Genomic DNA, 288,358 nt, shown 5'->3' on the forward strand with positions numbered 1-288,358 from the left:
GATTGTATATGACAGAGTCACCCCATGATAGGCAAATTGCTCTTTAAAATGTCTACTTCAGAATAAAGTTTCGTTTGATGTGATAAAGGGATAGAAAGCAATTAGAAAAAATAACAATACCTCCACCACTCGTTTCTTTGAGAAAAATGTGCAGTGCACTAAATAAAAGATTAGGTTGAAAAATAACTGGATTTTGAGAGCACTTGGGTGGCTCAGTCAGTTAAGTGTCTGACTTGATTTTGGCTCAGGTGATCTCAGGGTGGTGAGATTGAGCCCTGGGTTGGGTTCTGTGCTAGACTAGGTGTGGAGCCTGCTTAGGATTCTCTCTCTGTGTCTGTCCCTCCCCCCTTAAAATAATAATAATAATAATAATAATAATAATAATAATAATAATAATAAGATTTGATTTTGGTACTAAATTTTAGAAATACATGTAAAATAAGGCATCATTTTTCTTTAGCCAAACTTGGAGTGAATTGCTATATGATGCTTTTCTGCCCTCCAGTGGTTATTAAAAGGCATTGAGAAATGTATCCTCTGCTTTTAAATGTTCTAGAAGGGTATACGTTTTTTATAACAGAATTTTTGATTTTAGGAATTCAAAGTGATTTATAAATGCATCAGCATTCACAAGATGCACATATTCTTAAAAACAGGCAGCACTCATCAAGCAACCCAAGCCTCATATAGTAAACTGACTTTCGGCAACCAGTAGGTGGAGGAATTTCCAAAGCTAAGAACTCCACCACACTGTCGAAACCCAACTCCAGAACCTAAGGATCTTAAAAATAATCCCTTCAGTCTTCATTTGATACTAACAGAAACCAAGGACTGTTGACTAGCTCCAAGTTATGTGTACAGATACATGTAGTGCCCACAAAAAGCCTGAAAGGAAGGACGATTTTAGGGTTAGAATTAGATGTTGCTTTTGAAATCTAAGAATTGGGAGTGAAAATGAAAGCTTTTAAGGTATGGACAGCAATGAGATAAGCTAAAAGTAAGTCAATGTGTGAAGAAAGTGACATCAGGAGGAAAGAAACCAACAAAGAAGTGTTCCAGTCACATGTCAGAGAATAGTATGGTGCCCAGAAAGTTCAAGGTGGAAGGCTGAGTGTGGCTCCCACCCCGTCAACATTGGAAAACTATTATGAAAGACAGAGGACAAATATTTATAAAGTGTTGATACAAATAAATGTTGAAAACATCCATTTGCTTCTGCTTACTGCGCCTTTATTAGCAGTGGAAGCAACCAATCCAGGGGAAAACCACAGAAGCTCTTGAGCAGCCAGCTTAGCTTAGCCCTTTTACACTCAATTCAGATTTTTCCCTTGCGGTTTCTTGGTCATGGTACCACTCCTTCCAGATTTCTCTCTGAGCTCTCTCCAGCACATAGCCAACTAGCTTAACGCCCCTCTCTCCCTCCTCATTATTATTTACTCTGTTTACATGATACCCCCACATTGTGCTGTTGTCATAAAGTAGGGCTCCACTGCCAGACCGTGAAACTTCAACCCAACTTCATCCAGTTCCCACTCTCTTCTTGACCCATTCACTCTTGCAGTCAAAAGAATAAAAAAATTCACATTTCTGGTTGCTTCTCCATTTTCTCTTTTGTCATAGAGTTTTGTTGACCTGTATACTCTGTTTTAAATTTAATACCCTGGCTCACTTTATTCTTACTAACCACGATAATTTATCATCTTTTTATACAGTAAGCTTTCCCTACTCCCTACCTCCAGTCAATTTTGTGTACTTGCGTAAGCCATGTCATGTTTTTGCCTATCAGAATTGAAAAATTGTGAAGATTGATGGTACCCAGTGCTTATGAATTATAGATGAATGGGTTCCCTTGTGCACAGTTGGAAGGAGTGTAAATTTGCACAACTTTTTGGAAGGATAATTTAGTTGCATCCACCAACATTCAGAATGTCTGAGCTTTGACTCATTAACTCCAGTTTTAGGAAACTGCCTTTCAGCAATATGAGCACTAGGGTATAAAGATACAAGTCGTATATTTTTCTGTAGGATTATATATGAAAGGAAAACAATGAAAATAAATGAGATAGCCATAAAAATTCAAAGCTAGGAATCAGAACAGTAGTGTAGTTTGTCAATAAGTTCAATAACTAGTGTTTTTTTTTTTTGAAGAAAAAACAATACAATAAAATTCTGGCAACGTTAATTAAGAAAAAAAGAAACTACAACTATAGAACACTAAGAAAGAATATAGAGTTGAAAACACCAAAACAGTTAAAAAAAAAAAAAAACGAGACATTCAGTTTCATTCCAAATAATCCAAATGGATTTTAAAAATATTTTTCTTATGTATTTGAGAGGGGAGGAAACGAAAGAGAGCATGGGGGGGAGGCAGAGAGAGAGGGCAAAGCAGACTCCCCATTGAACAGGGAGCTGATCCCAGGACCTTGGGACCATGACCTGAGCCGAATGCAGACACTTAACCAATTGAGCCACACAGGCATCCCTCAAATGGATTATTGTTTAGAAAAAAAAATTGCTTAAATTGACTCAACACAAAAACCTAAAGGCATTTTTAACTGAAGAAATTTAAAAATCAAAGAACTGACTGTCTAAAGGCTAATCTTTTAGTTACTTTTAAATTCTAGTTTTCTAACCTCATTGTTTTGATCAAACAATGCCTGTGTATTTTTTTCATTGTGGAATTTGACATTAATTTTGAATTATTGAATCAATTTTTAAATGTTTCATAAGATATTGGAAAAATAGTCAATATAATTGGCACTTTCTAGCTAACCTGCAAAACCCAGAATATTCATTTTTTTAAAGCTTTTATTTATTTATTCATGAGAGACAGAGAGAGAGAGAGAGAGGCAGAGACACAGGCAGAGGGAGAAGCAGGCTCTCTGCAGGGAGTTGGATGTGGGACTCGATCCAGGGGCCCCAGGATCACACCCTGGGCTGAAGGCAGTGCTAATATTTGCCTACCTCTCAATCATTTTTAGTTGCAAAACTAAAATATGCTTGTTATAACTAATTGAAACCACAAAGAAATATTTTGCATCCCAAAGGATTGTCACATTGTCTATATAGATCTTTCTACATTGTCTTCTACTTTTTCAAAGGTAAAAAATATTTTAATTGTTAAAGTTCTTTAATATTTGCTTCATTAAGGGCACCTGGTTGGCTGTCAGTTAAGTATCTGTCTTTGGTTCAGGTCATGATCCCAAAGTCCTGGGATCAAGCCCCACATCGGGGTCCCTGCTCAGCGAGGAGCCTGATCCCACTCCCACTGGCTGTCACTCCCCCTGCTTGTGCCATTGCTAGCTCTCTGTCTGTCAAATAAATAAAATCTTTTTAAAAATTTACTTTATTAATTTATTTCTCCATTATTCCTTTAATATGCTTTGTTTCCTAACTTTTGCCAGAATGCTAATCACTCTAATCTTTCATATGCAGTGCTTTTGTTGCCACTAATTTGTTACTGCAGTATTGCTTTCTTCTTTGATTCAGATTAATCTTTTTCAGTGTTTGGACTATTTTGCTAAATCTTTTCTTCTGTGTTTTACCTTTACTACCTTGCCCTCAAATACTGTGGCCATATGTTTACTTTTTATGCTCTTAAATTTTCATTTTACCCTAACAAAGCATTAAGTCCATAAAACACTGGAAAAGCAAGTGTTTTCTCCATTTTTAGAGTTCCCAAGATCTTTCAAACCAATCTCATTAGTAATATAATTTAGATTTTTTTATATTAGAGCCATAGTTATTTTGTCTGCTAAATCTGTCCAAGACAGAAATACATATTAGAGCCCACTACTTTTATATTTAAAAATTCATCCTTTTGCATTTTAAGTTATCACTGGACACCGTTTTATGAAAAACAGTTCCACACTGTGGCAGGGAGATTCCAAAATCCCTGCTCCCTGGCATACGTGCTGGGTATAATTTCTCCTCTTGAGTATGAGAGAGATCTGTGAATATGATAAGCCAATCCTCCCATGATTTGATAAAGAGAGAGAACACACACACTCTCTCAGAGGCAGGGGGGCAGCAGAGGGAGCTGCAGAGGGAGAGGGAGAAGAGGCTTCCCACTGAGCAGGGAGCCCCATGTGGGACTTGATCCTGGGACCCTGGGATTATGATCTGAGCCAAAAGCAGACGCTTAACCAACTGAGCCACCAGGCACCCCTAAAAGAGAGTTTAAAGGTCAGAGATGGAAGTGGTCGAGAGAGATGTGGAGAGGGATTCTCATGTTGGCCTTGAAGAGGGAAACAGCCCTGTTGTGAAAGGCCTATGGAAGAGGCCCGAGTGCAAGGACCCGAGTGCAGCTTCTGGAAGCTAAGAGAGAATCCCCAGCCAGGATCCAGCCAGGGAACAGAGTCTTGAGTCCTACAACCTCAAGGAATGGAATTCTGCTAATAATCTGAATGAGTTTGCAAGAGGACCCCCAAACCTTGGATAAGCTCTAGAAGAGAATACAGTTCTACGGCATCTTGATGTGATTTCAGTTTTGTTAGACCCTGACCAGAGCCCTTACCACGTCAGGCTCAGACTTCCAACTTTAGAGACTGAGATAAGCAGGTGTTGTTTTAAATGGTTAAGTCTGAGGTCATGTGTTATGTAGCAATAGAAAACTAGTACAACCACATAAAGACTTCTCTGAGAGTTGTATTTTCTTTTCTTTTTAAAAAAGATTTATCTGTTTATTTGGTGGGAGAGGGGCAGAGGGGGAGGCAGAGAAAGAATCCACCAACAGACTCCGCACTGAGTGGGGAGTCCCTCTTCGGGGCTTGATCTTGGGACTCTGAGATCGTGACCTGAGCTGAAATCAAGAGTCAGGAGTCGGGTGCTTAACCGACTGAGCCACCCGGGTGCCCCTGAGAGTTGTATTTTCTGTGTGAATTCTATCCATCATCATTATAAAGTAACCTTTAATTTTCTGCTTAATATTTTTACTTTGAATTGTATTATATAGTGATAGTATTGTGACTCCTGCTTTCTTGTTTGCATTCGTTTAATTTCCGTTTACCCATCCTTTTAGTTCTCACATCTTGAGATGCTTTGTTTTAGATGTGGCTTTTAAAAAGCAATGTGTATATTTGTTGAATCGTGTTTCTGTATTCTCGTGCTATAATATATCATGTTTATACCTATTTCTGTAATATCTTTTGTCTTAGGTTTCATCTTGCTCTATTCCCATTCTTCCTTTTTTATTTTTTATCTTTTTAAAGATTTTATTTACTTATTCATGAGAGACATGGAGAAAGAGGCAGAGACATAGGCAGAGGGAGAAGCAGGCTCCTTGCAGGGAGCCCAATGGGGGACTCGATCCCAGGACTCCGGGATCACACCCTGAGAGGAAAGCAGACGCTCAACCACTGAGCCACCCAGGTGTCCTGCATTCTTCCTTTTATTTTCTGTACTTTGGCAAATGACTTTGTTTTTTTTCCTCATATTTTAGAAAGCATGAATTTATTTTTAAAGAAATTTTTATATATATTTTTTAGAAATTAGAAAGAAAATTTAAGTTTTTCTAAAGAATCTTCAACCTGTATTTTTCCTCAAGGTAGGGACTGTGACACTTGTCCCCTTGTATTCTCAGTACCAATCACATAGAAGTGTTTTAAAAAATGTTTAAGTTGCTGAATTGAAATCACTGGGTTCTAAGCAGTTGTGCTGATTAAATAGCTTTTACCTCTTTTTTCAAATAAGCACTTAAAGCTATTTGATTTTTCCCTTTGGATTATATTTTTTCATGTTGATTACAAAACATTTTCTTCATGTGTGTTTTTTTTTGAAACAGGAACCTGTAATCAGTAGCAGGCAACAAGAAATTGATAAAGCAAAGGTAATTATTTTCTTTTGAATGTGTTTTAAAAATTATTGCATATTGCTGGGTGTCCAGCTGACTCTGTCAGTCAAGCATGTGACTCTTCGTCTCAGGTTCATGAGTTTGAGCCTCACATTGGCATAGAGATTACTTAAAAATAAAAGCTTAAAAATTATTGGGTCTTTAATAACAGAGTTATGGGAATTTTAATAGTCAAATGCAAATAATGCTTACTGTGACAAATTCAAACAATAAAGAATAGAAAGAGAAAACGTCTTTCTTTCCAATCCCATACTCCAAAGATAGCCATTATTGCCATTTTGTTATCTTTCCCTATTTTTCTTGATGCTATAATGATGATAATAATATTAATTAATAATACTTATATGAGCTTTACTGTGTGCTATATCAATATTAATTAGTTTAATCCTCAAAACAATCTGGTGAGTAAATACTATTATTGTCATCTCTATATTAAGGATGAACAAACTGAAGTATAGAGAAGTTAAGTGATTTTTTTCCTCAAATCATATAGCCTGTGATAAAATTATGATTCATGCTCTCAACCACCATACTAAATGATTTCTTGTTAAATATATATTTATATACCTCTCTATAGAAACAAAACATTGTTATTTTAATTAACATACATTTTAATTTATTTTTTTGAATTTAAAAACTCATTTTACATTGTTTTAACTGGGCTGTCAAAAGATTTTTTGGGTAGCCTTTGTTTTGTTATTTAATTATATAATTGAAGTATAATTAACATATAGTATTATATTACTTTCAGGTGTATAACATAATGATTCTGCAATTCTATACATTGCTTAATGCTCACTGTAAACATTTGTCACCAAACAACCTTATTACAATAGTATCAACTATATTCCCTGTGTGTGCTTTTCATCTCTGTGACTTATTTATAATATTTTAATAAAAATTTTCTTACAATCTGCTTTTATCTTATATGCTCACTTAATGTACACATCTTTCCAAATTATTTGAAGGTATTTCTGGTTACTGAGCCAGTAAATCAAAGGGTTCATTAGGTGGCATCTTAGTTTTGGTAGGCAAACTTCTGTGATAAATAAATTCAAATATGTAATAGTTTAGGCACAATATAAACATTTCTTTTTTAAATGATTGGCAAGAATGCTTTTGTTCCTTAATTCACCATATATATATTTATATATATTAAAAATTTTAATTACAGTGTAGTTAACATATAGTGTTATATTAGTTTCAGGTGTACATTAGAGTGATTCAACAATTCTATACATGACTCAGTGCCCATCATGATAAGTGTACTCTCTATCCCCATCACCTATTTCACCCATCCCTCCACCTACAAATATCAGTTTGTTCTCTCTAGTTAAGAGTCTGTTTTTTGGTTTGTCTCTCTTTCTTAGTTATGTTTCTTAAACTCCACAAATGAGTAAAATCTTGTGATACTTGTCTTTCTCTGACTGACTTATTTCACTTTTTATACCCTTTAGATCCATCCATGTTATTGCAAATGGCAAGAGTTCATTCTTTCTTATGACTAATACTCCATTGTGAATATATATACCACATCTTCTTTATCCATTTGTCTTTCGATGGGCACTTGGGATAAAATTTATTTCTCATGTAACTACCTGAAACAGGTTCAGATCAGTAAGTGGCTGATTTCCATATTATGACTCAGGGACACACTTCCTAACTTGTTATTTTTGCGTGTTCAGCATATATTGTCATCTGCATTATTGAGGCTGTTTGCTGTGTCCAGGATCTGACTGGAGTGGAAGGGAAAGGGAATGTGGAAAAAACATGCTATCCTAAAAGACTGTCTAAAGTGAGATTTATACTTCTCATATTCCTTCAAGGAGAACTTGGTTACATGACCGGTGGACTGCAAAGGAGGCTGGAAAATGTAGTCCACTAATGAAAACAGATGACTGTCACAGGCAGTTTTGTTGTTTATTTGTTTAGTCATGTCAGAGAAAACATTAACACATTGATCTCATTTTAAAAGAATGACCTGTAATTAAAGATATCACCAGCGTTTGTCAAATGGACACACCTCTGGTTAGTAACAGATCCCAAATGGAAACCAGAGCTGGCTCCCATGCCAAAGTTCCTTCTAATTAGTATGAGACCTACTTTACTATCTTGAAGAGTTAATGAAATAGGAGCTTTCTCTTCCTCAGATGATAAGCCCTATTGGAAATGTGCCTATCTGGTGAGATGTTGAAGAAAGACTTATTTCCGAAAACTAGAGAGTATGGAATTAATTTAATTTGATAAAATAGTTGTATAGCCATTTGGTGGAAGCAGCATGCAGAATGTAGACCATATTGCTGGTGTAGTTATTTTAGATGCTAACAAACGAGAGAACATTTTGATGACTCTCCAGAGAACTAGATTTTAGTTGTTAATGATGGGACATCACTCCCTGAATTCTACATTCACTGAATGGGCTTACTTTAAAATATTCCTTCTTTATTCTTCAGATATTGGCATATCAGCAGTGATTGAGTATATATATATATAGGGAGGTTTTGATCACTTATTTAGTGAATGTGGACAGATAGTTTGGATAACTTAGGTTTTCAAATACTATTCTTTTTCAATAGCCTTATACAATTTGTTTTTAATTTTTATTTATTTATGATAGTCACACACAGAGAGAGAGAGAGGCAGAGACACAGGCAGAGGGAGAAGCAGGCTCCATGCACCGGGAGCCCGACGTGGGATTCGATCCCGGGTCTCCAGGATCGCACCCTGGGCCAAAGGCAAGCGCCAAACCACTGCGCCACCCAGGGATCCCAAGCCTTATACAATTAATTGCATTTTGCTTCAGTTAGGTAAATCTCAAAATTTTTGTTTCAATTTACCATTGTAGTCAGAGCTAAGGAAGTAAGATCTGTAATAGTGGAGGAAAATTTTCCATTCAACTTTTCTCTATCCTAGGATAGATATGGAGAATACATATAACTTACAATTCCTATAAATACCATATTGCCATAAATTTATATCCTTTTCCTGAAAATACATATCATACATGGCTCTTGTAAAATATTTCTCTAGCTCAGTGTATGACTTTCAGTAATGCTACAGGACTGTGTTTCTAAATATCCATAAAGGATCATAGATTTTTATCGTGCTTGATTGCAGAAGGCAGTACTCCCTTGGAACTAGCAGTTTGCACCTACATAACTGGGATATTTTCTCCCTGGCTTTTAAACTGAAGAAGAATGCCTGAAGCAGGGGGTGTCATAATATCAGCTGCATGCAGGGCAGGCTGCTGGGGAACATGTGTCATTAGAGCCCTCCTGCTAGGAGATGTGTACCATTCATTATATGTAAACATGACTATGCCCCACAGGGACAATAAGCAGGAACAAAAAAAGTCTTCCCAAACATATCTCACTTTCCCAAACAAATCTGCAAAATGGTTACATTTATGGGAAGACTTTCCATGATAAATTTTTTGACCTATGAGGTGAGGAAATGAGCCCATACGGTTATTAAAAATAACAGAAAATACTTCTTAAATTAAGGACACCTTCTGATTACTTTCTAAGATGAATTAGTGATATCATGGGAAATTACTAATTGAATTTGAAAAAAGCCTTTGTGATATTGGTAATGGAATTTAAAAATGTATATCATGGTTTAGTAAGTAATGATGCATTTCTTTCATCTGGATCATCATGTCAGGACACCATTTTTTGACTATGATGATCCTAAAAAGTAAGGTATTGAAATAAAGTGGACTTAGAACTCAAATATTGTACCTTTGGGCAGAAATCTTTTTTAAAAAAATATTTTATGTATTTGAGAGAGAAAGAGAGAGAGAGAGAGAGAGGAAGAAGGACAGAGAATCTGAAGCAGACTCTGCATTGAGCCCAGAGCCTGACGTGGGGCTCGATCCCATGACTGTGAGATCATGGCCTATGCCCAAACCAAGAGTCAGATGCTCAACCACTCAACCAAGCCACCCAAGCACCCCTGGGCAAAAATCATCTTTAAATATCAAGTGATAGATTGGGGATCCCTGGGTGGCTCAGCGGTTTAGCGCCTGCCTTTGGCCCAGGGCGCGATCCTGGAGTCCCTGGATCGAGTCCCGCGTCGGGCTCCTGGCATGGAGCCTGCCTCTCCCTCCTCCTGTGTCTCTGCCTCTCTCTCTCTCTCTCTCTCTCTCATAAATAAATAAATCTTTAAAAAAAAATAAAGTGATAGATTGTACTAGAGAGAAACATGAAAAAAATTTTCTACTGATAGGCAAATGTTACCCTTTGTTAGTTGCATATTCCGTGCCAAGTCACTAAACAAACAGTAGAAGAACAAAAACCATTTGGAGAAATCTGGATGGATATATCACTAGCTAATTTGAGCTGGCTTACTTTTCACTTGTAGCACAGATATAAGCTGCATCATATACAGAGACATTGAAATGGTTAAACTTGCCAAAGATGTCTGTGAATGCTATTAAATCAACTTGTCTCAGTTGAAGCAATTAAAGCCTTCAAGTTGTATCTGTATCTGAAGTGGTGCAGAAAGTGCCAATGGTTTAAAATAATTGTTTTGAAATGAGCATGTTTAATGAAAGTCATTTTTGGAATATGAGACTTAGAAATGCATCCTAAAGATTTCATGTCAGAGGCAATGGAAAAGACCCATATCCAACTGTGTACTCTTCATTTCCAATTAAATGTCACAAAGATATCCTGAAATAAACACGCTTAAGACTAAACCATGGTTCCTTCCAGATCTGGTTCTCTTTCAGCGTTTTCTATCAAGGGAAATGTCTGGTTGTAGATCTATAATGACAACTGAATGCATTTAGAAAGGCAGATGAGGAAAATACGGATATGTATGGCAAATGTTTATTAATTCTCACCATGTGGAATGCAGCTGGGACAGGCAGGTAGAAATACAGGCAATTGGGAGTTAAGATTCTGGGGAGATGAATTCAGGCTGTGGATATGGATTTGGCAGTCATCTACATGAGTGATAGATGAAGTTAAGGAAGACAAATGAGCATTTGACAGGGGGAGAAAAAGAAGGAAGAGAGGAGCCAGAGAAGTTTACTGTGCATCACAAAATCAAATGGAGCTTAACAGTGAAGTGACAGTGTCCAAAATCACAGTGGATGAGGAATGAGAGAAAGCCACTGGATTTATGTCCTTTGAGAGTTTCAGAAACATGGTGAGACTCGAAGCCAAATTACGGTAGTTATAAAAAGATGTATGTGTGTATGTGTGTGTGTTCTAGTCCTTGCTTTACCTCTAACTGGTTGCTTTATGCAAGCTGCTAATGTCACTAGACCTCAGCTCTGTCTTCTTTAAAATGAAGGCATTCTTAAAAAAAAAAAAATGAAGGCATTCTTGAAACTCATCTAGACTCTAAGAAGTCGAAGTAGACATTTTCAAAGAACAAAAGAATAAATGAGTAGACTGTATATATTTCCTACCAGTTCTAGAAGAAATTTCTATAGATAAGAAATGGTTAGTACCCATCCTTCACTTTAAGACCCCTTGTTGGGCAGCTCGGGTGGCTCAGCGGTTTGGCACCTTTAGTTCAGGGCCTAATCCTGGAGACCCAGGATGGAGTCCCGCGTCAGGCTCCCTGCATAGAGCCTGCTTCTCCCTCTGCCTGTGTCTCTCCCTCTCTCTCTCCCTGTGTCTCTCATGAATAAATAAATAAAATCTTTAAAAAAATGTCTTGTTGTGAAAGGAAAACTATCAGTAATAGATTATTTGGTGGAAACTCTATTATCAAGGAAAGGATTTTCAAAACAATAGATTCTGGATTATTTTATCATTTGAACCTACAAAATACTTTATAATGTTGCAAAGCAAAGAGATACAGGAGACCCTTGACAATTAATTTTCTGACATGTATTTTGTTTTGATTTTTTGTGAATGCAATTCTGCTAATATGGATTTCTTACCCCTTTGGCAGTATTTTTTAGGTCATAGCATTGGTAACATTGGAATTCCATAATGTGCAAGAAAGAAAGCCAATTGCAAGTGCTGCATTGTCTGAGTAATTATATTCCTATACACTGCCAAACTTGTTTTCCTCCCCCCGTCTCAACAAATTCAACTTACTCATAAAGCCAATAGGTGACTTAAGGCCCCAGGGCTGATAAAATAATTGAACCACAAGTCTAGATTTTCAGTATCTGCAGTGAATCATTTTGAAAGCCTGATGTAAGCCCAAGGCCAGTCAACAGAGCCTAATAATTAAAAAAAAAAAAAAGATTTTATGTATTTATTCATGACACACACACACACACACACACACACACACACACAGAGGTAGAGACATAGGCAGAGGGAGAAGCAGGCTCCCTCTGGGGAGTCCCATGTGGGACTCAATCCCAGGACCCCAGGATCACGACCTGAGCCAAAGGCAGATGCTCAACTGCTGAGTCACTCAGGCATCCCAGACTCTAAGAATTTTGAGTGAATTTTTTTTTATTGGAGTTAAGTTTGCCAACATATAGCATAACACCCAGTGCTCATCCCATCAAGTGCCCCCCTCAGTGCGTCACCCAGTCACCCCCATCCCCCACCCACCTCCCTTTCCACCACCCCTTGTTCGTTTCCAGAGTTAGGAGTCTCTCATGTTCTGTCTCCCTCTCTGATATTTCCCACTCATTTTTTCTCCTTTCCCCTTTATTCCCTTTCACTATTTTTTATATTCCCCATATGAATGAGACCATATAATGATTGTCCTTCTCCGATTGACTTATTTCACTCAGCATAATACCCTCCAGGTCCATCCATGTCGAAGCAAATGGTAGGTATTTGTCGTTTCTTTTTTTTTTTAATAAATTAATTATTTATTGGTGTTAAATTTACCAACATACACAATAACACCCAGTGCTCATCCCGTCAAGTGCCCCCCTCAGTGCCCGTCACCCATTCACCCCCACCCCCCGCCCTCCTCCCCTTCCACCACCCCTAGTTCATTTCCCAGAGTTAGGAGTCTTTATGTTCTGTCTCCCTTCCTGATATTTCCCACACATTTCTTCTCCCTTCCTTTATATTCCCTTTCACTGTTATTCATATTCCCCAAATGAATGAGAACATACACTGTTTGTCCTTCTCCGATTGATTTACTTCACTCAGCATAATACCCTCCAGTTCCATCCACGTTGAAGCAAATGGTGGGTATTTGTCGTTTCTAATGGCTGAGGAATATTCCATTGTATACATAAACCACATCTTCTTTATCCATTCATCTTTCGATGGACACCGAGGCTCCTTCCACAGTTTGGCTATTGTGGACATTGCTGCTAGAAACATCGGGGTGCAGGTGTCCCGGCGTTTCACTGCATCTGTATCTTTGGGGTAAATCCCCAGTAGTGCAACTGCTGGGTTGTAGGGTGAGTGAATTTTTTCAATATAAAATAATTACTATTTTAAGTGTATGTAATATGTCCTCTTTAGAGTCTTTTCTTCCCACTTACAATTTTTCCTCCAGAAGTTTATTTACAAATTTATTGTAAAAGTTCTGTTTTTATTATAAATTAAAATACACAATATATATATATATAATTGTATCCTTATTAAAAACTATATTTTATTGGATATTTACTTTAATGAAGATCTACGAAGGGGATTTTCTCAGTGAAGAGGACTTGGTTTATGAAACCGGATTCTAGAATTTTTGACTGTCATTCCAACTGCAAATGGCTTTATCTGGTATCTATCTTAAAGAAGTCATTCTTTGGAGAATGGCATGCTGGATGGCATGCTGGATACATTCTCCAGGCCAACCAGAAGGGCTCAGCTGTCTTTCCTGAATCTAACATATCTGACATATGAGCAAGGGGCGAATCAAAGCGGAAAAAAAATATTTTAACAGCCAGAATTCATCACAGTATTTAAACAATTAGAATTTTACTTTATTTCAGAATAAGTTTACAATTGAAAAAAAAGATATTTACTAAAGCCACATTATTCATATGAACAAAACTTGTATAGCAAAACCTTGGTACATGAGCATCAGTAATTTGAATACTATATGGATATAGAAGATATTTAAAAAACGGAAATAACGTATTCCAAAGGCTATAGTAGGCACAATATATATGCTTGTATTGGGTCTGCAAGCATTATACTAGAATTCATTACATGTGATCCAAGAAGTTGCAGATTTTTCAGCACTGTGTACTGAAAAGATAGAAAGGAATATCATAGTTTTTCTTATGTTGAAAAGCATATACTCTCAATACTACAAAATAGGAGCAGCACGTCAAACCAACAAACAATTCTTCAGGTTTTGGAAGAAGTATTACAGCTATGGCTTTTTAACGTTCATTTTTCCGAGACTGGTTAGAAGTCTGGCAAGTGAAAAAGAAAAGAGTTTATAAGAAAACATTAATGACATCATTTACAAGGCATCTGATATTCAACAGGTTCAAAACTGGGAAACAAAAAAATTGAGCTTGATCTTCGAGCAAAATTGAGAGGTACTACATCTGCTTCCTCCCACCAATCTTTTGGCATACAAATCTTTTTGCAGAAAAGTAAAATGGCAGAAGAATATTTTAAGATGAATCATTAGGATCTATTTTTAGTAAAGAATACAAGTCTTCTACAGACCAAGAAACTGGATATGGTCCTTAGGATAGAATTTTCTTATGTTTTGTAAAAAACTGGGTTGAACTATGTATTCATGCCAACAATGTATCCGTGCTGATAAAGCGAACATTTGGCAAAAATGAGAAAAAAAATGTTAGATTTCTCAGAGCATACTACTACTACTTCCTATTAAAATTGCCTAAAAGGTAAAAATGTACATCTTAGATTCTCAAAGGTTTTATTTTCCAACTAGCAATTAAATGTAAGCGTCAAATTGAATCATGCAGTATTTTTTTTTTTTTTTTTACCTATCAGCTACCGTGTGATTAATATTAGGGGGAGAGAATTCTTTCCCCCCTTTAGATGTGTAATGCTCACAAGTCATCATGTGGAACTCAAATCACACACAAAGCCAAATCATGAAGAAACTTTAAATACTTCAAAATGCCCACGAAGGCATGCCAGAAATAATACAGAATGTTGGAAGCCAAAACTAAAGCAGTAGATGTTACTGCAACTTCTAGGTCTTTAATGCTGCTTTTTTTTTTTTTTTTTTGGATAGATTCAGGTCGGGGGGTGGAGGGAGGGCGTCATCTCTCTGGCGGTTAGCCCATAATTTCTGCAGGTTCAGTGACCAACTTGGATCCATCCCAGACTGTCTTGAACTGTTCTGGAACAGGAAATTCTCTCTGGAAAAATGCAGAAGAACAAAGTTACTTAAATCAGGGCTTCCCTTTGCAAACTGATTCGTGTCACATGGGGGACAATGGCATTTTATGGAAACCAAAATTGTGTTGTGGAGAGGTCTTCTGTGTCCCGTGGATACTTGTTTGCATAGTTGTGTGTAAGCTCTGTGACTGTCTGCTGGTGTCATCATTAAAGCTAGAACCTCCTCAGAACCAGGCACTCTTCTAAGTACTAGGTATATGTGGACTTAACCTACAGCCCTATGAGCTAGGTGTTACTGAGAGGCCATCTACTGGACACACTGTCTGGGAGGTCAAGCAGATGGCTGAAGATGGTATCGCCAAAAGCAGGGCAGCCAGACATCAAGCCAGACGGCCCCTCTGCCCACTCTCTGCCACAGGCAAACCTGCACAGGATCAACTGGGGAGCCTGTTAAAATGCAGATTCTGATTAGATCTGGCAAAGAGAAGGACAATCTGTATTTCTAACACATTCCTCGAGGACAGTGAAGCAGCTGATCCCTAGTCATGCGGAGTAGAAGGCTTTGCCCTGGTGTTCTCTGGATTCTTCTTGATCAACTATGAAGGTGAGCTTTGGGTTATATGTAACAAATATATATATTTGTCTTGTGTCCTGCCACCCTACTCCTCCCATTGGGAAATATAAGCATGTGTACCACATAAGGAGAGAGAGAGAGGGGGCGGGGTTGGTGGGAGGGGGTGGTGGTGGGAATGCAATAGAGCCAAAATAAAAGATTGAAATATCTCCTTTCCCCAGAAAGTGATTCTGCAGTCACTCAAGAAAAGGATGGACAAAGAAGGTGAGAAGCAGTACACTGGGTCCCGGCTTCTATGCCCTCCCAGGACTTGATGTACACACAGCACTGCTGAAACTCCGAGGGTCTGATGAGCTGATGCCTATGTTCACCCATCAATGAGATGTCATGTTTCAGTGGAACACACACACACATATACACACACGAGTACACATCTTCTTAGATGTAGGATCCAACTGCCTCTTTTGGAAGTAAACAAGGCTTGGTAGTTGCTCTCAAGTACCAGGCCAGGTAGGCAATGCCCCAGAGCGAAGGCATTTCTTTGATAGTTAACCCTACTACAGCCATTCCACATCTTTTTTGGGGGTGAACTGACAGTCATACGACAGTGTTCTTCTCTGGGCAACTGATTTCCTTCAGAATGAATCATCCCCACCATCCATTCCCAGATTACAATGCCCACGGCAGGACCCCTGGATTACTCCCTACTACCTATAACTAGAAAATCTAAGAGGAGGACCATGAAATGAGGACACAACATAATCTACCTGAGGATGATTCTACAAACCAAAGAGACTACTTTTTCAGCATAAAAGCTCAAGTTTTGATCCATACTCGTGCCTTAGGTCAGTGAATCTCAAGCTTGGTTTTACATCGGAATCACCTGAGAAGCCTTAACAACTACAGATGTCTGGTACCATGTCCAGGGATGCTAGCTTGATTAATCTGGAAAGCTGATCCAGACCATTGCTTTTCTTAGCAGATCTAGCTCCCATGCCTTCTGCTGAGCCTTCTGCCGAACAGCTGCAAAGGCCAGGGACCACCCTCGTTTTTGGCTCTCTCGTCCAACACGTCTCTGTATCAGCTTTAGCTCCTCAGTAGTTTTTAGGGAGAGAAAGTGAGAGGGTTCTCCTCAAGCTCAGAGTTAGGCTGGCCAAACACCTAGCAGTGAAGCACGGCCCAGGGCTGGTGGACTTTTGTTTTTCAGCCTTCCGTGATGGATTCTAGGCTGCATTATGTAGCACGCGGCTGGGCAGTGCTGAAGAATCTACTGACGGGTGAGAGAAGGGGGACCTGGGAGCACGGGTGCTGTCTGCCTGGGGAGATGGCTGGTGACTGACCCACAGGCTGATGGGGTGCCTTCGAGGTTACTGTTTCTTCCATCCTTCCCTGGGTCACTGCCTCCCTGCACAGTTAGAATCAGAGGGAATCATCTCTGGATTCATCTGTACTTCCAAGAAGCAACAACAGGAAGGGAGCAATAACTTACTTCCAAAGAGCAGCAACTGGGCAGCTCGGGTGGCTCAGCGGTTTAGGACCGCCTTCAGCCCAGGGCATGATCCTGGAGACCCAGGATCGAGTCCCACGTCAGGCTCCCTGCAATGGAGCCTGCTTCTCCCTCTGCCTGTGTCTCTGCCTCTCTCTCTCTCTCTCTCTCTCTCTGTCTGTCTGTCTCTCTCTCTCTCTCTCTGTGTCTCTCATTAAAGAAATAAAATCTTAAAAAAAAAAAACCAAAAAACAAAGAGCAGCAACTAGCAAGCCCACCATACTAGGTGATGCAGAAAATGTATTCATTTAGACTTCCTCTTCAGTGTGTGAGGATATCTGCCTGCTTCTAGAAGCTGCCTTGTTGGGGAGAGGAGGCATAAAAAACAAACAGTGGCAAAAACATCTAGGCAGTATTTCTCAGAAGGGCTGGATGGACTGATGGCATCAGAATCACCCGAGATGCCTATTAAAATACAGATTCCTCAGAGCCCTCCGGAAGCCTCCTGAATACAACCTCCAGGTGCAGACTTTGGGAGCTGGTATTTTCATGGAGCTTCTTGGCTGATCCTTAACGCTGAATTTGAGAACCCCTGACATAAGGCTACCTACAGAAATAGGCCTACTTATCATCACCCCCCTTCCTCCCGTGCTTCCCCCAAAGCATTTCTCCCTACTTTGTTGCCCTCCCCCATAGCAAAGGAAAACAATCCTAAATACCATGAACTCAGATGTGCCAGGTACTATTTGATGAAAGCTCAGCCATTAAGGTAATTATTACTGAAGGGCCTAGAGAATCACAAATCCAGAAATGAGCACAGTCAAGAAATGGTAGAAGAAATGCGAAAGGCAACTCTCCAAATTCCTCTCCTGCCTGTGAATTATTCTACAAATGAAGCTCATACGTTGGGAGTCAATCTCTAAGAATGTTAATAAGGAAGGCTCAAGAAAAATTCTTTACCATCTTGTAAAAGGTACTTACGTAATCCCCATCCTGAGGAATAAGGACATTCATTTCGGACGATTTGGCACTCACGATCTCACAGTCCAGCGCATCTTCACTGAGGTATATGTGGCAGCCTTCTGTTTTATTAATGGAGATTGTTGGCACTTTCCCCATTACCTGAAACAGACAAAAGAACAACCTGGCACCCAATATAAAGAAATAACAATTACAATGTCCTCAAATAGGCACAATCCACGGGCTTCCCCAAGCTTTAGGAAGAGCTGGGTCAGGGCTGGAGGGGCGGGTGAGCGCACCATCTCCAGGCCCACCTGGTGGGTGTCATTCGGGGACAGAATGAAAGGACCACACAAAGAGATTCTCAAGCCTCAGGGTCTCCGTCCTGAGACAAAATAAAGGGATTAATGTGAAAAGAGCAGCTAAGTGTTCAGAAAAAGTCTCACAACCCTCTAGTGGATTTGAAACTTATATTTGATTTCACGATAAAAGTAACAAGACACATTTGCTTTTATTTGCTTAAAATTTTAGTTCTGACAAATCCATGAATCTTGGGTTAAAACAAATACTAATACGGTCACTTAAGAGTAAAGACATCATTCTGTAACTGAGTAGATTTTTCTTGAAGCTAAATAAGAAACATACAATTCTTTTCCCATAAATCTTTGGCCAGATAAAAATCTCACTGGCTGAATGTGAAGCTTGAATGAGACAATGAGTGTCTAGGTATTTTGAAATGTATTAATTCCAGGAGCCAAAAGTGGGGACTTGGTTCAGGCCACTCATTGCCATCGATAAACCATACACAAGAGGAGGTGATTCTTTATATTGTTTACAAATATCTGAGTGCTATAAAAATCCGGCCCAGTTTCAAATTTCTCTTTGAACAGTTTTCAGACATCCCTCCAGCAAATCTCTATAGACTGCTCCCCCAATGACTATATTACCACTCTATAATTTTCCTCCTTGTAATGGTAATTGAAGTGATAAAGACATCTCCTCTTTCACCCTGAAGAAAAAGGCTGGATTGCAAACCCAAGGAGCAACTTCTGTTGATGGTGCAGATGATGTAAAGAATTCCTTAGGGGGAGTCTAGCCAGGTCACCACACTTCTCTGTTTTCTCCTCTCTCCAAAGAAACTGGACACTGGGTTAGAAATAAGCCCCAGTGCCATAAAAAAAAAAAAAAAAAAAAAAAAAAAAAAAAAGCAGAGGTAGTTCAAGGTCAGGTAAGCACAGGGCTTTGCCATAAATAAACTAAAATAGTAATAATGCATATATATTTCAAGAATGTGTCAGCAGTAATGTTTTGGTCATTTCTAGACTTGTTTATCTTACAGTGATGAAGAACATTTACACGCTGCCCAGAATGGTATGGGAAGCCAGGCAAGTGGAAAAGAAAGGATAAACTGTCATGGGTCTTTGGTGATTTGTCCATGAGGCAGAATGGGGTCATGTGATGTAGGCACATGACACTAATATGCTTTACTTATATTTATATATTGCTATATTATATTAAAAATGCTTAGGTACCCCACATATCTGAAAGTCTGAAAAAGCAACAGCAGACCTTAAAACACCTCCCTGATATGGTAAGAACTGTCTTTCCCACAGTGTTTTGGTCAACAGTGCATTAGAGCAGATTGTACACATGCTCTTTTTCCCTGGTGGTCTGGGAACTGTTTGAAAACAGAGATTGTGTCTTATCAAGAGAACAGGGCCAAAGAGTATCTCCTCTGGTGAGTGTCAGGTGACGTGTGACCTTGCCTAGGCCAATTGCTCTAGCACTTTTTTTTTTTTTTTGGTTTTTGTTTTGTTTTGTTTTTGCTCTAGCACTTTAATACGTTTCTGTATTAGTATGGTTTTTCATAAATTTATTTTTCTACAAAACATTTTTTAAAGACTTTATTTTTAAGTAATCTCTACACCCAACATGGAGCTGGAGCCCACAATCCTGAGATCAAGAGTCACATGCTTCACTGACTGAGCCAGCCAGGCACCCCTATATCTCTATAAAATTTTTTTAAATGTCATGTTAGGGGGATCCCTGGATGGCTCAGTGGTTTAGTGCTGGCCTTCGCCCCAGGGCATGGTCCTGGAGTTCCGGGATCGAGTCCTACGTCAGGCTTCCTGCATGGAGCCTGCTTCTCTCTCTGCCTGTGTGTCTGGCTCTCTCTCTCTCTCTTTCTCTCTGTGTCTCTCATGAATAAATAAATAAAATCTCAAAAAAAAAAATTAAAAAAATAAAATGTCATGTTATACTTAGTCTCTTCTCTCTCTCATAATTTGTGTTTTTTATTTTGAGGGTATAGTTTGCCAAAAACAGAATTACTGGACCAAATCATACAAACTTTGGTTGCAAGCCCCTTTTTTTCCTTTCAATCTTTTTTTTTTAATGAAGATTTTATTTATTCATGAGAGACACACAGAGAGGTAGAGACACACAGGCAGAAGGAGAAGCAGGTTCCCGTGGAGAGCCTGATGCAGGGCTCCATCCCCAGACCCCGGACCTGAAGGCAGATGTCAACTGCTGAGCCACCCAGGCGTCCCTTCAATCATTTTTTAAAGTAATGAGGTAAAATCTGCAAACATAAAATTCACCGGTTTCAAGTACACAATTTAATGATATTTAGTAGGTTTATAGAACTCTGCAACTTATCACTTCAGTTCTAGAATATTTCCATCACTCCCTAAATACCCCTAATGCCTGTTTATAATCAATACCTGGCCTCACCCCGGGGCAACCACTGAACTCTAGTGTGCCCAGGCCCTTTTGAAACAATGTGTTAGATGTTTTAAATATATAATGACATTCACTTGGTTTGAACATCCAAAGGCTTGAAAAGTATTCAATAAAGTGTCTCTCTCCTGTCAAGTTTTTAATCCCTCTTGGACAGATAACCACAGTTCATCCTTCCAGATTATTTTTAGAACACATGCCCGTATCTCCAAAAAATTAGGATATATTTCAACCAAAAAACCATAGAAAATATAACAAATGCACATATATGTGTGTATATATATATGTCAAACATTTATCAGAGTTTAACATTTTGGCTTATATTTTTTAGGGCTATAATCTTACCATATGGTTGAAGTCCCCTCTGTACCGTGCACCACCTCCTTCATGCCACACCCCCCCCACCAGCTGCCTCAGATGAAAACGATCATCTGAATTTTGTTCTAAGTGCACCACTCACACCAGATCTCTCCTGGAGCAAGGTGACCTGGAGAAACTATAAGCATAGTTTCTTTTTTTTTTTTTTTAAGTTTTTATTTAAACCCCAGTTAGTTACCATACAGCGTAGTATTAGTTTTAGGTCCTCACAAGTATATTTAACATGTGTGCTTTGTTTGCATGTTTTCAATCTTTATATAAAGGGACACATGGTACAGTGCCTGTCATTCTGTCATCAGTCTGTATTGCTCAATTATTTTATTATTTATTAATAAATTATTTTAGACAAATAATTTATTTTACTTCTTTTTTAGAGAGAGTGGAGAGGCAAGAGGGGCAGAAGGAGAGGGAGAGAATCTTAAGCAGTTTCCATCTCATGACCTAAGCCGAAACCAAGGGTTGGATGCTTAACCAACTGAGCCACCCAGGTACCCATCTTTCTAGATCACTTTTAAAAATGGTTATATGGTAACTATTTTTGTTTAGAATTCAGAAGTTTAAAATTTTTAAGTAGACATTTTTTTGATAATTTCTACTACTTCCCAATTTAGAATCATTTCCCCCTCCAAAAATGTGATGAATACTTAAAACTGTTTTCTTCTATTTTTCTATAGCTTCATGTTTTATATTTAATTCAATGGGTTTTTAATTTTGAACGTCATGTATTTTCAATAAAAAATGCTCTCCTGGCATGTCCCACATACCCCCAATATTTGGGGAGGAACAGCATTATTAAATAAATGGAAATATGTGGTTGTCAGAAATGGTAATTTGGGAGGTGGTATTATAGAATACAAGCTTCATGAGGGCAAAGATTTTTGTCTCGTTTGCTTACTGATATCTGTAGAGCTGAGAACAGTATGTTCAGTAAACATTTGGCAAATGAATGATCGAGTGATTCATTGCTAAGTGGCCCTGGGCATAGAACTCACAGTTTAGAACCCTCAAGTGTGACCCGAGGATGGTCAAGTTTTCCTGTTTACAGGGCAAAGGCAACAATACAGTAAACGCCTGGGAAGAGTTTCTTGGTGGCTTTCTCCTGAGTGGTTCTCTATCCAGGAATGGAATTTATGATGAAGTGGAAGCAGCATGGGTAGGGAGGGGCAGGGGATTTACACAGATGCACTGCAGACTATATGGAACTGGAATGTGGAAGAGATACATGTACCCACAGAGCCTATGTGGCAACAGTATTTGGAATTGGGGTGTAGAGGACTTAGAATCTCTCAGCTACCCTTGTGTTTCAGGGCAGAGGTGAAGCCAACTTGCCCAAGTGCATGTAATAGGTGAGGGCTGAGCTGGGGCTCATGTTCAGGGCTTGGGGTGCCCAGAGCTGGGCTCTTTCCATTAAATGGACACACATAAAACCAACATCTTAAATAGCGGTGAGTTAAATGTAAAATGTCCATTTGAATGTACTCTTATTGAAAGTGACAGCAGTAAAAAGCCCAGTAAAACAAGAGCGAAGGATCTATAAAACCAAAATCCAACTTTAACAAATGTTATCAGGAAACATCAGATCATAAGGGGCTAATTAACAATATGAAGAGAGGAGTGCCTGGCTGACTCAGTGGGTACAGCACGTGACTCTCGATCTCGGGGTTGTGAGTTTGAGCCCCAATTTCGGTGTAGAGATTACTTAAAAAAATATCTTAAAAAAAACATTATGAGGAGAGTGTAAGCAAAGGTGGGAGTTGTAGCTGGCTAAAGGCAAGAGGTCCTTTAACTTGTGGCGTATCGTAAAATCCCATTGGGTTAAATCAAAATTTACAAAAGGAGGGCATGTTTTCTTTTAGTCTGCAAATTCAATTTCAAGCTTACTTTCCAGGTTGTTCATCTGATTATCTCACGGACTCTTCAGAAAAACTCTTCCTCCTACTCAGAACCAGTGCTTCCTGAGCAAAGAAAATTCTCTTTGGGATGGTGCTATTAGGCTGGAAGAATCTTTTAGTATTTGTGTTCATTCATTAGTTGTTTCCTCCCAATCACTACCTCACCAAACATTATTAGACACCGACTCCGTGCAGGTGCTGTGCCAGTTTCTGCTGCTGTAAAGATCAATTATGTGCCCCTGAATCAGGCAGGGTAAACAGCTGACTGCAGGGCAAGATGGGATAGGCTGTGTTGTAAGAGATTGAAAAAGAGGAATTAACACTGTCCAAGAGAGGAGGTGATGACAGAGCTGTGTCTGAAGGAAAGGGAATAGAATAGGAGTGCTCTGGGTGGACATGGCCAGCCCCAAGCAGGCAGCTGTATATGGTCTGAGCGCAGCTGCAGAGGGGGCCAAGGGCCTGGCTCAAAAGGCCACTTGTGTGTGGGGTGCCTGGGTGGCTCAACTGGTTGAGTGTCAGATTCTTGGTTCTGGCTCAGGTCATGATCTCAGGGTCCTGAGATTGAGCCCCTGTTTCAGGCTCCTGTTCAGTGTGGTGTCTGCTTCAGATTCTCTCTCTCTCTGCCCTTCCCCTCACTTGCTCACTTTCTCTCTAAATAAACAAAATCTTGAAAAAGAAAGAAAAGGCCAACTTACCTGCATTTGAATATCCTTGGAATTGATCACTTCCACAATGCCTACCACGTTGTCAAACACAAGGCCAAACTTCTTACAGTTGTCTAGGAAAACCAAACCAAAGCAAAGCTTTATTAAACACACAGCATGTGGATGCCAAGCAACTGACCACGTAACTACAGGGCCACGGCGCTGCCCTACCAATTGTAATGGAATTTATTTTTCCTTTCATCTGTAGAGTAGACTTGTTGCATTTGAAAATGTAAGCCACTTGTTTCAGTTCCGTCTCTGCAATCACAAGGTCATTCCTGCCCTCTTGGTACTCCTAAAATGAAAAGAAATACAAATATTGAATCTAAGGGCATACAAATGAATGGGGAGTCCCATTGCATGCTGAAATCACTATGGGGTTCAACATTAATTACGGCTTTTCAATATGTTCTTTCAAAACCACTTTTTTTTTTTCACAGACCAACCAAATCACAGGTCTTGCTCTATTATTGTAATAATGGGAATGGATGAAACGACTGCCTGGAAGGGGGTCAGTCAGTGTCCATTTGTGAACCACCAGATATCAAGTACCCAGAGTTGGTGAGTTGGGGCTGGAGCAGGGATGTGGGAGCTTCCTGTTGAGTCGGTACCCTGAATCTAGCCTTAATACTGCAGCAAAATCTGCTGCATCAGATAGGAGTGGGGGAAACAGGCTGGTGATAATGGCCGTGTGAGCCCCAGTGTATTTTCAGCCCGAGACAACCTTCCTGGGGTCTGTGGTCCTTCACCTTTGGGGGAGCTCCCCAGATTGGCAAGAGGTACCCTACTTTCATGCACATACCCTTGTCCACAACGGTTGCCAGCACTGGGTGGAGCGCTGGTGACATTAGTGCCTCTGTCAGTGGGATAGAATATCCTACAGACAACCAGAATGGGGCACAGATCAAAAGTCTACGTAAAGAATCACCAAATAGAGACAGAAAGGAGAAAGGTGGTTGCTGGAGCTGAGGTGAGGGGGGAGCCAGGCACAGGGTTGTAGTTTTACAAGCAGGATGGAGTTCTGCAGATGGATGGGCTGATGGCTGCTTAGCAACATGGATGCACTCAATGTCTGAGTCGCTACATCCACGTCAATGGTAAGACGGTAAATTTTATATCATGTGATTTTACCATAATTAAAACAAATTTTAAAAACATTAAAAAATGATGCAGGAGAAATAGTGAAAAACAAACAAACAAACGTTAAGTGTTCAGAAATGCCCTGGTTTCTACTCTAGCCAGTGGCTTTGTGCCTTTGTCCCTTCACTCAGAAACCGTCCAGACCTTGGTACATGGTTTAGTGGTTGGTCATTTCAAGGGAGTGGGGTGGGGATCAAGGTTAAAGGGCTTCACTTACTACTCTCCACTTCTTTCCTTCCAACTCCAACACAGGAGCATGTTTCTGAGGAGGATGAGACTGGGGAGTTCTGGAGCCTGGAGTGTGGCTTTTGGTAGGAGATGGTGTTTGTCCTCCTGGAGCCCGTAGGCTGGGATTCTTGTGTGTCTTCTGGTCATCTGTGACATGCCGGAGCCCTGGGAAGGTAGCACACAGCTACGTGTCTTTGTACTTTGTGCGAAGGGAAATGTTCCTAACTTCTTAGCTCAACATGATGTAAATAGCACAAAAAATTTTGATAATGTTACTTTCATAACAGTTTGGTGTTCTCTCAAGGTTAATAACGGGCAGGGTCTGAGATGTTATAAATGTAAAGTTCATTAGAAGCACAGTAAACATTTCTTAAATTGGAGGAACCTCTTCTTTAAGGAGATAAGATGATAGATAGCTGTGTGATAATGGCCGTGTGAGGACCCCATGGCCAAAAAGGACCCCATGATTTACTTCTTTTCTCATGGCTAAATCATTCATCAGGCATAGCCTAAAAGGACAAAGGACTGGGCTTTCCAGCAAGTGTATGTCAGAGTACAGAATCGACTTTAGGGTCATGAGTCTATTCCTTTCTTATGCAGATGGAGGGGACAGCCCAGCAGTTGGAGCCAGAGAAACATTTTGAATTTGGGGCTCTTAGCTCCTAGCCCACTGCACAGGGACAAGTAGACCATAACTCGTTTTACCTGTGTAAAGCACAGATGTATTTGCACAAACCTTATTGTTTAGAATCCATGTACATCCTGATATATTTTAACTGTTTTTTTAAAAAAAAAAACCTGTTTATGGTGAGGACAAAATACTTCAATGATATAATTATTTTGCAGGCCTGTACACTGCTTGAAGACAGAGGTATGATATTTCACTCAATCTTAATGCCTTGGTTGTAGATGGTGCTGATGCATCAGAGGCTTGGAATGATGTCCATCCATCACTGTGGGCTCTGGGGGATCTGTGTGCCAGTAGTCAGAGGGAGACGGCATCAAGGTCTGGTTTTCTCACCTTTCGTAATTGCTTCTCCTTGGTTAAGCTGGGCAAATAGCGCTGAGCGTGAAGGGGAGGACTCCTCTCTTCTGCCTTCATTCTCAAAGAATGGAGGTGGTCCTGGAGGAGGTGGAGGAGGAGGGGGTGGAGGAAGGCCGGGCCCAGGGGAGAGGACAGACAATGCTGATGCAGTTGATGCTACTGGACCCTGTGGGAGAGAAAAGATGGAAAGCATTGCCTTCAGGCTGATGCCCTCACTGAGGCTGAGGATTTTGCCAATGTCTCTCTGAACCTGTTGCCAATGAGGAAGTGGGGTTTAAGACTCACAGCAGGCACTGAGAGGGCATACGTGTGCATCACAGGTCTGGGAGCCCTGGGACTGAGGCAGGGACCCACCTTGGGAATGGAGCATGACCCAGCTCTACAGCCCTGCTGATGGAAACTGCACACCCAGGGTTCATGCTGCTAACTCAGAGGCAAACAAAGCCGTATTCACAGGGTCATGTCCAAAGCTCAGAGCTTGAATTGAACCAGCCTTGGCCAGTTGAGAATCATAAGAAAAATGTAGTCCAACTGATAAGAGGATTCGACTTTTTTTTTTGGCCACTGGGAATTGAACCACCAATGAGATAGAGAGAGAGAGAAACATGGAAAATACTTAGTGGTTATTAGGTGTTTTTTGAACCTTTTTGAACAGCTCGAGAAAGAGATACTGAAACTCTTTCTCTGGAACTCACTTTTTAAGTATGCAGTCTAATTAAGATTAGGTCTTTAATCTGACCTCCAAGCAAGGGCCTTGTATGACCTGGATGCCCATCACATCTGCAGGCGATGGGGGTCCAGGACCCATCGGATGGTTTCATTCATCTAATGCTGATAGTGAACTGACAAAAAACTGAATCCTTTCTAAGCAAGATATGTTTACTTTTATTTTTGCTGCTATGTGAAATTCAAGTGTTTTTAAAATATTTTTTTTTTTAATTTATTTGAGAGAGAGAGAAGGTGAGCACCAGCAGGGTGAGAGCCAGAGGGAGAGAATCTCCAGCAGAATCTGCACTGAGTAGGACTTGATCCTACCACCCTGAGATCACGACCTGAGCCAAAACCAAGAACCAGACGTTCAACCAACTGAGCCACCCAGGTGCTCCGTGAAATTCAAATACTGCTTTCACTATGAAGTTCTAGAAAATCCACATGACAGTAAAAGATGCTAGCAGTAGAGGAATTTGTTTCAAATGTTTTGAGAGGACCACCACCCACCCCCCTCAACAGATGGTGTTCTCACAGAACTTAAAACTAGCAGGATAGAAATACACATATGCCACAAACTTGGGTGATACGCTATTTTACTTTTAAACTTGAAGTAGAAATGTATACCTATGATAAGGAGTTATAAGTTAGATCAATGAAAAAAAACAGACAAGAAAATTAGGAGTGTTTGAGTGTTTCAGTGGGTCAAATGTCTTCTTTTTTTTTAATTTTTAAAAGATTTATTTATTTATTTGAGAGAACGAGAGAGAGAGAGAGAGAGAGAGAGAGATTGTGTAAGAGTGAGGGGAGGGGCAGAGGGAGAGGGAAAATCTCAAGCAGACTCCCCACTGAGTGTGGAGCCTGACACAGGGCTCGATCCCATGACCTCAGGATCACTCAATTCTTGAGACTGGTCAATTTTTTTTTTTTTTTTTTTTTTAGTATCTTAAATGTTTACTGTTCTGTTGCTGGGGTGAAATTTGAGAATTTGCTCCGAATCATAAGTAGCATATCATATAAGCCTTGGGCATGCAACAATATTCCAGTGCTCAGTTCCAGATGCTGAGAGCCCTCAAGTATTAGTTTTACTCATAAGCACATAATAACTCATACAGGGAGTGAAGGGCCAGACCCTTCCTCACCTCCCAGATACTGCAGCTTTCTAGTTTTGTGGAAAGGAGAGAGGATCCTGGCTTCCATATCTTAGAATGATTTAGGTGGTGCCCAGCTCTCAGAATTCACTCTCTCTCCAAGAGCCATTAGAGAACACTGAAACCAACTTTTTGGAATTTTGATACCTTCAGACGGCTGACCCAGGGACACCACACAAAGGATTTACAACAATGGTTGAATATAGAAGCCAAAAACGAAGAGAACTCAGGACCAGCTGAAACCCTCCACTTATTCTTCGTAGCTTCTGGCTCATTGCTGTATCAGCCCCACTGAAAGCACAAAACTAGGCTCTGGTTTCCAAGGGGACTTGACAGTGAGCACTCGGGCACTTTCCTGCAGACAACATACTCAAAAGCAAACGTGTTAGACATTCCCTTGGCAGGACTCTGGGGGCTGTCCCTTGTAGCACAACCTGTCTTTGTCTCTTCCTCCTCTTCTCCTCTGGGATATCACAGCGCATGGTACCAGAGCATTCTGCATTCTCACATCCCACTGGATTCACAGCCCAGCACTAATCTTCAGGCATCCCAGTAGAAAGAGGGGGAGCCAAGAATTCTGGAAAATCTAGCGTGTGCCAGATACTGATTGTCTCTATTCATTTAACAGACATTTAATGTTCAGCATAGGACAGGCTTGATGCCGGGCGTTCCCAAACATGTGTGAACATTAGCATTATTTGGGGATCTGTTAGAAATTTGAAAGCCCAGCCCTCATCACAGAAACGTGGTCTAGGGAGGGGAGACACGGGCATCTGTATTTTTTAAAGCTCCCTAGGTGATTCCAATATGCAGACAAGTTTGGGAAGAATCATTCCATGCTATTCTGTGCTGAGATTAATCTTAGTACTCACAATATTATTACTAGGACCATCTTGAAATCCCTCCTTAACAGAAAACAAAGCAGGAAATGAGAAAGACTGACCTAATAGTAAAGGACAGAGACATAATTAGAGCACATATCTGCTTGATTCCAAAGTCTTCTTCAGTGAAATCCTGTATATTATATCCAGGCTTAAAAAAAATAGTCACGAGTATAATTGTAGAACCAGAGATACAGGCTACCTCAACACATATGTACATAGTGTTGTTCTTGGGCCTTTGGCTCGAATATACATGGTGGAAGTATGGGGAGGTGGTGTCATAACTGGCTTAATTTTTATCTCCACTCTGCCTTGGTCTACTCCTCTAATGCCCCATTCAACTCTGGAAACACGACCCCTATATCCTACAGAGACATAGGAAGTCTTGGGTGTTGAAACCCGCACCTCAGCATCAAGTCACCCTTGGTGCTGGTTTATTGTGACTCTAGGCCCTTCGTTTGAGACACTGGCCTCTTATTCCTGAGTCTCTACTGGTTCCAGTAATGGGAATTTGCACCTAATTTTGGTTCTTTGCCTAGTGTTTAAGTTTTTCTGGGATGGGGACCTGACTCCCCTCTGGGGATCAGAGATTCAAGGACCTTGCCCCTTGGTGTGATTTCCTGTTAGAGATAACACATCGGATTGTCTAGACTGAGTGAGAAGCAGTGGATCAGATCAGGGCCTATAGCCTCCACTGCCTGTTGAGTGATGTCCAACATCCTATACTGTCCTTGGGATGGAGGCCATGTGGGAAGCAGAGCACAGAGGAGAAAAGAGTACAGGAAGAGGACATGGGTCATACTATGAGCCGGGTCACTGCAGGGATAGAGAAGGATGACTCCCAACTGGGGAAGCTTGCCTGGAGATGCCAAACAAGGCTGGGAAGAGCCTCTGGACCAAACATGCCTGCTCCAGGACCCTGCAAGGGTCACAGGGGATGGCATTTAATGCCTGCAGATAGCATTCACTTTTCAGGACAGGGAGTATGGGGTCAGATGTGCCCATGCAGATTGAAATAAAGACATCTGGGGTGTCTGGGTGGCTCAGTGGTTAAGTGTCTGCCTTCAGCTCAGTTCATGATCTCACGGTTGTGAGAGCATGGAACCTACATAACATGAGTAAGTAAGTAAGTAAGTAAATAAATAAAATACAGACATTTAATAAAAGATGTCATTTACTTGCAAATTATCTGAATATTCCTAGTCCTTCTAAAAGAAACTTTTCCTTAATTAAAAAAAAATCTTTTCAGTGCGTTTTACTCTAATAAGCATTTTAATTTTGTCTCTCTAGTGAAGAATCACACACCTAAATGCTCAGGACCTACAGGATTCTGAGATCACGTGACTTGCACAAGATCACACAGACTGGAAGGTAAAGGTGAGGACAGAAACAGACCTGCAGGGACAAAGGTTGAACCTCAGTAAGCAGCAGTGACCCCACCACACACAAATGTGTTTCAAAAATACTACTTTGATGGAGTGCCTGGGCGACTCAGTTGGTTGAGCATCCGACTCTTGATTTCAGCTCAGGTTGTGACCTCAAGGTGGTGAGCTGGAGCCCTGAGTCAGGCTCAGTGCTCAGCGGGAAGTCTGCTTGAAATTCTCTCTCTCCTTCTGTCCCTCTCTCCACTCGTGACATGTGCTTGCTTTCTCTCACTGTCTCTCTCTCAAATAAATAAAATCTTTTAAAAAGAAAAAGTAGTACTTTTATATGTTGATGAAACAAGTCTCAAATATACTTAGAGCCTCAGACTGGAAACAACTGAAAAACACGTTTTACTAAAGTCATTGTTAACAATGGCTTGCAACTTTAAAAAAAAGTAAAGCAGCATATTTATGATTTAAATGGCCACATTCAAGGTGCAAAAATTCACCTATGTTGCAGCAAGACCACAGCACAAAATCTAGAAATGCTGCATTTGGGAGCTATTAAGATTAATTTTGAGAGCAGATGTTTGATTATATGCTTTTGTGGGGGATGGACTTTTAAAAACATCTGCATATCTCTTCCTCCTCATTAATTTCAACTGTCCTGGGAACAGCTGTCTCCTCTGATTTTAAATATATGAACTATAAAATAATGAAACCATTTTATGTGGCATGTGAAATGCTTATAATGTTGCAGTTACATATGCTATATATATAATTATATAACTATATTACATGTAATATAGCTATGTCCTAATAGGCACAGAATTTTTTCATTAAATGTTAGAATTTAGATTTTATTCTGAAGAAGGAACTACTTCCAGTTCATAAACGAAACCTCATTGTTTTGCTGGTGCAATTGTGGATGTCATTAACAACATGCTTCTTCCCCAAAGACAACCACCATTGCCGTGGTTATCCAGTTAGGGTATATATAGTCTAGCTTTGGATCTAAAGAATTTACAAGAAAGACTCCGATTATCCAGTTTGTTGAACTTGTAGAAAGTGAGTCTAATGGGGGTACTTTTAGATAAAGATTTTGTATTTTTGTGACAAATTAAGCAAAGTGAAACACAGCTCCTTAAATAAAAAAATCTATCATCGCTCTCTCTGTCTCTATTTCCATCTAAGATTTTTCTGCCCAGTAATTGATTTGCTCAGGGGTGCCTGGGTGGCTCAGTCAGTTAAGTGTCTGCCTTCAGCTCAGGCCATGATCCCAGAGTCTTGGGATTGAGCCCTACACTGGGCTCCCTGCTCAGCGGGGAGCCTGCTTCTCCCTCTCTCCATACCCCTCCACCCTGCTCATGATCGCTCTCTCAAATAAATAAATAAAATCTTAAAAAATAAACAAATAAATGAAAATAATAAATTTGTTTGTAAATGTTCAACTTTTACATGTTAAATTCTAAAATTTTTCAAAGCCAACATTAAGGGTAGCAGATGATTTGGTCTCAACAGAACCTAACTCTTAAACAGATAAATTGAAAAGGAATTAGGATTGAGTAGGCTCATTTGTCAGTCCATTCAGCAAACATTTACTGAGTACCTCCTTGCAAGGAACTGGGTATTCGGTAAAGAAGTCAGCATGCATCCTGTTTGTTAAAAAGCTCGTAATCTAGGAGGAGTGTCATGTGCACAGATATGTAATCCCATATGCAGTTTGATCATGTGCCATGTGTAACATGTGGGTGGGCACAAAGGAGGGCATGACCAGCTTTCCTCAGGAGGAGTGGGGTTAGTGGAACCAGAGAAGGGCTGTTGGGGTCTATGCCTGGGCTGTAAAACTGAATGCTTGGTAGAGGACAGAGGTCCCATAAAGGGAGCCACTGAGGGAGAAATGTACACACAGATAACATTAAGGTGGATAACACCCACCTTTTTTTTAATATAAATTTTTATTTATTTATGATAGTCACACAGAGAGAGAGAGAGAAGCAGAGACACAGGCAGAGGGAGAAGCAGGCTCCATGCACCGGGAGCCCGACGTGGGATTCGATCCCGGGTCTCCAGGATCGCGCCCTGGGCCAAAGGCAGGCGCCAAACCGCTGCGCCACCCAGGGATCCCAACACCCACCTTTAAGAATAGGTCAGCCAACCTACATCTTAGCCTGTGTTTTTACCAATTTTTTAAAAAGCAGAGACCTGGAAAATAAAAATAGCATGCACACAGCTTCTTGGAACTGGTGGATTGTGTCCCATACAGCACAGCTTTTGTTACAATATTTCCCCTATGAAACTAGCTTAGAGATAGTTATCACTTGAGCCACCTGTTTGGCCACGTATTTGTGAAGATCACAGATGAAGCTACAAAATGAAACATCTGACATACAGTGGTACTACTTAATGGGTCCCCCATCAGCCATCCTCCCTTGTGGCCACCAGCCTAGCTCCCCTTCACACACACACACACACACACACACACACACACACACACACACATGGCTGCCTTCTGATTCTTAGTCTCATTCTTCCTCTAGTTTGCCCACCTCAGAGCCAAGCTGACTCATCCATCCCCGGCTTACAGTTAATGACCTCCTGGTCCAATGGCAACTTGCATGTGCCTAATTACACACTTCAGAAGAAGCTTAAAAATCGCAAAGCCATTTTAATCACAAATACACTTAAATTAACATGCTATAGCTGCAGGAATTCACAATGTTCTACAACTGAAATTTTGGTCAAATGCTGTTTCTTCATTTGCCCAAATGGCACATAAAATTTGAAGGTGATGGGGACCTGGGTGGCTCAGTTGGTTAAGTGTCTCCCTTCTGCTCAGGTCATGATCTTGAGGTCTTGGGATTGAGACCTGCATCTGGCTCCCTGCTCAGTGGGGAGTCTGCTTCTTCCTCTGCCCCACTCTCGCACATAGATGATGATTTCTGTTTTACACATGCCAGGTAGAAATCCTTGGTGAAAGCAGACTATGCCTTCAGAGCAGCAGAGTCCAGAAGAATCTATTGAGCACAATCTAATTTGCCCAAGTAATCCAGCTCTTTTGCATAAATTGTCTTGATAAATAGCCTCGTGCACATGTGTGCTCTCTCATATAAATATATGAGAGCTCATATAAATAAAATCTTTAAAAATAAAATAAAAATAAAATACGAGGATGATAAGCCACTCATATACCACAATAGGAGGAAGGGATTAAATGAAAAAACTATCAGTTTCAGAACTAAAGACTTTCTATGCACATGTCAGACCATTCTCGTTGCAAAAAAATACTTCACAAATTCATGATTGAGGGTTTGTTTATATTTTAGAATCAAAACTAATTTCTTAAAAAAAAAAAAAACTAATTTCTTTCTATTTTTTGCAAGATGTACTTTGATCAAGAACTTAGTGAAATTGATACATTTCCAAATTTGTCAATTTCTATAAGTACTTGTGAATTTTACTTTCATATTTATATCACGCTTTTATTGGCAGACAACTATAATCAAGAAAAAGGATTGCACATAAACTAACAGATGATCATCCTGTACAACATAAGTAGAAGCCAAAGGGAATTATGACTTTCGCCTCTATTTTCTTATTTTTATCACTTCCTATAATTTTGAGACTACTTCTGCCAATGAAAACAAAGTTTCTGGGGGGCATTCCAAGAAAACAGTTAAAAATACTACAATGAAGTGCCGTATAATATTTTAAGCATATGTTTATTAATAATTTTTAAAAAGTCAATTTAGGGACTATTTCCTATTTCATCTATGGTAATAGAACATTACTTGAATTTTAGGTCTGAAATACTAAGATGGTCCTATAATCATGAAGGAAATGTACAGCTCATTTTGACTTTTCTTCAGAAGCAAGATTCCAAACACCCTCATCTTGAGAAATACAAGAGCAAGAGTCATGAAAATACATCCCATGGTTTTGTCAATGACTTCTGATGGTTTCAATCCTGTCCATCCTTCCAATATCACATGATCTCTCTTCATTCATTTGATGACCTGGAGAGATGTGAGCTGTGGTAGTAGATAACGAAGAGACAGAGCAACAAAGTCCTTTCAGAGAAGGAGTAACAGCTTTAAGTTGGAACACAGCCTGGAAATAACATGCACAGTCTATTACTAGTTTGTGGAAACCAGTAACTTATGGTTTTTATGCTTGTTGTTCTCCTAACTTACATATCCGGATGTGTCCCTTCAAAAAAACATAGGTAGTGATTTCTGTTTTAAACGTGCCAGGTAGAAATGCTTGGTGAAAGCAGACTAAGCCTTGAGAGCAGCAGAATCTAGAAGAATCCATTGAGCACAATCTAATTTGCCCAAGTAATCCAGCTCTTTTGCATACATTGTCTTGATAAGTAGCCTTAATTATTAGTTTGCCCTTGCTTTGCTACAGCTATCTGGAACAAATCTGGGATTTCCAGATTGTCTTTTCTCCTTGTTTGCCAGCACTGGCAGCTTGAAAATGTAATTTCTCATAAAAAAAAAAAAGAAAAGATAAAATTTTCCATGGGAAGATTTTCCAGAGTTAAAGATAGCAGAGCATACCCATCAAAGAGACAAACTATAGACAGCCAATAGTTATAGGAAGACCACGAGTGACATGTGGCTTGAATTATCTGGACAACTACTTCATCTGGCCAGCAAATCCTAAGTCTGAACTATCACTGAATTAAAGATTTTGCTTTTTTTTTCAGATGTTAGGGTCTTAAAGAAACGATTGTATTTCTTAAATTATCCATACTTGGGGGTTGGGAGAGGGAAATAAGAGCTGCTACAAAAATGATTTACATTTGGCTCTATGTTATATATATATTATTTACTTAAGAAAGAGTAAAAAAAAAAAATTAGAAGCATCAGCATCTCCTGAGCTTTATAGTGGAAACGCACGAAGAGAAACTTGTGTCAATGGTAGGCTCTAAAATTCACAGGAAAGTTTGATTGGTGTTCAGGTCTGGGAAAGGGTCTGTAGGGAGCTCAGCTCACATCAAGGGAGCAACCCAGACCAACAGACTGGTCCGGGCAGGGCTCTAGGCTGCATCCCATGCAGGGCTTATTTTACCTGCAGAATCCAACCTGTGCCTTCCTCCTATCCCTTCTTAAGAAACCCTTCTGGCTTCATCTAATATTAGCGTGCATTTACTGAGTTTATACCAGCTGGGAATTAGTGGCGAGCAGGTGGCAAGGGACAGGTGCAGGGGAGGCGTTTGTGACCCGATATTCCCCCGCCTCTAATAAAATGCATTGTCCATTTCTGTCACCACCCTCTCCGATAGAAGAAGTAAAGAGATATTATTTATGTGGCTCTTAAACAATGAACACAATTTGTAGCTAATAGAATAACAGGCTGGGAATTTCATCCTGAAGAACTGTGACTATAAATTAATGTGTTCAGCTTAGCAAATGCAGTTGGGGATTGGGCATGTGTTTAAGGACCTGTACCAGTCCCTGATGCAGATTCGAGGCAGAATGGGGAAAGGTCCCTGCTTTCATGAGCTTCCAGCCCCAGAAGAGAGAGAAGATACTCCCGTGATCCCAGACAACAGGCACTCAGCTGTAGGCCTTCATGTCTTTGTTCAGGCTGTGCCTTCGTCTGGAAGGCTCTTCCCCAATTTACAATCTGAAAAACCCCTTGTCTATCCTTCAAGGCTCAACTCACATGTCTTCCCATTTTGTAGGTTTTCTCTCCCAAGAGCAGATTTCCTGTTTCTCTATTACAAGGATCTGTTAGGAACCTCCTCATTGGAATAGTTCATGTTATACTGCAGTTGTCTTTCTGTGCGTTCAGATTTGGTCATGAGCCCGAGCACAGAAGCACTCCTCATTTTTCACGTTATTGTTCCTAGTCATGCAGCCCAGTGCCTGAAACAGGGTAGGTGCTTCATAAATATTTACTGAAGTGAATAAGTAATTGCTTTATAAAGTAGAAAGTGCTAAGCATCATAAATGCAGAACAAATTTTAAGGAGCACTATGGAGGGGACGCCTGGGTGGCTCAGTGGTTGAGCCTTCAGCTCAGATAGTGATCCCGAGGTCCTGGGATCGAGTCTGGCATCAGGCTCCCTGGAGGGAGCCTGCTTCTCCCTCTGCCTATGTCTCTGCCTCTCTCTCTGTGTTTCTCATAAATATATAAATTTTAAAAAAATCTTTTTTTTTTAAAGGAGCGCTATGGAGGTTCTGTGGAGGGAATGGGGAACTTCCAGTTTCGGGTAGGGCATGGAAACAAAGCATAGGAGATGGGAGAGGTTCTTGGGGAGAAGGCCCTTGAAAAAGGCTTTTGAAGATTGGATGGACTGGATTTGGCAGCCGGAAGCAAGAGGGAGGGGGTTCCAGGAGAAGGGGATGTGAGCGTTGTATTACAACAAATAATTGTAGCTGAAGTGTTAGCATCACGCAACAACTTACAGACCCATGTGACCAATGTCTTTCTGAGCATTACCTTCTTCTTCTTCTTCCTTTTTTTTTTTTTTTTGGATTTTATTTATTTATTTTAGAGACAGGAAGCAAGTGAGTGGGGGTGGAGGGGGTAGGGGGTGGAGCAGTGGGGGAGGGAATGAGAATCTGAAGCAGATTCCTGTTCAGCATGGACCCAGATGCAGGGCTCGATCCCAGGACCTGGTGATCGTGACCTGAGCCAAAACCAAGAGTCGGATACTTCATTGACTGAGCTGCCCAGGCGCCCCTCTAGGCATTACCTTCTGATACTCATACTCCACATTTGTTTAATCAAACTACCACTGCTCAAAACTGCTCTAAGATTGCCTTCAGATATCATCACAAAAACATCCCTACCAAGGACTCACTCACTCATGCCTCTATACTCTGTTCCTTAGGACTGAAAGAAGTATTGAATTAATCCTTTCCAAAGAGGGTCTCAATGGCTTCTGGCCATTCAAAAAGATAAAACTCACTTTTATTTATTATTTAAAAAATATTTTATTTATTTATTTATTCATGAGAGAGACAGAGAGCGAGGTAGAGACACAGAAAGAGGGAGAAGCAGGTTTCCTGACATGAGCCTGATGCCTTGATCCCAGGACCCCGGGATCGCGACCTGAGCCGAAGGATGGTCAATAGGAAGGCTTTGTCTGCCCTTGCCCTTTCTCACCGGGGGGCGGGGAAGGACAGGGAGATGGACCAAGCCATTCAACCATGGCAATGATTACTGGGGGGCCCGGTCTCAGGAAGTGGGCAAGTGCCTGGGACACAATGAGGACTGAGCTTTGACCCAGAGGTGTGGCTTCTCAGTGATGAATGAGAAGGCAGGGATACCCAGTGTGGCTCAGCTCTGAGCTGTGGCAAGCTCACTCAACGTCGCCTGCTATTTAGGCACCCCGCCTCTGCTCTGGGGACCAGCTCTCCCTGCACCCCTAAACAATCACATCCTAATTTTCCTAAGACTGGCTGGTGGAGAGGGTAGGGAACAGGACATCGCCAGTTACACCACTGCCTTCAACAGTACACATGAAAGAATTTTAAATGCACATATCTTAACTGAAATATACCCAAGATGATGGTTTAAATAAATCAGGAAGGTGTGTTAACTTGCTGGCCCTTCAGGTTGAGAGAGCTCTAGTTCTTGGTTAGAAAAAGGTGCTAGTAAATAAAATAATCTTTTTAAAAAAGATCTTTTATTATTATGCAAAGAATCCAGACGTCCATCAATGGTTGGACAAAGATGTGACAGAGATATACAATGGACTACTACTTAGCCATCAGAAAGGATGAAATCTTAGCACTTGCAATGATGTGAATGGAACTGGAGGGTATTATGCTCAGTGAAATAAGTCAATCAGAGAAAGACAGTTGTCATATGATCTCACTCATATATGAAGTTTAAGCAACAAAATAAAGGATCATAGGGAAAGAGAGGGAATAATAAAATAGATAAAATCAGAGACAAAGCATAAGAGATTCTTAATCATAAGAAACAAACTGAGGGTCATTGTAGGGGAGGGGGTGGATGATGGGCATTAAGGAGGGCACATGATGTGATGAGCACTGGGTGTTATATAAGACCGATGAATCACTGAAGTCTACCTCTGAAAGCAATCATATATTATATGTTAATTAAATGATTTTAAATTAAAAAATAAAACAAAAAAATTTAAAATAGAGATTTTTTACTTATTCATTCGAGAGAGACAGTGACCATGAGCAAGGGAGGGGCAGAGGGAGAGGTAATTAGGAAGTCTGGGATCATGACCTGAATTGAAGGCAGATACTTATCCAACTGAGCCACCCTGGCCCTCCTAAAATAATGTTGATTGTTAAGGCTGGCACTTTTTTAAAAGCTACTAATCTTTTGATTCAGGAAGAGAAAAATTTAAAAACTCTAAAAAAGTTATATATTTTTATCAGCCACCAATAAAACTCAAAGATGCTTAGGAAATGATAAACATAGTTTTAAATATAAAAGGCTTACTTAGAGCATCATAGTGCAGCTAACTCTAAACTATTGTGTATGAAATTGTAGGTATTTATTTATTTAATTTTTTAATTTAAGCAAAGTCCACACCCAGCGTGGAGACCAATACAGGGCTTGAACTCACCACCCTGAGATCAAGACCTGAGCTAAGATCAAGAGTCAGACACTCCCCTGACTGAACCACCCAGGTGCCCCTGTAGATATTATTTTTGACCTATACTTACTCTACTGAAGATATAACTCAAGTACAAATAAAACCATCAAATAATCCACAAGCTTCAAAAGGCAGAAATTGAAGCTAAAAGCAACAACTTATTAAATCAGACAACTGATCTATAAATGATCAAGGGATCATTACACAAAGTCAATCATACTCCTTCGTTCTACAAAATCACATCTACTTCCAATCTTTCAGAAGCTACTTTCTAGAGGTCTCACATTCACTGCAGCATTCTTTATAATAGCCAAGATATGGAAACAACCTAAATGTCCGCTGGCAGATGAGTGGATAAAGAAGGTGTGATGTACACACACACACACACACACACACACACAAAAACGGAAGAATACTACTGAGCCATACCAAAAATGAGAGCTAGCCATGGGTGGCCCTAGATTATATTATACTACATGAAATAAGTCAAACAGAGAAAGACAAATACCACATGATTTCACTCACATGTGGAATCCAAAAAAAAAAAAAAAAAACACAACCAAATGAACAAACTAAACAGCAGGAACAGACTCATAAATACAGAGAACAAAAAAATAATAAAATAAAATAATAAATACAGAGAACAAATTGATGGGTACAGGGGCAAGATGACCAGAACAAGTGAAGGAGACTTGGAGGCACAGGCTTCCAGTTACAAAACAAGTCATGGGAATGAAAAGCTCAGCATAGGGAATATGGTTAAGAATGTAGTCACTGTGTGTGGTGGCCGACGGTCACTAGACATGGCAGTGATCACTTTGTAAAGTACATAAATGCTGAATCATCACTGTGTTGTACACCCTAAACCAACATAGTACTGTATGTCAATGACACTTCAACAAAATAATAAAATCAAGGCCACCAGTAAGGTGATGGTGGCAGCCTTTTCCCAGTCCTTACTCTTCCACATTGTCACAGCAATGGCGGCATCCTTCTTTGTTTGGAGACCCTGGACTCTCCGGTTTTCTCCTCCTCCTTTCTTCCTGGTCTCCTTGACCTATTGACTCCATTTTCCAGACAACGCTGCCCCCTAGGGTTTCCACTTCCATCATGCCCCCCCCCCCTTTTTTTGGTCTCTGGATTCATTTAATTGTGATCCTTAGGCCTCCCAGTTGGTGACTTCACCTGCCTGCAACAGCTCTCCATGCAGAACGTCTCACCTGCATCCCAAACACAGCATGGTGAAGGCCTCCTGCCAAGGTTGTCTTGTTCCTCTACTGCCTCCTCTTGTGGATTTCCCTGTTTGTACTGATGTTGCTGTGATTCTCTCAGATTTCCAGATTGGAAATTAGGTGTTTAGGTTTGATATATTTCTCTCTCTCTCTCTCTCTCTCCCCCCAACCCTTTGCCCTCAACTTGGTGCCCACTCCATCTCTTTTTTTGCATTTCCACCCTCACCCTCCAGATCACATAGTAATTGCCCCAGCCCCAGACATCCACTAAAGCTTCCCAACATGGATCAGGGCTTCTAATCTCCTCTCTTTCCTGTCTACCTTGCACACCTCCTAAATTACCATCCACAGTATGCTTGCTTTTTGCTCAAAAACCTATGGTGAAGGAAAGAAACCCTGCACATCACATATGGATCGTCTTGTTAGGGTAAGACATACAGACAGATTGCACCACCTGGCCCCATCTCTTGCCATGTTCAGCTCTGCAAAAGTAACAGATTTTCTCTCAAAGTACTTTGTTCATGACCTGTGTAGATGCACCGAATTCCCTGCGAAGAATTGCCCCTTCCTTTACTGTCTATGTAGGGCTCTATGAACTACTCATCCTTCAAGACCCAAATCAAATGTCAGCTTCTTTATGGCCCTTTCTGCCCACCCAGGAAGTCTAATTAGCAAGGCTTATTTTCCAACATAGCCTTATATTATTGTTATTTATTTTTGCATCATAATTAAAACCTGCTGCTGTAGCATAAATGGAATGTCTGCTGTGTGCCTTGTACATGGTAGGTAGCCAATAAATGGCTATTAAGTAAATGAATTGTTAAATAAATGAATGAGTAAAAATTAGAGATCTCCCCCGAGTCTCCCTCAAGTTGGACTCCTTTGGTCCAACTTGAATATACTAGAGCAGTGTTTTCCAAAACTTAATATGCATATAAATCACCTGGGGAAGGGCACCTGGGTGGCTCAGTGGTTGAGCCTCCTGTGCCTTTGGCTCAGGTCATGATCCCAGGACCTTGGATTATGTCCCATATCAGGCTCCCCATAGGGAGCCTGATTCTCCTTCTGCCTATCTCTCTGCCTTTCTCTGAATAAATACACAAAATCTTTAAAAAAAAGACCCACCTGAGGAAAGCTTGTTAAAAATGCAGGTTCTGATTCAGCAGGTCTGGAGTGGAGCCTGGATTCTGCATTTCGAACAAGTTCCAGACTGTTGCTGGCCCGAGCACCACACTGCCCTGCAGAATTGTGTGTCCCTCCCATGTTCTGTAAGCATCCTGCTTTGTGTTTACTTCTAGCAGCATACTGGTGTGTCACGCTGTATTTGTTTCTACCTTCCTCAGCCAGAATGGGAGTCTCAGGACACAGGAACAGTGTCGACTGTGTCTTGCATCCATTTCTGCATTCTCGGCACCTTGCCCAGAACCTGGTGCATGGTGGGTGCTTCAGCTATGTTTGTTTAATCACTAGTTTCTTTCAGGCTTTTCAAAGCCAATTCCAAGCTTACTTCACGATCTGTGCATTTGGAACAACTCTGTTGGTCAGTGGTACTCCTAATTCCCTCTGCGCAGCCTGGATCTTTTCCATAGGAGCACAAGAGTAATGGGCTGCCCAAAGCCCCAAAAGGGAGCTAAAAACCCAGGGGCAATTAAGTGGACAGAACACAGCTGCAGTCAGGTATATTAGAGAGAGCCACTCTCCATCGCCTGTGGCCCCATGGCAGAGATCAAGGAGCTTTGTGATCCAGACCAGCGACACACCATCTAAGGCTCTGCTGACTCACTATGGTCACTAAACCGTTAAGGCACAGGTTTGCTACAAGTTCTAAATGAAAATTTGGAGATAAAATATGGAGAACAGTTTTCTACTGTAAGAATCAAGAGGGAGCCAGAGAGGCCAGAAGACAGGAAAACCTACAAGACATACATATTTCATGACGCGCTACAGGACCTACATTATTTATATGTCAGAATACCCTCTGGCTGACTTTTAATTTGCTCACAGCAAACTGTTACACTTGTGCTTTGTTAAGGGGCATTTGGCCTTTACGCCGAGAAACAGGCTGAAGAGAAAGATCTACCCCCAGGAAAGGGAGTGATGGTGAAATGTTTTGCTTTGAGAAAGATACCCCCCCCCCCACCTCATCTATAACTGTCACACTTCCCATCTACTTGTGTTTTTTCTGGAGGTTTGGATGACTGACAACTGGTGGGGAGCATGGCGGTGCTGAATGCACATCCCTAACAAGAGTCACGTCCCATCACACAAGACCTCACGCACAATTGTTTAGGTGTACTTTTATTCCTCTCTACAGCTCATTATACCCCAGCGGTTCCCAAAGCCAAACTAATTCAGGAAGACATATGAACAGGTTTAATACCAGAAAGTTAAGAAAGCAACCACATTTTCTCCTATTTTCATGGAATCCCATCCATGACCTTCTCTTTGGCCAGATCCACACAGAACAGAATAATAGTCCTGAATGTCCATCTGGCCAATTCATAAGGAAAAAAATTCAGTTATTTCGGTAATTTCCGGTGTAAAGCCGAGGCCTTGGCCATTCAGCTCTTGTTATCCGATCTGCAGGAACTGCCAACGAATATTACAAATCTGACCAACTGCAAGGGATGACAAATAACAGTGTCTCTACTGGGCTCCTGCCAAACGGCCGATTGCTCGACAAAGTGCATCTGAAATGCAGCTCGGAGAAAACTGTGTAAATTAATATAGGTATGTAAAGGGGTCACCAATAATGACACTGCAAACTGCAAGTTGCTTCTGGTGCAGAGTTCTTCTAGACCATGGCCATGGTGAAGAAAAGCTTGCATGAACGAGAAGATTCCATTTCCCACAGTAAATGTAACAAGTTCTCCATAGATGGACCTGCAGCTGCTACTTCTCACCAATGCCTGCACACCTGTGCCCACACACCTGTGCACAGACCCTTGCTCTAGGCTGGGGCCCCAAGAATCACTGGCCTCCAAGCCTTCTATTTTGTTCTGACAACTGAAGGGAGCAACAGCTGCCCGGCACAGCTGTGGTCTGAGAGTGAATGTCAGGAGGTGGGAGCTGGCAAATCCAGTTCCAACTGACTCATGAGGGAGCAATCACTTCTTAGAGGGGTGCACACATGGGAGCCCAGAGCCTTGAGCAGTAGGCTGCTGGTCCCCCAGACCCCCAACAGGGCTCAAATGTCAAAATCTGATTTGAAAATGGAGAAAAAAGAAGGGTTACTTAAAATACTGGAGATGTTAAGTCACCGTGAGCCTTTCAACTGTGTCCATGAAAATGGAATGTGTTTCCTAACCCTTCTGAATGTTGTAGTATCAGGGAACACCAACACCACATCTTTCTACAGTCTCTTTGCTTCTTATCATCTTATAAATACATACTGTTTGCATGGTTGTGATCAGTGGGCAAATACGTGGGGTTATTTCTATTTATTTTTTCCTCCCAAAGGTCATTTGAGCAGATCATCCTAACGGCCCTGGCAAGAATGCTGTGATTCTGGCTATAGACGTTTATCGTTCATTTTGCTTCTATGTTAACAGATCATAGTAAGTGAAGGGAAATCAGCTTGAGTTATGCTATGGAGTATATTTTGGAATCTTTTGAAGAGTTTTTAGTCATTTAGATTTAAAATGAAAAACTATGATTTTTATAACATACCTTGTAAAATATATATATATATATATATATATATATATATATATATATATATATATATATATACAGATACATATAAATAGTTTACACCAAATCTTAGAAGAAGAAGATCAAAATATTAGGAAATACATTTCTATACATATGTCTTAAAGCTTGTTAAAAGGTTTTGCACATAGGATGCTATCTGAACCAACACTTTCTGACCATAATCCTTTCTCACTTTTTTTTTTATGATAGTCACACACACACAGAGAGAGAGAGAGAGAGAGAGAGAGAGAGAGAGAGAGAGAGAGAGGCAGAGGGAGAAGCAGGCTCCATGCACCGGGAGCCCGACGTGGGATTCAATCCTGGGTCTCCAGGATTGCGCCCTGGGCCAAAGGCAGGCGCTAAACCGCTGCGCCACCCAGGGATCCCTCCTTCCTCCCTTCTAATATCTGGCCAAAACTTTACCCTTAAAGAAACAAAGCAGGTATTTTGCTCTACAATAATTACCATTTTTTTTAAGAGAAAGAAAGAGAGAGCACACATGCACACACACAGGAGCAGATAGTGGGGAGGGGCAGAGGGAGAGGGAGAGGGAGCATCTTAAGCAGGCTTCCCACCCAGCTCAGAGCCTGACATGGGGCTGGATCTCATGATCCTGAGATCATGACTTGAGCCGAAATCAAGATTAGATGCTTAACTGACTAAGGAATCCAGGCACCTCTACAATTACCATTTTAAATCAAATTCTCCCATAGCATAATATGTGCTCAGTACATAATAGCTGCCATTATCATTATGGCAATCCAAGCTGCCCGATGCCTGCTACAAGGATTATATTTTATATAAAATATATACACATTTGTATAAACATGACATTTATGTTTTATAACATGTTTTTATTTTTTTTTTTTTTTTTTTTTTTTTTTTTTTTTTTTTTTTTTTTTTTTTTTTTAACTTTTATTGGTGTTTAATTTACCAACATACAGAAAAACACCCAGTGCTCATCCCGTCAAGTGTCCACCTCAGTGCCCGTCACCCATTCCCCTCCAACACCCGCCCTCCTCCCCTTCCACCACCCCTAGTTCGTTTCCCCGAGTTAGGAGTCTTTATGTTCTGTCTCCCTTCCTGATATTTCCCAACATTTCTTTTCCCTTCCTTTATATTCCCTTTCACTATTATTCATATTCCCCAAATGAATGAGAACATACACTGTTTGTCCTTCTCCGATTGACTTATTTCACTCAGCATAATACCCTCCAGTTCCATCCATGTTGAAGCAAATGGTGGGTATTTGTCGTTTCTAATTGCTGAGTAATATCCCATTGTATACATAAACCACATCTTCTTTATCCATTCATCTTTCGATGGACACCGAGGCTCCTTCCACAGTTTGGCTATTGTGGCCATTGCTGATAGAAACATCGGGGTGCAGGTGTCCCGACGTTTCATTGCATCTGAATCTTTGGGGTAAATCCCCAACAGTGCAATTGCTGGGTCGTAGGGCAGGTCTATTTTTAACTCTTTGAGGAACCTCCACACAGTTTTCCAGAGTGGCTGCACCAGTTCACATTCCCACCAACAGTGTAAGAGGGTTCCCTTTTCTCCGCATCCTCTCCAACATTTGTTGTTTCCTGCCTTGTTAATTTTCCCCATTCTCACTGGTGTGAGGTGGTATCTCATTGTGGTTTTGATTTGTATTTCCCTGATGGCAAGTGATGCAGAGCATTTTCTCATGTGCATGTTGGCCATGTCCATGTCTTCCTCTGTGAGGTTTCTCTTCATGTCTTTTGCCCATTTCATGATTGGATTGTTTGTTTCTTTGGTGTTGAGTTTAATAAGTTCTTTATAGATTTTGGAAACTAGCCCTTTATCTGATATGTCATTTACAAATATCTTCTCCCATTCTGTAGGTTGTCTTTTAGTTTTGTTGACTGTATCCTTTGCTGTGCAAAAGCTTCTTATCTTGATGAAGTCCCAATAGTTCATTTTTGCTTTTGTTTCTTTTGCCTTCGTGGATGTATCTTGCAAGAAGTTACTGTGGCCAAGTTCAAAAAGGGTGTTGCCTGTGTTCTCCTCTAGGATTTTGATGGAATCTTGTCTCACATTTAGATCTCTCATCCATTTTGAGTTTATCTTTGTGTATGGTGAAAGAGAGTGGTCCAGTTTCATTCTTCTGCATGTGGATGTCCAATTTTCCCAGCACCATTTATTGAAGAGACTGTCTTTCTTCCAATGGATAGTCTTTCCTCCTTTATCGAATATTAGATGGCCGTACATTTCAGGGTCCACTTCTGGGTTCTCTATTCTGTTCCATTGATCTATGTGTCTGTTTTTGTGCCAGTACCACACTGTCTTGATGACCACAGCTTTGTAATACAACCTGAAATCTGGCATTGTGATGCCCCCAGCTAAGGTTTTCTTTTTTAAAATTCCCCTGGCTATTCGGGCTCTTTTCTGATTCCACACAAATCTTAAAATAATTTGTTCTAACTCTCTGAAGAAAGTCCATGGTATTTTGATAGGGATTGCATTAAACGTATAAATTGCCCTGGGTAACATTGACATTTTTACAATATTAATTCTGCCAATCCATGAGCATGGAATATTTTTCCATCTCTTTGTGTCTTCCTCAATTTCTTTCAGAAGTGTTCTATAGTTTTTAGGGTATAGATCTTTTACCTCTTTGGTTAGGTTTATTCCTAGGTATCTTATGCTTTTGGGTGCAATTGTAAATGGGATTGACTCCTTAATTTCTCTTTCTTCAGTCTCATTGTTAGTGTATAGAAATGCCATTGATTTCTGGGCATTGATTTTGTATCCTGCCACGCTACCAAATTGCTGTATGAGTTCTAGCAATCTGGGGGTGGAGGCTTTTGGGTTTTCTATGTAGAGTATCATGTCATCGGCGAAGAGGGAGAGTTTGACTTCTTCTTTGCCAATTTGAATGCCTTTAATGTCTTTTTGTTGTCTGATTGCTGAGGCGAGGACTTCCAGAACTATGTTGAACAGCAGTGGTGAGAGTGGACATCCCTGTCTTGTTCCTGATCTTAGGGGAAAGGCTCCCAGTGCTTCCCCATTGAGAATGATATTTGCTGTGGGCTTTTCGTAGATGGCTTTTAAGATGTCGAGGAAAGTTCCCTCTATCCCAACACTCTGAAGGGTTTTGATCAGGAATGGATGCTGTATTTTGTCAAATGCTTTCTCTGCATCTAATGAGAGTATCATATGGTTCTTGGTTTTTCTCTTGCTGATATGATGAATCACATTGATGGTTTTACGAGTGTTGAACCAGCCTTGTGTCCCAGGGATAAATCCTACTTGGTCATGGTGAATAATTTTCTTAATGTGTTGTTGGATCCTATTGGCTAGTATCTTGTTGAGAATTTTTGCATCCATGTTCATCAGGGATATTGGTCTATAATTCTCCTTTTTGGTGGGGTCTTTGTCTGGTTTCGGAATTAAGGTGATGCTGGCCTCATAGAACGAATTTGGAAGTACTCCATCTCTTTCTATCTTTCCAAACAGCTTTAGTAGAATAGGTATGATTTCTTCTTTAAACGTTTGATAGAATTCCCCTGGGAAGCCATCTGGCCCTGGACTCTTGTGTCTTGGGAGGTTTTTGATGACTGCTTCAATTTCCTCCCTGGTTATTGGCCTGTTCAGGTTTTCTATTTCTTCCTGCTCCAGTTTTGGTAGTTTGTGGCTTTCCAGGAATGCGTCCATTTCTTCTAGATTTCCTAATTTATTGGCGTACAGCTGTTCATAATATGTTTTTAAAATCGTTTGTATTTCCTTGGTGTTGGTAGTGATGTCCCCTTTCTCATTCATGATTTTATTAATTTGAGTCTTCTCTCTCTTCTTTTTAATAAGGTTGGCTAATGGTTTATCTATCTTATTAATTCTTTCAAAGAACCAACTCCTGGTTCTGTTGATCTGTTCCACAGTTCTTTTGGTCTCGATATCATTGAGTTCTGCTCGAATTTTAATTAACTCTCTTCTTCTGCTGGGGGTGGGGTCTATTTGTTGCTTTTTCTCTAGTTCCTTTATGTGTAAGGTGAGCTTTTGAATTTGAGATCTTTCCAGTTTTTGAATGTATGCTTGTATTGCGATGTATTTCCCCCTCAGGACTGCTTTTGCTGCATCCCAAAGATTTTGAACGGTTGTATCTTCATTTTCATTAGTTTCCATGAATCTTTTTAATTCTTCCTTAATTTCCTGGTTGACCTTTTCATCTTTTAGCAGGATGGTCCTTAACCTCCACGTGTTTGTGGTCCTTCCATATTTCTTGTTGTGATTAAGTTCTAATTTCAAGGCATTATGGTCTGAGAATATACAGGGGACTATCCCGATCTTTTGGTATCGGTTCAGACCCGATTTGTGACCCAGTATGTGGTCTATTCTGGAGAAAGTTCCATGTGCACTTGAGAAGAATGTGTATTCAGTTGAGTTTGGATGTAAAGTTCTGTAGATATCTGTGAAATCCATCTGGTCCAGTGTATCATTTAAAGCTCTCGTGTCTTTGGAGATGTTGTGCTTAGAAGACCTATCCAGGGTAGAAAGAGCTAGATTGAAGTCACCAAGTATAAGTGTATTATTATCAAGGTATTTCTTGAGTTTGGTTATTAATTGGTTTAAATATTTGGCAGCTCCCACATTCGGGGCATATATATTGAGGAGTGTTAAGTCCTCTTGTTGGATAGATCCTTTGAGTATGAGATAGTGTCCCTCTTCATCTCTCACTATAGTCTTCGGGGTAAATTTTAATTTATCTGATATAAGGATGGCAACCCCTGCTTTCTTTTGAGGACCATTTGAATGGTAAATGGTTCTCCAACCTTTTATTTTCAGGTTGTAGGTGTCCTTCTGTCTAAAATGAGTCTCTTGTAGACAGCAAATAGATGGGTCCTGCTTTTTTATCCAGTCTGAAACCCTGCGCCTTTTGATGGGGTCATTAAGCCCGTTCACATTCAGAGTTACTATTGATAGATATGAGTTTAGTGTCATCATATCTATTCAGTCCTTGTTTCTGTGGATTGTTCCACTGAACTTCTTCTTAAAGGGGAATTTTAAGAGTCCCCCTTAAAATTTCTTGCAGAGCTGGTTTGGAGGTTACATATTCTTTCAGTTCCTGCCTGTCTTGGAAGCTCTTTATCTCTCCTTCCATTTTGAATGAAAGCCTTGCGGGGTAAAGTATTCTTGGTTGCATGTTCTTTTCATTTAGGACCCTGAATATATCCTGCCAGCCCTTTCTGGCCTGCCACGTCTCTGTGGAGAGGTCTGCTGTTACCCTAATATTCCTCCCCATAAAAGTCAGGGACTTTTTTTCTCTTGCTGCTTTAAGGATCTTCTCCTTATCTTTGGAATTTGCAAGCTTCACTATTAAATGTCGAGGTGTTGAACGGTTTTTGTTGATTTTAGGGGGGGATCTCTCTATTTCCTGGATCTGAATGCCTGTTTCCCTTCCCAGATTCGGAAAGTTTTCAGCTAGGATTTGTTCAAATACATATTCTGGCCCTCTGTCCCTTTCCGCGCCCTCGGGAACCCCAATTAAACGTAGGTTTTTCTTCCTCAGGCTATCATTTATTTCCCTTAATCTATCCTCATGGTCTTTTAATTGCCTGTCTCTTTTTTCCTCAGTTTCCCTCTTTGCCATCAACTTGTCTTCTATGTCACTCACTCGTTCTTCCACCTCGTCAAGCCTCGTCGTTAGGACTTCTAGCTTGGATTGCATCTCATTTAATTGATTTTTAATTTCTGCCTGATTAGATCTAAATTCTGCAGTCATGAAGTCTCTTGAGTCCTTTATGGTTTTTTCTAGAGCCACCAGTAGCTGTAAAATAGTGCTTCTGAATTGGCTTTCTGACATTGAATTGTAATCCATATTTTGTAACTCTGTGGGAGAGTGGGCTGTTTCTGATTCTTTTTTTTGAGGGGTTTTCCTTCTAGTCATTTTGCTCAGTGCAGAGTGGCCAAAAACAAGTTGTATTGGGAAAAGGAGAAAAAGAGAGAGAAGGAAAGAAAAGAGAAAAAGAAAAAAGAGAAAGAAGAAAAAAATAGGGGAAAAAGAGAAGAAAAAGAAAGAAAAAGAAAGAAAGGAGAAAAAAGAAAAAAGGGGGGGTGGGGGAAGCAATCAGAAATCAAGAAGAAAGAGAGAAAAAAAAGCACAAAACAAAACAAACAAAAAAAACAAAAACAAAAACAAAAACAAAAAAACAAAAAACAAAAAAAACCACGGGGGAGTATCTTCCGATTCTGTGTAGTTTAAGTCCCTTGATTTCCCTTGGAACTGGTCCGTCTCGCTGGTCTTCTGGGGGAGGGGCCTGCTGTGCTGATTCTCAGGTGTTAGCACTTGGGGGAGCTGCTCTGCCCCTGCCTGGTGCAGGGCTCGGTGGGGGTTGTTGACCCCGTGAGGCCCCGGGAGGAAGCCACAGTGGCGGGGGCAGCTCTGGGACCCTGGAGTCAGCCCCCGCAGAAGCTCCAGGGCTCTCCTTCTGCAGGGCCTGGGGGCTCCGGGGCGGGGCCGCTGATCTGCTCAGTTCCAGGCAGGAGCGTCCTTGCTGTCCTGGGCCCTCCCGGCCTCTGCCTGTCCCGGGGGAGGCCGGATCCTGGGCTGTGTCCCGGCGCCCTGTGCTCCGGGGCCTGCGCTGTTGGATTCGCGCTCCCGGCGGTGCAGCCCCCTCCACGGAGCCGCCGCCCGAGCCCCTCCGAGCTGTTCCCGGAGCCGCGCAGCCCCCTCCGCGGAGCCGCCGCCCGAGCCTCTCCGAGCTGTTCCCGGAGCCGCGCAGCCCCCTCCGCGGAGCCGCCGCCCGAGCCTCTCCGAGCTGTTCCCGGAGCCGCGCAGCCCCCTCCGCGCGGAGCTTCTTCCTCTGCGCGAGCCGCCGCCGCTGAGCTGTTCCCGGAGCCGCGCAGCCCCCTCCGCGGAGCCGCCGCCCGAGCCCCTCCGAGCTGTTCCCGGAGCCGCGCCGCCCCCTCCGCGGAGCCGCAGGCCGAGTCACCCCGAGCTGCTTCCGGAGCCCCGCAGCCCCCTCCGCGGAGCCGCCGCCCGAGCCCCTCCGAGCTGCTCCGGGTCCCGCCGAGCGCTGCAGCCCTTAGGGAGCTCGGCGCATCTCCCGGGGCGCAGTTCCTCTGTTACTGTCCCAGGGAGCCCGAGGGCGTCCCCGCCTTTCTGGGGATCCTGCTCCAATTCCCGGGGAGCCCCTTTCCGCGGGGAAGGTCGGTGCAGCTCCTGCTCCTCCGGGTCGGGGCTCTCCTGTCCTGGGGACACTCGCCCCGGCCTCAGCCCGGCTCCTCGCGGGCCCCTCCCCCTCGGAGGCCTTTTGTTCCTTTATTTCTTTTTCCCCGTCTTCCTACCTTGATAGAAGCGCGAACTCTTCTCACTGGAGCGTTCCAGCTGGTCTCTCTTTAAATCTCAGGCCGAATTCGTAGGTTTTCAGGATGATTGGATGGTTTTCTAGGTAATTTGCTGAGAACAGGTGACCTGGAGACCCTACTCCTCCGCCATCTTGCCCCTCCCCTCTATAACATGTTTTTAAAAATGTACCATGTGTTGGGTCATGAAATCAATTTAGTGGGTCTCAGCCAGAACTTTATTAAAAAGTTTATTAAAAATTTTATAAAAAATGAAATCAGAAAAAAATCTGAATGCATTTCATGTGGTAGGAGACAGAAATGTTCTGTGAAACTTGTTTTAATATTATGGAGAAGGTGTGTGTGTGTGTGGTGTGTGTGTGTATGTGTGAAATGTATTTCTTACCATTAGTTGCCTTTAAAAGTTTGAAAGCCATTGTTACAAGGCTGGCATTTCTAATGAACATAATGAAAGCTTAAGTATTCACTCTAGAATAAAGGAAAAAAAACTATGTTTATTTTTCTATAATTAATATTTGATTCTTCTTTTTGAAGATTTTATTTATTCATGAGAGACAGACACACACACACACACACACACACACACACACACACACACAGGCAGAGACATAGGCAGAGGGAGAAGCAGGCTCCACGTGGGGAGCCTGATGTGGGACTTGATCCCGAGACTGCAGGATCACACCCTGGGCCAAAGGCAGGCGCCAAACTGCTGAGCCACCCAGGGATCCCCTGATTCTTTTTCTTAGGGAGAGAGGCAGAGGGAAAGGAAGAGAGAGAATCTTAAGCAGGCTCCCTGTCCAGCACAGAGCCAAAATGGGGCTTGGTCTCGCAACCATGAGATCATGACCTGAACCAAAATCAAGAGGCAAATGCATAACTGACTGAGCCACCCAGGCGCCCCTAATGTTTTATTCTTATCTTATATATTCAGAACACCATTATTCAGCTTTGTATATTGTGGTAAAAAGTACTGAAGCCATTTAAACACCCACTTTTCCTTGGGTATCATTAGAAAATTAATGGGCTAGCTTTTGTCAACATGATTATTTCCCACAAACAGGTTCTCTTTCCTTTTCCACCTATCTACCATGAATTTATAATAAGACATCAAGGACTCTTGCTGTTTAGTTGACTACTCTCTAGTGATGACCTACCTCCGTGGCAAACATGTGACCATTCCCCTTTGTGACAAACTGATCTATAACAAGACAGTAGCTCATTAGAAGTGTACAGAAAATAATTCTAATCCATCCACCCAAACACCCACCCACATCCTTACACATCTTTCCTTATTAAAACATTTCAAGTGTTTATAAACTATATTCAAAAATCATAATATTGTAGGCAGAAGAAAAATAATTAACTTAGTTGTACTTTGCAACTGTGCATTTCTGCTTACCGAGAAAACAGGCAAAGTAGAAAATAAGAGGCAGTATCAGTCTTTAGGGGTCAATGTTAATGTTTCCAGAAGTGTTGGGGAGCAAAGTCCTACACTCTCTTGAAAAGTCACAAACTCAGCGTTGGTACTAAGCCGACCTCACCGACATCAACATTCTGGATGAGGGTTAGGCGCTTGAGTACGGGCACCAGGGGAATGATGATTCTACCCCTGAACGGAATTCACAAATATACAACTTCATTTTCTCAATATTCAATCTGGTTAAACCATCCACTTTGACCATTTAAAGGTAGCATTCATTTCTAACCGAAGGAAGTTTCCATGGGAAGTCTTCTATAACAAGTGCAGAGACTTAACCTACCTCACAATTTGGTTAAAACCATTGATTGAGTACTTGCTCCATGCCAGGTACTGTGTTAGGCGCTGGAGACAGAGACGAGTTTCTAGTTCAGTGGAAGAGCCTCCAAAACACACACGTAAAAATGCCAATCATATGAGTGGAGGGCTAAGCCTGAGCTATACTCAAGACATGAAGGAAGCATACAGGACAAACATCTATTCCAGGGAAGGGCATACAGCATAATGCATGTTTGGGACATGCAGAAAGTGCTAAGGCATCTGAGATCTACACACTTTGAAACAACAATTTGATTTAGTTTGACCTAAGCATTGCATGTGTTCAGGATCCCACAAGTAGTCTGGCAGTGCTGGGAAGCAGCGAGAGGTAGGATGAGAGGATGGACCAGGCTGGAAGAAGAGGCCAGGGTAAAGGTCATGGTCAACATCTCAAAGGCTGGGATTTTATCCTATGATTAAGATACCACTCAAAGCAGGAGGATTGCCCAACTATTCAAAAGTATTTGAAAAATCTTGAACACCAAAAGAGAAATTTAAAACATTGAAACAGGGGCAGCCCGGGTGGCTCAGTGGTTTAGTGCCGCCTGCAGCCCAGGGTGTGATCCTGGAGATCCGGGATTGAGTCCCACATCAGGCTCCCTGCATGGAGCCTGCTTCTCCCTCTGCCTGTGTCTCTGCCTCTCTTTCTCTGTGTGTCTCTCATGAATAAATAAATAAAATCTTAAAAAAATAAAATAAAACATTGAAACATTTTATTAATAATTCTGTCTTCTTGTAACTATTTTCAAACTTTCCTGTTTCCTTTAATTTTTATCACACAGTATTATATGTATTATATATCATCTTAGTGCTCAAAACCTTTTGCACTCTATACATCGGCTGGTAAATCATTCTCACGTAGGAATATATATGTTATATTTCAAATAATATTTATTTATTTAAGTAATCTCTACATCTATCATGGAGCTTGAATTCATGACTCCAAGATCAAGAGTCATATGCTCTACCGACTGAGCCAGCCAGGTATCCCTCAGATATGTTACTTTTAATAGCCAAAGAATGTTTTGTTGGCTTTTTACCATGGACAACTCAACCATTTTCTTTCTGCATGTCCTATAGGCAATCTCCAGATTGTTTCATGACAAATGACACTTGCATAAACAGTTTCTACATATCTATTTTATCTTATGCTTTCCTTGAGGTAAATTTTAAAGTCTGAAATTCCTAGGCTCCTGGGAATGAATATTTTTATTGCCTTTCTTTACCAGGGTGGCAGAGGGCTTGGTACTTACTGTTTTGCTCCAAGTAAGGCCTGTGGTGTGGTGTTCCTTGATGTATGCTTGCAGCTCACTCCAAATGTTCAAATATGACTTCACCCAATCCACATGGCGTAAATCGCTTTGTTATAAAAGAGGGTGGAAGAGAGTAGAATTAGGATCTAAAGTAAAATTTAAAAAAGATTGGTGGGAAGATGATAATCCAGTAACTAAGGCTTTGGATGACTCTGGACCAATTGTCTCTCCAGTTCAGTCACCATGAACCAGTTCTGAAAAGGACTCTGATAGGCTAGTGGCCCAGGCGTCTCCTAAGAGGAGCCAAGTGCTCTCTCTGAGCTCCAGCGTGGGGCAGAGAGGACCATGGGGAGCAGAACCAGCAAATCAGGCCATGCATCCTTATGTGATCTCTAACAAGGTGATGAATGTGGAGGGAGACCATTTCTTTCTGCACGGTTTCTGATGCAAAATGAAAAACAATGTGTTTTCAGAAAGGAGACTGGTATTGCAAAAAAAAAAAAAAGTCCTTTGGCTGGTTTCATAATAATTTGATTGAATTATTTGGCCAAGAAAGTCATGAAATTGGAGAATTTTAGAGTGGTAAGGTGGGTGCTGTTGTAAGAAGGTTTCCTACAAACAGGAAACACCCAGTCCTTAACGCAAAATGGAGTTGTAGCACTGGGCACAACTGCTGAACCAAACACCTGTTTCCCGAACACAGCATAACTGAACCCTATGAGGGCAGTGTAGCACTGTGGCTGTTTTTTTTTTTGTTGTTGTTTTAATATAATGGCTTTATTGACACATAATTCACATCTCACACAGTGGGATCCATTTGAAATGTATAATCCAGTAATTTAGGTCAACAGAGTCATGCAACCATCACCACAATCAATTCTATAACATTATATCACCCCCCAAAAAAGAAATCTCATATCCATTAGCAGTAACTCCACATTTTCCCCAAACTTCCCCAGCCCCGGACAATTGTTAATCTTTCTATCTCTATGATAATTGTTAATTAATCTTTGTTATGTAATCTCTATGATAATTGTTAATTAATCTTTCTTTCTCTATAATTGTTAATGGTAATTGTTAATACTTTCTATCTCTATGGATTTGCCTATTCTGGAATTTCACATAAATGGAATCATACAATATATGGAGGGTTTTTTGTACTTGACTTCTTTCACTTAGGATGTTTTCAAGGTTCATTCACGTTGCTCTTGTATCGATACTTCATTTTCTTAATGGCAGAATAACATACCATTTTATGGCTATACATTTTACCTATCTATTGCAGTTGATGAACATTTGGATTGTTTCCACTTTTGGGCTATTGTAAATAATGCTGCTATGAACATTTGTGTACAAGTTTTTGTGCGAACATATTTCATTTCTTTTGGAAATACACCTAGAAGTAGAATTGCCAAGTCTGTCTGGTTTTTTGCAGTAAAAATTATCAGTCCATGTTTCTTAAACTGAGTGGCAGACATATGAATGTTTTTGCATTGTAATTATATCTTCCATACATTTTATAAATACTTTCATATCTACTCAATGTTTATTAAAACTAAAAATAACCTGAGGAATATGAGAAAAATATAAGAGAAATAGTTATGCAAATTTTGAATATGTAATATTTGCCAGTGACCTGGTCCTCAAGATTCCTTCCAACAGAACAGTCTGGGCCAGCGAGTGAGATGCAAGAGTCCCTGTATTTGTTGGCTGAGGAGCACTTCCACTTCTGCCGACCCAGGGCTCAGAGGAGGACCCACTCTTGAGCCCAGTGCCCAAGGGATGGGACTTTGTTGCTTTTATTTTTGCCTCATTCCTTCGGTGAGTGACTTGTACATCAGCCACATGACAATTAGCCAGCTGTTTACAGGGTCAACTATGACACTATCGCAGGTGAAGAAATCCCACGACATCCCTCGTTCTCATTTTCAATTCCAACACCAGTTTAAGTGTCTCTAGGATCTATTATTTGTGGTGTAGAATGTGATGTCTTTTTAAGCTGGTTCTCCAGCAAAAGCTCTTGGTTTGGACTCATCCGCACTGAGTTGATTTTCATCAACTTTTTATAGATGTCTCTCTATCCACCCCAATTGTATTTCATCTTAACACACTCACTGGTTTCCCGCTTGGTGACCTGGTTAATTGTCACATATAATTTTGTTCCTCATTTACACTTCACTTCCTGATTTCTCCTTTCTTCTCTCTGCTCACCCACCAACTCTGTTTTGGGCAGTGAAAAGAGCTGTGACCCTATAGGGTGAGTCCATCACGAACCATCACAGAGCTGTGTGGCTGTTTTGGGGACACGTATGGAGCGACACAGATTCAAGTGGAGAGTTTATCATCACAAGAGAAACTGAGCCAGATTTTCTAAAGCACATACATTATCTGGATAACTTAGCTCACTTTTCACTTTGCTTTAGCTGCAAAGATGGGGTATTTCCCTCACACTTACCGTATACCAGTGGGAATCAGGAGCAACCCATTTTAAGCTTTGGGACAAATGTCTAACAAGCAAGGAATTGAAAATTTGGTTGGTAAAGAAGGTACGTACCTGTGTTTGTAGTCCTTTAAGACCCTGTTGGTGTAAAAGGTGGCAGCATCATTCATCTCCTTGACATAAGGACCAGGTTTGGGGGACTGACAGGACAGGACCGTCACCCAAGCATAGAAGGTAAAAAAAGAGGGTAAGAAAGAAAATGCCTTAAGGATGAAGAAAAGCCATGGAAATATTAAATGAAGGTTGGAGGCAAACATTTTGCTTGGTAAAGGTGGGTGAGACGTTTCCATAGCTCAGAACACGAAGCACGAACTGGGAACAGAGTAGGAAAGACCTGAGGCGATCACCCCGAGAGGAATTCCCTGTAGTGTAACAGGCAGGGGAAGGAGCTCTGAAGGGGAAGGAGCTCCAGGTTCCCCTAAACACTCCAAAAAAGTGACAAGGAGCTGGGGTGCCATTCCGTGCGGACAGGACTCACCACAGCTATCCACCCGAGGGCAGGGATGCTTTCGCTGACGGCCGACAGATGATTGAACATTTTACTGCCCCGGTTTCTCTCTCGGAAAGTCTGGATTTCCTGAATCTTTTCTGATATTGGTTTCAGGAGAGCAGCCACATCATTCTGCGAGCAAACACAGAGTGTGGTTACTGAGGGCAGAACAGAAGCCCGGGCCTCCCAGGGGGTGCTCAGGGCTCGTCATCTGTCAGGGGCTCTTGGAAAAGAAGGGACCTTTGTTGTTGAGGGGATACTGTACTTTCATTCTCCGAAGTATGAACATTGTACATATCTTTTTAAAAATGTTTTATTTGTTCAGGAGAGACACAGAGAGAGGCAAAGACATAGGCAGAGGGAGAAGCAGGCTCCCAGGGAGCCTGATGTGGGGACTTGATCCCAGGACCCGGGGATCATGACCTGAGCCAAAGGCAGATGCTCAACCACTGGGCCACCCAGGTGCCCCTGTACGTATTTTTAACATTATTAAACCTGTCCTCCAGAGACACGGAAGAAACCCAGCAGTATGAGACAGCAGAGTCCTGCGGAGACCACTGTGACACTGAGTGTGGTCAGCTATATTTCCAAATGGACCGCAGAGATTGCAGGTTGGAGCAGCACAGGTCTAAGATTGGGGTGGGTGAGAAGTTAGTAAAAAGGCATCTCTTGTTCCTATAGGAGCTGATGGGAGGGAAGGTCCTCGGTTCCACTACAGTTCCCATCATCCATGTGAAAACATGGAAACCTTCCATGGAGCCGACTCTCTTTTTTTTTTTAAGATTTTATTTATTTATTTATGAGAGACACATGGGGAGGGAGAGAGAGAGAGACAGAGAGAGAGAGGCAGAGACATAGGCAGTGGGAGAAGCAGGCTCCCTGTGGGGAGGCCAATGTGGGACTCAATCCCAGGACCCTGGGATCAGGCCCTGAGCCAAAGGCAGACTATCAACCGCTGAGCCACAGAGGCCTCCTTCCATTAAGAAACTGTGATGCCTTCTAATATCTACAGTTACCCTAGTCCGCTTTGGCTCTCTACATTGAGCCCTGTGACCTTGGCCAATGATTCCTGGTTACTCTCACTTCTGATTAATGCAACAACTGACTTATCTAGTTGTATAAAAAATGATTTTTAAAATTATGTGAGCCAAGAAACAAAGTATCATAGTCAGGTGCCTGGAACACCTTGCCATCCATCCCTTTAGCATTCTCTACTTTCTTTGGTTTTAAAGTAGATACAAGATTACCTTTTTTTTTTTTTTTTTTTTTTTAATGTGCTCTAAAGAACTAGAAACAGTTTGTACTTTAGCTTGATAAAAGTAGTTGAAGATGTTTTGGCAATATTTTACTAAATCTCTTGTTTGCAGGAAGAAAAATGGAAAAGCCCTTAAAGTATCTTAATTTATTTAACTAAGATTTTGGAGCAAGGGTTCTAAACCTTGGCCACACAGAGAAATGACCTGGGAGATTTGAAAAACAGAGGCCTGGGGTCCCACCCCAGGAGACTGATTTAACTGGTCTGGAGGTGGCCTGGGGTGGGTGGGTGGGGTGGCAAATGCTCCCCAGGTGCAGATTTTAATTACTGCTATGGTGGGGGCTTAGCACCCTAAAGGACAGCAGACCCATTAGGGAAGCAATTGCATCTGGCTACAGCAGTTTCCAGACCTCACTTCTCCTTCCTGACCCCTTCATGCCCCTTACCCTACAGGAAATGCGTGTAATGGCTTTGTAATTAGAATGGCATCGATTCAAATCTCAGCTGTGCCACATACTACCTATGTGACCTTAAGCAAATTACTTAATCTGAGCCTTGGTCTCCTCATCTGTAAGTCAGAGATAATAATACCTATAGCCCATAACTACAGGAGATGCAGCATTTTAGGCCTCTGGCACATGGGAGGTACACAATAAATGGATGTGATTATTACTACTATCATGTAGTCAGCTCAGAGTGGAGGTAAAGGGCTGTCCTCTGTTATATGTAATACTCATTTGCTTCAAATAAATGTCTGTGCATTTAAGATAAGAGAGGCTTCAAAGAAGCATCCACCTTGGCTAACAGGATTTTAGGATTATATGAGTCCAAACTGGGTCATCTAGGCCAGCTTTTTAATTTTTTTTTTAGGCCAGCTTTTGACAGATCCATTTGAGCAGGATTGTGACCTGAAAGCCCAGCGTTTTCTTCCTTTTTTTTTCTTTTTAAGATTGTATTTATTTATTCATGAGACACACACACACACACACACACACACACACACACACAGAGGCAGAGACACATGCAGAGGGAGAAGCAGGCTCCATGCAGGGAGCCTGACATGGGACTCGATCCCAGGTCTCCAGGGTCAGGCCCTGGACTGAAGGCAGCGCCAAACCGCTGAGCCACCTGGGCTGCCCCAATCAGTGTTTTCAAAAGTAACTGAGAGAAAAAAAAAAGTAACTGAGAGAGAAGAGAAAGTATCAGAGAGCACTCACATGTATTTCATGTAGGTGTGTACTTTGTGAACATGTGTTCAGTTACAAAGCCCACGCATGCATATGTACTGGTGTGTTTGTGTGTCTGTGCATCCATGTGCATGTGTGCATGTGTGTACTGGTATGTGTGTGTGTGTGCATGAGTGCATGTGTGCATGTGTGTACTGGTGTGTGTGTGTGCATGAGTACATGTGTGTACTGATACACAGTACAATGTATTTCTCATTATGAATCTCAGTCTAGAAGTCTGAGAAGTATGGCTTGAATCCAATTCTCCCATCTCACACAGCTAGGAGACAAGATCAGCTAGCAAGCATTAGCTGAGCCGGAGCTAGAATCCAGGTCTTCTAGGAAGCCCAGAGACAATTCTCTGCATTGGGTGTTCAGGAAAATATGGTTAGCTGCCCCCCCACCCCCAACCACAGGTTTCCTCTTTGCCAGCTAGACTAGGGAAAGGTACTGTGAAGAGATTAAGGGCTCAGATCTGGAATGAGACTACCTGGGTTCAAGTCCTTGTACTAAACCCCAGGCCTTCCCACACATTACCAAACACGCCTATGATTCCATGATCTCATCCGCAAAATACTGTTGATAACGGTCCCTACCTCAGAGGGCTGGTAGGAATAAATGAGAGGACAGGTCTGCACTTGGTACAGTCAGGTACAGTAGGGTGCTCGGCAAAAGGGAGGTGATCTCAATCTGCCAGCGAAGCCTCTGATTGATCAGATTCACTGACCAGCTCCTTCTTATCACTTATGCAAACACAGGGAGAGAGATTTCCTAGGTGGGATATGCCAATGAATGGAGGTATGTTTTTGTCTGGGAGAAACAAAAAGAACTATAGGTGAAGACAGCAAAGTGTTCTCAAAAAAGTTCTTAGTGCACCTTTTAATTCTATATTGGAGGAAGAGAAAAACAAAAATGGTGCTGCAGAAGCTGGTCAAGTTGGGAAGCCTGGGTGGCTCAGGGGTTGAGCACCTGCCTTTGGCTCAGGGCGTGATCCCAGGGTCCTGGGATCTGAGTCCCGCATGGGGCTCCCTGCAGGGAGCCTGCTTCTCCCTCTGCCTATGCCTCTGCCTCTCTCACTATTCTCTCATGAATAAATAAATAAAATCTTAAAAAAAAAAAAGCGCATCAGGTCTTGTGGAAAATTCAAGAATACTTTTCCACCCTCTCACTTTCCCTTCGTACCATTCCAAATGAACATCTTATAGATTTGCCAGGGAGACCATGACTCAGGGTTGTTGTGGGCTGAACTGTGTCCTTCACAAATTTAGGTGTTGAAATCCTAAACCCTGGTACCTCAGAAAGTGTTTGTATTTGGAGGTGAGGTAATTAAGTTAAAATGAGGTCCCTAGGGTGGACCCTATCCCAATAGGACACAGACAGGTATAAGGGAAGATCATGTGAAGACACAGGGAGAAGCCAGCCCTCTGTAAGCTGAGGAGAGAAGCTCAGAAGAAACTAACCCTGCCACCATCTTGATTTTAGACTTCCAGCCTCCAGAACTGGGAGAAAGTACATTTCTGTTTAAGCCATCCAATCTGTGGTACTTTGTTCTGGCAGTGCTAGCAAACCAGTATAAGGGTGTAAGGGCTTTAGAGGAGAAACAAACAAACACCTCTGAACCCACAACAACAAACCTCTAAATAAAACAAACAACTCTCCCTATGCCCCTGCCCAACACTCCCTGCTGAAACATGACTCTTCATGTTTGTTTGTTGATGGCTGCCAAAAGTCACGTTTTAATGCTCTCCTTGGAATTTTACTTTTATTTATTTATTAAAAATTTTTCAATCAAGTAGACACTACGTCAAACGTGGGGCTTGAACTCACAACCTCAAGATCAAGAGTCACATGCCCTACCAAATGAACCACCTGGAGCTCCTGGGATTTCACTTTTAGTAGGAAACCATTTCCCTCTTCAAGGGATTCTTTTTAGTCCAAATTCAACAACTGATGGAAGGTGTCGTATAGGTATTTCCAGAAGACAGCTGATTTTTATTTATGGCAAAACTACTAAGAAGCATCTGAATTTCTCCAACAATTTGCTAAGCTGTAATATTCTTGCTGCAGTGACATTTTTGAGAAAGGCCAGAATATATGAATTGTTGGTGATACCTGGCCTATTGCCCCAAGGGGAAAAATAACCAGAAACACTGTATTGTATTTATAATGTTAGCTAGATTTATTAAGGCCATCTTCATTTCTCTCTAACTTCCCAAGAACAAACTCTAAGGTCTGAGGAGACAGAGTATTCTGGAAGATATTTTATATTGGTTATCTGATGAGAGCATCATAAAGTCTGAGAAATTTTTCTTTTGCCTTAGTTTGGCAATTGCACGAAGAAATTGTCCTCATTAAAAAGAAGAAAAAGCCATGCTCGGAGATCTAAGCACAACAGCTATTTGCATAACCTTAATAAATAGTACAGCCTTTATTCTGTGCCAGTAGATTTCTCCTGTACTTCAGACGAGGCTTACATTCTCCAGCTCATCCTGAACTTTCACAGCTGGAATCAAACACAGAACCTTCGGGTTGCGGTGTGATTTCTGCCAAGGCCCGTGGGGTTGGGATATCAGCCCAAAGGCAAACGTGGGAGAGCCGGCTAGTTAGAGGTATTTCCACCTGTGTAAGCATTAGACCTGAATCAGGCATACCTGATAAATACAGGTTGAAAGGCAAGTGCCAATCAACACTTACAAAAGGGCTTTCCACTCCTAGAAGGATATGAACTGATGAGGTGTCCTGTTTTTTTTTTAATGGATGTACTGGTGATGACTCCTCAGACACATCTAGCAATCAGGGGGGTATAGGCTGACTTCGGATTGGCTGGCTTTACAAAGGTCTCATGCAGATTACTTTTTAATTATTTATTTTAAAGATTTTGTTTCTTTATTCATGAGAGACACAGAGAGAGAGGCAGAGACATAGGCTGAGGGAGAAGCAGGCTTCCTACGGGAAGCCCCAGGCGGGACTCAATCCCAGGACCCTGGGATCACTCTCCCTGAGCAGAAGGTAGCTGGCTGAGCCACCCAGGCACCCCCAGGTTACTTTTCAAAGACTCATCAGGCAAGTTTCTTTTATTCTGAGAGACCTTTCCCTGAAAGAAAACCACTTTGCAAGGCTGTAATGAAGAGTAACTGAAAAGTCTTGCTTGCCCTTCCCCTAATTTCTGTGGGCTTCCACGGGAGGAGAGAATGGCCTAAGTGGAGGAGAGGCAGGAGCAAACTGCAAGTTTCAGCATATACTTCCCAGGGCTGCCTCAGCTTGCTGGGACCCTGCTTCGAAGAGTATTTCAGGACTCCCTGTCTTTATGACCCTCATTTCTGCTTTAAAGTTGAAGAATTGAGACCCACTATCAGCTTCATCTCAATTTAGCTCCAAAAATAATTGTTTTGCAGAGAGTAAAATTAAAGAGCTTTATCAGCAAGCTCTGTAGAAACTTTACCCAAAAAGGAAAACCAAATTTCCACTCATGCTATTTTGTCAGGGATGGAACAAACACTGGGACTTTGACCTCAGAGATGTGTCACCAAGTGAAAGGCAATAAGCCTATTTCTGGAATCCAGGGTTTTTATGTGGTTCTACATCAGGTAGAGGATGGATCCACCTATAATTCTTTTTAAAATAATTTTTTTATTATAAAATTAATGTATGCTGTTTGTGAAACACTGGGGAAAAATCAGATGGGAAAACCCAAGGGAACAAGAAGCATACTTAATTCCACCGCATGAAAAAAACACACTGCTAAATGTTTATTTTTTTGATAGATATGCTTATTAGAGATCGCTTCAAAAATAACAATTATTGCTTTAAAAACAATGCCTATTTAGAACATAAAGAAGAGTCCTCAGAACTGAATTTGAGCAGTTCAATTAAAACAAGCACACAAACAAATAAAATCCCATCAATATATTCTTGGCAAGTACTGTGAGAACCCTACAATTTTAGAAAGAATGTTTTAAATGTAAATACAAGAAAAGCATTACTATTACAACTCAGACAAACCTAAAGAAAAAGAAATCTGATTTTAAATATTTGAATCCCACTTACTTTTAAAATTCAAGAAAACTCACATCAGACAGTAATTCTTAGCCAACCATACTACCAAATGTCAACCATTATGACTTTTCCTAATGTGTTTTTGTGCAAAGTTTTATCAGTTGATTCCACTTCGGTGCATGAGTGTACATGTGTATGAATTATGGCACAGAAGATATATATATATATATATATATATATATATATATATATATATATATGGAAAGATATATATCAGACAGTTAACATAAAATTTTTATGTAGTTTTATTTATTTAATTAATTAATTCATTTTAAAGATTTACTTATTTATTTATTTATTTATTTATTCATGAGAGACACAGAGAGAGAGGCAGAGACATAGGCAGAGAGAGAAGTAGGCTCCTCACAGGGAGCCTGATGAGGGACTCAATCCCCGACCCAGGATTATGCCCTGAGCCAAAGGCAGATGCTCAATTGCTGAGCCACTCAGGCGTCCTTGTAATTTTATTGGCTTATTTATATATTTTATACTTTCTAATCTCTACAGACATTTCTTTTGTGACTAAGGGAAAAGTGTTAAAACATCTTACCAGTTTTGTACCTTTGGTAGTAGAAAAAATTTTAAGAGGTACTATTGAATTTACATATATCAAAAAAAAAAAATAGAGAGCCTCTTCCTTACTATCAGGAAAGCAGCTTCAGGAAAACATGTTCACAAATTATCAGAATGGGGGCGCCTGGGTGGCTCAGTCAGTAAGTGTCTGCCTTTGGCTCAGGTCATGATCCCAGGTCCTGGGTTCGAGCCCCACATCTGGCTCCCTGCTCAGCGGGGAGTCAGCTTCCCCTTCTCCCTCTGCCTGCTGCACCTCCTTCTTGTGCTCTCTCTCTCTCTGTCAAATAAATAAATAAAAACTTTTTTTTAAAAAAAGAAATGATCCAAATGAATTCTTCAGGTGAAGAATAGTGATAGCATTTTTTTCAGGCAAAGGTTATCCAAATCAGGAACTGCTTCTAAAAATATGTTATTGGGCACATGCTAATAAATGAAGCAATTGTTTTCACCATTTTAAGTTAGGAACAACTATTTTTTTCTCAGAAACATTAATATGAGTAAACCTGCTTTGGTGTGATTGTAGACATTCGCCTAGGCTAGCTCCCCACCATGATCCGCTTACATAAAATTTTTCCACTGTCAAGGAACATTTTGGAGGTTTGAGAATATGCCTCATGGAAATACTTGAAGAAACATTTGTACATTTAAGACAACCTGGAAATTTAAAACATTTGCAAAACTGTCACTGAAGTCAATCAAAATAAACAAAACTTACTAAGCCCTGCAAATCTACATGATACCGTGGTTGTTGTCATTATATTGCATCACGACAAATTCCTCAGAAAATATTTTTATATGTTCATAAGGACTTACATTCCACACATATATCTCATTTTAGAGTTTGCTAAACTCTCTTTACAAATACACTTAAGAATCCCAAAGGCTTTTGCTTTTATTTCTGAAAAATCATTTTTATACAGTAAAACCATGGAGACTTGGTCTCCTTGGGGGAATGAATTGCTTTGGAGAGTTGCATTGCCCTGATACCTAAGAGAGAAACTTCTAAAATACAAAAACTCCTACTTAAATTTTTAATGCCAATCTTTCAACAATCCATTATACTCCTCAGCACTTTTCCCCCAGTAATTAAAAAAAAAAACATTTCAGACATACATAGATACATAGATAGCATAGAGACTAACAGATAGGCATCCATGTATATAAACATAATTTAATATCACACTGGGGCCCAGGATCATCACTATGCTATTCCTTTGCTGACATTTGCTGGGGAACAGCTGGAAATGCAGAGATCTGGAGCCTGGGACAAACTATTTACACTGAACCTCAAGGAAGACACTGAAGCTTGATGTCAAACTGTTCTATTTTTCTCATAAAGGTAGAACAGTGCACTTGCAGTTGCAAATTGGGCATTTTAAACATTGAGGGATAATTGACATATAACATTATATTAGTTTCAGGTGTATAACAATGATTTGATACTTGTGTACATTGCTAAATAATCCACCACAATAAGTCTGGTTCATATCCATCACCATATATAGTTACAAAATATTTTTCTTGTGCTGGGTTTTAAGATTCACTCTCTTAGCAACATTCAAACATGCAATGCAGTATTATTAACTATAGTGACCATGTTGTATATTACATTCCCAGGACTTATTTATTTTATAGCTGGAAGTTTGTACCTTTTAATCCCTCTTACCCATTTTGCCCCCTCTCCCACCCCCACCACTGGCAACTACCAATTGGTCCTCTCCATGAGCTTAGTGTTTTTTGGTTTTATGGGGTGTTTTTTTTTTTATTATACATATAAGTGAGATCATATGGTATTTATCTCTCCCTGCTTTATTTCACTTAGCGTATGCCCTCGAGGTCCATTCATGTTGTCACAAATGGCAAGATTTCATTCTTGTTTATGGCTGAATAATATTCCATTGTATATATATTCCAATTCGTTCATCCATCCTGATGGACACTCAGGCTGTTCCCAAGTCTTGAGTATTGTAAACAATGCTACAATGAACATGGGGGTGCAGATATCTCTTCACATTAGTGTTTTTGTTTCCTTTGGAAAAATACCCAGAAAGGGGATTGCTGGGTCATAGGGAGGTTCTATTTTTTAATTTTTTGAGGAACCTCCATACTGTTCAGTGGCTGCACCAATTTACATGTCCATAGATTGGGCATTTTTAATGTAAAGTCTTTTCTGCAAAAGCATTCAGCAAATCACAGGCTAAACAGCCTTCTTCAAAGTAATTTTTTTACCATTCAGATAATAATACAAATAATAACTTACATTGCTGCTACCAATATATTTTAAGTTATATATTTTAACATTCAAAGCCTTATTTAGGGTTTCAGAGCCACTGACACTGAGTGATAGATACTTTGTCAATCTCCACTTACAATTTTTGTCTTTGCCACTGTTCAAAGGTGTGAGCCCTAGCTCTCATCATTTTTAGTTGTGCTACAGTACCTGAAGGAGTCCTCACGTTAAAACCTACAATTTATTCATCAGAAAAAGAACACAGTTCTGCTGACATGACATATGGGCCACAATTTTCTCTAAGCTCTCAATGTTTGACACATCTCAAACGGGGAGGTATGTGATACAAAAAGTCGAATTCAGTGGAAATCTAAATGTTTACACAATGGCCCACAACAGTCTGTGTCCTTATTAAACCTTATATCCTAAATCTCGCTGCAACAATAGGAGTCAGAAGATGGAGACAACAGCAACAAAAAAGCCAAACAAAAACCCCTGTAACATTAACTGTTCCTTCAGTTTGAGATTTATTGTTTTCTTTTTAATTTTTTAAATTTAAATTCAATTTGCCAACACATAGTATAACACCCAATGTTCATTCCATCAAGTGTCCTCCTCAGTGCCTGTCACCCAGTCACCTCATCCCCCTATTGTCTTCATTATGGTTCTTCTGATATATAATCTTGCACTAGTAGTGCAAAAAGAGAACAGTCTAGCCAGAGAAAACACATCATTTGCACTCATGCATGGGTGTGCAGGCTAATAAACGAACGTGGGATACACCCGAAGCCCTAGTGTATCTCTCCTGTTTGATCAGATTTGACAAAAATGGGTTCCTCGAAAGTGCTGGGTACATGGCAGGGACATGGGATTAGCTGATTATTTGAGATTCAGAAAGAAAGCAGTGAATTAATAATGTGCAATGACAAATAAAGACATACTAAATCATGGCAGAGAGGAAACAGGAAAAAAAATTAAGTTGAAAAAGTCACTAACTTAAGCTGGTTATTCACAATAAGCATGAGAGAGTAGACTAGATGGTCGAGAAGAATCTCATCTTGCCCTTTGTTATGTTTTCAGCTTATTTATGGGCCCAGCTGAGAAGATATCAATTCCTTTCCTATCTGGGGAGGTATCATCTGGCTTCTGACAGTGATGAATTTTATAATCCCCATAATTTTACTTTATGGGATACTGAACATTGAAGCTGAGCAGCAGATCTCATTTTGTACTTTCCTTAAATGCACATGGACTTCACTAACAATCTCTAGGGGTATAAATTGGAGAAAACCGCCAAAATTGTTCACAAATTCACCAGCCTTTTAAAATCTAGAACAATAGGGATCCCTGGGTGGCGCAGCGGTTTGGCGCCTGCCTTTGGCCCAGGGCGCGATCCTGGAGACCCGGGATCGAGTCCCACGTCGGGCTCCCGGTGCATGGAGCCTGCTTCTCCCTCTGCCTGTGTCTCTGCCTCTCTCTCTCTCTCTGTGACTATCATAAATAAATAAAAATTTAAAAAAAAAAAAAAAAATAAAATCTAGAACAATATACTGTCATCAGAAATCAGTTCTTTGAAATGCAACACACACACACAAAAACATAAAAGCCACACAATACAATACTGTACTGCCATTAATTTTGTTTTTCTGCCAACATCTGTTGAGCACTGAAGATATGCCAAACACCATACAATCACTGCTTGCATCTACTTTCTCTTTTTTATTCTTATTTTTTAAAGGTTTTATTTATTTATTCATGAGAGATACAGAGAGAGAGGCAGAGACACAGGCAGAGGGAAAAGACAGAGGCAGAGACACAGGCAGAGACACAGGCAGAGGCTCCCTCTGGGGAGCCCAATGTGGGACTCGATTCCAGGACCCCGGGATCACGACCTGAACTCAAGGCAGATACTCAACCACTGAACCACCAGATGTCCCATGTGTCTATTTTCTAATGATAAATCTCAATTTTAATTAAATTAAACCAAAGCCCCATGTGAAGAATCCCAACCCAGTCAACCGCCTCTACTGGGTCATTGTCTTCCTCCTGGATAAGTGGCCCATGGTAGAAGGCTGGCCAGATCTCCCCTGAGATTCACTTTTGCAGAACATTGCTGAGATGACATAAATCTATAGTTTTCATCTCAAACTCAGGAGATGGGAAGAATTTCAACAACTACCCTGTGAGTCTTAGGACAACCCACAGGGTAAGTGAACTGTTACCCTATCAAGCAACAGATGCTTAGCTCCAGTCATCCTTAATTAGAAACCTGCTTTTTCTCTTAAGATTAGCACAAACTCCAGAAGATTCCACTATTTGCTTTTATCAAGAATAATGCTTCCCAGTGAGCATCCAACCGAACACTAGCCCCTCGTGTGCTGAACAGCTCAGCACAGTGATGTTTCCTGGTCAAGGGAGGTTGGAAGAATTCTGCATATGGTGTCCCCCTTTTGGGGAATCATGATTCACCTCAGTATCCTAAGTACTGAAATCTATTTAAGTTTGTTTAACCTGATGTTTCTAAAACCTTTTTTTTTTCTTTTTTTGGCCTATGGCACTTTTCTCTCCCCCATGCCTGATTTTCTAGGGAACTGATATTCTGTGGCAGACGTCTGTGGAGCTGCACGCTGGGTATTGGTGGTCCCCCTCCTCTGCAGTCAGTCTTGCTCATTACCATGGAAACTTGTCCAAGGGCATTTGATGGAGGTGAAGAAGCTTCTTCTCCTTCTCCCCCTCCAGCACACACATGCACACACACGAACACACTCGGGCTTCGGGAGCTATAATAATCTCTGGGAGGGCTGTGGGCGCAGCCCGCCCCCTCTGCACTGAGATGCTGTCTTCCTCTGCCGTCCCCCTGACAGTCTTTTTTTGACCAGCGCCCACTTCTAATCACTCCCACTATTTGTAGTTCCTGTCTCCTTCCCCTGCCTTCTCCTCATCGTCTTTGTTCTTTCTTCTCTCGCACACCGAACCGTGGGGTGTGGAAAGGCAGGCTGTTTAGAAACAACAGCATTCTCCTCCTTCTGCCCAACAGCAGACTGGTGGCTCCTGACATTTGTCTCTGGTCTTTGGGTCTGGAGCTGTCTTTCCTCCGTCTGCTGTGCTGCAGCTAGGGGATGCTTCTTGGCATCCAAGAGAGGGATGTCTGGCTACTTTCAGGTCCAGAGAAGTCCCCAAGCTTTTCCTGATTTAAGGTTTCCCTGTGCCTTAGATCTCATGGGTTCGGGCTTACCTGTGCTTGCAGGTTGCTGTGCCTGGTTTTTCACACTGATCCCTAAGGGAGAGTGTGGCTAACAGCGTGTGAAACTAGCTTTAAACCTGATATATGTACAGAACTGCTCTCTCTGAGGCCTCCGCTGCTCCCACAGGCCTTTTTTTTTTTTTTTTTTTGGACAGGTAAATGCATTTATTATAGGAAATTTGCTCATGTGATTATGGACACTAAGTAGTTCCACAATCTACCATCTGTAAGCTGGAGACCCAGGAAAGCCAGTGGCATAGTTCTAAAGTGTGAAGGCCCCCAAAGATGTACAAACACTGCCCAGAGGGAAGAAATTGTAGATCTGCTGGTCATCACGCTGAAATTGCCCATTAAGCAATTACTGTTGTCTATCTCCTCTCGTCCTGGTTAATTTTATATGTCAGCTTCACTAGGCCATGGGATGCCCAGATATTTGGTCAAACATTTTTCTGGCTGTTTCTGTGAGGATGTTTTTGGGTGAGATTAACATTTAAATTAGTAAACTGAACAAAACACTCGATTAGGTCCTGTCTTAAACTGAAGGGATCTGATCACTCTCTGTATGGCCATGTCTTGTGTTGTCTCCTCATCACCTTCCACATCCTGTGAATGCTGTGTCCCTGTGACACTGCGATTATTTCTTACATACCTGTAACATCTTCAGAGAAGGGCTATACCTCTAAATTCTTTTCTTCTTTATATGAAAAGTAGTTTTTTCTCACGTGCAGGAAGACTATTCTTAAATCTTTGACTCAGTTATTAGATATGAAGCCTATAGCTCTTGACCAGGTAGTAAAATGGAGATGATTGGATTCATGAAATCTTTAGAGAGAGTCCTCTTGTTACCTATTTGTCTCTTCATTTATTATTATTTTTAAGATTTTATTATTTATTCAGAGAGAGGCAGAGACACAGGCAGAGGGAGAAGCAGGCTTCCTGCGGGGAGTCCGATGCGGGAGTCGATCCCAGGACCCTGGGATCATGACCTGAGCCAAAGGCAGCTGCTCAACCACTGAGCCACACAGGCAGTCCATCTCTCCATTTATTTAACAAATATATACCGAGGTTGGTCAGAGGGGCTGGGGTGGAGCCGCAAACGATGCAGACAATTTACAGCAGCAAACAATACAGGGAATCTTCCGTTCCTGCCCTCTTTTGTTCGAGTGGGATGGGGTAGGAATTGGCCCACGCAGTTTTGGAGGCGGACAAGTCCAAGATCTGCAGGAGGGGGTGCCACGCCAGAGACCCGGGAGGACTAATGGCAGAGTTCCAGCCTGGAGGCCAGCAGGCTTGAGACACAGGAAGGGCTGATGCTAAGTTCGGGTCCAAAGGCAGAAAAAAGCTGCTGACCCAGTTTGAAGGGAGTCAGACAGAGGGAAATTCTCCTTTACTCAGGAGAGGGCCAGGCTTTTTGTTCCATTCAAGCCGTCAACTCATAGGATGGGGCCCACCCACACTAGGGTGCTTTGTTCAACCTACTGATTTAAATGTTAATCTCACCCAAAAACATCCTCACAGAAACAGCCAGAATAATGTTTGACCAAATATCTGTGCATCCTGTGGCCTAGTGAAGCTGATGTATTATATTAAGCATGACAAGAGGAGATAGATAACAGTAAACTCTGCATGGAGCAAATAAACTCTGTGAGAAGCAGATTTCTGATTACTGATGATTGGAGAAAGTATCAATAAGAACAAAGAATAATAAGTGACTAAATTATATAGTATGTTAGGTATTAAGAGCCACTGGAAAAGAAGTGGAGTCAATGAGGGCGATCAGCAATACACATGGGGAAGGGTTTCGATCTAAAATAGGATGACCAGGGGCACCTGGGTAGCTCAGTGGTTGAGCGTCTGCTTTCTGCTCGGGTCATGATCCTGGGGTCCTGGGATCGAGTCCTGCATCGGGCTCCCCTGCGGGGAGCCTGCTTCTCCCTCTGCCTGTGTGTCTATCATGAATAAATAAATAAAATCTTTAAAAAAATAAAATAGACCAGAGTTGGTCTCATGAGGAAGGTGACATTTGAATAAATACTTGGAGGAGGCGTTAGCCATGGCGCTGTGTGGGGGAAGCAGATATAACCAGAGCAAGAGGAAACAACCACCGCAGGGGTCCTGAGGCTGGAATGTGTCTCCAGTGTTCAAGGAACAGGCCAGCCAGACTAGTGGAGCAGGAATGAGTGGAAGGAAGTGGCAGGGCAAGAGGTGGAAGAGGAAATGGTGGGGAGCAGGGGAGCAGATCACACAGCCTGTTGAAAGGACTCTGGCTTCTATCCTGAATGAAATGGAAATGACCACAGAGTTTTGAGCAGAGGGATGACATGATGTGATTTTCTTTTATAAGGATTGCTCTGGGCCGCTGTGCTGGGAATAGACTGAGGGGAAGGGGAGGGCAGAAGCAAGGAGATCATATTGGAGGCTTTGCAATAATTTGGATGAGAGAGGGCAGCAGCTGGGGCCAGGGTGACCGTAGGGGAGATTGTGAGAACTAGATTCTGGAGGGGATGTGGGCTACCCCAGCGCAGAAGGAGTCAATACCAACAATTTGGTTTTTGACCTGAGCCACTGGGATGACATTGTGGTCACCGGAGAAGCAGAAATTGGAGAACAGATTTTAGGAGGAAGATCAGGAGTTCAAGTTTGACACACTGTTTAGTTGGCCCTTAACCATGCTTTCCCAGGGGCCACAGTTTACTGGTCTTGTCTGCAAAGTGGCTCTCGATGTCCTTAACTCCCCTCCCTGCTCCCAAGCTTGATCTCTTTCTGCTTTCTTCTCTTCAGCTAGCCTTTGCTCAGGAGCATGTTTTCCCATCTCAATTCAGGGCAACACAGTGCATAACTGTGCTGCTCCTCAGACACAAGGATGGTGCCTTTGGCTCACAGTCAGCAGGGGGCAAACTCTGTTGCCATTTCTCTGCTGGTGATGGCTTGTGCTGACTCATCCACTCTGGCCAGCAGCAAATGTTTGTGAGACAGTTAGCCTGGATAATGGGTACACTCTGTGGTTGGCGGTAAAATTATTTTTATTAATTTCCCAGGTCAATTACTCATTCTACCCAGAAACTAGCTGGCCTACAGAGAGATCAAACCTTTGGACTTGGCTTCATCTGTACCATATTTTAATGAATCAAAGTAACGGATGAAGATGTATTGTTTAATTTGGTTGATTTGGGGCACATCCAATCATGTTGTAGGAGTGTTCGCTGTGGATCTACCTTGCTTTTTAAAAAAATATTTTATTTTTAATCTCTACACCCAACATGGGGCTTGAACTCACAACCCTGAGATCAACAGGTGCACCCTCTCCCAGCTGAGCCATCCAGGCCCCCCTAGCTTGCATTTTAATGCTACACTGCTTGTCACATAATGAGTATATGAATGAACAAACAAATGTTGAAGTAATAAATAAAAATGAACTTTCTGAGAGGTGAGATGTGATCTGGCTAGTTAGAAATACACATATCTACCTAAGACGGCAATAGTTTATCCTGTTTTGATACATGTGTTTTTTATTCCTAAGTGAACAAAATTATCAGGTATTTTCTTTTATGACTTTTTCCTGTTTTCCTTCATAAGCTTTTTTTCTTGCATGGCATCCATTTTGACCTCACCAGCTTTTTGTGCCTGTTACTCATGGAAATATTTCGTAAGCACCTACTACATGCCAGGTATAATCCTAGGTATCTGGACTACATCAGTGAGAAAAGAAAGACTTTCTCTAGGTTTATAAGTGGTAAACTGACAATAAAAAACACACAAAACAGGGATCTCTGGGTGGTGCAGCGGTTTGGCGCCTGCCTTTGGCCCAGGGTGCGATCCTGGAGACCCGGGATCGAATCCCACATCGGGCGCCCGGTGCATGGAGCCTGCTTCTCCCTCTGCCTATGTCTCTGCCTCTCTCTCTCTCTCTCTCTGTGTTACTATCATAAATAAATAAAAATTTATAAAAAAAAACCACACACACACAAAACAAATGCATCATACTATGAAAAAAAGAGTAGAGCAGCATAAAGGGGTGGGGGTGATGCTGGGGAGATTTATTTATTTATTTATTTATTTATTTATTTATTTACTTATTGGGTTTTACTTAGTTAACAGAGAGAGAGCACATGCAGAAGCAAGAGGAGTAGCACATGGGGAGGGAGAAGCAGTCTCCCCGCTGAGCGGGGGGCCCAATGTGGGACTCGATCCCAGGACCCCGAGTCATGCCCTGAGCCAACGGCAGATGCTTAACTGACTGAGCCACCCAGGCATCCCTTGGGGGAGTTTTATCAATGTAAAAAGACTTAGGTAAGAATATCTGGCTGACTGAAATATTTGACTGAGTGATCTGGTTAATTGTTCTAGCCCGTCTGTTACATGCCAGCAGCTGATCAGAGTGGAATATGGAGTATCAATGAGGAGAAAACAGGAATTGGAAGGATATAAAAGTTGCTTTCCTCCCACCCCCCCAACGGGCTAACCTGAATCTAGCCACTCATGATCTGCACTCATACGCTACAGTGCCCTTTCAATCCCAGACACTCTTGACCTTGGCATACAGTACAGGATAATATGCTTGCTGCAGATCAGCATTACAGAATAGAATCGGTCATTGCAATTTCACCTGCTTGACCTCTTTACCAATCTTCACTATTTTCTTTTAAGCACATTTTGTCAGCTCTTGGTCCTTCTGACTTCCAGTCTGTAGCATTACTTTATTAAATTAAATGTACTTAAGGGCTTTTTTTTTTTTTTTTGGTGACTTCAAAATACAAAATTAAAATAGAAATACATGTACCCTACCACTGGGCAACATCATAAGATGCTGGTATATTTAAAGAGAGGGAAAACATATAACCATTTCCCAGGGTTGGCTTTAGGAGATTTCTCTGAATTGCTAAGGTATACCTTTCCAACATCACACATTCCTGTTGCAAACGACAAAATACAATTCCTGCAAACAAAAGGCCAAGAAGTCAACCTCTTTTCTTCCTTCCAGCACATTTAATGCTCCTTCCAGAATAAAGACAGGGACAGGCTGAAGCCAAGAGCAGCTGAGCTGGGTGGCCAATAAGATTTGTTCTTCGTCAGCAGGACATGTTAGGAACCCCACAGAAGTCTGAATAAGACCTTTGGTGGTAAGCATGATCTGGGGATCATCTTAGAAGGAGGGAGGACATGAGTTATTGATTGCCTATTATCAATTGGGCACTGTACTTTGTATTCTGTATCTCATTTTTTAAGCTTTTAAAAAAGATTATTTATTTATTTATTTATTTATTTATTTATTTATTTGAGAGAGAACATCAGAGAGGGAGCATGAGCAGGGGGGAACGGTAGAGGGAGAGGGGAGAGCAGACTTCCCAATGAGCAGGGGGCCCAATGTGGGGCTCAATCCCAGGACCCTGAGATCATGACCTGAACCAACAGGCAGATGCTTAACTGACCGAGCCACCCAGGCATCTTTTATGTCTCATTTAAACACCACAAAACCTTGGAAAAATTGGCATCATTATTCCTGTTTTATGAATGAAGGAATAAGGTCAATAAATACTTAGTGAGTTGCTCAAGGTCATCTGGCTAGCACTGGGATTTGAAGCCAGATATATATGCCTCTCAAAGTTTATGTCCTTAGGCATAATGGAAAAAGCATTGGCTTTGGAGTTAGAACACATCTGGGTTTAAACCACATCTTTCACACCAGTTGTGCTCCCTTCTGTGAGCTCCAGAATCCTTCTAGGAAAGGAATAATACTTATCTGTGAGGCTCTGATGATGACTAAATAAGATAATGTGTGTAGAACATTTGACACATCACAGAGACTTAAAAATGGGAGTCGCTGTCATTTTCACAGTTCTCCAAATATTTTACTGACTTCAGATACTGAAGAAACAGTATGTCACTGATAGACAAACAAAATGGTATTGCTCAGTTAAACCTGACTGGGGAGCATCTGGGTGGCTCAGTCAGTTAGGCATCTGCCTTTGGGCAGGTCATGATCCCAGAGTCCTGGGATTGAGCCCCGCATGGGGCTCCCTGTTCAGTGAGGAGTCTGCTTCTCCTTCTCCCTCTGCCACTCCCCCTACTTGTGCTCTTTCTCTCTTTCTCTTTGTCAAATAAATAGGATATTTAAAAAACAAAAACATCATGATTGGTAAACGAAGAACCGAGAGTTAAGTGCCCACAATATGCAGTCAAAAGGATGTGCTTATAGGACAGGCCCTCCTGGCCTGGGTTTTCTAGTCTTGAGACTCCCAAGCATATCTCACGTGCTCCCGGTACACACTCCACAAGCTGGAGCACAGACGGGACACCCTGAAAATTTCTGGATCATTGAGGAATAGTTGTTGGGAGATAACCAAGCTCAATGCCAGGTGTAACCATATCACCTCTCATGTGCTGACACCATGCCAGACTGGGAACTTACTGCTTTTGCCTGTTGCAATCATACTTATTAGTAGTTACTGCATTGCTGATTTTCTTGGAAGGCAATTTTTCTTGGGGCCATCAGTTTTGTAAATTTTGGAAGTAATATCATTTCTAGACTTCCTGGTGCAAAGGTTTTCCTGGGTTCATAGGAGCAGGCCACAGGAAAAAGATCTACAACAGCCTCTAGGGGTGGAAGGTGGTTTGCTCCAGACCTATAGGACAATGGAGATCCCACACACTATGGGCACCAGAGTCCGCCTTGACTCTGCCCCTTATTAACCTAGTTACCTCCTAGAACAGATGGGAAGCAACAGATGCTCTATATTCATTATTTCCCTTCCTCCTTACATTCTGGAAGATATAATTTGAGATCCACTGAGTTAACTCAGAGTGCAAACTCCAAAGGCTAATACAAACTACTATTTAGTTAGATACCACCAAATGATTGGTTCTATGGTTTCCACCTTGATAGATGCTCATTCTTGTAATGACTTTATCCCATTTTTCAGCAGACAAAACTGAGATATAGGCACACTTAATATTTTATCTCTGAAGTTAATGTTGGCCTATATTATGAATGATTTTTTTAAAAGGGAATGAAATTCATTGAACAATTTCCATTGTTTCAATGACCACATTTCCACCACCACCATGCTGTCAAGAGAAGAGTAAGATGGTCCCATGAGTGCACTGTTACAGTGCAGTGAGATGTGGTCCATGAAGGGAGGTGGGGGCAGGTGGGACAATCCAGAGAGACCATGCTTGCTTGTTCTTTAAGAACGAGAAGAAATGTGAGGGGTAGAGGCATTCTAGGTTGGGAGAACAGCAGGCAAAAAAACAAAAGAAAACAATAACAGGAGATCCTGGGTGGCTCAGTTAAGCATCTGCCTTCGGCTCAGGTCATGATCCCAGGGTCTTGGGATAGAGTCCCATATTGGGCTCTCTGCTCAGTGGGGAGCCTGCTTCTCCCTCTCCTTCTCCTTGCTTGTATTCTCTTGATCTCACTCACTCAAATAAATAAAATTACAAAAGAAAAACACAGAGGCATAAAAAGTCACAGTATGTAGGAAACAACAGATCTTCCTGGATGGCATAGAACATGAATCCTGTGTGTGGGGGTTCTGGGTGATGAGGCTACCCAGCCAGATGAGCAAGGATCTGCTCCTGGAGAGCCCCACATGTGGTGCTGAGGAATGTGGATTTTAGGAAGGAGCCCTGGGAGGATTTTAAGCAGAGCAGTGCCCCAGTCGGGAGCTTAGAATAACTAACCTGGCAGGGAGGACAGATTCAGAGCAAGGTGCGGGGGTGGGGGTGGCACCAAATCTCAGGCAGGGGGTGTTTGTAGGGTGTTGACGAGGGACTGAGGAAGACATTGGTTGGGGTGACTGGGAGAAGGGGATGGAGCTAAGAGGTATGTAGGACAAGGATGGATTCTATTTCCTTTCTGCTGTCTCATGAGCACCTGGCACATAGTAGGCACTCAGCAGTTGGGGGATGAGTTGATGAATGAGGTAAAAATGAAAAGTGATAGTAGAGGGAGACATGGAGGGTTATTCCAACAATCCCTTCTGGGATAGGCAATTAAAACTGCAGCTGCCTCCTGCTGATCAAATCAAGGGAAGTTGCTGGATCCTATGAGCAGAACAGAAGACGGCACTCTCCGTCCACAACAGCTCATCCCATGAGCCAGAGGCAACCCTGAAAACATGGCACACAAGGACTTCCAGACATCCTGGGCTTTCTTCAGGACAGGGAATGAGAACTCAAGCCCATCTTGCCTGAACCTTAAGAGTGATCTCAGTGGGCCTCTGGGTTATGGTCACAAAGTGGATCAGAGAAAACATTTTTCGATCCTTAGTCTTTGAGGATCCCATGTGACAATACTTGGGATCTTTTAGAAGCAGTATTCCTATAATGTTTTTAATGATACCTTGGCCATGCTTGAATATTGTGTTATTTACCAAGGTTTCTCACCTGAAGAAACTTAAATTATAAACACAAATTCCTGGAGTTTTATTTCCTATTATTTTGTAGGATTTTTTTTCTTCTTAAAACATGTTTGGCCACAAACATGGGACACTGTTGTAATATGTGGAATGCTTAGGTTCTCAGAACTGATAGACCCCATATACCCTCTTTGAGCATATAGCACGTGGATGGCAGGAAGAGACACAGTTCACCTCCGCCATCCCTTCTTCCTTTCTCCCTCCTCATCCTCAGAAACCCATGCACTATGTGGGGGCCCAGCAGAGGCTACCATAGAGATGGAGTTTGAGGGCTACTTCAGTAGAAGGTTCTAGGAGCCTCTGGTTCCTGACAACGAAGGGAAAGAACATTTGAAACGGGACAGCTGGAGAGACATAGCTGCCATTTAGATTTTCCTTTCAAGATACATATACTTTTTGGAAAAGTAGTACTTTATTAATAATTATTAATCCCTTAGGGTGCCTGGGTGGCTCAGTTGGTTAACTGACTGACTCTTGATTTTGGCTCAGGTCAGGATCTCAGGGTTGTGAGATCAAGCTCCGTGTTGGGCTTTGTGCTCAACAAGGAGTCTGCTTGAGACTCTCTCTCTCTCCCTTTCAAATAAATAAATAAAATTTCCTGCCTCTCTCCCCTACTCTCTTTCTCAAATAAATAAAAAACATTAATTTATTTAGTTTTTTAAAGATTTTATTTATTCATGAGAGACACACAGAGGGAGGCAGAGGCATAGTAAGAGGGAGAAGCAGGCTCCCTACAGAGAGCCTGATGTGGGACTCAATCCAGAACTCTGGGATCATACCCTGAGCCAAAGGCAGATGCTCAACTGCTGAGCAACCCAGGCATCCCAACAAAAAAGATCTTTTAAAAAATTATTAACCCCTTTAGTTACCAACTAACCCTTTTTCAGGGTCCATGCAAATCAACCAAGAGCAATAAAGGAGTTGACAAAAAAAAAAAAAAAGGAAAAGTGGACTAGAGCTTGCATGGCAGGAAAAAGGGTGCTGATGATGTGAGCTGAGAGGGTGAGAGCCACACTTACCATTCCCACAGTACCCTAGGGCTAAGCCCTGGGCTGGCTTCTCAGGACCAGCTCCCTTGCTATCTTGAGCCAGAGTGCCACTGGCTAGCAAGCCTGGCTAGGGAGAGCTGGTGGCACTGGTAACCAGAAGCTTGTGCCGGAGGTTGGTAAAAGCCCACTGATCACTGCAGGTCTCTGGCAAGTTCTGTAATAGAACATCTGTGAGCTCTGGTGTCCCCATCTGTGGATGGAGTGTTACATTACAATCCATGTGCTCCAGCATGACATTATGAAAACTAAGAGGTGATAAAAGAATTCTGAGATTCTTGAATTAAAAGGTTCCTCATAAATAGTCACACAGCATGCCATGAGTATTGATGCCTTTTATATAGGGATTAGGGGAAAATCCCTCAGGCCTGGGAAATCTGTTTATGTGACTATTTCTATTTGCCATTCTACTTCTGTCAAATTCTCTCCCTGCTGAACTCCCCCACTTCACAAAACAAGTACTACCCTTTCTATATCTCTACTCTCATTGTGAGCAAAGACATTGGACAATAGCATTTGGTCTTGCATTTTGTATTCACTTAGAAGAATCTTCACACTGGAAAATCAGAAAGAGTGATTTTTCAAAGGCAGTGAAAGAAAACCATCTTTGGTTAAGAACAGTTTGTGTCCTGGGGCGCCTGGGTGGCTCAGTCAGTGAAGAGTCTGACTCTTGATTCCAGCTCAGGTCCTGATCTCAGGGTTATGAGTTCATGCCCTGTGTTGGGCTCCACGCTGGGCACGGAGCCTACTTAAAACAAAACAAAACAAAAAACAAAGAAACAAGCAAAAAAAGAAGAACAGTGTGCATTCAGAGAAGCAATAGAGATGTGGATCCTGAGACAATGACATAATCCTTCTTTATCTGTAGTAGGGACAACTCCAGACGTCTACAGGCAGCTGTGGAGTGGTCTCAAAACCATTTGTCTACTGAGTTTTCTGACTCAAGACAATTTTACAGTGCTGGCACAGTCAAATTTCCTGGTCAGGCACTCATGTGTTGCATGCACTGGACCCGGTTCCCCATAAAGCTACCCCCACACTTGCCTGGTACTCACAAAACACACCTTCAGCCCCGTATGTATTGTTTGATTTTTCCATTTGTAAAACACCTGGGAACACATTAGATCCAGATGAAAAGCAAGATGTTTACAAACTAGTAAAGAAATATGATATTTATCCTGTCAGCTGAAATGAGCCTGACAGATGTATTTTTGGTTAAAATTAAAATTAGGAGCCCTATCCCATTACCCCTGGCGATGCCGCCAGATGCACAGCGTGTGTCTGACAAAGAGGCACCCCGTGGACATTTGAGCCAGGCTGTGGGTTCCAACAATGCAGGACAAGGGAGCTCATTACAAGGGCTTGCCTGAGAGGGAGGCCCCACCCAAGTGTCGAATGCACAGGACCAGACTCTGGAAAGTAGTATAAAGAGGATTCTCTTCTACCTTTCCCTGCTCACAAACATCTTCACTGTCAGGGAAAAGCTCCAGGAAGAAAACAAATGGAGTCATCATCTTTGATTTGGGTTTGCAAAAATGGTTCTCATCTCAGACTAGCAGACTAGACACGTCCCTAAGGACATAAACATAGGAATGGGTCAATTCTTTTCACTAGACTCATAGGGACTTCTCTTCCCACTGGACTCACAGAACTCCAAGTAAGGGTGACTTGTATGTGTGCAAAGGGTGCATAGGGAAGACACAGGAGAGAACCCGTAGGGCTATATTCGAGGGCAAGTCCTCTAGTTCTTCTCAGGGTTCCTTTGTCCATAGTTTATGAACCTGGTCTATTTCTCTTATGGATCAATATGCTCGTGGTTCCTGACAGGAAAACAGTATTATTGGCAGTATAGGGAAAGATCTCTAAACTGCCTTTAGGGCTGGCCTTCCTGAGGGCTTTGTGGTCTAGTGGCAGGAACTGGGCATGTGAGAAAGGCTATCTCAAGAGGTCTGTGGGCTCCATGCAGGCTTGAATTTCCCTTTCTCCATACCTCCTCTTTATGGACTAGTATTTGATTCTTTTGAGCAGGGGCCTAAGCCCAAGCATACCCATTGTAATAATGAATCCCAGTCAAACTAGATCCTTTATCACTGCTTTATCTGCACCCTGTAGAGCTAGTCTACTGGCCACCTGCACACCAGTGAGGTCTCTCCTGCATAGTTACATGTGTTCCATGTATATGCATGACATCTTAGGAATCACAAAGATTCTTATAGAACTGGCCAGGAAGATTAGAAAGGAAACAACAGAGGGGAAAAATGAAAGGAAAGGGCTGTTTGGTATGTACCCTAGACTCTCGAGAAGGAATCTGGGGGATGGTCACATCCCCCACCCCCATAAAATGATTTGAAATAGAGAAACAAACACAATATAATGAGCTTCATAAATAATAAATCAGTTTAAGTCAAACAAATAAAATTCACCAATTAGCAGCCTGATTCACCAATAGCAGCAGTGTAACAGTTTTTCAATTTAAAGGGGAATGAACAGAACCCCATGAACCTGGGGCTACCCACCTAAATGTGTCTGAACAAGCTAATGGCAACAACTTTCACAGAGAGAAAGAAGATACAGTAATCACTATGGAGATATTAGGAGTGCTATGAAGCTCAGCAAAACTTGCAAATATTATAAACAAATAAAAAACCAGAGAGGAGAACTGGTGCAGCCTGGATGGTTAATGTTACCATCTGACATGCCAGAACAACTGGCCCAAATTATGGCTGCATTACACAGATGGTAATATTGGAACAGTACTTGACAAACCTAGTGTTAACCACTGGATTATATCTCCCCGAAATTCATATGTTGAAAGCCTAACCACAAGTACCTCAGAATGTGACCATATCTGGAAACAGGGGGGTTGCAGATATAATTAGTTAAGATGAGGTCATTAGGGTGGGCTCCTAATCCATTATGACTGGGGTTCTTGTGGAATGGGGAAATTTGGATACGGAGACACATACATATATTGGGAGAATGCCATGTGAACATGAAGACATCAAGGTGATGTGTTGACAAGCCAAGGAATACCAGATCACCAGCGTATCACCAGAAACCAGGAGAGAGGTCTGGCAAAGACCCTACCCTGGCGCCTTCGGAAGGAGCACGGCCCTGCTGACATCTTGATTTTGGGCTTCTTGCCTCCAGGACTGTGAAACAATAAATTTCTGCTGTTTACACCACTCAGGCCCTGTGGTACTTGGTTATCGCCACCCTAACGAACTAATACACCTTGCAGATAGGATAGAGCATCTCAAGCTTTGAAGAACAGGCACACAGTGGAGTCAGGAGAGGATTGTAAGGAGCACAAAGTCAGGAGTTAACAGAAAATTCCCTGACCGGAAACAGAACTTAGGCATGGAAATCATGAGAATCCAGACAAATCTACTCAGTAGTGAGTGACCTGCTGTGCCCATATTCCCCTCCAAATGCTTGTCTATCACTTAAAAAATATATGAAGACAAAAACAAAGTATTAAAGCTACCACAAATAAGGGAAGTTGGCACTTAAGGCTGTAAGGATAGCAAGCCATTCGATTTCCCTCCTTAGACTTTGGAGGAGAATAGGCCTGGGTGGAGAAACTGTGACAAAGCCAAGAAAAAATACTTGACCAGGGTCACCTTGCTCTTTGAGGTTAGAGGAAAATATTTTAAGATTTAGTGGACTTGAAACAATTGGCCAGCTAAAAATAGACACAGTAGGTCACAAAGACTCATACCCATTCTGTCACTGCGGGGAATAATTAAGGCTAGACAGAGATTTAAAGATCTCTTTGAGAAACAAATGAATTAGAGTATTAGGCAAGGATTAATTAATACTCATTTCACTAATAATGAAAACAGTTGGTACATTAGCAAATACATTCTTGGAACTCTTTGGTATTAGCAGAATCTCAAAAAGATCTCAGACAATAACTACAAAGTCGGAGGGGAAACAAAAAGACTCCTTCTGATTCCTAAAAGGGAATCAAAGTTTATTTCGTTCCTGGTAGAAATAAATAGAAACCATTAAAATGGCTTCTCTGAAATGCATTAATGTTAAAATGTTAACAGACTACTTAAGGTTAGCCTTTGGCCCAGTTCAAAAAGGAACAGTTTAAAATCCATGACAGAAAACAAGGCAATGGAAAGAGAAAGCAGTAAATGACCACAATAAAAGATAAACTGACTTGGGCCTAAGGATACACAATGTCTCGACAATAAATATGAACAGCCTGAACTTGCTTATTAAAACAAAAAAGTAGTTGGCGAGATCAAAAAATAAAACCCAACCATCTGTTGTCGAAAAGAAATATATTTAGCACCAAGTCATTTTAATCAATGGGACGGGGGAGAATGGTCTGAGATTTAACCCACTTAACTCCAAGAGCAGAGATACTTTGGGTCTTTCCATTTGTTAGATGCAAATTCACACACTTGAATCCTGCCTTTCTTGCAAGACTGGGTTCAAGGGTCCCCTTCTCTGTGACTGCATCTCCAACTTCCCCAACTCCTAGGCAATGCTCAAGACTGCTACCCAGGAGCCCCATGAAAGTAGACTTTCTGGAGAACTTTGGTTGCCCAGCGTCTGATGGGGGTATTAGGTTTGTTAGGAGAAGGGGCTTGGGGATTCAGATGCTAGAACAGTTAAATGGCAAAGGGCCCTGAATGTAGTTCTGTGGAATCTATGGGATTGACAGCAGGATTCCTGATTAGTTTCTTCCCTGTTTGTTGACTTTGTCACAGTGCCTACGATGAGAGAACAGGGCACAGATGGCAGAGAGACTAGTCAGGAGAGTCCATTCCCACAGTGTTTGTCAGTGAGCAGTGGTATTTCTTTTTTCTTTTTGTCCTTTATTGTTGTTTAAAGAGCAAGCTTGGAATACCTTTATATTAAAAAAATTTAAAACCCTCCTCTCTGCACTGTTCTCTCCCCTCCATCCCCATCTTTTCTTCCTCTCTGCATTAGGGCAATGGAAATGGAGCAAAGGTTTCAGAGATTCTTGTGGTCAGGGTGTTGTCAGGACTCAGAGATTGGTTAGAGGTGGGGGTGAAGGAAAAGGAGGAGTCCAAAGGACTTAGGAATTTCTAGTTCAAGGGACAGGTGGTTTGTAGTTCCATTATATGAGAGAAAGAATTGCGGTGGGGGTACAATTTGGCTGAAGTGTGTAGGTGTGGTTCTGGACAAAGTGCACTTGAGGTTCACATAGAACATCCAGACCTGGAGTTAAGGAGTAAGGGCCTGGAGTTAGCACCATTAGCACAGGGGTGATTGGATCCACCATGAAAATGGATGATGTTGACCAGGGAGGGGCTGAGTTCCAGAAAATTCTCTTCTGATGGTAAAGAATGAAATCTTGAGGGAATATATAAATTCAGGGATAGAGAAAGAAAGAGAAGTCAGGAAAAGAAATTAAATGATTTAGACAACTTACAAAGAATAGAGTTTTTTTTTTAAATTTTGTTTATTTATTCATGAGAGACACAGAGAGAGGCAGAGACAGAGGCAGAGGGAGAAGCAGGCTCCCTGGGGGGAGCCCGGTGCAGGACTTGATCCCAGGAGCCCGGGATCACAACCTGAGCCCAAGGCAAACACTCAACCACTGAGCCACCCAGGTGCCCCAAGAAGAGTTTGATTCACAAGGGGAGAAAATACCTTGAGGAGGGTGAGGGTCAGTGATAAAACTTCCTCAAGGATGTTGAATGGAATGAAGACAATCGGAGATACCAGGGCACTGGGAAAGTCTTTTTTTGGTAAAATGATAAGAAGGGAAGACAGATGACAGGAGACTGAAGAGTGACAGGGAAGTGAGGACATGAAATAGGGGAAGACAGAGTTCTTAAGAAGTTTGGAGGCGAAGAGAAGGAAAGAGATGGTTTAGGTGGTCAAGGACGCTGGTGTCTTTTTGTTTGTTTTAGAGAAGAAAGAAGCCTGACTTGATTTGTAGAGTAGACAGAAGGAGCCAGTAGGGACAGAGAGAGAGGAATCATTGATTAGATAAGGTTCCAGAGAAGTTAGAAGGTAGTCACACAAATGGGGGTACTTACAATGTTACCAGATTAAAAAGAGAATTCTGAATAAAAATGAGGGGTGACTATAGATAGGCCTGTTGTAGACACAACCTACCTAAAATAGTAAATGTTTATGTCCCAAGCAACATAAAAAAATACAGGTAAGAGAAGTGGGGGGAAGCAAGAAGAAATACATGAGTGAGTAATTGCATAACAAATTCTATTCAAGGCAAGTCTGGACAAAGCACAGAGACGAGATCAAAACTTGCAAAAGGTAAGGACAAACAGACCTAGGAAAACAACCTAAATGCCAGAATTAAAAATATTTTCTTTTCACTAAAAACAGAGCTCTCCCCACCACTTATTCAATAAGGGAGACAAAGTCACTTTTAATAAACATGTACCTACAATATTCTTCGGCCATATCGGAAAACCAATTGTCAACTAAATTCCATTTACATAATACCCATAGGATTAGAAAATGTTTTCTTATCAATAATACTGATAAAGAAGCAAGCCACAGCCCAATCCCCGTGCCCTTACATTTTTAATTTTTTTTCTGTCCCTTACATTTCTTCTAGAATTGATTCCTTGAATTTTTTTTTTTTTTTTTTTTGGTCAAAAGTCTTTAGGAGCTCTCCCCAAGCTTGGCTGAGCATTGGATGTTTGCTCTTTATAAAGGCTGATCTGTTTGATGGTCTTCTTTAAAACATAAATTATGTTTTACATATATGGGCTCAAATGTATTGGAGAATCAAAATAGGAAGATATGGATCTTAAGACTTTATGATTAACCAAAAGTAAATCAAAATTAGAATGCCTAATCAAATAATTTCATTTATAATTACTGAATACAAAATGTCTACTACAATGACAAATAGATTAGGGTGATAAGAGAAAATGCGAATATTTACTTATGTTATATACAAAGAGCAGGAAAAGCACTTTGACACAGAACTGAGGAGAATATCAATGATAAAAGTTCTTAGAACATGGTGTTCATTACATTATTTCCTTTAGAATTTTTCAATTCACTTTTTTTTATTAACAAAATAAAAAATCAGGGACAAAATGGAACAGTGGTCAACCGCTTTGAAGACAAGAAAATTGGCAGGTCATAGAAAATGTCACCAAAAGTACTCTTTTTAATTGAGACAAATCTCTCTCCAGGCCCATCAATAGTAAAATACATGTTCCACTTAGAAAAACCAAACAAGATTAAAACCACATAAAGCATCTCAGAGCAATTAAGCAGCTCACGGGTGAAATTTGTGGTGATGTCTACTGGGGAGATCTTATAAGCCAGTCATCTTGATGTTTAGGTGGGAAAAATGAAATTTAATTAGCATTTAAAGGGGAAAAAAGGACCAAAACCAAACCAGAGAGTGATGGGGGTGATACATTCATGCTCAGAATTGGAAAATCCTGGCTTTCCATTTTTTTTGCTCTCATTGAAGGATCCCAGACAAGTAATGTTTCTGTGCTTTTTCCCTTATCTACATGGGAATAAGTGTATTGGTTCATAACCAATCCATAGGCCAGGAATAATCATGCTAAGGCCTTTCATTATGGTCTTGCTGAGTGTGAACCTCCTTTTTGCTAGAAAACATGCATTCCATAAATCTGGAAAGAAGAATCTCCTCTTCCAGACTCTCTGAAATTCTCCTACTGTAAAAAGTGATTGGGGTTAACTTTTTATGTACTTTCTCCACAAAGACTAGAGGAGACTCCCAGAGAGTAACATAATTGGTGATCTTGGGAGAAGGTTTTAATCATCCTGAATATCCAGGGTCCAGTTGGTTTTATTATTATTATTTTTAAAGATTTTATTTATTTATTCATGAAGGACATAGAAAGAGAGAGGCAGAGACAGAGGCAGAAGGAGAAGGTCCCCTGTGAGAACCCCGATGTGGGACTCAATTCCAGGACTCCAGGATCATGACCTGAGCCAAAGGCAGACACTCAACCACTGAGCCACCCAGGCATCCCTTCTGGTTGGTTTTAGATGCTTTACTCACTGTTTCTTATTGAGCATCTACTACGGGCACTGGGCACAAGTTACCAGTCATTGCTCAGAACTACTGGATAATCATATTTTACCATCCTAGTCTCTCCCTGGGATGAAGCAATTATTCACTACCTACATCAACAATCAAATGGATGTGGTGCCAGGGACAACATAAGAACATAAAGACTCAATCAATATAGAGAAAACCAGTAAGTGTGGGGTAACCTGGCTCAAGATAAAGACATTAAGAATAAATCAAGAGAAGTCAAAGTGTTTTGATGACAGGTTGGAACAGCACAGGTAGCCCCGTATCTCACAGCTCCACTCGTTCACCCCAGCCTTCTTATTGAGTAATACCTACGCTTTCCTTTCCCCATACTGGAGGGCACAGATGGGCGACAAAGACACAAAGGAGAAAATGAGAATGAAGTGGTTCAGAGGAATCATGTGCTAAGAAGTTCTAAGGTAGACAGCCACATGCTCAGCTCCCAGCTCCCTCCCTGGCTTCTACCTGATAAACCATAGAAATATGGTTGTCCTTCCCCACTCTCTTTCTTCATATCCCTCCCATTGCTCTTCTCTGACTCCTTTCCCCCCTTAAATCTTGGGAGATGGAAGAACAGAGAAAAGTTGACTCAAAACTAATCCCAAAAGAACTGTCCCAGATGTACTTCTTGGTAAGGTCTCTCTCTGAAGGCTGTTGATTCTTTGGTTGCTGTTTTTGTAAAGGATACTTCAGCCTCAAGTAGAGGCCTAGAGAATTACAGAAGGTTCCTGAATATCTCTGTCCAGGCTAGAGAAATGCTGTCAAGAGAGGAAAAGAAAAGGCAAGAACACTCACTTTCCCACAGAAAGTATTTTAAAGACATGGATTATCCAGCATGTCTCTATAAACAAACAAAAAACCCCAAAAAACAAACAAACCCCCTCCAAATCCTATAAAGTCAAGTAAAATCGTTAGTGATGAGTATCTACTATAGCCACCATCAGTTTCAGATAGATAGGTTATGATATGGACTTTTTATGAGCTCTGTATGCAGTTAGAATTCATTAGGGACTTGTAATTAAAGTGAGCACTATATTTATGACCACTTTATAGGACTTGGAGCCACATTTTTCCCATTTTAAATAATTATAATGTTTTAGTTGTATCTTAGCTTTTATGATGTACAGTTTGTCCTATCTGTGGTTTATTTGCTGTCAAGTTAGTAAAATATGAAGTTGCAAATTATATCCCTGTTCCTATGGGAAAATATAATCCAATTGATGACTTTCCAAGAGGAATCCTGTACACATGCAACTATAGGATATCCAGCCAAAGAAAATGATGGGACTCCTGTTGTTCGAATCACTTAAATCCAATTTGTGTGATGTGCTGCCCATTATTCTATACAGAGAATCCATCTGGACAGAGATGGGATAAAGCCGGAAGTTCTTCTGTACTGCGGCTTCCGTGGTTTCAAATGCATAATTACAAGCCTCAGAGGGTTGACAGTGGACACCAATGACAATTTCACAGCCTCAAGAAAGGACCGTTTTTCACAATTACATGAAAACTCTGCACAGGGAAGAAGCTACCTAATTGGAACATTTTTCAACAGCATTTAAATATCAGGCCAGCTGGATCTCCACAGCCCCTGTGAATTTAATCAGCTCATTCTTCCCAGAACCTATATTCTATAATCATTGAATGCCTGCGCTACATCTGTCACCCAAATCTGGTTGTGATCACGTCTTGTCATTAACCGTTCCACACACCCGCAATGAACCATTCTGTGGTAGGCCTCAAAGGCACTCATTGTGTGAAGGGGTATGCAAAAGAAACGATATCTTTGAAATGAAATGCCTTACCGACACCATATCACCTGTTCGTCCTCTAACACACCTTCCCCAAATTCCCATCAGGAATACTTTTTTCAAGGCTAATTCTACGTGGTTGATCTATGACTTATATTTTACCAGTTATACCCTTCGTTGATACCTCAATCCATACTGAATAGACCACCAAATATCAAGCTCTTTTTGGTGTAAAGGACAGATGTACCACTAAATAAAAGTGTCATTCTGCTCTATTCTCTCTCGTATCTCTGCAATTATTAATCAAGCTTTTTTTTTTTTTAAAGATTTTATTTATTTACTCATGAGAGACACAGACAGAGGCAGAGACACGGGCAGAGGGAGAAGCAGGTTCCCTGCAGGGAGCCCTATGTGGGACTTGATGCCAGGACCCCGGGATCACAACCTGAGCCGAAGGCAGACGCTCAACCACGGAGCCACTCAGGTGCTCCCTTAATCAAGCTTTTATTCCTCAAACCGAAAGTGACCAGGAGCCTGAGCATCCCTTCTGAGCAAACTTGATATCAAATCAAATATGGTTCAGATCACACTGCGTCCTAAAAGCAAAGACATATCAACTTGAAAGATCTCTGAAGCTTTCAGAATCTTGTTGAGAGGATAGAAAATATGTATAAAAAATAATAGGGGAATGTTTTTGAAATGACATATAAACAGGTTACCTGTGCTTTGACAGAAATGACTCTACAGGCACTCAGCAAGTTCGAAGCTATGAAGAGGCCATCAGAAGGCACAGTTAATACAGTCCTAAATAGAGGACGGTGGACAGAAAAGCTGGAATGGTGGTCGTGGTGGGGGCAAGAGTGTGGTAACAGCTAAGACCAGCGCCAAAGGACAGGACTATGTGGATCATGACAAACAGCAGCATCCACACCACAGTCTTCCAAAGCATGTTCTTCCAAAGAAATGAGTTAATGATAGATACTGAAGTGCCACATGCTATGATGGCTATATAGCAGGTATCCAGGAAATGTTGGATTAAAAAAAAAGCTCAGAGAAATAAAAATTACAGAGGGCTAGAGTATGAAAGGTGAACAGGCCCTAATGAAGACCTGAAGCAACTACTTACAGGCCAATTTCTCTAATAAGTGATTCCAGATCAGGAAAACACTAGTTCTCCCAGCAGCCAATCCACCCAAATCTGACAAGAACATTTTTTTTCTTGTTTAATATATAAAAAGAAATCATCATCAAAGAAGAAGGACATTCTTTTCTCTTTAAAAATATTTTATTTCTTTATTTGAGAGAGAGAGAAAGAGCATGAGTGGAGGGAGGGGGGTCAGAGGGAGAAGGAAGGAGAAGCAGACTCCCCACAGAGCAGGAGACCGACGCAGGGCTCGATCCCAGGACCCTGAGATCATCACCTGAGCCAAAGGCAGACGTTTAACTGAGCCACCCAGATGCCCCAGAAGAAGTACATTCTCCAGGTATTTACCACTGGAAACCCAAATATAAAACTGTAGTGGGGGGAAATAATGTGAAAAAGATAAGGAAAAAAGCCTGTGTGTGTTTTCTTCTCTCCGTGTCTGGGAAATGTATCTCCTTCAAAATAAACTGTCATCTGTAAGATACTCTCTTCCTCAAGTTAGGAGAGGGGCCAGAGGATGTAAATTGGAGAATTTCAGCCTAGTATTCCAGCAGGGTTGACTTGCTCATGTTCAAAATTTATGTTTTACAACCTCTGGAAGGCACCGAGCATTTCAATTAGGGTGTGGGGTAGCCCGTCTTCTCCTAAGGACAACCATGTCAACTTTATTCTGGATTATTTGTAGCCTTAGTACTTAGGGAAGTGTGTGTATTTTCAATTAAGAGCTAACCACACAAATGAAAAGTACTGCACAGTGAAGCTGAAGTCTAGCCCTCGCTCGTCGGTGCACATAAACACTAATATCAAATGATGGTTTTGTCATGTGATCCGTCCCCCAGCACATACAAATATAGAACATGACCATAAAAAGTAACAGACCATGCCCTCTGCTAAGTAATTTATGACAGCGCATCCAGACTGGAATGCCAGCCGAAGTTACCTTCTCCCTGTCTGCTGAGTCCACACACACAGCTACACTGATAGAAGCGGCGTCCTGCAAAAAGGGCCCCAGTTGAGGCTCCCGACACTGTGAGCAGTGGCAGATCTGAAGGCCAGAAAAAGTGTGGCTCTTAAAAAGATCTGCTGAATGCCTCAACCACTTCTTTTTAAATGAATTTGTGACTCAAGTCATACAAGGAAAACCTGTGGTCTTTTTAATTTTTTTTTTCAGCAGATGTATGGTGACCAGCAACCAAATATTTAGCATCACGGTGGAGAATGATAAATAGTCGGTAACTGTTTTATTAAAGATGAAAAGTGATCACAATGCTTGAAGGTATGGAGAATGAAACACGGCCTGTTTCCCTGGCCATATACATAGTTCTGGCCTTTATGGAGAATTTGCCTTCAAGGCAGTCTGGGGTGGAACAAACTTCATATGAAATAGTTGATAAAACAAAGGACGTTATCCTTCTTTATTAACCTTTACCCCTCAGATAATCCCCCAAATCCCTTGTGTGTGATAACCACCTCACTTCCTTTGGGCAGTCATTCATTATCTAATTCGTGTCTTACACAAAGAGAGATGAGCTAATGTGCCTTATCAGATTAAAAAAAAAAAGTCACCATGAGTGATGTCCAACAGGACAGGATCTTAGCAAATCCTTTCTGCCTCCAAAGTCCTGGGTTTCTAAATACCTTTAAAGCTACTAACCCATGGTCACCGCCCATGGGCCCATTCACAGCTTAATGTTGCTAAAACAAACAGTCTGGGCAGAAGAATGAGAGAATTACTCTCCTTTCTGATTATCCCCCTCTCTGCATCCTGATAAACTAATGATTAGCTTTCCTGTTGGCATTCAGCACTGACTGGGTAGCTTCAGGCTGTCAACTCAAGCAGAACCTGATGATATCACACAAACCTCTTCCTCTCCTTCCTTCCCTGGTGCTTTGGTTTTCGTTAACCAGCATCTATATCCAGCCTTCACATGCTAGCTGGGGCGGGGTTGGGGGGGATATAATTACCAGGGTAATTTTCTTGCCATGGAAAGGCTCATACAAAAAGCAAGACTTCTATTTGCCCCCACTTCTCCACCTACAACACCAAGTGCTACTCAGAAAGCTGCTGGTTATAAAAAGGCAATCCCATGGGTATCAGGAAGCAATCAGGTTTTACCCGCCCTTCATAGACTGTACTTGAGCACAGATTTTAGTTGGGCTTACCTCTATAGTCTTCCCTAGAGATTAAAAGCATATATTGCCTTTGAATTGGTAGTGAAGAGAGAACCAGTCCATTTAGCAACATCAGTAAGAGCAGAAACTTATGCATATTTCTGAAGTATGAATATAGAAAATTTGGAAAAGGCTGTAAAGTGAGCCGCTGGTTAGATTCGAAAGTGCTACCTCTCCCAGGTCAAAGGGAGATACCATCACTTAATGAAAACGTAACTGAGTATGATACAAAGGATAAAAACTTTTTTCTCTCTCTTCTGGTTTTTTTTTTTTCTACTTCCAAGACAAATGTAGAATTGCATATTTAAAAATCCATTTGAAATACTTGCTTGGCACATATTAAGTGGTTACTCAGCAGAATATTTTCTTGATGTCTTGATTTCTAAATGTCCTCAAGGGGAAAAAAAACTTTATAGCAATATTTTAAAGCAGGCATTCATTTTACATTAGGGCCAGAATTACTTTATTGCATTATGTTATCTGTCATATGCCCCCTAACAATAGAACTTAGCAGCACTAATCATGGCCAAATCTCTCAAGAAAATTCAGCAACTCCAGTTGAGCAATGCAGTGACATTTTCTGGGCATGGGCTTAGGGAACACTTGGGAGTTTGGCTTTGTGCACTCGTTTGCTTTTCCTTTACAATTTCCAGACCTGCCACCAGCACCACCTAATTTACCCAAGGCATGCTCTGAGATCAGAGTCATGCAACTGTTGTGTTTGGTATTCTAAAATATCAGACAATAATTTGACACCTTGTAGTTATGGTAAAACACTACAGAGGCTAAAAGGATGGAATCACTCTAATTAAAAAATAAAAAACACTTTAAGATATTTGTATGCATGAACCTATATCTGTATCCCTATATATCCAGACACGATAAAAACAAATTCAGTTGTTGGATTTGAAGGGTTTCTTGTCCTTCTCTGGTTGTTTATGAGGGGATTAACTTGGAAAAGCCCAAATGAGTGTTTAGAAAGATAGTATTTTTCCACTGAGATAGACCTCATGTTAGCCAAGCTGAGATACCCATGCTGGCAGATTGGCTAGATACCCACCCAAACCTGTGAATTCTTCCTTCCTGCATTAGGGTGATGAAATTTCCCAGCATCCCTTGCAGCTAGGCATGGCCACAGAACAGAATGAAGGCAGAGGTGACATATGCCACTTCTAGGCCTGGCGCATCAAACCTTTCCAGAAATGATCCAGCCTTCTCCTTCCAAATGCAATGGCTGAGGACCTAGAGGAAGTGGGACCACAAGAGAAAGAAGTCTGGATCCTTGAATGACCATGTAGAAGACTATCAGCCCAAACCATCAGAGCAGACCTACATGAACAAGAGAAATATGTCCACTATGGTGTCTCTGAGATGTGAGGGTTATTTCCGGAAGCAGTTGGGCTCCCCTGACTAACATTGAATTCTTCTGTTCAGTCACCTAACACCCCCATGCTTTTTCTCATTTAGTCCTCACAATACCTCTCTGAGGTAGGAACGATGATCCCCATTTTATTTCTTATTTTTTTAAGTAGGCTCCACACCCAGCGTGGGGCTAGAACTCACAACCCCAAGATCAAGGGTCCCATGCTCTACTGACTGAGCCAGCTATGCAACCCTTGCATTTTAAAGACAAGGAAAAATGGGCTGAGTTTAACTGTCTTCCCTCAAGTGGGCAACTTGACAACTTGGTTTGGTTGTAGTGGCTGAGTGTAAATGTAATGTGGGCTTTACCAGATTAGTTTGCTGGTGATCACTCAGAAAAAGAGAGTAAATTCTTCAATTTAAGGAGACACTTATGAATTGTTTTTCTTGCATTTGAATTCATATTGCTAATAAGTAAATCTGAGTTCCAAAGTTTCTCCTCCGGATGATGCTCACAAATTAATATGTTTTATAAAAGTCTCAAATATATTTATGCCCACTAAGCAATCTGGAGCTGTCATGCACCAAGTAAATATCTAACGTCCTAAGGTTTTTGTACTAAGCTTTCTTGCTTAGTTTAAGATGAACAGATTATTAATAAATTAGATTAATGTTCCACACATTTAAAAATTTGTTAAATGGGTGCTTTGAGCAGAGCACTGGGTGGAGGCATGCGTATTCACTCATAGATGGAGGAATGGTCAGAAGAGTCTCTCATTTCCCTTCCCTTCTAATTTTCAGACTGCATAAACAAGGAAAGGTCAAACAATCAGTTCTAGATTCCTGGTGTATATACAGGAAGGTACTGTTTCCTTTTAAAGTGCAAGTCCAAATAGAGATAAAAAAGAAGAGCAATTAGAAAAAAACTCTCTCTTTCACTTCTGGAGGCATAAAAAACCCAGACTTCCTGGATTTTTTCAACAGAATAAAATCCACAGTGGCAGTCAATGACCATAAATCATCTTTCCTGAACTTGGAAACTTAGGATTAACTTTTTCTCCATGTACTGATGCACATTAATTCCATTTGAACACATACAAACACACACATACACACACATACTCATGCTGGGGCTTCCCATCTGCTTTTGTAAGTTAACCAGGGCTAGAGGTGGTGGGTCTGGGAGGGAAACCTCCCGGGAACCTTGTGGTGATAGCCTTCCTTGGGGGTGACGCCCATACATGGTTTCAGAGGCACTCATCTACTGGAGATTACATTTCAGCTCAGGGCAGAGTTTTTTGGGTCACCCAGGGTGGAGATGATTAGAGATCATGTTTCACGTCTTTCCCAGGTGATGTGAGATGTTTCAATGCCAAAACCATGGCTCCCAATTGAAGTGAACACTGTCTAAGGTTTTATTTTGACATGTACCTCCTATAAATGACTGTGCAGGGTGGCTCTTCTTGCATGTAGTGTCTGTGAAAAAGACTTTGTATGATAGGAGGACAGGCCCAAGTCTAGGTCTGGTGGCCAAGTAGTGGACATGTCACTGAACTTCATTTTTCATTCTTTGAGTGAAAAATAACGTTTTTCCTAATAACCACCTGTTGTAAAAATAAATGAATAGTAGAGTGTGCCAGGTTCCTTTGAAAAATTCTGCACTTATGGAATAGGGGCTTGGCCATTTCCCATGTGAGAATCTTTCCCTTAACTGGAAAAAGGCAGGCTTGATAAACTGTCACTAAAATTCCTAGACTACAATACTGTAAGGACTAGGACATTCTTCTGCCTAAAGATTATTTTTATAAATTACAATAAGGGGAGAGAAGAAATGCCTGAGACGTTCTGCCCATGTTTTATAACTTGTTCTGTATCATGAGCGTTGGAATATATTCCATATATAATATATGGAATATATCATCATATATTTGAAGGCTTTCAAAATGCAAGATGTGATGACCCATTACATTAGTCAATCGTGAAATTGGTTTAGTGGGTCAAGAGAATGGAGTGGAAGAAAGATATCAGCATACCTGGTAAGGATAACTGTTGTTTTGTGAAACTGGATGGTGAAATAAAATATACTTTTTCCATGGGTCATGGTTGAAAATTTTGAAAGCCCTAATATTAGAGAATATAAGCTATGTGTTTCTTAGTCCAAAGTAAGACAGGAAATTTGAAAATGGATGTCATCATTGTCAATTAGGGCTGCAGACACATCTCTTATCCTGCTTTTCCCAGAAATGATGGAGGGGTGAGGGTAGAAGGATAGGAGCATGGCCAGGGAGGAGAAAGCAAATGAGGGAGGCTTCATGTTTTCATCCGTGGCTCAAGGCCTTATTAAAAAATCCAATTAATTATTTTAAAATTTGACAAGGAGAAGGGAATGAAGGCAATCTGTATTTTGTTGCTGCATAACAAATGACCATAAGTCAGTGACTTAAAACAGCACCCATTTATCACCTCACAGTGTCTGTAGGTCAGAAATTTGGGCAAGGTCAAGCCAGGCTCTCTGCTCAGGGTCTTGGGGCTGAATTGAGGTGTCAGCAGTGTCCCATCTGGAGCTTGAAGCCCCTGTTGGGCTTATGTGGTTGTTGGTGGGATTCAGTTCCTTGCAGCTGTAGGACTGAAATCCTTGTTTACTGCTGGTTGTCGGCAGGGGTCCCTGTCAGTGTCTAGAGGCTCTGAGAACTTGGTAACTCAGGTCTTCAGAGCTGGAAGAAGAATTTCTCTCCAGATACCATGACACTCTTACATGAAAGAAAAATCACAGCAGTGATACCTCATCATCAGGCTCATAACTGAATCAAAGGAATATTACTCCACATCTTCACAGGTGCCACTTACTTAAAGGGAGGGGAGGGCAGCTCCAGTTTGGTGCTGCTTTCACCTGGGGTATGGTCCTGGGCACCTGGGATTGAGTCCTGTGTTGGGCTCCCTGCGTGGAGCCTGCTTCTCCTTCTGCCTGTGTTTCTCTCTCTCTCTCTCTCTGTCTCTCTGTCTCTCTGTATCTGTCTTGAATAAATAAATAAAATCTAAAAAAAAAAAAAAAAAAAAGGAGGGGATTATACTGGGCATGTGCATTAGGCCATAGGAATTTTAGAGCCAGCTTGGAATTTTGTATACCGCAGCCTCTCAATAGTTAAAATCCACCTAAAGCAACAACCCATCCAGCATCTTGAACAGCCTAAAAGAAATGTACATGTGCATTTTCCAAACTGATGTGTTGGCCTTCTGTAGGACATGAATACATGTCCCTCTTCAAAAAGCCTCCATGGTCAATTAAGTTTGGGAAAACATAGGTTGTTTTTTTTTTTTTTTTAAGATTTTATTTATTTATTCATGAAAAACAGAGAAAGAGAGTCAGAGACATAGGTAGAGGGAGAAGCAGGCTCCCCACAGGGAGCCCAATGCACGACTCAATCCCAGGATCCTGGGATCATGCCCTGAGCCTAAGGCAGATACTCAACTGCTGACCCACCCAAGTATCCCAAAACATTGGTTTAATAACACTTAACATATTTCTTTACTAAACAGCGTATGGAATCTCCCCAAACATATTTAACCCAGAAATTTTTTTTTAGTTTGTGATAACTGAATTCACATTATTAACATTAATATTACTGTAATACTAATATTATATCAGAAGCTCTTGTATCATCATTTTATTTCCTCTGTGATGCCTTTCCCACTCACCTTTATCTATGAGATCCCTTCTCTGGATTTTGGTAACACTAATGGTTTACCTTGCTTGATTGGCAGTTGCTTATAATTGATACATATAAAGTACTTGTACTTTCTGATGGTCACCTCCTCCTACTAAATTTAGTTTCTTTGAAGGCTGGCACTCTGGCTTAAAGCCACAGTGTAGAGCACTGGAGACAGCTGTGCAGTGTGAAGCATGGTGGTCGAGATTTCTGGGGACCAAGGTTATCTCATCAGCTTAGGGACTAATAAGCAAACCAATTACCCTCTCTCTGAACCTCTCCTGGCTCACCTTTAAATCTAACGTGTTGCAATAGATTATTTCTAAGATCTCTTCCCACCAAATAATCTGTATCTACCTGTCTCCACGCTCTGTCCCATCTTATTGTCTTTAAGGTGCCTGGCCCATGGTATGCACTTAGTAAATATTTGTTGACTGAGGACTTTCAAGCTTGCATTGTTGTGGGTTCCTGTCTTTTAACAGTGCTGTTCTGTGTCTTAGGAGGTGGCTAGCTTCCAGGGGCTCACCTCTAATTTTGGGCATCAAAACTACAACCATAAGGCTACAACTGACCACTAATGTTGCTTTGATATTGCTTTATGGCTCTGCAGCATAACTGTGGCCCTCTTCATATGGGATAGAAGGCACCTCTCCTGGGAGGTCCACCCGCCCTAATATATCTTCCTTCCCAATCCCTGAAACTCTTCTTAAAGATATATTTTCTACCCTTTTCTCTCAGAGCCCTATTACAACTCTAAGGAAATAAAGGTAGGAGTCACTATTTAGTAACTCACCCAGTAGAAAGTAAGCCACCTTGTAATATGCATGTAAGTGGGGGCAAGAAATTAACCTCTGCTGTTGTGAGTCACCAGGACGTTGGAGATGTTTGTTACTGCAGCACAACATTGTCTGCTTTGATACAGAAATGTCAGGAGGAAAGAACAGGGTTTTGTGCTTGTGGAGATGTCAGATGGTGATGTCTAAATTCTTGCTGCTCACAGTTTAGCAACAGACCAGCAGCATTAGCATTACCCAGGAGCTGGCTAGAAATGCACTCCCGGGCCCTACCTCAGATCCACTGAACCAGACACTTTAACAAAATCTGCAGGTGATTCAAAGGAAGATTAAAGTTTGAGAATCAGTGACTTAGAGGCAACTAGAAATGACAACCTGAAGCATCTAAAATAAGTTGGAGCTAAAGATGTAAGCAAATACAATCCACATTCCATAGGTTCTCAAGTGCAGTCCCTGGACCACCAGCATCACCATCACATGGGAACTTTTTAAAGAAATGCAGAGTCTTGGGCCTTAACCAAGACCTTCCAAATCAGAAACTGTAAAAGGGGCCCAGAAGTCTGTGTTTTAACAACCCTGGATGTGATTCTCATACACACTGAAGTTTGGGAGCCACTGCCACAAACCAGTAAATTGAAATTATAGGAGTTCTTATTCTCCTGAAAGAAGGAAGAGAGGAAGATGTGGATGGTTATAACATTGTTCCCATAAGAAATACCACCTGTTTGATGGTGGTTTCCTTTATGCTGTATCTTCTAGAATGTACATGGGGAAAATCAAGGCCTGACTGTTTTCACCACTGTACTGATGACCTCTTAAATCTGCTTTTCTATCTAGTGGAAGAACTAGGACAGCGCTGTGGGTAAAGATGTTGGGGACACAAAGAGAGGTAGACATCAAAAAATTGCTTTCCATTGTGCCAACCTGATCCTGCCGGAGCTTACTGCGCTTGGAGCATTGTGATGAGTGCTACAGAAAACATTTCCTGGGTACAAGCCCCCTGGAACAGATCCACTCCTCCCCCTTTTATCAAGAATGTATGCAGTAGCATAAGAAGGGGGAGCTACAGTTGTCACACTCAGGAATCTGCACAGCTACATGTGTGTTCCTAACTGCAGCTCATTTGGGGATGCCATGGTTCCAATGCATTCATTTGTTTGCTTGCTTATTCTACTTTACCTAATATTTAATGAGCCATTGGAGAGATCTCTTGTGTTTAAAAAAGGGATTGAGGGGGGGCACCATCCTGGAAAGTCGTGGCTCTTGCCTCTAAGACTTCCAGTGATGCACTGAAATCACTTCTCTTCCCACTTTAATCACAGAAATGCCAGGCTGAGGCTGTTTCCAGAATGCATCCCGTTGTGATTTTTCAGTTTTCTCTTTTGCAAAGGGGGTTGGGGGATCAGGAGCAGGGATTGAGAAAGCCACAGAGAAAAATGCATCCACAGCAGAACACACAATATCTCCATCCTTACAAAGCTGCCTATCTCGGCTGGACGCGAACTCCCCATTTCACAGGAGGGAAGTGATACATCCATGGCAGCTCTGGCTGCAAGTTTGAATTACCCGATAAACCCACAAAACTCTCAAGGCCAAGACCACTCCTTGGACCAATTAAACCAGACCCTCTTGAAGTGAGATCCATGCTCTGGTATTTTTTAAAAAATATTCTGGGTGATTCCACTGCACACAGGTGGTTGTTCCAGGGAAGGATGAAGGGTGAGAGTCTTGTTCCTTTATGGAACTGAACTTCCTCCCCTGAAAGTCAAAGTCCTACTTTCTCAGGATTCTCAGCAAAACTTTTTCAATTTCAAGAGTTTTAGAATTTAAAGTGAGCTATTCAGTTTAAGCTATTGTATTATAATGAATATCCAATTATCTTTTTTCTAAATTTTTTTTCCAATGAAGACATACTAATTTATCACATATCACCAGCATAGCATGACACTTCACATTTTTCACATTCTTAGTATATGACATTGTCAGACTTTTATGCATTTGCCATCCTGGTAACCATGCTGTGGTACTTCCCTGGGGCTTATATTAGTTTTCTATTACTGTATAACAAATGACAAACATATTATTTTCCAGTTCTGAAAGAGAGAAATCCAAAATAGGTCTCAAATCATGGGGTCAACAGAAATGCATTCCTTTGAGGGATTCTACAGGTGAATTTGTTTCCTTGCTTTTTCTAGCTTTTTCAGGCTGCTTCATTCCTTGTCTTGTGGTCCATTCCTCCATCTTCAAAGCCAGCAGCATGACATCAGATTTCTGTCCAATGATCAGAGTCATCTCTCAGATGACTCTTCTTGTTCTCCTCTACTTATAAGGATCCTTACAATTACCTAAGGCCCACTCCAATAAACCAGGATAATCTCCTCACCTCAAGGTCAGTTGATGAGCAAACTTTATTGCTCCTTTGCATTGTAAGTGAATATAACTGCAATTTCTGGGGACTCCAAATATCTTTCATATTTATATAGTTGTCACCAAACATCAGATGCAGAATATTCAGTCAAAAGAACAGTTCTTATTTTTTTTTCTTATTTAACAATGTATGCTGGTCGTAGATCTACTTATTAATGAATAATTTAATTCACTACACAATCAGCATGGTCAAAATATTGTTATTAGGAATCCTTGGTAGAGAGCATGATGATGTTATTTACATGATATAGTTTGGGCCGGATAGGGGGGAAGGGGGGTGCTGGGTTTAGAAAGCGGGAAATTTATAACAGCCTGGGGAATGAAAAGGACTCTTGCCAACCCACCACTTTGCTCTTAACATCCACTATTATGTTTATATTAAAGTTTACTCTGGGCCTTATATGGCAATGTTATGGTAGGTTAAAAGTTGTTAGAAACTGCACTGACACTCTCTAAATGATCCACACATACAATACATTTAACAAGCACTTAGCCTATCTGTGCTAACTATGAAACTGGAGCTAATCAAATTCATACATATAATCTATAGATGTGAATAGGTTTTAATAACAAAATAGCACAAAATGTGAGCTAAAAGTTAGAAGTCAATATTTCCTTGGTTATAAAACGGTTGTGAGACTAGTAAAAGGAACAGGCTACATTCTCTTTTATGGCTAATATTCCATGGTGTGTGTATATCTATTTACTATCTATCTATCTATCTATCTATCCATCTATCTATCTATCTATCCAATTATCTATCTCATTACATATTCTTTATCATGATGACAGAGGGTAACTACACTTGATCATGGTGAGCACTGCATAATGTATAGAATTGTCAATTCACTATGCTATACATCTGAAACTGCTATAACATTGTATGTGTCAACTATACTTCAATAAAAGAAAAGAATAGGCTGCAGATGACATAAATAAATTGACCCTTTAAACTGGTGATATCAATTGTTACAGTATGAATTTGGCCATAACAAGATTATGAAGCAAAAGAAATGTTCCATACCATGACCTGGATTAGAGACAGACTTATGTGCTCTACATCTCATTTTGGGGATCTCTCTCAGAGTGAATGGTTCTGCTGCTTCCATGTTGTCTGTTTTACACTATTGTCCATTCTCTAGACAGCCCTGCCTCTCAAAATAACACTCTTACCTCTTGGGGTTGTTGGTGCTGAGAGGCCATCAGAAGGAAAGCCCGCTGGGCCTGGAATGCGCTATGCACCATCTCTGCCTGGGAGGAAAGAGGAAGAGGGAATTTAGATGTTTGAGCTTCAGAACAAAGAGTGACCATATGATCCAGCAAGTCTATGCCTAGGTATAAACCCCAAATTGAAAGCATATGTCCACACAAAAACTTGCTAATGGATGTTCACAGCAGCATTATTCACAACAGTCAAGATGTAGAGACAACCAGAATGTTCATCATGGGATGAATGGATAAACAAAATGTGATATATCCATACAATGGGATATTATTTGGCATTAAAAAGAGATGAAGGGCTGATACATGCTACAATGTGGGTAACCCTTGAAAACATGCTGAGTGAAGGGAGTCAGTCAAAAAAGACCACATGTGTATGATTCCATTGATATGAAATGTCCAGAATAAGCAAATCTACAGAGACAGAAAGGACTTTCGTGGTTGCCTGGGGCTGGTGGGAGACAGGAATGGATTTCTTTTGGGGGTTTCTTTTGGGGCTGATGCTGGAATAAGATAATGCTGATGGTTTCACAACTTGGGGAGTCTTCTAAAAACTACTGAATTGTTCACGTTAAAAGACTGAATGTTATTTTGTATCAATGATATCTCAATAAGTTATTAAAAAATGTTTGAGCCCCAAAGTGCAATTGTTTTCAGAGAGTATTTCTCCTCTCCTTGTTCACAGTGTGCCCAAACCACTTCCATGCCTTATAGTGGAAAGAAACTTGTCCCTTAAGTCATCCCCATAAACATGTTTACTGTGAACCAGCGGCTTCCACAACTATTTATTAAGACAGATCTAGAGATGTCAGTGCTACCTGGACTGAACCCCCCAGTCACTCGTGCAGGAGGGAATGTTTCAGATACACAGCATCATATGCTCTATCCTCATTCTCTACTTATACTTAACTATTAATTCTTTAATTTTTCAAATTTAAAAAGTTACAGAAGAGTACCAATAAGAAAATAATTCCAAATTTTTGTATCATGCACAAATGACCATTTTTGGCACACATTTTCTAGTTTTTAAGAAAATCCATGCAGCTGTTTTCATAAGACAAAGAGTAATGATTTAGAAAACTTTTTTAAATGCGGAAAGTCACAAACATTAAAATTTTTAAAAATGCCTCAAAACCCAGAAATAATCTTTATTAACAATAGATGAACATCACTGCACCACCTTTTAAGATATATATGCTCAGAGACTTTTATAAGATGGGACCGACCAGAGGTACCATTTCTTTAAAATAAAGAGTATAAATAGTAATTGTGTTGAATAGTAGAGATGAAGGAGAAGGAATTGGTTAACTTAAAAGTTTCTGCTCTGTAATAATTACTATGTCCTAAATGATCATTCCAAGGTAAAAAAATAGAAGTAAAATATGAAGAGATTGAAATAATTATGTATTTGCATTTTAAATCACCTGGTATCATTTCAGACAATATTGATTGACTCCTTGCTGATAAAGATGAGAATATAAGTATGTTTCTACATTTTTTTCTATCTCTGACCCCTTATCTTCCATATATTTAGTTTTTTTATTTTGCTTAATTCATAGCATTTATAGTCTAGCTGTAACATTAATCCACAGACTTCAGGATTAGCTCTACACTTAAACACACCTCCTGGTTCTTACCAGTCATTTTGCCATGACGTCTCCATTTCTGGATTATTTTGATTTTTTTTTTAATTGGCTGAACCTCATTATTGATTCTTTTTTCCAAAAAGATCTCAAAGCTGCTTTTAGTTCTTCAAGTCTGGACACATCTCCCTGTTGTCTTTCTATTTTAACAGCACCTCGGCTGAACATAACTTCCTTGGGTAACATTCTTCATCGGCTTTCAGATAACATGGCACTAAATGTAGCAACGGAGAAATCTGAAGCCAGCTTGGTTTTTTTCCCTCTTGCAGAAAATTAGCTTTTTCTAGTTTGACACCTGAAGAATTTTTTTTTTATCTTTAGGGTTTAACACCTTAACCATGATGTGTTTGTGTTTTGAGCATTTTATATCATATCTACTGGAGTAGGTTCGGTCCTTCATTCATTTCTAGGAAAATTTTCTTGAAAGATATTTTCAAGATACCTCTGTTTCACTTCTTAGAATCTCTATTCAGGGACTCCAATTATTATCCAGAGATTGTGTAATATTTGACTGTCTTAATATCTTCTATATTCTCTGTTTTCAATTTCTTTGTTTTTCAACTGTATTTACTGTGATCACATGGATACTATTCTCTATTGTGAGTTAACAGATTTTCAATAGGATCTCATATATATTCACATTGCTAATTTGTATCATTTTTGCATGAATGTCATTTTTGTTCTTGATTTGTTAGACTTTCTCATTTCATCTCATTTCATTTCATTTATTTATTCATGACAGACACTGAAAAAGAAGCAGAGACATAGGCAGAGGGAGAAGTAGGGAGCCTGATGCAGGACTTGATCCCAGGACCCCAGGATCACTACCTGAGCCAAAGGCAGACGCTCAACTACTGAGCTACCCAGTGCCTGATTTGTTAGCCTTTCAATTTCCTTTGCATTTCACTCTTATTGTTTTATCACCTTGTCCTTAAGCTATTAAAAATACATTTATACTCTTATTAATTCTGACAGTGTAACTTACACTCTTATTAAACCAATTGTGAGGAATCTGTTTCTGTTCCTTACATTTTATTTTCTTTGAGTGTGAGCCCATGCCTTCCCTTTGCATGCTATGTTCCTTTCTGATCCATTACTTCCAGCTGTTATAAAACTGATTCTATGAATCCTTTGCTACCGCATTGGGGTTTGACTTATTTTCCATTTAAATGAAGTATTTGTGCTCTATCAACTCTTTAAGGGCCTGATAGAATGGGACAGAAGAGGGATGTCCAGTGAGGTGACATCCTGTCTTTGAGAACTGGAGTGCTACTCATTCTTTTAGGAATATTTTTAATATCCTAAACCACAATTTGCTCCACATTGTATAAATAATGCTGTGATAAATGTGGGGTGAATATGTTTTTGAATTATTGTCCTCATTTTCTTTGGATAAATACCTAGACCCGAAATTGCTGGATCATGTGACAGTTCTATTTTTAATTTTCTGAGGAACGATCACACTGTTTCCTACAGTGGTTGCACCAACTTACATTCCCACCAACACTGCACATGGGTTCCCTTTATCTCTACATCCTTGCCAACACCTGTTATTTCTTGTTTTTTTGGATAATAGCCATTCTGACAGGTGTGAGGTAATATCTCATTGTGGTTTTGACTTGCATTTTACTGATAGTAATCATTGAGCATCTTTTCATATGCCTGTTGGCCATCTGTATTTCTTTGGAAAATGCTATGCAAGACCTCTGTCCATTTTTAAATTAGATTGTTTTTGTTTCTTTTTTATATTAGGTTGTATGAGTTCTTTATGTATTTTGGATATTAATCCCTGGTTCAATACATCATTTACGAATATCTCCAGTTCAGTAGGTGATTGCTCCTTTCACTATGCGAAACTTCTTAGTTTGATATAGTCCCACTTGTTTATTTTTGCTTTTGCTGTCCTTGCCTGAGGAGACAAATTCAAAAGAATATTGCTACCACTGATGTCAAAGAGCTTACTGCCTATGTTTTCTTTTAGGAGTTTTATGGTGTCAGGTCTTACATTTAGGTCTTTAATCCATTTTGATTTTATTTTTGTGTATAGTGTGAGAAAGTGCTATACTTTCATTCTTTTGCATGTAGCTGTCTAGTTTTCCCAGTACCATTTATTGAAGAGACATCTTTTCCCCATGGTATGTTCTTGTCTCCTTTGTCATAGACTAACTGACCCTGTACGTGTAGATTCATTTCTGGGCTTCCTATTCTTTTCCATTGTCTATGTGTTTGTTTTTGTGTAGTACCATCCTGTTTTGATTATGACAGCTTTGTGGTGTAGTTTGAAATCTGGGGCTGTGATACTTCCATTTATGTTCCTTTTTCCCCATATTACTTTGGTAATTCAGGGTCTTTTGTGGTTCCATAGAAATTTTAGGATTATTTTTTCTAGTTCTGTGAAAAATGTCATTGGTATTCTGATGGAGATTGCACTGTAGATTGCTTGAGGTAGGATGGACATTTTAATATTAATTCTTCTAATCCATGAGGACAGTATAGCTTTCCATTTGTTTGTGTCATCTTCAATTACTTTCAGCAATGTCTGACAGTTTTAAGGGTACAGGTATTTTAATCCTTGGTTAAATTTATTACTAAGTATTTTATTCTTTTTTTTTTTGGTGCAGTTGTAAATGGAATTATTTTCTTAATTTCTTTTTTTAAATTTTTATTTATTTATAATAGTCACAGAGAGAGAGAGAGAGAGGCAGAGACATAGGCAGAGGGAGAAGCAGGCTCCATGCACCGGGAGCCCGACGTGGGATTCGACCCCAGGTTCCAGGATCGCGCCCTGAGCCAAAGGCAGGTGCTAAACCGCTGCGCCACCCAGGGATCCCTATTTTCTTAATTTCTCTGTTACTTCATTATTAGTGTCTAGAAATGCAATAGATTTTACATTGATTTTGTGTCCTGCAACTTTACTGAATCATTTATTAGTTTTTAAAAAAGATTATGTTTATTTATTCATGAGAGACAGAGAGAGAGAGAGGCAGAGACACAGGCAGAGGGAGAAGCTGGCTCCCCACAGGGAGCCTAATGTGAGACTCATCCCAGGACTCCGGAATCATGACCTGAGCCAAAGGCAGGTGCTCAACCACTGAGCCACCCAGGTGCCCCTCATTTATCAGTTCTAATAGTTTCTTGGTGGAGTCTTTAGAGTCTTCTATATAGTAGTACATCATCTGCAAATAGTGACAGTTTTAGTTCTTCCTTTCCAATCTAGATGCCTTTTATTTCTTTTTCTTGTCAATTGCTATGGCTAGGATTTCCAAAACTATGTTGAATAAAAGTGACTACAGTGTGGGGGAGGTGACTGGTTTTTGTCATTCCATTTCATTAATGTGTTCTGATATCTGACAATTTTTCCAAAACTTTTACTGAAATGAGCACCTTAATCTTGTTTCTAACTTTTCTCTTTCTCATTCAAGGATTTTTTTTTTTCCACTGAGAAAAAAAGCTTCAGATCAAACCAAGATCCTTATATCATTTACATTTAAAACAACAAATCCAATCATCATCAACATAATAGAATAAGACTTGTGAATATTTAAGTGAGGGTATATTTTCCATTTTAGAGTATGCCAGCTTCTCTTCTATTTGTCCTGGTACCCTGACTGCTAGGATTATATTGCTCAAAATTTCAAATTTTGGATGTTCCTTAGGGACAAATAGAAGATTTTCAGTATTTACCCTCCTGGAGACCATTATGGCCTTATGAATGTAAAGTTCTAAGCTGCATGAATGTTCATCCATGTATCAAAATGTGTATTTTCAATGGTTCAGTAGGACTTTTGTCAGTCTCTAACGACCACATTTCCAAAAAGAAAATGAAATACAACTTTCCACAGCTCGGATAGAAATAATTGCATTTCTCCTGGCCACAATAATACAGAGGTATTGTCCTCATCTATGACAAGCCTTGAGAGGTGACTGAATTATAGTTGCTGTGGAACAGTAATTTAGGATTATCTGACTTCTGTAGTTAAAACTGCTAGTTCAGAGTGGCACTGGCAATATTTTTGTAGTTTTACCAAGATGAATACTATCATTAGCATTTTTTACTTTCCCTAGAAAGAATATTTGGCCGGTGCTAGTGGAGTAATTTTCTGGTGGTCCGATTAGCAAAATAGCCAATTTCATTCATTAGAGTCCTTCTCCCAAACAGCTTTTCACTTGATAAGAGGGGCAGAGGTTGGAGCAGAGAATGGCTTAAAACCTAGACACCTAGTTCAATGCTCCCTTTCACTTTGCTTATGTAATCTTTCTAATAATTCAGGAAGATTTCTTCTTCCAGTTCCCTGGAACTCTGGACATAATTAGCAGTCTGTAAATCACATTCATGTTTAACCTCATGAGCCCATGTTTCAAAGGATTTTCAATCCACACTCGAGATATTCTGACCCACCTGCTTCTACAGGAAAGTTCTGTGAGTCCCCTCAACCAGACAGCATCCTATTTAGGAGCAATTTTACTAAACCTGCTGAGTTCTGATAACTTGAAAGGGAGAATTTGGCTCACTCAGGCAATTCAACATTGTGAAAGAAAAAGCCAAACGTAGGGATTTTCAGTAACAACAAATAATTGAGGGTTTTTGCTGAGTTTGTCCATCACATGTGTGCAGGGCTCAGAGAGCCTCAGTGACCTTTGTGGGTGTGTATGTGCATCTATCTGCCTGTGAGCACGTGTGTGCAGAGAGGAAAGGGAGACTTTGGCATGAGCCAAGGCTATGCATTTTATTTAAACTCGATCAGTTATCACTTAGGTCACTGGGATTCTTGGATAGATGGAATGGTGAACCACCTTGTTTTGTGCTCCTAGGAGACAAAGTAAGAGAATGAATTTTGGTAATTAGTTTAAAACAAACTTTGAGACTGGCAGACACTAGCCAAATATGACTTATTTCCAACTAATCCCTTTGGGAGAGAGCTGGCTCCCTAGGGAAGCCCAAGTGATCTCTAAATACTCATCTAATCTTTGCATTGTTTCATTGGGAATGCCACAGTCTACAAAATACCATGTAGATGAAAAATGACAGGTACAACTCGGGGAATGGTGTAGGAGAGACATGGGAGGAGATGAGAAAGTACCCAGCCAGGGTACCTGTGATGAAGGGATTTCCAGATCTTCTGAAACAGCATCAACCTTCTTCTTCAGACCTAGGCACTGAAGGGAAGGGGATCCACCTTATCTAAGGTCAAGGAAATGGGCATCTGCTCTTTGGGTGCAATATGTGGGCTTTGGAAAGGTCATGGTCAATGCCATTCCCACAATCCTCCCTAATTAATCTGCCCAATGCCCTATGTTTTACAATTAGAGATACTGTATTTCTAGATTTTATTCTTCAGGGACCCCTTATTAGGGGCCTGTAACCCTAAAAGAGAAGTTCCTTGAGTTTCAGCCTATGAAGCAGTAAAGAGATGCTGAGAGACAAAAGCAAAATAAGAAAATGGACTGATGAAAAGAGGTATAGGATAATGAAGACAAATTTTACCACTTCACAATTTGCTTAAAACAAATGGAAGAGGGGATCCCTGGATGACTCAGCAGTTTGGTGCCTGCCTTCAGCCCAGGGCGTGGTCCTGGAGTCTTGGGATCAAGTCTTACATCGGGCTCCCTGCATGGAGCCTGCTTCTCTCTCTGCCTATGTCTCTGCCTGTCTCTGTGTGTGTGTGTGTGTGTGTCTTGTGAATAAATAAATAAAATATTTGAAAAAAAAGATGCCTAATTTTGTAAAAACGAATGTTAGCATCAATTCTATAAAGTCAGATTATGATAGGCATCTGGATTGACATATTAGGAACCATAAAGAAGGCTTACATCAGTACTTCCCAACCTTAAGTGTCCATTATAGTCACCTGAATGGTTTGTTAAAACAGATTGTTGAGCCCTATCCCCCTAAGTTTCAGATTCAGTAGGTTTGGGTGAGCCTGAGAATTTGCATTTGTAACAAACTCTAACAAATGCTGCTTGCTATAATTGCCTATTAATTCTAAGAGGATTTTTTTTGGTTGATTCTTTTGGATTCTCTATATAGATGATGAGTATGTCACCTGCAATAAAAGACAATTTTATGTCTTCCTTCCCACTTTGTATTCCTTTTATTTCCTTTTCTTGCCTAACTGTATTTCACAGACTTACAGTTTGAGGTCGAAAGGAGTGTGGGCAGGGGACATCCTTGCCTTGTACATGATCTTGGTAGGAAAGCTTTGAGTTTCTTCACCATTTAGAATGATGTAGGAGGGGTGCCTGGGTGGCTCAGTGGTTGAGCATCTGCCTTTGGCTCAGAGCAGGATCTCAGAATCCTGGGAACAAATCTTGTATCAGGCTCCCCACAGGGAGCCTGCTTCTCCCTCTGCTTGTGTCTCTGCTTCTCTTTCCGTGTGTCTCATGAATAAATAAATAAAATCTTTTAAAAAAAAGAATGATGTAGGATTCTTGTAGGTAGTCTTTGTCAAGTTGAGTCTTTGTCAACCAACCCTAATTTTTAGTTTATCAAGAGTTTTTATTACAAACAGGTGTTGGATTTTGTCAAAAGTTTTTTTCTGCATCTTTGATATGACCATATCATGTTTCTTTTTTAGTCTGCAGTGGGATAGATTCTACTAATTGATTTTGAAAAATATTTATTTTAGAGAAAGAGTGTGTCATGCACATGTGCAAAGGGAGAGAATCCTCGAGCAGGCTCCCCACTGAGTGGGGCGCTGGACTTGGGGCTCAATCTCATGACCCATGAGATCACCACCTGAGCTGGAACCAAGAGTTGGATGCTTAACTGACTGAGCTACCCAGGTGCCCCATATTAATTGAGTTTTGAATCCTGAACCAGCCTTGCATACCTGGGAAAAAACCCACCTAACCATGGAGTATGATTCTTTCTATACTTTTTTGGATTTAATTTGTTAATATACTTTTTAGAATTTCTGTATTTATGTTCATGAGGGATATTGGTCTGTAGTTTTCCTATAATATCTTTATCTTATTTTGGTATTAGGGTAGTACTAGCTTCATAGAATGATATAGGAAGTATTCTCTCTGCTTCAATCTTTTGAGAGAGATTGTAGAAAATTGGCATAATTTCTTCCTTACATGTTTGGTAGAATTCACCAGTGAACCCACTGGGTTCTATTTTTAAAAGGTTATTCATTAATAATTGAATTTCTTTAACAGATATAGGCCTATTCAAATTATCTGTTTCTTCTTGTGTGAGTTTTGGCAGATGTGGTGGATGGGTCTTTCAAGGAACTGGTCCCTTTCATCTAGGTTATCAAATTTGTTGGCATGGAATTGTTCATAGTATTTCTTTATTATCTTTTTAGTTTCCGTGGGATCTGTAGTAATAGTCTTTCTTTCATTTCTGACATTAGCAATGTGTGTCCTCTCTCCTCCCTCCCTTGTTAGCCTGGCTAGAGGCATATCAATTTTATTGATCATTAAAAAGAAAAAAAAAACCAACCCTAGTTTTTGGTTTTGTTGATTTTCCCTATTGACTTCCTGTTTTTAATTGCATCAGTTTTTCATTCTAATTCTTACTATTTCTTCTCTTCTTTGTTTAGTTTTGTAAGGTGGAAACTTAGATTATTGACTTCAGATTTTTCTTCTCCAATATATCCATTCAATACTATAAATTTCCCTCAAAGCACTGCTTTCATTGTGTTCTCCAAATTTTGATCTTATGTTTTCATTTACATTTAGTTCAAAATATTTTTAATTGATGTACAAACATATAACATGATATTAATTTCACCACAATAAATTTGGTTAACATCCAAGTTGAAAATAATTTTTAACATCTGACTCATGTCATTTAGAAGCATGTTGTTTAATTTCCACATATGGAATATTTTTCCAGTTATCTTTCTGCCATTAATTTCTAGTTTAATTTTACTGTTGTCTAAGAGCAGAGACACTGTATGAATTCTATCTTTTATGTTTGGTGAGATGTGTTTTATGTTTCAAAATGTGATTATCTTGGTGAATGTTACAGGCGAGCTTGAGAAAAATGTGTACTCTGCTGTTGTTGGATAGTTTATAGATGTCTATTATATACAGTTGATTGATGGAGTTGTTGAGTTCAACTAATCCTTACTGATTTTCTGCCTGCTAGATCTGTCCATTTCTGAGGGAGAAGTGTTGAAGTCTCCAACTGTGATATTGGGTTAACATTCCCATGGAGTGTGGATTTGCAGTTTTATTAGTTTGATGCTCTGTTGTTCAGTGTGTACTGTTATGCACTGTTGAGAATTTTTACGTCTTTGTGGATAATTGAACCTTTTATCATTATGCAATGCTTTTATTTATCCCTTGGTAACTTTTCTTACATGGAAGTCTTCTCTGTCTGAAATTAATACAGATACTCTTGCTATCTTATGATTAGTGTAAGCATGGTATATTTTCTACATACATTTATTTTTAACCTATATGTGTCTTTATACCTAAAATGGCTTTCTTGTAGACAACATGTAGTTGGGTTGTGTTTTTTGATCCACTCTGACAATCTTTTAATTGCTGCATTTAGACCATTGACATTCAGATTACTGCTATAGTTGGATCAATATCCACCATATTCATTACTAGTTTCCATGTGTTGCCCTTGTTATTTGTTCCTATTTTTGTCTTCTACTCTTTTTCTGCCTTCTGTGGTTTTAATTGAGCATTTTAGATGATTACACTTCCTCTCCTTTCTTAGCATATCAGTTATACTTTTTTTCCCCCTTTTTAAGTGGTTGCCCAAGAGTTTGCAATATACATTTAGAATTAATCCAGATCCACTGTCAAGTAGCATTATACCACTTCACGGGAGCAGAACTACCTTAAAATGACAAAATAATCTTAATCTCTTCATCTTGTCCTGAGTATCACTGCTGTCATTCAGTGATATTTCACACACACACACACACACACACACACACACACACACACACATATATATACAGATAGATAGATACATGTGCATATATATGACATATACATAAGCATACATAATTCAATACACTATCTCTATTATTTTGAACAAATTGTTATCTGTTAGATCAAGAATATGAAAAATAGGGGTGCTTGGGTGGCTCAGCGGTTGGAAGCCTGCCTTCGGCTCAGGTCAGGATCTCAGGATCCGGGATCAAGTCCCACATTAGGCTCCCTGCGAGGAGCCTGCTTCTCCCTCCATCTGTCTCTGCTCCTCTCTCTCTCAGTTTGTGTCTCTCATGAGTAAAAAAATAAATCTTAAAAAAAAAAAGAATATGAAAAATAAAAGTTTTTATTTTACAACTCCATTTATTCCTTGTTTAATGTTCTTTATATAGATATAAGCTTCTGAGCTAATTATATTATATTTCTTTTTTTCTAAAGAACTTGTTTTAACATTTCCTGCAAGGCAAGTCTATTGGTAACAAGGTCCCTCAATTTTTGTCTGAGAAAGTACTTCTTCACTTTTGAAGGATAATTTTTCAGGATACAAAATTCTAGGATGATAGGTTTTTTTCTCTTAATGCTTTTTCTTTTTTAAAAGATTGTATTTATTTATTCATTAGAGACAGAGAGAGAGAGAGAGAGAGAGAGAGAGAGAGGCAGAGACACAGACAGAGGGAGAAGTAGACTCCACGCAGGGAGCCTGATGTAGGACTTGATCCTGGGACTCCAGGATCATGCCCTGGGCCAAAGGCAGGCATTCAACCACTGAGCCACCCAGGCATCCCTGTCTTAACACTTTAAATATTTCCCTCTTCCCACTTTAAATTTTCCCCACTCTCTTCTTGCTTGCATGATTTCTGAGTAGAGGTCAGATGTATCTCTTATCTCTGTTCCTCTATAGAAAATGTGTTTTCTTCTGGCTTCTTAACAGGATTATTTCATTGTTTTTGATTTTCTATAATTTGAAAATGATACACTGGGGTGTGAGTTTTTTGGTATTTATCCTACATGGTATTCCTTAAGCTTCCTGGATCTGTGGTTTGGTTTCTGATATTAATTTGGGGGAAATTCTCAGTTATCATTGTTTCAAATACTTCTATTACTTTCTCTTTAGTCTCCTTCTGATATTCCCATTACACATATGTTACACCTTTTATAGTTGTCCCACAGTCCTTGGATATTCTATTCTGTTTTGCTTGGTCTTTGTTCTCTTTGTTTTTTGAAGATTCCTCAATGGTGTGCAGTATACTAATAAGGCCATCAAAGTCATTCTTTGCTTCTGTTACAATGTTTTTTTTTTAATCTTTAGAATTCTTGTTGGTTCCTTCTTAGAATTTTTGTCTCTCTGTTTATTGTCCATATGGTTTTGCATACTATTTTTTCCATTACTGCCCTTCACAAGTTAATCATAGTTCTTTTAAATTCCTAATTTGGTAATTCTAACATCACTACTATGGTTTGGTTCCAATGCTTGCTTTGTCTCTTCAAATTCTGTTTTTGCCTCTTGGTGCCCCTTGTAATTTTTTAAAAAGATTTTATTTATTTACATTTTTTTCTTTCAGATGGAGTTGGTGTAGGGTATTCTTGGTCATCAAAATACTCATAGTCTGGGGATTTAGACATGGTAAATACTCATGGTGTGTAAAAAAAAAGCATGATACATAACTGTACGATCTTACATTAAAATGCTTACTTGCTTAGATACACACACGGGATCTAGAAGTCAAACTGTACACTGCTTGTGATTATGGATGACTTTGTTCTTTGCTTCTTGTGTTTTTCAGTTTCCTTTTATGCACACGTTAACTTTTTAAAAATAAATTTTTAAAAAACTTATAAAGAAAGATTTTATTTATTTATTCATGAGAGACACAAAGAGAGAGGCAGAGACATAGGCAGAGGGAGAAGCAGGTTCCTCGAGTCCAACGTAGGACTCGATCCCAGGACTCAGGATCATGCCCTGAGCCAAAAGCAGATTTTCAACCACTGAGCCACCCAGGTGTCCTGCCTTGTAATTTTTTGATAGCCAAATATAATGTTCTCAGTGAAAGAAACTGCTGTAAATAAGACTTTAGTAATGTACTGAGGAGGCAAGACAAGGAAGTGTACTTTAATCCTACAATTAAGTCTCTGTCTTTTAGTGAGCCTGTGCCTCTGGACTGTGAACTTCACAAGTGTCTATTTTTCCTTCCTCCTTAGATGTGACGAGGTGGCTCTGGTGAGCTGGACTTGGGTATTTGACTTTCCTGTGTGGAAGACTAGAGCCAGCTGGAGTTAAGGATTCTTCTTTCCTCAGTCAGTAGAGCTCTGATAATATCCTACCAGGTTATGCTTTGGTTACCTAGTTTCCACTGAGGACAGGCCTTATTAAGAACAGAGTGCTCTGGCTAATTTCAAAGTGCTTACTCTCCCTCTCCCCTTGCCAGAAGTCTGAGGGGCCTTCTTTTCCATATTTACTGTGGGAACCTGGTTGAATTGCTATAGGTATATCTCCCAATGTTGTGGGCAACCCCAACAACTGGTCCTCCTGGAGTTCTTAACTCTCAGAGTTGTCTGCATTGAGCTTGCAACAATCCATTGATTGCAATTCAGGTTATTTTCCTACCCAAGCACTGGTTCCCATGACAGTTTCACTCCTTAGTCTTTGCTCCAATAAGTTAGAACTCTGTGTATCACCTGTTTTTCTGATCCTGGGGACAGCAGTTTGCCCTGTGTCCTCCCTTCTCTTATAAATCCAAAAAGAGCTGCTGGTCTTTTAATATGTTCAGCTTTTTTACTTGTTGTTAGGATGGTGGAGTGACTTTTAAGCTCCTTACACATGGAACCAGAAACTAGAAGTCTTTCTTCCACTTTTTTTTTAAGCAAGAAAAAATTTATTCTGTTTAAATTTTCAAACCTCTTTGAAGTTCCATCCCATCTTCATCTTCTTGGTGACAGAGCATTTCCTCATCACCTGCTTTTTGAAATATTTACATGGGGCTGTGGATAAGGTGTGTGTGGGAGTTATGAACACAGAGGTATTACAAACACCTACATGGGAAGGGTTTGGGGACAGTTACCTGGTGGGAAGTGAGGTAGAACAATGGATGATGATCACAAAGATATTACGATAAAAATTCTATTTTTACTTGGATTGTTTCTGTGTGTTAAAACACCAAAGTTTTCTAAAGATGATTTATCCTCATTATATGAGATTTTATTCTTTATGCTTATTATTGTTATTTTTATCATATTTACCTTGGGGTGCTTGGAAGTGCTTATGGAGATTATTGAGACAGGGGACTAAAGCAACACTCAAACCACTCCTTTGTGTCGTCACAACCAAGAATAAAACATACAAGGATGGGATGTTTCTTTACTATGACTTCTTTAATTCCCATGGACCTTTGGCTATTCTGCATGATAAGCTTGGGGAACAGCCTTGTCTCTTCCCAATGTGCTATTAGGAAAAGGCATCAAGAAAGCCAGTTACCATTAATAAGGAAACATATACATCCATGTATGTTAAACCCTGTTCTGAGAGCAAATCTGTTTAGCCAGTAATGTAGTCTAAAGCTAAAAGTAAAGAATTGAGAAATTAGATTGACTATTTGTTGTTGAACTTGAAATTGCCACAGTGACACAGGAGAAGGGCCAGCCTTTGCTTGGACTATGATTGGCCCCAACATTTCAGTCAACATGCTAATGTCTCACTAGGACTACCTGTGCCATGTCAGTGCGTGGCATGTGACATTTGTCCCTATACATATGGCTGGCACAGATTACAGTGTTGATTCTAACTTACCAAGGAGAAAACAGGACTTTGAACAAAGTCTTTATGAAATAAATGTGCCATGATACTGATGGCAGTTATCTTTGAGTAGTGGATTTATGAATGGTTTTTGTTCTCTGCTTCATATATTTGTTGTCAATTTTTTCTTCATCAAACATTAAAATTTTATTATCAGGAAAAATATGCAGAAGATATAACTGAGTAAGACAGAAATTTATTATTGAATTTCACAACCAAAATGTATTTTCTGAGTACCTACGAGGTACCTGGCTGCTATCAAGTTTAAATCAGGGAAACAGGTCATGAATGCAGAGAATGGTTAATGAATGTGAGTGGTGTTAAGGTGCTCATTGTACAGAACAGACAACAAACATCCCCATAGTTGAAAGAAATGAATTGTTGATATCACCACCTCATGACTCAAAAAAGGTAAGCCTGACAACATTTGGTTAGCTTGACAAAACACAAGAAGCTTTCTCATTAAAAGGGAATGTATTCCTTTTTGAAGCAAAGACTGCCTTTTCTCTAGAACCCAAGGAGCACCCTGCTTCAAACCCTCTTAACGTGGCTCTCTGGTCCTTCCAGACAACAGAGTTCCCTAACACCGACGACTCAGCCACAGCCGCCTTTTTCAAGTATCCAGTGGGCACGTAATAAAATGGAGTCTAAATTTACAGTCTGACTAGGGGAAGGAAGCAGTAATGTCACACTCCACTTACTTAAAAATATGTTGGCAATGCTCCGTTAAGTCATAAAGACAAGTTAATTTAAAGACTGGCCTGCTCACATACCAAACAAGTTCAGTCAATTTCAGTCTCTGCCTTTGTCAAAGTATATATCAAAAGGGCAATAATTTTATATTAGATAATTATTATAAATGAGTATTTTTCCTGCCCTTATAGTTGACTAATTTTTTTTCCCCCAATAATTCCACTTTCATTGGCAGAGAAAGGAGGCATGCTTATTGAATAGAGCTAAATAGTTTTGCAGTCTGGAAAGCAATGATGAGTACGTAGATTAAGAATGTCAATGTTAGACTACCAAGCACAGTTTATAAAAAAAAGTAATCATTCAGGTACTGATAATAAAAGAGGTTTATTCTTCATTAATAGGATTGTTGTCTTGGCAACTTCCAACTCACAGAAGTATTTACATCAACCACTGTGCACAGTTCTGATGCAATGTGTCCCTTCTTCATCCATGCCCAAAATCTTTTATTATATGGCTCAGCTGCATTAGCGGTCTCAGTTAAAAATGACTCAACACTCAACCAACCCCATCCAGTCCCAAAGAGAGAATTTAAATAAATTCCTTGGCACGTCAAATAAATAAAAGAACTGATAGGTGGAATTCTTTCACTAAAAAGATTATTTATATGAGGAAGAGTTGCTTTGTTTTTATCTCTCTGCACATCCAGCAGAGGGCAAAGCATTTTTCAAAAGAACCAATATCATGAATATTAACGTGCATTCAAATCACGCATTCTTGACCTAAAATTCTTATTTTCCGAGTTCGTAATTATCACCAAATTGCTTAAAGCACTTTAAGACACTGTGAGTGTGGGGATCCCTGGGTGGCTCAGAGGTTTAGTGCCTGCCTTAGGTCCAGGGCGTGATCCTGGAGTCCTGGGATCGAGTCCCACGTCAGGCTCCCTGCATGGAGCCTGCTTCTCCCTCTGCCTGTATGTCTGCCTCTCTCTCTCTCTCTCATGAATAAATAAAATCTTTTAAAAAATTAAAAAAAAAGACACTGTGAGTGTATGAATCAGTACTATGTCAGGGCTGGGGCTGGGGAAGGCAGGGTAGGAGGAACAGGAAGCATTAGGTAGGGCTTGCCATTGACCTAGCACTTCCAATTGTGGGAACTTTTTTTTTCAGAAAATAATTGTACAATAATAAAATGATGTTTGTACAAGGATATCCACAAAATTTTGTTTCTAATAGGGGAAAGGTTGAAAAAAAGTTAAATGTTACTACTTCTTTAAATGATTATAAATGACACCAGATGCCTGACCTTGCAGGGACAGGATCAGGGTGACGCTGGCAAGGGGTGCAAGCATGCTCCCTCTCTGGGTCACACTCAAGGGCCTGACCTGTGTCACCTTAATCCAGGCCCTGCTTCTTGTATGTGCATTATTTCACCTAGATACAATCTTGATTGCTTAAATCAATTATAGTGTAGCCATACAATGAAATACTACACAGTCCTTAAAAATAATAACGCAGACCCGAACTTACATCGAAAGAGGTCCAGAACATGTGGTCTAAATTAAGCAGTTTACAAAAATAGAATGTGCAGAAAACTTTGCAAAATCTCTGATATAAAAACAATCATGGTAGTTAAAAAAAAAAAAAACAACAAGAAAAACTCTTCTAAATAATCCACTGTTGCAGTTTATATTAAAAAAGGCCAAAGATTTGAAAGGAAAACATTGAGTATTTCTCAAGGCCTGGGAACAGGGGGAAAAAGAAAGCACCACTGTATGTTTAAATCAATTTGCTTTTCTGACAGGTACGAATATTGTTCCAAGTTTACATTCTGCACAAAACCTTCTGAATTAACTTGATTTTCAAATCCAATCATTGTGTAGCTAAAAAATACTTGGCAATTGGCCCTTCTCAAAACTTTATAAATTGTTTTTCTAACACTTAAGGAATCTAATGCATTTTATCAACTTGTTTAAACCAAATCTTTTGTCTTGGTAAGCCACAACTGCCTCATGGTTGATGAATCTTGGGTCTATACAAGTAAAGGACACTTGGTTGCTTTAAGATTACTCCAAAAAATTAGAGACAACAAGGTTCTCCTTATTCTAGAATGTACTGTGACACTGAGCATTGTCCTCTCACTTGTGTTATGTAAGCCAAGTTATTTAACTTCGATGCATGCATATATGCTTTGTGTCTCCAAGTTGGTGATATGCTCTTGAAGACGAGGCCAGTGGGCACCTACATAAAAGGGTCTTATTACAACAGAAGCTCAGTAATTACTGCTTAATAATGAATGACTTAAATTATTGGAAAGTGAGGAGGTGTAGTGTAGAGATGGTGAACTTTAGACCTTCAGTTAGGGCTGAGAGAGAATCCAACTCTATCCTTTACTAAATGCATGGCGATAAGCAATTTACCCAATTTTCTGAGGTTGGCTTCTTTATCTCAAATGTTGTCCATCTTAGAGGGTTCTCCTAATGTTTGTCAGGAGCTGTGCAAAGTGCCTCACACATAGCAGGCTCTCAACAAATGCTAGTTCTCTTTTCCCTTCTTTACAATTGCCTCTCTTGTTAATATGGAAAGTTGAAAATAAGGCAGGGAAATAAGATTGATTTCTAGCAACTACAAAATTTAGCGAAGAACCAGGTTTTGTTCATTCATCAACTATATCTAGCCAACATGAGTCCATCTAAACTGAGCTCTCACTATGAACACTCAACCTATGAAAGGTCTTCGATTCACACCTGTTCCTCAACTTCTCTCGGACTCCCAGGGACCCTGGTTCCTTATCACAAGGGTGCCCTGCAGCCAGGCCTGTTTTTTCTATAGGTGGCGCCACCTGGTCCTGCATTTTCTCTTCATTTCTCTTTTGCTGCTTAGGGAACTCCCTTTCAAGGCAAAACCTTGATTCCAAGACTTTTTCTTCTACTATCAAATATTCCTTTTCCCCTCTTTTGATGAGAACAGTAACACATACATGACATAAGAAGTTGAAAAGACATGAATGTTTACGAAGTAAAAGTTTTCAGTAAGTTCACATCCCCCACCTTCAATGACCATTGTCAGCAATTCAATGAATATCCTTTCAGACTTTATTTTTAATAAGGCAAATCTTTCTTTCTTTCTTTCTTTCTTTCTTTCTTTCTTTCTTTCTTTCTTTCTTTCTTTCTTTCTTTCTTTCTTTTCTTTCTTCTTTTTCTTTTAAGATTTTATTTTTTCATTTGTGTGTGTGTGTGTGTGAGAGAGAGAGAGAGAGAGAGAGGCAGAGACATAGGCAGAGGGAGAAGCAGGCTCCCCACAAGGAGCCAGATGCGGGACTCAATCCCAGTACCCCGGGATCATGACCGGAGCCAAAGGCAGATGCTCAACCGCAGAGCCACTGAGGCGTCCCAAGGCAAATCTTTCTTAAGTGCATATGCCACCTCTTTACTCTCCCCTCAATTTCTTCTCAGTTATCCTCAGAAAATTTCTTTTCCTGCCTTTGGAATTACTACCTATTTTGCACTTAATGTTACCATTTTCCCGCTTCATTTAACTAAAAGCACAGTGGAAGAATTTTTTTTCTAGCATTTTTGCATTACATAAGTATCACTCAAAAAACATTTGGTTAAAGGTTTTTCTTTTTCATTTCTGTCACAGACTGATACTTTTGTAAAATAAATAAAAGAGAAAAATGAAATGAAATGAAAAAAGCAGACATACAAAGTACAAGTCCTAGTTTTTTAAAAATTACCAGATTTAACAGACTTAGAACTACTCTGTGGGATTGCTAGCAAAGTTTTCAAATCTTGCTCACAATTTCTGCCCTTTCTCATGCCAGACCGTTAGCAAAGAGATTGTAGACCTCAGTGGTCTTTCTACAACACGTGGAATAATGCTCTTTCATGTCTTTGAGCAGGAACTGAACTTCCTTTGCTTACATTAGGTCTATGAGCAAATGTCTTCCAAGTTCCTAAGAACTAATTTACAAGTAACCTTTGGGGTAAGAGTCCCTGCTTCAAAATTTGGGATGATCAATATTTTGGTATATTGAGACAATCTATTCAATTTTTTACTTTTCATCTAGATGTTTAAAATTATAAAAATACAGCTAAAGACTCTTGTAACCCGGGAGAATTGATTATTGGAAATACACTATGAAGTCCCATACACAAACTGAATGTCCCAGCTGGCTCTTTCAAACTCCAGTTATTTCTCACCTGATTGCTACCATTTTGAATGTTAATGATCAAAGAGGAAAGTAGCATGACAAAACCCAATCCAAATAGAGAAAACAGGGTTGCCTGGGTGGCTCAGTGGTTGAGCGCCTGCCTTTGGCTCAGGTCATGATCCCAGGATCCAAGATCGAGTCCCACATCTGGCTCCCTACATGGAGCCTGCTTTTCCCTCTGCTTGTGTCTTTGCCAATCTCTCTCTGTGTCTCTCATGAATAAATAAATAAGATCTTTTTTAAAAAATCGAGAAAACAAACACAATTCTATTTCTTTTTAAAATCTGGGTTTCAGTTTAAAATACTGATAGTAAAGTTCACAAAAATATCTTATCTCAGATAGAGCTTGTGGAATTTCTATTGGCAGTGACTACGAGTCACCATATTGATGGATTTTTCTGTCCTTATAAATTCTTATTTAGACCTTACATCTGTCAAAATAAAAAAGATACAAAATAACAAGTGGTGGAGGATAGGGAGAAAAAGAACCCTTGTGTACTGCTGGTAGGAATATAAATTGGTGCAGCCACTCTGGAAAAGAATATGGAAGTTCCTCAAAAATTAAAAATAGGGTTGCTGGGGGTAGCTCAGTGGTTGACCATCTGTCTTACTCTCAGTTTGTGATCCCAGAGTCTTGGTATCAAGTCCAGCATCAGGTTCCCTGCAGGGAGCCTGCTTCTCCCTCTGCCTATGTTTCTGCCTCTCTGTCTGTGTGTGTGTCTCTCAGGAATAAATAAATAAAATTTAAAAAAATTAAAAATAGACATACTATATGATCCAACAATTCTCCAAATTCTTTGGGTATTTACCCAAAGGAAAAAAAACACTAATTCAAAAAGATATATGCACCCCTATGTTTATTGCAGCATTTGCAATAAATAGCCAAGATACAGAAGCAACCTGTGTCCATCCGTAGAAAGGATAAAGAAGGCACACACACAGAGGAATATAGCCATAAAAAAGGATGAGATCTTGCCTTTGGTGACACAGATGGACCTAGAAGATATTATGTCAAGTGAAATAAGTCAGACTGAGAAAGATGAATATTGTATGAGTTCACTCACCTGTGGAACCCCAAAGCAAAACAAATGAATAAACAAACAAACAAAAAATGCAAAGAGGACCTATAAATACAGAGGACAAACTGATGGTTGCCAGAAGGGAGGACAGTGAAAGGATGAGTGCAGAAGAGTGAGAGATAGAGGCTTCCAGTTATGGAATGAAAAAGTCACAGGAATAAAAAGCACAGCATAGGGAACATAGTCATTGATATTATAATGTATCAGGACAGACGGGAGCTACACCTGTAGTGAGCATAGCATAACGAATAGAGACGCTGAATCACTATGCTATACACCTAAAACTAACGTAATGTTGTGTGTCAACTATACTCAATAAATTTGAAAAGAATCTCATTTAGCTTTTTTTAACAAAAGATTTTATTTATTTTATTTATTTTATTTATTTTTGAGAGAGAGAGAGATAGCATGGGATGAGGGGGTGTTCAGAGGAAGAAGGAGACTACTCGCCGAACAGGGGGCCCAACACGGGGCTTGATCCTGAGTCCAGGATCATGACCTGAGCAGAAAGCAGATACCCAACAGACTGAGCCACCCATGTGCCCCTCATTTAGCTTTCCTTAATGAGAATGAAAGGAATGAGGGAGGTACTAGATAAATTGTCAGGTCTATGAGAAATTCAAGATGTGAGCATGTGTGTGTGAGATAAACAAAAATTAACAGTCTATGTTTCTCCATATTTCACTTGTTAATTCATGACTTTAAACTTGGCCTTGATATTTTTTTAACTGTTAGTTCAGGATATTGTTTGATCTCAACTTTCAGCCATGGTATGTTCATTCATCCATTGGTTCAATAATTCATTAATGATTTGATTCATTCACTCAGGCATTCATTTTCATTCATTCATTTAGCAAGTATTGATTAGCCACTCACTCTGGGCACAGTGCTAGATACTGATAGGGTCAGAGGAAAGCAATATACTTCTAGAACTTTATAATAAACCCCAGTACCAACAGGTGAGGCCCCAACTATCAGTAAACCATACTTCCTTTTCTGAATATTAATCAGTTTTAACAAAATGGACTAATTGAAAGTCAAGTATCAATGTTCCAAGTGCCTTAGGAAAGTGTTTTCCCTGGAGGCCCTGGCTGGCTCAGTCAGTGGAACATGTGACTCTTGATCTCAGGGTTGTGAGTTTGAGCCCCACATTGGGCATAGAGATTACTTAAAAATAAAATCTTTAAAAAAAAAAGAAAAAGGGGATGCCTGGGTCATCATGCCCACATCAGGCATCCCACAGGGAGCCTGCTTCTCCCTCTGCCTATGTCTCTGCCTCTCTCTCTGTGTCTCTCATGAATAAATAAAATATTAGGAAAAAAAAGAAAAAAAAGTATTTTCTGAAAGGGAAAGGATTTCTATTGCAAACACATCTGAGTGATAAATGATTATTTTTTTGAAGAATAATGGAAATATTGTATTAGTTTCAGGTGTACCACATAGTGATTTGATATCTATATACATTATGAAATGGTCACAGCAATAAATTAGTTACACCTTATAGAGTTATGGCAATGTTACTGACTGTATGCCCTATGTTGTATATTACAATCACATGTCTTATTTATTTTCTTTTTTAAAATTTTTTTTTTATTTATTTATGATAGTCACAGAGAGAGAGAGAGAGAGAGAAAGGCAGAGACATAGGCAGAGGGAGAAGCAGGCTCCATGCACCAGGAGCCCGATGTGGGACTCGATCCCAGGTCTCCAGGATCGTGCCCTGGGCCAAAGGCAGGTGCCAAACCGCTGCGCCACCCAGGGATCCCTCTTATTTATTTTCTAACTGGAAGCTCATATCTCTTAATCCCCTTCACCCATTTTGCCCATCCCCCCCCATGAGCCTCTCCTTTAGCAGCCACCAGTTTGTTGTCTGCATTTATGAGTTTGTTTCTTTTCTGTTTGGTTCCTTCATATGGGAAGATTTTATTCTTTTTTTTTTATGGCTGAGTGTGTGTGTGTGCGTCTATATATATATGCACATATATAAATAATGGATTATGTTATTATGCATGTTCTTTAATGAACAATAAATTATTACTTCATTGAGTACCCTGTTTTATTTTTTTTCTTTTAAAGATTTTATTTATTTATTCATGAGAGGCACACAGAGAGAGAAAGGCAGAGACACAGGCAGAGGGAGAAGCAGGCTCCATGCAGGGAGCTTGACGTGGGACTTGATCCCGGGACTCCAGGATCATGCCCTGAGCCAAAGGCAGATGCTTAACTGCTGAGCCACCCAGGGATCCCCGTGTACTCTTTTCTTTTATGACACTAAAACATCTTACATTTGATATATTAAGAAGAGTTGGCTTGTAACGTGTTATAAAATGTATAAACTCTCATATTTTGAAACTCACATTGGTAAACCACAACCTAAATACTAAATATACTAATAAATATATGAAATAAATAATCTAAATACTACTACTAAAAAGGAGAAAGCCTATTTTGTACTTGCCTTCCACACGCCAACAAATCTGCAAACATATTTCCTACAATCTGAGGGGGGTCTTGGGCCTGACATCCAATATATTTGCCTGGGACTGTTTTTTCTTGTATGTAGCTGATCCAGCGTGATGAGGAACTCCTAGGCACAGAGTGGATATGCACATGTGTGTATGTGTGTGTGCGTGTGTCTTGTGGGGACAGGTGCATGGAGAGAAATAACAAGATAATCTAAATGCAATCAGGTCATTACTTTTAGACAAAGTATTAATTTTCAGATGCTGAAGCAGCCTCTGGGCAGACAATTAAGTTATCCTGAAGTCTAGAGAGAAAACAAACAAATGTTTCCCATATTGGCGTAGTTTTAGGAAGAAGGAAGGATGGGGGGAAAGAGAAAGCTGAGGACAAGACATGTATTTTGTAGCACGAGGGAGCCTGATTAAATTTCGACAGAAGTTAGGGTACTGCCAAGGACAAATACGGCTGGAGAGAAGTTGCTGGTTGCCCTCGGGAACTCCTGACGTGGCCTGAGCTGCAGATTCTTGCTGTGCTGCTACACAGAGCAGTGCCATTGGTGTGAGACTCAATAATCTTTGTTCCCAGGTGTAGGCCAAGAGGTGCCAGCTGGTGGGGGACATGGCTGCCCCCAGCCACAGCAGGCCTGGGCATGCTCAGAATGCATCCTTACTCATGGTGCTGTTCACACTAGCGACCCCAGAACAGAAAGGGATAAGGGGTTGGGGGAATTGGGGAGGGGCACCTGGGTGGCTCAGTGGTTGAGCATCTGCCTCCGGCTCAGGGCGTGATCCCAGGATTGAGCTCCACATGGGGCTCCCTGCAGGGACCCTGCTTCTCCCTCGGCCTGTGTCTCTGCCTCTCTCTCTGTGTGTCTCTCATGAATAAACAACAAATCTTAAAAAAAAAAAAAAAAAAAAAGGCGGTCACAGGGATGTCCCACTAGGGCTAGCGGCCTAGCAGGAATGGGCTGTGTGTCAGAGCATGTGCTGGCTCACAAAATATGTGTCCAATGCTGAGAATAAAAATTCTTCACGTTCTTGGGAAGAAACGATGACAGAGACTGGTGATTTATGTGTGACCTTCCAGTGAGCGAGGCCAGGCACAGTGAGCGAGGACCAGGAACCAGGCTGAGACCAGGCTGGTGAGATGGGACAGAAGCCAAGACCCTCCAAGGACACGGGGCATCTGTCCTGGAGGCCACCATCCTCCCCGTCGCCTCACTCAGCGCTGCTCTGAGGAGACACCTAGAGCACATGAGCGGTGGTGATGTGCTTCCCTCTCCTCAGCCCTCATCTGAGCCAGCTGTCCTCCTGACCTTTTCCCTCACTTGGAAATCGGGTAGGGGACACGGGAGCCACTGAGGTTTACAGAGCGGGGGAGGCATCCTCACTAAGGATCCAGCTCCCCACAAGGGTGATGGGGACACAGCTGCCCAGAGAGTCAAAGGGAGGCGTCTCCCCACCCAAACGATCACAACTGGAGAGACCAGACTCCTTGCTCATGAAGTCATGGTTCGTGACTTGACCTATCACTGATGTCCTCTCGTCTGTGTGTGTGGGGGGGGGCGGGGAGGGGATGTATATTAGAATGGGTGATTTTAAGGTATCTCCTTCTCTAATAATTCTGACAATCATAATTGCCTAAGATAGTAAGAAAGAAAAGTCCCAGCTCAAAGTCTGTATGAAATCCAGGGGCAGAGTTCTTTCTACAAGTCATTTTTTGGGTCTCTGCCATTTGGAGAATGTGAAAAGCATACAGATCCTTTGGGCTTGAAACTGCCAAAGTACTCTATGTCTAGTTACAGTAAAAATAAATATGTCAAATAAAGCAATTATCAGTAAACTAAAAGTTAATGGGAGAAACAACTTGGCTGAAGGTGAGCTGGAGAATGAGAGAGATCTGTGTTGAATGGGCTGTTTGTGGAGTCAACCCCCAACCTGTGCTTCTGATGATTTTTTGTTTGTTTGCTTTTTTAGTGAGGGCAGGAGGGTTCTTATATAAACCCAGGTTTTAAAGCATCTAAGATGCAATTTTTTTTTTTTTGAGTAGGCTCTATACCCAGCACAGAGCCCATTGCGAGTCTTGAACTCAGACCCTCAGATCAAGACCTGAGCTGAGGTCAAGACACAAATTGTTTAATCAATTAAGTCACCTAGGTAACCCAAAATGGCCACTTTAAAAAAAGATTTTATTTATTTGAGAGAGAGCACAAACAGGGGAAGGGGCAGAGGGAGAGGGGAGCAGCTGACTCCTCACTCAGGAGGGAGCCTGATGCAGGGCTCGATCCCAGGACCCCAGGATCATGACCTGACCTAAACGCAGATGCTTAACTGACTGAGCCACCCAGGTGCCTCTAAAATGGTCACTTTTAAAATGAGTACAAATTACGCAAAAATGTTTTCTAAAACTGAAGGAAGATCAGGATACAATTAGTAAAATAAATATGGACACATTTTGTGTTATTTATTCCAGAGATAGAATTAATTATTACAGAGAAAAGATTCATAGAAAGGAATAAGTGAGAACCCATGAGAGCAAGAAGGATAGACTCACAGAGGCCTCAAGGTCTCTCTAAATGAAGGAGTCTGGCTGTCTTCTATATCACAGTAAAGCAAGATGGTATTTTATCTTTAGTGTCCTATGCATCCTTTTTCTGACATGTGTCCTTCTGCTTGTTTTGGATGTTGAGATGATTGAAGTACTTTGCCTGGCATGGCTCAAGATGCGTTTATCATGGGGATGATGCCCCATGGCAAGCTCTGTTTGGAAACCGAATAGCCCCTCCCTCAGGCTTTAATGCTAACGCGACAGGTGATCATTCCAACTGGCAGGGAGAAAGGGAGAGGCCTTGGGAGGGAGGTCATCCAGCCTCATTACTGAGTAGGGTAAGACCCTAGCTCAAGGTTATGCTGTAAAAGGTTGAGCCAGCTCTAAGATCCAAATACAAACTGCTAGTCCTAGTCAGCCACTCTGAACTCGTTACTCAGCCAGCATGGCATAAAATGAACAAAAAACATTTTGGAGATGATTTAAATAAATGACCCAAGACTAGAAACATCTAGAGTAGTGACTGTGACCCACGAGTGTAGCTATCATAATTGCCTAAAAATGTTCACCCTTCGTGAAGGCAGGGAAGTCAAGGTCCTAACACTGCATTGTGAGTTAATCATGCTATGCTTAAGTGTGTTACACTTCTTAATTGAATTTTATTGCCTTTTTGTTCAAATTATGGTTCTCTCATTTTTATGAAACGATGAATAAAAGAGTGTTTCTTTCTTATCCATTTTAATCAAGGACAGAAAATAAATGTTCCAGACTTCTAGAGACATTTTTAAAATGTAAATTCCATAAGTCTCCAAAAAGGGTTTGCATTAAGAGGCACTATAGGATTTGTGGCTGTTTCGTGATTGTCAAATCATTTAAAACTAGCCCGAGGTTGGTTCCACAGACCATGAATAACAACAGGACAGCTTTGTAAGAAACAATCACATTAGTCCAGTTAAGGATAAATGATGTCTGACCAAGGGCTCAGTATTACGTACATCCAGCTTCTGGAGGACCCTTGCCTTTGACATTCAAGACTCCATTTAATCTAAACCTCTATTATAAAATTATGCACTGTCGATTCTTTTTAAAAGGGGATGCAAGCTGCATCACTGTTCCTGGGTTGAAGAGTAGTTTCAATAAGCCCTTTGGTTTATGTTGCATCCAAGAAGGCTTTACAAGATCTAATCTCTTCTAAACCTGTTATGCTCTTTGGTTCAGCAGAGCTTCCTAATTGTAGCTATTAGTTCTCCTTTTTTGTGGTCTGTTCTGTCAATAGACTATTGAGTGATCAGTAAATTAAGCCCAGCCAGCAGCCAACACATCGAAGCAGACGTTAAATCATTGCTTGGCTAACCTTATTCATTAGTAGTATCTGTGAAATAGCTTTTAAACACAGGGCTAGGATTTAACATGATGCACATTTGTGTCATTCTCAAATTTCCATACTGTACAATCAGGTATGTGAGGGTTTTTTTTTTCCAGGCAACAGGTGTGTTCTTGGAACAAAGTTCAACCCCCACTTCTGGCTTATGTGAGAGGCAGCAGCTGCAAGCTTAATGTCAATGACACATGGTTCTATAAGAGAGAAAAAAATAAACCACTTGCAAGTCATGGGCAGATGGACAATAGCTGCCCTGTACTCCCTTTGTGGTATAGAATCTAAACTTTTGGATGACAAATTTTTCTTTTCTCTTCTCTTCTCTTCTCTTCTCTTCTCTTCTCTTCTCTTCTCTTCTCTTCTCTTCTTTCTCTTCTCCTCCTCCACTTATTTTTCTTCTTCTCCTCCTCCTCCTCTCTTTCCTTCTTTTTCTCCTTATCTTCGTTCTTTCATTTTTAAAAAACTTACTAGTGAAAAACATAAATTTCTTTAAGCATTATGCATCCATTATGAGAAAAGCCCTTCAACTGAGTCATACTGTTTTCAGGCTGATGAGTGGAGAGAAGAAAAAACTTGATATAAATGAAGCTACACTTTATAATTCACTTTGTTCTGAAAAGAATTGAAAGGAACTGTTTACTATGGAATCTGAAGAGACTTACTTAGTATGCAAACTCTACCTGTTTTTTTAATGCAAAATTAAATATATCTATTTATAGGCCTCCTGATTCTCTAGTAAAATGCTTCTATACATGGTTTCGTGAGCTATTACTGATGAGAGTTATAATGTACTTTGTACCTTGGAAGCACCAAGTCAATGTTAATTAATAGTTACAATAATGAGGGGCCATGCGTGTGCAGTTGGTTAAGTGGCCGACTTTTGATTTTGGCTCAGGTTATGATCTCAGGGTCATGAGATCGAGGCCCACATCGGGCTCCATGCTCAGTGCAGAGCCTGTTTGGGATTCTCCATCACTCTCTGTCCCTCCTGCTCCTGCTCTCTTTCTCTCTCTCTCTCTCTCAAATAAACAAGTTAATTAATTAAAATCTTAAACAGATAGTAACAATAATGATCCAATAATTATTATTATAGTACTCAAGACAGTAAATGTTTGTCAATCACTCAAGAATCTCTCTAGTGTTTTGGCAGTAATAATCCATTTTATGTGTTAGTGTTCAGGTACCATCATGCCTCAGAACAGAAGGAGCTTAGCCACTATCTTAATGCGTACAAGGTTTCTTGTGAACAAACTCATGAAAGCTCAAGAGCAGGTCAGAGTAATTACTGAGATCCATAACACATTTGAAGTGAACATGTCTTATAACACAGACTTTTCTAGAACTTGTGTATATCAGAGCTTCCCTTCTTTTGCCAATGGGCATTTCAATAGGTATATTTAATAAAAATGGAGGTCATGAGGAGAACCTTCGCTTTTCTTAGATGTGGTGAACAAATGCATTGCAAATGTGATGAGATGAGCACTATTAATTACACTCCTGGAAACTCTGCTATAACCTGAGTCACCAAATCACCTGGAAGACTGCTGTTGGGTGTTGCATGCAATGTCTAACTGGGGGGCAAGCAGAGAGAGTCCCTTTTTATGTTGTTTTTTTTTCTTTTACCGCAAATCACAGCTTTAATCAAGAATCAGGTTTTCTGTGAATCTACACTGAAAATGGTTTTGCCATTGCTGAGAAATCCATAAGCAGATGGATTTGGAATTTAATCCTCTGTGAAAAATAAAGGCAAATAAAAAATAAGAACATGATGATAAATTTCTTTTAGGTTTTAATTGGTTTTGTTATTACATCGGATTTTCACTAAATGTATACAAATAATGACTACTCTCAAAGATGATGCTAAACGTTTGCAAATGTATTAAAAATGTCTAATACTGGGAGGCTGGCCTAGTTATCATTAAAGGTCTTTACTAGTCCAAAGATTCTCAGATTCTTGGCTTTGCTTTTCCTCAGGCTGCACTTTTTCATTGTGGTAAAACACACATAACACAATTTAACATCGTGACCATTTTTAAATGCATAGCTCAGTAGCATTAAGCATATTCACATTATTGTGCAACAGATCTCAAGAACCTTTTCTGGAGTTTAGTTTCCATTGCAAAACTAAAACTCTATATCCATTAAACAAGTTCCCACCCCTCCTTCCCTCCAACTCCGAGGAGCCACCATTCTATTTTCTGCACCTATGAGTTTGACTACTCGAGATACCTCATATAAATGAGATCATAGATACCTCTACATAAGTGGAATCATATGGTATTTGTCCTTTGGTGACTGGCTTATTTCACTCAGCAAAATATTCTCAGGGGATACTGACATGGTAGCATGGATCAGGATTTCCTTCTTTTTAAGGGTGAATAATATTCCCTTGTACATATACATCTCATTGTTTTCACTCATTCATCTAGTCAACACATTTGCTTCTACCTCTTGGCTATTGTGAATAATACTGCTGTAAACATGGGTGTACAAATACTTCTTCAAGATCCTGCTTTCAATTCTTTGGGTATATGCTCAGAAGTGGGATTGCTGGAATTCCATACTAGCTGCACCATTTTATATTCCCACCAGAATGCACAAGGGTGCCAATCTCCCCATATCATCACCCACCCTTGTCATTTTGGGTTTTTTAGTAGTAGTCATGTCCACGGAGAATAAGAGGGGAGAGTACTCACGTGAGTCTCCACATCGCCAGCAAGGATCCTACTCTTCTTTAAAAACTCTGCCACCATGCTGTTCATCAGCTTATCAAAGGCTTCCACGGAGGGTGCCACACCTTTGGAAGAAGCGCAGTTTGTCAGTGTCCTGGAGTTTAATGAAAAGCTGGTATTTCTTTGCCATAGGAACTATGGAAGCTTAATATCATTCACGCTGTTCTCATTCTTTTTACCAGGGCATTCATTCACTCAGGCAGTATTTATGAAACACTTCTCAAAGGCTCAAGAAAACGATACTTTGCTATTTTTCATCCGAGTAAGCACTTTCACCTACATATTAATTTATTTCTCCCCCAAACTCATGAGGTAAGTAGCATCAGTTTTACTGATGAAGAAATAGAGATGCAGAGCACATGACTTGACCAAAGCCATAGGTCAAATAAGAGGCAGATTTAAGAACTGACAAGCCTTATTGATCCAAAGCTGGTGTACTTTCTACTACACTGACCTGCCCAGGTGCTATACAACCTTGTAAACAGTTACTAAGATTACCTAGGACAATTAAAAGGCAATAATAAACTCTGGGCAAGTAGGAAAAGAACACAGGTGCCACACATTCTGTTCTGCCCTATCCTCAGTTCCTGGAGGAAGGAAGGGGAGTTGGGAGGCATGAAAAGGACTGTTGAGCTAACTCACATTAAGTTTTGATCTGGCAACTTACTGTCAAAACCCAAGTGACATCAGCCCAATCTGGCATGCTCTGCCTCTCTTTTCCTGCCTTAAACTAACAGATAAACTGTCTCAGTCCCAGATTTTGTGGCCCTAATATGGAGAAACTCAACCCTAGAGATAATTAAAATCCAAACCAGGAGCACCTGGGTGGCTCAGTTGGTTTAGCATCTGCCTTCGGCTCAGCTTATGATCCCATGGTCCTGGGATCAAGCCCCACATTGGGCTCCCTGCTCAGTGGGAAGTCTTTTTGTCCCTCTCCCTTTGCCCCTCCCCTACTCATGCTTTCTCACTCTCTTTCTCTCAAATAAAAAATAAATAAAATCTTTAAAAAAAATCCAAACCAAAACCTAGGATTCCCTTTCTCATACTGTACTGAAGTATCCATGCTCATAAACCTGTAGGATAAAGCTTCTGTCTTTTTCCTAGAGGCCCATTTCCACAGGCCCAGAGGGTGATGCAAACAGTTGTTGACAGTGTTGTGCACCTACAGCCTAACTTCTAAGCAGGCTCTTGAAGCTGAGTTACTGTAACATTCAAAATACAGTCCATACCAACTTCTGGAATGTAAAAGGGGGGCAAGCCCAAAGATTCCTTATAGATCCACTTGGAAGCAAATAAACCCATCTGTTGCAGGGGGAGACACCTCAGAAGTCTCTGCTATGTGTTTAAAGTGGGAGGTTTTAGAAATGCGACAAAGCACTCTACATAGCAAAAGGAGTGGTGATAAAAGGGACTATTTTCCAATTTTCTTTCATCACTCAGCTCTGCTCACACCTTCTCTGGGCAGCCTTTAATGACCTTTTTTCCCAAACTGCAGCTTGTGAGCATCCCTTAACCAAAGCATCTGTGGCCCTGAATAGTAATGCATGGAGACCAAAGATTCTGGAGGATCCTGACTGTATCTAATAATATTCTGACTATATGTATAATTCAGCTTAGATTTCTTTGCATATAATGTAGTACTTGTTACTTGGCAGGCATACAAAAATACTTCTTCAACTGTTGAGACAAACTTACCTGATTATCAGGGGGAGAAAGAAAGAAAATACATCAAAAAAACCAACATAGCACCAGTATCATAAGTAGGCAGTTCTCTGATTTGTGCACATTACAGATTTTGTAATGGTTCCATCTAAAGTTTCCTTTAAACTTAAGAATTAAAAAAAATATATTTATAACATCACTGTAATAATGATGTTTATATTTAGAGTAAGAGGTTGCCCTCAAGGACTTGTTAAAAATAGAATTTAGGGACACCTGGGTGATTCAGCGGTTGAGTGTCTGCTTTTGGCTCAGGGCGTGATCCCGGATTCCCAGGATCGAGTCCCACATGGGGCTCCTTCAATGGAGCCTGCTTCTCCTCCCTCTGCCTGTGTCTCTGCCTCTCTTTCTGTGTCTCTCATGAATAAATAAATAAAAATCTTTAAAAAACTAAAAATAGAATTTAGAAGATCATCAAAGCTCATTAAATTAAGAAATGAAAGTAATGCTATTTAAGATTAATAAAATGTTTTAAGGATGGGTATCATTTGGATATTTTGCTAATTATCCTGCTTACCAATAATCCTACTTCATTTCAAGTTGGATAAGAAATTGCTGGCTAAGTTGTTTTACAAGACCTTATTTTAATAACTGGTTTAGAATGATTTGCTATATTAGAAAATACTTGTTTAAATACATAAGTAATTTAATTATAGCCTTCCAATTTTGTTTAGCTAATTCATTTTCCCCGAAAATTATTTTTTCACAAAGAAAATACGAAGTGTAGTCCAGTACCTCCTGAAGCCTAAAGAGGTTCAAATTATTCCCCCCACTTCATTCAACAACACAGTCTTCTGAGAATTGGGATTTTAACTTTATTTTATGTATTTACAGATTTTCTCTCTGTGGTCAGCAATTGTAATTTGATCACCTGATGTCAAAGACATAAGGAAACCAAGTTACTGAAGCGAATATGAAAATATTTCCTTACAAATGAGGTTTACTGAATCTCATATACCAACTATATAGTTAACAAAAAGAGGCTTAAAATGAAATCACAGATGTGTCTCAGTTAATGTGGAAGAAACTTACAGGCCCCTGGCAGCCTCCCTTTAAACAACACCCCCTTTCAATTCATTCAAAGCATTTTAATTTTCATTATGTTCCGGGGGGGGGGGGGGGGGGGGGGGGGAAGACCAGCCTGTGCATTTGTGCTCACACAGTAATTTCTGTCCCAAGGCACAGCTCCAAATATGCCTGAAATTCTAGAAGCACCAATGTGGATCTTGCCTGGTGAAAGCTTTTTTTTTGAAGCCCCCATTCCCCAAGGCTTTTCCCAGCCCCCAAAGCCTGATAGGATTCAAAATGGGTCAGATAAAGAGGAAATGTACTTGACACAAGAATAGAGTTGCCAGATGAAATGCAGAGCCCCCGGTTACATTTGAATTTCAAATAAACAATGAATAAATTTTTAGAATAAGTGTGTACCATGCAGTATATCCCATGCAGTATTTGGAACACACTTATGCCAAAAAAAAAAAAAAAAAGTAGTCCATCTGAAATTCAAATGTGACTGGGTGTCCTGTATTTTTATTTTGTTAAATCTACAACCTCAGACAAGAAGGAATTAGAAAAATTACTGTCGATAACTTAAAGCGTTTGCCACATATGGGATCCTTAGTGTTAACTTCTTATGTTACATAGTTAGCTTTTTATGTCTGATCATATAATATTTTAAAATGTTTTTTAAAAATATCTATTTATTTATTATTTATTTATTTATTCACAAGAGACACACAGAGAGAGGCAGAGGGAGAAGCAGACTCCCTGCCAGGAGCCTGATACAGGACTTGATCCTTGGACCCCGGGATCATGACCTGAGCCCAGGGCAGACGCTCAACCACTGAGCCACCCAGGTGCCCCTAAACATTTTTTTTTTCAAGTGTGGCATGAGCATATAATTTTAAAGGCAAATTTGATTAGAAATAGGCACAGATAACTGGTAATTTTTGTGGATTATGCGTTGAAATATTTTTCTTTTCCCCTTTTCAGGGATGGCTTGCATCTGGTTAATGTCATGGTCACATATAAATGAAAGAGTATGAAAATTGCAGAAAGTCAATAAAAATATTTCTTGAAGGGCACCTGGGTGGCTCAGTCAGTTAAGTATCTGCCTTGGGTTCATGTCATGATCTCGGGGTCCTGGGATCGAGACCTGCATCAGGCTCCCTGCTCAGCAGAGAGTCTGCTTCTCCCTCTCCCTCTGCCTGCAGTTCACTCTGCTTATTCTCTCTCTCTCTCTCTTTCTCATTCTGTCAAATAAACAAATAAAATATTTTAAAAAATGTTTCTTGAGAACTAAGTGAGAAGGATAACATTAAGAGACCCTCACAGAGACCAGTAATGACAACAGTTTGTGTCCTACCTCCATTGACACCATTAATTTCCCCGAAGTCCCCAGGAGGCCGGTGTGACTCTGCAGACAGTACCTCCAGTCGGCCGACCACCCGCTCCAGTCGCTCCATCAGTCCCTGCATCTCTGCCATTCTAGAAAAACAGAAGACACAAACGGAGTCCGTGTGAATGTCGGGGAGGATTAGCAAGCTGACACCAGTAGACTTAACAGCATTGAGAAGGAAAATACAAATTGCTTGGAATGGCTTTCATTACCTGGAGAGTATTTCTCCAGAGCAGGAAAATAGGTAAAATTTCAAAAACATAAAATTTGGAACAAAAGAAACCCACAAAGTATATTGATCTTATTTTCCATTCAATTCAATGACATGTACATGTCCCATATATAATATACAAGAAATTCACTCCCGATGCCATTAACAAGTGTCTCCTTGGATGCGTCCTCCAGCTATGATACAATCTATGTCTAGCATATACTTAAAAGCCTGTGAACATATATCTCACAATTAATATTGCCAACTTCTACTAAAGGAACATATTTTAGCTACTTCCAATGATTCTTTCTCTACAAGTATAATGCTCCAGGGGATACTAAACCCACTGATAATTGCTTATTTACTCAATTATCTTAAGCCAAACAGCCCAGCTTGGGACTGGGCTGTTTATACAAGTTTATAAAACTTGGATCATTTAGCAGGCAAATGGGGTTTTACCTCCAAGAGCTAACTGTCTTCTACTTATCACTATCTTTAGTGTTTCTGTCGCTGGAATATTTTAGATTACAATTATTCTGAATGGTGGAGATTTTCATTTAAAATATTAAAAAATGCTTATTTCCTTTGGCTGCTGGTTATTTGTGGACAAAAATTTAATTCCAGGTGGGGTAGTTTCTAGAGACAGGAAGCTTCAGTAACCGAGCAGTCTCGGCTGGGATAAATTGGGTTTGATGCTGAGTAAGGGGATTGAGGATAAAAGTGGGGTTGGGTATCCATCCTTCCTGCTTCCAAATGTTTCTTAGAGAGCTACACTGAGAGCCTTAAAATTGCTGGCCCTTTAATGTAATGTTATGAAGGTGACCCCTGAGGAAGGGAACCCAATCTAATTTGGCCAGGCTCGTGAGATCCAGCTTAGAGGTACCCTAGCTCCCACCATACCAACCCATGGCTACTTTTGGCAAAAGCAGGCTGCTGCCCCAGAGAGAGTAAAACATGCCTCATCTTAAATTAGTGTCTGTAGTTCTCACTCTTGCAAACTTCCCAAGCACCATCTTGAGCTAAAGATCACTGACACGCTCCCATATCAGAGACGGTGCTGCCCCAGAGGGTGGGTAAATAGTTTTGCTCTAAGTAATATTTTTTACTTCTCCAAAGAAAAAAGTAATGCTTTTTATTTTTTTTTTTGCATTTTGTATTTCATTAGTTTTGAGCTTAAACATGATGATTTGCCACTGCCATTCTTAAAAGCAAGGTTATACTTATCAAAACACATGGATAGCTCTGTAATTCTGCATCCAAATGTCAGATGGTCATCAGATACGGATGGAGGAGTTCACTGTCTATTTTGGAAAGTCATCTCCTCCAAAACTGCCAGCAGCTACTCTTTCAAAATATGGGGCAGTATTCTCTGCACGGCTGAAATCAGCATCTAATCCCAAGAGGATTCAAAATTAGAAGTTTCTCATCTATTCTTTTCCTCTTAACGTCAGAGCTTTTGCTTCTACTGCAATTGAGAAAAAAAAGGGAAGAAGAAATTTAATTGAACCCTTTACGTAATCTTGCAAGGGAACTGGGTATCCTGTAGGTGGGTGAAGGCCATTTGAGAGATGATAAAAGCCCCTCAAATCTTTTAATAGTTGTCCATCTGTTCACAGTTATCTGCGTTCCCTGTTACTCAACTTGCCAAATGTTACTGCCATAGACCTAAGCCCATGCTAAGAAAAAAAAAATGTGTTTGCTTTGTTAGCGAGCTCCCGATGCCCCAACAGAGAGGCACCAACCACCTCCAGAGGCTCACAGTGCTGTTTCAGAGGGCCTGTTACATTTCACACTTAGGACGACTGTCCCTGACTGTGGCTTAATCAGCCTCCCTGACAAGACTCAAACTCACACTATCTAATAGCGCTCCATATGTTGAGAGACAATAGGAGTTAGCCCACAAACTGCAGGGCTGGGCTGATTGGTATGGAATGCAGTCTAGAAGCGAATCAGATGTCACTTCATGTAAAATCACCATGGCCTGGAGTCTTGTCACAGCCTCTTAAGAGATCAAAATACAGCTCACGCAAGGGAGCTGGAAAGATGCCTCTGGGTTTAAAATTTTAGAGCAGTTTCCGAGAGAAGCAGAAGAACAAATAAAAGAAAGAATGCACCAAAATATCAAAAATATACGTGTTAGTATTCCCAGGGAGGATGAGGGGGTCCAGGATGGCTGTACCCTCTTCTCCCAAAAATGCACACACATGCTTCTCCTCACATGTGCCCTCAGCTGTTATCCTGGCTCTCAAGAATGAAGAAAGAACAGAGCAGCAGATTCTCCAAATTCTTCCCAGGCAGTCCCATTCGCCTTGGTTTTTCAAAGTGGATTGAGCCAAGTTTTCATGAAGAAGTGGGAGCCAGGAATTAAGAATTAGGCTGAGGAATGGGATAGGGCAGAGGATGTAGACAATAAGGTCAGGGTAAGGAATGAGTCAGAGCCAAGTGGAGAGACAGATGGGCTTGGACCAGGACACCAACAGAAGAGGGGGATATAAGATGGCTGGACGTAAGATGTTCTAAGAATCAGACGAGAAGTAGAGGGAAGCCAGACACACAGATGGACAGATGATCGAGAGCCTAGGTCAGGGGTACCTGGGTGGCTCAGTCAGTTGAGGGTTATGGTCTCAGGGTCAGGAAACCGAGCCCTGCATTGGGTTCCATGCTCAGTGGGGGGTCTGCTTGGGATTCTCTCTCTCCCTTTGCCCTCTCCCTGCCCCTCTCTTTCTTTCTCCCTCTCTCTAAAATAAATTTTAAAAAAAAGAAAGAAAGAAAAAAGAGCCTAGGTCAGATGATGAGGCTCAAACTTAGCCTCCACTATCCAGTCCTCCTTTTCAGGCAGAAGTCAACCCCAAGATGAGGTCTCCTATAACCTCTGGATTAGAGTAAATAAACACAATTATCTGGCTGGGTATGACATTGGATGGAAAGAAAAAGGGGGAGGAATATAGAAATTCATGACTTCCTCCTTCTAATGATCTGTCTTAGGGAATTATACTTGAGGTGAATTCCTTGTTTTATATTAATTTGGGCATATTCTTTTTTGAGCTCCTGTGTAATAGGAAGTGTAACTCATCATGTTTGTCTTTTTTTTTTTCTCATTTGAATTTTCCCCTTTTAAAGTTTAGCTTTTTATTATTTTTTTTTAAGATTTTATTTATTTATTTCAGAGACAGAGAGAGACAGAGCACAGTGGGGTGGTGGGGTGGAGGGAGAGGGAGAAGCAGACTCCCCACTGAGCAGGGATCCTGATGTGGGGCTCGATCCCAAGACCCTGAGATCATGACCTAAGCCAAAGGCAGATGCTTAACCAACTCAGCCACCCAGGTGCCCCTAAAGTTTAACTTTTAAACATGCACAGAATTTAAAGAGTCAACAGTTCTGCAAGGCTTATTCCAAACACACAACAGTCCCCTGCCTGCCCTCTTCCATTTTGTAGTGAGAATCAACCGATTTCCATTATTTGAGCTACTGCATTCGGTAATTACCTCCTCCAGGCTTCTTTCTTGATGTCTAGTTTCTCTTCCAGGCTAAGCATTCTCCACTGAGTTCCCACCCAAATGAAGAGGGTTTACATTCTTCTTGCCTAATCCCTACCAACACATGCATGCATACTTTCTTCTGCCCCAACACTGTTGTGTCACAATTTCTGTGTGACCAATCATCAATGTCAACACAATTATGACTATTCACAGCTGAGTCCTGACGTAGCCTATGATTAGTCTCCATTTTGTTGTTGCTGCTGTTTGCAAACCTGTTTTCCTGCAGCCATGTGGTTCAGCTTCTCAGTTTTCTACATACTTAAAAGTTCTTTATCTCCGAGCTCTTCTCCCAGTTGTGTAAGTCCCCTTTCAAGCGAGCCAAAACATGGAATGCCATGAAGTCTTTCTTCTCAGAGGTGATCTCTTCCGGAGTCACTCTGAGTGCAGGTGTGCTCTCTGTAGGCCTGCAGCGCCTCTGGGACCAGAGACCTCCCTATATCTTCACCCTGGGCCTCCTCTCCTCTCTCTCTTGCATAGTATTACCTGCTTTTTGAATTCTATATCCTCCTCTTTCTTGGTGTGCTTCCTTACCGGTTTTAATTTCAGAGCACTGTCTTCTGAAAAAGTACACGAAAGGACTTTTTTTTTTTTTTTTTTTTTTTTGAGAACTTGCAAGTCGGAAAATATCTTTATTTTGCCCTCACACTTGATTGATGGTTTGGCTGAGTCTGGAATTCCAGGCAGAAAGTCTTCCTCAGAATTTTCAAGGCACTGCTTCATCGTGCTCTGGCTTCCTAGGTTATTGTTGAGAGGTCCAAAGCCATTCCGATTCTCTGATTCTTCATCCTTTTGACATAACTTATGTTTTCCTTTCTGGAGGAAGTTTTTGGGGAAGTTTCACAATGATCAACCTCATGGTTGAGCACATATTTTTAGTTTAGTTTTGTTTTGTTTTAAGTAGGATCCACACCCAGTGCAGAACCCAATGCAAAACCTAACATGGAGCCTAATGCAGGGCCGGAATTCATGACCCTGAGATCAAGACTGGAGCCTAGGGGATCCCTGGGTGGCGCAGCGGTTTAGCGCCTGCCTTTGGCCCAGGGCGCGATCCTGGAGACCTGGGATCGAGTCCCACATCGGGCTCCCGGTGCATGGAGCCTGCTTCTCCCTCTGCCTGTGTCTCTGCCTCTGTCTGTCTGTCTCTCTCTCTCTCTCTGACTATAATAAATAAATAAATAAATAAATAAATAAAAATTAAAAAAAAAAAAAGACTGGAGCCTAAATTGAGTCAGATGCTTAAATGACTGAGCCACCCAGGTGCCCCTCAAATGTTTTCTTTATAAATGATTTTCAAGAAGTGTGAGAAAGATAGGAAAATGGTCATTGTATATTATATCTCTGAGTTTAGAAACTACATATTGGGTTTGTTCTTGTTTTTTTCAAATAAAGTAGTTAGGCTTCTAAATATTTAAACAATTTAAACTCCTTTTGCAGCAACCGCACACATTTGCAAATATTTCATACATTTCAGTAAGAATACAGCCAGTCAGTATTCTCTCACATACTGCCTTGAAATAATATGCATTTAAAAATTATTTTTTGCCTCACTGGTCATTTTATAAAACTCATCCTTAAGGTACAGAGATTCAGCTCCTAATGCTAATTTTATGTCCAATGTTCTGCCAATAAGCAATGGTTATTTTAAAACAGTAAGAAAGATAGCATTCCTATTCTTTCCTGTGGTAGTTTCCAGAAAAGGAGAGTTCCCCACACCTACAAACATTTTATAAGGTCTCATCATTTTGTGTGTTTTTTTAAAGTAGTTTCCATGCCTGAACCCACAACCCTGAGATCAAGACTTGAGCTGAAATCAAGAGTCGGACTCTTAACTCACTGAGCTACCCAGATGTCCTGCCACCAAGATTTCTAAGAAAAGTTTTCTCAAGATCACATGTAATGGTTACTATAAAATGAACATTTTAGCGGCACCTGCATGGCTCAGTCAGTTGTGTCTGCCTTTGGTTCAGGTCATGATCCCAGGGTCTGGGATCAAGCCCCACGGCTAGGTCCCTGCTTGAGAGGAGCCTGCTTCTCCCTCTCCGTCTGGCCCTCCCCTCCTTCCTGTGCACACACACACACACACACACACAAACACACACTCTCTCTCTCTCAAATAAATCAATAAAATCTTTAAATAAGTAAATAAATAAAATGAAAATTTTGGTATGAAATTAGTTTTTTAGTCACATATGTTCCCCCAAACATTAAAAAAAATTTCAGAAATAATCAACATATATAGTGTATTAGTCCTAGGTGAACCACATAATTATTTGGTATATATATACAATAGTCCTCCTTTATCCAACAGGGATACATTTCAAGACCCTCAGTGGAAGCCTGGAATTGCAGACAATATCAAACTTTATATATACTATGTTTTTCTCCTGTATATCCATACCTATGATAAAGTTTAATTTATATATAAGGCATAGTAAGAGATTAACATTAATAATAAAATAGAACAATTATAACAATATGCTATATTGTAATGAAAGGTATGTAAATATGACCTTCCTCTATCTCAAAATATTTTCTCATACCATACCCCACCCTCCTTGTGATGATGGGAGGTGATGAAATGCCTACGTGATGAGATGAAGTGAGGTGAATAACGCAGGCACCATGACGAGAGCGTAAGACTACTAATGACCTTGTGGCATCAGAAAGAGCATCACCTACTTTCCCACCACGACTGACCACAGGTAACTGAAACCTTGGATAAGGGGTGACTACTGTACATTGCAAAATGACCCCCACAATAAGCTCAATTAACCATCACCACACTTAGTTACAAGGTTTTTCCTCGTGGCAAGAACTTTTAGGATCTACTTTCTTGGCAACTTTCAAATACACAACACAGTACTGTTAACGATAGTCATCATGCTGAACATTACAACCCCAGGACTTATTTATCCTATAACTGGAGGTTCCTACGTATTTTTATAATGACTCGTTTGCTTTTAAATAGTGCTCTGCTAAGGAGACAAGCACAGTTTCTGTGGAATCATGTTTGGAAGACAATACTCCTTCATCCTTCCTATTTTCTCATCCAAATCATCTTGTGCTCAGTGGTAAGTGTTCTGGTAAGATCTAACTACTTAGTCTAACCAGTATAAAAAGCAGTTTTCATAGCTGCATTGAAAACCGACATCCCAGAGTAGAGAGTAGTGATAAGCCCAGAACAACAGCCTACTTGTCTATGTTACACTCTCGGTATCTATAAGACACTCTGCTCAATTAAACTACTGTCTCGTGCTATCTTTTCTGCTAGCACATGCACACCTTGCGTCCCAGAGACAAGTCTGAGCCCCTCATGGGCTGAGGTACCACCTTTTACTCTTCTCCCATCTCCCGCTGAGTCTTGCCTGCTGCCGCGTACATAGGGAATTCTATAAATATTTTTTGATTGACTAATTAATTGGCTACCCCTCACCGCCTTTCCCTTGCCTGCCCACTCACTGGCATAATCCCAGATCAGGTGGCAAGCCAAATTTTCACAGGAGCAGCTTCCATTTAGAAGAAGACCCTGGGTTAGTTTTTCCCACTTAAAACCACAGAGGCTTCCTCTCAAGATTCACAAGAGACCCTTGCTCTCTGGACTGCGAACCTGGGGTTTTCCCCAGCTCCTCTTCTCTTCGGGATTTCAAGATTTTTAAAACTCCACATTGTCCAAAGGGTTTTGTAAATTCCTCACAGCAAGTTCATAAAACAAGCCAGGGAGAACCCTACTGTGGTAACATTTCTGTGTTAACAACGGTTGGGTCTTCCAGGTTCAAGACTGCTGGTGGAAGTCCTCCTCACTAGGCCAAAGGTGCAGAGATCATTGTGGTGAGCGTTTCTCCCTTAACTCTATGATGAAGACCCAGGTTCAAGGGCTTCCAAAGATCATGAGTCAAAGCTGAAACTTGTGACAGGAGATGGAAGACTTTCTAAACTTTTCTCATGATGAGACTGGGAAGTTGGCTTCCATGTGAGCTCTCTCGAAACAGTAAAGTCACAACGGACTACTTTCTCTATGAATCCACCCAAATTAAAAAAAAAAAAAACAAATTCTCGAACTATCATCAAACCCGGCTGCCTTAGAGGTTAATTTCTCCTTATCATGACTACAACAGTTACCTTCTTTCTTTCCTCCAGGAGCTACCAATCACTGGGGGAAGGAATTGTGTGGTTTGCTATCACTGATGGGGTAACAGGATGTGTAGAAGAAATAACCATGGTCTTCAGTCCTTCATTCATTGACTGGCTCACTGAATATGCTGGTTTCATTCATGCAGTTAGTTTCCACTATCTGCCAAACACAATGCACATGATGGGTAGAAAATTAAGGGGCATTAAAATATATTTATTTCTTGCCCAGCCATCTAGGGAGGGGCTGGAAACAGACCCTGCTCAATCAAGCCAGGGAGTTGTTTTTCTAAGAGATATGCTTGCATTGCCAACATGCCTCCTTTATAGCTTCTGTTTACTCTCCTATGGATCATTTCTGGGGCCAGCTTCTCACCAAACAGGGAAAAAAAAAAGCCAACATTTTCTTTTTATTGCAAAGAAGTTTAACGAGTCTCTGAATTTATTTTTAAAGTTTATTTATTTATTTATTTATTTATTTATTTATTTATTTATTCACAAGAGACCCATAGAGAGAGGCAGAGACCTAGGCAGAGGAAGAGGCAGGCTCCCTATGGGGACTTGATCCCCGGACCCCAGGATCATGACCTTGGCCAAAGGCAGATGCTCAACCACCGAAGTGCCTCAAGTCTCTGAATTTTGAAACAGGAAAACCAGAATGGGAAAGATCAGGGAATCACACAAATAAAAGAACACCTTACATTTTTTACAAAACCGGAAAAAACATACAAGCTCCTGATCAGCCAATGGATTCCTCCAAAGCCTCTTAGTAAGGTCCCAGGGCAGAGAAAAAAGGCAAGCTGTCTTCAGCTGGACTTGCAAAAGGACCTCACCCCAGCCTTCTACACCTCAGCTGGTTCCTAAGACCCAGTCACAGAGACAAGTCATGCCTTCCCAAACATGTCCCCCTCCCCCACCGCTCCTCTCCTGTGCCACCGTTCTGCTGCTCCCACTGCCTCAATGGTCCTGCTCGGCACTGCTGCACCCATACTCTACATCTTAACTCCTCCGAAAGGCTGCACCATGTCCCCAGATCAGAGGTAGCCTCTCTTTACCACCTGCCATTTACTCCTTGTCATCACCACCAAATTCAGAGTGGGGTACAGGAGGGTAAAATAAACAACCACTCGTAGAGAGGACAACCCCCTTTCCATCTGCCCTCACCACTCTGCTCCTATCACTTCTCGGGAGCCTCCTTGATTTGTCTTGTGACACAAATATTTCTCCTCTAAGTGGGAATCTGAAGATAAGAGGCAAGGACTCATAGCCCACTATAGTGGAAAAAGTGTTTTGGCATCAGAGAACCTTAATTTGAGAGTCCAGCCCCTTAACTGACAGCCTACATTGCCCTGGGCAGATGACTTAACCCATCTGAGGCTCAATTTACTATCTTCTAATACACGAATTCATCCCTCCTTCTTCATTTGCTGACTTAAGGAAACTGTGCAAATGTGTTTCGAGCTGTGTTCTGCGCTGGCTGCCAGGGCCACACAGATGAGACACAGATTCCTCAGCGGGCCATGATCTCCTTCAGGAACAGACAGTTGGGCAGCCGGGGACAGTCCAGCACTCCAGGACACCAGGCAGCAGGGAACTGGGCCATTTAGCAGGGAAGAACCCAGTGGGAACTGAGGCCACGGGGGAAGTCTAAGTATATCTTGAAGGCTGGCTCTGTGCCCTGACTTGGGGTGCTGGTGCTGGTGCTGGGTAAGGACAGAGCCATAAAATTGTAAGAGTCTGAATGTTGAGTGGGACCAGGACAGATCCCTATTTCATTTTCCCATCATGAAGTGTGAACTCTCTTAGCTAAAGGTGAGGCAAAGACCCTTTGCCGAAAACAAGCTCCCTCCCCTAACTCACTCCATGACCCTTCCTAAGCTTCCATGCTGTTGGGGACATCTTTCTTTTTTGTGTCCCCACATTGCCCTTTTGCTCTTGTTTAGCCTATGGAGGAGGTGTGGGTCAAATGGATGTTTCTAGGAGGTCCCCAAGGGCCACTGGAAAAAGAACCATGGAGACTCCACTGGCTAGGATACCATAGCCTGGGAAGGGTTTCCATGGACCTTCTGTCCCTCCATAAAATATACATGCTGCTCTCCTTGGGTGCAGAATATATAAAGAACTCTTACAACTCAAAAATAAGAAAAATACTCCCAACTTAAAATTGGCCAAAATATTTGACTAGACATTTTCCCAGCGAAAATATGCAAAGAGCCAGCAGGATATAGGAATATGCTCAACATCAATACTAATCACGGAAATGCAAATCAAACAAACCCACAAGGAGATACCACTTCGCATCCACGAGGATGGCCATCACCAAGAAGACAGATAGTAACAAGTGCCAGTGAGGAAGTGGGGAAATCAGAAGCTTCCTACACTCCCGTGGGAAGGTAAAATGGTGCAGCTGCTATGGAAACAGTTTGGAGGTTTCTTAAAAAGTCAAGTATACATTTGCTGTGTGACCCAGCCATTCCACTGATAGCTATCTACTCAAGGGCAATGTATGTCCACAGGTGCAAATGTTCATGGCATCATCATTCATAATAGCCAAAACATGAGAAGAAACAGCCTATAAGTCCATCAGCTGATGAATGGATAAACAAAATGTATCCATACAACAGAATATTATTCAGCAAGAAAAAGAAAAACAAAAGAAGTACTGATACATTCTACAACATTGATGAACCTCAAAAACATCATGCTAAGTGAAAGAGCCCAGCACAGAAGACCAAGTACTGTACAATTCCACTTATATGAATATCCAGAAAAAGCAAATCTCTAGAGACTGAAAGTAGATTAGTGGTTGCCTAGGGCTGGAGATAGGAATGGGAAGTGAGTACGAATGGGCACGAAGTTTCTATTTGAAGTGAGGGAAATGATTTAAGACAGAATCGTGGTGGCAGGTGCACAATGCTGGAAATCATTGAATTGTGCACTTAAAATGGGCGAATTTTATGGTATGCAAAACTGTACCTCAATAAAGCTTTCAAAAACAAACAGGTACAACTGATCCTTAAACCACGCAGGGTTAAGGGGTTCCAGCACCTCCTGTGCAATCAAAAATCCACATATAACTTTTGACTCCCCCAAAATTTCACTACTAACAGCCTACTGTTGACTGGAAGCCTTACCAATAACATAAAGAGTCAATTAACTCATATTTTGTGTGCTATATGCATTATATACTGTATTCTTATAATAAAGTAAGCTAGAGAAAAGAAAATGTTATTGAGAAAATCAAGAAGAAGGACACCTGGGTGGCTCAGCAGTTGAGTGTCTGCCTTTGGCTCAGGGTATGATCCTGGAGTCCCAGGATTGAGTCCCGCATCGGGCCTCCTGCATGGAGCCTGCTTCTCCCTCTGCCTTTCTCTGTGCATCTCATGAATAAATGAATAAAATGTTAAAAAAAAAGAAAGAAGAAAGAAAGAAAGAAAGAAAGAAAGAAAGAAAGAAAGAAAGAAAGAAAGAAAAGAAAGTTAAATCTGAGTAACTTTGATGTTCTTAACTACCAGCAAAGACCTAGGTGGCAACTAACTTTAACCAAAGACTGCTCTGAGAGGCCACACCCTCACTCCCAGAACCAGCTCTGTAGGGTCCAAGACAGGGGACAGAGTAGAGCAAGGGTTCACACAGCATCAGAACCGCTGGGGAGAAGTGGGGCCTCCAAAATGCAGATTCCTGGGCTCTGCTCTCAGCAATACTGATTCAGTGGTTCTGGGTATTCCCAGCAGCCTGCATTTCTCAGAAGCACACTTCAGAATAAAAGGACCCCACACTTTGAGAAATCCTATGATAGAGGTGCACAGGAGTGCCCTGGGAGCAGGTGCACGCACAGGGGCTAGGGTGGGGCAGGGGACGTCAAGAAAGGCAGATACTCAAGTGAGCCCTGGGAAGGAAGGAGGCTTTTAAAGTTTAGTTAGATGCTAAGCCAAATCTCCAAGGATGAAGAGGTGTTATTCGGAAGACAGGTAAGTAAGGTCAATACTTCCCTGAGCCTGTGTCCAGCATGTGCCAAGCCACGGAGGCATTACAGCTAGAAAATATTTATTGAGCATTGACTGTGTGCCAGAAGCCATCTAAAAGCACACGGGAAAACCAGGGATTGATGAGTAGCTGGCAGGAGTGGTGGACAAGGCTGAGAGGAGATGTGGGGATTTACTACTAGGTGGCAGTGGCCTGGGGAAGGTGTGAGAATGAACGAGAATGCAGGCGATCTAAGACAGGGCTACAGGATCGGTAGGGCCAGGGGGGAAAGAGAGCAAGAAGGCAGGACATGTAGGATGCCTCCCCCTGGGGCTGGGCGGTGCAGGTGCAGGTGCCAAGGCTTGCAGGTGGCCGGCAAAGACAAGGAGCTCCGCTTTAGACTTTGAGCTCAAAGTGCCTACGGGGGTGACAGCTGGTGGCTGCAAGGAGCGAGGGGAAAAGGGGGGCTCCTGGGGTAGAACTGTATCACCTGCCTAATAATAACAGCCATGGGATTTGGGGAGAGCTCTGAGGAGATGATGAGGTGAGCTTTGTGAACTGGGAGATGATGTCCGAGCATCCCTGTTCTAATTTATCTCTGAGCGCCCCGCAGGCCTCCTGGGGGGGGGGGTGTGCACATAGGATGCGCGGGTCACCCCCACACGATGACCAGGGACATCTCACACACTGTGCTTCTAAGGCTATGCCTCAGCACACACAACGGCAGGGACATTCGTACCTGAGAGCATGAAGGGGGGTCGCATTTGCTACGGTCCATTACTTCTCACGACTTGACTAAACACATTGCACTTCGCTAAACCCTGTAGCGTTGGCGTTAAGAACACCGTGAAGACTGAAGGCAGGAAGGTTTGCTGGAATCCCTTCTGATCTCAAACGTGCTGGCATTCACTGGAAGAGTTACACAGCTGAAGAGCAGATTCAGCAACTCTCTTAAAAGGAGAACCCCGAAAAAAAGCAGAACCCCAATTATTAATTTTCAAGAGCTGGGCCAGTTTTGTGCATGGACATTTTTAACAAATGCAGGTGTGATCACTTGTCTTCGAAGAGCCAGGTTGATGGATTTGGCCCCAAGATCCCTCTGCTTCTTCATGCATCTCCAGCATCCCCTTCCCCGGTGGCTACGTTCATACTTAACTTTGATTTATTACTTTTAACAAAATTGGTGTTTTCAAACAGAGCTGTGGACCACCAAAAGATTGCAGCAGCTGCTTTCTCCTCCTCCTCCTCCTTCTTTTTTCTCTTTAGACCCAGAAGCCCAAAGTAAGGACGGTATAGAGAAAGAGGACAATGCAGAACCAAGACATTGGGGGGGCCTGGGGGACACAGGGATCAAAAGTATCAAAAGGAGGTATCGATCAAGAGGGAATTGCCCACTCCAGCCTCGCTCTAAACTGTTCAAAATTCAAAATGCAAACTCCCTGACTCTGAAAGATAAATAGCAGTGGGTGAATTGAGGAAAGTGATCAACACTTGAAAAGGAGACTTATTTGGGAATGTGTTTTGGGTTTTTTTTTTTCTTTTCTCCTCAGGGTTGACCTGAAGTTGGAACTATGCAGGGGGTTCAGGCAACAATGACTCTGAGAGCAACCTCCTCTTTTTGGCCAGAAGACCTGGAAGGAAGGCCCTGCAATGGAAAAATGTACGGAAAGTCCAGGGTCATGCGTGTTGGGGTGGGATTCATTTTTGTACCCCAAGAGTGGCTGTAGCCATGGAGCCGCACCACAGAACAGCAAGCAGCAGCAGAAGCAACGAAATGCTTCTCTGGTGTTACTGCCAGAAGAGCAGGGTAAAGAGGTCCCTGTGGTCCAAAGAGTGTGGGGAGGGAACACCTGGGTGGCTTAGTGGTTGAGCATCTGCTTTTGGCCCAGGGCATGATCCCGGGGTCCTGGGACCGAGTCCTGCATTGGGCTCTTATGAATAAATAAATAAAATCTTCAAAAAAGAAAAAAAAAAAAGCTCCACAAAGAATGTGGGGGAGAATCCATCTGTACTATGTACTAGCATTTTCCTCCTCCTTTCTTCTCAATGCTCAGCCCTGAGGACAGCCCTGGTCTCCGGGAACTATACCATGGCAGTGTGAGCGGCTGAAACTGCAAGAGAAACCCAGTCTTTCTGGCCAGAAGCCCAGGTAGGAGGAAAAGGCTCTGGGGATAGGACGGTGAGAGAGAAATCCCAGAGAAGACTGTGCTGGAGAAAGAGGTCCCTTGATCCTGTACATGAACCAGCACAAGCCCCAGGCTTGCCCAGAGCTGCACACGAGTGGGCCAGATCCAAAGGCTTTGAGATCCAAGTTGCAGTAGAAGCCATGGCTCAAGTCCACACTAAGCCCTAAATAGTGATTCCACGGGACACAAAGCAGCACAGCAAAGATTTTCAAAACTGCACTGATGTTGGAACCACTGCCCACAGAACGCAAGACAGAACTGGGCTGACTGCCTGGTAAATGGAAAACAACAACAACAACAACAAAATACACGCAAGGGACTGGGGGAAATGCAATCAGTTCTCAAGAGAAAAAACAATCCACAAATGGTAACCCCTAAATGACACAGATGTTGGAATTATTGGACAGACTTCTAGGAGCTGTTTTAATGATGTACCGGGAGATAAAGGTAAACATTCTTAGGATGAATGGAAAGACAGAAGTTCTCAGCAGAGGCACAGAACCCATAAAAAAGAAACAAGTGACTATTTTGGAGCCAAAAAATACAATGCAAAAAACACACTGGATGAGCTCAATAGCAGGATGGCGATTGCAAAGGGAAGCTACAGTGTACCTGATGGTATCAATATTATCCAACCTGAAGAACAGAGAGAAAAAGAATTGAACAGAGCTTAAGAGGCCTGTAGGACAATATTAAAAGGTTTAATATTAGTGCCTTGGTATCCCTGGAGAGGACAAAGAGATTGCGGTGGGAAATATACCCGAAGAAATAATGAGCAAACGTTTCTCAAACCTGATGAAAACTACACACTGACAGATCCAAACAGTGCTGTCTGGTTAATAATATACACGGACATGCACACACACATAACTTACAGTAAGTGTCTCCAAAGGGGAGACCAAGAAAGATGAGAACAGTGAGGATATAACCACTTAAAAAGAAATAAAACCTGATAAGCTATCATTCCCTTTTGAGAGGTGTCATAAGCATCAAGACCTTTAGTTGTTTTTTTTTTAAGATGTTTATTTATTCATTTGAGAGAGAGGAAGAGAGAGAGTGAGTGAGAGCACAAGCAGGGGGAGACGCAGAGGGAGAGGGAGAAGCAGGCTCCCCGCTGTGCAGGGAGCCCAGTGGGCTCCATCCCAGGATCCTGAAGTCATGACCTGAGCCGAAGGCAGATCCTTAACTGAATGCAAGCCACTCAGGTGCCCTAAGACCTTTATTCTTAAACGTCTTCCCTAAATCTAGCAGAACTAGGAGTCACTAGAACCCTGCCTATCAACAATTTGGTTCCGTTATCAACACTAAACGTGCAGACACCAGTTCCCTTATTACTGACCGTAGTTGATACTTTGGTCTGAAAACAGAGGAAGGATAAGCTACAAAAAGGATTTCCAAATTTTCAGTCATAAATATCCAGAAAGCATTCTGTAAAACCCTCCTGCCCATTTTTAGATGGACATGTAAAAAAAAATCTTAGCAAAATGTAGATGGCTACAGAGAATGTAACCTTTAGCATTCTGCTAATATTGACCCACAAAAATAAACTGATTTCTCATTCTCAGACACTGAAATTCATATTCATTTAAAAAAATACACCATACACCCACCAACAGGTTGCTTTTTGACAGTCACAAATTTCTCATAATTACATTTTCTCCTCGAACTTATGTTTCCATTCCTCTTGCCCTATAGAAATGTATACTAGGTTTATTTATTTTATGCTTTAATACCTTTTATTCATTATTCTATCATACTTTTCTGCGTCAAAACTATGTTTATAAGCCTAACTTTAAATTCAGTGGCAAAAAAAATGCTCTCCTGATTGTTACCACTGTAACTCTGAATGCAACTTATCAAAACAACACAAATACTACAAAGATTGATAATTACTAAATGTATATGAGAAGTAATTTTTATTGGAAAACCTCTCTTGAGCACTTTCATTTCTCAAATTTTTCATGCATATGTGGATGAGTATATTTATTACTAGAATGAGTCAAAGCTGACCATCAATTTCTCACCTTTTGTTTTTATCAGAGTAAATGCTGGGAAACTATGTCCACATAAATGAGAAGATGGGAATGGGTGCCATTTTGTAAGAGAAAGGTCACTTCATTATTTGAGTTCCTGAGTATACTAAACATCACATGGTGAAGAAATATCAAAAATTATTTGAATCATCAGTGTAAGGAGAAACTGGGATGATGGACTCATGAGCACCCTATCTGCTCATCCAACTGGCTTATCTCAGCCATTCACTGTCTTTGACGAGGGTCATTTACAATTCTGTAGACATAGCAGTTAACTTGTAGAAAACTGATTGGAAAGTAGGTAATTATTGTTCAAAAGCATGTAAGTTTTATCCTCTGGAAGTTCAACTGACTTTCCTCTCTCACTGTGGAAGAAGCCAATTCAAAACAAATTAAGCAAATTCATTTCAACCTTCCTCTCAGTGGTCTCCTTTGAACTGACTGTAGACCTTCCCAGCTCTCTCATTTTTTTAGTATGTTTAAAAGTATTCATTTTGGGAAGGCTGGGTGGCTTAGTTGGCTAAGTGTCTGCCTTCGGCTCAGGTTGTGATCTCAGGGTCCTGGAATCAAGCCTGGAATCAAGTGTAGGGCTCACTGCTCAGGAGGGAGTCTGCTTCTCCCTCTGCCTCTCCCCCTGTTCATGCTCTTTCTCTGTCTCAAATAAGTATTTTTTAAAATGTTCATTTTTCATTTGTACAAGAATCCTGATTTCATTCTTTTCTAAGTTTGTCCTTTAATATCAGTTTACAATTTGATTAGATTGATCTTCAGTTTTGTGTGTGTGTGTGTTGTGTGTGTGTGTGTGTGTGTGTTTTGTGTGTGTGTTTTGGGAGGACATTTAGAAAACACTTGATTTGCGATGTCCAGGCATTCACTTTCAGAATGATTTCAGAGAATCATTCACTTTCTTACCCTAAAGCTGATATTCTGAAATGTCTCCCTTTCTGCCTTCCTCATCCCCTAGTTATTTATATCCTTGGAGAGTGCAGTTTAGTAAAAAATAGGTTAGAAATAGGCCTTTTTAGTAAAATGAATTAGGAAGATGGATTAGAGATATAGTCATTTCTTAGGTAAAACGAGAGAAAGGCACTAATGGAAAAAGAAGATGAGAGAGAGAACCTGCATCTCTGTGGCACACCTGCTCTCAAGAAGACTAGTCTTTGAGAAAAGGACACAGGGAAGAGGAGGATCTGGAAATTTACTTTCTCAACACCTGTGTGCATGTACCTGGAGGGAAGTCTTTGAATACAGTTAATGTAGACAGTTTAAAGATTGTTGGCCTAAAATAAGAAGCACAAAAATGAAATCCACCCCTGATTCTATCCAATCTAGACTCATCTGCATTAGCAAACCTCTTTTTAAACATGTTCAGTAACTGGAGAACTTGTATTAGATAACTGTCCACCTTCCACTCAGAAGAGATGCTGAGGGAAGAAGAAGAGCCAGAGGGCTGTGCACAGAGGGAACTTTGAACAACAGAGAGCACCACGAGAGCAGAAGAGCAACGAAGAAGCAGAAATGGAAATGAAGGAGGAATCAAAATGGCAACTTTAAGAATTTTGGCTAAATACCTGTGAACCTGCATCGCATCACTGAAAATCTGCAGCCACAGCTTCCAGCATTCTAGAAGACGATACCAGAATAAACTGTGTGTGGTCTACCAAACGCCAATCAGTTGGACGGACTCTTCTTCCATCAACCTGCTCACTAGACCAGATATCGGGGTTCCCTGCCACTGGATGGGTATGAGCCCAAGTCCCAGACAGTGTTCAGTGGATGCAAAGACGACCCTCATATCTCATCAATCCCTTACCTACACACTCTGGGCTTCTAAATGGAGAATATGTAAAACGGACAGCCTTAACTACACATCACACTATAATCGGTCTGGAAGCCTATTGTACCAGGTTCTGGAAAATCCAACTGGCTAATTATCTTAGCGTGGTCCACTTTGCTTCTTGTTGCCTTAGAGTAAAATAATCAATTTATTTCATAAAAATCCAATGATTCTGGGGTACCTGGGTAGCTCAGTCGGTTAAGCATCTGACTCTTGGTTTCAGCTCAGATCCTGATCTCAGGGTTCTGAGATCGAGCCCCGAGCCAGGCTCCCGATTGAGCACCACGGAGTCTACTAAAGTTTTTCTCTCACTCTCGCTCTACCCCTCTTCATCCTCACTGGCACTTGCTCTTTCTCTCTAAAATAAACAAATAAATCTTTGGGGGAAAAAAATCCAGTGATTCTCCTCTGAATAAAACTAAATGCAAACAGGTTGGAACTAATGGTGACTAGGACCTTAGGAGATCCTTTGAGACATGTGTGCACAGCCAGGGACGCCTCCTGTTTATTATTATCTTCCTTATCTTATCTTCCTTCCTTGGTATTACTCTTTGCCTCCCTAGCAACCTTCACTGTGCTGGACCTAACAACAGTCATCCAAATCATCCAACATAGGGGAATGAAGACATAATCAACAGATCCCAGAGTTTCTCTGGATTTCCACATGGACTGATAGAAAGTAATAAGGGTTATTTTCTTAGCATACTGTGTACTACTACAAGGTTTGTCTCTGTTGTCTCTAGCATCTTGCTTCACCAGGGACTACCCCCGTCTTCAATACTAAGGCAGAGACACCTGGCTTCAATTTCCAGACTCCCAGGACCCTCCTGCTCTTTTTTTAAAAAAAGATTTTTTTTTATTTATTTGAGAGAGAGGGAGAGTGAGCATACGCAGGGGGGAGGAACAGAGGCAGAGAGAAAAGTAGGCTCCTACCGAGCAGGGAGCCCAATGTGGGGCTCCATCCCAGGACCCTGAGATCATGACCTGAGCCGAAGGCAGATGCTTAACCAACTGGGCCACCCAGGCGCTCCTCTCCTGCTCTTTAATACACTATCAAAACTAGAATGATTTTAGATCACACTTGTATAATGGCCTTTAAATTCTGAGAAGCTAAGGAGTATAAGACTCTCAAGGTTACCTAACTTATCCTTTCATTAGATAGATGTGAGTTTTCATGTTGGGATTATTGTACCTTTTCCACTCAGTTAAGTGGTCAACAAGAAACCAGGATTATTAGATGTCTAATTAATGAGCCAGGTCACGTGACATTATTACTATTATTATTATAAATCCATAATGATCGAAAGTTCTTTCTCTGATCTTAGAACACTTGCTACGTTGCTTCCTATATAGGGCTGTATCCTAAAAAGGAAACAGTCTTCTTACATAATCGCTCAGCAAAAAATGTTTCCCATAAGTCAGAAAAGGGTCTACTTAAGAAAAACAAGAGTATGAAACTCCCCTGGATATAAAAGCTTATGTAAAAAAGACAAACATTGTGTGATGTCACTGATATAAGTCCCTGAGAATAGGCAAATTTCTGGAGCCAGAAAGTAGAATGGTAGTTGCCCCCATTCTACTGGGGACGGAAGAATGGGGGGTTATCATTTGCTGGGGACAGAGTTTCAGTCTGAGGAGGTTAAAAAGTTCTGGAGATGGATGGTGGTGATGGTTGCACAACTCTGTGAACATACTGTCTCTGAATTGTACGCTTAAAAATTGTTATAACAGTAAATTTTATGTTATGCATATTTTTATCATAATTAAAGCAAACTAACAAAAGTTAGAAAATCCCTTATTAATGGCCTCCACTGACCTCACCGGGCTCCCTCTATTCCTAGGTACAAGTAGAAATACCCAGGATGAAATTCAAAAGCTCTCAGCCTGCGTCAGGGCAGACTTAGAAAGTGCCCAAGGCTAAAGGCCAGGTTTCCAATTGGCTTGTTGTTACCAGAATTACCAAACTAAGTCACATTAGAAATATCAGACTGGCCAGCAGGGAGACACCTACAAGGAACATGTGAGTAAAGTTTAGAAACCACAATGGGCTTGCTGAAAGGCATGTCCCTTTGACTTCATAAAACTGTCCTCTGTCCCATCCTAAACCCAAGTGATAAAAGGGAGTGAAGGTGCTCATGATGTAAGGGGTCCTGCTGTGAAATTCAGCTGTATAGTTTGAAACTTGTGTTTTTCCACACTTCTTAGGTTATCAGATAATAGATATTGCAATTAGAATCTAAATGGAATGGGAAGACAGGATCTCAGTTCTATTCACTCGGTTTGGGAGAATAAAGAAGCTGGGGATATATCATCAATGTGTAAGTCAGAAGGAGAATGCACTTTTTCTTTTCTTTTTATCATGAAAATATATGATCCAGTCACATTCACACAGAAGAGCTCTTGCACATGTGTGCCAAGACACACAGAAAAAAGTCTTCGCAGAAGCACACTTTGTAGCAGCAAAACATGGGAACCAACCCAAATGCCCACTAAGAGAATGGATAAATACACTGTGGAGGATTTGCCAACATGTACTATGATGCTACCTGCCACTACAAGGACAATTCTGAAAAACTTAATTTGAGTTTCTTTAAAGTAAGATTATATACACCCTTTTTGTAAATCAAAAACTAAGAAAACCTAAATAGCACATTCTTTAGGAATACATACATATGTCATAAAACAGTCTTGCAATAAAACCAGGGGTTAACACAAAATTCAGGTTGGAAGGGACATAGAGAATGGCACAGAGATACAACAGTACAAAGTAACAATATAGTGGGATCCCCCCCCCCCGGTTTCTGTTTATTCTCTTTAACAGCTTTATTGAGATATAACACGTAGGAGACAATTCGCCCATTTGAAGTGTATGATTCAATGATATGCGCAATTATCACCACAGTCAATTTTAGAACATTTTCATCAGCTCAACGAAAAACCCTATAGCCTGTAAACTATCACCTCCCTACCCTCAATCCCCAGCCCTAAGCAACCACTCATCTACTTCCTGTCTTTATAGATGCCCCTGTTCTGCATGTTTTCATATGAACAGAATTTAAAAAAAATATTTTATTTATTAATTCATGAGAGACACACAGAGAGAGGCAGAGGGAGAAGCAGGTTCCTTGCATGTTTGCCAAAGTGGGACTCGATCTCAGGACCCAGGGATTGTGACCTGAGGTGCAGGCAGATGCTCAACCACTGAGCCACCCAGGTGTCCCTACTTTCCCAAATTTTTTTTAATTTTTTTTTATTTTTTATTTATTTATGATAGTCACAGAGAGAGAGAGGCAGAGACACAGGCAGAGGGAGAAGCAGGCTCCATGCACCGGGAGCCCGACGTGGGATTCGATCCCGGGTCTCCAGGATCGTGCCCTGGGCCAAAGGCAGGCGCTAAACCGCTGCGCCACCCAGGGATCCCCCTACTTTCCCAATTTAACCAGCAATCTCCATCACCACCTTCAGGTCACAAACACTATTCCTTCTAGAATTGCGTTGTTTGACCCCTGCTGGGCCTCACAGCATTGGTCACTACTCCACAAGGTTCCTTCCAGGTCATACTCAGTAGGCAGGAGGGACAGTTGAGGCCCCTGACTTAGCTTTCTAGCTGCAGAACTGACCTCAACCACTGAGCCACCCAGGTGCTGCCATAGGAACAGACTTAAACAATTTGTGGTCTTTTGTGACTCGCTTCTTTCACTTAGAATAATGCTTTCAAGGCTCATACATGTTTAGCATGGATCACTACTTCGTTTCTTTTTTATGGCCAACTACTATCCCATTATATGGATATACCACATTTTATTTATCCATTCATCAATCAATGGACATTTGGATTACTTCCACCCAAGTAATAGCTAATTACTTCAGCTATTATGAATGGTGCTGGTATAAATATTCATGCATAGGTTTTTGTGTAGACATATACTTTCGTTTCTCTTGGATATATATACTGAGAGTGAAACTGCTCTATCATACGGTAACTCAGTGTTCAACTTTTGAGGAACTGCCAAACCGCTTTCCAAAGCAGCAGCACCATTTGAAATTCTAAATTCTACAACCAATGAGTAAGAGTTCCAGTTCCTCCACATCCTCACCAACACTTACCATCTGATTTGTTTTTTATTTTAGCCTTCCCAGTGGATGCGAAATGGTATCCACTAGAGTGGTCTGCTTTGTACCTCTCTGATGAATAATGATGTCGAGCACCTTTTCATTACTTATCGGCTATCTGTATATCTTCTTTGGAGAAATGTCTATTCAGATCTTTTGACAGCTTTTACATTGGGTTATTTATCTTTTTATTATTGAATTGTAAGAGCTCTTTATATATTTTGGATACAAGCCCCTAATTAGATACATAATTTAAAAATATTTTCTCCCATTCCATAGGTTATCTTTTCACAATTAGCCCTTTCTTAAGCCCAAGTTTTTAATGCAGTGATAGGATCACAGGTGGCCATTTGAACATAGTGGTTATAGCTTGCATATACTTAACATATTAGTTTTACGTATAAAATATTACATAATTAACAAAACTTCATGTATAAAGATGTCTGTTAGGGAATATTCAAGACAAAATAAAACACTATAATGTCCAAATAAGTTAATGCTACTTTTGAACGTATGTAACAACTGCTGGATATGACTCAGGCACTCAGAGAATCTGGCCCATGAATCCAGTCAAAGGCTCTTCTTCAAACTATCACATAGCAAGTGGAAGTAGCAGACTCCTACCCACAGGAAAAACCTGCCCCCTTTCCCTCCTGTCTTTTTATCTCTCCCTCCTCTCCCAAGCTAAGAATCATTTTCACACTTAAAATACTTGAAAAAAACAAGAAGAATGTTTCATTACTGATGAAAAGTTCATGAACTTCAAATTTGTTAATACAGTGTAAAGTCTGGCAAATGGTTTGAGCCAAGAGCTAGAGAGTAAATACGTAGGTTTTTGCTGGCCATGCGATCTCTTTAGGAGCTACTCAACTCTTGAAACCAGCCATAGACAATACATAAAGGAATGGTATGGCTGAAATTTATGGACACTGAAATTTGAAGTTCGTATGGTTTTCACCATTTCAACAATGAGCACCAAAAACCTCTTCCAACCAGTCATGGCCATTTCCGTCGGCCACCTTCCTGATTTCTCAATTTCTTTTTCTCTTTAATAAACATGACACCTTGATTCTAATTTAAACAGGGATTTTTAGATGTGGGGACTCACAGAAGAGTCTTTCTTTGCAAAATACTCTGTGTTCAAGAAGTCATGATCCAGCCACACTCCAGACTCAAGCTATTGAGTTAATTACTTCAAAAACTTTCACTATCTGGAGGCCTGGGTGGCTTAGGGTTGGGAGTCTGCCTAAGGCTCAGAGAGCTTGCCTCTCCCACTGCCTACGCCTCTGCCTCTCTCTGTGTGTGTCTCTCATGAATAAATAAGTAAAATCTTTAAAATAAATAAATAAACAAACAAACTTTCCCTGCTCGCTCATTACATGCTGTTAGTCAAATACTGCTCCTGCTGAAAGAAGTTCCCCAAACCCCATCCTTGCCCTCAAGAGGCTTACTGTCTAGTTGGACCCTTAAGAATAATTTCCCCAAAGATCACTCCACTATTATCATCTCACATCAAGTGAGCTGGGACGTTTTACCAAGAATTCTAAGGCACGTTCCTTAAATGAAGAGAAATCCATACACTCAGTAAAGGAAGGGTACCTGTAAGCCACGGGCCTGAGCCGCACAGCCTCCTGCCCTCCCACCACCCACAGAACCAAAGGTTCTTCATGTTTTGCTACAGGTTCCAGCTCCTCTTTGGCCCTTTGGACCCAATCCTCGGTTCACATCCTCAACAGCAGTCACTCATTCGCTCTTTTTGCAGAGCCCCCGTGGAAAGGCTGCTCAAACTCGCAGCCCGCCGGTGGGGCCGCCGCCGCCCGGCCGAGAGCACAGGGAGGGCCCCCTCCTCTGCACGGGCTAACCGGGCGCGGGGCGCGGGGCGCGGGGCGCGGGGCGCGGGGCGCGGGCCGCCCTCCACCGACAGCCGCGGGGAGCCCCGCTGCCCCCGCCCCTCGAGGCCTCAGTTGCCTTCGCATTTTTTTCAAGTGACTCATCGGCTCTGCTCAGGTCGGACAGAGACGCCAGGTCCGTTTCTTTCGCGCACTTTCCGATCGAGGTGCGGTGGTCGCATCCAGCGCGGTCACGGCGCTTCCCACGCCCCCCCCGCCCCCCCGGAGGCCCGGAGCCCCCCAAGTCAGGACGGGCCTGGGGCGGCGGCGCTGGGCGGTAGGCCCCGCCGGACCCGCGCGCACCCCGGGGCGCCCCCCGGCCGCACGGGGCGGGGGCAGGGCGCCGGGCGCTGACCCAGATGGGCCGGCAGCCTCCCCCGCCCCGCCCGCGTCCCCGCCCCCGCCCCGGCCCTCGGCCCTCGGCCCCCGGCCCCCGGCCCCCGGCCCCGCGGGCGCCCGCGCCTCCTCTCCCGCTCGCGCGCCGCCGCGCCCCGGCCCCTCTCCTCCCCCCCTCCCTCCCCTCCCCTCCCCGCCCTCCCTCCCCTCCCCTCCCCTCCCTCCCCTCCCCGCCTCCCCGCGCAACTCCGAGCGCCGGCCGCGGGGCGCCCCCGCCCCTGCGCCCCCGCCCCTGCGCCCCCGCCCCTGCGCCCCTGCACCTGCGCCCCCGCCCCCGCGCGCGCTGCTCCCGCTCACCTGCTGGGGGTCCCGGGTCCGCGCCCCGCCGCTCGCACCTCCTCCCTCTCCCTCCTCCCCCCGATCGGAGCCGCTGCCGGTCACGCTGCTCCCGGGGAGAGTCGCCGGCGGCTTCCGGGAGCTCCAAATACAGACGAGCCGGGGGAGAGAGGGGGAGGGAGGGAGGGAGGAGGGCAAGGCCCCGCGGGTGGGGGTGGGGGTGGGGGTGGGAATGCAGGGGAGCGGGAGGAGAGGGGGCTGGGCGGCGCGGAGGCCGGGGGCGGCGGGGGAGGAGGGGGGGAGGGAGGGGGGGGGGAGGGGGGAGGGAGGGGGGGAGGGGGGGGGGGGGGGGGAGCGCCAGCCCAGCGCCCGGCCAGGAACGAAATGGGTTCGGCGCGTCGGGCAGCCCCGCACGAAGTCTGGAAAGATCCGGAGACTCCGGCCCGGATAGCGCGGCTCCTCAGACTTTGCCGAGAGATGGGACGGGTCCTTAGCAAGCAGGAGACGGGCCGGTGCGTCCCCGAGCCCAGAGTATGAATAAGGGTCCTGGGCCTCGAACGCAGAGCTAGGCGGGCAGCTCAGATGCGCTCAGACCTTGTCAAAACAAAACCGAAAAACATTTTCTAGGCTGTCTTTAAGTTATATTTTGCATACAGCATCTTTAAAAGAGAATAAATGCTCAGTTATTTAAAAACAAACATATCCCAGCGAAACCTGGGTGGCTCAGTGGTTGAGCGTCTGCCTTTGGCCCAGGGCGTGATCCTGGAGACCTGGGATCGAGTCCCACATCGGGCTCCTCGCAGGGCGCCTGCTTCTCCCTCTGACTCTGTCTCTGCCTCTCTCTCTGTGTCTCCCGTGAATAAATAAATAAAATATTTAAAAAACAAAACGAAAAATAAACATATCCCAAATCAGTCTATTTGTGGCCGTTTTCCCTCTATATATGGATTATAATTATAAAATTAGACGCTTTTTACTTTTTTTTGGTTAACGTTAGTAGAAGGAAAACATTGATTTTCAATTTTCATCATTTATTTCAATCTGAGAAAGTGGACTTGAAACTCTTCACTGAATAAATGCCAGGGAAATCATTATGGCGGGGGATGGTAATTGATATTTCTTAAAATTTTCAAACAAGCAAGAGAATGGCTCTAAAAAGCTAATATTTTCAATGTTAAAATTGCATCTAGTTTGTTTCTGTGCATTACAAGGCTTATCCTGACCCCATAGTCAGAACTTAAATGAAGGTCATTGCTATTACACATTACTTTTAGCCAACAGAGGAATGCATCTCTGGTCCCCTTTGTCTGAAAAGAAGGGAAACAAAGTGGCATAAACATTGATAAAAGGATGCATACGTTACATATATCTGAGAGCCAGTGCCATCCCTATCATGCCCATGCCCCGCATTTGGTGGGTATCTAATACATTTCTACTGAATAATGAATAAATGAATAAATAGATGGATGGAGTATATATGCATTTAGAATATTTATGTTCCAAGAATGTAAAATGTAATATATCCATAAGAACCAGTTTGTGCAGGTTTACAGGAAACGTCCAAGTATCCAGCCTAATAATACCTTTTTCCCCCCTGGCACTAACATCAACAAATACTGTGAGAGTATTTCCTTTAGCTGAGTATATTTTGCTTGGAGTATAAAGTATTATGGCGTATAAAGGTGAATGAGGCACAATCTTGCCTTTAGGTTTATAATATAGTAGGAAGAAGAAAGTATAAAAATAATGACAGTGGAAAGAAGACCATTAAAAAATGTCCTAAAAGAAGTAAGATGGAAGGTCTATGGTCGCGCAGACAAGAGGGAGGTTCCTTCTAGTACTGGGATCAGAGAATACAACCTGATGGAAGTGAGAGTTAAACTTTCAAGCAGAAATGAAACAGCACAAGTGGAGGATCTCGGTAGGACACTCACAATGAAAGGAACAGCAGAGACAAAGATGAAGAGGTAATAAAGTGTGCGACATGTCTGAAGGACAGGCGGTGACCGTAGCTGGAATGGAGAATTGCAGGAACCAGACAGAGGAGGAAGGATAGATTCTAGCTGTCTTAACCTAAGATGATTGACCCCTTGGGGATCTATTCACAGATTTGGAGCAGAGCAATGTTAATGGTTAATTTGGTGGTGTCATCTAGGATTGCAAAGAGATAAGAGGCAGGGAAATCTTCTAAGGAATAATTCACTAGTTTGGAAGGAAATGTAATGAGCCTTAACCTGGTGCCTGAATTCTTCCTATAACTAATTTCACCTAACATAGCTTATGTCTGCTGCTGTATGCCCCAATGGGGCGAACCCCCAGTGAACTCTTTTTCCTAAACAACTCCCTAACATTTATTGTCCACAGTTTCCAACTAGACCAGAAAGTTCCAAGAAAGCGAGGATCATGTCTGTTCAAAGGTTTAAGGCTATGTCCCTGAGGCTGACACAGAAAGGTCATTGAGTACATATTTGCTGATACCCTTTCCTTTAACGGGATGAGTTCTGAATGTCGTGGAGTTGGAAAGAAGAGGATGGGAGCTGGGTTCCTCTAAATCTTTTCAGTCCTCCTTGAAATTCCAAGCCAATCCTGCCATTCTCCTTAGCTGATGATCTAATTATCTGCTATACAAAGAGACTGATGCCATGTTAGCTCTAGGCCTTCCACTTTTCTCCCTTCTGCCCCCAGATTTCTCCTCTCCTCTGCTCCGCTCATTGTATTTCATTTGGATTAATGTCCCCTTCCTTGCTGAAGCTAATAGTATTCTTGTCTTATTCCACCTTGGGCTCATGCTTTTGCATCTGAGCCTCCTCCTCTCCATTGGTTTTGACCCCTGGATAACACTTCTATTGCCCCAGCCATGTCTGTGTCTGAGAGCCCGTAACATGGTAGTCATATGGGGAAGAGGAGGGGCCCATTGTTGGAATGATTCTACTGTTCTTCTGTCTTTCAGTATATAGTATAAAACTCTTAAATTAATTCTTTTAGGGGAAGGGATTTGCTAGGATCTCAGTGGGGAGTTAGGTGACTCAGGATTGCAAAATCATAGTCCACGAAGCTCCTACAAATATCCAGTAGAATCCAGGCCTCCACGCCCCTCTCCCAGAACCTACTCCTGAGGTCTAAATTTACCTGTCAGTCTGACAGATGGAAAGCTAACCATCTGTGAGCTGGCTTGATGAAAAATCTCCCTTAAAGTGGTGTGGTGGATGGAAACAAATGAACCCAAGCAGACTCTCTTTTCTAACCAGTGTCCATGCCGGTGCATGAAAGAGAATGGGTCTCTGGATTTCAAGTGGTACCCTGCGTGAAGTTATGCGAGGCCCCAGGTCTCTGTGAGGCCCACCCCACTGACATGACTGCTGAGACCCCTGAGACCAGATGATTGCCACCATGCTATTTTGCCGTAACCTCCTTTACCTGACTGGCAAGTGGAAAGCACCTGTGAACATAATGTCTTTTTCGGGAGCTTTTCTTGGCCCATGAGAAGGACAAGATGATGATGGTGTGTCTCCAAAATGCAAGCAGAGAATAATCACCATAGCTAACTCTGAGCACTTACCATGGGACAAGCTCTGTGCTAAGCATTTTATATGGATTAACTCCCCAGCCTTGTGAAGTGGCTACTGTTCTTATCTGCACTTTAGAAATGAAGAACCAAACATGGAGAGCTTTAAGCCATTTGCTCAGGATCACCAAGCAACACTGGTCGTGGGATTTTGAATCCAGCCACCCGGGCTTGACTTTGTACACTTAACCACTATGCTTTACATGAATAAATAGGAACAAACAGGGATGAATGAAACCTCCTGGTGGGTGGCTGCTTGGCTCAGTAGGAAGATCCCGTGACTCTTGATCTCAGAGTTGTGTGAGTTCAAGCCCCATATTGGGCATAGAGATTACTAAATAAATAAATAAATAAATAAACTAAAAAAAACCCTTAGCAGTGGATAATAATGCAAATGCTTACTACAAGACTAGAAATCTGAACAGTTGTGATAGAAATTAATTTCTATGCATCATCAAGAATATCTAGGAATAAAACTGATATCTTGCTTCTACTGAGCTGATGTATCAGGAATGAATAAACCCGACTAAGGAAATGAGGGAACTTTATAGTATCACAGTGTGAGCTGTGCAGAGAAAGAGGCAGATGAGTAATACTCCCTTGAGTTCGTGAGATATGGACAAAGATAAATTATATAAGTTAAATGTCGCCCCATTTCTGTGATACAAATTCCCTTGGCAGAGGTAACAGTGAGTCATCGACTGCTTTGGATGAATGGATTCTTTACCCTTTCTTCTCAAAGAGGAAACCAGGGTAGCTCAACTCTGTCATCCTGACCTTCTGTCTTTCCATTGGAGCATTGGAAGCTGTGCCAGAGAAGTAAAAGACCTCAGAAACAAATTTTAAATGTTCCAATCTTTTGCCATGTGAAGATCCTTAGTAAGGATTTCTCTCTTATCTACCTCCATATAGCCTGACCCAGCATTTATGAAAGAGAGAGAACTCTTTGATGGCTATGCTACATGATCTGTTTTTTTTCTGATATGGTGGAGTTATACTGAGCTTGCCTTTGACTGAGCAGCTACAAAGAATGGCAGAGCTGGCCGTGTCGCATAGCCTCTGAGACATCACCTCCATTGCCATCTTCCCCTCCACCACCGACCACACACGGCCCCGACCTCTTTTGGCCACACCTTGCTCTTGGTCACAAGAGCACATAGAAACAAGTTAGAGGTAGCAGCACATAGTCATCTTTTTTTCCAATGTGAGGATTTTTAGTCATGATTGTGATGGTCTGTCTACCCACAGATGTGAGAGGTGAGGGAAGAGTGAACAGGGAAGTTGAGTGATGAACTATAAATAGAAGAAAGTGAAGGTGAAAAGTATCAGTTTCCCTCGCACCGCAGACACCCAAAATGACACTTGTTAGGTGTTCAGTGTACACGGATTTTTCACCTGGGATCTCTAGACAGATTTCAGGAATCTGTGAGCTCCATGTAATGTTTTAGGTTTCTGCATTTGGCTGAGAAGGTGATCCATAGCTTTTATTACCATTTTTCTGGAGCCAGCTCTGAAAAAAATCCAGATCAATGTCTAAACATTGATCAAAATATCCACGACTTATAGAAGTGCCAAATAGAGACAAGTGGCTCCTCCTGCATTTTCTTTCTGAGTCCCGCAGCAAAGCTGACATCTCCATTTCAGTTTAACACAGGCTCTGGTTCTTTCTAGAACCCAGGCACAAAGCAGCTTTGCTTAGCAGAATCATCCAGACAAATCGTATTTGGTCATTTTAACCCTTTGGGAATAACTTCTTTTTTTAAAGAGCATCTTGTGATGGGTGTCCCTTAACTCCAAAGGATGATTTACTAATCCCAGGCAATGAGGTGGGCATGGGGTGAGGTTCAGAGGCATTTGAGAAGACGAGGGGGGCTGGTGGACACCACTTAAACTACAGGGCATGCCTCTAATAACCCACTTTGTGGATAAGATGTCCCTGCATGAAAATTTTATGTGACTAGAAATAGAGAAGACCGCTGGTCTTAAACTTAAGGATTCTTTTTTTTTTTTTTTTTTTATTTATGATAGTCACAGAGAGAGAGAGAGAGTGAGAGAGGCAGAGACATAGGCAGAGGGAGAAGCAGGCTCCATGCACCGGGAGCCCGACGTGGGACTCGATCCCAGGTCCCCAGGACCGCGCCCTGGACCAAAGGCAGGCGCCAAACCGCTGCGCCACCCAGGGATCCCCAAGGATTCTTTTTATATTCCACGGACTCTCTGGAGCTATACCTACAGACTCCAAGCCACATTAATCTCTTCCTTCTTTGGATACCTTCAAAATTGATAGTTTATTCATTAAATTAGAAAGAAATTTCCCTCTTAAATGTTTTTTTCTGCTTTCTACTTTCCAAGACTTATTTGTATGTAAATGCTAAAGGCAGAATCATATGTATCTCAAATTTATTTTATATCATTACGCAATGCTAAGGAAAAGGCTGCCCATAGTCTCTTCCTCTTGGCACATGTTAACAAATAGCCTTTATTCACCTGTGAGCCAGGTACCCTCGAGCTGGGCACACCTGCACAGCTATACATAGCAGCCCTAACCAAGGACAGTGCATGACATGCAATCAGTGATCAGTACGTGATTTCATTGATTTGCTTACTGAAACAAATCCAGACCTAAAGTCAGAGCTCATAAAAATAGACAAGTTTGTCCAAAATAGTGTGTGTGTGTGTGTGTGTGAAACCAAACTATTGCAAAAAAGTATTTAATGTATTTTTAAAATCCCAATTATTGTGAAGAAGTAAGATAATGGGCTTTGAAAAAAGAATAAGAAGAATAAGAGGAAAGCCCAATTCAAAAGTTTAGAGACAGCCTAAGGAAGAAAGATTATCCAAGAGAATTTAAGAGACCTGGAGGCTCCTGTTAACCCAGAATGAGTAGGAAAAAAAGTGCAGTATGGTATTTAACTCTTGTACTCTGAGTGTAAAGAAGGCTTGAGAAGATGAAATTGCCAGAGGCCAGTGGTTAGACAAGAGTTTATTAGTAAGAAGGCAAATTTATTTATTTTTCATTTTGATGTATCTGAGAATAGAGAACAGATAAAAATAATCACATTGTCCTAACACAATATGCAAGTATTTTTTGTATTTGTTTCATTTCTTTTCATAACTGCTATGTGACATATTTTGCAGCTGTAAGTTAAAAGCAAAGCCATAATGTATAGCTGCAATAGTGAATTAGATTTCAGTGTTTAAAACAAGACTTTGTTTATTAAGTGGAATATTCCTGCTTCTCTTATGTAATTATGGCAGAAGTAAGTACTTAACACTATTGCTACATGGTAGGGCAGCTTATGATGGCAAAGGAATAAAAACTGAGGGGGTAATGGAGAAGTCTACCTGGAATTTAGCCAAAATTAGCAACCCCCTTTTAAGTAAAAGAAATGCTAAAATATCCATCCACCTGGCACATGGAAGGCTCTCACTGGATATTGGTTGGACCACATATTGTGACACCCAACACTAAGGAGAACAGTCTGAAAAATATTCATTGTCTAGAAGAAACTTTCCTTCTTCAAAGTAAGTTTTAAAAAAAACAAAATAAGTTTAAACAAGATAATAAAACATGGTCTCTCATGAATTTAATGTAATATACATGTATGTTTACTGAGTAATAAATACAGAATATGTTTAATATCTACAAAATAGTGAGTTGACCCACAATTTCATGGAATCTCTAAGACAGCAAGTGGAAAATTCTAGAACCGTAACTTTCCTTCCGAGGAGCTATCTTCCTTGTCAAAGCACCTGAAAACTTTATTTTTATTTTATTAATTTATTTGAGAAAGAGAGAGAGCATGAGCGGGCTGGGGGTGCTAGGGGTGCAGGGAGAGGCAGACACAGAAGCCAACTCCCCGCTGAGCAGGGATCCCTGGTGCTGGGCTTGACCCCAGGACCCTGAGATCATGATCTGAGCTGAAAGCAGACGCTCAACCTCCTGAGCCACCCAGGCACCCCCTGGAAACTTTCCACGATGAAAAACTGTGAATATCCAAGTTTCTGCTGTTTTAGCTCACCCCTCATCAACAAAACCGGAAGGATTAACTTCAAATAATTTTCCTAGCCAGAGATCATACTTGGCAAATACTGTTCTATTGATTTTCATGCATTCTTCAGGTTTTTTTTTTTTTTTTTTTGCAACAATGCAATCTGGACTAAGTCTTTTGTAATGAGCCCGAGAAAAATAATAAGGCTGATTTAAAACTCGATCCTTCTTTCTGACACGTCAAAGGGTCTGACATCGACAAAAATATGATCCAGTTGTTTCTCATCAGATGTAAGGGATAGAGTCATGAGTTATTTAGGTGTCTGATCTCCACGAAAGGAAGATCTATGAGCCAACTTGCCCAATTCTGCTCAGAGCAGCGAGCATTTGCCTCCTCCCTCTCTCCCCCACACTTCCCATCCTAGATTATCTCCATCATCCTGTGACTGAAGGAGAAAATAACTCCCCAGCTGTCAGCGGCTTTCTCAGCTGCCAACACAAGAACCTGATCATACAGAGGGAAATTCTTGAATTAAGGAAACAGAGTCACCATGCACACTGTGGGTTACACCATCTGGGCTTCTGGTGGCAGTTGTGGGGGCGGGGAGTACCTCTAGCTGCACCCACCAGTGCTCCTGAGAGGGTGTCTGAGGCTTCAGGAAAGGCTCGGCTTTCTTAGGTGATTCTTTTAGCTTCTGCATTACTATTTTTTTTGAATGAGATCTCATGTGGGACTAGACCATTAGCATCTGGGCTTCAGATGATAGAGAGAGAGCAGAACTTGTTTATCCTATGCCATTTCAGAAGTTCTCTAGGTCCTTTCGAATCTGGTAAATGGTTAGCAATATGGTGGTAGGAGGAAGAGGGCAGCTCTAAGTGAGGAGTGGGACCTTGCCTAGCCTTGGTTCTTTTCCCAGCTTCTACTTTTGAGGGATCAGTGGGGCTGGAGGCTGGAGAAACTAGAGGTGCAGAGAATGCCAGGGGGAGGTTGGATACCCATGGATCCATCTGGCAGTGCATGCATGGAGGAGGCCCTGAGGGAGGCAGCAGGAAAAGTGTAGGATGCTTTGCAGGGCACAGAGGATGGCCAGAGCCAGAGCCAGGGCCAGCCCGTCCTGCCAGCGTTGGTGAGAAAAGTGGCTGGCTGGGCTTCAGGTGCCACCCGGGGTGTGGAACCGACACCTGGCTAGAGTAAACACTTTCCAGTCCACCATCCATGACCACGTGACAGGTCTCTCTGAAAATAATCCTGAATCCGAATTGAAGGAGCCCAGGGAGGCTGCACTTTAGATTTCCTGTTTAAAGAATAATAAAGGCATTCTTCATTTTTGAAACTTTAATAAGTATCTCAGTACAATTGTGTGGATTTCTCCTAGCAGTGATGAAATAATAGTGGATGAAAGAAACAATCAATGTAACCTCTGCAAATGCTACAAACTGGAAGGAGGAGAATTCTGTAGCACAGAATGGGACAGAGTTTCTATTTCTAGTTTCTGACATGAGGAAAAAGAAGGAGAATACTAGGGGCTTAAATCTAAGTTGACTTTGAAAAAAAAAGTGATGAACACCTACTTCTCACAGAAGCACGCGATGAAAATTCATCCTTCATTCAACAAAACCTTATCTTCAGACAAATCTTGAATAATTTACTATAACCTCATAAAAAGTGTCAAAGAGATCTGTAAAAGAAGACCAGGCTACCCACATTAAACAAATATTAACTGCAGAAAAGTTTGAATAACTGTGGGGTCCATCTAAACATGTTTGATGGTTATAAGCCTTCTGAAATTATAACCATACACTTGAAATTTGTTTGTTTGCTTGGGTTAGGTACATTTCTTCAGATTATTCAACTATGGAATAAGGCTCTTTTAGAAGCATGAAAATCTGATATTTTAAAAATCTGATAACTGTTTTTCTGTATTCTAACTTTGGTAGCTCAGAAGACATTCTATAGTGTCTGGTTTTTCCTGGATTCAGAAATTATACAGGAAGTCCGATGTGGTCATTTATAAGGATTGTAATGAAAAGTAACTCTAATTATAATCCTCTTACAATCTAGAAACAATTGATGTCAGGAAGTCCCTGTTTACTGACATGTTTAGTCATCGTCTTCTGGATTACATCTAACCAGAACCTGAATAAAGCTTCCTAAGAACAGCAATACCACAGCCTTTCATTTAATTTGATCTAATTCCAAATATCCATTGAGAGATTTTTACCCTCCCACCTACCCAAAGACAGAGAACTGGTTGCAAATTGGAGCAAGTGCTGACATAGATTTGCATTTTCCAGGATTCTTCAAAGCGAGAGTAAGAGCTCCATGGCCTCCCACGGAGTAGCCAAAAATAGCCAATTTTCCATGGTCCACTGGAAAATTGGCATTTATCAGTGAGGGAAGCTTATTCATTATGTAAGGGTACATTCTGTAGATAGTTTTTCAACTATCCACATAAAATCCAGCTCTAGGGCCAAAGTCCCAGATCTCATCTTTCCCTAGTGTCTGTGTTCTGAACCCATTTGATGAAGGCTGATTCACTGTAGCATTTACTCTGTGCATTTGAAAGACTTGGAGCCAGTGGCATTCAGTGACTCTCCTAGAGCCTGGCTTTAGAAGCAAGCAGACAACAAATGTCATTTTGCATGAAAGTTCAAACCTGTCATGTTCAAACATCTTCAGCAACCCTCTAGAGAGCCATGCTGTCCTAAAGAACTTTCTGTAATGATGTAGGTCACCATCTAAGTTGATTTGAAAAGTACAGGTGTTCTTCCCTCTTCCTCCCCTCCTGCTTCATCTCCTGGAGCAGAAGCCTCCACTATCACTGTCAGGAATCATCTTTATCAGTTACCTTTGGTGAAGACAGAAAAATTCAGATGGTGATCAAGCAGGGAAAGAATGACAATGAAACAGATTTCTAACAAGTGCTCTAGAGCTGCTTTGTCCAATATGATAGCCCCTAGACACTTATGCTATTATAATTTAAGCTTACATTAACTAATTTATGAATCAATTAAAACAGAATGAACAATTTAGCTCTTCACTAGACACATTTCAAGTGCTCAATAGCCACATGTAGCTAGGGGCTACTGTTTTGGACTATGCAGCATTTGGCCGTTCGATAGGAGAAAAAGAGTTGAGAGGAGAAAATCCATCTCTGACTACTTAAATGGCACATCTCTGACATTCTTTCTCATCATCATCACCATCATCTGATGCTTCTAAGTCTTAAAATCTGAAGCTCTACAGTCTAAACTCATAGACATGGCTTCTTTTCTATCTAATATGTTTATATGATATGGAGGCTAAATACTTTCAGATATTGTTAGGGTTCCATTTTTTTAACAGCTTTTACCGATAAATAATTGACACAAAATAAATAGCACATATTTAAACTGGATAATTTGGTACATTTTGAAATCTGTATAGACCTATAAAACCATCACCACAGTCAAGATAATGAATGTATCCGTTATCCCCAAGAGTTTCCTCTTGCTTCTTTGTAATGAACATATGCTTTCCTTTCTCTCAGGTAAATTACCCAGGGTGGAATGACTGGTTCAAAGGGGACATATATTTTGAAACTTTTGAAGAAACTTCCAAAGTGCTTTCCAAATTGGTTGTGCCATTTTATATTCCCACCAGAAGTGTATACGAGTTCCAGGGCTTCTGTATCTTCATCAATACTTGATATGTCTAGTCTTTCCAATTTTAAACACATTAATAGATATGTAGCGGTATCTCATGGTGAGATTTTAACTTTGAACTAAAAAGTCCATATTGTTCACTTTTCAAACTTCATTTCTTCATTTGACAGGCATGTTTTAAGCACATGACACTGATAAGTTACTTCTCTTATTAAATTCATCAAAGTGACGGGTTATTGGTTTTCTTAAATAGATGAAATAAATAACATCATTTTTTTTTACCTCATGGTGAGATCCGAACTAGGAGAATTAAAAAGAAAGGATTGAGGAGAGTGATCTTTTTTCTTACAGATCCAGAAACAATCTTCTTTATATTCTGAATTACCCTGTAATTGTAATGTGCCATCTAAACATATTTGAAGGTTATAAGCCTTCTGAAATACCAATTCTTATATTTCATATATGAAGCCTTATAAGAAGGTTAATAAAGCATAGCGATGCTTGTAAAAAATAGGGGCACCTGGGTGGCTCAGTCAGTTAAGTATCTGCCTTCAACTCAGGTCATAATCTCAGGGTCCTGGGATCGAGTCTTGCATTGGGCTCCCTGCTCGTGGGGAGTCTGCTTCTCCCTCTCTTGCCCACTTGTACTGTCTCTTGCTCTCTCTCAAATAAATAAGTAAAATCTTTTTAGAAAAATTAAAATATTTTTAAAAACTAGATACACTCGATAAAATTTAAATACTATGTAAAGAAGAGTAAACATAAAAGTAAAAGTCTTATCCCACACCAGCTTCTGCAAATCCTTCCCATTGTGATATTGGGCATCATCATGATTAAGAATGTGTGTCTGAATATTTTTCAGAAATGACTATACCTATGTCTAAAATAAGCATAGCTAAAGATGTTCAATATCAGTCATTAAGGAAATGTAAATTAAAACCATAATGAAGCACCATCTTTAGAACAGTAAAATAATAATAAAAAAATACTGACAATACCAAGTTCTGGCAAAGATGTGAAGCAACTAGAACTCATCCATTGGTTATGAAAAAGCTAAATTGCATGGTCCTTTTGGAAATAAAATGTGGCAATTTATTACATGGTTAAACAGCTATTTACAATATGACCCATCAATCCTACTTCTAGATATTCACCCAAATGAGACAAAAACTTATATTTACACAAAGACCTAATCACAGATGTTTATAGTGGTTTTATTTATAATTACTAAAATCTGGAACATCCAAAGTCCTTCAACAAACTCTGGCCCATCTATATAATGAAATTTTACTGAGTTATAAAAAAGAACAAGATACTGATACACCTAGTAACAGGGATAGATCTAAATATGCTCTGTTAGCTTAACGGAGCCAGATTCAAGAGGCTGTATGCTGCAAATTCCATTTGTACAACATTCTGGTAAAGACAAAAGTTTATAAGACAAAAATTACATCACCAGTGGCCAGAGTTGAGGGTGAGAATTGAAGTAGACCACATAATGGCACAGGAGAGATTTTTGGACTAACACGACTATTCTATATCTCAACTATGAGGGAATCACACAATTGTATGCACTTGTCAAAAATACTCAGAATTACACACTAAAAAGGGTAAATCTTATTGTATGTAAATTACATTTTAAAATTTTTTTTAAAGATTTATTTATTTATTTATTTATTTATTTATTTATTTATGAGAGAGAGAGAGAGAGAGAGAGAGAGAGGCACAGAGACACAGGAGGAGGGAGAAGCAGGCTCCATGCCGGGAGCCTGACGTGGGACTCGATCCCGGGACTCCAGGATCGCGCCCTGGGCCAAAGGCAGGCACCAAACCGCTGAGCCACCCAGGGATCCCCTACATTTTATTTTTTTAATGGTAAAAAGTACATTACAAAAAGTGCCTATGGCTGTACAAGTATGTGGTTTTTTTTTTAATTGCTTTTTTTTATTATTATTACTTATTTATGATAGTCATACAGAGAGAGAGAGAGAGAGAGAGAGGCAGAGACAAGGCAGTGACACAGGCAGAGGGAGAAGCAGGCTCCATGCACCGGGAGCCCGACGTGGGATTCGATCCGGGGTCTCCAGGATCGCGCCCTGGGCCAAAGGCAGGCGCCAAACCGCTGCGCCACCCAGGGATCCCCAAGTATGTGGGTTTATGTGTGCATCCCTCTTTGGTTTTGTTTTACAAAATAAAACAGGGGTTTTATTTAATATAAATTTAATATAAATTTAATCTTTCAACTTGCTTTTTTTCCACAGAGTACCTTAGATAGCTTATACTGGTACATCCAGAATGAGTGAATGGGGGACATTTAGTTTGTTTCCAAATTTTCCCTTGACAATATTGAAATAAACATACCTCTATGTATGTCTTTTATCATTGTATGATAAATTCTTTTCAATATAATTATTGAGCCAAAGAATATGGACACTAAAATTTGTAATAGATACTGCCAATCACCTACTAAAAAAGTGAATCAAGAGATAAACTTTAAAGGAACAATCAATAAAATTAAATGACTACGCACAGAGGGCAAATAGCCAAAGAGATTAAAAAGAAAATACTTGTTTTCCTTTCAGTTCTGAAATCTGAAGGATTGAGAAACTTGTGACACCATTTACAGAAATAGAAAAAGTTACGAGGGCATGGAGGAGGATTAGTGACAGGAAGAGAAGGTTATGAGTTGACTTTTAGACCTGTTGGATTTGTGGTGAGTGGATAATAGCCAAATGGACAAATTTAATGGGCGATTAGAGGAGTGTGTCTGAGCTCAGATGACGGTTGTGGAATAGAAACAAAGATCCCTTAGCTATTGCTGAAGATGTGATCATTGACATAACACCATATAAGATCTGGGTTTCCAAGATTGATGAGCTCTTCGTATGTAAAGGGAGGAAATGTGCATTATTGAGACCTCGAGGAAGCCCCTCATTCAAGTCTGGCAGGTCAAAGAGGAAAAGGAAAAAGAAACACAAAGTTTCAGCAAAAAGAACCAGGGAAAAACAGCCTTATAGGAACCAAGAACAGAACTTCAAGGAAAAAGGAAGTGGTCCCCAGTACCTCAGATAGAGCAGCTCTCAGAATGAGAAAGTTGCACAAGCATTCTTACACTGAACCATCCAGAGAGGGATGAAAGAGTCCATTGCTTCACAATAAAATAAGTCTTACTGAAAGTCAAGGAGGATGAGGGCTACGTGGAAAAAAGTCCTGTGATTTGTTAATCAATAGGTCACTTACTCACTCCCTGGCAAAGGTGACATAAGGAAGTGGTGGCATCCAGCCCGTAGGGGGTTATGGAAACGGAATTATAAGAAAATTGCAACAGTAGGCCAAAAGGACTCTGAAAAGAGGAAGGTTGAATGGTGACTTGAGTGGTAAAAGGTGGTGGTGACATCTTAGCTCAGAATCAAGACTGTCCTCAGAACAGTTATGCCTTTCCCACTGTGAGTCAGTGCGGAGCCTCAGCTCATCTATACCTTATTCAGGGAGAAGACATGCAGCAATGGAAGTCACAGAGGTGAAGGCTAAAAACTTAGACTACTAAGCCCTAGACATATTAGATGTTAATTATAATCTCCAAAGTAACTACAGAAAACAACTAAAAACATACAGTAAAAGAAGTATTAAAATAGAAAATATCTATTTAATGCAAAAGAAGGCAATAATGGATGAACATAGGAATTAAAGATGGCATAATGCAGACACTGACAAAGGCAAACCAGCACACATGAATCCTATCTTATCAGTAATTACGTTAAATATAAATGGAGGGATGTCTGAATGGCTCAGCTGTTGAGCATCTGCCTTCAGCTTGGGTCCTGATCCTGGGATCCAAAATCGAGTCCCGTATTGGGCTCCTTGTGGGAAGCCTGCTTCTCCCTCTGCCTGTGTCTCTGCCTCTCTCTCTCTCTCTTTCTCTGCCTCTCATGAATAAATAAAATTTAAAAAAATGTATGTATATATATATATATATATAAATGGAGTAAACACTCCAATCAAAAGGCAGATATTAGAAAAATGTGGGTTTTTAAAAAAGATTGTATTTATTTATTTATTTATTTATTTATTTATTTATTTATTTATTTGAGAGAGAGATTGAGTGTGTGGATTAGAGGGAGAGGGAGAAGCAGACTCCCTGATGAGCAGAGAGCCCAACCTTGAGGGGGGCTCTTGATCCAAGACCCCCAAATCATGACCTGAACTGAAGGCAAATGTTTAACTGACTGAGTCACCCATGCACCCCTGGAAAAATGGGTTTTAAAAATGATCCAAGGACATGTTTTCCACAACAGGAACACTTAGTTTCAAATACACAAGTAGTTTGAAAATAAAAGAATGGAAAAAATAATACTGTGCAAAGAGTAACCAAATGAGAGCTGTCATGGCTATACTAATAATAGGTAAAATAGGCTTTAAGACAAAAATAGTTACTAAAGAAAAAGAAGGGAATTTTCTGATGGGGAAAGCATCAATGCAGCAAGAAGATATAACCAATGGAAACAAACACACTTAACAAAAGAGCCCCAAAACACAAGAAGCAAACATTGACATTTTTTTTTTTCAGAATGAAAGGAAGATAGATAATCCAACAATTATAGTTGGGGACTTCAAGATTCCACTTTCAATAATAGAAAGAACAACTAGAAAACAAGGAAATAGGAGACTTGAACTGTACTATAAACCAACTTGAAGGGTACCTGGGTGGCTCAGTAGGTAAAGCCTCTGCCTTCAGCTCAGTTCATGATCCCAGGGTCCTGACAGACTCAGCAGAGTCTGCTTCTCCCTCTCCCTCTAATCCTCACCCCTGCTCATGCTCTCACACACTCTCTCTCTCTCTCAAATTAATAAATAAAAGAAATTTTACAAAGTAAACCAATTTGATCTAACAAATCTTGATAGAACACTCTACCCCAAAACAGCAGAATAAAACACACATTCTCTTCAATTACACTTGGAACATGTTTCTCAAGAAAGCATTTTATCTAGGATAGAACATATGTTAGGCCAAAAAAACCAAGCCTTGATGAATTTAAATGTATTGTAATTATATAAGCTATGTTTCCTGGCCATAAAGGAATGAAATTAGAAACTAATAACAGAAGGAATTTGTCACATATACATGAAAATTAAATATTCCGCTTCTTAATAACCAATGGGTCAAAGAAGTTATCATGAGGGAAATGAGGAAATACTTTGAGATGAAAGAAAATAAAATAACACAAGACCAAAGTTAAAGGATGCAACAATCAAATCTCTCCTTAAATAAACAAAACAAAAACTCCAAAAACTAACCGTAAAATAATGACAAAAAATAATGACAAATAAATAAAATAGGGGCACCTAGAGGGTTCAGTCAGTTAAGCATCCAACTCTTGATTTCAGCTCAGGTCATGATCTCAGGGTAGTGAGATTGAGCCCCGTATCCAGCTCCCTGCTCAGCAGGGAGTCTTCTTGAGAGTCTTTCTCTCTCTTTCTCCCTCTGACCCTCCTGCCGCTCTCTTTCTTGTTCTTTCTGTCAAATAAATAAATAAAATTTTTTTTTTTTTTACAAAAGAAAGAAAGAAAATAAAGAATAGAAAAGAACAAGAAGGGAAGTCAACAAAACCAAAAGTAATTTCCTTGGAAACATTTAAAAAAAGGACAAGCCTCAAATTACTAAAATTTGGAAGGAAGGAAGGAAGGAAGGAAGGAAGGAAGGAAGGAAGGAAGGAAGGAAGGAAGGAAGGATATTATTATTAACCTTACAGAAATAAAAAGGATTATACAGGGCCAGTGTGAACAATTATATACCAACCTATTAAATAACCTAGGCAAAATGGACAAGTTTCTAGAAAGACTCAAACAACCAAAGCTGACTTAAGAAGAAAAAAATCTAAATAGATCTATAAAAAGAGATACTGAATTAGTATTTAAAAATCTTCCCACAAAGAAAAGTCTGAGTGCTGATAGCTTCAATTATGAATTTTGTCAAATCATCTTAAATACAAATACAATATAAATATGCACAATATAAATTCTTTACAAACTCTTTTAGAAAATAGTACTTCTATTAATAGAGAACATTGCTCAACTCATTTTATGAAGCCAGTATGAATTTGATACCCAGAGAAAGACATTCCCCCCAAAAAGAAAAAAACAAAAGCATATGATCCTCTTTATACATGCAGAAAAAATTTTTTTGAATAAATCCAACTCCTTTGTGATAAAAAAATTTCAACAAACCAGGAATAGAGAACACTTTCTCAACCTGAGAAAGGCTATCTACAAAAAACCATATCTAGCATCATACTTATGATGAAAGGCTAAAAGCTTTTTCTCTAAGACTAGGAAAAAGACAAAGATGTCTATTCTTACCATTTCTGTTCAACATTGTACTAGATGTTGTAACCAGGGCAATAAGACAAAAAAGCATCTAGATTGATGGGAAGGAAGGAAGGATTGATTGAGTAGAAGGAAGGAAGGAAGTAAAAGTATTTCTACTTGAAGTAGAACTATCTATAATTGAGGATGACATGAACTTGTATATAGAAAATTCTAAGAAAGGCACACACAAAAAACTATTACAACTAATAAATAAGTATATTTATTTATGATTTTATGACAGAAGGATAAAGTATCAACTTACAAAAATCTATTTTCTTTTTATCCCTGGAAACCCTGAGAATAAAATTAATGAATTAATTCCATTTACAATAACATCAAAAACAATAAAATATTTAGAAGTAAATTTAACCAAAAAAGTGCAAGATTTATACACTGAAAACTACAAAACATTATTGAAAGAGATTACAGAGGATCTAAGTAAATGGAAAGGCATCCCATATTCATGGATTAAAAAACTTAGTATTGTTAAGATAACAATATCCCCCAATCAATCTACAGATTTAACATAATGAAACCATTTTGGAAAAGAGCTTGGCAGTTCCTCAAAATTCTAAATACAGATTTTCTATATGCCCCAACCATTCCACCTTTAGGTATCAACTCAAGAGATATGAAAACCTATGGTCATATAAAAAGTTGCATGCCAATGTTCATGGCAACATTATTCATGATATCCAAAAAGTGGAAACAACCTAAATATCCACCAATGGACGAATGGATAAACGAAATGTTTTTATTTATACAACATAATATTATTCAGCCCTAAAAAGAAATGAAGCACTGATACAGGATACAACATAGATAAACCTTGAAGATATGCTCTGTGAAAGAGGCCAGACACAAAAGACCACATAGTGTACAATCGCATTCATATAACATGTTCGGAATAGGCAAATCCATTGAGTCAGAAATTAGAATTGGTGGTTTCTAGGAATTGGGGGAGAACAAAATGGGAATAATTATTAATGGGAATGGAGTTTATTTTGGGGGATTTCTAGGATTAGATTTTTTTGAGTTAATTTTTGTATATGGAACAATGCAAAGATTCAACTTTATTTTTTTCTTCTAGATATCCAATTTTCCCAGCAGCCTCTGCTGAAAAGAGTCTTCTACTTCTATTGAAGGGTCTTGGTACACTTTTTGAAGTCATTTGACCATATATCTAATTTATTTCTGGGCTTTCTGTTCTCTTTCATTAATCTATATGTCTGTCTTTAAGCCAATATTGCACTAATTTTTTTAGTTTTTTTTTTGTTTGTTTGTTTTTAGTATTCTCTACACCCAATGTGGGGCTTAAACTCACAACAACCCTAAGATCAAGGCTCACATGCTCTCCCAAGTGGGCCAGCCAGGTACCACCATCCTGTTTTGATAACTGTAGCTTTGAAATGAGTTTTGAAATCAGAAAGGGTGAGATCAACTTTGTGTTTTTCAACATTATTTTGGCTATTCTAGCTCTCTTGAGATTCCATATGAATTTTAGAATGGATTTTTCTATTTCTAGAAAAAATGTCATTAGAATTTTAATGGGAATTGCATTGAGTTTTGATAGGAGTTGCAAAGATGACTTTGGGAAGTATTGACAACATCATAAGTTTTCCGACTCATGAACATAGGACGTTTTTCTATTTATTAGTGTTTTCTCTAGTCTCTTTTATCAACATCTTGTAGTTTTTAATGTACAGTTCTTTTGGTTAAGTTTATTCCTGAGTTTTTAATTCTTTTTAATGTTTTTATACATTGAATTATTTTCTTAATTATCTTTTCGGATTGCTCACTGTTAGCTTGTAGAAATACAATTGATTTTTGAGTGTTGATTTTGTAGTCTGCAACTTTGCTGAGTTTATTTACTAGTCCTAACATTGTGTGTGTGTGTGTGTGTGTGTGTGTGTGTGTGTGATTGTTAGAGTTTTCTATATACAAGATCATGATGTCTATAAACAGGAATAGTTTTACTTCTTCCTTTCCAATTTGGATGACTTTTACTTCTTTTTCTTACCTAATTCCTGGCTAGGACTTCCAGTACCATGTTGAATACAAGTGTCAAAAGCAGGCATCCTATTCTTGGTCCTGATCTTGGAGGTAAAGCTTTCATCATTGAGTGTGATATTAGCTGTGGGTTTTCACATATGGCCTTTATTTTATTTTATTTTTAGACATATTATTCATTTATTCATGAGAGTCGGGGGCGTGGAGAGAGAGAGAGAGAGAGAGAGAGAGAGAGAGAGAGAGAGAAGGGCAGAGACACAAGCAGAGAGAGAAGCAGGCTCCATGCAGGGAACTTGATGTGGGACTTGATCAGGGGTCTCCAGGATCCTGGGCTGCAGGCAGCACTAAAACCACTGAGCCACCCAGGCTGCCCACATATGGCCTTTATTATGTTGAGGTAGTTTCCTCTCATTCCTAGGATGTTGAATATTTTTATCATGAAAGGGTGCTGAATTTTGTCAAATGCTTTTTCTGCAACAATTGAGATGAGTTTTTTTGCATTCTATTAATGTGGTGTATTATATGACACTGATTTATTTTCATATATTAAACCATCTCATGTAAGTTTTTGGTCTGCAGACTGGTAATAAAGGGTGAGCTAGTACAATATTTACCATGATAAATAATTTAGACTACTTGAGAAATTGTTCAACTCTATATGTGTTTTTCTTGCTTAAATTTTTTTCTTATAAGATTATTTTTAATGATTATGAAAGGCCATTATTCTCATTTTATATAACTTCAAGTATTTTGGAGAGATACAAAATGAATTGGTAATAAAAAACTAGAATGAACTATTTGGAGAAACTACTTATTACTTTAAAGAAAACTCTTGAGATGATTTCAAACTAATGAAACAATGTAATTATATAACACTTTAATGGTTCTATTCAATTGTGATGATAGATATGTAATTTTCTCATTTTGGAAGTTTTTAAGTGCTTGATATTTTGAAATTTAATTTTCTCTTTAAAAGTAATAAAGCTGGCATACTTGTGTTAAGTAATGTCCTCCACAGTCCTACAAATGGTAGGGGCAGGTGAGGTGTGCCTTTGGAGAATTACTCTTCAATAAAAATATAACTTAAGACACATGTAATTTAAATTTTTCCAGTAAAAAATTTAATAGTAAAAAAGAGTGAAATTAATTTTACTATTTTTATTTAACTCAGTATATTCTAAATGTTATTTCAACATGTAATCAATTTTCTGTGAAATTAATTTTAAGATTGTACTAAATCTTTATTTTTTTAAAAGGTTTTATTTATTTATTTGAGAGAGAGAGAGAGAGTATAAGCAGGGGGACAGGCAGATGGAGAGGGAGAAGCAGACTCCTTGCTGAGCAGGGAGCCCGATGCAGGGCTCCATCCCAGGACCCCGGGATCATGACCTGAGCCAAAGGCAGATGCTTAGACCGAGCCACCCAAGCACCCCTGTACTAAATCTTTAAAGCACAGTATGTACTTTATATGACAACATACATCTCAAGCTGTATTAGCCACATCTTGAGTGCTCAATAAAAACATGTAGGTTGGTCTGTGGTACAACTTTAAAGCTCTACAAATACTAAATTTATAATAGCAGAATTTTTGCACCCATGAAATCACATTGTAGAATACCTGGCTGTATATTAGCATTAAAATTGTGAAGATCCTCTAAGGAGGGAGAGACTGAGGGTCAATGAGAAATGGTTATATCACTATTTGCTTAAGTATTTGGGGTCTACAGTCCTAAGAGGGAAATACACCGTAATACAAGCATCCCTCAGAAAATTGGAAAAAACTCAAATACACAAGCTAACCTCACACATAAAGGAACTGGAGAAAGAACAGCAAATAAAACCTACACCAAGCAGAAGAAGAGAGTTAATAAAGATTCAAGCAGAACTCAATGAAATTAAGACCAGAAAACTGTAGAACAGATGAACAAAACCAGGAGTTGGTTCTTTGAAAGAATTAATAAGATAGATAAAACCATTAGCCAGCTTTATTAAAAAAGAAAAAAGACGCAAATTAATAAAATCATGAATAAAAAAGGAGAGATCACAACCAATACCAAGGAAATACAAACGATTTTAAGAACATATTATCAGGGATCCCTGGGTGGCGCAGCAGTTTAGTGCCTGCCTTTGGCCCAGGGCGCGATCCTGGAGACCCGGGATCGAATCCCACGTCGGGCTTCCGGTGCATGGAGCCTGCTTCTCCCTCTGCCTGTGTCTCTGCCTCTCTCTCTCTCTCCCTGTGTGACTATCATAAAAAAAAAAAAAAAAAAAAAAAAAGAACATATTATGAGCAGCTATACGCCAATAAATTAGGCAATCTAGAAGAGATGGGTGCATTTCTGGAAACCCACAAACTACCGAAACTGGAACAGGAAGAAATAGAAAACCTGAACAGGCTCATAACCAGGGAGGAAATTGAAGCAGTCATCAAAAACCTCCTAAGACACAAAAGTCCAGGGCCAGATGGCTTCCCAGGGGAATTCTATCAAACGTTTAAAGAAGAAACAATGCCTATTCTACTAAAGCTATTTCAAAAGATAGAAAGGGACGGAATACTTCCAAACTCGTTTTATGAGGCCAGCATCACCTTAATTCCAAAACCAGAAAAAGACCCCACCAAAAAGGAGATTTATAGACCAATATCCCTGATAAATACAAATGCAAAAATTCTCAACAAGATACTAGCCAACAGGATCCAAAAGTACATTAAGAAGATTATTCACCATGACCAAGTGGGATTTATCCCCGGGATGCAAGGCTGGTTCAATACTCATAAAAACAATCAATGTGATAGATCATATCATCAAGAGAAAAAACAAGAACCATATGATCCTCTCAAGGGATGCAGAGAAAGCATTTGACAAAATACAACATCCATTCCTGATCAAAACTCTTCAGAGTATAGGGATAGAGGGAACATTCCTCAGCATCTTAAAAGCCAGCTACGAAAAGCCCACAGCAAATGTCATTTTCAATGGGGAAACACTGCGAGCCTTTCCCCTAAGATTAGGAACACGACAGGGATGCCTGCTCTCACCATTGCTATTCAACATAGTACTAGAAGTCTTAGCCTCAGCAGTCAGACAACAAAAAGAAATAAAAGGCATTCAAATTGGCAAAGAAGAAGTCAAACTTCTTCAAAGAAGAAGTCTCTCTTCGCAGGTGACGTGATACTGTACATAGAAAATCCAAAAGACTCCACCCCAAGATTGCTAGAACTCATACAGCAATTCGGCAGTGTGGCAGGATACAAAATCAATGCCCAGAAATCAGTGGCATTTCTATACACTGACTAAAAAAAGAGAAATTAAGGAATCAATCCCACTTACAACTGCACTCAAAAGCATAAGATACCTAGGAATAAATCTAACCAAAGAGGTAAAGGATCTATACCCTAAAAACTACAGAATACTTCTGAAAGAAATTGAGGAAGACACTAAGAGATGGAAAAATATTCCATACTCATGGATTGGAAGATTTAATATTGTGAAAATGTCTATGCTACCCAGGGCAATTTACACATTCAATGCAATCCCTATCAAAATACCATGGACTTTCTTCAGAGAGTTGGAATCTTAAGATTTGTGTGAAATCAGAAAAGACCATGAATAGCCAGGGGAATATTGAAAAAGAAAACCAGAACTGGGGGCATCACAATGCCAGATTGCAAGTTGTACTACAAAGCTGTGATCATTAAGACAGTGTGGTACTGGCACAAAAACAGACACATAGATCAATGGAACAGAATAGAGAACCCAGAAATGGGCCCTCAGATCTATGGTCAACTAATATTCAACAAAGCAGGAAAAACTATACACTGGAAAAAGGACAGTCTCTTCAATAAATGGTGCTGGGAAAATTGGACAGCCACGTGCAAAAGAATGAAACTGGACCATTCTCTTAGACCAGACACAAAGATAAACTCAAAATGCTTGAAAGATCTAAATGTGAGACAAGAATCCATCAAAACCCTAGAGGAGAACACAGGCCACACCCTTTTGAACTTGGCCACAGCAACTCCTTGCAAGATACATCCATGAAGGCAAGGGGAACAAAAGCAAAATGAACTCTTGGGACTTCATCAAGATAAAAAGCTTCTGCACAGCAAAAGAAACAGTCAACAAAACTAAAAGACAACCTACATAATGGGAGAAGATATTTGCAAATGACATATCAGATAAAGGGCTAGTATCCAAGATCTCTAAAGAACTTATTAAACTCAACAGCAAAGAAACAAACCATCCAATCATGAAATGGGCAGAAGCCATGAACAGAAATTTTACCAAAGAAGACCTACACATGGCCAACAAGCACATGAGAAAATGCTCCGCATCACTTGCCATCAGGGAAATACAAATCAAAACCACAAGGAGATCCCACCTCACACCAGTGAGAAAGGGGAAAATCAACAAGACAGGAAACCACAAATGTTGGAGAGGATGTGGAGAAAGGGGAACCCTCTTGCACTGTTGGTGGGAATGTGAACTGGTGCAGCCACTCTGGAAAACTGTGTGGAGGTTCCTCAAAGAGTTAAAAATAGAACTACCCGAGGACCCAGCAATTGCACTGCTGGGGATTTACCCCAAAGGTACAGATGCAGTGAAAAACCGAGACACCTGCACCCCAATGTTTATAGCAGCAATGTCCACAGTATCCCAACTGTGGAAGGAGCCTCGGTGTCCATCAAAAGATGAATGGATCAAGAAGATGTGGTCTACGTATACAATGGAGTATTACTCAGCCATTAGAAACTACAAATACCCACCATTTGCTTCAACGTGGATAGAACTGGAGGGTATAATGCTGAGTGAAGTAAGTCAATCAGAGAAGGACAAACATTATATGGTCTTATTCATTTGGGGAATATAAGAAATAGTGAAAGGGATTAAAGGGGAAAGGAGAGAAAATGAGTGGGAAATATCAGAGAGGGTGATAGAACATGAGAGACTCCTAACTGGGAAACGAACAAGGGGTAGTGGAAGGGGAGGTGGGTGGGAGGATGGGGGGTCTGGTTGACGGGCACTGAGGGGGGCACTTGACGGGATGAGCACTGGGTGTTATAGTATATGTTAGCAAATCAAACTCCAATAAAAAATATACAAAAAAAAAAGTATTTGGGGTCTATCGCCAGCCCTCAGAGACCTTGGATAGGCTGTTTACTTACAAATCACAGGTTTTTTTCTGATTTTTCTTTCTTTTTTATCAAAAAGGTAAGCTTTTGGCAGTGCTCACTTAGTGTTCAATGTAGCTGACACTCATTTCCAATTTATAATATTTGGCCCAAGTAAACACTGTAATTTTAATAGGTATTACAAATGGTCAAATGATGAAAAGGCATACAGTGGAAAGTCTTTCTGTTACCCCTGTCCACTGCCATCCTCATCCCCAAATCTCTAGTGCATAATCATTGTTATTTGTCTCTCATTTATCCTATACAACGAAGCTTAAGCTTTAGGACAGTTATTTGGGTTCTTTCTAAGTCTCTGTCTGGGTAGGGTCCCAACAACATGTTCATAAAGAAATGCGTTTTTGTAGGGGCACCTGGGTGGCTCAGTCGGTTAAGTGTCTGCCTTCGGCTCAGGTCATGATCCTGGAATTCTAGGATTGAACCCTGAGTTCTGCTCTCTGCTCAGCAGGGAGCCTGCTTCTCCCTCTGTTCCTCCCCTGTGTCCTGCCTCCCTGTTCCTGTTCTCTCTCGCTCTGTGTCTCTCTCAAATAAATAAATAAAAATCTTAAGAAAAAAAAATCCTAAAAAAAAACCCTTAGGCTTGCAACACACTGTTGCAAACCTAAGATATTTTCAGCTGCAGCAAGATCATTGTCTCTTTCCACTCCAAGTATTTCTCCATTACATTTTCCCTCATTTGGGTGGTGATAGAATGGTTGCAGCCAATTCTGGAATCCAGCCAGAGAGAAGTTGAGTCAGGGATACATTTAATTTAGATGTAGAAGTATGTATTTATATGGTTTATAACACTTTCATGTGCAGTTATTGATAGTTGTTCTGACATAATTTTAGAAATATTTCTACTGTTTCATTCTGAATCACTCCACTTTATGACACATGGGCGCAGGGCCAGAGATTGTATCACTACATGGACACGTCATAGTTTATACAACACTGGAAAAACATGTATAGTGGAGGAAAAACAAAATTTGAAATGTAGGGGCGCCTGGGTGGCTCAGATGGTTAAGCATCTGACTCTTAGTTGCAACTCAGGTTAATCGAGATCTCATCGTCAGGGTATGGGGTTCGGCTCTCAATGTGGAGTCTGCTTCAGATCCTTTCTTCCTCTCCCTCTGCCCCACCCTGCTTGTGCTCTCTTTCTCAAATAAATAAAATCTTTACCAAAAAAATTAGAATGTAGAGTCAAAAATAGTCTGTGGAAGGGGCACCTGGGTGGCTCAATCGGCTGAGTGTCTGACTCTTGATTTTGGCTCAGGTCATGATCTCATGATTGTGAGATGGAGCCCACACTGAGCATGGAGCCTGCTTAAGACTCTCCCTCTCTGTCTGTCCCGCTCACCCCCTCACACACTGTCTCTCTCTCTCATATAAATAATTTAAAAAGAGTTTTATACCAATAAGTGTGATTGTTTCAAGAATGCAAGGTTGATTTAACAACTAAATATCACTTAATATAGAATATCATATTAATAGAATAGTAAGGAACAAAAATAACACAATTATCTCAATTGCTTCAGAGAAAGCATGTGAAAAAAATCCAACACCCATTCTTATTTTTAAAAAATCTCAACAAACTAGGAATAGAAGGAAAATTACTCAATCTTATGAAGATCATCTATGAAAAAGTAATAGTTAAAATCATACTTAATGGTGAAAGACTGAAAGCTTTCCATACAAGGCCGGGGGAAAAAAGGCAAGATGTCCACTATCAACACTTTTTCTTCAACATCATATCAGATGTTCTGGTCAGTGTAAAAGTTTAAAAAAGACAAAGAGAATCTAGTCCAGTTTGGGAAGGAAGAAATAAAATTGTGTTTATTTTCACATATCATGATTTGTAGAAAGATTTTAAAAGTCCACTGAAACATAAAAGAAGCAATAAATTCTTTAGCTAGTTCCTAGAATATAAGATCGGTGTATAAAAATTAATTGTATACCTATATAGTAGCAATGAAAAGCCTGAAAATGAAAGAAAACAACTTCATTTATAACAGCATCACAAATAATAAAAAAATACTGAGAAACATATTTGACAAATGCAAAGACTTGTATACTGCAAGCCTATGGATTGCAAGACCCAATATTATCAAAATGGTTGTTCTACCCAAATTGATTTATAAATCCAACACAACCCTTATCACAGTCCCAACATGATCTTTGTAGAAATTGACAAGTAGGTTCTGAAATTTATATGGAAATGCAAAGTGCCTAGGATAGCCAAAACAATTTTTTAAAAACAATTTTGATTAATATGAACTAAGTTGGAAGACTTCTACTATCTGATATCATGACTTATTGTAAAGCTACAGTGATCAAGAATATAGTATTGACATAAGGATAGCATAGAGAGAAGTGTCTTTTTGGCAAATTGCTTTTATGAAGTGCCAGCGTCTCAGTTGGAATGATTCAACATCACTGTCGTATAGTGCAAAGGAGCTCAAACAAGATGTAAACACGTGGGAATGGCTGTGGTTTCTTTACTTTTTTTGTATTTTTTTTTATTGGAGTTCGATTTGCTAACATATACTATAACACCCAGTGCTCATCCCGTCAAGTGCCCCCCCTCAGTGCCTGTCACCCAGGCCCCCCATCCTACCGCCCACCTCCCCTTCCACTACGCCTTGTCCATTTCCCAGAGTTAGGAGTCTCTCATGTTCTATCACCCTCTCTGATATTTCCCACTCATTTTCTCTCCTTTCCCCTTTAATCCCTTTCACTATTTCTTATATTCCCCAAATGAATAAGACCATATAATGTTTGTCCTTCTCTGATTGACTTACTTCACTCAGCATTATACCCTCCAGTTCTATCCACGTTGAAGCAAATGGTGGGTATTTGTAGTTTCTAATGGCTGAGTAATACTCCATTGTATACGTAGACCACATCTTCTTGATCCATTCATCTTTTGATGGACACCGAGGCTCCTTCCACAGTTGGGATACTGTGGACATTGCTGCTATAAACATTGGGGTGCAGGTGTCTCGGTTTTTCACTGCATCTGTACCTTTGGGGTAAATCCCCAGCAGTGCAATTGCTGGGTCCTCGGGTAGTTCTATTTTTAACTCTTTGAGGAACCTCCACACAGTTTTCCAGAGTGGCTGCACCAGTTCACATTCCCACCAACAGTGCAAGAGGGTTCCCCTTTCTCCACATCCTCTCCAACATTTGTGGTTTCCTGTCTTGTTGATTTTCCCCTTTCTCACTGGTGTGAGGTGGGATCTCCTTGTGGTTTTGATTTGTATTTCCCTGATGGCAAGTGATGCGGAGCATTTTCTCATGTGCTTGTTGGCCATGTGTAGGTCTTCTTTGGTAAAATTTCTGTTCATGGCTTCTGCCCATTTCATGATTGGATGGTTTGTTTCTTTGCTGTTGAGTTTAATAAGTTCTTTAGAGATCTTGGATACTAGCCCTTTATCTGATATGTCATTTGCAAATATCTTCTCCCATTCTGCAGGTTGTCTTTTAGTTTTGTTGACTGTTTCTTTTGCTGTGCAGAAGCTTTTTATCTTGATGAAGTCCCAAGAGTTCATTTTGCTTTTGTTCCCCTTGCCTTCATGGATGTATCTTGCAAGGAGTTGCTGTGGCCAAGTTCAAAAGGGTGTGGCCTGTGTTCTCCTCTAGGGTTTTGATGGATTCTTGTCTCACATTTAGATCTTTCAAGCATTTTGAGTTTATCTTTGTGTCTGGTCTAAGAGAATGGTCCAGTTTCATTCTTTTGCACGTGGCTGTCCAATTTTCCCAGCACCATTTATTGAAGAGACTGTCCTTTTTCCAGTGTATAGTTTTTCCTGCTTTGTTGAATATTAGTTGACCATAGATCTGAGGGCCCATTTCTGGGTTCTCTATTCTGTTCCATTGATCTATGTGTCTGTTTTTGTGGGAATGGCTGTGTTCAGTAAAACTTGATTTAAAAAGGTGTTGGGCTGGATTTGTCCCAAAGACCATACTTTGTGACCCTTGTTATAAATCAATGGACTAGAACTAAAAGTTCAAAAACAAACCCCTACATTTCTGGTAAATTAATTTTCAACAAAGATGCCAAGATAATTAAATAAAGAAAGGATCCTCTTTTCAATAAATCATGATGAGACCATTGGATACACATATGGAATAAATAAATAATATAAACCAATAAACCTAGAACCTTACCACACTATGCTGAAAACTTAACTCCAAAGGACATTTTTAGTCCTAAAAGAAATAAAAAGGTTATGTCTCTATAGAAACACACTTGCCCTTAGGTTAGTTAGCAAAGAATCAGACATGACACTAAAAGCACAAACCATAAAAGAAAAAATGAATAAATTGGGCTTCTTTAAAATTAAAAACTTGTGTTTTGGAAGACAAGTTTAAGAAAATGAAAAAAATAAGCCATAGAATGAATGAAATATTTGCAAACCTAAATGTTCTGATTAAGGACATGTATCGAGAATTTATATATAAAAGAACACTTACAACTGAGAAATAAGATGATAAACAACCCAATTATTAGTGGACAAAAGACTTGAACAGACATTTTTACCAAGGGAGACCTGAATGGCTTATTAGCACAAGAAAGTACTCAATATTATTAGTTATTAGGGAAATAAAAGTTAAATCCGCAAAAGAAATGTCACTATACACTAGCTAAGAATGCTTATTATAATCAAAAAGACACACAATACCAAGTATTTTGGCAAGGTTGTAGAGAGAGGGAACTCTTATATGCTGCAGGTGGAAATGTAATATGGTACAGCCACTTTGGAAAACAGTTTGGGAATTTCTTTAAAATGGAGACATAAACTTACCATGTGACCTCATATTTCACTCCTAGGAGAAATGGAAATACAGATCTGCAAAAAGACTTATGCACAAGTATCCTGATCAGTATTATTTATAATGTCCCCAAACTGAAAACAACCCGATTATCCATCAATAAACAAGTGGATAAACAAATTGAGGGGTATCTATAGAAATGGAACACAATTCAGCATTGACAAAGAATAAATAGTGGTACATGCTACAGCATGGAATCTTCAAAAGCATTATTGTGAATGAAAGAAGCCAGACAAAAAGATGGCAGATTGCATGATTCTATTTATAGGCAATGTCCAGAAAAGGTTAAGTGTAGGCTCAGACAGCTGATCAGTATTTGCCCAGGGCCAGTGCTAGGAATGAAGACTGCTTGGAAACGAGTTGAGGGGAAAAGTGGATTGTGATGAGACAGCACTCTGTTAGTTTACTAACACATCAAATTGTATACTTATGACAGCTGAACTCTGTGTTATGTGAATTATACTTCTGGGAAGCAGTAAAAAATAATAGGCCATTTCCTCATATTAAGACATCAAGGTGTTGATATTCTAGTCCAGGCAGTAGTTCAACCACATTGTCAGGATTCATCCAGTCTCTTTCTCCTTCCAATCTGCCATTCTTTCCATGCTAGCTTTCATCCTCTTGCTAGCTGCCCCATGACGTTGGCTGCCACTGATCTTGGCATTATGTTAACACTCAACTCAGAAAGAAGGATTTTAGACAGTTACGTACATTCCTTTCTCCCCATATGTTCTAAGTAGGTTTCACTTACCTTATTAGATAGACCACCACTGGGCACAGAGTTTTCCAGCTGAGGCACAAGGGAATCTGGGAAAGTGTTTATATACTTGTCCAGTCTCTCCCCAGGAAGGTAAGGAAGAGCGGTTGGAAATGGGTATGAGGATATTCAGCCAAGAATTTCTGAGTCTTCTTTTCCACCAAAGAACATCAACCTTAAAGAATAGGTTTCATTACACTGAATGGGATCGAACCATGTATGTACTATTCTGTGCAGGAAAGAAGATATCACTGGTAAATGAATTATTCTAAAGACATATAATTATATTTCTTCTTAGAATCACATAGCTTTAATTGTTATTGCAGTTTCTTCTTTGATATAAAAATACAGATTAAGCTTCACAATGATGGGAAAGACCTCAAGATAAATATTAGAATAGCTGCAATTCTTGTTCTTAAAATACTTTTTAATAAGAAAGCACATTTAGACAGATGATCAAAACAGTTGGTGTAAGGGCAGAAAAAAGAAACAAATACTGCTTTATTTTAATGTGCCAAGCCCAAACTGGCCTTAAATATCTCTGTAAAATCTTTTATGAAGAAAGATTCAGGGGCCCTTGGGTGGCTCAGTGGTTGAGTGTCAGCCTTTGGCTCAGGTCATGATCCCGGGGTCCTCAAATTGAGTCCCACATTGGGCTCCCCACAGGGAGCCTGCTTCTCTCTCTGCCTATGTCTCTGCCTCTCTCTTTCTGTTTCTCATAAATAAATAAATAAATGAAATAACTTTTAAAAAGGGAAGATTCACATCAGGTATCAACTGTTGTAGGCATTTGTTGTTACCCTTCATCCAACTAAATTTCCAGAAGATGCTTGCTTGACTTATCAGAGTCAATCAGCTTGTTTCTTTCTGCCATCAGGTTCACTGATATCTATTTTGGTAGCTCAAAATCAACCAAGCTGGGAGCATTTATACCATAGAAATTGGCTAATGCTACAAATTAGTGTTTTTCTTCTTGCTGAAGAGCAATTAAACAACTACTAGCATACTTCTGCACACCTGCATCAATTTTGGAGTGACAGCATCACACACACACACACACACACACACACACACACAGAGAGAAACAAATTCCTCCCCTCCTGTAACACAACATGAATGCCCAAATGGATCTTTTTGCTTTTTTTTTTTTTTTTTAGAAATTATTTTTTTTCCTAACTGGCATTACTGACGCCAACACCAGAATCAAGGTCGTTAGTAGCAATTTTCTGGCCTAAAATAAAAAAAAAATTAAACCATGAGGGGACACCCGGGTGCTCACTCAGTTGAGCGTCCTGCTCTTGATTTCAGCTCAGGTCATAATCTCAGGGTCATCAGATGGAGCCCGTGTCTGGGTCTGCCCTCAGCGATGAGTCTGCTTTAAGGTTCTCTCTCTCTCTTTCCCTCTCCCTCTGCCCTCCCTGCTCTTGTTCATTCATTCTCTCTCCCTCTCTCTCTCTCTCTCTCAAATAAATAAATAAATAAATAAATAAATAAATAAGTAAATAAATCTTTAAAAAAGTTAAGGCATGAAAACATTGGGAGGAGTTATTTTGTATGCATGTGTGTGTGTATAGAAGATACTTAACAAATAAATTCATGGCACAGTAGTTTTGTGCAAAGGCAACGTGGAAATCTTTTGGCAGGAGAACTCTGGTTAGCATCACCAAGTCAGCAGGCATAGAACACAGTAAAGTCCTCCACAGGGGGCTGGGGCCAGGGAAAAACATTTGGCTGTAGCTCTGGTCCCTATTGCCTAGGAATGAGGGATTCTGTGTCTTGAATACCATTAAAAACTATCAGAGTCCATAAGTACAGTAGAGGAAGTGCTCTACCTCTGCTCCCAGTATCTCAAATGGTAGCAGCCCTCTTTGACACTAGATGCCCTTGCATGATGTGGGCCAGGGTAAAGCTTGAAGGAATGCAAAGCAGCTCTTCTCATTCCCACTGAGGGGGGCTGAAGTTGAGCGCTGCTGGATTCTATCCATGTTAGGCGTACAATTCTGTTTCATTTTCGATGAGATTATTCTAGACGACATGCTCATAATCGCTTTCATGTTTGCGATTTAAGGAGGTACCTTCAAAAAAGATGTACTAGAGGTAGAAAACCCTTGGACCACCCATTATACCTCCTATGCCTATCAAAAGACTCCTTCTTGGTAGAAGTGATCAAATGGATAACTTTTTTTGTTTAAGATGTGATATCATTTCCTGTTTTTAAACATCAAAAATCAGAAGTCAATTATTAATTCACGTCATAAAAATATACATTTTTAGAACCCCAGAATTGGGCTTTCAGGTTGTCCACCTCATCCTTTTCTACGTTGTCCAGCAAGAAGTAGCTTGGTCTCTGCTTGAACATTTCCACAAGTCAGGAACGCACGATCTCAGGAAGCTATCTAGTTTATTGTTAGGCTTCCATATATTGGCCTGAAATTGATCTTCATGAAAATTCCCCTCTTTGGTCCTAGTTTGGATCTTAAGAAACATTTTTTTCCCCAACTATGTGATCTTTGATGTCTGTGACAGCCAAATTATATTCTCAGCTCATTTGGAGTGTCAGGCAGCTAAACTCTCTAGTTTGTCAAATAAGATTTGATTAAACCATGTTTCTCTCAGTTTGTACTCGTGTTGTTGGATTTTTAGACTTAGCAGTAGGACTTTACATTTATCTCAAATCAATTTCATTTATTTATTTATTTATTTATTTATTTATTTATGATTTTATTGACTTATTCATGAGAGACACAGAGAGAGGCAGAGACATAGGCAGTGGGAGAAGCAGGCTCCTCACAGGGAACCTGATGAGGAACTCGATATTGGGACTCCAGGATCATGCCCTGAGCTGAAGACAGATGCTCAACCACTGAGCCACCCAGGCATCCCAATTTCATTCTTTTAGATTTGACCAATGTTTCTAGCTAGTCAAGATATTTTTGATTTCCTAGTTTTATCGAAGAATTTTTTCCTCAGCCTTACATCATTTGAATATTTGATTAAATGCTCTGTTTCCCCTATGCCAGTCATAGGTTAACGTTTTTAATTTTTTTTTTAATTTTTTATTTATTTATGATAGTCACAGAGAGATAGAGAGAGAGGCAGAGACACAGGCAGAGGGAGAAGCAGGCTCCATGCACCGGGAGCCCGACGTGGGATTCGATCCCGGGTCTCCAGGATCGCGCCCTGGGCCAAAGGCAGGCGCCAAACCGCTGCGCCACCCAGGGATCCCTAGGTTAACGTTTTTAAATAGGACCAGAGCAGAGTCCTGGAGCATGCCACTAGAGCCCTTTCTTCTTGGTGAATAGGATATGGATTTTTTTTTTTCTGACAATTACAAATCCGCTTTGTTGTCCTTGAATCCAATCCATTGATAAGGACATTGTGATGTTGTGATATAATGAGAAATATGTATTTGTTTTTTGTCTCCAGATCCTGACACAGCTTCTCAAACCCTTGTCATTTCCTAAGCATAGAATGATAAGAGCATCTTTTGTTATAATATTTGGTTTTTATCCCCAGTTCCTGAAATAGCTCCAAAGCAATAAAAGAGAAAGGAGTGTCTTTTGTTATTTGTAATAAGCCACACCTGAGTTTATGTTAATGCGATGATTTTTGGAAAGCCTGTGAGGATGTGGGCTGGTTGCCAGAGGAACCAACCAGGAGATTAGAGGACTGGAACTTTCAGTCCTACCTCCTGACCTCCAGGGAGGGAAGAGGGATTGGAGAGTTGACTTAATCATTAATGACCAATGATTTAATCAATCTCACCTACATAATGAAGTCTCCATATAAAACCCTAACCAAGGGGTTCGGAGAGCTTCTGGGTTGGTGAACACACCTATGTGCTGGGAGGGTGATGTGCCTGGAGAAGGCATGGAAGCTTCATACCTCTTCTGCATTCCTTGCTCTTACCCATCTGTCTGTTCCTGACTTGTAACCTTTAAAATAAACCAGTAATAGAGAGTAAATTGTTTTCCTGAGTTCTGTGAGTTGTTCTAACAAATTATCAAACCTGAGGAGGGGGTCTCGGGAACCCTAGATTTGTATTCAGTACTGGGGGCCTGTACTTGTGATCAGCACTGAAGTAGGGCAAATTTTGTGGGACTGAGTCCTTTACTGGGGTCTGATGCCAACTCCAGGAAGTCAACGTCAGGATTCCTTGGAGTGGAAAACCCACCCATTTGGTGTCAGAAGTGGCATAAGGGGCTCAGTGAGTTGAGCATCTGACTCTTGATTTTGGCTTAGGTCCTCATCTCTGGGTGATAAGATGAAGCCTTGAGTTGGGCTCTTGAGTAGCAGGGAGTCTGCTTCTCTCTCTCCCCTTCTGTCCCCTCCCTCCCACCCCGCTCTCTCACTCTCTCTTTCTTTAAAATAAATAAATAAATCTTAAGAAAAAGAAGTGGTGTAAGTTGTTGTAGTGGTAGAGAAAACCAGGTCTCTTTCAGACTTCATTTATGAGTAGTATATTTCCAATGGATCCACAGCAAATTCCATTGCTCAACTCTTGTTTTTCTATTAAAAACAGTCACATGGTTGGTTATATCTTTGTTAAAGTGTATAGAATATAGAAGGAAAAAGTCTGAAACATGAAAGTCTCCTTTTTATATCCTTGTTCTGGTTCCGTGTCTATGATGTAGGAAAGATGTTAGGGTTTGAAGCCGATGGTCAAGAAAGAATTTTTGAGACATCTCTGGTGCAAAAAGCACCAGGACTGGACCCTGGGCAGAAAAGAGCAGAAAGAGCTAGGGGGTCAGGAGGAGTGACCCGTTATTTACTTTCAATTTGGGAGTGGCCCGTTATTTACTTTCAGTTTGGGAGGGGGTTAGGGATAGTGTAAGTCTCTAAGGAAGTTTGGAAGCAAGGTTTCTTTTTTTTTTATTTATTTATTTTTTAATTAATTTTTATTGGTGTTCAATTTACCAACATACAGAAAAACACCCAATGCTCATCCCGTCAAGTGTCCACCTCAGTGCCCGTCACCCATTCCCCTCCAACACCCGCCCTCCTCCCCTTCCACCACCCCTAGTTCGTTTCCCAGAGTTAGGAGTCTTTATGTTCTGTCTCCCTTCCTGATATTTCCCAACATTTCTTTTCCTTTCCTTTATATTCCCTTTCACTATTATTCATATTCCCCAAATGAATGAGAACATACACTGTTTGTCCTTCTCCGATTGACTTACTGCACTCAGCATAATACCCTCCAGTTCCATCCACGTTGAAGCAAATGGTGGGTATTTGTCGTTTCTAATTGCTGAGTAATATTCAGACCTTGAGGGAGCTGCTGGCTATTGTTGAGAAAGGTCATTTATTACCATCTAATAAAACCTGAGTCATGAGACCCTTCAGATGTATATAGGTGGGCCAATGCTTGGGGGATGATTGCCAACATATATCTTGGGTGGGGAGTAGAGACAAAGGAAGTTGCCAAAGGAATTTTTACATGTTAAAGTAAACTTACAGGATCGTGGGGAGTGGACAAGATTGTCTTTTGCCTTAGCAAAGTATTAACATCGAGGCAGCTGAGTTCCTAGAGGAAGGTCACTCGGCCTGTTTCAAGGACTTGTCAATGAGCTGTAGGTAATAAGGAAATTTAATTTTTCTCTTGCCTTTGTTTCCACATTACTTACTCAGAGGAAACCACTGTGAAATTGATGTGTATCCTTCTAGATGCTTTTACAGTGTTTACACATACATGCACTAATATACATACATTCTTTCTTAAATATATATTGGGTGGTGCTTTATATTACTTCATTTAATAAAATACCTGAGGATCTTCCATGATGGTACACATTCTCCTTAATGGCTTCAAAAATAGTCCTCAATTTACTACTTCTCTATTTTTGGATATTTAGGTTGTTGCCAAATCTTTGCTTTAATATACAATGCTGCTATGAATATTCTTTTATCTTTAGGCAGATGAGAAATAAATCATGTAATGGAGACTCCTAGAAATGGAATCGCTATCTTAAAAAGCAGGCAGTCTTTAAAATCCTACCAAATACTACACATTTTCTCCAATTTCTATTTCTTTCCAGAGTATCTTATAGTACTCTACAGCCTAACAATGCAAAATCTGGTCCTACAACAAGCAAAATTTGGCTGGCCTGGAAACAGTTTGGAAACATAGACTCTCAGGCCCCATCCAGTCACACTGAATCAGAATCCACCGTTTAACCAGATTCCCAGTTGATTCACGTGGTCATTGAAGTCTGAAAAGCACTGTCCTTTCTAGTCTTTTCCTCACTAAAATAAGATATCATCAATCTACTTAATTTGTACCTATCCTTCAGGTACTTTAAAAATATTCTCTACAATTTTGTCTGGGATCTTTACTCAATGCAAAATTGATAATTCACAGAATACATCCTTTATCAATATGAAAATAATATTTTCTCCCTCTCTAATCTTTTGGCATGTTGTTCATTCTCTAAGACTTCTTAAGGACAATTGACAGTTATTTAAAAAATTCATCTGCTGCTTGCCTCTGTTTTCTGGGGCAATATGGATCCAGGTGTGAAGACCTAAGTTTACTTAGAGCAGTGAGGTGCACACTGTGTTTAGGGAAGTAAGTTCACAGACCATCTAGAGGATATTTAAGAGCCATTGGAGCTCCTGGCTGGCTGGCTGACTCAGTTGGAGCATGCGACTCTTGTTCTCAGAGTCATGAGTTCAAGAGCCATTGGAAATAGTGTGCCACCCTTGAGAACTACTGCTTCAGGGGAGCCTTTAACAAATACTCATGGAACTGCTACCTTCCTTCCGTTGATTGGTTCTTTGGAGGGGAGGGGTTGCCCTCTCTGCCTTCTACCTCCCTCCAGTTCTCAAGGCAAAGAGCTCCTCTCCCTTCCAGTCTTCTGGGGGAGGGAAGACAGAGCTGGGCTGATTGGAATGGATTGTTCCTGGATTATTGCCTAAACTGACCTTGCATATACCACCTTTTGAGTCCATCTTTGACCTTCATGCTGCTAATAAGTGTTCATTGAATGCCTACTGCACCCCAAATACCATGCCTTACACACATCAATTTCCTTAGTCCTCAAAGCAGCCCTCTGAGATAGATACCAATATTAGTCATTTTCCAGAATGGGAATTTGGAGATTGACCAAACAACAGTAAATGGTAGAATTTAACTTGACTCTTTATACCACTCATACCTCCTGCAGATGACAGACAAAACTCCTGGTCAGAAAAGGAGTCAGTAGGAGTGAGCATCTTTCATGCAAAGCATCACTTCGATATTAAATAGTTTTATACAAAGTGTTACCATCTACGGTATTAGTGACTCTGACAATAAAACAAGATTGCTTGATAAACATAAGGAGCATTCTTGGGTCTATTTGTTCCTATAAATACTCTGTTTCCTGGGGAGCTTAAGGATCAGAGTTGACAACAGTTCCTATTTCTAGATTTCTTGAAAGAGTAAGTTAAAGAAAAATAATAAAACTCTCAATTGTCAACCCTTGTAGAGATTGCTGTGGCTACAAGGGGTGCCGGGTTCACCATTATGGGTAACTAACCTCCACAGTTGTCCTTGAGTCCCTCCCTTCTATGTCCGTTTAGTTGTAGGTTCCATCAAACCAGTTTTAAATTGAATATAGAATAAAGATAGATAGTGATAGAATAAAGTTCTGTCACTACAAATGGCTGGTCTTCTGTTTTTGATATTCAAATATTACAGACATGCCTAAAAAGTGCTGCTCATTTCAAGGATGTGATTTCAATTTTAAAGGAAGTCTCAGTTTGAAATCAACTTCAATGAAAAACTCATATTTCCTTCTCAGCACTTTTGGGATGAGGGCATATGAATGTGTGGTTATCATAATATATAAGACCTTTTTAAATTATTGCTGAAAGATCTGTGATACTCATTTATTGAAAGATTTCCTGAAAGCTAGAGATTCTATTCTCTCAAACACTCAATATACTCTCGGCATTAATTTAGACACCAAGAGAATCTGAAAGTAATGCATGCATTACTTAAAAGCCTCCTTGGAGGCATTTCTTGAATTTGAGCCTCATCATAAGCATACTTTCCACATAAATATTAGGTAGGTGTACACTATTGGCTTGAATGGCTTAGATATTATAAAATAAAGAGTGAAAAGGAAGGATAGCAATGATATATAAGTATACATTAAAAATTATCCCCAGGGCACCTGAGTGGCTCAGACCATTGAGGGGCAGACACTTGATTTCGGCTCAGGTGGTGATCTCAGGGTCCTGGGGTGGAGCCCTGTGTTGTTGGGCTGTGTGCTCAGTGTGGAGTCTGCTTGTTGCTCCCACTCTGCTCTTCACCCCTGCTTGTGTGCACACTCTATCTTTCTCTCAAATAAATACATAATACATACATAAATAAATAGAATCGTTTTTTTAAAAAGATTTATTTATTCATGAGAAACACACAGAGAGAGGCAGAGATGTGGGCAGAGGGAGAAGCAGGCTCCCCACAGGTTGCCCACCGGGGGACTGGATCTTGGATCCTGGGATCACGCCCTGAGCCGAAGGCAGATGCTCAAGGACTGAGCCAATCAGGCGTCCCTAAATAACTAAAATCTTAAATAAATAAATTAAATAAATAAAAATTAACCCCAAAAAGGAAAGGAAAAATAATGGAAAGCTATTTCACTAATCAAATGCCATATGTTCCCTCTTTGATGAGTTTTCCTGACTTGAAGCCCCAAGGAAATCTGTGAGGGAAACATTTATAAGAGAAACAAAAGATCTTACAAAACTATGCAAAAAAAAAAAAAGTTTACTTGAAAGGTAAGGATGATGAACAGAGCTGAGGGAAATAATATATTTCCATATTTTGTTCTTGGGAAAGAGAACACAGAGATACTCTTGCAAAGTCAAATGATGGCTTGGGTAATTTAAAAAATCAATTAAACTGGAATATGCAGAAGTTTCTTAAATTTCTCAAAATAATTTTCATAAAATGTAAAATCATGACTTTTGTATATATGTATACAAAATATACATTGTAAAATGAGTGTCAAAAAGTTTAATTTTTTAATTAATAAGGGAACAGATTAAGATGTTACAACCAGTTTTTAAGAAGAATTTTAAAAGTGGAGGCTTACATAGACCGAACTGGCTCTTTCTGCTGGTATGAGAGAGAGCAATTGTCTCTCCCTTAACAGAATTTATTTGTAAGTCTATTAACAAAAAATACTTCCATTGGGATGCCTGGATGGCTCAGCGGTTGGGCTCTGCTTTTGGCTCAGGGCATGATCCTGGAGTTCAGGGATCGAGTCCCACATCCTGCTTCCTAAGGGTAGCCTGCTTCTCCTCCCTCTGCCTATCTCTCTGCCTCTCTGTGTGTCTCTCATGAATCAATAAATAAAATCTTAAAAAAAAACTTCATTGTGTTTGTTATCTCCAACTCATTGAGTTGTAAAATAGCTCAAAGATAGTAAAAGACACAAGCCCCAGAGACCCCTACAGATAACCCAAAAGAATGTGCTTTAAGCAGAACATAGCTTTCAATTGGAAACACCCTGTAAACTCTTGGTACAGTTCAAAGTCTTTAACAATTTTCTCTCACACAGATGATGTAGAATCAAAAATAATTATCCTCATTCTTGGGGCACCTGGGTGCCTCAGTCAGTGAAGCATCTGTATTGGGCTCAGGTCATGACCCCAGGGTCCTGGGATGGAGCCTTGGGTTGGGATCCCTGCTGGGGGGTGGGCTGGGGGGGTGGTTAAGTAGTTGGGGGATGGAGTCTGCTTCTCCTTCTCCCTCTGCTGCTCCCCTGCTTGTGCTCTCTCTCAAGTGGATAAATAAAATCTTAACAAAAAAAAATTATCCCTATTCTTGTCCAAAGTCCTTAGTATTTCTGATGTAGAATGTAGCCTTGTCAGGTTCGTCGTCATTCCAAATAGAGCAATGGTATACATACAGCTATTTTTGAGTGGTGAAGACTCATCTTTTATTTGCAGAAGCAGAAGATTAAAATGGCCTTTGAGAGCTCAGATTCCCTCTGAAAGTGTGCATCTCATGTGGTATTATAATGAGATCATACTAGATGGAAGTGGAGATATGGAGATGAGGGAATGTCAGAAGCAGAGAGATGGAAATGGGGGACAGCAGACTGAATCCTTGGTGGGTCTAGCTTCTGGGGTCATCAGATGAAATACCAAGTAACCCTTCAAACATTTTCAATATTTCTGGAAATTTGTCTGTAAATTCTTCTACACCTTGGGAAATGGTATCTTTTTTTTTTCCATTTTATCAGATCATCAGATTAATTTGTGTTTCTCAGAGGAGCCATTAATTTTCTGAGTTATTCTCTTTTGACTGCTTCAAGAGTTGCATATAGGTGGCATAAACCTCCTCCCTTCATGGATTCTAATTTTTTCATCCTGAAGTTCAAATTGCCTGCCTACCAGCGATAATAACGGTAAAGCACCTTCAGATATAGCTCTCATATTCTGATCAAAGCTATTTCTCTCAAGGTGATTCATATTCTCAGGCTCTCAAAACAGTGCAAACATTTATGTAGTTGCTAATTTACCAGCAGAGCTTCAGCTGTACCCAAGGCCAGAAATAAAATTAGAGCGGTGAACTAATTAGCATTGTATGTACTAAGAGAAATTGGCAGTTTTTCTATTTACCACTTGAGAAAGGAAGGGTGGGGTCTGTCAAGTTTAAAACCCAAAGCAGGGACAAGTTTCCCCTCAAATCTTGAGATTCAAATAGTATTACCCCTGGCAGCATGCAATATCATCTTAAAGAAGTACGAAAATTGTCACCAGAGAGCCAATTGCTCTGCATCTGGGAGAAGGAATTGAGTGTATTTTGGCTTTTGAGCTTTTCAGAGCAACCAAATTGCTTCTCCTCTGACTGAGAAGCTATAATTGTAGCTCTGATAAAAAAAAAAAAAAATTTTTTCTTGAGACAATTTCTTCTTTTGAGAAGTCTTGATTAGATTGTTTACCTTTCACTTAACATTGTACACACCAGTGAAGCTTTGCACAAAAGCACGTTAGCGTCTGTACTGTTTTATTGCAGGATTTAAAAGCTAATGCTCTTTGGGCTGTCGCTTCTCCTCTTGGTTGAAGTGAATTCACTCTGCAGAGGAATTTATCACTTAGGACCGTTTGGTCTGACTGCCTTTCAGAAAGCTTTGTAGAGGCGGTTGAGAATGAGCATGGTGGAGTGGAATAGAAGTGGCTCTAGAGGCATTTTGTCATCTATTTTTTCTCTTCTTTCTCATTTTTTTTTTCACATGCTAATGCTGGTGACTAAAAGCATCTTTCATTCCTTATGCCTAGCAACTGATTTACTTCAGGAAAAGACAATTGTGTTGCAGTAAAGGAGAGGAATTTTGATTCTCATCAGAGGTTAGCATGGATTCTTAAGCTACAACAGTCTGGGTTTGAATCCAGCTTGGTCTTTAACAGCTGTGTGACCTGGGATGAGTCACTTCACCTTGTTCTGCTTCCTCATCTGGAAAACAGGGGTGATGACATTCGTGCCTAGCTCAAAGGGTTATTTTAGAGATGCAATGAGTTGAGTTTTGTAAAGTGCTTAGATCACAGCTTGGAACTTGGTACGTGTTATATATTTTGAATTAATTAATAAAGTTAAAATAAATGCTTTCAATTGTGAAGTCTGGAAAACAAGCTAAATGCCCATCAGTAGGATGCTGGTTAAATCATATACCACTTTCATATAGGAGTATAAATGAAAGCACCAAAAAACATGGCAAGTTCCCTTGTCTAATACGGGAAAATCTCCAAGGAAAAAAAAACACATACAAATAATATGTACATAAGAATATGAGTTCTGAAAGCACACACAAGTAACCATAACCAACAACTATTCCTGAGTGGCAAAGAGAGACTTGGAAATCCAGAAGGCTTCTAATTTATTATATACCCTTTGTTCTACTAAATATATTTAATCCAGTTTTGGTTATTACTTTTTCAATAAAAATGTAGTAATTTATAATTTTCTTCAAGAGAAAAAGAATAATTGTGAAAGAACTTAATGTAAACTTAAATTTGTTACCTGAAAGAATAAAGACAAAGACAAATATTCTAGACTACTATGCTGGTTTTATTTGTGTTAAACACATTTTGCATTAGACACAAGTATTTTCTTTGGGGACTGGAAGTTGACGCTGGCAATCCTCAACCCTCCTCCTCTTCTCGAAGGCATGACTTGGGGCTATGATGAAGTGAATAACTCACTATAATTGAGGTGCATTTTATTACTTATAAGTATGGCATTGAACATACTTCAATCTATCTTCCCTTGGGAGTTTTGTTCATTTTTACAAGGGGTGGATCCTTGTTAAGAGGGTAACAGCAGAACCAGAAAATGAATTGCTGCGAGGAAAACACAGAAAGTTAGTGGCTTTTTATAAACTAATAGCCTGCTCACCCCAGACGTTTTCCCCATCAGTCTACTGCAAGACCTATAATTCTTGTCAACAGTCACTCCTCAGGGTTAAGGCATAGACCCTATAGACAAGGTTTTTAATGAAGAGCAAACCTGGGACGCTTGGGTGGCTCAGTGGTTGAGCATCTGATTTCAGCTCAGGGCCTGATCCCAGGGTCCTGAGATCGAATCTCCCATCAGGCTCCTTGCAGGGAGCCTGCTTCTCCCTCTGCCTATATCTCTGCCTCTATCTCTGTGTCTCTCATGAATAAATAGATAAAATCTTTGAAAAAAAAAGAGCAAACCTTTATTCATAGAAGGCAAGAGGTGAAGAAATTGAAGTGGAGGAGGTTTGGGGAGCTACTGTGAGTATGGATTTCAGAGATACCATCAAGCATTCACGTGGTTAGAGTTAGGTTTGGATCTTGGCTGTGATACATGTTCACCTTGGGAATTTTTTTAAAGATTTTATTTATTTATTTATTTATTTATTTATTTATTTATTTATTTATTTATTTATTTATGAGAGACACAGAGAGAGAGAGGCAGAGACACAGGCAGAGGGAGAAGCAGGCTCCATGCAGGGAGCCCAATGTGGGACTCGATCCCAGGATTCCAGGATCACGCCCTGGGCTGAGGGGAGGAGCTAAATCACTGAGCCACCTAGTCCCTACTTTGGGAATTAGCTCACATCCTTAAGCCCCATTTTCTACTCAGCAAAATGAGGATGATAATACTTGGATGTATGATAATGCAAAATACCTTGCTTTGGTATATTTTCCCAGAGTCTAGAAGAGCACCTGGCATATAGGTGTTCAATAAATGTTTGTTGAATAAACAAATGAGGTAATATAAAGCTACTCAAATGTAGAAGGTGACAAGTGTAGATTAGGTTTCTTTTTTGGCACCTGCAGGGCATTTGACAAGGTTCTTCGTGATCCGTTCCCCATGAAGATAGAGGATTATGGGCTGGAGGCAAGGATTGGTAGCTTCCTCACTGGCTGTGATCAAGGGTAGATGAACGGGTTACTGCCAGTTTGGCGATGGGTTTCAAGATTTACCATGGGACTTTGCCCTTTCCACCCTATTAAACATTTTTGTCATTTACTTGAATAAGAGTATAAATGGTGTGGTTCATCATATATTTAGACAACTCCAAGCTGTAAGAAAGGATATATTGGAGAAGAGAATCAAGAAATTTTGATTGATTAACTTGAGGAACAGAATTAAATGGGATTGAAAAAAGGATATATTTAAGGTCTTGCATTTGGGTCCCAAAAACCTTTAAACACATGGACATGATGTAGGAGAGTGTTTAATAACTATGTATGTGGACAAGCCACAAAAGTCTACGTATCAGTAGACTTGATACGTATCAACTTCAAATATTGTTTGTATCAAACAAGTCCTGCCATGTTGAATTGCATTAATGGAAGCACAGTATCAACTCAAGTTAGGCATGGTTCCAATTTACTCTGGGATTCCTGTAAGGCCACATTTGACTCTCACAATCCCGGGTCAAAAACAACATAGAAAAATTAATTTGAAATTAGAGATGAGTGACCATGACCGTGAAGGGGATTTGGCAGTATGTGTACGAGGTCTGATTGAAGAAATGGAAAATTTAGCCTGAAGGGAAAAAAATGAGGATATTTTAGGCTGTCATATAAGGAAAGAAATTAGATTTGATCTATAAGGTACCAATAGGTAAACTATCCTGTTTGTTTGTTTGTTTATTTATTTAGATTTAATTATTTATGGGATGCCTGGGTGGCTCAGTGGTTGAGCGTCTGCCTTCAGCTCAGGGCATGATCCTAGGATCCTGGGATAGAGTTCCTTATCCAGCTTCCTGTAGGGAGCCTGCTTTTCACTCTGCCTATGTCTCTGCCTTTTTCTCTGTGTCTCTCATGGGTAAATAAATAAAAGAAAAATATTTATTTATTTGAGAGAGAGAGAGAGTGTGTATGTGTGTATATGCAGGAGCTGGGGGAGGGGCTGAGGAGGAGGGAGGAATCCAACCTCCCTGCCGAGCAGGAGCCCAACAGCAGGCTGGGGCTGCATCCCAGGACCCTGAGATGAAATTTGAGTTGAAATCAAGAGTAGCATGCTTAACCAACTGAGCCATTCAGGCGCCCCCCAGGTAAACTATCTTTAATGGAGAGATTTAACAGAGAGATTAGATTTTTCTCTTACCAGAATAAAGATGAATTTTGATGAGTCAAAACTGATGGTATAAATAATAGTGGCTTTTTTCACTACAAAAAGAATGCATGTGCTTTTAAAAATTCAGAAAACAAAAAATGTTGGAATATAAACATTGTTAATATTTTTAAACCTCACCATCTGTTTAAACTCAAGCAGGCTAGTACATTGTTGAAAAAAGTTTTGAGTTTAAGAGTTCACTAAACTTGGCAGATATTCATACAGCAGTTGGTCCAGGGGTCTGCAGTGAAGTTACAGACAGGCTGGCACTTGGTTAAATAACATTTCGGGTTCTTTTCAAATCTGAGAGCCTTATATCTTATTATCTTGTAAGTGCGAGAAGCATCAATTCTATTGAGATCCTAGCTCTGTCACTGACCTTGGCTCGACCGCCTGTGAATATGTGAGTGTTAGCAGGCTTTATCCACTGCTGGTTAACTAGAATGGAAAGCTGATGTAGTTGCCAAGCAACCCAGATTTGGAGAAATATGCCTCCTTTTTCTAGTATACCAGATAAGTGGATAAACAAACATTCTTTTGAAATGACTCAATCTTCTCCAATGAGTATACCTATAAAATGAATGAAAGAACCAAGGCAGATATTTAGGTAATTCAGGACAAAATTTTCTATGAATAAACAATCTAATAATTTAAAACCCCAATGGCTATACCGATGTGAATCATTTCCTCTATCTTACATCCTAATGTGTGAGTAGTATAGTATCTCGGCAGCTCTGTGTTTGGCCGTGAGCACTCAGTATGCAGCGTAGCAACAGACATATAGAAAGAAGACAATAGAATCAGTAGTTAAGTGTGCAACTGTATTTATTCTATAATTTGGAGTTGATTTGTGAGTTGGAATGTCTTTTTTTAGAATCTTGGACCACAGTCAGTAGCTGCTAGCAAGACAATGAGGTCAGTTTCTGGCAGCAATGAAATGGTTGCTTCCCCAACTAGACTGTGAGCTCTTTGAGGGCATTTATTTTTGTATTGCACAATGTCCAGAAAGCATAGAATACTAGACCTTAATTTATTATGGTTACAGATTAAATGTCCTTGCCATAATGTATACTCACATTTTCCAAGTTTATGGGGGACAAATATATATGTAATACTAAATAGATATAATAAAACATGAACCAATCAAGTTACCTGAAATGATGCAAGTGAATCCTCTGAATATATTTACTACTCTGGTGATACTTTAAAGCTTAAGCTGGGATAAGCATTTCTCATGGAACAGTGGTAAAATACTGATATTCATTCATCCAACCTTTTTTCAACAATTCACTGCCACACTTGCATTTAAAAGATGGCGGGGTTTCAAAATATTAAGTGTTTATATCCTGACATTTTTCTTTTTCTGTTAAAAATGACATACATTCTTTCGCAATGAAGACAACCATCATTATTTTTATAATTTAAGAAAATCAAGGAAGACTGCAACTATTTCCAGTAGAGAGAAGAACATCATTCTCAGTGGTGCTAACCCAGCCTCCATTAGTACCCACAGGGCAGGGGGTGAAAGGGGAGGGAGGATGGAGCGAAATCCTGAGCACTGGGGCTGACATCACCTGTTCTAGAGGTGGCCTGGAGTAAAAAGCTGGCAGCTATCCCTGGGTCATGGATGAGGAGCCTGGGGTGGTTGTAGTTACAACTTTCCCCCTCCGTCTCCATGCCACACAACCTGCTGAGCCATCCCAACTCCCGCCCCCAACCCACACCCCACTCTCAGTGATTTCTAAGGGTTTTGCATTGCTAACAGCTTTGGGAGTCACTGGATCCAAGAGACACAAGAGGAAGGGAATGGAGGAAAGTTTTCTCATCTCTGAGCAGGGCAACCTGTTTGAGGGGGAAAAACTAGTTGGGCTCTTTAAGAGCAAGATCCTGTCTCTTTTGCATCCTTAGCACCCCATATAGTGCCTGAACTCAGCTGAGGGGGAGGACTGTGGCCTATTCTCTCCATAAAAGGGTGTGAGGGATTTTCAAGCTTATCAGGATCAGGGATGTAATTTTACTTCTGCCACTAGTTTACGGTCTTGGAAAAGTGAGCTAATCTGTGCCGTGATTCTCCGTGACACACATAAGTAGGTTGAGTTGTGTGTTCTTTACAGTGCTTTGCCCTTAACCTTTTGCGTCCACAGGAAAGCTTATGTTTCCATGGAGAAGAGCAGCATTCTACTGGAATATTCTGTTCATATCATCGGTAGCACCTGTCAGCACTTTCAAAGCTCAAACCTAAGACTCATAATTTCCCATGTTAGAGGAACCTCGTGTGCTCACAATAAGAAATTAAGGAAAGCACGCAGAAAACGAGGTAGCACTGTAATAATCCTGGGAACTCTGAAATCAACTTTTAGGTGAAAGTAGCTATTTACTATAATTTGGTGGAAGCCAGCCTGGAGGCCTACTAACAAGGATATAATGGGACTCTGTAATATATAATAAGTAGCTTTCTCTTAGGAAGAGGATCCTTTATCATGTTTAAAGGCTTCTACTTACTTACGGAGGTGTGAAAACATTGACTTTAAAGAATATATAGGTTTCTTTTAGGAAGAAGTGCCAAGGAAAAATGAGAAGCACAATACCAGTATGGTTTGTTTGTGTGCACATACAGGAGAATTTTTGAAGTCCAATTAATTCTTAATTCAAGGCGTTGTCTTAGTAACCCCTATTTCAAGATGCTCAGAGCTTGCAACATAATTCATAGCTTCACCAAGGCAGGAGAAAAATAGAAAAAGACAGAACCTTAAAATACCTTTGCCAATTAAATCCTGAATTATTTTTGACTCTGAGAATAGTCAGTCATTTTATTTAAGCAGTTAAGGATGATAAAGAACACATTGATTCCTCATGCTTCCATACGTTCCCATTACTTCACAATCTTCAATGTGTTTTAGGGTTTCACCTAATCTCCTTTTACCTCCAAACCCAAGATGTTAAAAAGAGATACAAAGACCAGCTTGATATTGGATCTATACCCTGAAGGCTAATGCCAACATAATGGAGTTCATGACCCAAGTCACCAAATTCCCATAAATCCCAGGATAATCTCAAGCAATATATAAGATATGAAGAGCAAATGATATGGTACAGTCATAAACCATGCACCCAAACCACCCAATACTTCCTTGTTCGTTCTCTGTAATGAGAAGTTGATTGTTGAGGGCACAAAGATCAAGATGACTGCATAGGTTCAGAGCAAACCTCAAAGGCTTATTCAACATTCCAAAATCCACCTTTAAGTAAGCCTTTGCTTATATGGTAGGCTCTTTTTTTTTTTTTTTTAAGATTGTATTATTTATTTGAGAGAGAGAGAGGGAGAAAGAGCATGAGCTGGGTGAGGGGCAAAGGGAGAAGCAGGCTCCCCACTAAGCAGGGAGCCCAATGTGGGGCTCAATCCCAGGTTTCTAGGATGATGAGCCAAAAGGCAGATGCTTAACCAACTGAGCCACCCAGGTGCCCCTTTTTGGTAGGTTCTTCTGGAAGGTTCTGTTCTGTTTTTAAAATTGGTTATTAAAAAGTTATTCCTAACTCACTTTTCCTGGACATCTCCACTACAGAGGCTTAAAAGCTAAACATTTGCTTTTTGTGGCTTTTTGTCTAGCTAGGGATTTGTCATAGCCCAGGGCCCATGTGAAAAGCAGAATTCTGCTGGCATTTCTAGGTGAACTTGCTGTTTATTCTTTTAAAGAATAGATGTCCTAGCAAGACCTTTCTTCTTTACCCCTCATTGCTGTCTTGAATGCAGGCATGATGTCTGGACCTTGATAACTTATGTGGTCACCACAAGGCCATAATCATAAGAAAAGACCAAGAAACTTTCAACAACACATGCCACTGGATGAATGCCAGCAGCCACCTACTTCCAGAATTTTATTATTAAAAAAAAATAAGCCCTTATTCATTTAAGGTACTATAAATTGGGTTTTATATTGTTTGCAACCAAAGCATCCTTACCTGATAGTGTTTTATATGTGCCTTTTGTAATTCCTACAACAGTCTGCAAGGAAACCTTTACTATCCCTATTTTATAAATAAGAAAACTTAGGCACAAACAGTTTAAATTGCTTGTCCAAGACTACACAATGGTCTCATCACGTTGCTAGTGTTTCCAACTGTTTACATAGGTTTCATTTGCTGGCTACACATGAATGCTTCATTCACTTATAATGTTCTCTCTCCCCTCCTCTGTGTTGTATTATTCCTACCAGAAAATTTCAGTTCTAGCCTACTTCTACTACAGCCTGCCTTCAAGGACTCTCCTCCATTCTGTTTCCTCTTCTGTAAAATCATGGGCTAGCTTAGAGTTTGAAAGTCTCTTCAAGACCTAAAGTCCAGGGATGCTCTCATGTCCACATAAGACTGTGAACTACACAACACCAGGGTTTGTGTCTTTGTTCATTTTCAAGCCCAGAGTGCTCTGTCCCATGGCAGATAGGCAGTCATTGTTCTGAGTACGAACGGTTTAATTAAATTCCTCTCTACAGACCAATAAAAGAAGCATAAAAAGAATGGTCTAAAGTACCATGGGGAAATGTTATGAGGAAATATTAATTCAAGCTCATAAACAGGAGACTGGAAACAATACTTCTTAGAAGAAAGATACCATACAAGGGCAAGATTCATTCATCTTCTCGAGGGATGTTTGTTGCATATCTCTCATGTGTCTGGTCTCTTATGAGCACGGAGCTAGTTGGGATTTTATAAGAAGTCGGCATTACAGTTGGGAGGATGTACATAAAAAGTTACAGTGCAGCACAGTGAGTGTGATGATACAAGGACATATTGGGGAAGAGAAAAGACCCAGGCAGCTCCAAAATAGAAGGTGATAGCTAAGCTACGTTTTGAAGGATGATTACAGATTTCAATAGCAAGCAAGAGAGATGGGGGCAAGGATGACTGGCTGAGGAAATATGTCCAAAGCCACCCAGGCACATAACATGTTTGAGAACTGTAGAATGCTGAAATATAAGAGCAAGGGTGGGGTGTTTGCGGAACAGTTTGGAGAACAAAGATGGTGCCTAGTTATAAAGGATGGCATAGCCAGGCTAGGGGGAATGAACTTATTTTGGTAGGCAATGTGGAGCCAGAGATATGATCAGATTTGAAACTTTAGAAAGTTCATTTCGCAATATGAATTTTGGAAAATGGCCAAGGCACAGTAGCTTCCCTGTTATTTGATGTCCATAAAATGATTTATATTTATCTAGTCCATGACCAAGAGTGATAGAAGGTGACGGAAGACCTAAAAGGAGAATGTGGAAAGTTCTAGGGATAAGATGGTGAACTAAGTCATGGTGATGGATATAGAAGGGACAATCATAAGTGATGTCAAGGAGATAGAAGATAATACTTGATAACCGATTGAGTGATAAGGCAGAGAAGATGATGAACAAGAGTATAATTTTGGGAAGCTAAGCACAAGGAGGAAATTTTGTCAAACCATATGATTAGATTTGCTTTGGATGTGTTACATTTAGAATGCCATGCCATATCTGAGGGTGAGATGTTTAGTAGAACATTGGACAAATACAAGTCTGGTGCTTAGAGTACAGAGATCCATGAGTACTTAGGAAAGTCATTCTCAACCCTTTGAAAACCATCATCTCCTTTATATAATTAATAGTGATGCCCCTACAATAAATATATAGTATAATTACATATATATTTTTTAAGAATCCAAATAACAGGGACGTCTGAGTGGCTCAATAGTTGAGCATCTGCTTTGGCTCAGGATGTGATCTGGGGGTACTGGGATTGAGTCCTACATTAGGCTTGATCCTGCTTCTTCTCCCTCTGCTTATGTCTTTGCCTCTCTCTTTATGTCTCTCATGAATAAATAAATAAATAAATAAATAAATAAATAAATAAATAAATAAAATCTTAAAAAAAAAGAATCCAAATAACAAGATCACATGGGTGGCTCAGTCAGTTGAGCATCTGACTCGGTTTCAGCTCACGTCATAATCTCAGTTTCATGGGACTGAGCCCCATGTGAGTCTCTGCGTTCAGTGGGGAGTCTACTTCTCCCTTCCCCCCTCTCCCCCTCCCCCTGCTCATGCAGACTCTCTCTAAAATAAATCGATCTTAAAAAAAAGAACCCAAAATAACACCAGGTAAAAGAGAAATAAAAGGAAATCAGTTTATTTTTTGAAATAAAAATGTAATATTTACAGAATCAGGCATGACTACCTTTACAGTGAACATATATATAATATGTATATACGATTAGTTCCTGCAGACCACATTCATTTGTTCATTCATTTAATAGCTATTGATGGGATGTCTTCTATGTCACAAGTACAGTTTTAGGTACTGAGAAAACAGCAGTGAAACAAAGAGATGCAATCTTGTTCTCATGGAATTTACATTCTCTCACAGGGCAAGACAGACAAACAAATATGTAAGTAAATAATAATATGTTTTTTCTTTAAGAGAGAGAGTGGATGAAGGGAGGGGCAGAGGGAGAGAGACAATCTTAAGCAGACTCCAAGCCCAGCATGGAGCCCAACATGGGGCTCAATCCCACAACCCTGAGATCATGACCTGAGCTGAAACTGAGTCAGATGCTTAACTGATTGAGCCACCCAGGCACCCCAATAATAATATGATTTCTTGCGGTGATGAGAGCTATGAGGGAATAACAAACTCCTGGGAGGAAGGGTGATTGGTGGAGGAGGAGGGCTATTTCAGATGGCAAAGTCAGGGAGAGTCTTTCCCAGACCCTGAAGGTGAGAAAGAGGCAGCTAGCTGTAGGTGTCAGAAGTGAACTAAGATGAAGTGACATTGGGTGTATCTGAGGATTAGAAAGAAGGCCAATGTAGCAAGAATGTCATGTGTTAAGGTGACAACGTGGAAGAAAGCACAGGTTATATCATGTAGGACCTGAAGGTCAAAATAGGAAGTTGAAGTTTTGCTCTATTTTTTTTTTAAAGATTTTATTTCTTTATTCATGAGAGACACAGAGAGAGTGGCAGAGACACAGGCAGAGGGAGAAGCAGGCTTCATGTAAGGAGCCCGATGTGGGACTTGATCCCTGAACTCCAGGACCATGCCCTGGGCCAAAGGCAGACGCTCAACTGCTGAGCCACCCAGGCTGCCCTGAAGTTTTGCTCTAAATGCCACATGAAACCACTGGGAAGTTTTAATCTGAGGTGTGGTATAATCTGATCTACATTTTAAAAAGTACGTTCTGGAGCCTTCCAATTAGTGATAGCATGGCAGATTTCCTTTTTTTTTTTCTTTTCAAGATTTTATTTATTCATGAGAGACACACAGAAAGAGGCAGAGACATAGACAGAGGGAGAAGCAGGCTCCCCACGGGGAGCCTGATGTGGGATTCGATCCCAGGACTCTAGGATCACAACCTGAGCCAAAGGCAGACGCTCAACCACTGAACCACCCAGGTGACCCAACATGGCAGATTTCCTAAGTGAAATCTAATCTCATTAAAATGGGAAATGAATCCCTTCCATTAAAAACAACTAAAAATCCTGGATAATTTTATATTTCTAATATATTAAAGATCTTGCAAGCAAGTAAGGAATCTGCAGATGCCAAAATGAAACAAAAACGGGAATCCTAGGAGGTACATCCCTGGAACTGGCTTTTATCCTAAGTGTGTTTGCACAACTATAGTGAACTTTAATCTTTGTTTTGCTTAATGCTCAAGGCACACAAAAGTCTAGGGTCCACCCAAGTTGGAGGGTAAAAGGATCCTCCCCCCTAAAGTTCAGTTCCTAAAAGGATGGATCTTAAAGAGTGAACAAGAAAAGAAACCACAGTGCAGAAAGAGAAAGCAGGCATCCCATACATAGAATGTTAATAGGAATATAAAACAGTATTACCACTTTGGAAGATGGTCTGGAAGTTTCCTATAAAACTAAACATAATCCTATGCTATGACCCAGAGATTCTATTCCTGAGGTCTTTACCCAAGAGAATGAAAACATATGTCCCAAAATTGACTTGTACGGGAATATTCATAGAAGCTTTATTTATAATAGCTCCAAACTGGAAACAGCTCAAGTGTTCACCAACACAAGAATGGATAAACAAATTGTGGTGTGTATATATACAATCAAATACTAGCTAGCAATAAAGCAAGAACAAAATACTGATGCACTTAACAATATGAATACATTTCAAAAACATGCTAAGTGAAAGAAGCCTCACACAAAAGAGCACAGAATGTATGATTCTATTTATATGAAATTCTAGAATGTACTAAACTAAGAAGAAAAAAAAAAGCATAACAATTCATGCTTCTAGAGGTTAGAGATAGGGAACATAGACTCATTGGGAAGGGTAGAAGAGTTTCTGGTGTTATGTTAATGTTCTATATCTTGATAAAATTGAAACTCATAAAACAGAAAATTATAAATCTGTGCATTTCATGTAATTTAAATTTTATTCTCCAAAAAGAAAGAACTGTAAACAAACATTGACTCAATTAATAATATACATGTATGCTGAAGGGTGGCATGTACTTTCAAATACTCAAAAACACACTATGGGGCGACAGAAAAAGGGAGTGGATGTGTAGGAAAATATGTAGATAAAACAAACAGAGTAATGAAAGTGATCATAATAAAATAATGGAAGAAGAAAAGTATGAAAATATACCCATCTTGACTTTGATGTAAAAAATAATTCATAGTATCTGAAAGGAAGAGTTTCATTCATGGTCCTAGGTTGTAAGAGCCCATAAGAAAACTGGGAGAAACAAACACAAGAATCATTGTTTAACCTACGACTCAAAAGATTCTCTTAGATAAAGTTGGAAAGATGATGAGCTCATAAAAATGTCTCAGAACACAAAGAAACAAGAGGCCATGAACATATTCACATAGAATATGTTTAATGTTGAACATGTTTTTAAAAGTTTGAGAGGCTTACACTTATGAGCAAAGAACAAGAAACTAAAAGATTTTATCCAGTAGGTTGGACAAAAGGATATCTACGAATAAAAGGAAAAGTAATGGAAAGGTAACACTCAGTAGATGGAGTGATAGGCAGGCAGAGCTGAAGATGGAACTAACCAGGAGACACCTAAACCTCAGCTCAAAAAGATGGAGAGATAGACGATAAAGACGTTAAAAGTCAGGAGGCCTGGGTAGCTCAGTAGTTGAGCATCTGTCTTTGGCTCAGGTCATGAACCCAGCTTCCTGGGATTGAGTCCCACATTGGGGTCCCTGCAGGGAACCTGCTTCTCCCTCTGCCTATGTCTCTGCCTCTCTCTTTCTGTTTCTCATGAATAAATAAATAAAAGATCTTTAAAAAAAAAAGACATTAAGAGTCAAGGAAGAGAGAGACGGAAGGTCCAACATATATTGAATTAGAGTTTTGTAAAAAGGCAGAGAGAGAATGAGAGGAGGAAATGGTTTGAGATAAATGCTGAGAACTGGAAACAGAATTATTAAGATATCAATCTTTGGACTCAGGATACCCAAAGTATTGTTACAGGATTTTTTTTCTTTGAGGGCCATGATTCTCGGTCATATCACTTCAAGGACGAAGAGGTAGACCAGACGAAGAGTGGTGGGCAGCAAAGCAAAGTTTATTGAACAATAGTACAAAGGTCCCGAAGAGGGAGGGGATCTAGGAGGCTTGCCATCAGAGTTTCTAAATCGTTTGGGTTTTTATGAGCTTATTGATGGGCTGTTTTATGCATTGTGAAACTAAATTTCAGGACAAGTGTAAAATAAATACATTTCTAGCTGTATCACTTCTCGCATTTCACTGACCAAAGCAGTTTGGATGATTATGCCTCATATCAAGGTTTTGGGTGTCCAGGAAGAAAGGAGAACCAGAAATCCTGATGAGCATTAGTTTCTATACTATGTAGGGCAAATTCATTGGTGGCAAAAAACAGTGAAAAGCAAGGCAAATAAGGAACACAAAATTTAAGAGAATGGCTACCTTTGGAGGAGAGAAAAGGATATGACCAAGGAAGAGCCTACGGGGGGCTTCAAAAGTATTTATTGGTACTATTCTGTTTCCTAAGCTGAGTGATGGGTGATTCTGGTATTTGTTTTATTACATATACAAGGTATAAATTCTGTGTTAAGAATTACATATGTATTTATATATAATATTGTAATTTATAAAACATCCATATTTATTTTACATAAAAATATATATACACACATATATTTTAAATAGGTTCCACACCCAGCGTGGAGTCCAATGGGGGACTTGAACTCACAGCCCTGAGATCAGGACCTGACCTGAGCTGAGATCAAAAGTCAGATGCTTAACCAACTAAGTCACCCAGGGGGCTCCTGGAATGATAAATACATGTTTAATGAGACATTGTAAATATATAAATGTATGGCAAAAATATATATTGAAATAATATAAATTTAACAATATATAAATATAAAAATAAAATATGTGATATATGAAAACAAATATAGGTTGATCATTAGTGCTGTGTACATACAGATACAGGTATTTGTGTATTAATTAGTTAATTAATCTACATGGTTGTTTGATAATAAAAACACCACCAGATCACTCTGGCTATTTTGTGGGGTGAAAGTAGGGAAAGCAATGGGGAGACTGTTGCAATAAACCAAATGAAGCATGAGAGGAGCTTAGCCTGTAGTGACAGTAATGGAGATTTGAGAAAGTGGCTGAATTCATGATGTACTTTGGAGCTGGAGCCAAATGAGAAATCGGATTTGAAAGTTGAGGAAAAGATAGGACATGGGAAGGATTGTTACTATTTCAGTCTGTACGATGAGGTGGATGGAGATGTCATTAATTGAGAAGAGGTAGATGGGGAAAGGAAACGTTTGATGGGCGCAAGCAAGAATTCTCTTTCTGACTACTGCAGTTTTGATACCTACTAGATATTCAAAATGAAGATACCAAGTAGACATACAGATAGTAGCACAATCTAGGGGAGAGGTCAGGGCTTGCCATGTTCTTGCTCAGGGAGTCCTGAGCAAATAGTCATATTTCATCATTTGTAATGTTAATAGGTATGAAATGTTTAATGTATATAATAACTAGCTAGTTATATAAATTATGGTATCCATAATGGAATATTACATAGTCATTGAACAAGGGCTTAGATTCACACAGACTGATACTAAAGGTGTCCAGGATATATCGTTAAATTAAAAAAGCAAATGGCACATGCATTGTATGATTTGAGTAAAAAATAGTCACATTTTATGCCTGTGCATGGGTGGCAAATTTCCGGAAGAAACATAAGCAGGTGTCAAACGTGGTTACTTGCCCAGAAGTGGGGTAAACACAAGATACCTGGAAAGCTGATTTTGCTTCTTTTTTGTTATCATTTTAATTTTAACTTTGAATATGCAATTTATAAATAAATACCAAGTAAATACCTGATTTTGTGTATGTGATGATTGTGGTGGTGGCTATGTGTTTTCAAATGGTACTTTAGGTTATGATCGGAACAGAACCAAACTAGGGAAATAGAGCCCTGATTTCCTCACTGGCTCTGTGTGTGATGTGGGATGACAGCCCTTTCTCTCACTTTGGCTTTAATTTTCTCATTAACAAAGCATCATCACTGAGCAAAAGGATCTCTGCATTCAAATTTCTATCTGGGCTAATTTTACCTTATGTTGTATTCTATTCAGGCTTATTTATGTATGCCATACATCAACGCATGGTTCCAAATACTCTTTTTTTAAATCATTCTGATCCAATCCATCCAGTTCCATTCAATTCAACCAGTATCATTTATGCAACAGTATGTCTACTATGTCCCAGGCACCATGTAAATGACAAGATAATAAAAGACAGTCCTAATTCTCACAAAGAGTCCCTGTAGTTGGGGAGGTAGTCATGCAAGCAGTTTTAATACTCATCTAATAATACAGAAGTTGTAGAGGTTAAACAGAGGAAGCAGTGATAAGCCTTATCTGGGAAGACCAAGGAAGGTTTCTTTGGTAGACTCCATTAGAGTTTACCAAAAATGTCTTCCCAAGAGAAAATTCTACTTTCCCAACTCATTGAAGGCATGCTTGGCCATGAGACTTGCCTCTGCCATTGTAATATGAGAAGTGATGTGTATCACATTCATGCAAAAGTTTAAGAACTCTTTGTGCTTTGCCACATTTCTTCCCTCTGTCATGACTAGTCACATACCAGATGGTTTCTGCCCTGGTATCCTGGTGTCAGCCAACCATGATGGCCTTGTTGTTTGAGTGGGATTCAAACTTTGTGATTATAAGCCACTGAGATCTGAGGATCTATTTGCACCGCACATCTGTAAGGGCTAATCTATGATATTGGGCTGGGTCGTCCAAACAAAGAAATGCCAGGCAATAACTTACTAAAATATTAGGGCCAGAAGCATCAAAACTGTATCCTTCATGGGCAAGGAGTCTCAGGATAAGTACGAGGAAGGAAAGCATGCTACACTGATTGCTCACCTTTATTCCAGAGGACAATGCATTTTTCCTTCAGCAAGTGATGAGGAAACAATTTTTGTCACAGTCTCCCTTTTTAGTTAGTTGTCAAAATGGCAAAACTAAATGCATACATAAATTAGCCACACTGTAACAAGACCTGTCCCTGTCTTCAAGGTGGCTCCATCCTAAAAAGGGCAAGTCAAACACTGGACTTCATATAGAGAGGCTCAAAAATCTGTAAGTGAAGGCAGGGTCATTCTGTTGTTCAGCCTTTTGAAGTGAGGATGGAAAAGTCTGTTCCTTGGTTCAGGCTGCTCCTTTGAATTTCCTAAAAAAAAAAAAAAAACACTACCATCTAATAGGAAGTGGATGATGTGGAAGGGGAAATGTATCTGGGAGCAAAGACGTCAGTGAAGATATCAGGCTTTGGGGCTCTTGGAGCACCTGCAACTCCATTCAGATGACAACACAAAGCATTTCTTTAGGGCTCTTATGACTTCTTTTTTTCTTACCTCTCCTCTTTGCTCATGAAACTGATTTTTTTTTCAGATAGAAAACAATTGTAAATAGTGGTATATTTAAAAAAAGATACAGTGCTTTAAGTTCATGACCACTAACCTTTGCAGACCTTGAGAATTGCCTGGTAGTCCTATTCTGGTTTTCTCAACCATCCCATTCTCCTAGCCATTTATTGTAAACCTTCTCCTCCCTCCTTAACACATAAAGTTTTGGTACTCATGGTGCTTAAATGTCTTGGAACACAGAAGGCCAAAAATGAGTAAATAAGCAAATCTATTTTTCAGAGAGGTGATAGAGGTAATGACAAAAAATAAAATAGGAAAAGGGATTGAGAACAATAGAGGTGGGTAGGAGGGGGTAGTGTTGCTGACTGGCTAGTGTGGGAAGTTTCTCTGATAAGATGACATTTAAACAAAGAACAAGAGGATATAATGAAATTAGCCATGTGGACATGCAAAAGGAGATCATTCTAGGCATGGGGAACTACATATGCAAAGGTCCTGAGGCAGGAGTATACTTGCTGAGTTCAAGGAAGAGTGTGGAAGAAAGTGTAGCTGAAAAAGAATGGAAAAAGTAAGGGGAGAGTGGTAGGAGATGTAGTCAGAGGTGGCAGGGAGCAGCCAAAACACATAGAACTTTGTAGACCATCCTCACCTTTATTATCCTCACTCTCAACTAATGACTTTACTTTTTATTTCACTGATAAAATGGAGCCAATCAAAAGAGAACTTTTACCTCACCACCACGTCTGCCAGCCTATCTGCATCTGTATCCTTACAGTTTTGCTTCTCTCTTCCTACCTTGGGTGAATGCCCATATTCCAGTGTCTCTACTGGAATACCTCATCCCCATCTCTGCCTATTGATGACAGTGCTCCTGCACTGTCCACTCTCCTGTGTTATTAATATTTCCCTACCAGGCGATGCTTTCTTGCTATAATCTTCTATCTTTCAATACCCTCCTTTGACCCCTCCATTCTTTGTTTCTCTTCACAGAAACATTTTCTTTGCCTGTCTTGTCTATCCATCTCTAATCCTTTCATCACATCCATTCCTGAACCCAGGACAAGTCGATGTTTGCTCCTGCCCCTCCACAGAATTTGTCCTGTCAGGTCACCAGTAGCCACCATGTTGCCAAACCCATTGTTCATTTCCTAAATCTCACCTTTCTTAGCTGATCAGTAGCACTTGACATGGTCCATTACTTCCTCCCTCGAGAGGCATTTTCTTCCAGGGATCTCTTAATTCCCCTTGGCAGCTGCTTCTTTTATGTCTCCTTCCCTGGAACTTCCTTTTCTTCTTCACCTCTCAGCATCAGGACACGGCAGGGCTCAGCACTCAGCCCTCAGCTCTCCTCTCCTTACCATCAATACTCATGCCATGGGTGGTCTTACCAGTTCCTGTCTTATCCAACACTTGTGCCATGAGTGGTCTTATCCAGTTCCAGTCTTATCCAACATTCATGCCATGAGTGGTCTTACCAGTTCTGGTCTTATCCAACACTCACCCCATGGGTGGTCTTATCCAGTTCCACAGGAGAGATTCTGTGAAGGCGTGGTGGCAAATGTCAGTTTGTCCTGGGTTCAGGAATGGATGTGATGAGAAAGGAAAAGCATTTTTAGCTTCATACGCAATTCTCAGGATAAGTTAGATTTTTCTGCAAACCACCCTCAAGTTTCAATGCGTTAGAACAACAGAGATTTTTCTTTCATTGTCAGTTTCCATCCTGAGTCAGCAGAGGCATCTGTAACTCGGGAACCTAGGCTGACACATGTGTCCACAGTCCCCTACCCAGGAAAAGGGGCCATGGTGAATCACACTCATAAAGCTTAAAGCTTCTGCTTGAAGTGATGTAATCATTTCTGCTATCAAGTCATTGGCCATATCAAGTCACATGGCTCTGCCAAACTTTAGGGGGACAGAAAGTATGGTCCCATGGTGGGCCTAGAAATATTGGTGAATGGCTCTAATGGTTACAGTACCTCTCATGGTTTTCTCTCAGACTCTGACAACTCTGCTAAACTAGACTATTGGATCAAAGTGGATCAAAGTGCCTACTTGGCATCTTCTCTTGGATATATGTGAAATAATTCAAACTTCATATATCCAAATCAAAATTCTTGATTTCTCTCTCACCCTCACCTCATATCACCAAATTTGTCACTGTCTGACTGACTTCTTGGTAAGTAACAACCCCGTTCTACCTGCTAGTCAGGCAAAAATCCTGGAGTCCTCTTTGACTATTTTCTGTTTCCCAGACCCATGTTTATCTATCTGCAAGTTCTGTTGGCCCTTTAATTAAAATATATGCAGAGTATGACTTCTTCTCGCCTGCTTATAATGTCCATTCCAGTGTGAACTACCATCATCTCTTGTGAGGATGATTGTATTAACTGGTTTCTCTATTTCCCTGGTTGCCTCCCTATATATATATCCTATATCCTTGATGCAGAAGTTAGAGTAATCCTTCTGAAACATAGTTTTATCTCGACTCTCCTGGGCTCAGAACCTGTCAGTGGCTCCCTATCTCATCACAGCAACATCTAAAATCATCATGGTCTATAATGTCCTACAGCTGCTTTAGAGAAGATGCATTCAACATCTGACTCCCCTTTCAGCCAGCCTAACTTGTTAGGGTCAAAGTCTGGTCAGAAACACACTTGACCAATTTGTCAGTTATACCTGAATTTCTAAAAAAAGAAAGGAAGGAAAGAAGGAAGGAAGGAAGGAAGGAAGGAAGGAAGGAAGTTAGGAAAGAAGGAAGGAAGGTCAGTCTATAACATTCTGCTTCTTGCCACTGTCCTGACCTCATCTCTACCACTGTCTCCTTACTGTCTCCACTCTAGTCACTCTTCCTTGAACACACCAAGCACACACTTGCCTCAGGGCTTTTGCACGTGCAATTTTTTCTTTTTTTTAAAGGTCATTTTTTACGAAGATTTAATTAATTAATTAATTTATTTATTTATTTATTTATTTGAGAGAGAGCACATGAGAGAGCACAAGTGGTAGAGAGGAAGAAGCAGGCTGCCCAACAAGCAGGGAATCTGATACAGGACTCGATCCCAGACCCCAGGGTCATGACCTGAGCCAAAGGCAGATGCCTAACCGAGTGAGCCACCTAGGTGCTCCGCACATACACTTTTCTGTGCCCAGAATGATTTTCCCTCTAATGTCCATGTGGCTTGCTCCCTTACATCCTCTTATGACCTGTTTAAATGTTGTTTTATCAATAAGACGCTGATAATATGCTACTACCCTCTTCCCATCTCTATCACTCTTAATCTTTTTCTTTTCTTTATACTTTGTTATTACTTTCTACCTCCTGAAAAGGGATATTCACTCCATTCTTTACTTTTGGTCTCCGTTGCTCCCAAAATGTAAGCTTCATGAGCACCACAAGTGAGTATTCCTATGTCCCCAATGCCTAAAACAATGCCTAGTACATATTAAACACTCAGTAAATATTTTTAGATGAATAATTAAGAAAAACAACAAAATATCTAACCTTTCTTGCATGGTTACCCCTTGAATTGCTTTATGCCTTACAGGCATCATCTACACTTACAGAGAAGATACAGACTTAGAGTAGGTATGTAACTTGCTTACAGTCACTGAGCTGACATAGGGTGGAGCCTGGTCCAAATCCCTGCCCCTAGCCATCATCCCTTAATGACTTTGTCCTGCTGTGATTTTGGCAAACTCCTTAGTGAGCAATCTATTAATGTACTCTTAAATTAGAACCTAAAAGTAAGGAAGGATTAATAACGATTAAATGTTACCATAAAGAAGAACTAGACAGACCTAGAGGATTATGAGCTTTAAATGGAATAAAAAGTAGATTTGGGAATTCTGTTGATTTTCCGTCTTTCATTTTTTTAAAAGATTTTATTTATTTATGAAAGACACACAGAGAGAGGCAGAGACATAGGCAGAAGGGGTAGCAGGCTCCCTGCAAGGAGCCTGATGTGGGACTCAATCCCAGACCCTGGGACCACGCCCTGAGCCAAAGGCAGATGCTCAACCACTGAGCCACCCAGGCATCCCCTGTCTTCCAGTTGTAAAACCACCCAGATAACATTTTCATACATAGTGACCTGACATAAGGTCTAAGGCTCCAGAATAACTCAGTGCCCTTGACCAGTCTTAACGATAAACAAGCAAAACTCTGGCCAGATATCTTCTTCCCTCCCTCCCTTCTTAAGGAGGTATAACTGACAAATTGGTCAAGCATGTTTTTTGACCAGGCTTTGACCCTAACAAATTAGGCTTGCCAAAAGGAGAGTCCTATGTTGAATGCATCTTCTAAAATTGCTTCTGATCTAAGCTATCTGGTGATGTAACTGGAAAGTTCAGAGAGTGCTGTGTCAGTCTGAGCATATTCTGTTTCCCTGGAACAAGAGCATCATTGGCTCCGTCTTCTACGAACAGCCAACATTTCTTATTAATAGGGTTCTTTCTTCACTGGGCCATGGATTATTGATAGAGCTCACGGTTAGGCAAGGCCCCGGTCACCCTAGACAAACATGACACAGCTCTTTGGCCTCAGTTCGGCAGGCACAAATGTCCCCTTGCAGCGGCCCCTGTGCATGCTCACCCAGGGCAATGTGAGGGTGGCTATTGTTCAAGCTACATATCAAAGGAAAAGCTCCTTTTCTCTGGCTAAATAAGTAAGAAAAAGGGGAGGGGAGGGACACTGGCAATTGTCATTGCCCTAAATGGACATCATTGCTGATTGTCTCTTAAGTTGACCAGGAAGCTCTTTTTGGATCTGGAATTCTTAATTGCAGACCATTTGTACCAAAATACTTTCTCTTCAAGCTCTCTCTTATATCTTTCTTCTTTTAGTTTAGGCATTTTTATTACGTGTAAAAATGCACTAAAACATGCAGAGTGCATGTTGGTTGGTTATCGTTCAATTATTTTCCTATCTTCTTTTCATACATATTTTAAGAGCTGCTCTGTTAAAAGCCCAGTAGGAGGAACTTGAACTACTGCTAGTCATAGTGTTATTATAACTGGAAGGACGGGATCCTGAGGTTACCAAGCCAAACTCTCTACAGATAAGGAAATAAGACAGTAAAGTCAAGTGGCTTGCAAGCCCATTATGGTGGCTTGGAAGGCATGGACTGAACTTGTAGTCTTTGGCCTCTCAGCCCTGGGTCCTTCTAATGGATACCCTTCTGGCTTCCTCTGGATGTGGTTTCCTGCCTCCTATTATCACGATTCACTTTATGCTCTTTAGATCTAGCTCTTTTTCCTCTAACTTCTACCCCAATTCTAGGATTTTAAAAAATTATTTTTTAAAGATTTTATTTATTTATTCATGAGAGACAGAGAGAGAGGCAGAGACACAGGCAGAGGGAGAAGCAGGCTCCATGCAGGAAACCTGATGTGGGACTCGATCCCGAGACTCCAGGATCACGCTCTGGGCTGACAGTGGTCAACTGCTGAGCCACCCAGGCTGACCAAACTCTAGGATTTTGGATGCACATCCTAAGAACTGGTGAGTTGGTTACCAAGTTTAGGAAAAGTGTCAGTATCCTCAAAAATTGGGTGATAAACTACATGTGATAACTACATGTGATAACTATTCAACATGTCCTATTGACATCTACATTTTTATTTTATTATTGAAACTAGTCAGTAATATGTCAGAAGTAACCTCTTACACCTTTCTTATATCCCTGGAGGTCTGCTACTTATAACACACCAATGCCTACATTTCAAAAAATGGACAAATATAGCCATAGGAAAAGGAAGAAAATATAATTCTTCTTATTATTATTATCATTAATTTTACAAATTAGATATTGGGATGAAAAAGGCATTAAAGATAAATGAATTCATATTGAAAATAAAAATGTTGGGCAGCCCCAGTGGCACAGCGGTTTGGTGCTGCTTGCAGCCTGGGTGTGATCCTGGAGAACCGGGATCGAGTCCCATGTCGGGCTCCCTGCATGGAGCCTGCTTCTCTCTCTGCCTGTGTCTCTGCCTCTCTCTCTCTCTCTCTCTCTCTGTCTCTGTCTCTATGAATAAATAAATAAAATCTTTAAAAAATATACTTAAAAAAAAAGAAAATAAAAATGTTGTTAATGTGGCAGCTTTAGAGATGTCACCAAAGACTTTTTATTCTTCCCTCAAGAGGTAGGGTCTAAGTCCCCTGCCACTGAGTCCAGATGGGCCCTCCTGACTCCTTGGGAATCCACAGTGGTGGAAGTGATGCTACTTAACTTCTCAGATGAGGCCAGGAGAAGTCATGCGGCTTCCACCTTGTTCACTGTGGTTCTGGGCTCTTGTGTAAGAAGGCAGGCAGGCAGCTCTGACACTGCCATGCTGGAGGTGCCATTAGCAAGTAATACACCAGGCCGGCTCCAGCTGTTCAGGCCACCAGGCCTTCCAGTTGGCTTGGCCATTCTAATTATGGCTGCAGATTGTAGGGCACAGAAGGGTTGTCATCACTGTGCCCTTTCTGAATTTCTGACCCACAGGAGCCACTTGTATAAGCAAATTTCTGTTTTTTATTTTACACTGCTAAATTTTGGGGTGGTCCATTATACTGCCATGGATACTGAAGCATTTAAATAGTTCAATGCTTCTCTTCGTTCAAACTCATAATTCTTCACACCATGGTGCATATTATTTTTATTTTGCCACCCTCAGAGAATACTTTGTTTCATTCTTCACTGCACTTGCATGTTCATACAGTCTTTTTATAGCTTTCGTGCTTGGATTCGTGTCTGTATGAACTGACATCTCCTCTGCGTCTGGAAAATCTATAAACAAGTCCGAGGTCTACACAACTTGACATAAATGAAATCATGAAGATGATTAATATATGTTATGAGTACAACTGCAAATAATTCCTCTGGAATAATTTGAGGAAGACAATTGATCTATAAAACAGGGAAAATTTTAATTTTAAGAAACCAGTTCCCACCATTTTAGTTACTCCTACTTTATTCTATAAGGGACTTTAAAAAGTAATTTATTCAAAGATTTGGGTAAAATAATGTTCAGGAATGTTAGCTGCTACATACCGGCTATCACATAGAAGCAAAACTGCAGAAACATAGTGTATTTAACATGCTTTATACAGAAGAAATGCCCAATAATGCCCAATAAAGAGTTGGGTTGATTATCATTGTAATAGAATGGGAAATGGGAATGCAATTCCAACATAAACGAGAGTGAGAATGACTCTGGAAATGAAAAATAATTACAACTTGCATTTTTAAATTGCAATGCATGATTTGTCTGTCCAAGGGCTAGCAAGCACTGAACTGTAACCTGGAGATGTGTGTGTGCATGTGGGTATCCATTCAACTGTTCTTTCTGGTAGACTATCATCAATGCAGATTTCTACAGAATCCATTCAGATATAGCAATGGATTCTGAATGAGAAAGCAGTCAAAATGAGTAAATCCAGCTTGGATCAAGCTCACCTGTTCATTTTCCCCTTACCCAAGAAGCTGGACTTAATCAAGTCTATACAAAATTCCCATTTTCTTCAGAGCATGGTGGGTGTGTATTTCTGTACGATAAAGAAGTTTGGCTTCTGTATTGGTTGATATCATTCTTTGGAATCATAATCTTAACAGCATACTAGCAACACAAATATGTATTTACAAATTTGTCCAATTTTCCTGGGTTAATGTAGAAGAGAGCAATACTGGTTAACCTCAGAGGAAATTAGGGGATTACCCAAAACATCTGTACTTTTGGAGCATTTTTTGAGTAGGAATAAGGGACTGTCAGGTGCCTAGCAGTGTGCACCTGGAAGCTGGCTCTCTCTGCTTTGCAGAGGTCCTTAAGCCCTTATCATATAGTTTTTTAAAAAATCCTCCCCCCGCACCGAAGGGGTGTCTAGGTGGTGCCTGGGTGGCACAATCGGTTAAATGTCCTACTCTTGATTTCATCTCAGGTCAAGATCTCTGGGTCATGAGATCAAGCCCCACATTGGGCTCTATGTTCAGCACGGAGTCTGCTTGAGATTCTTTCCCCCTGCCCCTCCCTCCCGCCCCCCTGGCTTGCTGTCAAGTGCTCTATCTCTCTAAAAATAAAAATAAATAAATCTTTTTTAAAAATCCCCCCCAACTGAGATTATATTATTTTTCTTAAGCACTCAGAATCCATCATATTAAGAAAATCTGGTAGCCCCACAGGAACCACTAAAACTCCCTTACAAGAGTTACCCCGGGGAGAGACAATTACATTGATTATACAAGCCTGGAATCAACTAGAGGTGGTGGTAGTTGGCAAGTAAAGCCAAATAGATTCCAATATGAAATTTCATATTCTAAACTAAATGCTCCAGCTTGTAGCATTTACATTTCTGTACACAGTGGGGATGCCAGTTAACATTTTATCCAACTGAGAGGGTGTTACATAAACTTGGTGAGGCTGCAGCCACAGAGAATCTGCAGTTCTAAAGGGGAGAAATCTGTTTGGGACAATCAAGAGCCCTGTGGTTCTCTTTCGCTTTTCTCTGTGCAAGCCTCTGGGGTGTCTCTCATCCTTTCAGAAATGCACAGGTTGATTCATGGAGCACAGGTTGTATGAGAGCTGCGATGAAATTTTTTTTTCCCTTTTAGATTGCAGGGCTCATTTTGAAAATGCATTGTTAATGATCGTTTGGTCCCTTCCCCACATCGGCATGCTGAAATGTCTCATTCGGAGAGAACTGAGAGACGACCACTGTGCCAAAAGTGGCAGCTGGGAAAGATTAAAAAAGAGAGAGAGAGAGAGAGAGAGAGAGAGAGATAAAGGAAGCAGGGGCTGAGAGGTAAGAAAGACAGCTGGGAGATTTGAGGGACCGTGCCTCCAAGCAGCTGAAAGAGACAGCAGTCCAGAGAGAGACTGTTTGCGAGATAAGAGGCTTTGTGCAAGCTGAAGAAATATGCCAAAGATGATAAGAAATGCAGCTGTTATGAAAGTGTGAATTGTCAAGATTCTCGGTGTGCCCTGGACAGTAAAGATGGTCCACATGTGCGCTTTAGGGAACAAACACAGTGACTTCTTTTGCCAGCCAGCTTCCCATCTCCAGCCCTCTCCAAGTGAGGACACCAAGCATTCCTCTTACTCAGCCATTCCCAAGCTGCCCTGGCTCCTGTTTCTGGCATTATTTCTTCTTCAAGTTCTCTTTTTCTCCTTTGTCCTTTCTCAATTTTCATGGCGACGGTCAAGCTATTAATGGCACATGACTTGAACTATACACATCTAATGACCACATTTTGCATTTAAATCGAATGTGGTGGTTGTTCAAATTGGCAGTGTTCACTGAAAGTTTATAATTAATTGACATTCCTGGACATAGACTCTTACTCAATTTTATGGTAGTTCATAATGATAAATCACAGTATAAGATCTTTCCCATAAAAGCATGAGTGGATGGAGGTCAAGATGATAAATAACCAGGACAGTCCTTAGCACTACAACTAAACAAATGTTGACCACAGAACTAAATTTAAAATAGAAGCTTGGAGACATTTATGTTATACAACTCATATTAAGCGTTTTAGTCATGCATATAACTTGCCTCAGGTTCTTGGATTTGGTTAGCCTCATAGTCTGCTGAATCCAAGGCATGTTTATTAAACTCCCCTGAGAATTTCTGAGATAAGTCCTCCAGACACAGGAAGAGATTGCAAAAGTGGCCCAAAGGTGGTTGGTCTTTGGCATCATCCAGACTCGGGGGTCATCTCCCAGTGCTACCACCTTCAGTTGTGACTTCAGGCAAATTATATCAGCCTCTTTGTCAAATGGAAATGGTAATGCAAAGCTTACCATGAGGTTGTGAGGAATTAAGATAATGTATGCAGTGTCTGGCTTAAGTGGATGGATGCCCAGCCATAACGTAGACATGTACGGCAAGGAAGCAAACAATGGGAATGAAGAGAAGAGTGTTCCATCTGATGTTGCCTATCACCAGTATTCCTTCTCTAATACGGATCTAGGAGATGGAATGCTTCTTTGCAAGAGAAAACAAGGGCTATAGGGAAAGGATCAAACAAAGGACCCATGAGGTCAAGGCTTTATACTGACAATGTCCCCCTGTGTTCCCGTGGAGCTTCGGACACTTAAGCTTCAAATTTGCTGGTCATGCTGTCCCAACACATTCTCTTTCCATCGGGCAGTGGTTTATGCCATCCAGATTGCTGTACATGGTCAATGACAGAGCATATGGAGTGCTTTGAGAGTATTATTGATGAAGTAGGCATAGTATGGAAAATTGGCATCAGAAGATTTTTTTAATATGGTGCCCCAATGACAAGCAGGTACATTAAGTACAGTTAGATGTCAGGCTAAAGGTCAAAAGAGTGGATTCAGTTGTGATTGGGAATGGACCAAATGTGTTCAGGGCAATCCTGGAGGCTTTTTCAGCTCCTCTGGAATCTTCCATCCCTGTTGTTTCCAGTAATTCATATCTATGTACAGAAATTTTCCTTCCATTAATTCAGTGGTTGCTTGCTCATATGCAACAGGAGACTGAGGACAGGGAAGCAGTGGCTCCCTCTCAGGAGCCCCAGGGTTAATGCAAAGGATTCCCTAGGAAGCAGAGAGTCAGGAAACAGCATGGTGAGGTGAGATGCATACTGGTCACAGTTTCAGGTGACTCTACCTTGAAATCCTGGTTGTGCACCACACAGACATTGTGACTTTGGGCAGGCTGCTTACTGCCTTTGCACTCTTCTCTTTGTCCAAAAAAAAGGGCTACTATCCCCTACCTTCCATTGCTATGAGGATTAACTGTAAGTACCTGGTACATGGTATGCGGTTCGTGGTGCAAGGCTGTTCCCTTGCGTCCCTTTGCAAACTTGCCATCATATCTATTAAGGTCCACCAGCAACAGGACAGAAACAGCATAGGCCAAGAAAATACTGATGCTGTGAGCTTGAGTCTCACCACCAATGACATCTTACTTCTTTTTAATTTTATTTTTAAGTAATCTCTACACCCAATGTGGGGCTCGAACTCACCACCCTGAGATCAAGGGTCGCACGTTCTACTGACTGAGCCAGCCAGGTGCCCACAAACGACGTTTTCATGTGGTGGAAGAAAGTACACTGGATGGCAAGGTAAATCTACTTCCTCTAATCTTCCTCCTGTTTCTTCTGATTCTCTTCTCTGCTTAAAATGGGAAGTGACAGATAAAGAAGGTCAATGTTCCAGGCCTCTCTAGAGGTGCAAGGTCTATGACGAAGCTCCATCTAATCTTACCAAAGGCACTACATTTGCCTGTTTCTAAAAGTTTTCTGCTACAAAGAATATACTCCAATCTTTTTAATGTCTAAGCTTTTCCAAGCTCAAAAACTCAGCTGTTGTCCTAAATGTCTTTTATTTAATTAGAAAACAGAGTACCATATATCCAATTATTGATCTTTTCTTTTCTTTTCTTTTTTTAAGAGAGGGAGAGGGAAGGGGCAGAAGGAGATGGGGAGAGAAAATCTTAAGCAGGCTCCACACCCAGTGGATCCCAGAACCCTGAAGATCATAACCTGAGTCATAATCAAGTCAGATGCTTAACCAACTGAGCCACTCAAGTCCCCCCAGTTATTGTCTTTTAAATGATTCCTCCAGTCTCCATCCCCAGATGGAGTGTCCTGCCACCAAGCAAGCCACCTCTCCCTTTCTTCCCTACGTGGTCCCTTTGGTGGCAAGCCTTGCCCCATGTGCTCCAGCCCACGTGACTCACACTCCATCATCTCATCCTCTTTCAGGGATGCTTTTAGGAGATGCTTTTGATCTTCATGCCTTTTTTCTTCATTATTTTCTTCTACATCTTCACAGCCCTCTTTTTTCCAATGTTAAAATGTACAAGGTGATTGAATGCAGGACGGAAAAGCATCCCCTGAGACTCTCCAAAGGCACCCTCTGTATCTATTGCCCCTCATCTGAGGCACCCACAGTATAAGGTGGTAGAGCCAGGGGTCAGGTACAAACAAGCTCATACCTGGTTGGGACTGTCAGATGAACATTGTTTTAAAATAGAGCTAAAACACACTTTCTACTTGGCAAAACTATGCTTTTGTGTTTCAAAACTCATTTGGGAAATCAGTTTCAGATATTTGCCCTTTTATGAACACATTATCTGAGCTATTAAGAGGGGGGAAAAAAAGACTGGTACTTCATCCTCATTGTAATCAGAATTACCTCCAACAGTGGCAAAATGGAAAACAAAGCACACCCTCCAACTCACTTAAAGTATATTAACAGCTCAGTGGTAGCATCTTGGATTGAAAAAAACAATAGCATCCATCTTCTAGGAGAGGAGTGACTAGAAAAAGAAAGGGACTTTAGAGACTTTTTCTTCAAAGAAGCTGGTCAAAGGTCAAGAATGACCACATACTGTGCAGTAGGACATGACTGATTTATGTTATCAAATCTATAAATGTATATCACTTTTCTTATCTAAAATTTCGAAAGTGCTTATACACGTCTTGTCTGACTTCTTTCACAGTTTGATTTACGATTGGGGTTTCAAAGCCTCAAATTTAAAGGACTTGGCTAAATCCATTATTGAACTTGTGAAATTCAACTCAGAACAAATACCCCAAATGAAACCTCTTCTGTATGAAGCGCTTAAGCAAAACAAGTTAGAATTTCCATGGAAACAGTCTGGAACTCTTGAAGGAGAAGAGAGGACAAAAGTAAGCATGAAAATGCATTTATTTATTTTTTGGTTCCTCTTCACCTCTGCCCCTCCAAACCTCAGGCTGTCATTTTAATGAACACTTTCAAGCCTCAGAGGGAATTAAGCACAAAATTTGACAGAGGAATGAGGAAGGAGCTAAATATAGCTCCCCTGTGAGAGAAATGTATTCCAGAATCTTCTCTTCTCCCCTTTCTTTCCCCTATCTGGGCAATCTGTCCATCTTTCAGCGTTATTTTTGTGCTGCTCCTGTTGCACAGTAGCTTTCGCTGTTACTTGGTTGGGACCAAATAAAGCTAACATCATGAGATACAAGATTGTCCTTCTTTGGAAGGCTCATTCAATGTGAGACGATTGAGATCAATTTCCAAATTAATAGTGTATATACATTTGTACAATTTCCATTTGCCTAATACTTCTGAATTTTTAGAAAGCTTTCATGTAACTGATCCACTTAACAATATGAGAGGTAGACAGAGCCACTATGTGGGGTGCTATCAACTCACATCTTAGCAGGGTAATGGGTTTCAAGATCACCCTGATGGCAAGTAGAGGAACCAGGACTCAGCTAGCTCTTTGCTTCTTGGATCCACTCGTTTCTGTACCTCTACAAATATAACCCGCCTGCCTGACGACGGTAGACATTAGGCCATGGCTATTATTAGATATTAAGAACTTTTACTTGTTTATAGAAATATATGCTGTATTATAAAGTAAAAATCTTGCCCTCTCTCCAACTGCTAATATTGATATTAGTATAGATGAGAAACACCCCCAGAGAGGTACAGCCAAGCGTAGGTGGGCTTTTGGCTTTCCTGAGTATGGCTATTTTTGACAAGCTCTTCCCAAAACTGTCTGACCTATTCTTCATTGATAAATCAAATAGTGTTTCATTACAGAACTCAGCAACCAGCATATGGCTTACTGAGGGCAACAGTGACCTTTCGCAAATCTGAAAAATTAAATGTAGAACGTGTCTTTTGTAGTAAAATAATCCTTGATGCACTGGCTGAATTAAGTAGCTTAGAAGTTAGTTTACTGATCTGAGATAATACCTTGAGGTGCCTAATATTCCTGCCTGGGGATAAGTTGGTCTCTATTTTTTTTTTTTTTTTTTAGGATTTTTTTTTTAATTAACTTTTATTGGTGTTTAATTTACCAACATACAGAAAAACACCCAGTGCTCATCCCGTCAAGTGTCCACCTCAGTGCCCATCACCCATTCCCCTCCAACACCCGCCCTCCTCCCCTTCCACCACCCCTAGTTCGTTTCCCCGAGTTAGGAGTCTTTATGTTCTGTCTCCCTTCCTGATATTTCCCAACATTTCTTTTCCCTTCCTTTATATTCCCTTTCACTATTATTCATATTCCCCAAATGAATGAGAACATACACTGTTTGTCCTTCTCCGATTGACTTATTTCACTCAGCATAATACCCTCCAGTTCCATCCACGTTGAAGCAAATGGTGGGTATTTGTCGTTTCTAATTGCTGAGTAATATTCCATTGTATACATAAACCACATCTTCTTTATCCATTCATCTTTCTTTTTTTTTTTTTTTTTTTTTTTTTTTTTTAACTTTTATTGGTGTTTAATTTACCAACATACAGAAAAACACCCAGTGCTCATCCCGTCAAGTGTCCACCTCAGTGCCCGTCACCCATTCCCCTCCAACACCCGCCCTCCTCCCCTTCCACCACCCCTAGTTCGTTTCCCCGAGTTAGGAGTCTTTATGTTCTGTCTCCCTTCCTGATATTTCCCAACATTTCTTTTCCCTTCCTTTATATTCCCTTTCACTATTATTCATATTCCCCAAATGAATGAGAACATACACTGTTTGTCCTTCTCCGATTGACTTATGTCACTCAGCATAATACCCTCCAGTTCCATCCACGTTGAAGCAAATGGTGGGTATTTGTCGTTTCTAATTGCTGAGTAATATTCCATTGTATATATAAACCACATCTTCTTTATCCATTCATCTTTCGATGAACACCGAGGCTCCTTCCACAGTTTGGCTATTGTGGCCATTGCTGATAGAAACATCGGGGTGCAGGTGTCCCGATGTTTCATTGCATCTGAATCTTTGGGGTAAATCCCCAACAGTGCAATTGCTGGGTCGTAGGGCAGGTCTATTTTTAACTCTTTGAGGAACCTCCACACAGTTTTCCAGAGTGGCTGCACCAGTTCACATTCCCACCAACAGTGTAAGAGGGTTCCCTTTTCTCCGCATCCTCTCCAACATTTGTTGTTTCCTGCCTTGTTAATTTTCCCCATTCTCACTGGTGTGAGGTGGTATCTCATTGTGGTTTTGATTTGTATTTCCCTGATGGCAAGTGATGCAGAGCATTTTCTCATGTGCATGTTGGCCATGTCCATGTCTTCCTCTGTGAGATTTCTCTTCATGTCTTTTGCCCATTTCATGATTGGATTGTTTGTTTCTTTGGTGTTGAGTTTAATAAGTTCTTTATAGATTTTGGAAACTAGCCCTTTATCTGATATGTCATTTGCAAATATCTTCTCCCATTCTGTAGGTTGTCTTTTAGTTTTGTTGACTGTATCCTTTGCTGTGCAAAAGCTTCTTATCTTGATGAAGTCCCAATAGTTCATTTTTGCTTTTGTTTCTTTTGCCTTCGTGGATGTATCTTGCAAGAAGTTACTGTGGCCAAGTTCAAAAAGGGTGTTGCCTGTGTTCTCCTCTAGGATTTTGATGGAATCTGGTCTCTATTTTTCTTTGGGAAATTAGAGGCAATTAAAATTTGAGATTGTGAGGGCTCCAGGATACTGGTTATCATAAAGTAGAAAGTGTGACAGGATCTGTTAGCACAACTTTCTGCTGCTCATAATTTTTGTCAAGGAACGGAGTTCCATAGAAGATCATGGGTTTGGTAAATACGAAGGCCAAGAGACCGACCGACAATTCATTCCATAATTAACATAATATACACACTTTAAGACAATCAGTATGCCAGCCAGATGAATTTTGCCATCAAAATGAATTTGATGTTCTAATACAGACATTATTAGATGTGTCACAACGGTGTCCATAAAAATTTAAAAGGTGACTTCCTTTTTGGTTAACTGTGGACTGGATCCCAGGTCTCTAGGATCACACCCTGGGCTGAAGGCGGTGCTAAACCACTGAGCCACCCCGCCTGCCCAACTTTTCTAACTTTTGTAGGGTATTACAAGTACTACAAATGATCACTTATCTAGAGCTTACTATACGTTTGGCTTTGGCCCAAGTGGTTGATACACTGCATTTAATATCTAAATAACCATGTGACACCAGTATTATTGTCCCAATATTATAGAAATCAATGAAAACCCATCCTCAAAGTGGATTGCAAAAAAGCAACCTACTCCATTCATACTGCTAAATAGTGGGAGATTCTAACACCGAATCTCAGTTTACTCTACTGCAGCTTCGGATGGACTGGCCCCCTCTGCAGCCCACTCTTTTGAGCGACCTTTGTTTAGTTAAAGCAATTTTCAGTGACATGAATAGTCTTTAGGATTCACTGTTGGGGGAGAGGACCTATATCATTCACTGAACATTAAGATAGATGCTGAGTTAATGAAATTTACTTAAAGGTGTAAGAACAGGGCATCTGGAGAGCTTTCTCCTCACCAAAAGTGTTACAGGTAAACCACGGCAATTCATGCTAGTTAAAAGGAGAAGTTGTTCTACCCTTATGATAAAATTAGAAACAATCAATGCAACAGAAGTTTTTAAAAATTATATTTAATACAAGTGAATAGATTAGAAGATCTGAAATGTTATAAAGCAATATACACAATGAATAAATAATTTGCACAGGAGAGTCATGTCTACATTACATAACACTGTCTAGTATGGGAATACTTAAAAGTAAATCCAGTGATAATGGAGAAAGTCCATAAAAATGCTAACCTGTCTTCCCTTGTATGAAATTGTTCAAGTATAAAAATCCAATACAGTGTAAAATAGTATTCAATTTAGTTTAAGAATAAAAATTGCAAATATTGCAGTTTCAGAAGAAAAAAGTAAAGCAGCATTTTAAAACTACATAAACTACATAAGAATAGTGTTAAACTAACGAAGTACCAATAAATGAGATCTACACGAGCAAAAACTCAGAGAAGGAAGCATGAAACTAGCAATATCTCTCGTTTAAAAAAAAAAAACCTGAAAACTAAAATAAATTAAAATGTGTTAATGTAAGAGTACTCTCTTATACAGTGCACATATGAATTTAAATAAATCCAAGTCAACATCTTTCGTTGGATAGGTTAATATTTAATATGCTACATCTAGACCTACTAAATAATTTATGCCATGAGATGAATACATAATTTTACAGTGTCACATCTAAAGTTCCTTTCTTTAGAGTGCAGCATAGTAAAACTTAAAAAATAAATATCTTAAATAGCATTACTATTAAGGCACAGTATAAACCACGTTATCGTTAACCTTTGCAGAACTGTCATCCCGGTCACCTTGTTGTCTCGTGTCCTGTGTTCACTAATAAATAGTCTTAAATAGGACTCTGAAATAGATACTAAAAAGTGTAAAATTATTTTAAAAGGGGGGAGGAAGGGGGGGAAGTAAATGTCCTTAAGACAGTTCTTAAGGGTTTAGCGTCTGCAAACTTTGCCTGCCTTTCATTGTTAAGCCACGAGTCAACACAATAAATAAAGAGAAGGCTGTTGTAGTAAAAGCCTGATCCTATTTCAGAATCAGAACTGCTGACACCAGCAGATACAAGTTTCCCAAAATTGAAACAGGATGGGGAGAGGGATTAGAATGTGACAAGCTCATCAAACAAGCACAAGTGATGTGTTCTTTCCAGAACTGTGTGTGTTATTGATTGTCTGTACAGCTGCTGCACCCATTAATTCCACATCACTTGTCCCACAGTCCCGCTCATCCACAGGATAGATGAGAAAATCGCTTTGGTGCCTGTCCACCATTTCACCCACTGCCACGCTCCCAGGTTGATTGTTCGATGCCCTTTTTTTTTTTTTGAGAGAGTAAGAACGTTCTCTTCTTACCTGAAAAAGTTCTAGAAGCCATAGTGACTGCTAAACATGACAATCAGTAAGCTCTCACCATTGTGTGTGTGTGTATGTTTTTTTTTGTTTCTAAAAAAATCTTTTTAAGGTAATTCAAGCTACATATTGCTCACTCTGTATCCCCTGGTTCGACTAGCTTCAAACAGCATTTCCTAACTTGTAAAAGGCAGTTTGCTTCCCTGATACTATAAAAAGAGCACAAATAAAAACCCCATTATAAAAGTGAAGTTCCACCGGGTCCCCCCCCCACTTTTGCTTTGCTTCGGGCTCTTTGGGATCGATTTCCAAAACTGCGTCCACTGCCCCCTCCTCCTCCTCTCTCTCCCTCCCCTCTCTCTCTCTCTAGCTGCTTTCATCTACGACACTACTGGAGTATAAAAAAACATAAGAAGAAGGATTCTGCGTGAAGATAGCATAGCTTTTTTGTTGTTGTTGGTTTTGTGTATTTGTTTCTGTTGGTTTTTTTTCCTCCTTAAAGCTGTGAAGTCGAGGTGCGCTCACCTTACCTACTGCACAGCGGGCAGGTGTGTGGGGGGGGGAGGGGAGGAGAGGGAAGGGGGGAGAGGGAAGAACGGGGGGAGGGGTAAGGGCAGCTCTGGCCCCGGACCCCCTGGCCGCCAACTGAAGGGCGGGCAGGTGCATGGGGGGGGGGGTAGGGGAAGGGGGAGGAGGGAGGGGGAGGGGTCAGGGCGGCTCCGGACTCGACCCCCTGGCCGCCTACAGCACAGCGGGTAGGTGGGCGGGGGGGGGGGGGTTGGGAGGAGAAGAGGGGGTGAGGGGGTAGGAGGGGGAGGAGAAGGGGAGGGGGGAGAGAAGAGAGGGGAGGAGAAGGGGAGACGGGAGGAAGGGTTAGGGCAGCCCCGGCCCCCCCCACTCCCACCCCCTGGCCGCCTACTGCGCAGCAGGCAGGTGGGGGGGAGGAGAAGGGGAGAGGGGGAGGGGCAAGGGCAGCTCCGGACCCCCTGGCCGCCTACTGCACAGCGGGCAGGCGGGGGGGGGGGGGGCGGAGGAGACGGGGAGGGAGGGGGGAGGGGCAAGGGCGGCTCCGGACCCCGACCCGCTGGCCGCCTACCGCACGGCGGGCAGGTGGAGGGGGGCGGAGGAGAAGGGGAGGGGGGAGGGGGCACGGGCATCCCGGACCCCGCCCCCCCGGCCGCCTACCGCACGGCGAGCAGGTGGAGGGGGGCGGAGAAGGGGAAGGGGAGGGGGCGGGGGGGCGGGCGCGGGCGGCGGCGGCGGCGGCTCCGGGCCCCGGGCGCCTACTGCATGCGCTCGGTCGGCAGCTGCTGCGGCTGGTACTGGCCGAAGGCGGCGGCGGCGGCCGCGGCGGCGGCGGCGGCGGCGGCCGTCCCGGGGGCGGCGGCGGTGATTGGCTGCTGCACGGCGTAGCCGTAGCCCCCCGCGGTGACGTAGCCGGCGGCGGCGGGCGAGGCGGCGTACGGGTACTGGTCGTAGGCGGCGGCGGCGGCGGCGGCGGCGGCGGCGGCCGAGTACTGGGCGTAGGCGGCGCCGGTGTAGTCGATGTACGGCGCGGTGGAGGCGGCGGCGGCGGCGGGCTGCACGTGCGGGATGACCACGCCGGGCTGCACGAACGCCTGCGGGTACACGTAGTGGGCGGGGATCCTGGAGGGCGAGAGGCGGGCACGCGGGTCAGGCGCCGCCCGCCGGGGCGCCGCGCCGCTCGTGCCGAGAGAGGACACAGACTCGAATTTAGTGGTGGTTACGAGCGTAGGGTTGCCACAATATCTCTCCCGGCCAGCGCGTGGCTCGCGGGGCCCGGGCGGTAGCCGCGGTCGCGGAGCCCGCAGTGCGGGGCGCCCCTCCCCGCCGGACGCTGCCTGTGCGTCTCGAGGCAGCCGGTCCGAGGCTTTCCGCACCAGCTAGGCGAAGAAATTCAAGTGCAAGAGGCGCTGTGCGCGGGAGAGGCACCGAATGCACATGCTGAATTGATGGAGACTTTGCAAAATTTTGTAATGAGCTCATGCCACAGAACTGTGCAGCAGAGAGAGTGATTCTCAGCTGTGCGGATAATAGGGCTCAAGAGGTAATCCGTGATCGTTCAATTCCGTGGGTGGGTGGGCGGGTGGGGGGGCGATTTCGCAAGACTGAATTTCCACAGAATCTGTAGGTTTATTATCATGGCAACCCTACTTGAAATTGCTATGCAGACTCAGCACACATTAATCTCTCTGCAACCTCAGTCACCCTTATTAAAAAATAATGATAAAAAAGAAGCAGGCGACAAAAGAAAAAAAAAGAGTTTAAAAGTTCACAAGTGTGGTAAACACAGCAGAATCACACTTCTCAAACGAACTGTAGTGCAGCTCACTCTATCACAAGAGGCTGTTGTGGGAAGCTACAGAAATGCTATTAACATTCATGGCAGTGATTCCCAAAGAGATGTGCAGCACGCTTTTTGCCTTTCTTTCTTTCTTTCTCTCCATAAAACTCGTAAGGACACAAGGGTCAACCAAACCTGTTTTGACTATCAGGCACCTGAAGGTCAGCCAGCCTGGTTATCTCTATGCAAGACAGACAGAAGGGGTTTTGGGGAAATGATGAGGTTGACGGAAAAGGTAGGAATAGGAATATTTCTAAAATGCATATAAACTTAAAAGGTTTACATAACAAAATAAGGAAACATTTTTTTTTGCACAAATACTAACTCTTGTTTTATCCTCTAAATCAACAAGTTAGATTAGCACTTTTGTTTTAAATCTGCCCTACTCAAAACTATTTGATACACAGCAATTGTATTATGCATTACCCTGTAAAAGTTCAAGAAACAAAATCAAGTATCTTTACAAATTATACATTCAGAAATCACATACAAGACACTGCAATGACCTAACAAGTTAATTTTGTTAAAAAAAAATAAATCACAAGAGGTATTTTTTTTCAAGAAACCCATGCATTTCAGTTCTCTTGCGATTCATTACTGCCCCTTTCAAATGCTACCATGAATATCTGATTTATTTTCATCTTTCTTTAAAGCAATCTCCATCAGAATCCCCTATATTCCTAAAAATATGACACGATAATGCCATCTGGTTGTTGGCAAAGCTGACTTCCAGGAAGTACAAACAACCAGTAACGATCTTTACTTTAAAGAATTTTAAAGAACTCCAAACCGAAAACTTCACATAGAGATTTCCGAAAACATAGCTCTTGCTTTGCCTTCTCAGGGTTCTACTGAAAGTACTTATTAACGAACATCCATGGAAAAGATGAATTTATCAGAGGGTTGTGAACTTTGACCCGAATGATAAAAATACACTCAATTTTACTAGACTTGTAGATCTTTCCCAGTGCCAGGAGAAAAGACGTCATCAAGTGTTTTTGAGGACACTTAGACATGTTCTTAATTGCTTGTCAGAAACCAGATGCACTGGTCATGCACATATTCCAAACTTTTCTGTAGGTCAGGTGACTGACTCAATCACAGCAACAGGTGTGGCTTTATGAAACCCTGTCCCCAGAGGCCGCCGTGTCCACAGTGTGCAGACATGGTTAAGAGAGCCTACACTCATGCCAGTTTACATGTGGTGATAGACAGCAGGGGCTGCAGCAGGGCTATTTTTGATTCTGTCGTGCCACAAGGGTTTCCAGCGGGTAAAATGTCTTTATAAGGCCAAAGTAAAACATCTATCAGCAGCGAAGTCCAGCCAGTATGAATCTCACTGATACTGAGACATTAACCCCTGTACTCCCAAAGCTCGAAGGACAATGTGATGGTTACCAGGTCTGTGTCTTTGAATGAAGGCTAGTAACCAACAATCAGTGTGGCCTACAAAAAAAAAAAAGGCAGGATAAAATTGTGTGTGTGTGTGTGTGTGTGTGGTGTGTGTGTGTGTGTGTGTGTGTGTGTGAAGAATGCACTAAAAGATAGGCAGTGTTGCTTACAGGACGCTTGTCTCCACACTGATTTTACATTAATAGTTTTCATTTGATAATGCCAGCCAATGAGAGTGGAGTGTTCCCTGGCATATCAGAATCCTACATGAAGTCTGGCAAGGGTTAGGAATACGTTTGGAAGGCAAATGAAACCCTAGAATCGTTAGGGGCTTAGGGAAAGGAGAGCCCAGAAGCCCATGGAGAGCCTCAAATGCCTCCGTTCAGGAAGGACAGCAGGAAAGGACCAAAGGCTAAGGGGGGGGGGCCCTTCTGAAGCAATGCTTGCATTAGGAGGTCTTTTACTAGTTTAAGGAGCCCGTGAAGGCAATCTGGGACTCTCTCCTCCCGTCAGCTACCTACCAGTATCCCTTCCCTCAATCAGTCACACAGGGTGTGCACCTAGCAGTTACAAAAACACAAGAACAAGCCAGATACCTTGGGCATTTTTCAAAGAAAACTGACCATACTTTTCTTTTTTAGGTCCCTCTGACATCTGTTTGTGACTTTTGACCTCCTAACTGGTTTCCTCTCCCAGTCTATCACCAGACTGCTGGCAAAGTCTTCATTTCATTCACTTGTTCATAGTAACCTGTGGCCCCTAACATGCCAAACTAAGTGCAAATTTCTTAAACTTCAGCATGCTGGGCTTTTTATGCTTTGGGCTCCAAAACATTTCTTTCAGTATTTCTTTCCACCTTTCCTTGAACCTGGGTCAGCTGGACTCCTCAATCCTCCCTGGACAAGGCACACATTTCTAGATTCTCACCTTTGCTCATGCCATCCCTTTGCCAGGGACACCAATCCTCATTCCATCTCTACCTGTTGAAATCCAAATCCTATCCGCCCTAGCTCTAGCACTCACTATGTATAGAGCCTTCAGGAATTTGCTTCACTTTCTGTCTCACATTTCTCACATCTGAAAAGAATCTACTATTTCCAACCCTGAATTGTTGTGCATTAAATAACATTATCTATGCACAGAGTCTGAGATGATGAATAAAGTAGGCACTCAGTACGAAAGTACTTTATCCTCCACCATCCTTTAAAATCTAGGTCAACTTTGACCTCTTTCATGAAGACTTCTTGGGTCCCACGAACCTGATGTCTCTCCTCCCAGTCTTAAGCCACAACCCTTCTGGGGGCTTCTCAGTTTTCTTACTAGACTACCAGAGAGAATAGAGTTGTGTCTTTTTGGCTATCACTTGACACAGAGGAAAGAACATGGCTTTTGAGGTCCTGGAACCAGACTCTAGGACTTACTAGCTCTGTGGCAAGTTAATTAACCTCTCTGTATCTCAGGTTTTTTTCACCCATGGAAAGGACATTCACAGGCTGACATAAACAGCCTGCATCCAATAAGTATTGTGGGAATTACATGATTTATGTAAATCTCTTATTATTACCAGACATGCAGCAGATGTTCACTTAATGCTACTGCCCCTCCTGCTCCCTCCTAGTGGCCAGTATAGGATCTAGTACAGTGCTAACCCAACTAGCATAAAACTGAGCACTTTTTAAAGGCAGAGTGAGTAAATGTTTAAGAGTATTTCAACTTGACCTAAACCAGCCTAAAATTTTCTACTCACAGATGCACAGTCTTTCCTCTCTCAGGTTTCAATAAGGAGATGCTTCTTGCAAACAAAGTATTTATAAGACATTGTTTAGCAAATACACAAGTTTCTATACATCTGCCCACTGTGTGACATCAAAAGTTCCTTCAAGGCAAGATTTTGGCTTGAAAAGCCCAGAGTAATCTGGGGGTCATTTCAGGACCACATTAAAAAAAAAAAAAAGTTCAGTTACTAGAATTTCAAGCAAGTCAAGTAAGATTAAAAATTCTCAAGCTTCTTTCCAGGCCTAAAATAAGAATGTGTGGCATCCCAACAGAATTGAGGATGACCAGGTGTGATTTGTTATGTACAGACTCTGGGAATCAGAGCAGTGTTAAGGACCCCTTAAAAAAGAAAAGAGAAGGCTCACTTGGTCCACCTGGAATGCTATCTATTTCTAATAAGAATCTCAAGTTCAAACAACTATGCAAGCAATAATAATCACCATCCTTTATAAAGACAGCTCAATATTTGCAGGGATGAATGACTAAAGGTTACTATCAAAGCATGCTTGATTTAAAGTTTCCACAGGACATTTTATTCTGGTTCTTATTTTCCTTGTGCTACTTTCTTTCTCAAGGATCCATGCAGACTACATTTTATTCTGGTTCTTATCTTCCTTGTGCTTTCTTTCTCAAGGACCGATGCAGACTACCACAGCCAGTCCAGAGTTCTATGTCTAGCTCTCAGTATCCTCCATAAACAGTCTGGCTTCTCTGTGCACTAAATCTTTTCTCTGGCCTTTGCTTATGCTCACCTCATCCTATAGTCCCCAGGCATGTCCCTTCCTCCTACCTGTCCAGGATATGCCCCACTGGTCCAAGACTAGTTAAGGACCCACGGAGCCTGGCCCAACCTCTCCAATTCACCTGTTTTCGTGCTATTCACGTGTTTTCTTTCTTTCTTTTTTTTTTTTTGTCACGTGTTTTCTTTTGCCCTTAACACCAAGTGTTTTAGCCACTAATAGTTCTTGATTGGTTTGTGTTAGTTTTGCTTCCCCAACTGCAGTCTCACCCACTTAGCACAGAAAAAAAATTAACACAGGCTAAGACCTGTTGATCGATTTAGCTGTGTAACTATTTCAAGACTGTTATTGTGAGATCATGACTAAGTTCATCGCCACTTCTTAGGATGGCTGTTCTCTTCCCTATCCCACCTTACATGTGGTCTAGACCAATGAGGAGAGGACCTGCAGAAGTAGCTGGACCCATCAGCCCACACTATCTGTTGTGGGTACCTAGGATGGTTGGGATGGGGCACTGATAAATAGCTATGGATATATAAAGGCCCTTTATAATCATATTGGACAAAATACTCTTGCACGGTTTAAAAAGTAAGAGTTGGTGGTAAGGTGAAGTATCCCAGTGTTAAGAGGAGGGTTACATGAAGGTATTGATGGAAGACATAACTTGACCCTTCCAAGTCAAATGATTGTTACTTTTTCTGGTCTATCCTTGGAGACACACAAGGCAGATTCTAACTCTACCTCTATCTCTATTATCTCTATCTAGAATCTGACCTTCCAGGTTACACATGTAGATGCGTAGGTGCTAAGCTAGAGAAGAAACTATAGCTGAGGATAAAACACTTCTTGGACAATTAGAATATTTAAAAAGGAAGCTGAAACCTCTGATACTAGAGTTATAGCAATGTTGTTCAGATAGAATACAGCCAAAGCAGACCACAAAACAGTGGTCCGAATAAAGTTAGGGGATGGGGATCTCCCACTTACGATAGGGAGCTCAGAGGAGGGAAGCTGGTGATCACAGAGCCCAGAGGGAAGACAAGTACAAGCAGCCTGTTCTCCCTAGTTAGGTCTGAAAGGTGAAAGTTAGTGCTACTCTACTCAAAAAACTGGCTAGTGTCAGTGAAATCTGATGAGTGTTGTTGAACCTTTAAATCAGAAGGCCTAAAAGTGGATACACATTGCAAAAGAAAGAATCCCATTCCCAGTAAAACAGAAACTTAGGACATGCAAGCAATGAATCTGTATTCTCACAGAGGGAAATCACACAATTTAGCACTCACTACAAAAATGTGGTTAAGTGGAAGTTACAGGCTACAGCTTAAAAGCAAGAAAAAAAAAGGCCCTTTGCTTCCCATGGCAAAGTCAAAAGTCAACACTCCTCAACACCACCACCAAAACCAAAAACACAAAGAGCCCCTTCCCCGAGGAAAAGAAAAACACTTTCACTACAGCTCTTTTCAATTAAGTAAAAAGCACACAGTTTAGCTATCAACACCACTTCATTACTGTAATAAATAAAATAAAGCACACGGAGGTCTATTCACTATGGTGAAAAATAAAACAACAACACCAACATCCATGCATCGTTAATCACCATCTGAGCTTGTGTGTCTGAGTCTACTGGTTACAGAGTTTAATTCCAAACAGAACTATTCCACCTCTTATCATCGTATCCTTCTGATCAGTTAGCTTAACTGTATACGAGCCCTGTCAGGTTAGAAAGAGATAAATAACATTGAGTCACGTTGAACAGTAGTCATGGGCTGGGACATACTCGTCTCGTACACAAGTCCTACCTGGTATTTTTGTTTTTGTTTTGTTTTGTTAATCATAAGCTCAAAATTTGTCTGGTTTGGAGGCTGCATACTTGGTCAGTAACTTGACTCATCTAAAAATATTTATATTATCAGCATCAAAAAAGGTACAAACAAATATATATATATATATATATATATAAATATGTATAACAAGGAACATTCTGTGACATGATGGTCTTGTCTGTATATAACAAAGAGGCATGTTAACAAATAACACCTATCAAAACATAGGAGGGCCTGAATTGACTTACCCGAAAGGTCTTTGTATAAGGGCTGGATGAAGTTGTTGCACACCGAAGGCAAAACCTAACAATAAAACATACCACATTCTCCGTTTGTGCACTGTTCAGCATTTATTACTCCTACATGTAATATGCAATCACAACATTCACTCAGAGATGATCACCCTTCTTTGGATGCTTCAGAGAAAATATTACATATACATTGCAAAGTTCTCTTTACTAATGTTATCATTGGCCCAAGTAAAAATTTTAGTCGGCTACAGGTGGAAACTAAAAATTATCTACAAAGTTTAGTTGACAGCCAGTCCTACAATAAGACCTTAGAAAATTAGACCAGGGAAAAATTCTTGTGGATTGAAACCAGGAGCAACAGGACTTGATAATGAAGTTACATGTCGCATGTATGCCTGCAATTCTGAATCACGATCTATTAAAAAAGTCTTTGTAATTTGGAACATGCTGGACAATGCTTTGGAAGATTATGGGTTTTACAGGTTATGGTATTAAACATTCACACACAAAAAGTCTCCTTTTCTGGATAGACACACACACAAATACAAGTTTTTTGTTTGTTTTTTAATACTCATGGGTATTGGCACATGCCCTCATTTTCCTGACAATCTAGTTTCCTAGTAAATCCATTTGGATGGAAGTGTCAACCTCCTTCCAAAATTTCAGATGGAAACACTTGAGTGAAGAGTACATGACTTAACAAAGTTGCTTACCCAAGAAAAAGATTGCCATTTGCTCAACAGTCAACTCTTAATTATTTGTGCTAATGCCAAGGGCAGTGTTGTAAATAACCCAGAAGGTCAAATTTTCACACAAAGGCCTGCTCCCTTTTGACAACTAATAGCTACATGACTTTGGAGTAAAACATTTCCCATCTCTAGGTGCCAGTTTCTTTTTCTGTTAACACGAGGGCCTGGGCATACATGAAATCTCCCCATTTTCTTTAATTATTAATAGTCTGTGATTTTTATGGTAAAGCTTTACTTTACCATCCACACCCCACCCCCCTACCCCCATGCTTCTCTTGGGTCAGCGCTCAAGTTGGATCACCGGCTCTGAGCACAGGGCCAAGTGGTGGTAGGAGAGACAACCCTAGGGAAGTATGACCAACCGGAGGTGACACGTTTGGCCCACACAGTCCACATGTGAATTATCTACAAGTGGTTAAAAACTGGAAAATAAAAGAGTAGACTGACTGTATGTCATACCTGAGCCAGATGAGTCAAGCCTAAGTCTGGATGGGTACAAATTGTCCAGACCCCCAAGATCTACTTTTGCACATAGGTACATTTCAAGTCCTGCAAGAGCCGGTTACAACATTCATTTAATGTCTTGGTAGAATAACCAGCCACCATTCAACTTTACTAACCACATTTACAATGTGTCTGAATCAGGGATTCATTCTGTTTAGAAGGGGGGGGGCTCAAGTTGGGGGATGACGGGGTAGGAGGAACATCTCTCACCTGGCTGCATGATCCTGGGTTTTGCTCCCAAGTATGCCAGGTTCACATTGGCCTTCCTGCCATCAATGATGGGGTTCGGATCCTTGCAGGCTCTTTCGGCAGCAGCTCGGTCAGCCATGGTGACCTTAGCAACATACACACACAGACATACGTACAGATCTCTAAATCAACCCCTGAAGGAAACCAAAAATTACACTGGAGAAGTCATTCATGAGAGAACTAAGGGGGTTCTTAAACTTTTTTTTTTTTTCTGGAACTTACTCCTTGATCCCCCGTCAAAAAAAAAAAAAAAAAAAAAGAGGAAAAAAGAAAACAGGAAGAAAGAAACACCCCCCCTCCCCACACCCCCAAAGTCTTCAGGGCGCTAGTAGGGCCTAGCAGGGAGTCGGAGGCCTGAATTCCGTCTTGGAACTCTTGATCCTCCCTCCCCCGCCCCCCCCAACACACACACCCCAGGTCCCTACCCAGCCTAAGAGGGCTGTTTGCTTTAAAGAAAGTCCAGCCTCACATCCGCCCGGTGCTCCCAACCTCCAGCAAGCACTCCCTAACGACAATAGCTATTGTCCTACTCTGGAGCTCCCTGCTCTCCGGCAGCTGAATTTGCACGCTTAAATCCCCAGGAGGCTTAATATGCTCTCTTTCAGTTCAGCAAAGAGCCACAGGATCATCTTTTTAAAGAATCCATCTTTGCAATTAAAAAAAAAAAATGTGTGTGTGTGGAGGTGGGGGGGGGGGTGGCACGAGGAGCAGAGCCCGGACCTCCTGGGGGAGGGGGTCCCCTCCCCGCCCCGGCCAGAACGCCCGAGCACACGCATTTTTACAAAGCAACAGCGCGCTGAGCGCCCGGCCTGCCCCGGGGAGCGGCTCCGAGGGGCTGCGGCCCCTCCCTCAGCCCTGCGCGCCCGCAAATCCGGCCCGGGGTCGTCCGCGCGGGCCGGGCCCCCCGCACCGCAGGGCGTCGGGTCCCCGCGCAGCCCCGCCAGGCAGCGGCCGGCCCCCCCGCCCCGCTCCGCCGCGCGCAAACTTTGAGCTCCGCCGCGAGCAAGGGGCAGCGCCGCCCGCGTCCGCGGGTCCCCGCGTCGCTCTGCCGCCCCCAGCCCCCCCGCCGCACGCCCCGACCCCAGGCCCCCGCCGCCCCGCGCCTCGGGCCCCGCGGGCCTCGGCCTCGCAGCCGCCCCCCCCCCGACCTCACCCCGGCCCCAGCCGCGCGACTTACAAATCCGTAGCCCCGGGACTTGCCGGTCTGCCGGTCGGTGATGACCACCGCCTCCTCGATCTCGCCGAAGACCTCGAAGTACTTGCGCAGGCTGGCGTCGGTGGTGTGGTAGGGCAGCCCCCCGACGAAGATCTTGGTGTACGTCGTGTCCTTCTGGGTCGTGTGCATCTTCGCGCCCGCCCCGCGGCTCGGGCTCCGGCTGCGGCTGCGGCTGCGGCTCGGGCAGCGGCTGCGCCTCCTCCTCCGGCTCCGCGTCTCCCGCACCCTGTCGCGGCCGCCGGGGGCCGAGGGCGAGCCCGGGGGCGGGGGCGGGGGCGGGGGCGGGGGCGGCGCGGCGGGGGCGAGCGGCCGGGGGCGGCCGGGGGCGCGGGGCGCGCGGCTTGCGAAGTCGCCAGCAGCCCCCGAGGCTCGACTCCGCTCTCTCCTCCCGCCCCCCCTGCCGGTCACGGTACAAATTCTCCGGATCGTCCGGTGAGGATCCGGGTCTAGGGGATGTGCGGCGGTTCGCACTCACCCGGCCGGGGGCCAGAAGGAGCAGAGGGGGTGTCCTCGAGCGGAGGAGCGGGCGCGCAGTGCAGGTAGATTTTTTCTTTTCTTTCTTTCTTTCTTTCTTTTTTTTTTTTTTGTTTTTTTCCTTTCCTTCTTGGAAATTAGGTAGGTGCGTTGGGTGGGGCGCGGGTAGGGTCGGCGGCGAGCGCGTCCGGGCGCGGGGGCGGGCGGGGGCGCGGCGGCGGCGGCGGCGGGGCCGGGCGTGGGGGACTCCGCGCCGCTCGGGCTCGGGCTGGGGCTCGGGCTGGGGCTCGGGCTGGGGCTCGGGCTGGGGCTCGCGCTCCGTCCCTCCCGCCGCGGAAGCTGGCAGACAAGTGGCGAGGACGGCTCTCCCGTCTCTGCTCCCTTCCCCCGCGGGCCGGGGGTCGGCGCCCGGCTGGGGAGGGGGCGGGCCGGACGCCTGCGATTGGCCGCGGCCGCACCTGGGGTGCCCGGCGCCGCCGCCCCCCAGCTGTTGGGAACAGCTGCTCCGCTGCCGGCGCGGCGCTGGGCCGCGGGGCTCGGGCTCCGGAGCGGGCGCCGGGGCAGGGCCGGGCAGGGCGGGCAGGGCCGGGGCTGGCTCTCGGCGTCGCCTGCTCTAACCCGTCCGAGGCCCGGGCACCGGGCGCGCAGCTCTGCACAGCGACGCCGCGAGCTCTGCGCTCGGCCGCGGTGACCGGGCCCGCGACCCGACTCCAGGGCTGGGGGCCGGGAGGCCCGGGGCGGCTCGAGGGGAGCCCGGGGCCCTCCCTCCCGCGCGCAGAGGGCCGGCCCGCCCCAGTCGGTGCTCGGGCTCCGGAGACTGGGGAAGGAGGGTCCCTAACCTTCCTCGCCCCCCCCTCCCCCAAGAGCCAGTGCTGGGGAAAACCAGCGAGGCAGAGCCAGAAGGAAGCAAAGCAAAACAAAACAAAACAAAACAACCACCAATAACAAACACCAACCAGCGAACAGGTCCAGGGCTCGGGTGCGCTTGGAGAAAACCATTAGCTGTAACCGCTCGCGGCCGCAGCCAAGCCGAGACACCACGTTCTAGTTCGGGGGACCACACATTAGTCCTTGAGCTGCTACACATCAAATTGGTGTTACCTCCCGACTTACTCCTCTCTAACTATTCGGGGAGATTGGTACAGATTTCTCATGATAAGTCTTTTTTCTTCTTCTTCTTCTTCTTCCCGAAGCCAAGAATTAATCTATTTCCTAACATTTGAATCGCAAGAATGTTTGGTGACTTGACCTCAACTCTTTTACTGGGATGTACTGTAATTGTAAAAGGTGTAATTTTTGAAATCGACTTGTTATGTAACCACTCGTTTCTACCAGCAGACCTTTAAAGCGTTTGTAAAAAAAAAAAAAAAAAATACAGACTTTAGTGCAACCCAGATGTATTTATTTTTTAATATCGGCTCTTGGCAACTTCTTTTTTTTTTCTTTTTATCAAGAGTACATTTAATTAAGCATAAAATCCTTGTCATGTTTGAGATTTGGATGAAGGTATTTCATGTGAGCAGAATATTCCACCCACCCCTGTTGCAGCATGATTTGCTTTTAAGTCATTTCCATCAGGAGTGTCTGCTGAAGTCCATGCATTAATTGCCCCTGGGCTGCATCATTTATTTCCTTTAAAGCAGGTCAGTATGTTAACCTATTAGAGAAGCACATACTTGTGTTTCTCTTTCCAGGGCACCTTTGCAGTCAGCCCAGAAGGATGGGATACATTGCATTTGCAAGCTAAGGGGAATGCAAATATCCTCGTGCTTTTCACCTTGTTCCCTTCTGCAAGAAGTTGGCCTCATGAGTTTCTTTAAATTTGAACCCCTAGTCGGTGATAGGGAGAAATAAGAAACCTAAAGGTTTGGGGAAAGTGTTTTAAAAACCCTATTGAAGAAAAATAAGGTATTTTACAGGCATATGAGAGCCAGGAACAGAAATTGTAAATAGCACCTTCTTTTCATTGCTTCAGCAAAGCACAAGTTTGAAAGGGACTCTGTGTACTGGTATGATGAAAGGTAATTTTTAAAACTTAGAAAAACAAAGCAGGCTATGAAACAAAGGAGGCATGTTTTTTAATATTCAACATCCATCTTGCTGGGTCACCGAAGAATTACTGTACTTAGATGAAGCTCAGGCGAAAACTTCTGTGAGATGGAAACTACTTGCAGAGAAGCCTGAAGAAGCCTGACTTTGGCTGTCTCACCTCTCTTCCTACCTGGAGGAGGAGCCCACCCCGGAGGGGACTGTGATAATATCACGGGTGGAGGGTGTCTGGGAATGTAGCCAGCAGCTTGGATGTTCACTAAGTAAAGTGGTGAGATCTACAAGGAAATTCTGATCCCAGCTTGGGATAGCCGTGTCATAGAACTCGGCTTCTGGAAATAAGATGCTTCCCTGCCATGGTCCCAGAGAAAATAATGCAGCCACCCTCCCTGCACCCCATGCCCCGCTGACGGGTGTGCTTTTATTCTTTCCATCCAGCCAGTAAATATTTGATAGTCTGGTTTGAAACTTTGTTTCATCCCATATGAAATGATGCCTGAATATTCCCGATTTTGAACTCCACAGATAATTAAAACATTACTAATCATCTGGTGTTATGTGATTGAGTGAGAACAAAGAGGAAAAGATATTCCTTATTTTCCAGAAGCAGATTTACACAGAAGCCCTAATGCCTACCCAGTTCAGCCTGACCAACCCTGGAGCGCCCCCCACAGGCAGGCTCTGTGCTAGGGCGGGCGAGGCGTTCTAGACCTCGGGGTTTGTGTTACATCTGCGCAAAGGTGGGTACAGTTACAAGGGCCAGAACCATTCTTGGTGGGTTTGTGAACCTGAGCCATCAGACCATGTAGCCTTGGGGCCGTAAAACCTTCCTGAAGGCAAACTTTCAAGGTTATTAAGTACCAAATATTTCTGTATAATTACCCATTACAAAGTCAAGTTTGAAAAACAATACTTGAGTAATCCTTTTGCTTTCTCAGCTGCTTTTGGCAGAGAAGAACGCTTGTATATTCACAGACCTTGTGCAATATGATGTGTACTTCTTTGGAAAGAAAGAACCGTAAAATACTTTAAAAGTTATAAATAGGTTCCAAGCTTGTCATATCCAAATTAGTACATATGGATGGCCCTGAATCCTTGGTTCCTACTCCATGGCAAGATCGATACTACTTTATTACTCACAGTAAATTATTGTCCACTTTGTTCAAACTCTTTATTTGGCTATTAAGGGACAGTACCACATGGACAGGTTTTGCATTCTTTTATCTATTTTCTCCTCCTCATTCCCTTAAATTAATCATGGAAAATCAACCCCAGGGCTAAGGCTTATGAAGAATTTTGAGAAAAGAAATAATATGAAGGTAGAGAAGCACTCCTCCGGCTCATGGAGGCGCCTGCTCCAGAGATAGCATTGCTTTGGGTAAGTCACCCATGGGCAGGGTTGCTGCTCCTCCCCCGCCAATGCCACTGTATTTCCTGTGCAGCAGTGAGATCTTCTGCAGAGTTCTACATATAAACACTGAAGAAATATTTACTGAAGAAAATTGGTTGCCAAAGCCATCTACCTGCAAGCTTGATGGAGAAAAAATACGTTCTTTTTAAAAATTTTTAAAAAGATTTTATTTATTTGACAGAGAGAGAGAGAGAGAGCACAAGCAGGGGGAGAGCCAGAGGGAGAGGAAGAAGCAGACTCCCCGATGAGCAGGGAGCCGGATGCAGGGCTCGATGCAGGGCTCGATCCCAGGACCCTTGGAATCATGACCTGAGCTGAAGGCAGTTAACCCACCAGGCCACCCAGGCGCCCCCATACACATTTGTGATTAGAACTGCCCATGTGTAGTGTAGTTAGGCCAGATATTCTTTGTTTTGTTTTGTTTTGTTGTTTTTGAAAAACAAAAATATGGCTTCATTGACATTTTTTGTTTTGGTCATTTGGAAACATCTATCTTTTTCTGAGAGTCTGTGTGAACATTCTGATGTAAAGCCAACAGGTTTTCTGGCCTTTTGAGAGAAGTCCCATGATCAGCTGTATTTCTGTTTCTCTGGGTGGGTTGGTAATTTTCTCTTAGTAACAGATAACAAATGTGGTAATAGGTTATGCTGCTATTTTAGTGTGCAGAAGAATTGGCAGTCAGAAACCTAGTCAGTTCAGCTCACATCCACCTCTGGGCAAATTCTATTCATGCTGCATTAAACCACATCTAAGCTGGTAAGAAAGTGGAATGGAAATTTGTAACTGTTATTCACTCATTAAAGTCACAATGCTTCTTTTACATCAACATCCAGAAAACAGAAAGCAGGATAGGGTTCCTTGGAGAACGAGGGAAGAGCAAAACCCAAAGTAAGGAGGTCAAAGGAGCTCACTGCCAATGTCACCCTACCAAGAGTCGTCCCTTGCCCTCGTGGAAATGACATTAAGTGTATGCACACTTTAAAATCCTAGTATAGAAATCTGAAAGGCAAGGCAGAGAATGCAAACATTTTAAACCCACTGGATGCTTCTTCACATTTTAAATTCAGGGAGTACTTTGGTTTTAAGTCTTTAAACAGAGAGTCTCAGAGCTGCCAAGTTATTTTTACGGAGCGGATGATACTCTCCAAATGTATTGAATGACTCTCTCTTGATGACAGATTCATTCTAATGATGTTGCTTTTGTGCTGAGCAGAGGACACAGCGTGGTGGAAATAGCCCTGGATCCCCAAACCTAGGAGACCTAGGGCCTCACCCAGGCATCATGAACCAGCTCCAAGATCTTGGTTTGGTTTACTCCTTTAAAAAATATGAATAGAGCTAGAAAAACCTGCAGCAGTCTTTCTTGAGTGGACACATGTAGAGGGGAGGACGCTGGTCTGACCCTTTATTTACAGATATGTTTAGTGGGTCACCTTGGATTTTTGAGACAGCCCAATGCTAACCCTCAAGTGCTATTTACTTTTAGTTTAAACTACTTGAGATCATTTTGTAAGACTGATATTTTCTTTGCTAACAAAGGAAAGGCACATTCATGACAGAAAATATAAAAATGCAGAAAGACATACAAAGAAGAAAGTTGGGCACCTGGGTGGCTTAGCTTGTGATCTCAGGGTCCTGGGATCAAGCCCCATATTGGGCTCCCTACTCAGTGGGGAGTCTGTTTCTTCTTCTCCTCTGCTGCTCCTCCAGCTTGTGCTGTCTGTCGAATAAATAAATAAAATTGTAAAAAAAAAAAAAAAAAGAGAGAGAGAAGATAGTACCTCTCCCCCAGTTCTATTCAGAATAATGTGTATTTTTCTAATGTCTAATATCAAGTCATTTCTTAAACATAAATATCCACATGCAGGTATACAAATATGAGTTACCCTTTACATTCTGTTTTACTATTAGCTTTTTTCTACTAATAGTCTATGGTGAATATTCTATTATTAGTTTCTTCAATTCATTTTAAATGCCTAAAGAGCATTTTATCATGTCAATGACCCACACTTTGTTTAAGCAATCCCCTTTTGTTGAGCATTTATGTTGTTTCCAATTTATCCCTCTTATTAAGGGCTGAAATTAACATCCTATAGATAAAACTTTTTTTTTTCTAAGATTTATTTATGAGAGTGAAAAAGCATGGGGTGGGGGGGGGCGCAGAGGTAGAAGGAGAGAGACAATCACAAGCAGGCTCCACACCCAGCACAGAGCAGGAATGGGGGCTCCATCTCAGGATCCTGAGATCATGACCGGAGCCAAAAATCAAGAATTGGACGCCTAACTGGCTGAGCCACTCAGGTGCCCCTTTTTACATATTATTGATGATTATTTCCTATGGCTGGTTCTATAAGGGACTTTGTTTTGTCCACCATTAAACCTCTGACTCTTAGAACAGAGTTTGGCACGTAAGAAGTGCTCAAATCTTTCTTGAACAAATGAATACATTCTTGCACATTGATGTGTTGGAGACGATATGCCCGTAGTTCAGTCTTTTGATGCATATTGCCAAATTTCTTGTCAATGGGTAGTATTAGATTTTATTTCTACTAGTGATATATTGACATCAATGTTCCCAGAATCCCCACTGACACTACTATGGAAGATAGAATAATTTTTTTGTTTGCAAGTAAGAAAAATCCTAAGTCACACCAACTTAAGTAATAAGAAGGAACTTCCTGTCTCTTATGATTGAAAAGTCCAGAGGCAGAGCAGGCTTCAGGTATGGTTTAACCCCACATCACTAGGACTATGACTCGGTTTGTAGAGATTCTCCAGTTTGGTCCTCCTCTGGTGGTCAGCTCTATTGTTCAGCTGATTCCTTCATGGTAGCAAGTTGGCTTCCAGCAGCTCCCAGAGCCATGAGCCTCCTTGTTCTCATGCAGGGGAAAATGTCTTCTTTTTGCCCCTTTCTCGAATAAAAGTCTGATCTTTACATTATATCATCTTAGGTTGTGAGCTCACATTTGAACCAATCTTAGAAGCCAAGGAATGTGACTTGCTAATTTGCCTGGGCCTGGCTCCATTCTGTTTTCCCATCATGAAAGAAATCCCTGATGCTCGGAGGTCAAATGACCCCAATTTGCGCAGATCCATGATGGTCCATCCCTGGAACTAGGGAACCCTACCGAACTCCGTGGTTGTGAGTCTGGGTTCTTTTGGGAAGAAGAAATGGTAGAAATAATAAAAGAAGTGTTTTGGAAACAATAAAAAAAAATGATCACAAATATTGGCATTTAATTTTTTAAAGGTAGGAATTTTCTATAGTAAAAATGTTCTTATCGCTTAATCCTTATCCCCATGTTTTTGGATCACTTGTTTTTCTTTTGAGAGCTGCCTTTAAAAAAGAGGTTTTTGTCCTTTGCCCTTCAATTTCGAAGAGCATTTTAAAGAGCTGTTCTGATAGACCCATGCCATGTAACTCATTTTGGAGTCGAGAGTAATGGCTTCTTTCTGTAAAAGAAAGGACTCAACTGGGATTCAAATGAACTCTTTCGTACCTTTGAAAAAATATTTGTTAAATTTAGATATAACTTAGATATAATCAGTTGCACAAGTTGAAACATACGCATGTGTACAGTCATGTAACTGCTACCCAGATAAAGATGGAGAACATTTTCATCAGTTCAAAAGATTCTTGTGTGTTTTTTCCCAATTGGTAACCACCTGCAACACACACACACACACACACACACACACACACACACACACCACTCTTGCTTCTATCGTCATGGGTTCATTATGCCTGTCCTTGTCTTTCATGTAAGTGAAATGATCGAGTATTTATGTATACCTTTGTATCTGGCTTCTTTTGTTCAATTCACAAGCATAGTTGGAGGTGTTAACACCTCTTTCTCAGGAGTTTAAGGAAGCAGGTTTCAGCATGGGGAGATGTTGAGCTGCATTGCAATCTCAACAAATTTCAGCCAACCCTAAGGGGAGTTCTGAAGCTGGAATGACCATTCAGGGTTAAGGGAGCTATGATTTCACCCCTTCTCAGTGATCCAGATTGGATGTGCGCCCCAACCCCCCGACTCCCCTGAAAGGAGGCATGACCTTTGGTGAAGCAGGCATCTTTAGCCAATGTATTTCTCATATGAGGCGACCTGCCAGTTGGAGGGTTTAGCTGGTGGCACTTCCAGCCCCTGGGAAAATGTGGAGAGTATGGGCAGCGCATCACATTGTCCTTTATAGTCTAGCCTGTGCCTCTTGGATTTTCCTCATATCATTTATGGGAAACAACTCCTCCATGAGTCTGGTGCTCTTTTTTCCTAAAAGGACTTAGATGTGGAAGATTAGTGGGATGAACTATAGCCTCCGTGGCCCCAGGGGACCTTGGAGATGCAACTGATACTCATTTTTACCTTCTTCACTCTTCTAGATTCCACTCATCCTCAACTAACCTGCCACTTAATTGTGGTGGTTTGCTTAAAGTTTCCCAGAGAAACAGAACCAATAGGTTATGGATATTGGATATACGGATGTATGGGTATGGATATATATGTGTGAATGTGGATATATGCAGAGAAGGTGGGAGGAGTTGATTCATGTAATTAGGTTCTGACAAGTCTGAAATGTGTAGGGCAGGCTAGCAGGCTATGAACTCACACAAGATTTCCGTGTTACAGTCCTGAGGCAGAATTCCTTTTCCAAGAAACCTCAGATTTTGCTCTGTGGGCTTTCAAGTGATTGGACGAAGTCCATGTATATTGTTGAGAATCATCTTTAGTCTATTTATTTTGTCATTTATTTACTTATTTGAGAGAGAGAGTGAGAGAGCATGAGTGAGGGGGGACAGAAAGAGAGGGACAGGGAGAAACAGATTCTCCACTAAGCAGGGAGCCCACGGATCCTGAGATCATGACCTGAGCCAAAGGCAGGTGCTTAACCAACTGAGCCACCCAGGTGCCCCGCCTTTAATCACATTTATAAAATAGCTTCATAGCAACATCTAGACCACTGTTTGGCCAAACAAATGGGCACCATTGCTTAGCCAAGTTAACACATAAAATTAACCAACATGGGGTGTGATCAAGAGACTCAATCCCTAAGAGGTTGAACCGTTGGTCACCATGTCCCCTCTCATGATGTGGCTGCTACCATTGTCCATTCATTGCCAGAATAAGGCTAGGTAGTATGAAGAGGCATCCAAGTTGATCATGTGCCCCTGTAGTGCACCGGAGCCCTGTTTCCTCCTGATGATTACATCAATTCCCTCTATCAGGGGGATAACTTCCCTTCTTGTCTGATCCCTTGACATAAAGAGCTCAGATGGCAATGGTAACTTAGAGTTCTTTGTGACTCTCGCTGTGTCTCCTAGCCTAGGATTTCTCTTTGGAATCAGGACCTTTATACACACAGAGCCCAAAGTCAGTTGTAGGGGCAAGAAGCAGAAACCCACTAGAAAGTCATTTTGGGGGGGGTTGGTAATCAGGGCCATTCTTGATTTCATCCATTGGTTCCCAGACTCACTTTGCACCTATTGGGAAAAATAAATAATAGTAAGTATGTGGTCTTTGTCTTCAGCTCCTGGCACAGAGCTCCTAAAACCCTAGGAATTTACTGTCTTTTGTATGCTAATAAGATGACTGAGGGAAGAAGGGAGGCTATATAGTTTCAGGATGGGGTTTAGTCACTAGAAAAGCCTACCTCCATTAAAGGGTTAGAACTTTCAGCTCCATCTGCCCTCAATATGTAGGGAGGTGAGAGGACTGGAAACTGAGTTCCATCATCAATGGCCAGTGACTTAATTGATCATGTTTATATAACGATACCTTCATAAAATCTTCTAAATAACAAGGTTCAGAGAGCTAGGAGACTGGCATATCTAGAGAAGACATGGGACTTTGCTCTGTGCATCTCTACCATTTGACTGTTCCTGAATTGTATCCTTTATAATAAGCTAGTAGTCATAAGTGAAGCACTTTCCTGAGTTCTGTGAGCCTGAGGGGGTGATCTTGAGAACTCCTGAATTGTAGCCAGTAAGTCAGAAGTGTGGGTCACTAGGGACCTTACTTACTGCTGGTAAACGAGGCGGGGGCGGAGTGGGGGGTCTGTGTTAACTTGGCAGGCACTTACATTTCTGACAGACAATTCTGCCAATATTTAAATTTAGATTTTTTTTTTTTAAAGTTAGTGGATTTTAATTATTTTCTTACTCCTACAAAGTAGTCATCACTCTAAAGCGTGGACTTTCTGGAGTCCCATCTGAATGAGTGGAGTATTCATTAAGGTCTTTTCCGTTTGAATGGGCCAGGATGTTAAGATCTTTGTAGCATTTTGCAATCTCTGAAATCTTTGCTTTATCAATTACAGCCCTCCCCCCTCACGCCCTCCCCATCCTCACCACCCCCCAAACCTGGCAACCAAAAGCAGGTGTTTAAAAAAATATAGGCTGTTTTCCTCTTTAAGTTTGTCCATTAGCTTAAAATCCAAGGACAATTTTTACGTAGATTTTTTTTATCTTCATTTCTCCCTTATCTGCTACTTGCCTCCCACATCTCAGCATTCTTCACAGATCAAACCCTGATCTCTGCTACTTCTGCCCAATGAAACTGACCCTTTGTGTTTGGGTCCCATTTCCCTGTACCAAGGATTGGAAAACAACTTCGGGGAGAAATCTGGAGTGAATAGGACTCATGTCAGGAATTCCCATTCTCTCGAGAATTGTAGCCCTGAATTGCTTGCTGTCTAACGTCTTCCAACAGTTGTTTTATATATTGTGTCCAATCTTTCTCATTCTTATTTAGTGATGCCAGTTACTTTGTCATGGCCTGAATCAAAATTCCTTTACATCAATTATAAATATAAATACTGTTGGTACAGGATGAGGACTGGGTGATATGATATATGTTGGCAAATTGAACTCCAATTAAAAAGTAAAAAATTAAAAAAAATACTGTTGGTGAAAACTCCCTTACACTATAAATATTTATGTATTTCTTTATTTTTTAAATTCATCAAACAAACATGCCTTGAGGCTTGTTTTATAGCTATTAGTCTACTTATGTTGGGTTTCCCTCAAATTCTTACCAAAAATGCAGGAGATTTTCCTTTGTATGTTTGGAATGTACATATTCACACAGGAAGACGTATCAGAGTAAATAAATACTTCATACTAAACTTTTGCCTTAGCCAAAAGACAAGAAACTATTCATTTTCATGATTGGATTTTGAAATATCAAAACAATAAAAAAAAATCATGGGTTTATCAAAGTCGGCTTCCAGATTGACCTCCTTTATCCATCAACTTCTGGGCAAGTTGTATAAAATTGATTTTCATAGAGCATATTGTTATTAATCACAATGCTCAGGGATAGTGTGAGTGAATTAAGATCAGCAACACAAAGAAGCAAAATTAATAGTGCAAATATGTCTTTCAAGGCTCACAGTATAAATCTTCACTGCCTCAGACATTTTTCTCCTTTCTGCATAGAGATGTAGGTTTGTCCTCTGCAAATAGAGCTCTTGGCCACCAAGCATGGGAATTTTATAGCCAATGATATAAGCATTTGCAACCAGTGCTTGGGTGGGCATATGTGAATTTTCTAAGACAACATGGGAGGGAGGAACTAGAAGTGTCCAGCAAGGCCATGTATACCCTCCTGTTCTGTCTACACTGGATTGAGGAGAGACACAAAAGATTGGGCTGTATCTAGACACGTGGTTTCACCACACAATGATGGTGTTCTTACACTGGTTTGGCTTTTGCTTTTTGGGTGAAGCTTCATAGGCCTGGAAGCATCATTCCAGATATTTTCTCTGACATCTTAATATTGATTTTTCCTCAACCAGCCAAATCCCTGCATCAGCACAGGTATATGTCCTTGTTGTGAGAGGCAACTTGAGAAATTTGGAACTAGTTGGGAGAAATAGAGGAGACAGCATGGCAACCAGTTGATGGACTGCAGAAGTGTCAATTAAGGAAAGCAGGCAGTCCACCTACACCTCAAAGTACTCCAATTAGGAAGTAATTAATCAGGCTCTGACAAAGAGACAAGTGCCAATAAATTAGCGAAAAAGCGCAATACAGGGTCAAACACAGTCAGGGTTTATGTCAGATTCCCACAGTGGTTCTGAGGGGACCTTGTACAAATCAAGAAGCCTTTCTGCATTATGTTTTATTTTTTTATTTTTATTTTTTTTTGTCGCATTATGTTTTAAAATGCATAAACAGTAAAAGTAATGTTATGAAGATTGATATACATGTATTTATAGTTATGATTAAGAGATCTCTTTTCTTCTATGTACAGAACAAAGCAATTTATCTAATTATATCCACAAAACACAATGAAATAACCCAAACATTCTATGAAAATAATTTATTTTGGTTTATGTCTTCTGTTTCTATTTATATTACCCTATGAATGTATTTGTCCCCCATTTGTATATGAAACAGTAACATTTTCTACTTGCACCAAGAATCCGTATCAATATAAGATGTCATAATTAAAACACTTTTCATTTCAGAGGACAATTTAAGGGATGAATCAGTGGCATAAAACTTATTTAACTTAAGCAGCTAACTGCACAGTTGGTTATTTTCTAATCTTTGAAAGATATTTATAAAATATTTTTCCTTATGGCTTTAAAAACAGATTTTTTTCCCTAATTGTATGTCTTTTCCAATTTCAGCTTTCCTTCTCTTTATCTTGCATACATAAGGATGAAAACTATCACTATTTTTTTTTATTAGATTAAAAAGACCAACAAGGAATTTCACACGAAAAATGCAAATAAACATTTTCTTAGGATGCATTTTACTGGACACCTGGGTGGCAGGTTTATTGCCTGCTTTCAGCCCAGGGCGTGATCCTGAAGTCCTAAGCTGGAGTCCTGCATTGGGCTACCTGCATGGACATGCCTGCTTCTCCCTCTGCCTATGACTCCGCCTCCCCCCTCCCCCCCACCGTGTCTCTCATGAATAAATAAAAATAAAATCTTAAAAAAAAAAGGATGCATTGTACTTCGCAAGCAATATCATAGTATCAGGTACCAAAATAAATTAGCCTAGTCCAAATATTATATATATGTGTGGGCATTAAACATTTACCTTTTCTTGAAAATACATTATTTGTTTATTTATATATATACTTTCTATATACAGTGTATATATTTATACATTATAAATATTGTATTATATTATTATTATAAAAATGTACATTTTTCCTGTTGATGTTGAGGTGTCATTATCTCAGCCATATTATTAATTTGGGAAGAAAGAAATATTTATGATTAGTAAAATATTTCAGGTTTGGAGTTTGTTTTTAAATGTTAGAAAACCCTGAGGACACCTGGGTGGCTCAGCGGTTGAGCATCTGCCTTTGGCTCAGGATGTGATCCCAGTGTTCTGGGATCAAGTCTTTTATCAGGCTCCCTGCAGAGAGGCTGCATCTCCCTCTGCCTATGTCTCTACCTCTCTCTCTGTGTGTTTCTCATGAAATCTTAAAATCTTAAAGACTCTTAAAAGAAAAGTTAGAAATCTTAAAATCATAAAAGAAAATCTTAAAATCTTAAAAGAAAAGTTAGAAATCTTAAAAATCTTAAAAGAAAAGTTAGAAAACCCAAATCTACCCTTTATTTTCCTGGAACCATCCTGGATACTTTCCACAAAACTCTCTAAATGCTGAAATGCATTCATTAAGGATTTCGAGAACTACCCTCAGAACATCCTGATCCAATAGACAAGATAGGTTAAAAAGATAGGTTATTCTATTTCATTTCTTACTGGTTTAAGGAAGAGAAGAACTTTCCTGAAAGTGATTGGTGTGTATGATTTCTTTGCCACTCTTTTATTAATATTAATTTGGTGTATACACTTGTGTTATTTTATCTTAGCTCAGTAAAACCTTGTTAAACTATTCTAACCAAGAAGAAGGGGGGAGAATATGAAGATTTCAAAAGAAATGACATTTTAATTAACTATAAGTAGCATCAAAAAAGCAGGAAGAAAGGATTGCTTTTTCCCACTTTGAAATCAATGAGCTGCTCAGCATTATCCATTTATACATGTCAGAACCAAAGGATGTGTCCCACATAAAAGGATTGTATCTGGAGAGGTTGCCTGTGATAGTGTAAAACTCTAAAAAATGTGCAATGTGTTAGGAGTGTTCAGAACTTCCAAATTATCATCTCTTTTTCTTGGTCAAGAGGAATCAAAGGGTCTAAACACCAGTTTCAGAACATACTGGTGGAGGAAGAGTACTTCAGCGATGGCAGAGTGAAGACCTTTGAAAATGTGTTCTCACATAAAAGCAACAAGAATATTGGCTAAAAAAAAAACATAGTGAAAATTAGTGTTTTCAGAATTCTGGAAATTTTCATCTTCTTTCCAGTTTCATAGTAATCCTAAAAACCTAGCAGCCTCTGGAAGGGACAAAATGGTGTTAGAGTATCCCCCCAAACCACCATTCCCAGAAAATTCTCTTATTTGACCTTTCTGATGGCTCCCTGAAAAATCTCCACTCACAGAGCTTGTCTTGATTTGACCTCACAGAGAACTCACCCAGTGCAGACAGCTTTTTTCCTAGGGCACTTGTCAAAAAATTTCAGTGACACTTGTTCAACATTGTAGCTGCCTGAGGTCATGGTAAGAAGGGATGACTACAAAACTTAAAAGAAAAAGCCTGGAATGAGATGTGCATAGGGAGCTTTGAAAAACTTCCATGTTCTTGAGAATCTAGGATGCCACATGCATAAGCAAGATTATGCAAGTACATGACCAGGAAAAACCTGAGAAGACCCCAGTCTCCCATGTTTGGTTGACCTTGGGCAAACATGAAGTAAAAGCTAAACAGTTTTAAACTCCTGGAACATTGAATGACTATCTCGACAAGACATAAAGCTTCTTAGGAAAGGCTGGGAGACTTATTTGTTCAAGGCAGTTTGGGAAATTTACCTCCAATTGTTAGATGACAACGAAACTAGCCAGGCTGAGACTTCAGTGGTTACACACAACAAAGAATACACACTTTATGAAATTAGTTCAGAAAGTCACTCAACAAACAGCAGCAATAAAAACAATAACAAACAGATCCATACGTGGGGGCAGAGGAATCTGAATTCCAGAGTCAGTACACTGTATTATTTTAAAAGTCCAGTTTTAACAGATTTCTTTTTTTAAAAAATATTTTATTTATTTATTCATGAGAGACACACACACACAGAGAAAGAGGCAGAGACACAGGCAGAGGGAGAAGCAGGCTCCATGCAGGGAGCCTGACGTGGGACTCGATCCCGGGTGCCCAGGATCACGCCCTGGGCTGAAGGCGGTGCTAAACTGCTGAGCCACCCAGGCTGCCCAAGTTTTAACATATTTCTAACAAAAAAATTATGGGTCTTGCAAAGAAATAGGAAAGACCATACACAGAGGGAAAGAAAAGCAGTCAAAATAAACTGTCCCTGAGCAAGTACACAAGTTGAATTTACTAGACAAAGCCTTTAAATCAGCTATTTTAAAGTTTTCAAAGAACTTATAGAAGCCACATCTAAAAAATAAACAAATAAAAATGTAAGTTATGAGACTGGTGTCTTACCAAATAGAGATTTTCAATAAAGAGACAGAAATCATTTTAAAAGCATCAGATAGAAATTCTGGAGTTGAAAAATACAATAAATGAAATAAAAAATCTGCTAAAGAGCTCAACAGCAGATTTGAAAAGGCAGAAGAAAGAGTCGCTAAATTGGAAGACAGAATGGAGATTGCCCAGTGAGATGCAGAAAGTAGAGGTGAAATAAAAAAATGAACACTCAGGGACCCATGGATACCACAAGTGTACAAACATATGCTTGATGGGAGTCCCTGAAGGAAGAAAGAAAGACAAGAATAGGAAGGATATTTAAAGAAATTATGGGTGGGAAGTTCCTGAATTTGATGAAAAATACCAAGCTGCATATCCACGAAGCTCAATAAACTCCAAACAGGAAAACTCAATGACTCCCTCACCTATACACATGTCATAGTCAAACTGTCAAAAGCTCAAGGCAATTGTAATACAGTACAAATAAAACACAAAATCAGTTGTTTCTAAATGCGTGTAATGAATAATCCAAAAATAAAATTAAGAACACAATCTTATATAAAAAATAGTGTCAAAAATAAAATTCTTATGAATAAATTTAGCAAAACCAATATGACTTATACATTGAAAACTAAACATCATTGAAAGAAATTAAGGAAGACCTACACGAGTGGAAAGCCATTATATGTTTGTGAATTGGAAGATGATATTAAGGTGACAATACTTCTCAAAGTGACCCACAGATTCAGTGAAATCTCTTTCAAAATTCTAGCTGCTTTTCTTTGGAAAAATTGAAAAGCTGATCCTAAAATTCATATGGAATTACACAAAAACTCGGAATAGCCAAAACAATCTTGAAAAAGAAAACAAAGCAGGAAGGGGTCAGGTCATACTTCCTGATTTTAAAAGTTACTCTGAAACTGTTGTAATCAAGACTGTGTGGCACTGGCATAAAGCTGGACATGTAGATCAGTAGAACAGAGTTCAGGGTCCAGAAATACATTTATTAGTCAACCAATTTTTGACAGGTGTGCAAAGAAAATTAAATGGAAAAAGGATGATTTATTCAACAAAGGTACTGAGACAACAGAGTATTAGAGCCCAAAGTATAAGAGGTAAAAGTATAAAACTCTTAGAAGGAAAAATAGAAGTAAATCTTCATGATCTTGGATTAGGAAATGGTTTCTTAGATTTGACACCAAATATACAAGCACCAAAAGAAAATACAGATAAATTGGGCCTCATCAAAATTAAAAACTTTTGTGTCTCAAAGAACACAATCAAGACGGCGAAAAGACAACTCACAGAGTGGGAAAAAATCACATAGTTCTAAAGAACTTGTAACCTGAATATATAAAGAACTCTTAAAATGCAATAATAAAAAGACAAATAACCAACTTTAGAAGCGGGCAAAAGACTTAGACATTTCTCCAGGGGAAAAAAAAAAGATATGCAAATGTCCAACAAACCCATAAGTCATTAGTAAATGCAAGTTAAAATCACAATGAGATATCATTTGCACTCACTAGGGTGGCTAAAATAAAAAGACAATAGAAAGTGTAGACAAGGCTGTAGAGGGATTGGAACCCTCATACGTTGCTGGTAGTAATGTGAAATGAAGCAGCTACTTTTGAAAAGTTTGCTAATTCTTCAAAAAATTAGTATAGACTTACCACATGAGTCTGCAATTCTACTCCTAGGTATATACTGAACAGAATTGAAAATGTAAGTCCTAAGAAAAAAATCTGTACCTGGATGCTCTTTTAGTACCATCATTCACAATAGGAAAAAAAAAAAAGAAATAATCCACATGTCTATCATCTAAGTAATGGATAAAGAAATGTTGTATATCATATAATGGAATATGATTTAACAATAATGTTGGATCAACTGTTGACCCATGCTACAGCATGGATAAATCTTGAAAATATTATACTAACTGAAAGAAGCTGTATGTAAAAAGCCACAAATTATATGATCCCATTGATACAAAATATAATGGACAATCTATAGATACAGAAAGTAGATTAGGAGTTGCTAGGAGGAGGAATACAGGGGCATGATTGCTAATGGTTTTGAGGTTGCCTATTGGGTAAAGAAAATATTACAAAATTGGGGCACCTGGCTGGCTCAGTGGGTAGAGTATGTGATTCTTGGTCTCAGGGTCATGAATTCAAGCCCCATATTGGGTGTGGAGCCTATTCAAAAAAATACATATATTTCAAAATCTGACATTTGTGATGGTAGCATAACCCTGTGAAAACACCAAAATAATTATATGTACATTTTAAAGGGGTGAATTGTATAATATGTAAATTATACCTTAATTAACCTGTTATTAAAAAGTAATACATTGAGAAAGTGATACCTTTGTGAGCATGAGCCTTGTTAGAAGGGATCCACTTGGGTTATTGAACCTAGAATGACAATCAGAATCGACTATAGAATATGGTGATTCTTTAAAACAAATAATTGGAGTGCCTGACTGACTCGTGGGTAGGGCATGAGACTCCTCATCTCAGAGTCATGAGTTCAAGCCCCACGGTGGGCATAGAGTTTACTTAAAAGATAAATAAAAGAAATAAATAAAAATATTTTAAATAGAAGAGTGTATTATCACCATGGGCATCTGTATTCATCAGGATTTGCCAGAGAAACAGAACCAATAGGATATATATATGTATATATCTATACATATATAAAAGGAAATCTATTTTGAGTAATTGGCTCATGCAATTATAGAGGCTGAGAAGTTCCACAATCTGCCACCTGCAAGCTAGAGACCCAGGAAGGCTGGTGGTGTAATTCATTCTGAGTCCAAAGCCCTGAGAACCAGAGGAGCCAATGTATAAATTCCAGCAGGAGGGCAGGAGACCAATGTCTTAGCTCAAGCAGGCAGGCCGGAAGGGAATGAGCCCTCCCTTCCTCCATTCTTTGTTCCATTCAGCCCACTGGGGAGGGCTGACTTTTTTCTTGAGGCCACTGATGCTTTCATCTGGAAACAACCCCACAAACACACCCAGAAATAGCATTTCATGTGGGCAAACATGGCCCAGTCGAGAGGACACACAAAATCAACCACCACAGCATCATTCTGATAGTAAATGGTATACTTATTTGATTGGTTCTGTCATTACTGACATCATTTCTTGACTTCTTTTTCTGCAATTGCCTAGGAGCTGATTGGACCAGTTGGACAGTTAGATCTTCATCAGTGTTGTCAAACATTTCATTGAGGAAAGACTGTTTTCCCTACAACCAGTTAAAAATTATGAATCCATAGTCGAGCCTAATGGATAAGGTGGAAGATTAAACCAATCAAGCTGCATAACACCATCTTATGTTAAAGATGAAGTTTGAAGGATGTTTCTCTCTATGGTTGATAACCTGTGTAGGCTGCAGTAGATCAACCCCAGTCCACCAACTCTGGTATACAAGGCATGCTGCTTTCATTAAAGGACAGTATAGATGCTAACGTGTCAGACGGAGCTGCCCGACTGACTGCCTGGTTCGACTCCTGGCTCTTCTTCTTACTGGCTAGCCATAAACACATTTTTTTTTTAGTATTTCTTAAATTTTGCCCTGCATTGAGGAAAATCCCAAACAGAAATGGCAAGAATGTTTTGAGTGTCGGTAGCATCATTGGGATCAGTGAAATAGCTTATATTATGGTGACTAGTCTGATAGCTCTCGTTATCATATGCAAATTCCAGTGTGTTCGTAAAAGTAGCCTCTTTACTTTGTGGCCTTGTTTTTATATAGGATCACAGACTTTTAAAAAATATTTACTTATTTATTTTGACAGAAAGAGAGAGCGAAAACTAGCATGAGCTGGAGGGGCAGAAGGAGAGAGAATCTCAAGCAGACCCCATGCTGAGCATATTGCTCGATGTGGGGCTTAATCTCACGACCATGGCAACAGTTACTGGAGAGGACAACTAGAGGTCAGGTGTGCGGGTTAATATGGGTCTTGTTCTCGTTCTCCGTATACTTCTTCAACAAGAGACTACATTTGACCTCAAGCTCTAGCTGTCTGCTTAATATGATTTGTCCAGCATATTTTTCAGTGTCACGTGTGGGATTTGTCATTCTTTTTTTTGTCTGCTATTACAAAGCCTAGTGCTTTAAACTTGTTTACTGTATCTCTGCTCTATTGAGTTTTGGATGGTGTACTTAGCTTGTTTCATTTGGGTGTTTTTGACAATATGCTTTTCCTAAAAGAATTTATAATAATGGTATAGTATCTTTCCTGTGACAGTCCAGGGTATCTCTAGTTAGCCAAGAATACCATTAAACTTTCAAAACCAAATTAATTTTAATTTAAAAAAAAAGACTGTATATAACGTTTCCCCCTGATGATATTGCCAGGTCCTGTCCAAAGTAAGGGTTGCCAGATTTAGGAACTTGAAATACAGGTAAATTTGAATTTCAGCTAAGCAACAAATAAACCCATTGTTGCACAGGACATACTTACACTACAACAAATTCTTCACTGTTTATCTGAAATTCAGATTGTGCTGGGTATCCTCTATTTTATCTGGTGATCCTAATTTAAATGCTTAGGGTCCATCACTGGATAGGAGATTCATGCTTTCAGAGAGCTTGCTTTCTTATTATTTTTTAAAAGATTTTACTTTTTTGAAGCAATCTCTATACCCAATATGGTGCTCACACTCACAACCCTGAGATCAAGGGTCTCATGCTCTACCAACTAAACCAGCCAGGTGCCTCCATAGAGCTAGTATTTTAGAGGGGGAGAGTTGGACAAGATAATAAGCATAATTAATAAATAAACTATGTGGTATGTTAGAAAAGAAATGCTTTAGAGTAGGAGGAGAGCAGGATCCCTTAACCAAGGTCAAAGATGGAGGGAAGGTTCTCATTTTCAGGAGGGGAGTTGCTGAGATAAGCCTCATTGAAGGGCAAGATTTGAACAAGGACTTGAAACATTCCTCCAGAATTCAGAGCAAGAGTATGGGCAGGCTGAGGGATGGCGTCTACCTATTTGAAGAACAGCAAAGGACCAGCTGCCTGGAATAGAGTGAGGGGTAGGAGAAAAAATGGAAAGCCAGATCTTAGAGTAAGGACTTGGGAGCCACTGCCAAATGCTGACCAGAGCTGCAATGTGACCTGACTTATCATCTTAAAGGATCTGTCTAGACTGTGTAGGGCGATATGAACAAAATCAGGGATACTTTTAGGAGGTGATCACAGCTATCAAGATGAGAGCGAGAGAGCTCAGACTGTGGTGGTGATAGTAGTGGTGGGAAGTGGTGAGACTCTGGAGATGATATCGCCAGTTGAAACAACAGGATTTCCTACCAAGTGAATATGGGATGTGATGGAGAGAAAGAACTTGAGGATTACAAGGGTTTTACTCTAAGCAAGGGCTTTATGAATAGTATCACTATCATGGTACCTCTCTAATATACTGGCAAACTACAAACAATTTGGAGTCAATTTGCCCTCCTGACTGAGCTGTACCAGCTGCTTCCTGACAAAATGTCTTTGTACAGATACAGCCTCGATGGACAAGGTGGACGGACAAGAAGCCTGTCCCCTCTACCGTTCCCTTGGAGCTTCCTTGATGCATCCCTCACCTTCCCCACATTTGGCCATTGAAGGACACCAAGCTGTGCCTGGTGTTAGGCTTTTAGTAGAGGCCACAGAACAATACTGATGTGCCAGTTGTGTCAACACACCAGGTAATAATTAGCCCTGATCTTCAGGCTGGGATCATTTATGAGGAACTGTGTGTCGAAAGCTCTAAGGACTGATTGTGATTACCTTGAAGTGTCATTTAAATAATACATTAACATATGCTTGTGGATGCAGCTTAGAGCACCAACTCCTGCCTCTTTGGGGAAACCTAAAGACAACCAAAGACTATCATGTACTATGAATAGATTTTTATGGAGACATTTTATTTTACTCCACCTGTCAGGATAAAGAGTGGGGCAGACAGCCTTCCAGCTTACCAAATGTTACCAAGCCCTGAATGCTTCAGCCTCAAGTAATTATATCCTTTTTATTTATTGATAAACACCAGATGCCTGTCATGTCAGAGATCAGAGAATGTCAAGGAGTCATTCATTAGACTCTACTACAAAGCCTCCCTCATTATGCTCCACTTCGCCCATTCTAGCTAAGCCTTCACTTCTGAGGACCTCTGTCTCTCGGGGCTTCGCAACGGGGCATTCAACTCAAATAGCTAGTCTTTGATAGTTGAGGCATGGGTGGTATCATTAATATGCGACTCCCTTTACCCAGTGATTTGCCCTGAAGTGTGTGTGGGAGCCATGATTCAGCTAATTTTAAGAGAGAAAAAATAATAAAAACTATTATAATTAGCCCAGAAATATATAAGTAGTCCTTGAAACATTTCACTCTTCCTAATTGCAGTTTACATAGACTAAATTTAAAATGGATTTACATCCTCTAAGCCTACGTGAGCTAGACAAGAGGGAGTCTTATTTGGTGTGACATATGGCAGGGGGATACTGTTTGGGGATTAAAGAGAAAATATATTGTAGCATTTTCAGTAAGAAAGGGCCCTGCTTTTGGTATAAACACATGCGATAATAATGGTGATGATGATCATAAGAGAAACACCACAATAACTGATCACTTACTAAACTTGGATTATGCGCACATACTACTGTAGGCACACCACCTGTGTGAAGCCTCTTAATCCTCATATGAGGTATGTATTATTATCATGCACATTTTACCACATGAGGACACTGATGTCTTAAGAGCAAAAGTAACTTGCTCATTCATGGTCACATTGTCAGTAAGCGGCACAGTTGGCATTTGAATCCAGATGGTCTGATTCCACACTTTTAACTTCTATATGATATTAAATAATACACAAATATCAATAATAAAATGATATGCTGCTTAGCTTGATAGAAAGGAAAGGCCTTGGTGCCAGAACAGAGAAGAGACTCAAATTGGAGTTATAAAAAGAAATGGAGGAAGTAAAGGAATGCCTGGGTGACTCAGTGGTTGAGCATCTGCCTTCGGCTCAGATCATGATCCCCAGGGTCCCGGGATTCAGTCCCGTTGGGCTCCCTGTAGGGAGCCTGTGTCTCTGCCTTTCTGTGTCTCTCATGAATGAATAAATAAAATCTTAAAAAAAGAAAAAAGAAACACAGGAAATAAATCTCCGGGGAATATCAGACCCAAATACAGATCCTAAGAACCAAGAAGGATTTTAATGTCCATGTAGGGAACAGGATACATAAACTTGCACCTGTGTAGGAAGGGGAGTTTATCAGAGCTGAGAATATTGGAGGCTTGCCTCGGGTATGAAAGGGATCAGAAAAACACCATACACAAAGATAAACTCAAAATGGATGAAAGATCTAAATGTGAAACAAGAATCCATCAAAACCCTACAGGAGAACACAGGCAACACCCTTTTTGAACTTGGCCACAGCAACTTCTTGCAGGATACATCTATGAAGGCAAGGAAACAAAAGCAAAAATGAACTCTTGGGACTTCATCAAGATAAAAAGCTTCTGCACAGCAAAAGAAACAGTCAACAAAACTAAAAAACAACCTACACAATGGGAGAAGATATTTGCAAATGACATATCAGATAAAGGGCTAGTATCCAAGATTTCTAAAGAACTTATTAAACTCAACAGCAAAGAAACAAACAATCCAATCATGAAATGGGCAAAAGACATGAACAGAAATTTCACCAAAGAAGACATACACATGGCCAACAAGCACATGAGAAAATGCTCTGCATCACTTGCCATCAGGGAAATACAAATCAAAACCACAATGAGATACCACCTCACACCAGTGAGAATGGGAAAAATTAACAAGACGGGAAACAACAAATATTTGAAAGGATGTGGAGAAAGGGGAACCCTCTTGCACTGTTGGTGGGAATGTGAACTGGTGCAGCCACTCTGGAAAACTGTGTGGAGATTCCTCAAAGAGTTAAAAATAGAGCTACCCTACGACCCAGCAATGTATCATCTGGGGATTTACCCCAAAGATACAGATGCAGTGAAAAGCTGAGACACCAGCACCCCAATGTTTATAGCAGCAATGTCCACAATATCCCAACTGTGGAAGGAGCCTTGGTGTCCATCGAAAGATGAATGGATAAATAAGATGTGATCTCTGTATACAATGGAATATTCCTCAGCCATTAGAAACGATGAATACCCACCATTTGCTTCAACGTGGATGGAACTGGAGGGTATTATGCTGAGTGAAGTAAGTCAGTCGGAGAAGGACAAACATTATATGGTCTCGTTCATTTGGAGAATATAAAAAAATAGTGAAAGGGATTAAAGGGGAAAGGAGAGAAAATGAGTGGGAAATATCGGAGAGGGTGATAGAGCATGAGAGACTCCTTACTCTGGGAAACGAACAAGGGGTAGTGGAAGGGGAGGTTGGTGGGGGGACGGGGGGACTGGGTGACGGGCACTGAGGGGGGCACTTGACGGGATGAGCACTGGGTGTTACACTATATGTTAGCGAACTGAACTCCAATTAAAAAAATACAACAAAATATAGAAAAAAGAAAGAAAAACATTCCCCCTTCCCCAATCCTGGAAAGCTAAAACAAACGTCTTCTTGGGGCAATGGGAAGCAAAGGTATTTGTAAATTGCGTGAGCAAATCTAAATAAGGGAGAAAACAAAATTATTCCAAACCTGTGTCACATTGCAGATAGGAAGTCCACACTTCTATTGTCCACAACGTAAAGGAACGTGAAGCTTAGAAGTAAACATAGTGTTAGTCCAGTCAGTGAAAATTTGGGACCTTGACCGAAGGAAATGCACTGGGGGTGGAAGGGAAGCCCAATGTGACCTGCCAGTAAGAAATTACAGACCACACAAAGAAAGGAGCCATGTGAGGATGAGTCAACAGATAAAACAGGTAGTATTTGGGTACCGGACATAAGAGGTAATTGGAAAAATGCTGTAATATAGGTATGCTTAAAATTATTCAGGAGACAGAAGAAAGAAGAAAGAATGTATTGCAAGATAGGCTGCTACGAGATACAAAGTGGATTTGTAAGAGAACCAAATAGAACTTTAGGAGAGGACAAAATTAAAACAAAAACCCAATAGGTAAATAAGCAGGAGATTTGATACAGATGAATGGAGAAGATGCCAGTGGATAGAGCTGATGAATTCATCCAAAGAGGGCAAAATATGGGCAGGGGAGGGATGGAGTTACCCCCAAATATAAAGAGATGGAAAGTCAGAGAGGTTAAGAAACATAGAGGAATGAACCAGAAGGCCCAGCATATACCTAATAAAAGCTCCAGATAGAAGAGGTGTAACTTGAAGAAAGGCAATATCTGGAGAGATAATAAATGAATATTTTTTAAATTTCAATTTTTAATTTTTTATGATTTTATTTTTAAGTAATCTCTACATCCAGTGAAGGGCTTGGACTCACAACCCCGAGATCAAGAGGGACAAGCTCTATCTACTGAGTCACCTCTAAATGAATCTTTCCTTTTCTTTCTTTCTTTCTTTCTTTCTTTCTTTCTTTCTTTCTTTCTTTCTTTCTTTCTTTTTCTTTCTTCCCTTTCTTCCCTTTCTTCTTCTCTTTCTTTCTTTCTTTCTTTCTTTCTTTCTTTCTTTCTTTCTTTCTCTCTCTCTCTCTCTTTCTTTCTTTCTTTCTTTCTTTCTTTCTTTTCTTTCTTTCTTTCCTCTTTCATAGAATCCACGCCCAACATGGAGCCCAGCTCAGGCTTGAACTCATGACCCTGTTATCAAGACCTGAGCTGAGGGGCCCTTGGGTGGCTCAGTGCTTGATTGAGCATCTGCTTATTGCTTAGGTCATGATCCCAGGGTCCTGGGATTGAGTCCTGCATCGGGCTCCCTGCAGGGAGCCTGCTTCTCCCTCTGCCTAAGTCTCTACCCCTCTCTCTGTGTTTCTCATGAATAAATAAATAGAATCTTAAAAAAAAGACCTGAGCTGAGATCAAGAGTTGGACACCTGGCTGACTGAGCCACTGAGCCACCCCAAAATGAAATTTCTTAAGATAAAGAAAGATTTGGAGATGCATACCAAGTTGGGAACAGAAAAAATACAAATAAATCCACACTTAAGCAAACTGGATGGAGCAAAACTGCACACAAAAGAAAAACAGAAAATCTTAAAAACAGGTGTAGAAAAGACATGTAATAGAGTGTTATAATAGGACTTTTTCTGTCTCCACTTCTGCAGAGGCCACTTAAGGCCAATGGCAAAATAATAAGGAGCAAGTCTTTCCTCATTACAAAGAGAGGTAACTAAAATACCTATGCAGCTCACAGTCAAGGACTGGGGATTACACAGGCCATGCATGCCAGGAGTCAGGGATTACGGGAAGCCATTTGAGACTGCCTATCACAGAGATCTTTATATATCTTAGGTACATGTCCTTTGCTGTATCTTTTTTTTTTCTTTTTTTTTTTTGAGAGAGACAGAGAGAGAGAGAGTGAGCACATGCAGGCAACCAGGGAGGAAGGGCAGGGGCAGAAGGAAAGAAAATCCTAAGCAGGGGACATATCCAGCCCAGCGGAGCCCACACCAGGCTCAATCTCATGACCCTGAGATCATGACCTGAGTTGAAATAAGGAGTCAGACACTTAACCCACTGAGCCATCCAGGGCCCCTTCTTTGCCTTATCTATGTATCACAAATATCTTCTCCACCCCTGCAGCATGTCTAGTCTCTCTCTCTCTCTTAATGATATCTTTTGATGAGCAGAAGGTTTTCAATTTTAATGTAACCCAATTTATGGTTAGTATTTTCTGTATCCTCTTTAAGGAAACTTTGACTACCTCCAAAGTCATGAAGATGTTCCTCTCTGCAATCTTCCAAAACGGGTTGGCAAATTTTTCCTGTAAAAGGCCAGATAGTAAATATTTTAGGTTTTGTGTGGGCCAGTCACCGTTGCAATAACTGAACACCATTATAGAGTGAGAGCCACCATGCACAATATGTGAATGAATGGGCATCGTTGTGTTGCAATCAAACTTTATTTGCAAAGCAGGTTTCAGCTTGATTTGACCTGTGGGTTGTAGTTTGCTGACGTCTGGCCTACATGTTCCAACTATTAACATTTTGCTAATTTTTTCTGTGTACATACGTTTTCTGTCTTTCAGAGAGATGATGGGTAGATGGATAGATGAGAGGTAGATAGGTAGATAGATACATAGATACGTAGACAATAGATGTGCATATGTTTTGCTGAATCATTTAAGTTGTATAAGCTCATACATCATGACACTTCTTATCTAAATTCTTTAGAACAGTTTCCCAGCCTTTTATTTTTGTCTTTCATAATGTTCACAAATTCTGAGACCATTTGTTAAGTGGAATCTCATTCAATGTGGATTCATCTGATGGATTCCTGATGTTTATATTTAGAATCAACATTCCTGGTGGAATAATTTTTATGTGATAAAATGTGTCTCAGGCATCACAGTGGGAGACGAATGATGTCATTTTGGCTTACTGGTGGTGTTAATTCTGATCACTTGGTTAAGATAGTGCTTGCCAGATTATTCATTTTTGCTTTATCTTTTGTAATTAGTAAAGAAATCGGTGGGTCAATACTTTGACATTGTGTGAATGTTCTGTCTGCCGATGATCTTTTACTCAGTGATTTTTAAATCTATTAACTTTCTTGCTTGAATTATTGCTGTGATAATATATACCTTTTTTTTTTACTTTCTTACCTATTACAGTGGCTAGGAAATATAATGCAATGTTCAGTATGTATTGATAGTAGGAATCTGTGTCTCTAGCCTGATCTCAGAGGGAAAATGTTCATTATTTCACCATTAAATATAATGTTGGCTGTAGTTTTGTTTGTTTTAATCAGTATCATCTAGAGAGGGTTTTTTGTTTGTTTTTTAAAGAATCATGAACGAGTGTTGGATTTTACTAAAAATTTCTTTCTACATCTATCAAGATAATTGTATAATGTTCCTCCTTTTTATGCTAATACTGTGAGTTATTTTGATAGGATTTTCAAATTTTAAACCAACATTGCATTCTTGGAATAGAAATTCATTGTCTTATTTTCAAATATTGAAACATTTTTACTTGCATCTTTTTAACAAAAAATTTATTCTATTTATTTTGGAGAGAATGAGACCAGGAATGGGAGGGACAAAGGGAGAGGGAGAGAGAGAATCTCAAGCAGACTCTATGCGAGCAGAGAGCCTGAAGGGAGGCTGGATCTCACGACCCTGAGATCATGACCTGAGCAGAAACCAAGAGTCAGATGCTCAACCTACTGCACCACCCATGTGCCCCAGTTATATCTTTATTAATTCCTAGCTTAATTCCACTGTGGTCAGGAAACATATCCTGAATGATTACAAACTCTGAATTTAATGAGACCTGCTTTATGGACCAGTATTATGGCTAATTTTGATAGATGTTTCTTATACACTTGAATATACACATGAATATGTAGTCTACTATTGTGGGGTGCAGTGTTCTATATATCCCAAATGATTCAAATGCATTTATCATGTTGTTCAGACTCTCTATGTCCCTACTGATATTTTTCCCACCTGATTTTCCAGTTACGGGGTGGGGAGGGGGGGGCAATTACAGTCTCTGATTATGATTGTGGTTTGTCTCGTTTTTCTTTATTTCTGTCAAATTTTTGTTTACATTCAGAAACCATGTTATTGAGTACATAAAAACTTACAATTATTATATATTTTGTCCCTATTTCTATTAATATTACTTGCCTTAAAGTCTGCTTTGCCACATTTTGGTATAACAATACCAGTTTTCTTTTGCTTAGTGTTTTATGGTTTTCATATTTACGTCTCTGACATGCAACTTCTCTTTGTTCTTAGAGCATGTCTCTTATAAGTAGCATATAGTTGGATTTCGTTTATTTTAATCTAGTTTGAAAATATTATTGACTTTTCATGTGTTTAAAGGTACGGATATACTGGGGTTTATATTTACCATTGCCTTATTTGTATCCTATTATCCTATACCTGTTCTATGGTACCTCTTTCCATCTTTTGGACTCATGCAGTGTATTTCTTATCTTTCTGTTTCCCACCGCCACTGCCACCAATTTTTTTATTTATTCAATTTTTTAAAAATTATGCATTTATTTGAGAGAGACAGAGACCACAAGCAGGGGGAGGTGGAGGGACAGAAGGAGAAGGAGGAGCTGACTCCTCGTTGAGCAGGGAGCCCAACACGGAGCTCATTCCCAGGACCCCAAGATCATGATCTGAGCTAAAGGCAAATGCTTCACTAAAGGAGCGACCCAGGTGCCCTGCTACCACCCATTTATATACTGTTAACACAAGGCAGTATTCTATAGGCAATGATAAGACTTAAGAGCACTAGAACTGCATTCATTCCTTCTGCCTTTTGTATTATCATTGTTGTATATTTTATTTCTGCATATATTTGTGCCCTATAAAATGTTATTATTGCTGTTTTGTGCAGTTAGCGTTTATCTAGATTTACCCAGGTTTTCCCACTTCCATCATTCCTCATCTCTACTTGCATTTGTGTGCATCCACACAGCATCATTTTCCTTCCACCTGAAGAATTTCCATCAGTATTTCTTTTCTTTTTCATTACTGAGGTGTAATTGACATATAGCATTGTAACAGTTTCAGGAATACAGCATAATTATTCAGTACTTGTATATGTTTTGAGATGAGCACAGCAGTGAGGCTAGTTAACATCCATCACCATACATAGGCACTTTTTGTTTTTCTTGTAGTGAGAACTTTTAAAAGCTACTCTCTGAGGAACTTTATACATGAAATACAGTGTTATTAGCTGTGGTCACCATCCATACATTATACCCCCGTGACTTGTTTATTTTATAGCGAAAAGTTTGTATCCTTGAACTCCCTTCACCTATTTTGTGCACTTTCCGCCCATCTGTTCTCTGTATCTATGGATCATACAGTATTTGTCTTTCTCTGTCTGACTTATTTCACTGAACATAATGCCCTTAAGGTCCATCCATGTTGTTGCAATTGGCAAGATTTCATTCTTTTGTATGGCCGAATAATTTTCCATTGTGTGTAATACACTACAATTTCTTTATCCCTTCATCCATTGATGATACTTAGGTTGTTTTCATATCATAGCTATTGTAAATAATGCTATAATGAATGGGAATGCATATACCTCTTTGTGTTAGTGTTGTTTTTTTTTTTTTTCCTTTGGATAAATACCTAGGAATGGCATTGCTAGATCTCAGTCTTTCTCTTTCTTTCTTTCTTTCTTTCTTTCTTTCTTTCTTTCTTTCTTTCTTTCTTTCTTTCTTCTTTCTTTCTTTCTTCTTTTTTCTTTCTTTCTTTTCTTTCTTTCTTTCTTTCTTCTTTCTTTCTTCTTTCTTTCTTTTAAAGATTTTATTTATTTGAGAGAGAGAGAGAGAGACAGTGAGAGCACAAGCAGGGGGAGGGGCAGAGGAAGAAGGAGAAGCAGGCTCCCTACTCAGTGGGGAACCCAATGTGGGGCTCCATCCCAGGACTCCGAGATCATGACCTGAGCCAAAGTCAGATGCTTAACTAACTGAGCCACCCAGATGCCCCTCAGCTTTCTTCTATTACGGATTTACTGGTGACAAATTCTCTCCATTTGTCTTTATTTGGAAATTTGTTCATTTCATATTTCCTTTTGAAAAAAAATTTTTTTGTGAGATATAAATTTAGGTGGTTAGATACAAAATTTATTTTCTTTCATTATTTAAAAAAAATGCCATTCTGGGGCACCTGAGTGGCTCAGTAGTTGAGCGTCTGCCTTCGGCTTAGGTCATCATCCCAGGGTCAGGGGATCGAGTCCTTCATTGGGCTCCCCACGGGAAGCCTGCTTCTCCCTCTGCCTATGTCTCTGCCTTTCTCTCTGTGTATCTCATGAATGAATAGTATTTAAAAAAATGTCATTCCATTGTCTTCTGGTTTCCAACATTTTGATGCATCTCAATATTCTTTCTGAGCTAATTTTCTTCTTTTTTCCCCCTGAGAACAAATAGAGAAGATGAGCAAAAATCTTTTTGAAGACATAAGACAGGTATCAAGACATTGAAGAATTATAGGGTGAAAATCTGGAAAAAGAAAGAAAGTCAGAGAATTGGGCTCAGTATTTGTGACTGCTTTCTTCTGGAGGCATCTGCTAATTTTGGAAGGGGTGGCTGAGAATCTGAGAAGAGCTCTCCTCTGATTCAGAAATCTAGGACAAAAAATGGAGATCATGACCTGCCAACAATGGAGAATTCCATGATAATCCTCACCTAATCTTGGGCTTGAGACCCTGAAGAACTATATTTTAGACAAATGGTTAAATCAGAAACAGGCCAGTTTTGAATCATCTTACTACTTGATTGGGTTTAGGTGATCTAGAGATTGCTAATGCTTTGCCCTAGCCTGTTAGAGGCAAATATAAATCTCTCTGGAGGAAGATAGCATCATCCAAAACCTAACATCATCTTTCCCATCCTTCAAATGTAATGTTTCACACAATAAAAATTAACCAGTCATGTGGGGGAAACAATATAATATGGCAAAAATACAAGAGAAGCAACACAAATAGAAATACATCCACAGATAACAGTGTCAGATAAGATTTTAAATGTTCAGGAAAAAAATTTAAAGCTGATGAGAATTTTGACAGATGAATGGAAAACATGAAAAGAACCAAATGATAATTTCAGAAGTAGAAGATATAGTAGCTGAAATTAAGAGCTCAGTGGGTGATTTTGAGGGCAGATTCAACTCAGATGAAAAGAGAATTACTAAATGAAAAATAAATCAAAAGAAAATATCCATACTAAATCCCAAAATAACAAGAATAACAAAAAAATTGAAAACATAACACAAAAAGTATGAGATATAGGGCATACAGTGAAAAAGTCAACATAAATATTATGTTGGAGTTTGGAAAAAGGAAGAGGTGAGGGGCAACAGCAATGTCTGAGAAGTAAAAATAAACAAAAAAAAAAAACCCAAAACCATGAAAGACATCAAGCCAGATTTAAGAAACACTAAGCATTTAAGGCACTATAAATATAAATCAAACCATATCATACTAAAACTACTGAAAAACAAGAAGAGAAGAAAAAAAATCTTGCAAGTAGCAAAGAGAGGAAACAATGCGAGTAACAGTTGATTTTTCAACAAAACAGTGGAAGCCAGGAGCTAGTAGCATGAGATCTTCAAAGTTCTCAAGGAAAATAACCAACTGCTGGTTTTGGCTGGACTCATTCAGACATCTGGAGCTGACTGGGGGTGGTTCTACTCCATCTGTCTCTCATCCTCTTCTTGGGTCTAGCAGGCTAACTTGAGAATGTTCTTTTCATGGTAATGGCAGAGACACAAGAGAGCAAGCAGATACATGTGAGCATCTTTTGCGCTTTGGCTCATGCCACATTCTTAAGACCCCATTGGCCAATGCAAGTCACATGACTTGACTCCTACTCAAAGAACAGGGAAATATGTTCTGCCACTTGATAGGAAGGGCAATGAAGTCATGTGGGAAAGTGCAAGGTTACAAGAAGGGTTGGAGAATTGGAGCCATCCATATAATGCACCACAAAGTAACTAGTGAAAAAGAGCTATACAGATTCATTCTTATAGGCTGTTTTCTCTGGTTCGAAATGAATCAGGAATACCTACCTAAATAATTATAGCAGTTTCTAAGAAGTGTTCAAACAGTCTTTCAGCTTATATTTTCAGAAAGCAGATGCTCTATACTGCAGGTGCTTTAACGAAACTCTAAGAGAAACTCCTTTTGCAGGACAGGAGGTACATTAAGTGAAGTGAAAAAAAATTGTGTTTACTCTTTAAAACAGGAGAATGATGGTAAACTGGGAAGAAGTAGAACAATTAGCATGGATTTGGGTAACATTTTTGTTACCCAAACTCATAAAAAGCACTATGTAGAATTAAGTTAGAAGATCTAAAAAATATATGGAAGTGACTCCTTCCTAGGCTTACTATTGCTACATTGGACCTATAAATCCCAAAAGAATATGGCAGAGGGGGCATAACAATGATGCAGATTTCAGTGTATTAAGACACTGAGGCTGTCCCCCCCTTTCTATCCAGAAAGAAGAAAACAAAGCAGATTCCAGTGTATAAGGGGTTGAGTCACTTGTACTTGGTAATGTAGGGGTAGAACAGAGGAAGATGGCCAGGACAAAGAGAAATTAGCCAAAGTGGTCCTTCAAAGGATATCCTGGGGATCATAGGCAGTGTGAGGTAAAGCAGTGCTTGTCCAACCAGCCCATTATGTGCCTGGAACATAGCTAGCTGCTCAAGCATAAACTTCCTTTGAGATTTGTGTTCTCTTTAAAAATTCATGTAAATTAAAAAAAAAATCATGTGAATTTTGTTTTCTCCTGCATAATAAGTACATGTCTGTATTTTAATAAAAATGTTGTTTTAGCTTACTAATTTTTTAAAAGATTTTATTTATTTGAGAGAGAGAGCAAGGATGAGCGGGGGGTGGGGGAGGCAGAGAGAGAGAGAAAGGGAAAAGCAGACCCTCTGCAGAGCAGGGTGTCCAAAGCAGGGCTCAATCCTGGGACCCTGAGGTCACGACCTGAGCTGAAGGAAAACACTTAACAGACTGATCCACCCACGCACCTCTTAGTTTAGTCTTAAGGTAATATTCAAGACTTAAGAAGAAGTGTCACATCTATGCTTTGGCTTTGAATATTTCCTGGCATGTGAAGTTATATCCACTAGGGCTAAGGAGTTCTGTTCAAGAATCTCAGGTGATAGTGTTGACTTGGGGGTCAGAAGGACTGGGTTTTCCTCTTGTCTGTGCCCAGTTCATGCTAGTTTTGGAGAAGGTATTGAACTCTAAGAAGAGATCAAAATTTTTTGACCTGTAGGCAGAGATTGGTCTAGACCATTGCTGGGGTTCCTTCTAGTTCTTTCAGGAATCTCTTCTAGGTCCTCGGCGAGGTTCAACTTCAATATTTGCCTATGAGCAGATGTTCTTGTTGAGCGCTGCTGCTACCATCACTGAAGCATGTCTGGGGCTCATTTTGCCAACCCATTGTAGAGGAAAGAGCCAATTTTCCTTGACAAGCTGACCATACAGCTTGGTGGAGTCCCCTTCACATGCAACCAGGCACGGTTTCTCATTGTAAGACAATACAGAGGCAGCAGACAGTGACAGGAGAGGAATGTATGTACCCCAGACAATCAAATTAGAGACAATGCTGAATTTTTTTCTTTAATCGATCAAATTAACATACTTTTCACAGGGAGATTGATGGACTTTGGCCTACTAACAGATGCAGGGCTTTTGGGTTTGTTTGTTTGTTTTTGTCTGATTCCATCAGCTTTGAAACTGAGCATGGAAATGAGACACCTGCATTAATAAAACAACAAGGTGGCGTTTGGACACTTAAACTAAAGAAAAGAAATTGGACCTGGGAGTGAATTACTTATTTATGACATCTCCTGTCAAGCTACCTAACCCTCATGTGAGGCCTGGGATGATCTCTTTGTTGGTCCTTAAGGCGTGTGTGCGTGTGTATGTGTGTGTGTTTGTGTGCGTGCATTGGGGGTGGTGCTCTGCGATGACTGACTTGTGGTTTAGGTTAATAGTGAGCTGCTGTGGGAACCATTTTGTCCGAAATGTCGGTACAAAGAAGTGTGCTCCCTCTCCCTCTTTTCTTGAAGGTGTTCTGGAATCCAGCTCATGATAAGCAGCAGATATACCCAGGGATTTCATGAGATGGTATATCCAGTTGTGGGGAGGGGGGGGGGGCAATGACAAAATAAAATCAAAATGAGAAAAGGTCAAGGGTGTTCAGTCTGAGAGAGTGAGTCCTGGGGAGCTGGTGGCAGCCTGATTTCTTGCATCTGTTTTAAGTGACCTGGGAAAAGTGTGAGTGAGTACAGGGCATTGGGAAGAATTTCTCTGCCAAGAAGCTCAAAGTGCAGAGTGACCTAAATGGTCTCATTCATCTCTGGTTTCAACCTACAGGGGTTCTCACGTAACCTTGTTTGATGTCATTTAAATAAAGATCACCTTGAGTCTGATGTGATCTCTTAGACTAGGAGAATTTCACAATTTCAAATGGATTCTTAATAGGGTGTTTATGTATATGCGTATATGCACTCTGAAGCATAAGTCTTACTATTTTTTTAAGTCTTACTATTATATATCCGTGCCTCCAAGTTTATTTTAACACAAACTTGTTGTTGCATACGGGCACATCCCATGTGGACAACATGTATGGAGGCACACGTGACTTTTGTCTTGGTATAAAATCATTCTGCCATTGAGCATTTTCTCCTTTGTCTAGTAATGGGGAAGAAAGGGTCAGATGATAAAAGGGATAGAAGAGAATCCCTCAGAAGAAAGGCCAGTCTCCCCAGCAGCACTTTACCAAGAAGTCAAGCTTTCCCACTTTGATCTACAAAGGTATGATGAGCAACCTCCTCATGGTGCTGACAACAGAGGATGTGGGGGCCCAGCACTGGGGAGACATCACCAAGGATCACCAAGATCTGAGAGGCAGAGGGTATTAGAGATGTGGCCATCAGTCTCAGGGCTGATGGGGCAGGCATCTATTGGCTTCTTAGGTAAGAAGGCCAGCAAGACCAGAAATTTGTGAACCCTAAGACCGCTGCTTATTGACAAGGCCCAAGCTGGAATTCCTGATGGAAAGCAGAGGCTGGGGGGGGGGTGTCCCTTCACCTCCTGAGACCAGCCCCCTGATCCAGCTGCCGTGTCCACTAAATCTCTCTTTATTCTGGTTCTTTCTAGTTATCTATGTTGACCAGCCCTGTGCCTGGTTGCACCTTCCACCCTAGCTGTCCTAGGCTTCTAAATCAATTAATTTCTGTTTTTTTTTTTTTTTTTAAGATTTTATGTATTTATTCATGAGAGACACAGAGAGAGAGAAAGAGGCTGAAACACAGGCAGAGGGAGAAACAGGATCCCTGCAGGGAACCAGATGCAGACTCAATCCCAGAATCCCAGGATCATGGCCTGAGTCAAAGGCAGATGCTCAACCACTGAGTCACCCAGGTGCTCCTGGTGCTTGTTTTATCAATTATTTGTCTCTTTCGTATTTGCAGTGTCCTTATTTAATTCTTCTCTCATTCTGTTGAGATACTGAAATCACTGCTGTTCCTTAAGAAGGAAATCTCTACATCTCTTCTTCCTTCAGCGTCACAAACAGCTTTTCTCCTCTTCACTATGTAATAAAATTTAAATTCTTTGCCTTCCTCATCTCCCCTCTTCTCAACTCACTGGGGCCTTGCATCAACTCCATCATGGTAATGGAAGGTGTAGTCTATGGTCACACCTGAATTAATGTTCACATCTTCCCTCCCAGTGAAGTGGAGAAAAGTGCAAGACAACCCTGTGTGACAGATTGTAGTAAGCCCTGTTGTTAACATGCAGATCCCCCCCCCCCTTTCAGGCTGGAGGCACTTGTTCCCCGCTGCCGGGAGAGTTTCCTGCCCAGAGCTTAACCCTGAATTCTTCCCCAGTGATTGGTCTCAGCAGAAGGAAACCCCTCACTCAACATCACTTGCCACTGCAGAGGCAGCCTGCATTTGCTGGCTTGTTGATCAGGGGTCAGTACAGGGCCCCTTTGCCTCAGGGAGGGACATCTTTTAAGAACCATCCAAGCTCCAAAACTTGCCATGAGATTGACTGAAGCCTTTGCAACTTAAGTTAAGTGTGATCTCCCCAGCGGGAGAAATTCTTTCCAGTTCAGCTCTCTTTCCTTCCCTTGCCACTGTGGCTTCCAAGAACACACCCCCAGTAAACTTCCTGCAAGCAAACATCTATTTCAGAGTCCCTTTTCTGAAGAACTCAACATAAGGCACAGGGAGGGGAAGCTAATTCTTTCCCTGGAAAAACTGGCAATAGAGTCGGAAATCCCTCACTCTTCATCCCAGCCTTTGCTTGTCAGGATCCTTTGCTGGTACCTACTGAGCCAGCAGATGCTTTGATCAGAATGAACCCCAATTTAATTTTTCCCAGGCAATAAATGAAGTTGATTCCCAATTTCTAGGTCTTCGTTCAAGCTCTTCATGTTCTCGAATAACTTTTATTCAGGACAAGACTGGATCAAAGACCCTCCCTTGGAACTGTCGTCCAATTTTTAGGAATCCCATTTTATATGGTACTTTTTTTGTCCAGGATGTGCTCCCTTTTAAGGAAGCTGTGCTCTCCTTTGTCCTCCTCTCCTTTTTTGGTTCCTGCTCCATCAAGACTTCAAAGGTTTGCTCTGGGATGAAAGTTTTAGTTTCCCCAAGCCTTCCCACTACCACTCTGTGGGCATCACAGAAATAAATGGAATTCCCGGTTCTACTTTGGTCTGGATTTCCAGAACTGATGGAAACACCAGTGACTAAAAATGTGCTGTTTGTTAGGATTGTAAAAAATATGCTTTGGGGGCTAGATTTAAATAATTGTGATTGTTTAAACCCATTACATGGGTTTGAGGGTGGATAGCTATTCTAACCATCAGCATTTCAGTCTTTTCTAATTCTGAACTATATTCCAAATCCAAACTTTTCCCCCCAGATCTCACCTAGCATTTAGATCAGTTAACACTGAGCAATAAGCACTCTAAAAACATAGTGGCTTTAAACCACACCCAATTATTATTGCTTACGTGTCCTTGGTTTGTCTAGACAGTTCTGTTGATGTGAGCTGGGCTGCGTTGATGTCAGCTGGGCTGGCTCACGCATCTACGTTCAACCTGGGAGTGGGTTAGGGGCTCGCTGATCTAGGGTGGCCTCAGCTGGGATGGTGCAGCTCTGCTCCATGTGGTGTCTCCCCTTCTGGCCAACAGCTAGTATGGGCCTGCTCTCAGGGCATGGCAGCCTGCCAGGAGCAAGGAGGATTAATTGCGTGGGAGAGAGAGCCCTAGTGCACATACTCTTTGCAAGCCTCTGCTTGGATGACATTGCTCAAAACCCCATCAAAATGGAAGGAGATTATAAATTATAGACCAAAGGACTTGGATGTTTGATGGCCATTAATTAGGATCATTCATGCAAGGACTCTACTGTATCACCCTAGGTCAAGTCACTGTCATCTCTTGGCTTGATGACTCCTTTAGCCCCTATTGTAAGTGTTGGCCTTCTACTCTTTTTTTCTTTAAGATTTTATTTATTTATCTGAGAAAGAGAGAGAGAGAGAGAGAGAGGAAGAGAGTGAGCATGAGTGAGAGGAGGGACAGAGAGAGAGGAAGAAGCGGACTCTTCACTGAGCAGGAGTCCAGTGTGGGGCTCAATCCCAGGACCCAGGGATCATGACCTGAACCAAAGGCAGATGCTTAACTGATTGAGCCACCCAGGGGCCTCATCCTTCTTCTACTCTTACCCCTTACAACCCATTCCTGACACAATAGCCAGAATCATCTTGAAAAAATACCAACCAGATCATGTCACTCCTCTGCTCAGAACTCTTCCATGGCCTCCTGTTACGCTTAGACCAAAATCCCAATGCCTCACCATGGCTACTAGGTTGTAGATGATCTGATGGCCCCGCACATCTCTGTGTCCTCCGGCTCTCACTAGTGCCCCCTCTACTCAGACTCTGTACTTTTCTCCATTTTTCCAGCTTCAAGGATCTTGACCTTGGCGCTTTGTGGCAGGCATGCTTGCTCCAGGCATTTGGATGTCTGACTTTGTATCTATCAGCTCTTGCATCCTGTCCTCACAGAGGTCTTTCCTGGTCATCCAAGGTAAAATAGCTGTGCCTCTCCTCTTCATGCCTCAAATTCTATCTTATTATATTTTTAGTATTTTTGAAACAATATAGTATCTATAATTATTATGCTTTAAACATTTTTTCCAAGATTTTAAGTAATCTCTATACCCCATGTGAGACTTGACTCACAACCCTGAGATCAAGAGTTGTTCATTCCACCAACAGAGCCATCCAGGTATCCCTGCTTTTTAAATTTTTATTTCTGTTCTTTCTTATTAGAATGTGAGCTTCTTGGGAGCAGGAATTTTGCCTATCTTGAACATTGCTTTCTCCTTCACTGACAATAATATTTACAGGCAGTCAATAGACAATGAATACATAAGCAAGTAATTTAAAACCCAGGCATATTGGGCTAACATAAAATACATATATTCCATTTCACTGACTTAGGTATAAAATATGCCCATATATTTTTTAATACCCAAAGTAACATAATTCTAAGCCCTTCCTTCTCTTTTCAACTAGATATTCTGGTTAATTCTTTCCTCTTTTTGTGGGTCCATTTCTTATTTTTCATCCCTCTTCCTGATATAACTAGGCACCCCATAGCTAATCCTGTTTCTTCTCTGGCCATTGCCTCACAGCCCTCAGGCAACAATGCATTGGTACCCCGGACAAGTTGGGACACTCTTAATGATGGCTGGGAGACATTAGTGAGTGAGTGTGGAATTCATTGGCTATCGGAGCAGAATTTCTCTCTGGTATCTATAACTTGCACCTTGACTTCTGAGAACAAGATAGGTTGTTGATTAGAAATCTCAGCTGGAGTAAGTGTCCTGAGAAGACTGAGAATAATTTTTCTAGATTCCCTCTACGTTGGATGCCTCACAGATGATTCTTCCATGAGACATCATAAAAGCATTTCAACTGAATGATCACTTAGATCCATAGACTGCCTTGAACAGCGTATTTTCAGAAGATAGAACTTCCTTGCCCTATTATCTAAACTCTTTTTGCCATATTGAGTTCTGCCTCCTGATGAGATCTATATGCCTTTCTGAGCCTCCTCAAATAATGGAGGCTCAGTAGGTATTCATTCAAACTAATATTTTAAAATGCTTTCATTTGGTCTCTTTCTTGCCAAAAGCTTTTTACTCTTTGCTCTTTCTTTGTTTACCCTTTCAAGGTCCTCAGAGATGGATCTCAGAAGCCTTATTGACTATGACTCTGCTCCTATCTCACTAGCTTCCTTCCCCAGGAGCTCATTGGACCTCTCCACTTCTGCAGATCTCATATTCTTCCTTACATGTGGCATGAAGTCCCTTTTGGCTCCAAAGCCAAAAGAATTGAAAGAATTTCCATGAAGGTAATGAAGTTTAGCTTCAGGGATCCTCACAGTCACTGGTCCTTTCTAAGATCTGTGAGGGACCTCCACATGGTCCTTGCAAAATTAGCAAAAATAAGATATTTTAATTACAACTGACAAGACAACTCTCTCTTTTCCTCTAGTGTTGGGTGGTGATAGGTGACATTTTAGGAGTCTAGCATGGAGGAGGTTAAGTTGGAAAAACATTTAGTTTAGGTAGGCAATCACTTCCATGTATTGTTAGGTTATTGTTGGCCACTCTGGTGTAGGAATGGCTCTAAGGAATCTCCTAGGAGAATCTCCCGTTGGCCACTCAGTTACCTCTCTGGGAAGGGCCAGGAATTCAGTTAGGGTATATATATATCTCCCTGAGTATGGCACAAGAAATACACAGTAATAAAGAAACAAGATGTGAAATGCATGGAGCCAGAAGATTGTCTGTGGAAAATTCTTCCAATAGCCAAATGTAGAAAAATGTAAGCCAAATACTTAGTTACAGAAGCCTTTTCTAGAATTCAGTAGTTCTCCTTTTCCATGGAGGGTACAGGCCAAGACCCCCAGTGGATGCCTGAAACCGTGGATAGTTTCAAACCCCATATATAATGTTTTTTTCCTATACATACATCCTTATGGTAAAGTTTAATTGGTAAACTAGGCACAGTAAGAGCTTACCAACAATAATAAAATAGAACAATTTTAACAATATGTTGCCATCAAAGTTTTGTGAATGCGGTCTCTGTCTCTCAAAATAGCTTATTGTGCTGTACTTACCCTTCTTCTTGTGATGGTGTGAAATGATGAAATGCCCACATGATGAGATGAAGTAAGGTGAACAATGTAGGCATCATGATGTAGCATTAGGCTCCTAGTGACCTTCTGAGGATAGGTTAGAAGTAGGATCATCTGCTTTCCCACCATGGTTGGCTGCAGATAACTGAATCCGGGGAAAGTGAAACCACAGGTAAGGCAGGGACTGCTAGTATACTCTACGATGCACTGCGTGTAATTACACATGCACTATACATATTTTTCCTATTTTACAGCAATCATGTGAAATAGAATTTATCAGAATTCTTGAATTTGTAAGACATAAGCCTGTGGCAGCACTATAAACAACAAGTATATGTCAAATCACGTTTTATGCATCCTATCAATAATAAAAACCAAATGTCAATTAGCCCTGCTAGAAGAATGACTGAGTTATCATTGTATTTGCTCCATAGAAATTGTTATAAAATCCAGGTCAAGTGAAGTGGCAATTAAAATGCATATAGTTAGAAAGTGTAGAGAGAGGGGTGCGTGGGTTGTTCAGTTGGTTAAGCATATGACTTCAGCTCAGGTCATGATCTCAAGATCTCAGTGTCCTGGGATCAAGTCCCCTTTTGGGCTCCCTTCTTGGTGAGGAGTCTGCCTCTCCCTCTCCCTCTGTCCTTCCCTCAACTCATGTTCTCTCTCTCTCACTCTCAAATAAATAAATAAAAATCTTTTAAAAAAAAGCGTAGAGCAAAATACTAGAAACACATGTCAGTTAATTAAATAAAAAAATAACGTGATATATTTAGATTTTTTTTGTCTGCTTCTTAAGTTTGGACTCTACGGTGCTTTCTTATACCTGATTTTACATTCACGAGTTTTTGTTATGTTCTTAAAACAGGGCCAAAAATTGTATAAGCTTGAAACCCACCCCCTCTCCCTAAAACCTGAATCTTTTCCTGGCAGCAACCAAAATATAATTTATTATATCAATAAAGTATCTCCACAAAAAATTCCCATTAATGGAGTGCTTGCTCTGAGCCTGACATGACTCTAGGGACTTTATATAATTCTCTTATTTGATCCCTGTAACGACACTGTGGGCTGAGATGGTTCTCATTTCAGCGAGCTACAGAGAAAGTCACTTTACTCAAGGTCACCCAGTTCAGGCCAGTGGTGTCTCCTGCTGCCTGTGGGCTGCCCAGCGTGCTTTGCTTCCATAACTCTCTGCGTAGCATAGTGTGGCACTTAAACCACATTTTTTTCTCATGTTGCCTGCCTGCTACTTTATATTTGTGCTCCTTGATTCCAGCTGTATGTTCCTTGGAGACAAAGAATAGGACCCACATTTCTTCTATATCACCCTCCGCTCACAGCAGGGAGGTGCACTTGGAGTGTGACCACTTTAATTCTTGACAATAACACTTGATTAGAAGTCACATGTAGCTGGCAAATGCCTCAAGACAAGGACAAGAACCACATCAGGAATAAATGAGAAAAAGATTTGTTTTCTGCCTCAGAACAATATA

At 40.8% G+C, this 288,358-nt stretch overlaps 2 protein-coding genes across 3 annotated transcripts; both read right to left on the bottom strand.

Annotated features, from left to right (window-relative positions):
• Window positions 1-13,693: 13,693 nt before the first annotated feature.
• CAP2 (cyclase associated actin cytoskeleton regulatory protein 2) lies at window positions 13,694-160,167 on the bottom strand. Its single transcript, XM_041771023.1, has 13 exons — window positions 160,017-160,167; window positions 135,389-135,510; window positions 131,269-131,369; window positions 101,822-101,899; window positions 57,186-57,329; window positions 56,762-56,847; window positions 54,208-54,313; window positions 26,186-26,375; window positions 25,154-25,329; window positions 23,968-24,091; window positions 23,788-23,870; window positions 18,105-18,245; window positions 13,694-15,083 (listed from the first exon to the last, which is right to left on the bottom strand). The coding sequence occupies exons 2-13, from the start codon at window positions 135,507-135,509 to the stop codon at window positions 15,000-15,002; spliced, it is 1,434 nt and encodes a 477-aa protein (XP_041626957.1). The 5' UTR covers window position 135,510; window positions 160,017-160,167; the 3' UTR covers window positions 13,694-14,999.
• Window positions 160,168-234,216: 74,049 nt separating this feature from the next.
• Window positions 234,217-246,740, bottom strand: RBM24 (RNA binding motif protein 24). 2 transcript variants are annotated; one of them, XM_041771057.1, is made up of 5 exons: window positions 246,545-246,718; window positions 245,329-245,452; window positions 245,074-245,163; window positions 243,863-243,917; window positions 234,217-237,165 (listed from the first exon to the last, which is right to left on the bottom strand). In XM_041771057.1, the coding sequence occupies exons 1-5, from the start codon at window positions 246,710-246,712 to the stop codon at window positions 236,802-236,804; spliced, it is 801 nt and encodes a 266-aa protein (XP_041626991.1). In that variant the 5' UTR covers window positions 246,713-246,718; the 3' UTR covers window positions 234,217-236,801. The 2 variants fall into 2 exon arrangements, with proteins under 2 accessions (XP_041626991.1, XP_041626992.1); XM_041771058.1 differs by lacking the exon at window positions 245,074-245,163 and having other exon boundaries at window positions 246,545-246,740.
• Between the last annotated feature and the right edge of the window lie 41,618 nt (window positions 246,741-288,358).

This window comes from Vulpes lagopus, chromosome 10 (genome assembly GCF_018345385.1).
Source record: "Vulpes lagopus strain Blue_001 chromosome 10, ASM1834538v1, whole genome shotgun sequence".
NCBI lineage: Eukaryota > Metazoa > Chordata > Mammalia > Carnivora > Canidae > Vulpes > Vulpes lagopus.

Excerpts from the sequence above, each read along its gene's own strand:
- CAP2 (XM_041771023.1), bottom strand. The coding sequence starts at position 135,509 with ATGGCAGAGATGCAGGGACTGATGGAGCGACTGGAGCGGGTGGTCGGC. Across the intron at positions 54,314-56,761 it reads TTAAAGGACTACAAACACAG|CGATTTACGCCATGTGGATT; the intron begins GTACGTACCTTC and ends TTTATAACAAAG. Across the intron at positions 18,246-23,787 it reads CCAAGGATATTCAAATGCAG|GTAATGGGGAAAGTGCCAAC; the intron begins GTAAGTTGGCCT and ends TGTCTGTTTCAG.
- RBM24 (XM_041771057.1), bottom strand. The coding sequence starts at position 246,712 with ATGCACACGACCCAGAAGGACACGACGTACACCAAGATCTTCGTCGGG. Across the intron at positions 245,453-246,544 it reads AGTCCCGGGGCTACGGATTT|GTCACCATGGCTGACCGAGC; the intron begins GTAAGTCGCGCG and ends TATGTTGCTAAG. Across the intron at positions 243,918-245,073 it reads GCTTGACTCATCTGGCTCAG|GTTTTGCCTTCGGTGTGCAA; the intron begins GTATGACATACA and ends TTTTATTGTTAG.